We start from the raw sequence: 205789 nt of genomic DNA, 5'->3' as shown, positions 1-205789 counted from the left end.
AAATTCCTAGCTATAGGCTATCTAGGCTGTAAAAACACCTATATAATCCTAGCTTATAACTACTTCTTCCTAGGAATATTATCTATAATAAGGTAATTTATCTAAAACTATAATGTATATAGAAGAACTAAGCCTTAAAGAGAACTAAAAAGGGGACTACTAAGACTACTCTCCCTTCTAGATAGAGTATAAAAGGAAATCTTAATAAACTTTATTATTAATTTACCTATAAGTAATAGGTACTAGTACCTTATAGTAGTTATAGATAGGTTAAGTAAAGATATAATACTTATTTTATTAAAAGACCTAGATACCTAAATAGTAATAAGAGCTTTTATAAAAAGAGTTATAGCCTACTATTAGCTCCTAAACGCTATTATATCTAACTATAGTAGCTAGTTTATTAGAGATTTTTAGAGAACCCTTTATAGAAAATTAGGTATTACCTATTAGGTGTCTACTAGCTATTATCTAGAAACTAATAGTGCTACTAAAAGGATAAATAGTACTATAGAATTCTACTTACAGGCCTACGTTAATTAGAAATAAGATAACTAGGCACTAATATATCCTACTGCTTAAATTACTATTAAAGAAAGGAACGCAGTATCTACTAGTATTAGCCTATTCTTTCTATAATACAGATATAATATAGATATAGTATAGGAAGACATAGAATAGGTAATCTAGCTATAATATTAGAGGCCTAATAATCTAAAGAAGTTAGCTAGAGTACTTACTATAAACTTTATAGAAATACTAGATTATATATAAGTAAGAATAGCAGAAGCCTAATAACTCTAAGAAATCTAGGCTAACTACTATTAATAAAAAGTACTATAACTATAAGAGGGGGACTAAGTATAGCTATAGTATAGTAAATACTTCTCTAATAGTAGGCTAAGCAAGAAACTAGACTAGAAAAATATAAAGTTCTAGGTAGAGAAAGTAATCTCTCTCTATACTATAAAATTAAATACTCCCCCTAGTATCTACCTAGTATTTTATATAGATAGGCTGCAGCTATACTCTAGAAACCTCCTAGTAGGATAAGATACTAATAATTACTAACCTAAGAGCGTATTAGAAAATATTAATAGAGAACTAGAAAACTACTAGAAAATTAAGGAAATTATAGGTAAAAGATAGAAATACTGTAGTAGGGGACGTAGAAAATAATACCTAGTTAAGTAAAAGAATTACGCTATAACTTTATAGAAACCTATAGAAAACCTTAAAGAAGCTAAAGTACTAGATAGCTAGTTAGCCTTTTTAGAAGATAAATAAAATAAAATAGGTAAACTACTAGGGGAGTTCTATAAGAGTTTCTCTAATAAACTATAATAATACTAGGGGCCTTAGTAATAGTAGGGTATAGTAAAGGAGGTAGTAATTTTAGTAACAGTACTACTAGAAACTGTAGGTAGTATACTAATAAGTGCCCTTACTAGGGCTAAGAATATAGGCAGCTAAGGAAAAATAAAAAATATAGAGGCTATAAGGAAATAGGTTAATAAAGATAAAATTAACTACCTATATATAGTAAAAAGGAGAGAGAAATAGTAAGAAGCTAACTAGCCTAGAGCTAGTAAATATCTAAGGTATCTATCCTATAAATGCTAAAGAACCTAGGAAAATACTAGTAGGACTTATTCCTAATTAGTATTTATAGCCTAGAAACTATCCTCCTACTTATTAATATACCTATTAGGCTTACTATTACTAGTAGCCCTAAGTTCCTAGAAGATAGTATACTTAAAAATAATAAGGACTAAACCCTCTTATCTAGACTAGAAAAGATAATTAGAAGAGCTAATAATAAAAGCCTAAAGGCTACTACTAAAAGAACTAAAAGCTAGAACACTAGTACTATAGCTATAGGGTAGTAGGGGATTAAACTTAGTAGGTAAGCAGCTTAACTCTTAGGATTTAACAACCTTCTTAAGGGCCTAAGTAATAGAGTAGGTTTAATTATTAATAGTAAAAGCCTAGAAAACCTACAGATTAGCTAGAAAAATAGGTAAAAAATAAGGTTTTAAATACTAAGGAGAAGACTTACTAAGTCTATAAAGCCTTAGTTCTACTTCTAAACACTAGCGCGTATTAAGCCTAACTTATTAATAATCCTATAAAGTAAACCCTTAGTAACTAAGTTAGAAGTATAATTATCCTAGTACCTCTTCTAGCTAGAAGTAAGCTCTTAAGCCTTATTCTAGGCCTCTTTTAGATCCTAGATAAAGTCCTTATTAATATCCTTAAGTAACTTAGAGAACTATAGGTCTATTTTAATAAGTAGTAGGAGCTTATAGATATAAATAATAGTAGGCTTAAGTTTATTAGGGATCTATAGAAATATTAGCTATAAATAAAGAGAAGAAAGTAATTCTAGTAGACTTATAGTATAATAAGTAGAATTTACCTTAGTAGAGTAGTAATAGTAAGTAGCCTTACCCTTATTAAACTTATAAATTTTACTTTAGGTAGCTAGATATATTGCGTAGTTAATATAGTAAGGAGGGTTAAGCTTACTAATAAAGGGAATATTAACTATAGAAGTAAAGTAGTTAGTAGGCTATAGGGTAGGTATCTATTTAGATAATATTAGGAAATAAGTAAGAGAATAGGTAAAACTTAGATAGGAAACTTATACTAGGTTCCTTACTAAATAAGTTAGATATAGACGTAGAAGTAGTAGTAGAGAGCTTAGCCTTAGCTTTAGTAAGATTAGCCCTCTAAGTATCTATCTTAGCCTCCTTTCTTTTGCGCTAGGTAGGCGTAAGGGTAGTAGGGGTAGACTACTTACTACTAGAAATAGTACTAGCGTAAGTATTAACTATATTAATAAAGAAGAGTAAGAGAGGCAAGAGCATATATAAGTTAAAGCTAAAAACATACGTATAGACGTAGGTAGGGGTATTAGTAATAGATTAACACGTTATATTGTAGTAGGGTTAAAATATAAGAATTTTTACTAGGGGGGGGCTTATATAATAGGCTAGGCCTAGTAGAACTTTAGTAAGTAAAGCCTTAGAGCTTAGTAGGCCTAACTACTAATACCTATACTACTACCTACACTTTAGAAACTCTTAGTACGCTACTAGAAGGACTATAAGTAGAGAAAAACTAGTACTATAGATCCTTAGTAAATTTATCTAATTTATACTAGTAACTATCCTTAGGGTTAGCCCCTTATAAGTTTTAATTTACTATAGTTATTCTAAATAACTTTTTACTAGTTTCCTATAGGATAAAATAAACTTCTAATACTAATAAGGGTATAGTAAATAAAAGTAAGTACTTTTGCTATACTATTCTTAAATAGTATTCTAGATAGTACCTAAGCCTTCTACTAATATCTATAGTTACTTTTTCTTATATACTAGTATATATTAAAGAAGAGTATTAATAGGTTCTTTACTTTATAAAATTTATTATAAATAGTACGCCTATAGATTACTTAGTTCTATAGAATAATCTACTTAGTATTATTTTTAAAGCCTTCTTAGTAGTAGATCTGCCTATATATAAAAAGGGTTTATATCTTAAGTAGAGTTCTAATATATATTATTATAGAGCTATACTTATAGATTAGGAAGAATTATATAAATAATAGTACTAGATAGTTAAATATAGAGTCTTTATAACTATCTACTTCCTTAGGTAGATCTTAATTAACGTATTTTAAGTAATATTTACCTTATAGCTAGTAATTACTTTTTAAGGTATCTCTATTACTATTTAGGCTAGCTAGTAGACTACTAGTATCTACTCTAACTCTTATCTTATTAAGCTTATTATTTATAGGTCTTTTTATTAAAGGTAGTATTAGGACTTTACTAGCTATAGTCTTTTAGTAAAAATAAAACCTTATAGTAAATTCTTATATAGAGTTAATCTAAAATATTCTTTTAAATATACTAATAGCCTCTATTTACTAAGCTTCTATAGACTTCTTAGCTCTAGTAATAAGAGTTAGTACTAGGTAGGGTTTATAGTTATAGAAGATACTATTAAGTTTATAATAATAAGTAAAGGTAAACTTAGTGCTTACTTTTAATAAATATAGGCTAGAAGTATTACTTTCTACTAGGTAGTATATTACTAGGTTTATATTCTTTATAATATCTATATAGTTAATAAAATACGTATACTTTACTGCTAGTATAAGGAGGTATATTCTTATCTTTCTAAACCTTATTATATCTGTATATATACTACTATTACAGTCTCTAAGTTTTTATACTATAAGCCTATAAGTAGTAATTAATTAGTATAGTTTAAAAGTTATAGTAAAACTCTACTTTATAGGTAGTAAAATAGAGGTAGTTTCTCTAAGCTTTAATATATAGATTCTAAAGAAGTTTATAGTGTTATTATAGTTTATATTATAGTAGTACTTTATATACTACCTAGCCTTATAGCTAATACTATTCTAAAGACTGTATAAGTTATTAGAATTATAACTAGTTTATTACTATTAAGTACCTCTAATATACTGTTAATTAAAAGCTTTTTACTTAATATTCTTTTTTATTAACTTAAGTTCCTGCTTTATATCTATATCTATATTAATTTTATTATCTACGTCTAAGTTACTTTCTACTTTATCTTTTCTTATTAGGTTTATAAGGTTTAAGTTATAGATATTAAGTAGCTTTTTATTATTACTGAAAAGGTTCTAGATAAGTAGTAGAGAGCTTTTAGGTAATAGTAAGTTTTTAAGTAATAAAGTTCTTTTAGGTAACTATATTTTTTAAAGCTAAGAGGGCTGTTAATATACCTTTTTAGAAACTAGCCTAGTAGAAACCTCCTTACTTAAGCTATTAACTTATAGTAGTTTTTTATAAGTATTTTCTTTCTATATTAAGAGTGTAGTCTTCTTTCTCTTCTTTTAGCTAGTTTTAGAGGATATACTCTTTAGATATAAATAGCTAAGTATAGTAATAGATAGCTGCTTACTATTATACTATTAATAATTACTCTTTTACTTCTAGCTAGTAGGCTTATATTTTCTTTTATTTATACTTTTAAAGGTATTTAATATTTAATAAGAACGTTTTACGTATAGTATATCTTCTATTTTATCTATATTACTATTACCTTAAGATAATAGTACTAGAGCTTAGTAGTCTTTATCTTTCTCTTTAAAGGCTATATAGGTATTCTTATTAAATAGGTTTCTACTAAGATTTATATCTTTTAGATATATAAAGTTCTTAGGCTATTTTATATATACTTAATTATAACTTTAGGTATATCATAGTATTAAACTAGCTTTTAATAGTAATTATTTAGGTAATATCTTATAATATTTTAGGTTAGGCAGTTTAAAATTATTATATTTAGAGCCTTTTTAGTTAGGTAAAGTTTTAAAAGTATTTTTTAGGTCTATAGTAAAGTTAGAAGATTACTTATAGTAATATAAAGACTTTTAAGTAGTATACCTTAGTATTTCTTACTTTTATCTTTCTTCTAAATAAGAAATTGTATAGTATTACAGCCTTATATAAGTTATTACTAGATAGTAGTAAAAAAGTCTATCTTATACTTAAGTAGTAAGTTATCTAGTATATCTCTTACTTTAGGGCTTCTTATTATATTATTTAAATTCTACTTTTTAAGAATATAGTTACTAAAAGCTTTGTAATTAAGCTACTCTAGTTTAACTTCCTTAGTAGCTTTAATATTTACCTTTTTACTTTTAAGGACTAGTAATTAAGGTAATAACTTAAAGGGTTTTAGGCTAGGTATATTAATCTATACAGAAATTAAAGCTATATATAACAGAATCTATTATTCTTGTAGTAGGTATATTAGTAGGAGTAGAAGAGTTAATAGGTAAGTACTATAATTATAGTTATAGTTAGTAGTATTAAATAGTTACTATAGTAGAAGGTATAGATTTAGCTTACGCTTAGAAGCTAAAAGTAGCTTAAAAAGCTTTAGTATCTTAGATTTTAATATTTAGCACCCTTTATTCTTTACTAGTATTCTATAATTATATTCTTTAGAAAGAAAGAGCTTATATATAGATCTATATAAGTACTAAATCTAATTTATAAGAAAGCCTAAGTCTATAAGTATACGCAGTATTATATTCTTATACTATTCTTTAAAACTTACTCTTCTAAATACTTTTAAGGTATTACTCTACTCTCTACTCTTTTTAAAATCTTTAAAGTTAAAGTATTACTGTATATACTTTATAATATTATATATAACTAGATTTTATAAAGTAAAACTTAAGCTAAGCTCTTTAGTAATAACCTTCTTATTAAGAGTATTATTCTTAGCTTTTATAGCCTTATCTTTATACTACTATTAGGGTTTTAGTAAATTTATAAAAGTAGTTAAATTAAACGTAGGTATAGAATATACTATATTACTTATAGGTTAACAGCTTTGTAGATTAGACTTAGTATAAGTAATTTATAATAATAGGTATATTAGTAAATAAACTATATAACTATAGATAAGAGTAGTAAAAATCTTAACTTACTAAAGCTATATATAAACGCCTCTACTACTTTATAAAGAGTATAGAAATAGTATATAGGTAGATAAAGAAAGCATAGTAGGTATAAATATAGGTATAATATTATAGTAGTAGGTAGATATATAGTAGTATAGTAATAGTAATAAAGTTATTATTAGTCTAGAGTAGCTTAATATAGGACTAACGCTATTACGTTTACTTACTTAGTTAGTTTATATATAAGGTAAAGAGAATAAGTAAAAGTAGGTAAGATTTTTTAGAATAAATAAAGGTAAGATTATAATAACTAATAGTATAATAAAGGCAGCTAGTATATATAGCTATATATAAAGAAATATAAATATAATAGTAATATATAAGATAAAATTAGATAAGAAAACAAGGTAATTAATAAGGATAGTAGTATAAGAAGATTACATTTATTATAGTTATATCTAAGAAAGATTAATACTTTATTCCTTAATAAAAAGTAATAGTAATAAAAAGTACTAGCAGTAATATTATAATACTCTATATAAGATTAAAATACTTATAGAATATTTTCTAGACAAGAGAGTACTAAAATAAACTATAGGAATATACTATTTATTATACTAGTAAAGCTTTACTATAAAGAATATATAATATCTAGAGTATTTATTATTATTAGTAATAGTTATAATAGTAGTTATAGACAGTTAGGATAGTTAGGACAGCTAGGATAGTTAGAACAGTCTATAACTATCTACTAGTATAAGTATTATTATAAGTAATACTAAGGTTATATTATCTTATAATTAGTTATATATACTTATCTAGGGCTTCTAAGTTAGTTTTATAGTATATCTAGTTAAGAGTATTTAAAGAAATAGAAAAATAATAATCTAATAATAGAAGTCTTAGGATTAGTAGATAAAGTAGTAATTTACTAATACGTATAATATAATAGAGTACTTAGCCTAATAGCTTACTAAAGCTTAAAGTCTAAAAACTTAGCTATATATAGTATAGCCTAACCTTATTAGTAATAACTATACTGTAGATATAGCCTTTTTAGTACTTTATAATCTTATATTAAATATTAGTTATAAAAAAGCTAATATAGATTTTATATTCTAGTAAGAAATATTATTAAGAGTATAATTATTACTAATAAGGTTAGGCTGTACTGTATATAGCTAAGTTTTTAGGCTTTAAGCTTTAGTAAGCTATTAGGCTAAGTACTCTATTATATTATATTACGTTATAAAACTTCTAAATTATAACTAAGATATCTTCTTAAACTTATAGATTATATAGATTTTAACTACCTATATTCTTAGGCCTAACTAAGTATATAATAGCTTGTGTGCGTAAAAATATTAGTTATGTCTACTAACTACCTCCTACCTAATAATATAAACCTAAATATACTAATAGATACTTATCTAATAAGAGCACTAGCAGCTCTAATAATAATCTAGATAAGACTATATACTTTAATAAAAATACAGCAGAGTATAATCCTGTTATAGGAACCTCTATATAAGAACTACTAAATAAGGAGTAATAAGATAATATTAATAATTATACAGTTCTAATATAACTATATTTAATAGATATTAATAACTATAAGTCTAATTATATTAGCTTATAGTTAATAATAATATTTTAACTATAGATAAAGTTATTTCTAATAAAATATAACGCGTAAGTAAGTATACTATACCTAACTATAAGGCTAAAGCTATTAGAGACAAAGTACGTTAAATTATACCTATAATATAGTTAAAATATAGAATAATATATATAGAGATACTGTAGATAGCGTATTTAACTCTAAATTCTTATATATATTTATAGCCTAGCTATAGCGTATATATTATTTTAAGAGTGCTATCTAAGATTTATTTAAAGATATTAGACTAGAGAAACTCTATAAAAGGCTAAGCTTTAAAAATAGTAATAAATAGTAAGATATAATAAACTAAGTTCTATTTAGTCTAACTAAGGATAATTAGATTTATAAGAATATAATATATATAGTATTTAACAGCTTAAAGAAAGAATATTAGCTAATATATTAAGATATAGTAGGCCTAATATCCTTTATTCTTAGTTATAGTCTGTTTAAAGACTATCTTATATATACTCTATTTTATATATATAATAATAATACTAAGCTTCCTATTTAATTATTTTATAAACTGCATTTAGCTAACTAGTAGTAAAAGATATAATAGAATCTACTCTCTAGTACTATAGTAGTTCTAGTTCTATTATCTATAAATAAGACGTAGTTATTAATATATTAAGGTAATATTTTAGCTTAGCTAATTTACCTTACTATTAGTAATCTATTATACAAAGCTAGAAGGTTATATAATATACTAGGTATATTACTAGCTAGCTTCCTTCTATCTACTACTAAAACTAAAGATAATATAAAAAGTAGGTTATATTATTACTATATAGGCTAAGTTCTGTAGCGTAAGTTAGTACAGTACTTAAATATTTTAAATAGTAGTTACTAGTCTTTTATAGTACTAGAGTAGTTAGTATTAAAAGGTATTATCTTAAAATATATAGATAGTTATACTAGATTCTATTTTCTAGTATTATATATAATTCTAGCTAATTATAAAGAATAGGTTCTACTTATAGGTATTAAAAAGAACTAATAGTATACTTAATATACTATTCTCTTAGATAAAAAAGAGAATCTTTCTATTTCTTATATATAGTAAGATTATCTTTAAATATAGTAATAATATAAAGCTTAGACCTATAGTAGGATTAATAAGTTAAATAATAGTTAGGTATATTCTATAAACAACTTTACTTAGAAATATAAATACTTTAATATCTATTAATTACTTCTAATAGATAACCTTTACTTACTTCTTAAGAGTCTTATTATATATACTATTAGCTAGGTATAGTCTATAATTACTAAAATATATCTAAGTAAAAGGAAATTAAAGTACTAAATAGAATCTTTACTAAAAGATAAAAACAGAGTTTCCTAGCTTAATACTAGATTCTAATAAGTTAGTTTTAGTACAGACCTAAAGTACTTTAGTATAGGTACTAAATAGTTTAGTAAAGTAGTATAGTAGATAGGTAAAGAATAGAAGGTAATTATTAAGTAATTTATTATAGTCCTTACGCTTCTAATATTATAAAATATACTATATATACTATATTTTATATATACTATATATAACCTTGTAACTCTTGCTTAATACTAATACTATAATAATAATACGCTTACGTATATCTACTTATTTATAGAAAGATTAGATACACTTAAAGAAGAATTCTAACTATACTAAGTAGAAAAGAATAAAGAACTTAGTTTATACTTTATTTATCTAAAGTAGTATATATTATAGTATATTAAAGATAATATATAGTATTTTAGCATATTAGACAGCCTCTGCATAGGTATAAATAGAGAGGCTTAATATATAAATTATATTAAGAAATTCTACAGCCTTATAAATAAATAAGATTTCCTAACCTAGATATATCTATATATTTTATAAAAGATTGCAGTATAGGTAGTAGACTATATATTATAGTATAAAGGAGTAAAACTAATTACTATTATAGATAAGATAGAATAAATATTTACATTAAGTCTTAGTAAAGTACTATATTTTAAGAATATTAACTTTGCTATACTAAGTATACATCTATATACTTAATTATTCTTAGTTAGAGATATTAATATATATATAGAGCTGCTAGACTTTATTAAATTACTTATAGTATTTATCTAGTAAAAATATCTAAAAGCCTAATAATAACTATAGCCTATAGATAATAAAGACTAACGCAAAGCAGATCTATTATAGGTAAAGAATTTACAGCTAAAGATTTATCTATTAATTAAGAGCTAGATATACACTAGTAAGAGATATAATAACGCTAATAATAGAAATAGCATATTAATACGCTGTATATCTATATAGCAGAATAAAGATAGGCTAAGGTATAACTACGTCTAGGTATAAGAGTTTAAGAATAATAATAGTAGAGAATAGGCTAGTACTATAACTAGAGGCTGCCTTATAGCTTAGCTCTATTTAATATTTACTATTATTAACACAGAAATCTAATCTATAGATAGGAAATCTAAAGAATACTTAGGTACGTTTACTAAGACTATAAAATAGAAAAATAGAGGTTAGATTAATAAAACTACTAGTATACTATCTATAAGGTAATATCTAGTTATATTATTATCTTAACTATATAAACTAGAAGTATTTAAATGTTATAATCTTAAATTAGTTTTTTACTTTACCTACCTTATTCTAAAACACTTTAGCTCTAAAAGTAATAAAGAGATTAATTCTTTCTTTATTAATAACTATATTAACTAGTATTAATATAATAGTTTATACTCTTTATAATTTAAAAAGAAGTAGAAGAACGTTATATATATATACTAGAATAAATATAGAAGAAGAGGATAAATAGTAGTATAGTTTTATAAATATTACCTAGTACTATTTACCTTTACCTACGCTAGCGTAGTTACTAGAATATATATTAACTTTATATATACCTATATTTCTACTACTTACTTTATACATTATATATTAATTTAAATATACTATCTATTAATTATAGTAATACTATTCTTATAGGAACGCTTCTAAGCCTAAGAGAGTAGTAGACTAGTGTAGGATCTTAGTAATTCTACCTCTTACACTAGTGCTACTAATAGACCTATACTGTTTACTATCTTAGCGCTATATAGTAAGTAATTACTACAGAATCTATAATAGTACGCTTATAAGACTAGAATTCTATAATAAAGACTAGAGTATAGTAAAGTAGATTATTAATATTAATACTGCCTACTAATTCTTTTATATTATTATATATAAGGTTAACAAGAACGTAGATAATAGAGTTAGTAATATTTAGATTATTTAATACTATTATAAGTAATAAGTATTTATAAAGGTTTATACCTAGCTTATATTATATAAAGGCTGTTACTCTAATAGGTTAGAGCCCTAAGGTAAAAGCTAGTTTACTGTCTTTAAGATACCTACTAGTAAGAAAGAGTAGGTACTTATAGTCTAGCGTAACTTCTTTTATCTAGGTTACTAGTTATAAATAGGAGTATAATTAAAGATAACTATAAATATATCCTACTTATAAAACTACTATATAAAGATATAATACAAAGAACTAATATATAGTAATTAGAATTCTTTAAATAAAAGTATAAAAGTAAATAAATTATACTTAAAATTTTTAAGCTCTTTAGGTAAGAGGTAATATTAACTAGCGTAAGTATATATATAGATATAGGATAATGTAATCTCTAACTCTAAGAATTTGTAATATCTAAAGCTAATAACTATATACTATTAACTCCTTTTATAATTCTTATTACTAAATAACCTATATATAATTATAACTTATATTAAACTATAGGAATTACTTATAGGAAAACTTGCGTACTTCTAAATAAAAATATAATATACTTTATACGCTAGTTAAGTAGGAAATAACTATAAGGGGGGTATTATATTAGCTACTTTATACTAAGGTATCTAAGGACTATATATAATAAATCTTAAATATAATATATAATTAATTTTAAGTAACGTTTTAGTAAAAATCTATTAAAGAGCGTATCTATATTATAACACAGTTTACAATACAGTGTAATTATAATATAAATAGAAGGATCTATAACTAAAATATAAGATTAGGTTAGATATAATAAAACATAGTATAGTCTTTATCTTCTAGTATAAAAATACCTCTAATAATAGTTCTTAACGCAGTACTATAGTCTAGTAACTCTATACTATAGTTATATAACACTGTTAGGTAATAGTAGATCTAGTTAATTATTTTATTTTATAACAAAACATATATAGCAATATTAATATAGGTAAAATAAATAACCTAATAATTTAACCTACTAGGAATAATAGTAGTAGATAGTCTTAGCCTAAATATATTCTTAAAGATCCTAGAAAGAGAAAATAGGTTTAATTAAGTAATTAAAGGCGTTTATTACTATATTATAATTAATTTAGGATATATAAAGATGCATATCTTAAATAAGATATAATAGTATAGTGCCTTAGAGAACTTACTTACGTCTATATTAGCTAGAACTATATTTATAATTAAACTTCTATTCTAGTAAATTATATAATACTATTCTACTAGTATAAGGATTATAATATAATTAAGTCTAAGGGGATTAGTATAGTTTTATTACTTAAATATATATATAACACTTTTATTTATATAATAAGAGTTATAATACTATTAACACTATTATCTATTAATATTTAGACTTACTAGTTTACTACCTTACTATAAAGGTCTCCTTAAGTGTTTTTAATAAAGATAACCTTATTAATAACTCCTATAGTATTACTCTAATAGCTAGACTTAGAAAGCTATTAAGTCTATATAACTAGTTTCTTTAGTATTTATTTAAAATAATAGGCGCAGATATAACTATATAGGAGGATAAGCCTAACGTTAGCTTTAATATTTATTTAACCTAGAATCCTAACTAACTAGAATAAAGCCTAACTATTAATAAAAGGCTATAAGAGTACTTAAGTAGCTTAAAAGATACTTAGGCTATAATTATAATATACTAATATAGTATATATTCTAGAATAAAATATAATTATTACTAATATTTATAGGACTATACTATAATTAAGCGTAGGAAGACCTATAGGACACTGTACTTATATATATATACTATTATATTAACTATACTATTATTAGGCTTTAGTAATACTTTAGTTTAAACTAGCCTATTTTAAATAACTTTATTACTATAATATTTAGCGTCTATAAGAATATAGGCTTAGAATAAGACTATAAGTTAGGAGATTAGCTTATTATACTCTAAGAAATAGTATAAGGTTATAGCAGCTTAGTAAAATAACTTAATTCTAACCTAGGAGTTTAAAAGAGTAATATAGGTAGCGTAATCTAGTATAATATATTAGAGGAAGTAAAGTAAGATATAAAGAATTATCTAGTCTTATAAGAAGATTATAATATCTAGAGTTAAAGTATTATTATAGCTTTCTTTTTTAGTAAGTAGCTTAAAAGGTAATTTCTATTAACTTATTTTTTTAAGATAAGATATAGGTAAAAATAATAGGTTAGATAAAAGACTATAAATAATATATTTTAATAGGACTTAGCTATTCTTAAGCTAATAGGTTAGTATATAAATATAGATAAAATAATAGTAAGGTTAATAGAAGATAATAGCTAATAATAGAACTTAACAGTACTTAGCTATTATTAGACTAATAAAACAAGAGAATAATATTAATAAGATAATACTATAGAAATTAACCTTTTCTAATTTAGACTAATATACTTCTTTTTCTTTTTATTTATAATAACTTCTTACAGAGTTATATATTTTATTATTAACGCTTAAATAATATAAGCTAACTATAGATACTTTACTACTTCTAAGATAGCTTTAAACTATCTAAGCTCTTAGATAAACAGTAGGTAATTATAGTAGGTATAATACGTAACCTAGGAGCTAAAGAGTAGTATAAAGTATACTAACTAGATCCTAGATACTACAGATAAATAATTAGACTTTAGATAATATTTATAGTAGACTTAATCTAAGTATCTTATAGATCTCTAAGACCTAGTTCTTTACTACTATTAACATAATATACACAGTATTAAGGCACTGTAGAAGAAAGTTATAATTAAAAAAATTAAAGAATAAATATATAAACCTAATACTATTAACGTAACTATAGAGTATAGAGACGTTTCTATAAAATAGAGTAAAATAATATACTGCTATAAAAGTTTCTTATAGCTTAAATAAATAGACTGTGTTAACGTATAGGATAATTATAATAGGAAGATTAGCTAGAGATAATTTATTATAGATGGATAATAATTAATTACACCCTTAGATAGACTTAGACTAGCCTTTCTTATAGAATTTCTTATATACTTACTAGATAGAAGCTAGAGAGTAAACTATAATTAAGTTAAGAAATAATATTACTAAAGAACTAAATAGGTATATAGTAAGAAATATAAGTCTTACCTATACTATTAAGAGTAATTACGCTAATTTACTAAGCTTATAGATAATATTAATAAGATATGTACCTATATTATATAAGTAGTTTAAGATAATATTATAGTAGCCTATTTACTTATAAACCTTTAGTTATAAAGATAGACCCTAATAGAATTAATATTAGACTTTAGATTCTTATTACCTAATTTAAGTATAGTATATACTATTACAGCGTAGTAACTAGATGTTGTTAACTTTAATAGCCTAGATTAGGTTAATTTAAGACTATTAGGTTTATTATAATATTAGTAGCTGTATTTTAGAAAGGCAAATTAAGATAGGCACTTACTAACTATAAAGTATTAAGCTTTTAGGTAAAAGATATCTTAAGTCTAATAGTTACGTAGGTAGGATACTATATATATTATACTATTAATAAATATAACCTAGATAGAAAATAGATTACTATAGAAGGTATAAGTAACCTACTTAAAAGTATATTAAACTCTACTTTATAAGTTAAAGCTTATTATTTTAGGTCTTTATTACGCTATTTAATAGATATAGGAGTTATACTCTAAAGTACAGATTAGGCTCCTTAATTATTAAATTAAGAAGATTATAAAACTATATATTATATATTATTATAGAAATATTATAACTATTACTATTAAGGTAAGTAAAGTTAAATATAGTATTAATAACCTTCTTATAGACGTTAAGAATAAAGAAGAGTAAAAGAGTCTTAAGTATAACTTACTTAAGAAGGGTAATATACTAAAACTAAAAAGAATAAAGTAGATATAAAAAAGAAAGGTATATACAGTACTTAAATAGATATAAAATATAAACTAATAATAATTTAGCTTATTATTTAACTCTGCCTATCTAATAAATATCTCCTATAAGTTATAATATCTACTAATATAATATATATATTATTAATAAGTTAGTATATAGTCTAGCTAAGTAAAGGAAAAGAAGTTTATTTTTATAAAGAGATAAATTATTAGGGGTTATTAATACTAGAGTAAATGCTAGTATTATAGAAACGTACTAAGGTATATACTAAGAAAGAAAAAGAGTATAAGCTAGTTACTTTAAAAAGAAGTAGAATTAACTTATATCCTCTAATAAATAAACTATGCGTAGCTAAAGCTATAGAATAAGAGTTAGCAAAGAATAAAGAGAATAAAATAAAAAATACAAAACTAATTAATATAATATAATAAATTAAATAGGGTTATTTCTTATAATATCTTTTAGATATAATAAAATCTTACTTAACTATCTTAGCTATAAACTATATTTAAAGTAATAATACTATTACGTCTTTTAAGGGCAGGAAGAGCCTTTAGATCTTTTAAGATATATATTATACTCTAGGTTATATAGTTAGTTATAGTTAGAAGCCCTAGTTAACTGCGTAGTATAGTCTAATTAGCAAAGCTATATAGTCTTAATAAATAAGATTAACCCTTATATAATAAAGTATTACCTAAACAGTTAAGTAAGTAAGAGGTTAAGAGTAAAGAGAACTAAATAGGCTTTATTATTAATATATTAATTCCTAATTAAGTTAAATTAAGTAGACAGCCTTAATAGTTAGAACTAATAGTACTTTAAGAAATATATAGGCTGTTAAGACTTACAGGCTAGTAAATGCTATTATAATAGTACTAATAGTAGTAATAGTAGGCCTAGTAAGGACAGTAGGTACAGTAGTAATAGAAGAGATAGAGTAGATAGTAGAGATAGAGAAGATAGTAATAGCAAAGGTAATAGTTATAATAGTTATAATAGTTATAATAGTAGTAACTATTATAACAGTAGTAACAGAAATAATAGAAGTAATAAGAGTAGTAGTAGTAGAGTTTATACTAAGGGTACTAGGAGTAACTAGGCTAACTAGAAAGCTTAAGTTTATAAAGCCTCTCTACACCCTAGGCAAATATTACTAGGCTAAACTCCTATTATAGATAACCTAGGTATTATAACTATAAACACTATTACGTACCTTAACGTATACTAAAAAGACTTTAGTCTTATAAAGGAACTTAAATATAGAGAAACAGCTACCTAGCTAGGCTGCTAGAGGGAAGAATATTCTAGGTACAGCCTATTAAAATCTACTTTTACTAACGTAGTAATAGAGGGTAGTAAATAATAGTATAGATAATTATTAATAGAGTCTAATAAATTCTTTAAATTAAATTTATTGTTTTAATATACTGTAGAGTGTCTATATATATTAAAACTCTTAGCAATTACTTAAATTATTATTTAGCATAAGATTATTTCAGCCCTAGAAATATTATTAGAGTATAAAAATATAATACTAATTAAAGAAGTTTTTTAGAAGATATTAATTACGTTAAACGTTTTTAGTTTATATAAAAGTACTTTCTAGTTCTTAAGTTATTTAACTATATAGAAACTCCTTCTCTTAGTATTAAGAAATTTTAAAGCTTTAGCATCCTTAGTATATACAATATACACGTAATTAAGAAAATAATTTTAATATCTAGTGTTATATTTTTGTAATTACGTTGCTTCTATAAATAAGAAATTGTATCTTTACTTTACTTCTATAAAACTTAATTTTACTATCTAGAGATAAGTAAATTATATTTATTTAAAAAAAGGTATATAACCGTTCTATAGATTACTCTTATTAAATTAATATAGAGCAAGGACAAGGTAAGCTAAATATAAGATATTAGGAATAGTAATAGTAATAGTAGTAGTAATAGCAGGAGAAATAGTAATAGCAATAGTAATAGAAAGTAGTAGATTAATAGCTTATAACTAAGTTTAACTTTGCTAATAAACTTAGAACTTATAGGTTATAAAACTGCGTATACAGCTAATTAGAAATAGTAAGGTAATATATATATCTGTGTCTTCTAGAGAAAAAAATATTATTAAGGAACAAGAAGTCTAGAAATTAATAATAAGAGATATAGAAGATACTAAAATCTTAGTGTAGTATATAGTAGTTCTAGCGTATCTAAATTGTTGTTCTTATTTTAGGTTTATAGTGTATTTATACTAAAAGTACAAGTAGAAAAGTCTAATATAGTAAGAATTTAAAAGAGTAACTTAGTAAAGAAGCTAGTACCTAGCCTTTTTTTATTTAGTAAAAATTAGTAAAAGTGTATAGTAATTATAATTAATAAATAAGTAGTAAACTTTTCTTTAATTATTAGCTTTATAATATACTAGTATATAATTAAAATTTAAAGCTTAGGTAGCTATTAGTAAAATTTTAGTTTAGTTATAATCTCTAGATTATATTTTAATTTATAGCTAGTTTTCAAGACTTTTTAATTAACTTATAGTATAAAATATATTAGTTAGGTAGCTTTTACAAAAGAGTAGATAATAATAACTTATTTAAGTAAGCTAGTATATATAAATCCTTTATACCTTAGAAGTTAAAATCTAAATACTTTATCTATCTATTTATTTAGCTTATTTATCTTTATTTATTCTTTTTTATAACTAAAATTATACTTAACTAATAATATTATTGTACTAGCGTAGCCTAGGAGTTACTACGCGATATCTAATAGTAAACTTATAGTTAAAATATTAAGGTAAGTAATTACTAGTATTAGTATAGTACTTAAGATATCTCTAGTAAGATCTTTAAAGGCTAAGTTAGGTAGTAAAGGAAAATAAAGGCAATTACTTAGTATTATAGTAATATATCCTACTTAAGTAATTTTAATGCTTAGTAGCGCCTTATATTTAACTAGCTTATCTAATATTTTTATTTTTAGATTTAACTCTATATATAAAAAAGATCTAATTAAGAATTATAAATACAGAAAGTCCTCTTATATAATATTAATATTAGACTAGTCTAGATTTTTCAATTTAACTACAGTTTTATATATCTAATATACAGTAATATAAAGTTAGAGTTTATATATTTTTTTACTCTAAGTTTTAAGTAATATATAAATTATTCTATATAGTCTTTTTATACTAGTCTTCTAATTTTTTACTTTATATTAACCGTTTAGTTGTAATACAAGTTTAGCTTTCTAGCTATCTTATTATTAGTACTACTAAGATTTAAAACTAGTAAGAATAATTATAATTAATTTTGTAAAAAACTATACTCTTGAATCTAGGTAGTATAATATCTTATCTAATAGTCTAAAGTATAGTCTAGAATTTTACTAGTAGTATATTACTTCTGTCTATAAAAATAAATAGTAAAAAATAATAATAAAGTTAAAGTTTATTAGTTTTTTTTTTTTAGTTTATAGCGAATTTATGCTTAAAGCACAAGCAGATAGATATAATATAGTAAGAATCTAGTATAGTAACCTAATATAGAAGCTAATACCTAGCCCCTTTTTATATAGTAAAAATTAGTAAGAGTACACAGTAATAAGTATAGAATAAGTAAATCTATAAATACTTAGCTTCTTTACTCTTAACTAAACAAAATTACCTATTTAGTGTATTATATAAGAAAGTACTATTATTATACATTTATAATTCTTTAGTAAGAAATTTAATATACTTATATCTAGTAGCTAGCTTATATTTCTTGAGTTTAAATAGAAATATCGTAATAGGTTAATATTTAACTAATCTAATTACTAGAATTATTAATTTAGGGCGTAATTTAAAGTAGAAATATATAATTTTGCAAATCTATAAGCCTTTCTATAAGAAATAAAAGAGGTCTTATAGTATTACTAGTCCTACTAGATTTAAGAGCTAGAGAAGCTTAACTTAAAAAGTTTATTAGTATTTAGTAAGCTTAGCTAAGAAAGCTATCTACTTATAGTTAACTAGTAATTCTAGACTTTACTAATAGATCTCTTTAAATATTTAGGATAAAGCTTTATTAAATACACCTAAAAATTAAGCAATAATAGTAAAATAGATAGTAATATTTCGTTATTAATTACTACTCTATAATAGATTAATTATATAGCAGCTAGGTATACTATATTAAGAGTAGTTAAAAAGTTACTCTAAGCTTTACAGTTCTTTAGCGTGTATTTAGAAATACTATAATATTGTAATTTAACTCCTAGGCAGTATATAGCTTATAAGTGTTATAGAAATAACTATATAGCTTAGATACGTAGCTAATCTAATTTTTAAGTAGTAATTTAGACTTTAACTAGGTTTTTTAAATTAACTTAATAACTATTCTATAACCTAACTACTTTCTATTATTATAGTTATAGTAACTATACTACTTCTTATTAAATTTAATGGTCTTTTAGCTATTGTAGTTGCATAGGTTTTTATTATTTACCTTAGGCTAATGTACTACTTAGTAGTTTAGGTAAACTTTAAAGAATTTCTAGTTATCTTTTATTTAAATAGAATATTAGTATAGTTACCTTTTTTTTTATAAAAGAACTAAGATTAATAAACTTTATTATTAATATTTATATATTATAAATATATTATAGTTACTTAATAGATTCTATAGTTTGTACTAACTATAATAACTAAAGTTTTACCTAATTAGAAGCTTCCTATATTATTAGCTCTCTACTTTTATTTGCTATTACTATTACTATTATAATATTAATTACTATTGCCTTAATTAATATATATAATAAAATAGGTAGTTTTTATAGGTTCTCTCTCTACCTAATTACTTCTTTTAATCTTATTATTTAACTCTAATACTAAAACTTTTATAAGACTTACTTAAAGTAGCTCTTACTTAGGTTAAGAGTTAAGTTTTAAAACTACCTAGCTACAGGCTTATTAAATTTATAATCTAAGAATTATAAAAGGATTTTATTAGCTTTATAACTTAATATAAATTACAGCTAATTATAACTTTTATTAGCTAAAAATAAACTATTTAATTATCTTATAAGTATTTTCTATCTATTAGATTTTAGTTAAGTAATAAAATATAATTTATTAAGTATAACTTTCTTTCCTCTTTATTATTTAGTTTAGTTTTTAGAAGCTTTACTTTAGGTATTTTATAAATAATAAAAGTATTTTAAATTATATTTATTAGTTATTACCTTATAAGGTGCTATAAAATATAATACTTAAAAATCTAAGCATTAATTATAGTATTATTATTTTTAGGTATCTAGAGTGTTTATACTTAAAGTATAAGTATATAGATATACTATAGTAAGAATCTAATATAGTAACTTAGTATAGAAGCTAATACCTAGCCTATTTTTAGACAGTAAAAACTAGTAAGAGTATATTATAATAATAATAAAGAGCTAATTAGCTATCTCTTTATAACTAACTACTTAATATACTAGTATAGAAGTGTCTTTAAACTATTAGTAAGAAAATATATAATTAGTTTCTAATAGCGTATATTTAAAAGCCTAGGTAGCTATTAGTTAAGGTTTAGTTTAGTTTTAAACTCTAGATTATATTAGAAACTATAGCTAGGTTATAAAAACTCTTTAACTAACTAGTAATTTTAAATATAAAACTAAAGTTACTTTAGAGAAAGTATATAAAGAACTAACTCTAAGAGTAGTTACTAGTATAAATTAGATAAATTTACTAAGGATCTATAGTACTAGTTTTTCTCTACTTATAGTCCTTCTAGTAGTATACTAACTATTTCTAGTAGGCTAGCTGTAGGTAGGTATTAGTAGTTAGAGTAGCTAAGCTTTAAGGCTTTACTTTACTAAAGTTCTACTAGGCCTAGCCTATTATATAAGTCCTCTACTAGTAAAGAATTTTAAATTTTAACTTTACTATAATATAACGTATTAACCTACCTCTATATATAATTTTTGCTATAGCTATACTAACTTTACCTACTTTAGCTTCTACTTCTACTTTACTAACTACTATAATAGTAAGCCTTATTAAAGTTAAGTTATTTACTAAGTTCTTTACTACTACTAGGTTTTTAAAAAAGTCTTTATTAAAGAAGTAGCCTTATTCTACTACTATAAGTAATAATAAGACTTTACCTTTACTTATAAGTTAACCTTAGCTTACCTAATTTACTTTTTTTTTTACTAACTTTTATTATTATTAGTTTTATACTTTACTACTTACTTATTTATTACTATTAGTACTACTTCTACCTTTACTTCTATCTTTATTACTAAGAGCTATAAGCTACTTAATCTACCTATCTACTTAGGTTATACCTACTAGCTTTTAGTTAATAGAAAGGGCTATATCTTTAAAAAGAGTAAGTAGTCTTATAATTACTATTCTTTAAAGTAGTATACTACTTATTATAAGGTAAGTAGTATTTATATTTACTTAAGTACTATTAGTTAACTTTTAAATAAGTCTTTAATTAGCTTAAAGCTAAAGTTACTTTTCTTTATAGTTTTTTTTTTTATTTTTTTAAGTAAAATTACTATAAAGTCTATAAATATATATTTTAATAAATTAGGTTTTAAGCTTTTTAAAGCTTAAACTAAAGCTAAAAAAAGGTTTACTAGTAACTTTAGGTATTAAAATAATAACTTTAGTAATACTATTACTAAGTTACTTTTTTATACTATTATAGTTAAGCTTAGTAATATTTAAGCTACTTTTAGTTATTAAAGTAAGGCTATTTTAGTTTTAGTAAGTCTCTTTTTTAGTTTTACTATTTTTCTAGTTAATTTTTATACTTTTTTAAGCTAAAACTACTAAAGGTTAAAATAAGTATTTTATTAATATTATTACTAAGCTTATCTTTTCTTCTTTAAAGCTTTAAAAGCTACCTATTTATAAAAATAATAGTAGTACTAGTAATAAAAATACTTTTAAAAATAATACTACTATTAGTAGTAAGAATAAGGTAATATAAGAGTAGTTTTTTAGGTTTTTCTTTTAGTATTTTAGTAGATACTTAGTATAGTATAGTATTTTAGGCCTATAAAGCTTTATTAGTAATATTCTAGCTACTTATAAGTAGTTAATTTTATACTTATTAACTAATTTTCTTCTATTTTTTTTTAGTAATATTTTAACTTTTTTAACTGTTTATATTCTTAGCCTTAATAAGAGTAACTATTAGTAGGCTACTTATAGTTTCTTATAGTACTTATTACTTAAAATATTACTTTCTTTACTTTTACTTTACTATTATTAGAAGCCTTAGTATTATTAAAGTTTATTAAAAGAACCTTTTTAGAAATCCTTTAGTAATTTACTAGTATTATTTTATTTTTTTTTAAAAAAGGCTAACTAGCTATTTAATACTTTAGCTTCTTTAAGGTTTTTTACTAGTTCTTATAAAATTATAGTATAGCCTTTTTATTTAACTAAGTATTATTTTTTAAACTTTTTACTATAGTACTTTTTCCTTTTTTTTATAATTTTTTTAATCTTTTAATAGTTTTTTAGTTTTTTATTAATATTTTCTAATATACTTTTTAGTTAGTAATTATTAATATTTTATTTTACTAAAAAGTTTTTAAAGTATAGCTATAGCTTATTTATATAAAATACTAGGTAGATACTAAAAAAAGTATTTAAATTTATAGTATAAAAAAAGATTACTTTCTTTACTTAGAACTTTATATTTTTTTAGTTTAGTTTCTTACTTAGCTTACTATTAAAGAAGTATTTTTTATACTATAGCTATACTTAGTTTCTTTCTTATAGTTATAGTACCTTTTATTAATAGTAGTTAGTTTAGATTTCTTAAAGTTATTAAGCTTCTGCTATTCTTACTTATATATAATTTAGTATTTTTATAAATTTTATAGTAAGTACTTTAACTAACTTTTTTAAATTATTAGGCCTTTAATATTATTATTAAATTACTTATTCTATATTTTTTTATACTATATCTATATAATATCTATATTATAAAAAAAATAGGTTAATACTAGTTAATACTATATTCTTATTCTTAATAGTAAGTTAAGTAGTAGAATATATTACTACTTAGTTATCTTATTTCTAATTAATATAAGCCTATAAGTAAGCTTTTATAATACTATTTACTCTTTTAGTAGTACTATTAGTTTTTAGATAATAGCTAGTAAATACTTAGTAAGTAATACCTAATTTTTTATAAAAAGTTTTTTAAAAATTTTTAATAAACTAGCTACTATAGTTAGATATAATAGTATCTAAAATCTAATAGTAGGCTATAACCTTTTTTATAAAAGCTTTTATTACTATTTAAGTATTTAAATCTTTTAATAAATTAAATATTATATCTTTACTTAGCTTATTTATAATTACTATAAGGTACTAGTACCTATTACTTATTAGTAAATTAATAATAAAGTCTATTAAAATTTTTTTTTATACTTTATTTAGAAGAAGAAGTAGTTTTATTAATTTTCTTTTTAGTTCTCTTTAAGGCTTAGTTCTTTTATATATATTATAGTTTTAAATAAATTACTTTATTATAGATAATATTTTTAGGAAGAAGTAGTTATAAGCTAGAATTATATAGGTATTTTTACAGCCTAGATAGCTTATAACTAAAGATTTAAAAATTTTTAAAATAATTTTAGTATATAGTTCTTCTAAATCTAGTACCTACTTTTACCTTTAGTAGTATAGAAACGTTTTTTTATTAATAATATATTTTACTAATAAGACTTTTAAGTTTAAGTTTAAAGAAAACTTCTTTTAACTTATTTTTACAGCCTTTTTTACTTTTTTATATATTAAGTTATTTTTAACTATAACTTTTTATATTCTTTTAAGCTCTTCTAAGCTATTATAAGCTAAAGTAAAGTTAGTAGTAATTTTTATAAGTATCTTATTAGGTTTTAATAAAGAGTTATTATATACTATAAGTATATTATTAGGTTCTTAAAGCTATAGACTTTATATTTAGTAGTAGAATAAAATACTTACTTCTTTTTTCTTTTTAAGTTAAAATTAGCTTTTTATATATAGTTATAAGAGCTAAAATTCTTTTATCTTTATATACTTATTATTTAGGCTTATTAGTAGATTCTTCTTTTTTTAAAAAAGTATATTAGCTCTTCTATTAATCTTCTTTAGGTAGTATATAAAAGTTAAATTAAATTAACTAAGTATATTTAACTAGTATATATATATTTTAGATAGTAGCCTTATAGTATAGAAATACTTTAGGTTTTTATAATCTATAATAATAGTAAACTTTAAGAATTATTAGAGTTTAGTACTTTATTAATTAATATACTTTATAATAGCTAATAGCTTTTTATTAGATATAGTATAGTTTACTTTAGCTACTATATTCTTTACTAAGTAGTATACTATTATATAAAGTAGCTTATTTTTTTTAAACTATAAAAGAACTTTACTAGTTACTTACTTAAAGGTATTATATTTTATTACTATTTTTAGTTTTAAGTTAAAGTTAGCTAATACTAGCTTAGAAATAAAGGTACTTTTAAGCTTAAAAAATACTACTTTCTAAGGTTATTCTTATTAGAATATTACTCCTTTTCTAGTAAGTTTAGTTAGTAAAGTAATAATTTCTAAGAATCTCCTAAAAAACTATTAGTAAAAGTTAGTAAATCTTATTAAACTTTAAATACTTTTAATACTCTTTAGCTATTTCTAAGTATAGATTACTACTATTTTCTTTAAGTTTATTTAAATACTATTACTTACTTTTATTATAAACTTTAAGTACTTAGTTTTTTTAATACTAAAGTTATATTTATTTATATTTAGTTATAAGCCTATTACTTTAAGTTTCTAAATAATTATTTTAACTTAGTATTTATAATTCTTTTATAATCTATTTTAGTAGATAAGTATATTTTCTATATAAGCTAAGTAGTATATATTTAAGTCTTCTTAAAGTACCTATATAATATATTATTAGAATATACTAAGAGTATTAGTAAAGCTAAATAAAGTTATTAGCTATTTATATAGCTAAAATTAGGTATAGAATCCTATCTTCTATCTATTTCTCTTTACTATACGTATCTAGTAGAAGGCTTAAATAATATTTACTTTTATAAACTCTTTTACTTTAGAATTTTAAAATAGTATTTTATAAATAAGTAAAAGAGAATATTTATTCTTATATATAATAGTATTTAATACTTAGTAATTTTTATAAAATTATAGTACCTCTTTAGGTCCTTTTATAAATAGGATAAGAGTAGTAGTACTAGATTTACTTACTTAGATAAACTTATAGTTTAAGTATAATATAAGTTCTTTCTATATTACTAATAATTTCTTTTTAGATATATTATAAAGTAGTCTTTATAAAATTTCTACTAGCTTACTATTCTTTTTTATAATTTTAATTAAGTAATTAATAGTAGTTTCTCTTAGTAGTATAAGCTTATTAGCCTTTTCTTTTTAAAAAGTCTTAAACTTACTTTATAAGTAAGTTAGTAGTTTCTTTTAAAAGTTAACTATTTTTTTTTTCTTTATTACTTTTTTAATATCTACTATAAAGGTAAAGTATAATTAGATTTACTTATTCTTTTAGAAGTACTTTATCTAAATTATATAAGTATATATACTAATAGCCTTAGAGATTTCTACTAGTATTCTGCCTTCTTTACTTTATATCTTTATTTAATTACTATAAATAAATATAGATTTCTTTATAAGGGCTAAAGTTACCTAGTATCTATCTATCTAAAGTTTTTTTAAGATAAAGTTATATTCTTTATTACTTTCTAGCTTATAGGCCTATATTTTTTCTTTATAGCTATTTATATCTATTTATATTTAGATAGCTAACTTTATATAAGTAGAGTTTCCTTTTATTTCTATAATAGGTTTCTGTATAATTATAGTATATACTAGATTATTTTATTTTATAAACTTAGAGGAGATAATTAAATAAGTTAAGTAGCTAGTATTAATTAAAATAGATACTATAGCTATATTATTTATTATTATATAAACTATTAGTAGTTTCCTATCTAGCTAGTTCTACTAAAATAATAAAAACTTTCTTTTTTTTTAATCTAGTTCTTTATACCTTTACTTATATCTATATATAAAGGTTTCTAGTATTCTAAGTTTATTATACCTTTATTAGAAAACTTCTTTAAATTATAAGCTATTATAAAAGTAGCTCTTATTAGTTAGTTAACTAGTACTTAAAGGTACCTATTAGTATAGTACCTAGCTTTTTTATAATATAGGTCTAGGTTTTTCTTTTTATATTATAAGTATTCTTTTTTTATAGCTTATTTAGCTTTTTTATAAAATCTATTTACTTCTTTAACTAACTTACTTAAATAGGCTTTTAATAACTTCTAGATTATAAAGTTATTTTATAAAGACTTTATTTATATAAAAGTAGACCTAATTTTAGCTTTAAAAAGATTTTTTTTAATTAAAACTACCTAAATTATTAGTAACTAGATAGTTTAGTTACTTAGTATATTTATAGAAATTATTTAGTTTTATAAGTTAGGTTATAAGGCGCTAAAGTACTTTATCTTTAGGTTATATATATTACTTTCTTCTTTTACTTTTAAGGCTAGCCTTATAAACTCTATTTAAAATATTATAATAAAAGCTTTTTTTATTAAAAAGTTTAAAGCTTCTATCTAGCTTTTTTAGTATATAAGTTATTAGTAAATTATTTATCTAAAAATATTTATAGCCTTTTTATAGTACTTATCTTATTATATTTTATCTATAATAGAGTTATACTAGTAGTAAAGCTTTTTAATTAGTTAAAGATATATTTAGGCCTTAATTCTAGTTCTTTAATATTACACTTTAGCTTATAGTTTATTTAAGTTTAAAACCTCTAATAGTTCTTCTAATTACTATTAAAGTAGTTAAAATTTAGTATCTTAATATTTTTTATATAAGTTTTAATAGGTACTATAAAGAAAACTAGTTCTTAGACTACTTTTAGTTTATATACCTTTTCTTTTAATTATTATACTCCTTATTTAGTAAGAGTAAGTAGTAGTAGTATACTATTTTTAAGAATATTAATTTCCTAGGTTAGTATTTATTATACGTTTTATAGTTCTTTTAAAAAAGATTATTTATTAGATTTACTAACTAGTTATTTACTAGCTACTACTAATAATAGGCTAGCTATTAAGATTAGTATAATTATAAACCTTATTATCTATTATTTATTTTTTTAGAGACTTTAAGAAACTAGTTATAGTTTTAGTTATACTTCTTATTTATCTAAGTTCTATCTAGCTATAGTTTAAAGGTATATTTTAATTACTTTTTCTGTAAAGCCTATTTCTACTAGCTATAAAGCTTCTACTTTTAGCTTAGTAACTATAACATCTTTCTTAATAGATATACTACTAGTAGTTTTCTAGAACTCTTCTAATTCTTAAAGGGGTTTTTATAAGTAAATTTAAATATAAGGAGCTAACTTTAAGAGTAGTTACTAGTATAAATTAAATAAATTTACTAAAGATCTATAGTACTAGTTTTCCTCTACTTATAGTCCTTCTAGTAGCGTGCTAGCTGTTTCTAGTAGGCTAGCTATAGGTAGGTATTAGCAGTTAAAGTAGCTAAGCTCTAAGGCTTTACTTTACTAAGGTTCTACTAGGCCTAGCCTATTACAAAGTATAGGTAATAATAGTTTATATAAGTAAGCTAGTATATAAATATTATTTATACCTTAAAAGCTAAGATCTTTATTTATCTATTTATTTATCTAATTTATTTTATCTTTCTTTATAACTAAGATTATAGCTAACTAATAATATAATTTTATTAGCGTAGCCTAGAAGTTTATTTACGATATGTAATAGTAAACTTATAATTAAAGAATTAAAGTAGGTAACTACTAGTACTAAACAGTACTTTAGATATCTCTAGTAAGATCTTTAAGAATCTAGTTAGGTAGTAAAGAAACTTTAAGAAAATTACTTACTATAATAGTAATATATCTAACCTAAGTAATCTTAATATTAAGTAGTACCTTCTACTTAATAAAAGGCTTAAAGTAAAGCTATATAAAGTTAAAGTTTAGCTTTTTCTTAAATAAGTTTATAAGGCACAAAAGTATTCTAAAATACCTAGCTTTTTTAACTTAATAACTTTACTACTAAGTAGTATCCTATACTCTAGCTTACTAAACCCGCAGATTTCGGCCAGTAGAACAGCAGAGTATAATAGCTAAAGAACATTAAAACTAGAACTTAATACTAAAGATCTTCTAACGCAAGGCTTACTGCTAACACGCTAACGCGATTTAATTAGTTAAAAGTCGGTCTGAAATCCGCGTATTTAACAAGCTGGGGCATAGGATAATAATTCTATTCTAAATAAAGAAAAGAAGTATTTAAAGTAAGCTTTTATAGAACCTAGGTATACTACCTAGAAAGGGGAACTTATAGAAGTAATTTAAAAGGTATAAAACCTTACTATAAGACTAAAGAACTAATATAAAATAAGGATAAAGCTAGCTTATAGGTAGTAGTAAGAATAAAAGTTATAGTAATAGTAATAGAAAGTAGATAGTTATAACTAGGTTAAAATTTAGCTACTGTAGTTAGTATAAATAATTAGAACTAATAAGCAATTAGAATACGTACATAAAAAAATAATAGTAACGTAATGCTTTAATCTCTGTTCCTTAGGAAATAATAGCGTTATATACTAAAAGTATCTCTAAAGGATAGAGATTAATATATAATCTTATTATTATATTTTTGCGTACGTGTTTTAATTGTTTATTAGTTTTTATTTAGCTAAAGTTTAACCTAGTTATAACCCTCCGCTTTCTATTACTATTGCTATTACTATTACTATTACTATTACTATTACTATTACTATTGCTATTGCCCTAACAGTTAATAGTCCTTATACTGCTAATAGTGTATACAGGTAATATACCTGCCTAATTACCTTTACTAATCTTATTTCTTTATTAAAATACTTAAAATTAATAATAGCTTACTTAAAGTAGCACTTATTTAGGGTTAAAGCAGTATTATTATACTACTTAGTAGTAAGCTAGTTAAGTTAAAAAAGCTAGATATTAAAAAAAGCCTTATTAGCTTTATAAACTTATATAAAAAGAAGCTAAATCTTAACTATATAAAGCTTTACCTTAAGCTTCTTATTAATTATAAGGTACTGCTAGATATTTAGATCTTTTATATAAAATATATTACTTTTATACTAAGTAGTACTCTTTATTTCTTTTTCCTATCTAGTTAAGTCTTTAAAAATTCTACTGTAGATATTTACAAGACTATAATTTTATTAAGGATTATATATAGTAATCTATAACTTATTAAAGTACTATAGAATATAGTACTTAAACGTTTAGGCTTTAGTAATAGTATTATACTATAGGTATATAATCTTAGTTATAGTAAAAAAGAATTAAAGATAGAATAAAAGATAGGTTAGAAGTATCTAGGCTGTAAGGTATAAAGAATCTTTATATACTAGCTTACCTATATAAACTAGTATTGCTTAAACCCCCTCTAAAGCTCCCTATTATATATTTTGAATTACTAGTTAAATTAAAGGTTCTTTTAACTTAGCTATAGTTTATAATATAAACTAAGGAACATAACTAAACTAAACTTTAACTATTTATTGCCTAAGCTTTTAAATATACGTTTATACTAGTATATTAAGCAGAACGTTACTAAGAGATAGTTAATATACTTTTTAATACTATTATTATATATATTTACTAATTTTTACTATATATATAGGGGCTAGGTATTAGCTTCTATACTAAGTTACTATACTGTAATCCTACTGTATTGTGTCTATCTGCTTATACAGTAAGCATAAATATGCTAAAACTCTTAAATAATATACTATAAGTATTTAGTTATAGATAAACTTTTTTAGAATTAAAGAGAAAGTATAGATAGGTTAAAAGACTATACAGTATAAAGAATTATTATTCACTAGCTAATATGTATATACGATTATTACTTAGAGTTCTACTAAAGCTGTCTAGAAAGTTAATAAAGTAATTAGTTACTTAAACAGTCTTTATTACTTAGGTATTACTTATAATATATACTTATACTAGATACTAAACGAAGTTTTAAGAAATAGTTATTATTTAAGGGTTATAGTGTATTTATGCTTCTAGTATAAGTAGATAGATACAATATAATAAAAATCTAATAGAGTAACTTAGTATAAAAGGTTTTAACTAGCTTCTTTTTATATAGTAAATATTAGTTAATATAAATAATAATAGTGATAGTAAGCTAATAAAAACATTATCTCTTTAATAACTAGATACTTAATATACTAGTATAGATATATATTTAAGAGGTTAGGTAGCTGTTAGTTAAAGCTTAGTTTAGTACTAAATCCTAGCTTATATTATAAACTTTAGCTAGGTTATAAAATCTATTTAATTTACTAGTAATTTAATAAATATAACTAGGGTACCTTTAGAGAGAGTTTAAGTAATAATAGTTTCTATAAATAAGCTAGTACATAAATATCTTATATACTTCAAAAGTTAAGATCTTTATTTATTAAGTTATTTAGTAACTTTGTTTTATGTTAATAGTTTCTATAACTTAGATTATACATTAGTAATAATATAATTCTTTTAGTATAGGTTAGAAGTCTTTATATAATTTCCCTTAGTAAACTAAAATTTAAAGAATTAAATTAAGTGATTATTAGTACTAGTATAATACTTTAAATATCTCTAGTTAGATTTCTAAAGACCTAATTAAGTAGTAAAAGAAAATAAAGAAAATTACTTAGTATAATAGTAATAGATTTTACTTAAGTAATCTAGATAATAAGTAGTACCTTAATTTTTTAAAAGGCTAAAGGTAAAGCTTTATAAGGTTAAAGTTTAGCTTTTTCTATTAATAAGTTTATAAAGCTAATAAGGCTTTTTTTAATACTTAAATTATTAAAATTAACTAGCTTACTACAAAGTAGCGTAATAATACTACTTTAACTTTTTATAAAAGTAGCTTTAAGTAAGCTTTTATAAATCTTAAGTATTATAATTAGAAGATTTAACTAGTAGAGGGAATTAGGTAGGTTTAGAACCTATATATACTATTAGTTCCCTAGGAGACGGGGATTAGTATAAAATCTTACTATTGTGTTTATACGTTTTGCGTTAATTAGAGCTATTATTAGTTATACACTAGTTTTGATTATTTATTAGTTCTTGTTTAAATATTTAACCTACTTATTACCCTCTACTTCCTATTACTATTACTATTACTATTAATATTGCTATTACTGCTACTTTAAAATTAACTAACTTTATCCTTGTTCTATACTAATTATATAGCCCTATAGTTAGGTATTATACCTTGAAAACTACTACTATAATTCGCTTTTTTAGGTAGTATACCTAAGATTAGGAAAGGTTTATTTAAAGTAGCTTTTATTTTTAGTTAGAATAGAATTATAATACTACTTAGTAATAAGCTTATTAAATTAAAAAAGTTAATTATTAAGGAACTTCCTTTTAGTTTTATAGACTTATAAAAAAAAAAGTTATACCTTATTTATATAAAGCTATACCTTAAGTTTTATATTATCTTTAAAGTACTATAAAAAATCTTTATTTTTAAAGTAGAAGGTAAAACTATTATTTTAACTAATACTCTTTATTTTTTGTTAGTATTTCACTAGGTCTTTAAAAATCTTACTAAAGATATTTAAGGTTTTTTACTAGTACTAGTAGTTACTTATATTAATTTTTTAATTATTAATTTACTAGAAAATACCTTATTATTTTAGGTTTATATCGTTTTAATGCTTAAAGTTTAAGCAGATAGACAAAGCATAGTAAGAATCTAATATAGTAACTTAGTATAGAAGCTAATACCTAGCCCCTTTTATATAGTAAAGGTTAGTAAGAGTATATAGTAATAGTAATAAAGAGCTAATTAGTATATTATCTCTTAATAACTAGCTACTTAATATACTAGTACAGATACGGATTTTAAAGCCTAGGTAGCTAATAGTTTAAGTTTAGTTTAGCTATAAACTATAGATGTTATTTTAAATAATAGCTATATTAAAAAAGCTCTTTTATTAACTAGTAATTTAAAATATATAACTAGGGCAGCTTTTAAGGAGGTGTAGGCAGTAATAGTTTATATAGGTAAGCTAGTATATTAAAAAAAAATACCTTATTAAAACTCCTATAGTATCCTATAATCCGCTAAATTGTAACCTAGAGAATTAGCTAATAGAACAGTGTTATAGATTAGTATTTCAAGAACACTAAAATTTAAGCTCCTTACTAAAATTTTAGTATATAGGTTTAATACTAAATATTTTTTTAATATAAGAGTATAGAATTGTTTAAAGATAAGATATTTATATTTTTAGAATAACTAGAGCTGTAATCTAGGCTTATTATAAGCGTTACTACCTAATAGCCTAGCTATTAACTCCTCTAAATTTACGTAGGCAGGCTAGTAGAGACAACAGATTGTTTTTTTACAGCTTAAATAGCTAAATACTGTCCTTAGAGGCCTTATAAATTAAATAGAGTTAAGTTATAAGCTTTAAATATCTCTAAGAAGGAGTTTTATAGCTGCGCGCTAGCTGAATTTAGGTATAAATCTTATAGAGCTAATAACTACTTATAGCGTATATTTTGCTATACTTATATATAGTCCTAGGTAGAAGAATAGCTTAGATCTAGCGTTAATTATAGAGAGGTATTTACTGCTTTAATAAGGCCTTAAGCTAGACTATAAGGTTAAGAAGGAAATCCTAGTAAACATCTAATTTAGAAAGCAATTTGCCTATAGTAGGCCTAAATAACTTATTTAAGTTTATAAGTATAATATTAAAGAGGAGTGTAAATAGAGGTCTTTAAGATTTATAATAGATTTACTAAAGTAGGTAGTAACTCTAGAGTTAATTAAAATAATCTATTATATATATATACTTATTATACTAATTAATTAGTACTAGGATAAGTAAATCCTTCTAAATTAAGTCTCTAAACTCTATACGCGTTTAGACTATACTAAAGTAAGTTTTACCTAGTTTTTTTCTTAAACATATAATAGTTACGTGTAAAACTTTAAACGTTATAGTAAATAGTATAATATTATTATTATACTAAGCTATTATCTTAACTCTCTTACTTCCTAAAGTATTAATATAAATAGTACTCTATTAGAGTTTATTACGCTAAGCCCTAACGCTAATAAGCTTAGCTAAAAATCCTTTAGCTAGATTATTAATAATAATAGGCGTAAGCCCCTAACTATACTTAGGCAATAGTTAGGTAGACTCCTAACTACTTTAAGTCTTCTATATAGATAAAGGTAACAGTAATAATATTATTACTAGCGCGTTTTTCTAGGGCTAGCTGTGCTTCTTAAGTAGCTTAGATAACAGAGCTATAGCTTTACACTTCTTAGAAGGCTGCTATAATACCTAAGATACTTAAGAAAGAAGGTCTCTTATACTAATTTTGTATTAAGTCTTTCCTATTTATATAGTACCTACTACTATAATCCTATAGCATTATAACTCCTTAAATAACAGCACTAAGAATAAGATATCTATAAAAATTATATACTTATTAGGCTTAAGTAGCTGTATATTAACATTACTAGTAAAGTAGTTAAGTATAAGGTAGAGTATAAGAGCTTTAGTTAGGTAGAAACTAAAGGTATTATAACATAGGTTAATTTTATAAGGCCTATCCTTCTTTTTTAAACCTTTACTATAAAAGAGCTAGTTTAATTAATACCTAGAATCTCTAAGGTACTAAGTTTTATAACCTATTAAGTTAGACTTATAATAAATTATTATTTTCTCTTTAGTATACCTACAAAAGTAAGTTATACTTTTGTCTACAGCTAAATATTACCTTAGCTGCTAGTAACGTTAGCTAATATAATAGACGTACTTAAAGAACTCTTAAACTTATTTAAATAAATATATAAATAAGTTACTAATATTATAAGGTAAAGTAATATAGAAGTAATAATTAATTTATTTAAACTAGGTACAGCCTATAATCTTACGTAAATAGATATAGACAACTCTAAATTATGTATTAAAGCGCTAGTAATCTTTAATTTATAACTCCTAGTATAAGCCTATATAGATTTATATAGCTAGGTAACTAAAGATTTTATAAGGTATTACCTTAAGCTATACGTAGACATACTTTTAAGCAGGCTTAGGCTAGTATTTATATTAGTAATAAGTATTCTTATTAGTATAGGTATATATTTTAAAGATCTCCTTATTAGTAAATAATAGCTTAAAGAGCTTAACAGTAGTCTAATTATAAGGCTTACTATTACAGTAAAGTAGGTATAGGCTGCCTTAATTATTAAGGTTAATAAGATTAAGTAGTTTCTATTATAGCAGTAGGTTCTTTAGACAGCCTTAGAGGTATACTAGTAGAGGTTTCCTCTGTAATTTTTGTGTAGTTAGTATATCTTTAGGTATAAGGTTATTGTTAGCGCGTCTGTGTAGTGCTATTATAGGTATAAAAGTAGTTATAATAAAGTTAGAGTAAAAATTAGGTTATAGTTTAGTATTATAGTTTACTATTATAGATAAAAAGATTCTAAGTTTAAAGTTCCTTACGTAACCCTAAACGCTAACTTACTAACAGGCTCTAATTAGCTAGTAGTTAGCTTATGCTCTAGGTCACAATTTAGCGGATTATAGGATACCGGTAGGATTATATTATTATTTAGGTAAAATTATAGTAGTAAAGAAAGATAAGCTAGAATAGATAAATAAATAGATAAATATTTTAACTCTTAAAGTAGAAAAGATATTTATATACTAGCTTTTCTATAAAGACTATTAATACCTATTTAGATCTTAAGGATTACTTGTCTATAAAAGAGTTTTCTTAACTTAACTATAGTTTATAGCCTAAAGCTAAACAGACCTTTAATTAATATAGCTACCTAGGTTTCTAAATATGTATCTGTTTTAGTATATTAAGCAGCTAGTTATTAAGAGATAGCTAATTAGCTCTCTATTACCTTAACTATATACTTTTATAATATTTACTATATAAAAAAGGGCTAGATATTAGCGTTTATCTTAAGTTTCTATATTAGATCTTAACTATATTACGTCTATCTGCCAATACTTTAGGCATAAATACGCTACAACTCTAAAATAATTTACTAATAGTTGTATAAGAACTAGTAACTATTAGGGTTATAGTAAAAGTAATAGTAATAGTAATTATAATAGTAATAAGAAGTAATAAGCTAATAACTTATAATTAATTAAAAGTTTAGCTACTGTAGGTAGTGTAATTATAAAATAAGAACTAATAAACAATTAAACCCTTAGGCAACGAAAATATAATAGTAATATAATAGATTAATCTCTATCTTTTAGGGATAACTAGAGCTTTTAATAGCCTTAGTAAAAAAGAAGTATACTCCTATTTAATAGGCTACTAAGAAAAATTAGTAGGCTAGGTAAGATAATAATACTATTATTAATATAGTTATATATAAATAGTATCCTTATATATTTTTAATTAAGCTTAATTAATTCTTTAAAAGTAATTAGAGGCTATTTAAAAAACAAGAGATTAATAAATAAATACTAATTAATAAGCTTATTAGCAATACCTTTTCTTCTTGTTTATATACTATAGTACCCTATATAATAAAGATTAATATAATACTTTACTATTGTGTTTTAGTTATAAACGCGTTTTATTAGCTTATTAGGTCTTATTATTTATACAAACTATATTAGCTAAAGTTTAACTTCGTTTTAACTTTCTTTCTCTTATTACTATTACTATTACTATTACTATTACTATTACTGTTACTCTTAATCTTACTAGCTTATATAATACTACTAGTGTAGATAAGTTCTTTACCTAGCTACTATCTACTACTAATCTTATCTTTTATATATAATACTTAAAATTAATAAAAGCTTACTTAAAGTAGCTCTTGTTTAAAGTTTAAGGAGTGTTATTATACTACATTGTAGTAAGGTAAATTAGTTAAAAACGCTAAATATTTTTAAAAGCTTTATTAGCTGTATAAATATATTTTCAAAGAAGCTATTACTTACTTTATAATTTTTTCTTCTAAGCTTTTATTTATATTACAGGTACTATTTAATCTATAGATCTTTTATATAACATATATTACTATTATACCAAGTTATATTCTTTATCTCTTGCTACTATCTTATTAAGTTTTCTAACATTGTACTATAGATTTTCAACGTACTAAAATTATATTAAGAAATATATATTTTTTACTATACCTTATATAGGGAACTAAAGAATATATTTTTTAAACACCTAAACTTTAGTAATAGTGTTATATTATAAGTATATAATCTTATTTATAGTAAGTTAAGATCAAAGATAAAATAACAGAGAGCTTTAAAAGCCTTAAGTTGTATAAACCTTTGTATTCCAGCTTACCTATATAAGCAGTTTTTACAACCTAGCTATAATTTAAAATCTAAACTAATGTTTGTAACTAAACTTAACTTTTACTAATAGCTATCTAGGCTCCTAAGTACGTATCTGTATTAGTTTCTTAAGCAGGTTGTTATTAAAAGATAGCTAATTAGCTCTCTATTACTATTACTTTATTCTTTAATTAATATTTAGTTTAAAAAACAGGGTCTAGGTATATACTTCTATACTAAGTTCGTATATTAAATTGTTATAATATCGCGTCTATCTATTTATACTAAAAGTATAAATACGCTATAATCCTAAAATAATATACTCTATTAAAATTTCAAGGAATAAAATAATTCACATTTTAATAAATTTTTCTTACTAATTAGATTATTGTTTTTAAAAGTAGTATAGAATTAAATTTACTAGTGTATTACTAGTAAACAGGTAAAATATTATCTAATAGGTATTTCTATTCCTTTAATATGGCTATAATATTTAAAAACAAATTAATAAGAGCTAGTTTATCTTTAATCTTTATACTCTTCTTGTTAAGCAGATTACCATCTAAATTATATAATTAATCTATTTACCTTATAAGTCTTAATTATAATTAATTTTAAGTTTTACTAGAAAGCTAAAGATTAATATACTACTTACCTAAAAGTTATTAGCTTAGCTCTTATAGGTAATTCTTTTTCTCTAAGTAACTTAGCTACTTTTTATACTTAGCTCCTTCTAGTTTTTTTAAAAAAGTTTTAGAACTTAGCTGTCTAAAGTGCAGCTTTCCTAGCTTAATAATAATTATAACCTTAATAACTCTCATAGCAGAAAGAGCTATCTATAATATATTATACTAGATTTTTGTTTTATGTAAGTCTAGAAAAAGACCTTATAGCTACTTTATACTCTTTAGATTTTTATATTTTTATACTGTAGTAGTAACTTTATTATATTAGTTTTTTTTATTTTTGTATCCTGTACACGCTCTTGCTTGAATTTGCTGTAATTATTAAGATAGTTAGTATTATCAATCTAGAAGAGCTGTGCTCTATACAGCTAAGTCTTTAAACATTTTTAAAGAAACTGTAAGGGGCTAAGTATATATTTAAGAGTCTAGATAGCTATAAGTTAAAACCTAGTTTTGTTAGAAACTATAGATTTTATTCTAAATTATAGGTAAGTCTTAAAGACTCTTTAACTAACTAGTAAACTTTAGTAAATAATTCTTAACTTTAAGATATAATAAGGTAATTATTTTAGGGTTATAGTATATTTATACTTATTATATAAGTAGATAGACGTAATATAGTAGGACTACAGTATAGTAACTTAATATAGAACCTAATACCTAGCTACTTTATATATAGTAAATATTAGTAAAATTATAAAATAGTAGTTTTAAAAACAAGATTACTTATCTTATAGAAATAATCTACTTAATATACTAGTGCAGACGTATATTTTAAAGCCTAGGTAGCTGTTAGTTAAAGCTTAGTCTAATTATAAACCTTAGTATACAATATAAACTATTACTTTATTATAAAACCTTTTTAATTATCTATTAATTTTAAATATATAACTAAGGCAGCTTTAAATAAGGTATAGGTAATAATAGTTTTTATAAATAAGCCTAGATATAAATTTTCTTTACACTTTAAAGCCTTTTAACCTATTTTTTACTTTATCTTTTATTTTATTTTACTATAACTAAGATTATATATCTATAATATAATATTATTACTAAAGCTTAGATATTAAAGCATAGTATCTTATAGTACTTTAATAAAGTCTAAATTACTATAAATAATCTTTAATACTATTATAGTATTTTAGATTTTTGTAGTAAAATTTCTAAAAACCTAACTAGATAGTAAAAGAAGAAAAAGGGTATTACTTAGTATAATAATAAGATATTTTATATAAAAATTTAGATATCTAGTAGTACCTTAAGCTTAATAAAAGGCTTAGAGTAAAGCTTTATAAAGTAGAAGTTTAGTTCCTTTTTTTAAAAGTTTAGAAAGCTAATAGGGCTTTTTCTAATACTTAGCTTTTTGAATAGAACTAGCTTACTACTAAGTAGTATAATAATGCTACTCTAACTCTAAATAAGAGCTACTTTAAAAAAACTTTTATAAATTTTAAGTATTATAATTAGAAAATAAGATTAGTAGAGGTATTAAAGTAGGTATAGAACCTATATAGACTATTAGTAGTATAAAGACTAGTAACTATTAGGGTAACAGTTATAGCAATAGTAATAATAGTTATAGTACTAGTAATAATAGCAATAGTAATAGTAATAGAAAGTAGGGGGCTAATAACTTATAACTAGGTTAAACTTTAGCTACTATAGTAAGTGTAAGCATATATTAAGAACTAATAAGCAATTAAAATACGTGTATAACTAGAATATAATAGTAACGTAACACATTAATCCCTGTCCTCTAGAGATAATAAGGTAATAGTAGGTTTTTGAGGCAACCTAGTATATAACGATATTTTCTGCTATTAGGTATTCTAACTAATCTCTTATTTTATCTTTAATAATAAAATACTTATCTTATAAAACTGCTACTAAAGCCTTAGTATTAAATTACTATCTATTAGAGAAATTTAAAAAACTAGAAACTAATCTATACAAAAAGCTTATACTGCTTTAGTTCTTAAGTAATTATAATAACAGGTTTAATTACATATAAAAAAGTAATAAAAGATATATAGTATTATATTACAAAAGTAAATTACACTATATTGAAAAGATCTAGGTATTCCCTAAGTACTTATAGTTAAATTAAGGCCTAAAGTATAGCTTTATAAAAATTAAACTTAGCTCTTCTCAAAGTTACTATATAACGCTAATAAAGCTTTATTTAATGCTTAGCCTTTCTATCGTATCTAGTATACTACTACGTAGCGTAAAAACATTCCTATAACTTTATAACATAGCTGGATAAAGTAAGCTTATATAAATCTCAAATATTACTATTAGAAGATAAGACTAGTAGAGCTAATCTAGTAAGTATAAAAGATTAAAGTACTACTAGGAGTATATATAAGAGTAACTATTAGAATAGTAGTATTAGTAATAATAATAGTTATAGTTATAACAATTGTTATAGTAACAGGAAGTAGTAAATAGAAAATTTAGAACTAGGCTAAACTTTAACTACTTAAGTCTAAATATAGAATATAGACTAGTAATATTTTAAACAAGTATATAAAATCAGTACAATAAAATTATAGACTAATTTTAAGACCCTAAAGCTTTACTATTCTCTATCTAGGTAGTATAACTAGAATTTATAATAGCTAATTTAACGTTACTATTATTTGAAGTTTAAGAAGAATTACTATAGTAGTTAGTAGTAAGTTTATTAAGATTAAAGGTTTGTTTAGAAAAAGACCTTATTAGTAATATAGACTTATGTATAGAAAATATAAACTTCTACTTTATAAATAATTACATTAAGTTTATAATTAAGCTAGAAGAACGATATTTATGTTAATAGTCTAACCAGCGGGTATTATTCTAAGAGTAAGTAATACTTTTTGTTTTTTTGTATTTTTTAGTAGGTCTTTAGAAAATTTACTAAAAACATATTTAGATTACTTTGCTAGTACTTCTATTTACTTACTTTAAACCTTATTTTATTATATAACTATAAGATATAGAGTAGTAACTGTTAGATAATACTAAAAGATCTAAATTTTTATTTAGTTATAATCCTAGTAATAGTAAATAAAAAGTAGATAAAATAAAGCTTACTTTTAAAGTATAACAAGTGTTTTGATACTAGGTTATCTATATAAACTATTGTTAACTAATTTATCTAAATAGCTGCCCTAGTAAAATACATTTTTTTACTACTTAGTTAACGTATCTGTGTTAAAATAGTAAGTAACTAGTAAATTACAACAGCTTGTTAGCTCTTAATTATTATTATTTTAGACTCTTACTAATTTCGTTTTGTGTATACATATGTTAGGTATTTGCCTCTACGCTAAGTTACTATACTAAAGATTATATATTAAGTCTATGTAATTATATAATAAGCAAAAATACAATATAACCTAAGATATATATTTAGTAAAGCTTATAAGTAACTACGATTTGTTTTATAGTAAGCTAATAACTATAAGATTAATTATAATAATCTTTTATAATAGTATAGTACTCTAGATACTTCTAGTAAGATCTAATATAACCTAATTAAGTAGTATAAAAACAAAAACGAAATTTCTCTATAGAATAATTATTCTCTATACTTAGTAAGAGAAGTAATTTTTAAGTACATCAAGATTACTAAAAGATATTTAGTATAGCTTTTAAAAGTTTAAGATTAGCTTTTTATTATAGAGGCGTATAAGTCTACTATAGCTGTTAAGAAACCTAAGCTTTTATAACTTAACAGACTTTACTATAAGGTAGTAGATAAACACTATACTAATAGAAGATTAGACCTAGTTTTAGTTAGATTATATAAGCTTTAAGTATACTACTTAAAAGTTAAACCTAATAAAAGTAATTAAAAATATAGTAATTATTACTATTTTAATTATTGAACTTAAATTGAATAAATCAAATACTAGCTAATCTTATAAGGAGGTAGTAGTAATTGTAATAGCTAGAGTAATAGTAATAGTAGACGAACTTTAAGAGTTTAACATATATTAAACTTTAGAGACACTATTTACTATAAATAACTAAAAAGAACTAGGAAGAAAATTGGTATACATATATTACTACTATGTATTAACAATTTTCTCTTATAATGTATGTTTTCTTTAGAATAAGAAATTAAAATAGTATTAACAGCGTAGATAGGGTCTATTTTAACTAAAGTATTAACCCTAATTATATCTTCTAAAGATTAAAATAAAAAGTAATATAGGCGTACTTAAAGTAGCTTTTAATTAAGATAGAGTAGTGTACTAGTAACTACCTAGTATAAGCCTAAGTAAGCTAAAAATAATAGAAATTGAAGAAGAGCTCTATAAGCTTTACCTACTAATATAAAGAATTACTAAACTTAAGCCTTATTAGGTTATACTTTCTCTAGAGAACAGAGAGTAATCTGCTAAGTTACTATTATATTTTAGTTACGTACGCGTTTTAATTACTTATTAGTCTTTATTAATTATACTAAATTTAGATACTGAAGTTAAACCTAGTTATAAGTTATTAGCTGTCTACTTTTATCTATAGCTATTGCTATAACTGTAATAGCTATCTCTTATAATGCTAGAAATGTATTTAAGATCTATACCTACCTAATTACCTCTATTAATCTTATTTTTAACTATAAAACTAAAAGAGTCTAGAAGCTTACTGAAAGTAGACCTTATCTTTAGTAAGAGTAGTATAATAATGTAATTTAGTAATTAGCTATTTAAGCTTAAAAAGTTACGTCCTAAAAAAAGCTCTATTAACTTTATTTACTTATTAAGAAGAAAGGCTATGCTTTAATGTTAGAGAGCATTACTATTAAGTTTTAGTTAGTAAAGTGTACTAGTAAGCATTTATAATCCTTAAAGAAAGTTAATTACTTTCTAACTAAGTTATAATCTATATTTCTTTCTACTAAAAAACTAGAGTTAATTAGATCTAGCTATAAATACCTTTAGTAGTTTATATATTACGCTGTTTATTAAATTAATTTCTTACTTTCCAGTTTACCGTCAGCTTTAGTATTACATCCTCTAGGCTGTAATAATAAAAATACATTTTTAGTTATATCTACGCTTAGTAATAAACAACAATAAAATAAATAAATTAAGAAATCAAAAAAGAGATTACTGTTAGGGTATAGAGAATACTTTTATTAGATGCTTATTTATATAAACGGTTATAACTAACAGGTTTTTTAAGCTACCTCAATAATTTATTTAAACTTACTAGCTAGTTATATAGTTCTTAAAACTGTAGTCTAGTAATACTAGAAACTATAGTTTAAAACTAGATTAAACTTTAGGTAACAGCTACGAATTACGTAAAGAATCCTTTACCTTAGTATATTCAGTAGAATGTTACTTATACATAGTCCCTCTACCTCTTCGTACTATTATTAACTGCTTATACTAATATTTACTATATTAAAACACGCTAGGTATGTACTTCTATATAACGTTACTATAATATAGACTTCCTACGTTTTTTCTCTCTATATATATACTAAGCTTATATAGGCTATTACTCTAAGATACATATTTCTTTTAGCTTATTTACTTATTAAGATAATAGTTATTAAACACATAGACTTATAAGAAATATATTACTTATACTTTACTAAGCTTTATTTCCTTAAAGTAAATAATACTTCTAAATTTCTTTTACTAATTATAAAGGTATTAAGAAACCTAACTAGAGTAATTATATATATAATCCTTGTACTAGTAGCTACTAATAATAAATATTTATCTAGTTACTAACAATAATAGCTAATATTAAAACCTCTCGTAAATACTAACTAAAGTTTTTATTTCTTATATTATATTCCTTCTATTACTAAAGAACCTAAATAAAGAGATAAGCTAGTAAAAATAAAACCCTTACACTATATACAAGATTTAAATCCCTAGAGGACAGGGATTAATAGGTAATCTTATTATTGTGTTTTTGTATATGCGTTTTAATTGTTTATTAGTTTCTGTTTAAACACTAACTATAGCAGCTAAAGTTTAACTAGTTACTATCTTTTATTTATTATACCTCCTATTGCTATTACTATTGCTATTACTCTTATCTCTTATACTGTTAATATTCTATAGAGATTCTGTACTTTCTAGTTTACTTCTACTAATTACATCTTCTAAGTATAATAGTTTAAATCTATAAAAGGTACTTAAAGTATCTCTAATTATTACTTAAAGTAATATTATTACGCTACTTAATAATTAGCCTATTAAGTTAGAAAAGCTAGGTATTTAAGAAAGCCTTATTAGTCTTATTAACTTATATAAGGAGAAGCTGTACTTTAACCTTATAAAGCTTTACTTTAAGCTTTTTATTTAGCTTAAGGTACTACTTAATATCTAGATTCTTTAAAGCAGAATATATTACTATTATACTAAGTAATACTATCTATCTTTTTCTACTATCTAGTTAGGTTCTTAAAAATCTTACTATAAATATCTAAAGTACTATAATAGTATTAGGGGTTATATATAGTAGTTTATACTATATTAAAGCACTATAGAACACAGCGCTAGAACATCTAAGCTTTAATAATAGTATTATATTATTAGTTCTTTATAATCTTCGTTAAAGGAATAGAAATAAAATAGGAAATAGAATAGAAAATAAATTAGAAGGCCTTAAGGTATAAAAGATCTTTATATACTAGCTTACCTATAAAGACTATTATTACCTATATTCTCTCTAAAGCTACCTTAGTTATTTATTTAAATCTACTAGTTAATTAAATCGTATTAAAAACCTAACTATAGTTTATAATATAATTTAGGGTTTTTAACTTAACTAAACTTTAACTAACAGCTAACTAGGCTCTTAAATACGTATTTATTTTAGTATTTTAAGCAGCTAGTTATTAAGAGATAGTATACTAATTAGCTCTTTATTACTATTACTATATACTCTTACTAATTTTTACTATATTAAAGGGGCTAAGTATTAGCTTTTATACTAAGTTACTATATTAGATTTTTACTATGTTATTTTTATCTAGTTATACCTTGAGCAAAAATATACTTTAAACCTAAAATAACACAAGATTCGAAATTAGGCTAATCTATTTAAGCTATTGTTACTTTTACTCTTCTTAAATCTACTCTAGGACTAAAACTATTAATATAACTAATTTAAAAGGTACTTAGGATATAGCTAATATTCTAAATGTAATAGAAGTTAAACAATAAAGCTAATCCTAATTTAATTACAACCTAAGCTCTTAAATATATTTCTATTATAGTTTACTAGGTTTTTTACTTTTAATACATAGTTTAATAGTCTACCTTTTAGAATTTAAAATAATTACTCTTAATAATATATACTATATATATAGAAACTAGGTATAAGCTTCTATACTTAGTTCCTATGCTATAGTCTTACTATATTATATCTATTTACTAGTGTTATAAGTAGAGATTTGTTATAATTAAATGTTTAAGAGGATAAGGATACTAATAAAAGATAATAAAAGAACTAAAGGTTAGTAAATAGAAGTAAATAGAGATTTATAATCTAGGCTAAATAATTTAATAACAATATACTAACACTTTATAAAAAGTTTTTTTCAAGTGCAGTATTAAATACTTAGTAAAAAAAGAAAACGTCTTAAATAAATTATTATAAATTAAACTTATAAATAAATTTATCTTTACTTAGAATTTTAAGTTTAATATTATATGTTTACTTTTAGTCTAAGTTCTTACTTTATAAGATATAGTTTTTATATCTATTTTACTATTTTTTTTTAATTTTACTCTTATTTACTAAGAATAAAATACTTAGTATTATAATTTATTCTAAGTATACTATCTAGATTATACTAAACTTTATTTATCTAGCCTAGGAGTTTCTGCGAAGTATTAAATAGTAGACCTATAATTATAGAATTATGCTAAGTAATTACTTATACTAGTAAAATACTTTAGATATTTCTAGTATAATCTCTAAAGACCTAGTTTAGTAATTAAAGAAATTAGAAGGTATTGCTTAGTGTAGAGGAAAATAAAGCTGGAAATTAGAGTTTTAGGTAATCTATTATTTAGATTACTGCTTAATAAAAAGTTAATTATAGAGTATCTAAATATACAACGTACAGATTAGATAAATAGTTACTATAAGCTCTAGGAGCTTTTAGTATTATTACAGAAGCACTATAGTATTAAAATATACTCCCTAGGTAGTATATAGCTTATATACGTTGCCTAGACAGCTCTATAGCTTATATACTCTATACTTAAAAATATTAGTTTACTTAAAAGTTTAATTAACTTTTATACTTAGCCTTAGTAATAATATTATAGTTAGATAACTTCTGTATAATAATAGCTAAAGTATTTATATAGCTTCTTTATATATTCTAAAATCTTTTAATAATTATAATATAATTAGTATACTCTAATTAGTTAGGGCTCTACTCTTAAAAAGTACTTTAAAAAGGCTTAAAAAAAGCTTTAGTCTTTATCCTCTACTACTAAAAAGTATAGCTACAGTTACTCAAAAAAGGCTACTACGCCTATATAAGAGGAGGATAATTCTAGTAATAGAGAGAATAATCTTAGTAATAAAGAAAAGAATTTTAGTACTAAAAAAAAATAAGCTTAGCACTTATAATTAATATAGTAATACTATTACTAGTTAAGCCCTTATTTTTACTTTATATTATAGCTACTTTAGTACTAGTACTTTTACTTTTATATTTTTTTCTTCTACTTCTAGCTCTACTACTCTAAAGTATAGTTAGTATAGTAAATTTCACCTAGTTTAGTACTTTATATACCTTAAAAGTACCCTTACTAGCTATTAAAGTAGTACTAAAATTAGCTACTTTAACCTTATAGTTCTTTATAGTAGTTATTACTAGACCTATACTTCTAGCTATAGATATAAGCTTATATAAAGACTTTTAATACTTTTTCTTAATCTATATACTAACTAGCTTTTTATAGCCTTACTATTACTACTTATATTATCTAAAGATTCCTCTTAGCTTATATTACTAATAAAGATTCTAGGTAGACTAATAAGCTTTATACTATTATTAAAAAAGATCTAGGTTAAAAAAAAATAAGTAAGGTATTTTTCTTTTTACTTTTACTTTTATAGAGTTTCTAGCTATTAACTACTTTACTTATAGTATTTCTTTTAGTAGTAGTTACTTTTTAGCTTTACTTTATCTTTTAGCTCTACTTTTCTATTCCTTAGCTTTTACTTAAAGTTTAGGCTAGCTTAGTAGTCTATTTACTTCTAGCTCTGCTTTTACTTTTCTTATACTTTCTACTCCTAATATTCCTACTACTTTCTTTACTATAAGTATTTCTATTACTTCTACTAACTATTCTAGATCTTTTTATTTATTTAGCTTTATATAACTATAGTTTCCTTATAGGGCTATATTAGCTCTTTATAAGTAGTCTACTAGGTTTAATCCTAGTATCTTAAGTAGATACTAGTATTTATTTAGATTATAATAACCTTTTTTAGTTACTAGTATACGTAAAGTTAGGTAAAGTAGTATAGTGTTATAGTAGTCTTAGAGGGCCTATATATATAGTAGATAGGTATAAATTACCCTTATATTACTTTTTAACTCTAATATTACTATATTAAGCTTTTTATTATTAACTAACTTAATATCTCTTAATTATATTAGTAATATACCTTTACTTAAGTAGATTTACTAACTTTTTACTAATATAGCCTCTTAGCTTACTTCTACTTATTTTTCTTCTATAGGCTATATTAACCTCTTTACTACTATCTTTATAGAGTACCTTTTCAATAGTACTATTATTTTATTTTCTTAAGCTATAGTATAGTAGTAACTTGTACTATAAGTATAAGGCTAGTTGAATTATATACAGTAGTCAGTTTAATCTTAAAATAAAAAGTTATAATAAAGTAACCTCCTTATCCTCTTTTATTTATACTTTACTTATTACTAACCTTAATAGATTCTAACTAAGTTTTATTATACAATTAGTATCTTGAAATACTATATTAAGTATACTATATATAAGACTTAAAAGTTTACTTACTTTATATCTACTACTAATATTATTATACTTTTTATAGATAATATAATTCAAACTTACTAAGTAAACACTTATACTTTTACTAAGGCTTATTAAATAGGCTATTTTAAGTATAATAATACTAAGTACTATACTATTACTAATAGTAGCTTTACTACTTAAGCTTTTACTTAGGCTTAATAAGTTTCTACTTAGTATAACTTAAAGTTTTATAAAGTTAGTCTATTATTATTTATATCTTTTTTTCTTACTAATCTATTTTAATTACGTTTACGTTTTACTAGCCTATATTATTTTAATAATACTTTAAATTATACATTTATAAAGGCGTACTCTTTAAAGTATAATAATTTTAGAAATATTAATAAGTACTTTTAATGCTTTAGTACTAATATTTTCAGAACTAGAAAAAAAAAAGATTTTATTTCTAATATTTACGTAAAGGTATTTCTATTTCGTCTCTTCTTATACTATTAGTTAATAGGTAGCTAGTAGTATTTTTAAAAAGGTTTTTACTACTAGCTTCTTTAGTTTTTTACTAGCTTAATATAACTTTAATAATATTAGCTTTAACTTTATAGTATACTAATAAATAACTATTAAAATCTCTTTAACTACATATAGGTTTTACTTTTATTAGGTAGTATAAGAAATAATAATTATAATTTTCTTTTTTCACTAAGGCCTATTTTATTTTATACTAGTTTTTGATTTTAGTTTAAGAAATAAAGACTATACTATAGCTTTAGCTTTCTTTTTTCTTTTTTCTTTTAAATATTCTTTTTTAGAATATCTCTATTTCTACTTTAATAAATTATTAACTTTTAAATTTAGAAAAATATTTACCTTTAACTTATATTTTTCAAGGAGTCTATAGGTACTTTATAATATATTTAATAGGTTTACTAAATAGCTTTTAAGAATCTTATTATAGTGAATAAGTTTTCTAAATAGGTCTTAGTAGTTATCTTTATTAAATTAATGTAGCTACTTTACTTTAAACTTTTACCTTTAAGTAGTAGCATTATATTACTTTATAATTTTTTTAACTTTATACTTATTTCTTAGTAAAGTATTTTTTAAAAGTTATATAAGCTTTAGTTAGTAATATTCTTTAGTATAAGGTTTCTACTATAGTTTAAGTTATAATATGTTAAACTATAGATATATATACTTTATAAAGAGTAGTAGTATAGGTTTATAAGCTAAGTTTCTTATATACTTTATTATTATAAAGGGCTCTAAGTACCTAGTATTAAATCTTTCTAAAAGGTACCTTGTAGTAATATTTCTTACTTAAAGAAGAATTTACTTACCTTTAGTATAGTACTATTATAAGTATTTAGTATTATACATTTTTACTATACTTTTCTAGGTATATTTAAGGCTTTACTTTACTATATATTAAAGTACTTATTATTAAATAATTTTTTTAGTAACTTACTAATAAAGCTTTAGTACTTTTATATTTTTATTTTAAAATTTAAAAGGTTACTTTAATAAATACTAAGTTAAGATTTTAATATAGCTTTTTAGGTCTAACCTAAATACTACGTTAATAATGTTTTTCCTATATATAGTATATACTTTAAAGTTATAGAATTACTTAATATAGAATAATAATAAGGCCTAGTTATTCTACTTATAACTTATATAAATATATAAGTATATTTTAAGTTTCTTAGTTACTTTTTTAATCTAACTATTAGTTTAGGAGTAGAATACTATACTTAGGTAATACTTTATTTTTAAGTAGTATTATATATTTAACTAGATTTAACTAAGAACTACTAAGCTATAATCTAATAGTAAAGTATTTAAAAGTACCTATTTATAAAATACTTATTTAAAAAGTAGTTTAGCTTCTTTTTAAAATAAAAACAGCTTTATTAAACGAAGGTAGTAATATAACAGGCTAGGCCTAGTAGAACCTTAGTAAAGTAAAGCCTTAGAGCTTAGCTACTTTAACTACTAACGCCTACCTACAGCTAGCCTACTAGAAACAGCTAGTACACTACTAGAAAGACTATAAGTAAAAGAAAACTAGTACTATAAATCTTTAGTAAATTTATCTAATTTATACTAGTAACTACCCTTAGAGTTAGCTCTTTATATTTAAATTTACTTATAAAAAACTCTTTTAGAAATTAGAAAAGTCTTAAAAAACTACTAGTAGTATATCTATTAAAAAAGATACTATAGTTACTAAACTAAAAGTAGAAGCTTTATAGCTAGTAGAAATAGGCTTTATATAGAAAGTAATTAAAATACAACTCTAAACTATAGCTAAATAAAACCTAAATAAATAAAAAGTATAGCTAAAACTTTAACTAGTTTCCTAAAGTCTCTAAAAGGATAAATAATAGATAATAAGGTTTATAAATATACTAATCTTAATAGCTAGCCTATTATTAGTAGTAACTAATAAATAACTAGATAATAAATCTAATAAATAATCTTCTTTAAAAGAATTATAAAATACATTAGAAAAACTAACTTAGAAAATTAATATTCTTAAGAATAGTATACTACTACTACCTACTTCTACTAAATAAAAAGTATAATAATTAGAAGAAGAGGTATATAGACTAAAAGTAGTCCTAGAACTAGTTTTTTTTATAGTACTTATTAAAACTTATATAAAAAATTTTAAGATACTAGATTCTAAATACTTTAATAGTAATTAGAAAGACTATTAAAGGTTTTAAACTTAAATAAACTATAAGCTAAAGTATAATATTAAAGAACTAAGATTAAAGCCTAAATATATCTTTAACTAATTAAAAGGTACTACTACTAGTACTACCTTATTATAAATAGATTATAATAAGATAAGTACTATAAAAGAGCTATAAATATTTTTAAATAAATAATTTACTAATAACTTATATACTAAAAGAGCTAAATAAAAGCTTTAAACTTTCTAATAAAAGAAGCTCTTATTATAATATTTTAAATATAGAGTTTATAAGGCTAGCCTTTAAAGTAGAAAAAGAAAGTAATATAAATAACTTAAAGATAAAGTACCTTAGCGCCTTATAACCTAACTTATAAGACTAAATAATTTCTATAAATATACTAAGTAACTAAACTATCTAGTTACTAATAACTTAAGTAGTTATAATTAAAGAAAATCTCTTTAAGGCTAAAATTAAGTCTACTTTCTTATAAATAAAGTTTATATAAAATAACTTTATTAACTATAAGCTACTAAAGGCCTACTTAAGTAAGTTAATTAAAAGAGTAAATAGATCTTATAAAAAAGCTAAATAAGCTATAAAGAAGGAATACTTATAATATAAAGAAAAAAACCTATACCTATATTAAAGAAAAGCTAGGTACTATACTAATAAGTACCTTTAAGCACTAGCTAACTAACTAATAAAGGCTACTTTTATAATAGTTTATAATTTAAAGAAGTTTTCTAATAAAGGTATAATAAACTTAGGATACTAGAAACCTATATATATAGATATAAGTAAAGGTATAAAGAACTAAATTAAGAGAAAAAAAAGTTTTTATTATTTTAGTAGAACTAGCTAAATAGGAAACTACTAATAGTTTATATAATTATAAATAATATAGCTATAGTAATTACTTTAATTAATACTAGCTACTTAACTTATTTAATTATCTTCTTTAAGTTTATAAGATAAAATAATCTAGTATATACTATAATTATATAAAGACCTATTATAGAAATAAAAAGAAACTTTACTTAAATAAAGTTAGCTATCTAAATATAGATAAATATAAATAGCTATAAAAGAAATATAGGCCTATAAGCTAAAAAGTAATAAAAAATATAACCTTATTTTAAAAAAACTTTAAATAAATAAATACTAGGTAACTTTAGCTTTTATATAATAATCTATATTTATTTATAGTAGTTAAATAAGAATATAAAGTAAAGAAGGTAGAATACTAGTAAAGATCTTTAAAGCTATTAGTATATATACTTATATAATTTAGATAAAGTACTTCTAGAAAGATAAGTAGATCTAATTATACTTTACCTTTATAGTAAATATTAAAAAAGTACTAAAGAAAAAAAAAATAATTAACTTTTAAAAGAAACTACTAACCTATTTATAAAGTAAGTTTAGGACTTTTCTAAAAGAAAAGGCTAATAAGCTTATACTACTAAAAGAATCTACTATTAATTCCTAATTAAGATTATAGAAAAAGATAGTAAGCTAGTAGAAATTTTAAAAAGGCTACTTTATAGTATATTTAGAAAAGAATTACTAGTACTATAAAAGAAACTTATATTATACCTAGACTATAGGTTTATTTAAGTAAGTAAATCTAGTACTACTACATCTATTCTATTTATAAATAAACCTAAAGAAGGACTATAATTTTATATAGATTACTAAGTATTAAATACTATTATATATAAGAATAGATATTTCTTTTTACTTATTTATAAAATACTATTCTAAATTACTAAAGTAAAATAGTTTATAAAAGTAGATATTATTAAAGCCTTTTACTAGATATATAGAGTAGAGAGAGATAAATAAAAAATAGTATTTTATACCTAATTTAAGCTATATAAATAGCTAGTTACTTTATTTAGCTTTACTAATACCTCTAGTATATTCTAATAATATATTAATTAAGTACTTTAGGAAGACTTAGAAATATACTACTTAGCTTATATAAATAATATACTTATTTACTTAAATAGATTATAAAAGAATTATAAATACTAAGTTAAAATAATTATTTAGAAACTTAAGGTAGTAGGCTTATAACTAAAGATAAATAAATATAACTTTAGTATTAAAAAAACTAAGTACTTAAAGTTTATAATAAAGGTAGGTAATAGTATTTAAATAAACCTAAAGAAGATAGTAGTAATTTATACTTAGAAATAGCTAAAAAGTATTAAAAGTATTTAAAGTTTTATAAAATTTACTAACTTCTACTAATAGTTTATTAAGGAATTCTAAGAAATTATTACCTTACTAACTAAACTTACTAAAAAAGAGGTTTTATTTTAATAAAAAGAACTTTTAAAAGTAGTATTTCTTAAGCTTAAAAGTACTTTTATTTTTAAGCTAAAATTAGCTAACCTTAACTTAGAACTAAAAATAGTAATAAAATATAATATTTCTAAGTAAGTAACTAGTAGAGTTTTTTTATAGTTTAGAAAAGATAAGCTACTTTATATAGTAGTATACTACTTAGTAAAGAATATAGTAGCTAAGGTAAACTATACTATATATAATAAGAAGCTATTAGCTATTATAAAGTATATTAATTAGTAAAGTACTCTACTCTAATAAGTCTTAAAGTTTACTATTATTATAAATTATAAAAACTTAAAGTATTTTTATACTATAAAGCTACTATTTAAGAAGTATATATACTAGTTAAATATACTTAGCTAATTTAATTTAACCTTTATATACTACCTAAAGAAGATTAATAAAAGAGCTAATATACTTTTTTAAGAAAAAGAAAGATATACTAATAAGCCTAAATAATAAATATATAAAGATAAAAGAATTTTAGCTCTTATAACTATATATAAAGAGCTAACTCTAACTTAAAAAGAAAAAAGAAGTAAGTATTTTATTCTACTACTAAATATAAAGTTTAGAGCCTTAGAAACCTAATAATATACCTATAATATATAATAACTCTTTACTAAAACCTAATAATATATTTATAAAAATTACTACTAACTTTATTCTAGCCTATAATAGCTTAAAGGAGCTTAAAAAAATATAGAAAGTTATAGTTAAAAATAACTTAATATATAAAAAAGTAAAATAGGCTATAAAAATAGGTTAAAAGAAGTTTTTTTTAAACCTAAACTTAAAAGTCTTATTAGTAAAGTATACTATTAATAAAAAAAAGTTTTTATACTACTAAAGGTAAAAATAGGTACTAGATTTAAAAGAACTATATATAAAAATTATTTTAAAAACTTATAAATTTCTAGCTATAAGCTATCTAGGCTATAAAAATATTTATATAATTTTAGCTTATAACTACTTCTTTTTAAGAATATTATTTATAATAAGGTAATTTATTTAAAACTATAATCTATATAGAAGAACTAAGCTTTAAAGAAAACTAAAAAAAGAACTACTAAAACTACTTTTTCTTTTAAATAAAGTATAGAAAGAAATTTAAATTAACTTTATTATTAATTTACTTATTAGTAATAGGTACTAGTACCTTATAGTAATTATAAATAGGCTAAGTAAAAATATAATACTTATTTTATTAAAAGATCTAAATACCTAAATAGTAATAAGAGCTTTTATAGAAAAAGTTATAGCTTACTATTAGCTCTTAAATACTATTATATCTAACTATAGTAGCTAGTTTATTAGAGATTTTTAAAAAACTTTTTACAAAGAATTAGGTATTACTTACTAGGTATCTACTAGCTATTATTTAGAAACTAATAGTACTACTAAAAGAATAAATAGTACTATAAAAGCTTACTTATAGGCCTATATTAATTAGAAATAAAATAACTAGGTACTAATATATTCTACTACTTAACTTACTATTAAGAAAAAGAATATAGTATTAACTAGTATTAACCTATTTTTTCTATAATATAGATATAGTATAAAAAGATATAGAATAAGTAATTTAATAATAATATTAGAAGCTTAATAATTAAGAGAAGTTAGCTAGAGTACTTACTATAAAATTTATAAAAATACTAAATTATATATAAGTAAGAATAGCAGAAGTTTAATAACTTTAAGAAATCTAGGCTAACTACTATTAATAAAAAGTACTATAACTATAAGTAAGAAACTAGGTATAGCTATAATATAAAAAATACTTCTTTAATAGTAAGCTAAGTAAGAAACTAGACTAAAAAAATATAAAGTTTTAGGTAAAAAAAGTAATTTCTTTTTATATTATAAAATTAAATACTTTTTTTAGTATCTACCTAGTATTTTATATAAATAGGCTATAGCTATACTTTATAAACCTTTTAGTAAAATAAGATATTAATAATTACTAACTAAAAAGTATATTAGAAAATATTAATAATAAACTAAGAAACTATTAGAAAATTAAAGAAATTATAAGTAAAAGATAAAAATACTATAGTAAAGAGTATAAAAAATAATACTTAGTTAAATAAAAAGGCTATACTATAATTTTATAAGAACTAGTAAAAAACTTTAAAAAAGCTAAAGTACTAAATAGCTAGTTAGCTTTTTTTAAAAAAAAATAGAATAATACTAGTAAATTACTAAAGGATTTCTAAAAAGGTTTTTCTAATAAACTTTAATAATACTTAGGTTCCTAGTAATAGTAAAGTAAATATAAAAGAAGTAATATCTTTAGTAATAAGTACTATAAAAAACTATAAGTAGCTTACTAATAGTTACTTTTACTAAGGCTAAGAATATAGATAGTTAAAAAAATTAAAATATTACTAGAAAAAAAAAAAGAAAATTAGTTAATAAGTATAAAATTAATTACCTATAGGTAGTTAGAATATTACTAATAAAGCTTTATAAGCCTAAAATACTATACTATACTAGGTATCTACTAGAATACTAAAAAAGAAACCTAAGAAACTACTACTATATTACTTTATCTTTACTACTAATAGTAGTATTATTCTTAAAAGTATTTTTATTACTAGTACTACTATTATTTTTATAAATAAGTAGCTTTTAAAGCTTAAAAAAAGAAATAATAGATTTAGTAATAATATTAATAAAATACTTAGTTTAACCTTTAGTAGCTTTAGCCTAAAAAAGTATAAAAATTAGCTAGAAAAATAGTAAAACTAAAAAAAAAACTTACTAAAACTAAAATAGCTTTACTCTAATAATTAAAAGTAGCCTAAATATTACTAAGCTTAACTATAATAGTATAAAGAAGTAACTTAGTAATAATTTTACTAAAGTTATTATTTTAATACTTAAAGTAACTAGTAGACCTTTTCTTAGCTTTAGTTTAGGCCTTAATAAGCCTAAAACTTAACTTATTAAAGTATATATTAATAGACTTTATAGTAATTTTACTTAAAAAGATAAAAAAAAGACTATAAAGAAAGGTAACCTTAGCTTTAAAGTAATTAAAAACTTATTTAAAAGTTAACTAGTAGTATTTAAGTAAAAATAAATACTACTTACTTTATAATAAGTAGTATACTACTATAAAGAATAGTAATTATAAAACTACTTACTCTTTTTAAAAATATAGCCCTTTTTATTAACTAAAATATAGTAGGTAGAACCTAGGTAGATAGGTAGATTAAAAGGCTTATAGCTTTTAGTAATAAAGTTAAAGGTAAAAGTAGAAGTAGTACTAGTAGTAATAAATAAGTAAGTAGTAAAGTATAAGACTAATAATAGTAAAAGTTAGTAAAAGAAAAAGTAAATTAGGTAAGCTAAAGTAAACTTATAAGTAATAGTAAAGTCTTATTATTACTTTTAGTAGTAGAATAAGGCTACTTCTTTAATAAAGACTTTTTTAAAGACCTAGTAGTAGTAAATAACTTAGTAAATAACTTAACTTTAATAAGGCTTACTATTATAGTAGTTAGTAAAGCAGAAGTAGAAGCTAAAGTAGGTAAAGTTAGTATAGCTATAGCAAAAATTATATATAGAGGTAGGTTAATACGTTATATTATAGTAAGGTTAAAATATAAAGTCTTTTACTAAAGAGAGGCTTATATAATAGGCTAGGCCTAGTAGAACCTTAGTAAAGTAAAGCCTTAGAGCTTAACTACTTTAACTACTAATACCTACCTATAGCTAGCCTACTAGAAACAGCTAGTATACTACTAAAAGAACTATAAGTAGAAGAAAACTAGTACTTTAGATTCTTAGTAAACTTATTTAATTTATACTAGTAACTACTCTTAGGGTTAGCCTCTTATAAGTAAATCTATCTAATAAAGCTATTTACTAATACTAAAATTATTTACTATTTATTTCCTAAATTACCTTTTAACTTAGGTAAGTAAGTAATAAAGTCTAAGAAGTGATATTAATATATAATATTAAGTATAGAAAAAGGTACTAGTATTTCTAATAACTTAAATCATTATATCTTATTTAACTAGTAAATAGTATAATTTTTAATTTATTTATAGATATTTTATTTAAGGTATAGCTAGTAATACTTTTTTTTTTCAAGATATATAAACTTTTTAACTTTTTAGTAACTTTTTATAAGATTATAATAGTTTCTTATAAGTATATTTTAGTATAAAGTATAATTATTAGAAATTCTATTTTTTTACTTTTAATAAAAATAATACTAAGGTTAACTTTTAATAAGGTAGTACTTCTTATTCCTTTACTATATTTTATTATATTAATAGTACTTTACTAATAATATATGCCTCCTTTTTTTTTTAAACCTATCTAATAAAATTAGAGAGCTATTTTAGAGTTTTTAGTATATAAGTAGTTTTTTCTTATAAAGCTTTATTTATAAAGTAGATAGAGGCTAGAACTCTGTTATTTAGCTTTTAGTTTAACACTATAGCTATTTAAAAGGTTTACCTTTTAGCTTTAAAATATATAGATTAACTTTAACTATTATAGCCTATAGAAAGGCTATTTAAAGCTAAAAGTAGTATACTACTAGAAGCTAACTTACTATTAAGAAACTGTTAATAATATTTTATTTTAAAAAGTTAATAAAGCTATACTAGCGTCCTCTTAGAGTATATTTTTACTTAAATTATATAATTAATTAGTAATATTTTAGATATTTAAACAGTCTAGATTTAAAACTTGTAATAAAGTATAAATAGTACAATATTATAAGGTACTTATTATTCTTTTACTATAAGGCTTTATATATAGCTATAGTATCTTAAAGAACTATAAGCTAAGTTTTAAAGCTTTAGCTTATATTCTATTTTAAAGTTTAATTAAGTTAGCTTTTTTTACTTAATATACCTATCTAAAGAAAAGTATTATTATAGTTAAAAAGTACTAAAGGTAATTATAATTTAAAAAACTTAGTTTATTAATAGAGTAGATTTAAAGTAGTATTTCTATTACCTAAATAGCTTTAAAATTATAAAAAGCTCCTTATTATATATATACTGTTAAATTAATAAGGTAGTAAACCTATTACTTTAAAATGTACTAGCTTTTAATAAAGGTTAATTACTAGCTTGTAGATTTTAGGCTAAAGTAAAATTATTACTATAGTAAAGTCTAATATATTAGTTAAAACTATTACTAGATTTACTAAATTAAAGTACTAAAGTATAAAAGCTTTTATAAGCTTGAATTAAAAAAAAAAAAGCCTTTTAAACCTTATTAAACTAACCTTATAAGTAATACTATTTTTTTAAACCTTTTTAAGTCTTTTTAGAAAAAAAAAATTTTTTCTTTCTTTCTATATAAGTTTCTATAGGGGCTAGTACTAAAAACTAGGTAACTATTATATTGTCTACTAGTAGGTATAAAATACTAAAGTAGTTATAAATAAATCTACTATAAAAGTTTATAAAGTCTAATAAGACCTTAAGATATTTATTTTTTTAGGCTTTAGCTACTGTTTAATAGTATATACCTTTACTTAGTGTATTATTATACTTCTTAAAGTAATAATAAAGTTTAGAAACCTTTTAGATTATATTAATAGAATCTATTTACTTACTTAATAGTATAAGCTCTACCTAATAGATATATTATAAATTTCTTTAATATAAGTATTATAATCTTTTTTATTTTTAAGGTAGAGTAAGATATTATTAATATATAATATAGAAGTATAATTTACTAGGCTACTTAATACTTTATTAATATAAGATTAGAATATTATTTATATATTTACTAATTCTAAAAGTATAATTAAATACTTAAATAAGTTATATCTTATTCTAAAAGCTATCTTTTACTTATTACTCCTTTTAATCTAAAACTTATAATATACTTTATAAAAGTTAAGCTTAACAAAAAATAGCTACCTTTAATAATTAGTCTAAACTATTACCTATAAGTAACATAGAATATTAATTATATTTATAACTATATTTAGTTAATAATAGTATAAGTAAAGTTTTATTATTTTATTAGCTTTTAGTATTAAGAAGATTAGAGTACTTATAAGTAATATACTAAAATAAATTTATTTCTTTTTTAAAGCTAGATTAAAGTAGTTCTATTAAAATTCTAGCTTATAACTAAAAAAGTTATAAATAGGAAAATTTAATACCTTAGTATTTAGCCTTAAGTTAATAAGGTAATTGTATTTTCTATTAGGCTAAAGTATATTTACTTAACATTTACAAAATATAAGCTATTTATAGTAAACCTTTTTTAGTTTAAACTTAAATTTTATTAGTTTAGGTATATTATCTTTAGCTACTAGGTAGAAAGTTCTAATTTTAATATTATTAGTAAAAATATAAAATATACCTAAAGGTAATTCAGTTAATAAAAGTTTTAATTGTTATAAATACTAGTAATAATTTAACAAGCTATTATATTCAGTAGCTAGGCGAAGTTAAGATAGTTTTATATATAGTTTAAAAAGAAATTAATAATTTTAAAGACTTATCTTTAAACTAATAATTTACTTTTTTGTAATAGTACTTTATATTTTAAACTATATTTTCTTTTAATTATACTTTTCTTATAAGTATAACTAGTTTAGGGTCTTTTTATAAAAGTTTGTTATATAAGGCTTTTTAGCTACTAAGCAGAAGCTTATATATTAGATAACTAGAATAAAAAATAAATACTTTTTTCTTTAGGCTTAAATTATTATATAGTTATTTTATCCTTAGAAAATAGGGATTAATATACTACGTTATTATTTTGTTTTAGTTACGCACGTGATTTAATTACATATTAGTTTTTATTATATCTTTTTACTTCCTATTACTATTCTTACTACTATTGCTATTATTACTATTACTATTACTATTACTTAAATAGTTACTAGTCCTTATACTACTAATAGTCTATACAGGTTTAATACCTACTTAATTACTACTACTAATCTTAATTTCTAATTATAATACTTAAAATCTATAAACCCTTACTTGAAGTAGCTCTTATTTAAAGTTAAAGTAGTATTATTATACTACTTAGTAGTAAGCTACTTAATTTAAAAAAGCTAAGTATTTCAAAAAACCTTATTAGCCTTATAAGCTTATATATATATAAGCTAAGCCTTAACCTTATAAAGCTTTATTTTAAGCCTTATATTAACTTTAAGGTACTACTAGATATTTAGATCTTTTACGTAGAATATATTACTATTATATAAAGTAATACTCTTTATCTCCTTTTAGTATTTTGTTAGGTATTTAGAAATCTTACTATAGATATTTAAAATATTATAATAGTAATAGGAATTAAATATAGTAATTTATACTTAACTAAAGTCCTAAAAAATACAGTACTTAAATATCTAAGTATTAGTAAAAATATTATATTATAGGTATATAATCTTAGTTATAGTAAAATAAAACTAAAAATAAATTAAGAAATAAGTTAAAAAGCCTTATAGTATAAATAATATTTATATACTAGCTTACTTATATTAATAATTATTACCTAAACTCCTTTTAAAGCTATATATTATATTTTTAAAGTTACTAGTTAATTAGAGAGTGTTTATAACCTAGCTATAGTTTATAGTATAAACTAAGGTTTCTAACTAAACTAAACTTTAACTAATTATTACCTAGACTTTTAAATATACGTTAGTATTAGTATACTAAGTAGCTAGCTATTAAGAGACAGCTTATTAGCTCTTTATTACCTTTACTATATACTTCTACTAATATTTACTATATAAAGAGGAGCTAGGTATTAGCTTCTATACTAAGTTACTATATTAGATTGTTACTGTATTATATCTATCTGCCTATACTACAAGTATAAATATACTAAACCTAAAATATTAGTTATTTTATAAAAAGTAACTAAACTTTATTAGTATTATTTACCTACTATTTAAACTTACCTATTAAGAAGTAAGTTTTTAAATCTATCTTTTATAGCTAAGAGTACTTTAGTATAAGGTTATAACTTCTAAAGTTTACTACTAAAAAGATTTATAAGCGTATTTCTTTAGTAGTTCTTTTAATTTCTTTATATAAAAGTATAAGCTAATAAGGTTAAAAAATATTTTAGTAGTTATTAAAATTAAAGCTTACTACTAGCTTTAATTAAAATACACTATAAAGAAGTAATTTCGTAATAACTACTTTTCGAAAAATAATATTAATTTATGTACCTAAGTTAAATAGTATAAAAAGAAGTATTATAAACCTATTAAACCCTTATAAGATAACTATAACTTTAATATAAATCTTTTTTCTTTTTAACTTTAGCTCTAGTTATAACTAAAAGAAATTTATAACTAAAGCTTATATTTTTTTAAGCCTTAGCCCTTTAAGTTTTGAATTTAGTTAGTATTAGTTTTTTAATTTAGTTTCTATTAGCTATTTTTCTTACTATTTTAATTATTATTAGTAGTTACTACTTACCTACTACTTTAGGTCTAGGCCTAAGGTAGTATATTATTAGATTAGCTCTAGTACTATTTTAAAAGTTTAAAGTTTTATCCTTTTTTATAATTATCTTAAGTTAAAGAGGTAGTAATTTACTTTAGTTTTATAAAGCTTAATAGTTTTAACTTTATTTATATACTTATAGTAGTTTTTATAGTATAATAAGCTGTTTTAAACTTTAACTATTTAATAATAGTTTCTAATACTTTATTATACTAAATCTCTAATTAGTAAGCCTTAAGGGCTTTTACCTATATTAGAAAGATATTTATATTATTAATTAAACTACTAGCTATAAGTTTAACGAAACTTTAATTAAGTAATAATTACTTATAATTTAGGTATAATTAAGATATCCCTAGAGGATAGAGATTAATATATAATCTTATTCTTATAATATTATATTATTTTAGGTTTATAGCGTATTTATGCTTCTAGTACAAGCAGATAGACGCAACACAGTAAGAATCTAATATAGTAACTTAGTATAGAAGCTATTACCTAGTCCCTTTTTACACAGTAAATATTAGTTAAAGTATACAGTAATAGTAATAGAGAGCTAATTAGAACACTGTCTCTTTAACGACTAGCTGCTTAATGTACCGGTGCAGACGCGTATTCGAGAGCCTAGGCAGCCGTTTATAATATTATATATACGTTTTAATTATTTATTAGTTTTTATTTTTTATACTTACTATATTAGCTAAAGTTTAACCTAGTTATAGCCCTCTACTTTCTATTGCTATTACTATTACTACTACTATTACTATTAATATTACTATTACTACTACTTCTAGCTTTATTCTTATTTTATAATAATTATATAGCGTTATAGTAAGTTATTATACTTTTTAGATTTCTACTATAAATTCTTTTTTTTTAGGTAGTATACTTAGAATTTATAAAAGCTTACTTAAAGTAGCTTTTTTTTTAGTTAGAGTAGTATTATTATACTACTTAGTAGTAAGCTTATTAAGTTAAAAAAGCTAGGTATTAAAGAAATCTTAATTAGTTTTATAGACTAATATAAGGTAGAGCTAATTTCTAACTTTATAGAGCTATTGTTTAAGTTTCTTATAGACTTTAAGATAATATAAAATATCTTTATTATTTAGGTAGAAGGTATTACTATTATATTAAGTAATACCCTTTATTTTTTTTACCACTTAACTAGGTCTTTAAAAATCTTATTAGAGTTATATAAAGTACTAATCTACTACTAGTATTTACTTATATTAATTCTTTAATTATTAGTTTACTATAAAATATAGTATAAGAACTCTAAGGCAATACTAATAGAATTAAATTATTAATTAGGTATAATCTTAGTAGTAAAGAAAAAGAAAATAGAATAGATAAATAAATAAATAAAGATTTTAGCTTTAAAGGTATATAGGATATTTATATACTAGCTTAACTATATAAACTACTATTACTTAGTTATATATTTATAAATACTAGTTAAATAATAAGTTTTTTTAACTTAACTATAGTTAATAACTTAAAGCTAAACTGAACTTTAATTACTACTTAGGCTTTTAAATATAGATTTATATTAGTATATTAAGTAGCTAGTTATTAAGAATTAGCTAATAAGCTTTTTATTACTTTTACTATATACTTTTACTAGTATTTATTATATAAAAAGGGGCTAGGTATTAGCTTTTATATTAAGTTACTATATTAGATTCTTACTATATAGCGTCTATCTGCCTATACTATAAGTATAAATACGCTATAAACCTTAAATAGAAATAAAAATATATTAACTAAGCTATTAGTATACTACTTAGAGTTTTAAAACTTTAAGTAGTTTTTATATTTTATAAAGATTAAGTTTTATACTAACTTTTACTTCTTTATATAGATATTAGCCTAACTATAAATTACTTTTCTATTAATCTTTTATTTAATTAATTCTTAGTATATTTTATTTTAGATAGTACTTATTATCTAGTAAGCTTTAGTTATTTAGTATTTTTAGTATTTAAGTATACTTAAAGATTATATTTATATTTTGAACCTACTTTATTTTGTTAAGAGCTAACAATATAGAGTTTAAAACTTAATTTAGGCTTAAAGTTTATTATATTAAGTACTTTAAAAAGCCTTCTTACTATATTAAATATTAACTATAAAGGCTTTACTAAAGTAGTAAAGTATTTTAGGCCTAAATACTATAAAGTAACTTAGAAGTATATTTCTAAAATTATAATATATTCTAGGTAAGTACTTTAAAGTTATTCTTTTAGAAGCTTTTTTAGAATTATTTAAATATACTACTTACTACATAGTAGTACTATAAATATATAGACTTTTTAAAGTTAATTTTAACAAAATAATAGAATACTATTTTAGTAAATTATGTCTAAAACTTTACTAATTCTAGGTTTTAGCTATATTTTAAAAAGAAGTATATAGCTTATTTCTTTAATTAAAGGTTATTTTAAGAAGCTTTATTATATATTTCTTTAAATAGCTAGTTTTTTATAAGAAAGAAAGTTATATTCTACTTTAAAACTTTTTCTTTATTATTTATATTATTTATAATTTTACTATTAGTAACTAGTCTTTACTTTCATGCCAGGTTACTTTTAGTTTAAAATAAGATTATTCTTAGGCTTTTCTTAAATATACTATTTTATTCTTTTTAAAAGTGTATTATGTTTTTATTAAAATAATTAGCTTTTATTTATTTCAGAACAACTATTTTTTTTAAAAGAAAGTATAGAAAATTAAAATTATAAGACTATTATAAATAGGTAATTAGGAATATAAAATTAATAAACATTTTAGAAAAATTAAATAATTTATTAAAGTATAAGCCTAAGGAATTTATAAGTACTATATACTAGAGCTTTAAGGGCCTTATACCTTTAGCCTAGAGGTTCTTTAAAGGTAGGCTAATAGAAGCTAAAACAGAAATACCTATAACACTAAGGTAGTAGAATAAGGTTAAAGGTAAGAAGAAAATAGTAAACTAAGTAATAATAAATAGTCTAATGTTTAGTTTAAAGTTTATATATAGGCTATATTACTTATAAATAAGATAAGATATTTTCTGTAACCTCTTTTCTTTTCTAGGCTAGCCCTTATATAAAGTAGTATAATAATTTTACCTTAACTAAAAGTATAAGCTATCTTTAGTAAGCCTTTATAAACTCTAAGTATACTACTTAGAAATAGAAAATTATAGAAGTAATTTAAAAAGTATAAGACGTTTCTATAGAACTATATAATTAAAATAGAATTAGAATTAAGCTAAAAGTAGTAGTAATAGTAATAGTAATAGTAATAGTAATTATAATAGTAATAGTTATAGTAATAGAAAGTAGAGAGCTAATAACCTATAACTAGGTTAAGCTTTAGCTCCTATAGTTAGAATAAATAATAAAGACTTATAAAAACTTTAAATATGTATATAAAAATTAAATAGTAATATAAAATATTAACTTCTGTCTTCTTGAAATTTTTAAAGATATTTTAATCTAATACCTTAACTAAGTATAAACTTAAAACATAGAAGATATAAACTTAGCTATTATTTATAAAAAACTAAATAAAATCTAATATCTCTTTATAAGAAATCTTCTTTAAAAAAAGAACTTATTAAGAAAGGTTATATAATAGAAGTTTTTATATTCTTACTCTAGAATATAAGGAAAAACTTTATAAAGTTTTTAATTTTATATTTTTAACTTCTATTACTAAATATAACATAGAATAAGAGTACCTTAGATATTTCCAGCCTATAATAAATCTAAAACATAGTAGCAGAGGTTCTATTTATTAAGCCAATGCATCTAGTGTATTTAGTGTAGACTATTGTATTTAGCGTGGACATTATTGGCATATTAGAACAAAGATCATGGCGTTTGACAAGGGAAACTGTAGTTAGTCAAAAAATTGGCCTTTTACTGCCTGGAATAATAAGAAACTATCTTAACCGTTACAAGGACACATAGGTTGAGTTCAACTCATGCTCCACATTCAATGCTTGCTTCACTTAGGCAATCGAAACCTGCTTCAAGGTGCATTCACTGCTTCCATAGACTAGCCCTTCTACTGTTGTGTATACGTGATCTTTGAACCATACTCCCAATCACCAACTCATCGACAACTGATATTCAGCCCAATGCTCCTCCATATCCGCCTCCCTCCATTTCTCTACGCCTCCTACAACACCATGCTCGTCGACCTCCCATTTCCCCTCTTCAATCATCTCCAGCCATTTCCCTAGCACATACCTAAGCTGTACATCATGCGCTGCAATGAAATGATTGAATCCCAGTTGGTATAGCTCCGCACTCTTTGGTTCAATCTCAGCAGTCTCATCTCCTTCCCGTCGCACATGCTCGCCGATCAGTGCGCCGTCGCTGGTGCGCGCAAATGCGTTAGAGCCGAGGGTGAATGGAAGAACAAGTTTACAGCCATCCTCAAAAGGATGGGGGCCATAAGGATCGCTTTCGCTGAGGTAAAGACCGGCTGGATACGATGAGATGTTGTTGAAGTCGCGCGCGAAAGGCGATTCGCGCACTTGCTCTCCCCACGGTGCGCGTCGGAATTCTTGGTGGGCAGATGATGTGCTTGCGAAGAGGAGAAGTGGGAAGAGGTTGTTAGCGCCCGCTTGCCCTAACGCCGGGGCGAAAGGTTGGTTTTGGGCGATGCTCAAGCCGGGGGCGATATGAGTGAAGGCAGGTCGCGGGCACTGGGCGAGAAATCGATGTGCGAAGCTGTTTGCGGGTAGGATAGCCGGATTCCCAGCTGTCACCATCTCCAGTAGACCTTGTTCGACGCTCTGCGGTTGAGATGGCATTCTGTCGTGGATCGCGTCTACCAGCTGCTGGAAAGCTTGGAGGGACTCTTCGAGGTCTCGCTCCGTGTATGAAGGCATGATCCACGGCTCCGTGCGCTCTTGCTCCCCACTGTAAGTCGCATCAACGGCCAGAATCTTACCTTGCTCAATCAGATCAACCAAGGTATCAAGAACGATCTCAAGAGGCAGCCACAGTTGTCGGCCATTCATGGTGATTTCGGTGTCACGTATGGACATGTGCTGCATAGCTGTGGCTTCACCTTGATTCAGAACAAGTCCCAATGGATGAGTGGCGCCCAGTGCCTCATTCGCCATGTACAGCAAAACATAGCAGGGCTTGTTAGAATTGTCTTCGTCCTCAGCATAATCTATAGCTCGCCAGAGTTGTTCTGGTGAGCTCAAGCCCCCCAGGTACCGATGGAAACGGTGAGGTTTCAAGGCCGAGTCCATTGCATATCCATGCCAAGCTGCTTTGAGGAAAGACACCACGGACGTATTAAGACGTTCAGCTGTACTCGCAAGAGCTGCATCGCCGCCATAGCATTGCCACCATGTGCATTTGTCGAGAGTGTCGAGTGCCAGTCCGCGCTGGGTCCAGCCTAATTCAACAACGTAATTGTGGAGCGCAGCGCAACGCTCGTGGTCCAAGCCGTCTAATTCTCGTAACGGAACTTCGTTGCTGATACGCCATTCTGCCATGATGTCGTATTTGAAATGGGGGAGTGAAAAGTGATGAAGTTTTCATTCGTCGTGTCCTCAGTGAAGCTGACGATCTAAGTAAGCTTGTTTCATCCTTGGCGGTCCCACCGACACCCATGGACGCACGAGAATGTAAGGCCATGATTCGATGTAACATTTAAGGTGCAACTGTCTCGATTGGAAGTAAGTCCACCATCATGTACACCGAAATCTGTTTTACTTTCGTTCATGACAATCAATACACGTTTGTGATGCTCAATGGATTCTAGCGGCGAAACTCTGGCTTGCTTGTGCACTGCTTGATGTCACATACGAGCAGAAATCGACATGTCTGACGATGAAACCCGTCCCTTTCTAGCGAGAACTATTAACAGGCAAATTTGTCTTCTTTTAGTATGAGTATAAAAGAATAACTTTTTTATAAAAAACACGCTTTATTTAATCTCTACCTAAAAGACTAGCCTTATGTGCAAGCTGCCTGGCTACGTTAGGTTAAACCCTTTTAAGCATTGGCGGGCATAGCATGCATCTCGGTTACTGTATAATATGCCTAGAAGTTTTGTTATAGGCTCTGTTAGCTAGCTTACAGAATTAATTCGACGATTGAGAGAAATTGTTGCTAATAAGTTTTCTATCTCACGTTTATAGCGAGACAGTTTAAGGCATTTTGAAATGTACATACGATGTACTAAATACACTAGATAGGCCTTAGATATAATTGCAGGTACGATGTGACTAGTATTGCAGTTACTGTAATACCGCCAGTTGATCCCTCGGATACCGGCTACCAAGTGGAGACTTTGATCTATTGCTATCTTTACATCCTTCGTCATAGTTGTCGTGGTACTGTACCACTGGACTGTGCCCTACTTGAGTATCATACGATTGCCGATTGTCTTACTTGATTTGACGCTTATCAATCAACAGCGGGGTCATTTCGATCCTGCAGGATTACCATTTGTGGGATATCTATTGTGAGTCGCCCATCGTTTCGTATGTTACTTGGTTTGCGACCTCAAAATCATATCAATAGCTTTCTTGAGCGGCCCACACAATCATACTTCATTGTATTTCAGCTATATCCCAGCATTACCTTGGTCTACTTCAACCTTTTTCCAACTCCAAACTCCAGTTCAAAACTTCTTTCGATCCCAATTTACGAACTTCACCGGCCACAATGTCTGCAGAGGAAGTTGGGCGCGGAACCAAGACGTATAGGCGGACGACGTATCCAGCCATCGACGTAACGCAACCTTTGTTGTCTACCAAGGGCAGGTCCGCTGTAGTGACAGGCGCTGGGCAGGGCATTGGGGCGAGTATCGCGCGGTCATTAGCGCGTTCAGGCATCGATTTCCTTGCGCTGATGGGACGAAGACCAAAGCCGCTTACCTCAGTCGCCGCAGAGTTGGCTGAGCTTGCACCCCATTGCAAAGTGTTCACTTATACCGTCGACATCACTGATGAGGAGGCTGTGAACAATGGCTTCGCAGGCTTCGCTGCTGATATAGGGGAATCCCACCCTATCGATATCTTGGTTGCTAATGCTGGCTACATGTCCGATTTGGGCTCGCTAGACAAGGTCGATCCGAAGAACTGGTGGAGCGCGTTCGAGATCAATAGTGAGTACACACCTCACCGGCTTTGTCCTGTCAAGTAGTCTATGGTAACTACTAACCTTCAATCCTCAAACTAGTCAAGGGAAATTTCCACCTCATACGCGCATACCTCAAGTATGCGCCCAAATCCGAGGACGGACGCCTGGGCGCGGTTATCCACGTGTCGTCGTCCTCAATGCATGGCCCGTACATACCCGACTTCTCAGGCTATCGAGCCTCCAAGGCCGGGGCCACCAAGCTTTTTGAACTTTTCCAGAACGAGCATCCTGAGCTGTTTGTTCTACAGATCCATCCGGGACTAGTTGGTGGCACCGATATGCACTCGAAATTTGCCCACACTACAGGAGGGTTTGAGTTTGATGACGGTGAGTCTTTCGAAACATGTGGAGATATCAGTCATACTTTAATATCAATCCGATCGTTTCCCGCTGTTGCTTCTATTCTATTCCCAGGACTCAACAGCTGACTTATCGTGCATCGCACAGAGCAACTCTCTGGTGATTTTGTCGTTTGGTCGCTTAGCCCAAGCGCTCGCTTCTTGAACGGACGTTTCATCCACGCCAACTGGGATGTCGATGAGCTGAGGGCTAAAAAAGACGAGATACTCAAGGATCCCGAGATGTACACTATAGGTTTAATTGGTTGGTGATGGCTATTTGGCTGTTGCCAATGAATCATAGTTTTCTCAAGCAAAATTTGATGGTACGTTCTCTCAATTTTAGAATTGCGTTCTTCTATCAGCTCCTAATTGCTCACACTCCAGCATAGGTCAGAATGTTATCGGTGACATCGACGTTGAATGTAGTTGAATTCTGAGTGTGTACTGTAAACATTGTCTTCGAGCGACAGATATGTTACATAACTTAGGATGCAACACGCTACTGAGGTTATGAATACCAGACTTTCATCTGAAGCATGACCTAGGGGCGAGCACAACCATGTTCGACAAATATACACAAGGCCCTCAACACAGAGAACGGAATACAACACGAAGACCTTGGGTTTCTACAAGCCCATCGCCTTACTAATCACGGCAGGCATAACTTTCAAAAAGACGTCCCCGTTCCCGAATGGTCAACAATCATCGTGGCAACGCCGATGTCACGAAGTACTGGTCTTGCAGGAAAAGACAGCTCAAACTCATCTGCAACGTAACTACAAGTGCCAGATGAGTACAACCGCGTTTGATCAGGGGGGGGGGTGGGGGTCCAATGCGGATCATACACATCCAGATGAATAGAGGCCACATGTTCAACCGGGAGACTTCAACCCTATCAGGGTGTCGTTGCCGGGCTTCGCGACCTACGGAATATATCGCTATCATGAAATGATCGATGTCGGTTCCGGATGGGCATTGCTCTTGTGCTACTCCCTTGATCTTCAATTTCATCGTCCGCCTCTTCCTCAGACTCGTCATCGTCATCATAATCTTCTAACAACTTGTCAGAACATCTGATCAACGCAATGGTATGTCTTATCTCAAGTAGAAGCTTACCATCGTCTTCGAGATCGGGGTCAATGGGCGTCGGCACTGTTTGCCGATACATGCAGATCTGCCAGTCCTGATATCATGTCAATCTCGGAGGCTGTGCAACGGCATACTCACGCAGACTCACCAAATGCTGACCTTCGACATGGTATCTCCACTCCTCTGATGCACCAAGGTACACCAGAATCTCCCAAGGCAACTCATTCGAACTAAACTCCCATATTGTGATGTACTGATACATTTGACCGATATCCATCCGTTGATGTTTCTGATTTTCCCATCTCGATGCATACTCGAGCTTGAAAATTTGTATGCGAAGTAGGTCTGCGCTTTCCAGCATTCCAGGCGCAAAGTCTTCACGGAAAAAGTCGACAAATTCATCATGGTAGGCATCGTGTGGCTGCCACAAGATCACGACCCAGAGCCTGGTATCTCGAACCTCTGTTTCATGATCAGCTGATATATGCAAAGTGTCTTAGATGTGCTTACCCTCCCGCCATGCTCCCCCGTACCAAGTAGCGTACTCTTTGTAGCACCGTGTGTCCAAGCGGGCTGCCGAGGGAAGTTCATAAGGAGCAGGGCAGATTATTCCATCCAACTCTTCTGCAGAGATAGTAGCCGGAATATCGTAAGTCGCCATGTATTTTCCCTCGATTTCTGGTATTTCTTTGAAAATGTTCTCCTCCAAAGTTTCGGCAAGACGGGCTTGTGTACCCAAACGCACTGCGTTATTAGGGATAAAGGACGTCGCATACCAGTCGGCGGCTCCAGCATTCTCGCCAAAGTCCGTCCAAACAAGGGCCACCCTTGACGGTTCATCTGCTGAAGTGGGAGGATCTGCAGGCGACGCATACTCGGACGGGGAATCTGCAAGAGGACTCGACATACTCATAACCTGATCAGCCAATGGACCGAGGAATCGGGATTCGGATGTTCTATAGTGAGCGGTGCTGATTGTCGAACATATACATCGTGGGTTCTCCAAAGGATGAGTACAATAGTAAGCCTATTCAGGGTAAGCGGTTGCCCGAAATGGTCGAGTTGAGGCGGCGCGGCTGGCATCGCGAAATCCGTTCGCGTACATCAGCGGGTCTGGAGTGCGCCTCAATGCATGGTGGACGGTACCTGCAGTTATGATTGACATTGCATGAGCTGGTCTCACCTGGAGTGTTGACACGCGTGTTCCGCCAGGTCGACTCGGGTGCGCAAACGAGCACAGATTGTACACTGGCAGTCTTCGAACAAGCCGTCGTCCACCAGAATGCCTTGCGATCGAACAGCTCTCGTCAAAAGTAGGTGTTCTTGACGATCTCGCTACTTACGTCCAAGCTTGTCCGGCTGTCAAGCCGATGCTAACATATAGCGCGTGTTTCGCTACCTGCGTTCGATCTATCTTGACCCTTATTGATTGGCCGAACCCATCATCGATACATCTGAGCAGGATCTGGCCCCCCTATAGTTGAGTACCCTTACAAGGTGAAGCAATGACACAACTTGAATCAGGAAAAATGACTGTTGCGGATGAAATTTTGTCATATCCCAAGTATCAATCGATGACCTTGCGTCGCGCGCGATCAGAGCGTGGGTGGCAAAGAACATCATATCACATCTGCGCATGCACCGAAAGATACCGCCGAAGGAGCAATAAAAAGGGGGACCTAGTGACAAATTACACGGTTGACACTCGTATTCGGCGAGATGTGTTCATATGCAATCGCCTAGACTATAGACACTCCTGATTGTTTCGACACGGGATTCTATCTTTCGTTACGAACTCTCGGTCAACCGCAAAAGCGGGAAGTAATTTGTTCTTTGTGGCTACTACGAGCCGTAAGAATACACTGATAAAATACATGAAAATACATGCAAGGCGTATACTGCTGATTATCTAGACATAATAATTCAATTTTAATTTTAAGTTGAGATGCCAGGCTGTTATATGCTTTGTTGTTTCGATGAGTCGAGAGCTTGTTTGCACTACATTACTCTGTCCCTGCCTTCTCTGCCGCTTTCTTCTCTCCGCCAGACTTCTCATCCGACTTTTCCTCAACCGCAGGCTTCTCCTTTTCTTCCCTCTTGTTCTCAACCTCCAACGCAGGACCCCTGTACCCTATTGCGTGCAGCCACTTCGGATCGATGTTTTCCACTTGTAGATACGGCGATACGTCGGAGTTGGGGAAGTTGATGTTGCGCATCGAGGAGCCCATGCCGATGTGCGCCCATGGGTTCTTGTGCTGGTACTCGATCTCGAAATCTTCGTAGCGAGGGGTGGCAATGATTTCCGCGTAGTGATTTGAGGAGCCGGGCCATATGGCTAGCGATTGTTAGTGTGATGCATATCATGGTCATGTGACATTCAAATACATACCATTCACTCGGCCTGTATCGTTGTCGCGATACCACGCTCTGCAGTCAGATTTCCACACAGTGTGTTTTATCCATTCTTGCGCATGCTCGTTGTAGCGGTCTGTAATGTCCTGGCGCGGGACCCAAGACTTGATGTGATCGCGCTGCATTTTCTTGATGACTTGGAGCGCGTACTCAGCGACACTTAGAAGCGGGCCAGTCACGGAACCGTTTTCCACAGGCCTGAACTTATCGTTAGTCTGGTTTCCAACAACAATCATTCACATGACACTTACCAAGTAGGTCCAACAAACATGATCATGTTGGGCATATCCGGACATCCCAGACCAAGGTAGGAAAGCGGTTCAGTCTTCCACTTGTCGTGCAGATCGACACCGTTCTTACCAATGACTGGGAAACGCGGGCGGTAGCTCACGTCAAAGCCTGTTGCACAGACGATTGTGTCAACTTCGCGCTCGACGCCGTCCCCGCCAATCGCGCCCTTCTCAGTGATCTCTTCGACAGCCGTGAAATGCACGTCGACGTTTTCTTTCTGGATGGCTACCATGTAAGGATCTCCAGGTGTAACACGACGGCCTGCAAAGACGTAGTCAGCAAACTTGCACTGTAGGCTCCAAATCAGGTGAACATACAGCCAACTTCGAACTTGGGCGTGAACCCCTCCAACAGCCTCTTATCCTTGATGAAGTCTTGCATTCTCCCTTTCGAGAAGTCTTGCGCCTTCTTCTGGGCTTCTGACCCAGTGTAATATGCTCCCCAACCCCCGTTGATTTGATTCTCAATGTCCTTGGCATGCGCGACAAGCTTTTTCGGGTCATTGCGGAATGCATCACGCTCTTCTTGCGAGTACTCTTTGTTTTGGCCGTAGTTGTTAGCAACCTGAACAAACCAAACACCCGTGCGCACAAAAACGTCCAGATGCTTAGCGAAAGGTTGCATGTTTGGCACTGTTTGGATTGACGAAGCTCCAGATCCGATGATCGCCACCCGATCGTTGGCCCATTGTTCCTTCTGATAGTCCTCCGGCCATGCAGCTGTATGGACTACTCGTCCCTTGAACTTGTCAACGCCTTTGATCTTTGGCCATTTATAGCTGTTCAGGAATCCAGTCGCGTAAAGTAGCAGGTCGCATTCATCTTCGAACTCTCTCGTCTCGCCGGATGGTGTCTTCTGTCGAAGACTAACTTTCCACTTTCCAGTATTGTCTTGCCATTCGGCGCGGATGACCTCAGTGTTAAAAGTCATGTACTTCAGAAGATCAAATACCTCGCATACCTTGCGAAGATACGCCTCGATATCCGGGGCGTGTGAGAAGAAGCGGGGCCAGTCTGGGTTGAGAGCAAAGTTCATGGTATAGGCATGGGACGGAACATCGCAAGCGGCACCTTGAAGCTTTTAGTTTTGAAATGCGACGTGAAATTCTGGGAATATATGCTTACCAGGATAACGATTCTCTAACCAGGTCCCTCCCAGGCCTGCGTTCTTTTCATACATGACATGCTCAACATTCTCACAATTCTTTTGGATCTGGTATGCCGCCTGGATCCCGGACACACCAGTGCCGATCGTCAATACCCTCAACTTTCTTGTTGCAGGATTCCGTAGTAGTTGTCAGATTCATGTTCCTTGAAGCAAACACCATATGCAAAGAACGTACATCGTAAGCGATATCTGGGATATTGTACCCAGTTGAGCCCGGGGTTGAATAGTCCCATTGGCCGTCCTTGCCAATAGAGTTGAGATCTGGCGCCATGATGAGAAGGTGTATACGCGATTATGTCTAAGATGTGTTGGATTCAACTCGGATATAAGTAAAACACGTAATTGTGCCTGAGGATGTGATCGTGGGTCGACGTGAAATGGTCCCAGGAAGGGTCTTTGGTGTTGAACGGGCCAAGAGTCTTTGGTGGTGTGAGTGACTTTTATAAGCATCTACATGTGTCACAGGCGAATCCTCTTCATGCCAAATGACGACCTCGGGCTACGATTTAGGTATAGCTAGCATGCCGGATGATGCTGGCCATCTCGATTACGATGACGAACTGGACAAAGATTGCTTTATTTGCATTACAGTCCTCCCGACTCGGAGGCGTGGCGTGTGCTGATTGCCCGCATACTGTAGCATCTTATTGCTCTTCAAGTTAGCCAATTTAGTCAAAGTATCTAGACCGCGAGAGAAAAGAGAAAGCTTCTTCATTAGTTAGATCATGTCTCACGAACTTTGATCCAACGTTCACGGACCTCCATTTGACGTCATGTTGAGACTACGTTTCTATGATTACAATCTTTTCAGATCTTCGACTAGATTTCACGTTATCTGGTCTATGTGACACCTACACGAGCCTAGTAGGGACGCTATACTTACGCTTCTGAGTCGGGGAACACCGTATGGTTGTGACGCGCCGATCACAGTAGCGCGACCATAAAATTGTGGGGATACATCAACGCGGGGCGTTTGCCGGTGCGTCACTACCCGACTGGCGATCTTTGAACACCAGACGATGCTTCGCGGACAACGGTGTGTACCTACGAACGGTCATCACGAGATCTTGTACTTTCCGTAGATGGAAACATAGGAACAAGTCGTCCCAGACAAGAGAGGTGAACTTCGTGAATAAAAGTACCGCATACCTGACAAATTCAAGAGTGAGGGGCCAATTGAGTCCTAGCATCTTGCCTCTGGGTCTCTCTGTACCATCTTCGTCTGGCCGAAGGATACCGGATACGGCGAGATGTCGAATTATTTGGTAGAAAATCTTGTGGTAGAGAAACTCAGCGGATCAACGCGAAAAAGTGTGACACGATAAATGACGCTTAGCCATATACGTGGAAACCATGATGTTGTTTGGAGAATGCATATCAATCCACCAGCTTCATTCCAATTGATGCATTCCGTTTTTGAAAGTCCACCATCGCTACTTCGATAGTAGAGTCGGCAAAGAAAGTCGCTCCACCAGGATGCCATCGTACTATGCTTGTAGCCCTACAATGGCTTCGTTTTGAGCTCTTTCCTACTCCCACATCTGACGCACATTTAGATTCACTCGCTTGCCAGCCATCCACCCTTTCCAGGCTTCAAACTCGTCGCTGTCCGAGCTACCTGGCCAGTCTTGCAAGTACTCAGGACAAGTGCCGGGGACAATCTGCGGAACGCCGTGCCAGGCGAAGCGGGACGATCCGCTCATATAGACTGCGCTTCCCGAGCGGAGTCTGAGTGCCATTGCCTTGTTGTCCGCTTCGGCTGACGTGGAAGATGTACCGATTACGAAGATGGCATCGCATCCGAGACTTATGCTGACCAGGCCGGTTGAACTAGTCTCTGCAACGTCGCGATGCACCGAAAGGGTGTCTCCTGGTGAGTAGAGGTTCACGATTGCAGCCTCGGATTTTGTGTCTGTGAAGACGCTCTCGAGTAGGGTTTTGATGTCCGGAGGAAAAGCGGGAGGAGTGACATCTGGGTATTGTTTGTTCGTCCAATCGTACTGGCCACCCAATGTCGTCCACCGCATCTTCTTTTTTAGGAGCTGGGATACAGAAATTGGCTTGTGAATAGTGGGATCGATGGGGTTTGCAACGCTATCAGGCGAGTTTGGTGGAATGGAAAAGAAAGAAGCGTGAGACGGTGGGTAAGCAATGTTGTAGTGGGTATGGATATTTGTGAGATGAGCAGGGGTTGAGAGGTCGCGGTGAAGTAGACGAGACAGAAGGATTGACTGTATCTCTGGAGGGAGAAGAGAGGGGACTATGTGAAGACCTACCTGCTGTCAGGACCGAATGAGAGACTGGAGGGGTATGAGAGAGAATGAGAACTGCAGGCAAGGCCACGGAAAGAGATGCATATACATGATATACAAATTATGAACTTTCAACATCCGTTCAGCGAACAAAGCACCCAGAGGCAGTCTTACCTGGCATATCCTCATGCTCATAGACCGGTACATCTGATGAGGTCTCCACGCTCTCGATGTCAAGATCCTGTCGCGCGAAAGCTTGAAAAGCACTCATCAAATCTGTCATAGAAAGATGCTTGACGACGCGCACTTTACTATCTAATAGCGTGGATATATGCCTCGACAGATCTACAATTTCGACGTCTTGATCTAGATCCTTCATTTTCATCTTCTGGTACTTTTTGTAAACGTTTCGTATGCTTAGAGGCGGACGCTCATGAGGGTCAAGATTCTCCATAGCGTATTTGGTGAGGGGTAATCTATTGGTTGTGCTATGTTGGTCGAGCGACTGTGTTGTTGGATCGCGAAACGTGTGGGATGTTGACTAAGCTCCAGACGCGTTCGTGGCTCGCTAGCGCGGGCTGAGGGGGAAGCTACGACTGTTTACCTCGCGTTTTTCCTCGCAGGGCTGTTTTGATCCTCGTTGTCCCTCCACTCGACCCGTTTTACTAATCCACAGGTACGCTTCTGGCTCCTCGCCCTCCAGCTCGACCAGACTCGTCTTCCAACGCTCGAATTCCGCCCGTTGTCGACAGACATCTTTGTCTCCAAGCCTGACCGCCTATCGTCTGAGCAGCCTCTCGTTCGCACACCGCCGCTATGGAGAACTACCAGAAGATGGAGAAGATTGGGGAGGGCAAGTCACTACCCAGCCTCCAGGCTATCCCTATGCTAACTCGTCGTCCCAGGTACCTACGGAGTTGTCTACAAGGCGCGCGACCTCACCACCAAGGACCAGCGCATCGTTGCCCTGAAGAAGATACGTCTCGAGGCTGAGGACGAGGGCGTCCCGTCGACGGCCATTCGTGAGATCTCGCTTCTCAAAGAAATGAACGACCCCAACATCGTCCGCCTGCTCAACATCGTGCATGCCGACGGCCACAAGCTCTACCTCGTCTTCGAGTTCCTCGACTGCGACCTGAAGAAGTACATGGAGGCGCTACCGGTCAGCCAGGGTGGTCGAGGCAAGCCCCTGCCGGAAGCTACTGGGCTCGCAGGCCAGCCCCTGAACATGGACACAACCATGGTCAAGAAGTTCATGATGCAGCTGAGCCAGGGCGTGCGCTATTGCCACGCTCACCGAGTCCTTCACCGCGATCTGAAGCCGCAGAATCTCCTGATCGACAAGGACTGCAACCTCAAACTGGCGGATTTTGGTCTGGCGCGTGCTTTTGGCGTGCCGCTGCGGACATACACTCATGAGGTGAGACCCTTGTGGAAGCCCAATTCGACTTTGGACTGACATACTCTAGGTCGTTACGCTGTGGTATCGATCGCCTGAGATTCTCCTAGGTGGTCGACAGTACTCGACAGGCGTCGACATGTGGTCTGTTGGCTGCATCTTCGCAGAGATGTGCACGCGCAAGCCCCTCTTCCCCGGTGACTCGGAGATTGACGAGATCTTCAAGATCTTCCGGTACGTGGGTCCTCTCATACATGACTGCACTTACTAACGTCGACCAGCATCCTGGGCACTCCCAGCGAACAGGACTGGCCCGGTGTCACCTCCTTCCCCGACTTCAAGCCCTCGTTCCCCAAGTGGGCTCGCACAGACATCGCCTCCATTGTCACAACCCTCGACGACGTGGGTCTCGACTTGCTTGACGCCCTTCTTGTCTACGATCCTGCCGGCCGCATCTCCGCGAAGCAGACGGTCATCCACCCATATTTCGCGGGAGTGAATGAGCGTGGTATCTACACCAATGGCTATCACTGATTGCTTGACGTCCCAGGAGGATGTACGACTGTTACGGATTTGATGGAAGCATGCTAGGCGTCGGAGGATATACTACACATACCAGCATCTTGACAAAACTGCTGCCTGCTTTGGATACAATGAGATGGGGCTGCGCTCAACGAGACAGCTACGGCGTTATACATGCATGTTACGGAACCTTTTGCATTTGGGGTCATTGCAACTAGAGCAGATAGATGAAATCAACTCTTGTAAAGCTCGATTGATGGGCATGTTGGGATCACTAACTGTATAGCGTTCGACATGATGACAATTCCCATACTATCCCTTGCTCATCAACATGTCAGCGGCCAATATCAACCTAACTGTCATGCAGGCAGGGCTCGTCTTCTTGGATGATAATGTGGTGTAGCAGACGGCGAATGACGCAACGTGGTCGATCGCTGCCCCACTCCATCCCTGCAGACGCGGGGAACGCAGGGACGCGGCGCGTTCGATCAAGCTGCCAGCCAAACTCCCCTTCTGGACACAAATGATGGCTCCACCAAGGCTCCTCCCTCCCTCGTCCGGCCCCCGCCTGATCGTCTACCACCAAACCTATCATGACTCAGCGGGGAATTACCACTCGCTGCTCCCGCTGCTCACGAGTAACACGGGAATCACACATGTCATCATCGCGGCGATACATGTGAACGAGGGAGCAGGAAACATCACGCTGAATGACCATGGCCCAGATGACAAGAGATACGACCAGCTTTGGGGCGAAGTGGCCTGGCTACAAGGCAGTGGGGTGAAGGTTTTGGGCATGCTAGGCGGAGCTGCAAAGGGGTCGTTTGAGCGGTTAAGCGGGGACGAGGCGAGTGTACGTCGCATTGCCATACAACCCAACCATGACACGACTAACTCGGCCAGTTCGAAGCATACTATGCCCCCCTCCACGCCCTAATATCCGCCCGCGCTCTGTCCGGCCTGGACCTCGACGTCGAGGAGCAAATCCCCCTATCCACCGCCACACGCCTCATCGCCCGTCTGCGCGCAGACTTCGGCCCCTCGTTCCTCATCACCCTTGCCCCCGTCGCCACAGCACTCCTCCCCGATCCAAAGGTGCCCGCACATCTGCGTCCGCCGCGGCCCACGCTCGCAAGCGGCCCGAACCCACTGCACCCCACCCTCCCCCATCTCAGCGGCTTCTCCTACCCGGAACTCGAATGCAGCGTCTACGGCCGCGAAATAGCGTGGTACAATACGCAATTCTACTGCGGATGGGGTGATGCCTCGACGACACAGTGGTACGACGCCATCATCGCCGCAGGCTGGGCGCCGGAAAAAGTCGTCTTAGGCGTTGTCACGAACCCCGCAAACGGCGCGGGTCACACCCCCGTCGCCAGACTGCGCGACGTGTGTACGCAGCTGCGCGCCAGATACCAAACCACTGGCAGAGGCTTCGGCGGCATCATGGGCTGGGAGTACTTCAACAGCGGCGACAGCGACGCCGATCTCGTCCACGTCTCCACCCTCGACCTCAACAACGAGACGGTGCAGGCTGGTTGGGTTGCCGCTCTCGGCCGCGTACTGCGCGTCGAGCACGCACCACCGCGCCAGCCCCTCGCCTTTTCGCCAGAACAGGTCCGCCAGATGGTTTCTCGGTTGCCGGCCGCGCGCGCTCCCTGGCCTGAAGACGAGCTGCAGAAGCTTGTTGTGCTGGGGTTTCAGCGCGCTGAGGCGGTCGCCGCGCTGAATGCTACGGATGGGAATGTGGAACTTGCTGCAGGGTTTTTGTTCGAGCGGTATCCTTCGTGAGGGGAAGAGATGTGCTTGTTTTATAAGCCGGTTTCTAGATCTATACTTTGGTGTAAACTCGATACAATACTCTCTTGCATATTCCTCATGAGTGAAACATATGAATCTTCATCTACGGCTACACATTTAAAAAAGGGGTATCTGTGATTTACTACTACTCATGCGTACAATACGCAGTCATTGACTCATCCTTCCATAACGTCTAAATCTATGTCTAATGGCAATCCCAATCCCATGCCCGGCCCACGTCGCTAGTGTAACAATGACAATAGTAATAACAACAAGAACAAGAACGAGAACACGCTCGGTGGAGCTCGCAAGGAATTAAGTCTCATGAAGAAGAAAGAAGAGAGGAGGAGAAAATAACCCGAACCCAGAGTGACATAATGGAATACAAATACAACATAGTGTGGAGTGATACGATTGATCTCGTGATGGACCCAACACTCTTCCTTGTCGCCAACGCAGTTCGGCCGTGGATATTCCGCCGCGGCGGGATATCAAGCCAAGCCAAGCGGGGTACTCGAGCGCGTAGCGTTTGAATGGGTGTGAAGAATGTCGGGGATATGCATGTGCTGGGCCATGCAGCGCCGAGCTTTCGGAGAGTGGGGAGTATATGCAAGAACGCGCACATCCGGCGGTTGAACGTAAAGGGATCCACACGCCCTTCCCGTCCCATGGGAGCCGCAACGCCCTCCGGCCGACGACGCCGAGACAGGGCGTGTTCTTCCTTCTCTGCGTACATGACGAGAAAGGCGATGAGACGAGTGGATCATCACCTCACCTCATCATCGCTGGACCTGGGACTTTCGCGTCGGGAGTTCTTCTGCGTATTGCGATACGTCTCCTCATTCAGCGTGTCCAAGCTACGTGCAGGACTGGGCGTTGTGCCCCTGCTGCCTCTGCTGCGACTCGGAGAGCTAGGCCTAGACGTGGCGATCTCGTACGACGGCAGGACCATATCCATCACCCGTGGTTCGCGGGCGGGCGTGCGGACCGCAGTGTTGTAGCTGGGTGTGCGGACTAGGGCGTCCATGTCGTAGTTTGAGGGTGGCAGGTCGAAGTAGGAGGATTCGGCGCCGTGCTGGGGTGTGCTGTCGCCCGACGAGTGGTGTGATTGTTGCCGGCTTGGTTGGAAGCGTCCTTGTCGGTCATTGACAGACATGTCGAGGTTTTGGAGGCGGTGTTGCAGTGCTATCGCAGACGCGCCGCCACCAGTTTGGTTTGCTACTGCATCCAGCGACGACAGATTCTCTGCGGAGCCGCTTCGGCTTTGCGCGTAGAAGGGCGTGTTTGCCCCGCTGTTCATCATGCTGTACATGCCCCCAGGCGTCATGTAACCAGAAGGATCGATATCGTTGTACAGCTCGTCCAGCTGGTGGAGGCCGTATGTGGGCGGGGCGTTCTGGTTCACCACGTCCTGAATCGCCTGCTGAGAGAGCAGATTGTTATCCACGACCATACTGAGGTCTTCGTTCGGGGGCAAGTTCGGCGAGATGAAGAGGTGGACGTGGTTCTTAACCAGCAGTTGACTCGTATGTCCTTCTGGGTTCTTGAGATTCACGTATAATCGCAGTTTGTGTGTCAAGCGGATGTTCTCTGTGTCCACAGACTGTCTGCAGTTCTTCAGCGATCTCGGGAGTTCAAGCTTCATCGAGAAGCGGTGGGATTCGTCAAACAGCTCATCGGCCTCCTCAACGCCATGCGGGACGATGTGTGCGGAGTTTTCGGGCATGTCGCTTTCAGATACAGCGACCTGCTGCTCGGTCTGGTAGCTTACGCGCCGGCCAGCGTATTCTGCAAACAGTTGCCGCGCCTCTATCAGCTCCATCTTGATTGTCGCGATTTCCACACCCTTTCGCAGCGGTATCAGGACGAAGTCGGCGTTTATGTGGGTTCCAATGATGAAGTTTTTCTGTGGCACCGTAATCTTATAGGCCAGCTTGTTTGCCCAGATGTCTTCGTTGATCTGCTCCATGGGCATCGACTCCATCAGATCTTGTCCCAGCGTTCGAATCACGCGAATGTGTGACGTAGCCGAGAGCTGCTTGGTCATGTAGCCGCGGTCCACAGTCGCCTTGAGGTTGTACACGACCCAGTTTGTGGGAAGGCCCTCGACGCTCTGGTCGAGGCTGCTGGGCATCTTGAAGGAGAAATCCCACTCATGGCGTCCAGCGTTGATCTTGTGCGCCTTGTTCTTGCTGTCGCCAATGGGAAAGAGAGTGATGTTGTCGATGTGGATATTCGTCTTCTGCGAGATGGGCTGCGGGCTGACGGTGTTGGTCAAGTGCCATCTGATTGTGGAATGTCAGCGTGCGATGCCCCACCTACTCCACGCGCCGATTGCCAACCACAAATCTCCGATGTCCAGGGTAGAGGGAAAAAAAGCAGTCACGTACGAGACTTTCCGCGTGCCCGTCAACGTCAACCGTATACACCTGACACTGATCGACTCGGGATTTGTGAGGATAAGCTTCCCCTTGAGCTCTGCATCCTGGCTCTCCGACGGCTCTCCATAGAAGACGACAAACGGCGAATCAGGCCTGAAATCTCGGTTAGCAAATGCACTCTCTTCCTCTCAGAAAGCTCCACCGGCTGCGTGATGGTGTGGAAATGACGTACCGAATCTCCAGTGTAGTCGCGGCGTTCCTGCCAAACACGCCAACGCCGTGCGGGCGGGGCAAAGGCATCGTGTGTTGCGGGTAGGGAGGGGGATTCGAAAAAGTGGGTTTAATAGAGGACCAGGCGCATCAGTCTCGCAAGATAGAGAGTGGACGCGCAGGTTATATAGCGGAGGAATGCAGGTGGGCAGAACAATGGAAACACAAGCGGCGGTTGGATGTCGCGATAGTTGCAGATATAGAAACAAAGCCGGCGCGGGAGAGAAAGTGGCTGAGTGCGTAGACTTGGGGCTTGGGCGGGAGCTGACTTGAACTTGCTTGACTTGAGCTGAGCTGTGGGTCGGGGAGGTCAAGCTATAAAAGTCAAAGAAGATTGGGATACCTAGATAGTAAGACACACCTAGATATGGGCAGGGACGAGCAACAGATCCACACACGCCGCGTGTAGCCTCTGCGCACGACGTCTATCTATGTCAAGACAAAGCCATCAACGTGGGATAACGCGCTCGCCCCTCCAGACCCCTGTACTGAGCACGCTGCGCACTACACACTGCACAGCGCTTTACACTGCATGCAGGGAAATCTTGCCCCTACGGCTAACGAGCAGCAATGATTGCATCTCGCGTCTAGCGCGCTTTTTGCGAGTTTTTCCTTTGCGGGCGGGTACTACCAATACAGGCGAGAAGGTGTCCCGGTGGAAAATCCCGATCTGCTGCGAACTGGGCGTGCGGATCGATTACGCTACGTTACGAGGTGGGATCCTTGGTGCGGCTTGCCCGAGACAAAGACGGAGACGTTGGTGTTTCTTATTCTCGGCGTACTGCATGACAGCAAGGCATGCTACCTACGTGTGAGGTATGTGTTTAGCTTAGGTGACAGCAGTGAGTATGCCATCTGACAGGTCCGGAGTATCTTCGCACTGGCAAAAAGGAGTTTGTAGGATTCTGTTTCTGTTTCGAGTGCTTAGAGACGCATCTAGACGGACTTTCTTGGAGGAATGTGTCTCAGCCTCGCAAGTCGCAACCCGTATTGCACGCCCCCTATTCATCTCTTTTATGCATCACATCACACACTCTCCACTGCGCTCACTGCATCTAATGTACGACGCGCACCTTTCACGGCCGTGGAGCTTCCTCTTTGTTGACTTCCTCCCATCTCGTTCCAAGTTCCTCCCGCATAACATCTAGTCCAGACCCTCAGCACCGATCAACAACACCACCGTGACGAAACCCAGACCCATACAACGACAGCGACTCACGCACGACGTCAACCAAGAGACGGTCCATCACAGTGCCCGCTAACACGCATTCACCACGCGCCACCCAAATCCGGTCCAGTCCAGGCCAAGTCCAACATCTCGCGATAACCTTACGACAAATGTCAATACCTATCACCAAGTAGCAGCATGCAGACCTGCGTAGTCTGCGGAATTCACAAAAGATAACAACCTTCGACAATCATGGGGATGGCATTTGCTATCTTTCCGCCTCTCAGCCACATCGTCACAAAGCATGCTGGCAGACAGGGCTGAAAATGACGAGTGCCAAACGAATAGTTAGTCGCCACGCACGTGAGAGAGTGCCTACCGCCGCCATCGGGCCATATCGGAGAGCAGTTGCCCCTGCACCCCTACCCGAAATCCTGACCAACACAACGTGCCGAGCAACCTCATATTACTTTCAAGCCTTTGTCTCCCTAGCGCTCGCCGTCGTCGAATTCTCGCCGTCATCACTTGCAGCACCCTCCTTGGGGCGATCCCATGTCCTGACGTGACCTGTTCAAACGCGCGCCCGTCAGCTCCACTTTCTTATCTCGAAAAAGTTTTTATGTTTCCGTGATTCAACAGTTCCACAGCGGGTCCCACAGGCGGGTTCCTGCGCACAAGCGTTGCATGTGTGTGTAAAATGTGTAGCGCGTCGACAAGCGTTATCGCGATGCGACATGTTCCTCGACGAACGACGTGCGAAAGCTTGGTGGTCAAGCGGTGACACATGCAAGGAAAATTTTGGATGCGACTCACCATTTTTACATGACGTGATTATGCAATCCTCTTCGAATCCAAGCCAAGCCAAAGGATGCTCGTCCACGCTTTTTGTCTGCAGAATATTAGAACTAGTTATGTTTTGTTGAGATGGATTCTGTTTGAAAAGGTACTTACCAGCACCGGGGGCAACATGGCTGTGCGCGCTCGAGACTCGACTGGATGCACCACTTCTTCCTCGTCGATCAGACTACCTGAGGTAAGGTTGGAGTTTGAGCGCAGACGGCTCACGGATCCTTCTGTGCGTGTGCGCTGTATCTTCAGATTTGTTGAGGTGATGCTGTTGCGTTGTCTCACGGATGCCTGGTAGAAATCAGTTCAACACTTCGTCCTCGGTGTTGCAGCAAGAACTCACCGCTCGCGGTCTATGGAGCATGCCAACGCTGAAGTCCCAGAGCAACAGTTGACAGTCTTCTCCAACACTGCCTATCCGGTAGTTACGATCGTCGCACCGCCAAGGGTCGAACTGCACCGCCGTCACCCACGAGTTGTGTCCCTGACATCGTGCCACTAGCTGGTTGTCTTCCAATGACCAAATGGAGACCAGGTCGTCCTGACCTCCTGTCACAACGTATTTGCCGTCTGGCGACCAGCAGACACACATCATACCTCCATAATAGCTCATGTAGAGATGGAGCAATCTGACGCGTGTTAGGTTGGTTTCATCTGGGGATTGTGCAGAGCGTACTTTTCTTTGAGGAAGTCAATGATCCTGAACGACCCATCTTCGGAAACCACAGCCAGATGACGGCGATCGGGGGAAAACTCAAAAGCGTTGATCTTGGAACGGGACAGTTGCCAACAAGACACGGGATTTGACTTCTGGCTGTTGGAGGTGACTGATTTCTTGACCGAAAGCCTTGCCTTTTTCTCAGTCTCGGATGTGGTGTGTTCGGTGGTTGAGGACTGTTCTTCCGCACTGAATACAGCGTCTTCTTTTTCTTTGTCGTACACGATCAGACTGCCATCCATGTGCGCCGCGAGAAACAGGTTCTCGCTGTTGGGAAGCCATCGAATGTCGGATATAGCGCTGCCATTGATGACGCCCTGTTTCAATCAGTCACGTTCGAAATAGTGTTGACTCAAGTCTGCCTCACATTCTTGTTGATGCGCGAGTACTTTTGCGACATTGGTTCGTACCATATTATGTCACCGGTCGAAAAGCCCATGATGATGTCTAGGTGGTTTGGGCCCTTTGTGATCTGGTTGATGTCGTGGCATAGCGCATGCGCTTTGGTGAATAAAATCTTGGTCAGATGCTCTTCCTGCGCGGAATCAGTCCCCACATCTTTCAACGAGTATACAGCGAGAGTCAAACCTTGTTGGGCGATGTCAAGTCGAGCCATTGCAAGGCGCGGTTGATGTTGGCAAACGCATAGTGACCGTTGGGATTGTGCTCTTGGAGGCGCTTGGACAAGTTCTCGTGGGGAATCACCCTCGACACGAAGGACGAATTGCTCTTAACAATGTTGCTCTTCGGTTTGCGCCTCTTGAGGGGGTCCTTGGAGTCTTTCCCGTTGATTGCTGCGAGCGCTGTATTGCCTTCCCCGAACATGGGCGTCCTCAGACCGTCCAATGGCGATGACCCAAACCCATTGACACTGTGTGCGCCTGTGTCGCTTGCTTGGCTGTTTGTCTCATGCGGCGATTCTTGGATACTGGGCGGGATCTCGGATCGGTTGCTGTAGCGGGTTTCGAGTCGAGAGAGGTGGGAGCGCGATGGCTGGCGGGGCGCAAGAGCAACCAGCGACAGCTTGGTGCCACATGTCGGCGGGGATATGGTCGTCGCGAGCGGATTGGGGTTGTGGATGGGAGCCTCTGAGGGGTGTGGAGGGGGTGTGGCTAGGTGAAGGTCATCGCGCAGGATGTAGGTGCCTATACATTGCGCAGAGTAAGCACCAAGCATCACGCATCAAGCATGCACGCGCATAGCCAGGACATACCTTCGCCTACCACCAACTGGTAGTCTGAGCCCGCGGGATGGGTGATGGTGTTGTTGGTCTCGATAAGCTGGCCTGGGATGGCGCCTGGGAATTGGCCGATAGGGTACCGCGGCGGAGGAGGAAGCACGCTGCGCACAAGTCAGTAAGGCTGCACGTCGTGACATGATAGCCACGGCGCTGCGATTGGTCACTCACAACATGGCCGACGAGCTGCAGTCGGCTGCGAGACGACGGAGGGCGCGAGTATTATTCCCCTGGGCACGCGGCTGAGTACGAGGCTACACGTCGGTCGGGCAGCGCGACGATATCCCGAGTGTGCACTGTCACTGGCACTGGTACCGGCTCTGGCTAGGATGATGAGGCGCAATGCAACCGACCCGACCCTGGGGAATGCGGAGGGAGCCAAACATGGCTGCGGGGCGCTGCTGCAGGCTCCGTGCGCGTTCCCTTGATTGCATCATCACCACTTCTCTCCTCACGACCCGTGCTGTCGGTGGACGGAGGAACACACGGCGCAGTTACAACCGCGAGGCTTTCATTCTCGCCAGACGGCCGTGTCTGGACAAGGGCGCGTCGTCGCCGCTGCTGCCACGTGGGTGGGCGCCAAGACCTGCGAACACGCGAGTCGCTCTCTGCCATGATCCTGATCCGAGAGTGCAAAGCCATGTTCGAACCCCTCCATCCTTGCTGCAATCGACACAGTATGGAGTGAACATGCTGACTCGACATGGCAACTGGTACGTGCCGCTCCCTCCCCAGCCCGTCTCGCCCTGATCCCCGCTGACCAGGGTCGCCAGTTCGGATATGTGTATGCGGCGATGAGGGAGTGGGCAAGAGCTCCATCATCACATCGCTCGTCAAGGATGTCTTCGTCACGGCAAAGATCCAGCCCGTCCTCCCGCAGGTGACGCTGCCACCGACGCTGGGCACACCCGACAACGTCACGACGACCATTGTCGACACCTCCGCCCTCCCGCACGAGCGTCATGCCCTCCGCAAAGAGCTCCGAAAATCAAACGTCATACTGTTGGTCTACTCGGACCACTACAGCTATGAGCGGGTCGCGCTGTTTTGGATGCCCTATTTCCGCTCCTTGGGTGTCAATGTACCCGTAGTGCTATGCGCAAACAAGTCTGAGCTGCTGTCGAATGGGCCGACCTCGCAGGTTGTGACGGAAGAGATGCTGCCTGTCATGAACGAGTTCAAGGAGATCGACTCGTGCATACGGACAAGCGCGAAGGAGCACCACAACATCAACGAGGTCTTCTTCCTCTGCCAAAAGGCCGTCACACACCCCATAGCGCCGCTGTACGACTCCAAGGAAAACGCACTGAAGCCCGCGGCTGTGTCGGCGCTGCAACGAGTCTTCCACCTGTGCGACAAAGACAAGGACGGATACTGGAACGACCAGGAGATTCACGACTTCCAGATCAAGTGCTTCGACAAGCCACTGGGGGAGGATGACTTGGCCAACATCAAGAAGTCGATGGAGCGATTTGCTCCTGGCGCAACCGACGAGAACGGAATGGACGAAAAGAGTTTCTTGCTGTTGAACAAGATCTTCGCGGAAAAAGGACGCCATGAAACAATATGGATTATCCTCAGGAAGTTCCACTACACAGATAGTCTCAGTCTTCAGGATACCTTTCTGCATCCCAAGTTTGATGTTGTTCAGTTCTCGTCAGCCGAGCTGAGCCCAGCAGGATATCGGTTCTTTGTCGATCTGTTTCTCAAATTCGACAAAGACAACGATGGCGGGCTCAACGACCAAGAACTCGCCAACTTATTCACACCCACTCCCGGTGTCCCCTCGTCCTGGGTCGACTCTGCATTCCCGTCATGCACAGTACGCAACGAAGCTGGGTACATTACCCTGCAAGGATGGCTTGCACAATGGAGCATGACGACGTTCGAGGAGCCCAAGACAACATTGGAGTACCTGGCGTATCTCGGCTTCGAAAGCAACGACCGAGGAGGAACGACCAGCGCGCTCAAAGTTACGAAAGCTCGCAAGCGACGAAAGAGGCCCGGCAGGGTGGAGCGCAACGTCTTCCTCTGCTACGTGGTGGGTTCAAGCGGCAGCGGGAAAAGCACCCTCTTATCATCGTTCTTGCAACGTCCCTTTACACAAACATACCATCCTACCATCAAGCCACGGGCAGCAGTGAACAGCGTAGAGCTCAAAGGCGGCAAGCAATGCTACCTCATCCTCGAAGAGCTTGGAGAACTAGAACCGGCGATTCTGGAGAACCAGGCCAAGCTGGACGCATGCGATCTGCTCTGCTACACGTACGATTCCAGCGACCCAGACAGTTTCACGCATATTGTCGAGCTGCGGAAAAAGTACCCACATCTGGATGACTTGCCGGCGGTGTACACAGCGCTCAAGGCGGATCAGGACAAGACGATGCAGAGGTGTGAGCAGCAGCCGGACGAGTATACCAGCGCACTGAGAATGGCGCCGCCGTTGCATGTGAGTGCGACGTGGAACAGCATCTCGGAGCTGTTTGTTCATGTAAGTGGTCGGTTGTTTTGGAAATAGAGTTAAGCTGACTTGGAATAGCTTGCCGAGAGCGCGACATATCCATCGACAGCCTTTCCCAAGGCGGAGGAAGAACCTTATGATAACATGAACCTGTACTTGGCGCTGGGCGCTGTTACATGTGCGGTGGTGTCTGTGATATTCATTTGGAGAAGGAATTCTTCGAATTGAAGAGTACATATGTACTACGTTTGAGATGCCATGTTACCAATGAGTTGCCATGTGTAGTAGTTGAATACAAGCAGCGTGTAATACATACTGTACCCTCTTTGACGTGAGACATGTTGGACAGGGGCGGCCGTGTCGCTTATCGTGCAATCTGTCCATGTCCAGGTCTGGTAGGTATGCGTGACGCCCAAGAAGTGCAGAGGCGAATGAGAAGTGCTACAGCCCCTTTACCCTGGATCAGGGCTCGCTACGGGCGGCTGTAGTCGTCTCGTCTACGGGTGGTGACATGCAGGGTCTCCCTTTGAGAAGGCCGCCAGTTTGCACGACAAGACATGCAGACGCAGGTGTGAAGAGCAACGAGTGAAGACACGGTGGTGAGACTTGTGGTGGACGAGGGTGATGACCTGCGCATGGGCGGGTGGCTACCGTATTAACTTGGCTCTCTCGGAAATAGCTAGTAGGGGTGATCGGGAGCTAGAGTCTAGCACCAAAACCTAAATGCCGCGTTTAACGTACTCACCCACACAAAGCTCTGTTATCAGGATCAGGATAAGGCCAAAATCACGTGCTTTAGTCCGTGCTTAGTAGATAGGGGGCAGTGCCAGCAGAATTTTCAGTGGATTTTGATGCTGGTCCAAGTGCCATCAAGGGGTACCTATTGGTGCGTTTATTTAGCACTCCCGCCACCCCTACTAGCTATTTCCGAGAGAGCCAAGTTAATACGGTAGTGTGATTGCGGTGCCATGAGGCTCAAGCCAGCCAGACTGCCCTTAGCCAGCCCCTAGAGCCAGCTCGTCACGTCTCTTGCCGTGTCTCGTTGGTCCAAGCAAAGAGGGGTGCGCGGCTGCTGGACGGGTGCACACGCGCCCGCAGTGCCATGGTCAGCGTCAGCGTCACTGTCGCCGTCGTCCACCTCGTAGGTGCTCTCGGACCGCATCGTGGTGAGCCATCCCCCTGTCGACGCCGACGTACCGACACCAACGTCTCGCCGTGTGCACGAATCGCGCTAGCGCCTTGACCGGTCTCACTCCAGAACTTGGGCTGTCCCGGATTCCCTCATGGTCTCGGCTGGCGCTGCCTCTGCGACGCTGCTGCACTGTTCCCCCCGCCCGCCCACCGTCCGCCGCACGCTCTTCGATGCCCGCACTGTCCCGGCGCCGTCCTGACCAGCAAGTCGCCGCGGCAATTGGCCGTCTGGAGTCGCCGCCTTTCTGTGCCGGAGCAGGAGCTGGCGCTGGAGCCGCAGGAGGAGCAAGACATGGTGAGTGCCCTCGCGAGACGGGCAGCACGGCGAGACATGGCCCGCCAGCACGCACACGCTGACCGCCCAGGCCACTCCCACCGACCGAGCACGAGAGCTGGAGCGCATGTACCAGCTGCGGCGTGGACATGCGCCGCGCATCTCCATCAGCGATGACAGCCACCACGTCACCGAGGCCATAGGCGACATGTACGGCAGTGGGGACAGCGACGCCGACATGGCCGCCCGACGCAACTCCCGCCCGCTGAGCTTCCTGCCCGACCCGTTCGGCGACGCCATCCAGTCCTTCGACCCCTTCCCCACGGCCCCTCCCGCGAGGTCCCCGCTCCGCCCCCAGCTGTCCAGCGACAACCTGCTCAGCCCGACGGCACACAATGGCAGCATGCACATGAATATGAACATGAACATGAACATGAACACGGGCATGAGCGCCCCGCAGGACAGGGCCCCACCCGCACACAACGGCCCCAACGGCGTCAAGACTCCGCCCCTCTCGCGCACAAGCTCGGACACGGCGTCGCAGCAGTTCCCCCTCAACGACATTGACTACGAGTCGAGCCCCGCCGGCTTGGCCCAGGAGCTGAGCAACCTGCAGGCCATACGCAGAATGTCCATGGGCATGGGCGGCGCCGACCCGGACCTGCCCTCGTTCCAGTCCGGCGGCACTCCCGCAATTTCTCCGCCGCATTTCTCCGAAGAGGACGACCCCTCGGCCCTGTTCTGGGTCCCCGCACGCTTGCACCCGGAGCTGGCGCCCGTCGAGTTCAAGACGTTCATTGAAGACAAGATAGACAAGACGAGACGCCGGTCGGGCGACGCAGAGTCGATGCTATCTCCCGACGGCCCTCCTGGCAGGCAGGGCTCGGTGGGAGGGCTGCGGAGGAAGAAGTCGATGCTGTCCAGGCAGGTCGACAATGGGGTGGGCTACAAGGACGGTGCTGAGCGGCTGGAGAGGACCCGGTCCGGTCGCCAGGTCAGCGGCGGCCTCGGGGATGTGCAGGAGCTTGAGCACATCATCGAGGACCCAACCTCACTGGTGAGGCGCATGAGCATGTCTGCCTCCGAGAGCGAGACTGGGCCCGACGGCGATACACCTATTCTGCCTGGCAAGGTCGGGCCTGGCTTTTTGAAACGATCCACACGCACCACATATCGACGAGGCAGTCTACGCAAGGGGGGGCCTGCTCTTTCACGGCGCCTCATCACACGACAGGTAGAGACGGACACAGAAGAGTCTCCATCCACCTCGCCAACGCATTCAGACGGCATACCCGACGTGCCACGCCTGCCGCTGAACAGGGTCCAATCAGAGCCTGTCAACTCGGCGTTCGAGTCGCCCTCCAACTTCTCTCGCCCGTCACACAAAAAACTACCAAAGGGGGATGAAGACAGACCTGGTTCTGCAGAGGAATATGGCCGGCCAGGGTCGTCCGAGCGTGGATCAGACGAACGGCCACGCTCAGACGATCGGCCACGGCCCCAGCCGAAAGCGTTCCACTCCAGGATTGCCTCCAATGGCCGAACCACGGCACCTCTGCCTGGCTACGTACCCCCGCAGCTTCCCCAGATCATCGCAACACCCCCGCCGCAAGAACTGGATAGGAGATCTCCGCTGCCACTGCCAGAGCGTCTTTCGTCTCGACAGCCGCCCCCGCAGCAACCTCTGCAACCCCTGCCACCCCCTCAACAACAACAGCAACCACAACCACAACCACAACCGCAACCGCAACAACAACCCAACGGCCCCCGCCAGCCGCGTCCGCTGGCTCATCCCCAGCCTCACACTCCACCCCAGCCACGGCAATCCCCATCTCGACCGAACCGCCATGCACAAGCTGCTCAAGCTTCTCCCATCAGTCCTGCGCAGTCGTTCGATGACGTCGTTCAACGTCCATCGCCGATCCCAGGTCAAAGCAACGCCAGAGCAGACAACTTGTCGATAGTCCCCAATCTTCCCGAGGAGAAGAAGTCAGATCCCAAAGCAAAGGTCAAGAAAGATGACGGCAACGCGAGGAAAACCAGTTGGGGTTGGTTAGTCGGCGGCAATCAGGATAAGGAACGCGATAAGAAAGAGAAAGATGACAAGGACAAGGAGGTCGCGAAGAAGGTCAAGAACAAGCTCACCAAACCACAAGAAAAGAGCCACGACGATACGAGACTTGACCTGCTGCAAACATCAATTCAACGTGGAAATGGTAGCCGGGAGAGTGTGATATTGGATCGTGAAGGCGTGAAGCTGGAAGAAGAGCGAAAGAAAGAAAGCAGCCGGAAGACGTCGAGCGACATCAAGAAGGAGAAGGAGCCCGGCCTACTATCGTCGATATTCGGCGGCGGAAAGAAGAAGAGCAGCGAAAAGGAGTTGGCCCCGAAGAAACACACATCGCGCGGGCTGTCACCAGAACCTCCCCCACGCATCCTCAAGCCAGATATCGACTACAACTGGACCCGCTTTTCGATCCTGGAGGAGCGCGCCATCTACCGCATGGCGCATATCAAGCTCGCCAACCCAAGGCGTGAACTCTACTCCCAGGTTCTGCTCAGCAACTTCATGTACTCGTATCTTGCCAAGGTGCAGCAGATGCACCCGCAGATTCAGATTGGAAACTCCAAACAGGCTAAGCAGGCGCAGCAGCAGCAGCAGGCCGCTCAGCAGAGGAAGGAGCAAAAGCAGCAGCAACAGCCACAGCCACAGCCACAGCCGCAATTACAGCCACAGCCACAGCAGCAGCAGCAACATCAGCAGCCGCAACAACAGCAACAGCAAGCCCAGCCAGAAGAGTTTGCCCAGTACCAGCGGTACCAGCAGGTTAGTCCCCTCCACGCACTACCCACTACCTAATACTCAGCTAACAACCGCCAGCAGCAACAACAACAGCAATCTCAACCCCAACCCGAACAATCCAACGAGTGGCCCAGCGTCGTCCCCAAGCAAAACGATAATCAGGCTAACCCTCGCGACTCGCACCACTCGCACCACAGCTCGAGTGGGTCAAACGGATCGAATGGCACGACTGCGAAGGGGTATAGTGTGGCAGGGACGCAGAACTACCTTGGTCAGGCGGGCAGTCTAGGAGGGAGGACCGGCGAGGTAGCGGCGGGAAAGGAGAGGGATGATGATATGTGGTGAATGGGGTATGGATGAGGATGAGGATGACGTTATGAATGTGATGTGATGTGATGGGCTGGATGTATTTATATCGCGTGTGTTTGCGTGTGGGCTTTTTTCCTGTAAGGGCTGGGTTTGCGTAATTTCTAGTCCGTAGGCTATGGTTATGGGTGGGATTGGGTGGGATGGGATGGGACGGGGAAATGAAGGAGTTGAGATTAGGCGATGCGTGGGTGTTGAATCGTATCGTATCGGATGGAATGGAAGATATTCACTATGTTTTCATTCTATGATGAAGTCGTGTGTTCAGTTACTCATGTATCCACCCCCTTCGCTTTAGCAGACTTGTGCTGGAGTTCAGTTGTGCATCTGGGGTCTGTGTATTCATGACAGACTGCGCTGCACTACGCTGAACTGGAATGGAATTAAAGGAAGTGGATGCCTATAGTGATAAATGATATGAGAGATATATAGCGTTTTGTCCGCAGGTACGGGTGCACACACGTCCACTTATTCCCGTTATCGATGTATATGGTCTCGATTTCCATGGAAAGCATGATCAAGACTTGGAAGTACGGATAACGGGAATCCGAGGAATGAGGAGAGGTGGGATGGTATGGGCCGAGGGACCGAGACTTTAAGGGAGAGAGAAAAGGGAAGGATAGAAGGACATGTACGATTATCCATATCCAGAGCGCGTGGAGAAAAGCACTCTCTGTTACGACTTACCCATCTTCTTGGATAGTCTGAATAACCGGAACTCAGCAAGTAGACCGCAGCGAGGTCTTGCAATAGCTTCGACAACTACAAATAAGAAAAACGGTAAGATTTTTACGCCTTGCACGTTATTTGTTTACGTCTACTAGCATGTGTGTCTTTGTGGTACTTTCAATCTTGTAGTTTGGGGTTGATGTGCTGCTGCTGCAAAGAATAGACCTTGGTTCTGGATATTTCGACGAACTGAGAACTGTCCTCCATCTATTCATCTCTTGAAATTTATGTTGTCTTGTTATTCATCGAGTATCATACTCATTCTGATAAACTTATGACTAATAAGTAAAGGAGATGGTAGATAGTATGTATGGGTCAGTCATTGAGTAGGGCGTGTTGGAGTTTGAAAGCGTGGAGATGGTCATTCAGTATCAGTGTCGGCGAGGATACAGCGATGGCGTGTCCGGCAAAGAAATAAAAAGTTGTGTGCGTGTCCGAGCATTTCACCCATAGTCGAGCTTTCGTCAGTCAGTGCGCATCAATCTCCACCCTAAGACGACGGACTGATAGAAAGTCACGAAGAACGTAGAATGTGGCATCTGCAGAGCTTTAATATAACTCCCTTGAAACGCTACACAATAGCAATCCCATCTCCTCACCACTACCCTCATTTACGCGGGCCCAACCCCCCCAAACAGCACCTCAAGCTTCATCTCCTCAACACTCGCCGTCCACTCCCTCACTCTCGGCAGCGTGATGCGCCACCCACGGTCTTCCATCTCCTCCAGCAGCGTCGCAGAATTGTGCTCCGCATCATCCGCGTCGACGGCGCAGATGACAAAGGTTGAGAGGTAGAACATGACGAAGGGGAACTTCGAGTTGATGTAGTGTTGGATGTAGTATTGCCAGGCGTGGGCCGACGAGGGGCGGTCGAAAGCTAATAGTATCTCGTCAGTTGGCAGATTCAGTGTATATAGTGGGATGGAGAGAGGGGAGCTTACGCATCGCGTTCCAGCGGTAGATGTGGCCTTCGCCTGTAACGAAATTGGATCCGCTGCGGCCCAGGCTCTTGATGGCGGGCATGGGCCAGGCACAGTAGTGCGTTTGGAGCGAGCCCTTTGCCATGATGGCATTCGGGTGATTTTGCTTGAATGCGTGGGCGAAGTCGAGTAGCGATGTTTTGGGCGGGAAAGGCAGTGCGGGGTTGGAGCTGGGGTCGCTGTCTTCGTAGGGGAAGTAGAGATCGAGCGCGCCGTCTGAGCCTTGGATGACGACGGGGCGTGTCTGTGGTTCTTCATGCTCGAGTACTAGGCTGATGATGTTGCAGCGCTCCATATCCTCGATGACGCGTCGTACGAAGCGATTGGTGTCGCGCGAGTTGTCTTCGGACGTCGCTTTCCTCTGATGGAAGGCGATGAGGCTACTGTCTGGGTCATGGCATCTGTGTCGGTTGCCTTCGTACTGGACTTCAGGAGGCGCAGGGTAACGGAGGTTGGCTGAGCTTTCCACCGTTGTTTCCGATAAGAACAGTCCTTGTTCAAACGGCGGTATGATATCTTGAATGAGGTGTTTCGCGATTTCTCGGGGTGATGGGTCTCCAACGAGCATAAGCAGTGCGTCTTGTACAATGTCCATGAGCTGAAACGGCAGGCCAACTTCTCGGTCAATGACGATGAATTGCCATGAGTCCACTACAATCTGGTCGTACATTGACGCTTTTCTCCTGCGCAGTCGGTCCTTGACATCTTCCAACGTCATCGATGTACTCCACTCGGCAGTGTCAAGCTCCTCGCTCGTTTGTGCGAATCTATGCCGGCTGACAAAGATATCAGGTTCCGTAGGATGTACTGTTGCGTCCGCCTTGGTACCCTCATACACCACCAAGTACAGTCTATCTGTGCGTTTTTGGAGCTCCGTGAGAAAGTCTCGAGTCAGAGAGTCGCCGAGTGCCATTTGACCGCAGAGGAAGTTTCGTGACTCTCTTTGCACCACATAGTCGTTTTCTTGTTCCATGTCGGTGAAGTCACCTTTGCTAGTCGGGAGGAAACCCATATACACTCCAGCCGCACATTCACTCAGAATACTTGCCGGGTCATACCATCGATCGCGGTACAGGCCAAGCATCAACAGCTTGCATATCGTAGTGTAGTCTTCGAAATTGGAGCAGATACTCGCAACGGTCCCGGGTGTTAAAAGTGTCGGAAACCAGCGGTATCTACACGTTGATGAGCAGTGATAAGAGGGCGTTGACAAAACACCTACAATACATCCCAAGACGGTTTGGTCATGTGAAGGTTGTCAGTCGTGCTCGGTATCACCCCACCAAGCAGACGGATAGTCTTGATTTTGTCACCCGCCAGCAATCCCGCGCATATCGCAACTCGCAGATACTGGACGGCATGCGGGCGCCATGCATTCTCAAAAAAGTCGCAGTACGTCTCGATCTGACTCGCCTGACACCCAGCCAGAAACTCGGCAATGCTCTTGCATCTGGTTGCGTGCTCCAACGCTTCGGCTTCGCTGTGGTTGAGAACCATGATGCGGAACCAAGAGCGCACGATTTTCCCACCATCGTCGCTGCGTAGCTCGCCCTTCATAGGAGAGTCGCACCGTCGGCGTGCATCGTTCAGATCGGGAACAATACTGTATAGGCGGCGGATAGCCTCATCGCAGAGGTCGGTGGAGAAGTTTTTGAGGATGAGGATGCTGCCATCATCAGGGATCCCGTTTAAGGAGCCGATGGGTATGCGTGGGTCTAGTGGTGATTGCAGTATCATAATATCTTGTGACCGAGTTCTACTTGGATGCGGCGTGGTATTTCCGGGAACCTCTGGTGTTGGACGATGTTTCATGTTATACTCTATACCGTGAGTTAGTACGATTGATCTGATATTGATTTACCTGGCGACCAGCTTTGGGGGTAATTACTTAGTATAGAGTCTGCAAGCGCCCTTGTGTCTCTTTCCACTTTGGCAATCCACTGTGTGTAATCCGTAGTATCAACCCCTCGCGTGTGAAACCTCTCACGTATTCGGCGGCGTAACTCGACAGTCGACTGAAGTTTCACGACCTTGTGTTGTGCCGTGTTTGAATTGACAACCTCGACCCTCTCTGCATCGTGTTCGAGCTGTTTCCACCTCGCACTCAAGTCCCTCAAGTCGCGCGCGTGCCTGGGGCACCAAGTATGGCCTTCAGACGGCAGTAGGAAATTGCATGGCCGCCCATCTGTCTCAAGGGCTTCACAGAGGTTCTCTTGGCCGGCAGGCGAATCCGGGGGCTCAGAGAAGCGTACCAAGTTGCGTGATCTGCCTTTGGAGCTTGGGCGACATTCTTGCGACGTGTGAATATGGAGTTGGAGGCTCATGGTAGAGACGGCAAAGAAACAACAAACGGCAGGTGCAGAGGGTGAATTCTCAACGAATGATGGTCAAAGCATGCGCGGGATGCCGGGATGTGATATAAGGCAATAACCGCCCGCTTTGGGGCCGACCGGGGGGCGGATCGTCACGCAGCGGAAGGCGTTGTCGAGCGTGGCCTTGATGGAGCGGCTACTTTTACCGTGTGCTGTTGGAATCGTAAAAGGAGGCTGTCAAGACGAAATTGACCAGCGACAGATTTTGAAGTGAGTTGGATCAACGAAGTATGCGATGGTCGCAAATGCATGCACGGGCTGGAGGGGTCCTCTCCTTTGAGTCTCGCGTGAGGCTTCACAGCTGGTCCAGTGAAAAATAGCGGTACAGTCGGCAGCCGCACGTCTTGCAACTAGGGCCGAACTACGTTCCGCCCACATTGTAGGTGGTGGTGGTGTCGGCGCAGATGCAAGGTCAGCCGACTCGGGGGAAGATTACAGCTCGAATGTAACTCTGAGCCCACAGATTTAGGCGCTGGAGCTTGCAGGACAGGTACCATGGGTATGCTTGGTCGGTGAACCCCAGAAGGCGGGCGGTCCGTATTTTGCAGCACTGACACATGTGGGGGGAGACGTCAATATGTCGGACCTAATCGAGGCTGTCCGCGTGGCTTGCTGCGACGCCCACGCCACAGCATCTCAGGCAGACGTGGATTGGCGAGGAGCTGGCATGTCGACAGGTCGGAGAATGGGTTAGGCGCGATCGACTCTAGGCGTGTTTCGAGATAGAACTCGTGGTAAGATGGAGGGCAAGCGGATTGGATCGTGATTGGCGACTAGTAATGCGCTGTGACTGAGTCAATATAAATGCTCGATTTACACCATGGACCCCTTGCAAGAGCGAAGGTTGTTGGAGTGTACCTATTGTTGGCATGGAGGGTCGCACAAACTGCCGTGAAGCGCCGTGCTGCAAATCGAGTATTGAGTCGGTTCCGCGGGCGATGGGGCAGCCATGACAAATTTAAAATAAGAGAAAAGGGCAACAAGGACGAAGACGGTGGGTCAGTAGATATTGGAACGTCGTCGTCGGAGATTTAGCGTGACGATGTATGCTCCGTAGTGCAGCAGTCCAGTTGTTCCTATGCGCCCCGTCATGCAAGAGGGCGGCGCAGTCGTGCGGCTCCGAACGACTGTGGAAGCAAGGCTGGCACATCGAGTCCATGGCTGGCCTACCCCACATTTCGGTATACTGGATGCCGAGGCCTTACCCGGCTTCGCAACCCCGCGTAACCTCTAGCTAGATGTTGTGATCCTGCTCACGCTGTAGAGTAGAAGCCCTGTTCCCAATTGCAAGAGCTGGAGGTATTGAACAATGGCCATCTCACCCGCGCTCCGCATATCGCCCACGCGCGCCGCCCGGGCCGTCAACCTCCTCCGCACCGTGCAGTTCACGCACCCGCCATCATGTCCGTGCCACGCCAACCCAAGCTTCCACAACCAGACGCCCTCAACGGTGCAGCAAGCCCGCCGCCACCTCGCGACCCCGCTGCCCGTGCTCTCGCAGCAGAAGGAGTATGCCTTCGAGATGGCAGCCAGCAGCATCCGCTTCGGGCCGGGCTGCACAAAGGAAGTCGGCATGGACTTTCGCAACATGGGCAGCAAGCGCGTCATGGTGGTGACGGACCAGAATGTGCGGAAGCTGGACGCCATGCGGCAGGTGGTCGAGGGCCTGGAGCGGGAGGGCGTGCAGTATGAGATCTACGACAAAGTCAGGGTGGAGCCAAAGGATAGCAGTATCAAGGAGGCGATTGCCTTCAGCAAGCCCTACAAGCCTGATGCGTTTCTGGCCGTCGGGGGTGGGAGTGTGATTGACACGGCCAAGCTGATGAACCTGTACACTGCGTTTCCTGGTATGTCCTGCCATTACCATTCCACCCGCATACTAACCCCACAACAGAAGCAGACTTCCTCGACTTTGTCAACGCGCCGCTCGGCAAGGGCCTGCCCATCCCCTCCAAGCTCTTCCCCCTCATCGCCGTCCCCACAACCGCAGGAACCGGCTCCGAAACAACAGGCACCGCCATCTTCGACCTGGTCTCCAAGCGCGCAAAGACCGGCATCGCCCATCGCAACCTCAAGCCCACACTGGGCATCGTCGACCCGCTAAATACCCGCACCATGCCGTCCGCCGTCCACGCTTCCTCAGGTCTCGACGTGCTGTGCCACTCCCTCGAATCCTGGACCGCAATCCCCTACTATGAGCGCACACCCCGCCCCACAAACCCCATTAACCGCCCCGCCTACCAGGGCGCGAATCCCATCTCAGACATCTTCTCCCTGCAAGCTCTGCGCGACACGGTCAAGTACCTGCCCCGCGCTGTTCGCGACCCCGAGGACCACGAAGCCCAGTCGCAGATGCTGCTCGCCGCCACACTGGCGGGTGTTGGTTTCGGAAACGCAGGCGTGCATCTTTGCCACGGCATGTCATATCCCATTTCGGGCCAGAACCCGGGCTACAAGCACGCTGGCTACGACGTGCCGCACACTATCATCCCCCACGGTGTCAGCGTTGCAGTCACCGCCCCCGCCGTCTTCCGTTTCACAGGCGCATCGAATCCCGAGCGCCATCTCGCGGCCGCAGAGGCCTTTGGCGTCGATATATCCAATGTCAAAGCCGAGAGTGCGGGAGAGGTGCTGGGTGAGGCGCTCGCGGAGTTTCTACTCAAGTTGGGCGATCAGCCGCGTGGGCTGAAAGATCTAGGGTTTGGGAAGGAGCATCTGGATGATCTGGTCGAAGGCACGATTCCACAGGCGCGTGTGCTTATGTTGGCACCTAGTCTGGAGACGCAGGAGCTGGATTTGCAGCGTGAACAACTTAGGGGGCTGTTCGAAGAAGCGCTGGACTACTGATCCTGGGCCTGAGAGGTGGGGAGAGGTCGTATATAACATGCATACATTCAGCTTTCTTGGCAAGTAAAGAAGATGTATCTGCACCTACGTATTCTTTCTTCTATTGCACATATTTGCCAAGAAAGTCATATGCAGACCGACTGCAACCCATCCAATACCCACAGCATTTCAGTGTCATGATCTTCGTCAGCTGGAGTATACGTATGGCAAACGTGGTCCATATGTAGACCAAATTCAACCCTGTATTTGTCACACCGAGTGTAATCGTCTGTGTTTTCTTTCTCCACACGCTCATGCAACGATTGCCACAACATCCAGTCGCGGCTCGTCAATCACTCCGAGTAGTTCCCCCTGCCATCTCTCGACGGGTGAACGGGTTCTCGTCGTCCCATCTCGCGATGTATTCCCACTTCAGTGAACTGTGTGTTTCCTTGCGTCGGAACTGGAAGTGATCCATAGCCTTCCTTGGAATTGCAGCATCAGCTTCCAGCATAGGATCGACATCTCCATTGTCAATGTCCTCCATGTCATCGATGGCATCTTCACTATTGATGTTGTTGTCATCTGTGTCGTCTTCCTCCTCACTTGTATTCTCTTCCTCAAGCTCTTCATCGTCTGTTGCATCTTCTGTGTTCTTTCTCTTTGGCATCTTGTCAGGGTCGGGTTCTAGTTGTCGCGGGCGTCTTGCGAGTGAGGGCGGCGAGTGGGAGCGCGACTAGGACCGGAAATGTGAACAGCACGGTGAGTGGGAGCAGCACAGAGCGTGCGAACGGCGTGGTAAGTAGGGTAGTGTAGTGAGTATAAAGATTGAGGTAGCACCAAGAGATAAAAGCGGGAAGTAAGCTACATTCATTGTGGCTCCTACAAGCCAGAAAGGTACACAATTTATATTTGTCAAACCGTACGCAAGGCGTATACTGCTCTTAATACAGGCATGAAATTCCGACACTAAACTTAGTTGTAGTTGTCAAGCTGTTGCATGATTTCCCTACACCCTGGTTCCTGGTATTTCAATTGACTCAGAGGCAAGCTGGTGTGAAACATTTTATTATAGCAAGGTAAGAGCGTTTACGTCCACGTGTTACAACACAGTCCAATCTATACTGCGACATGAAGATGTTGAATTGTTAAGCCGATGTAGAGTAAGTGTGTTTGAATAGACGTTAGTGCTCCGCTCTGTGCTTGACCCATTTTGCAGTATCATAAAATACGGTCGTACATTCCATACACTCTGCCACAAAAACAGGAATCGTTGTGCTTGTTAGCAACTTGCCATCTGCCGAGTGCCTCTTGAGAGCTGATTTGGCGCCTGGGCAACTCTTTTGTGCGTGATGGAGGAACAGTTGAAAAGTCCTAGGAACCAACCGTCCACACTCATCGCGATTGACGTTCTCCCTCGTCTGGTTGACTAGCGGGCTATCGTTGAACATCCACAGCTCTTTCAGACCCTCAAACATGCCATATTCCCTTGCAAAAGCCTTCGCCTTGCCGAAACTCACCCATTGATTTGCAAATGGCTGGAGCTTATTGGCAATAAGGGTGTCCTTGGGAGATGCGCTAGGGGTCTGCGGGTAGTACAATTTGGTAGTGCACCCTGCTGACGGGGTGTTGTACAGTAAGGCTACTAGGCCTTGTAGCTCGATTATCTGACGATTTCGCACCCGGACAAAGTATGCAGCGCTGTTGTTCCCTGTATGTCTGTAGACAATGTTTACATCCGTCGTAGTATTGGCTCTTGATGGATAGCGAGTCTTTCTCTTCGCCCCTGGTATAAGAGAGTTGTCGGCCTTGCCCGACAGCAGTGTGAATGGCGGGATGTTTGGTCTAACCTTTGCAACTGTCGACTGGATTTCCACACACCCTCTCCAATGTGTGAGAGCCTTTGCTTCAGTCAAGAAGATAAGCTGGCACTTCTCACAGCACAACATAGTCCGGCCTTGTTTGGGGTGAAAGTTTGTAATGTGGAGTTGAACGTCGTTCGGACCGTTGGCAGTAGAAATAACAGCGTCCACCTTACACTCGCTGCAGCGGTTGTCGGTTGTCGGAGTATCGAGGTCGGCGAACTTGAAGAGTGCGTCAATTGCTGGAAACACGTTGTGTTGCAGTGCCAGTTTTCGCGCGCTGTGTTCCTGTATCCAGTTTCGAGGGACTCCGGTTCTTTTGTAGTTCATTACTGTATGTACAAAAGTATTGAGGTCGACGATGCTGCTTGGTAATATATCTGGTTGCCCTGGCTGTCGTTGCGAATTAATAAAGCCAAGAACGTCAGACACTGGTGCAGCCTGGCCTTTGTGAACAGCCTTGATACGTTGTTTGCCCACTTGTACAAAGACTTGTAGAAGGTTGGATGAAGACGAAGATGAAGCCATGACCCCCTTTAGCGCCATCCGCATCAATATATCTTTGTCGGCAAAAGGTTGAGTCGAGGTGACTTGTGGGGGACGAACTAGGGGAGTGATTACTGACGGAGCTGGCGTAGGAACAGGACGAAGGCTGACTTGGGGCGCTGGCGTAGCGACATGATGAGAACGGACTGGGGGAGCTGGCGTAGTCACCCGTCGATGAGGTATTGGCGGAGTCACCTGGTGAGAGCAGACTGAGGGAGCTGATGTGGTCATCTGTCGAGAGACAACTGACGGAGCTGGCGGAGCTGGCGTAATGGCTTGCTGAGGGACTGGTGTGGTACGTGAGCCCTCTGGCAGCTCGCTCTTAGTTCCTCTCCATGGGCGGGGTGAAGGCCATCGTGGCGTGGTAGTGAAGCTTTCGTCATCCACTTTATCGAATCTTCGGTTTGTTCCTCCATACCCTGCGAAGTAGTCGACGATTTTCGGCTTCTTGCGTGGACTCATTCTTCAACAACAACGACGACGACGACGATAACGACAACAACACATTGGCAATATGACAGATTGCGAGACAACGTGAGCAAGAGAACGAGTCCAGATAGGGAAGGAGGTATGCACAAAACCTCTGTGCACAGACCGCGAAACAGTAAAGGTGGGTGACCACACATTAGGAAAGTAAGAGCGTCAAACAACCATGACTGCGTATATCACCTAAAAGATCCAAATCAGTTCGTTATGTAGAATGGGAAAACGCAGACCTTGCGCGTACGAAGCGTTGAGCCCTTTCTCGTCAGTTGTGGGGTGAGAGAAAGCTGCGGCATTAGACACACTTACATCCTTTGATCTTGACATTCTTTTCGTTTATACTGCTAGAGATTCAGGCCTAAGACTTCTACGCTAACTTTACTCGTAGTTGTCGAGCCATTGCAATATCTCGCAGCGCCTTAGTTCCTGGTATTTCGAATGACCGAAAGACTGGCACCTCTGGCCCAGAATCACACCAGGAATCCGAATCCTTTCATCATTGTTTGGTGTGACCACACATACCCGCTCAACACCTTCCTTGTATATGGGAGTGATATGCCGCTTCACAAGGCCCTGGAGCTGGCGTGGTACCACAAGCAACACGACATACACACCATACGAGTATGAACCTTTGGAGAGCTGGTCAAGGATATGTGTGAGAGGATTGGAGGAGACCCCCACCAGGAAACACCCATCCAAGCCCACAGACCGGCCAACCTACACTGCGGAAACGAACGTCATGGAAATATTTCCCTCGTGGCGAAAGCGAGAGAGATACGTGAAAAGGGACAACACCTTGCCGGGTACAAGCAGCGGCACTATCGTTCAGTTGTCGCGGCTCTTGTCTGGACTTGTAGCAGAGCCAAAAGAAGGCAACTTCCAACGACCACCCCCCGATAATCTGTTCACCAGTTCAAAACACAAGAACATGATATCAAAGAGTGCAGAAGAAAGAGAACAAAAGGTGATAGAGATCAAGAATCACAACGAATCAATCAAGAGAGGCGTTGCGCTAATTGCGCTGGAGATGTTGAAGTGCCACCCAAACGTAGGTCACCAGGATCTCCCTCGGTACTATTTACTTGCATTGCTTTCAATCGCGCACCGATATAACTGACAGTATCCAGATCACGACATGCATGACGATTATGTTCAACCAACTGTACGGCCTCTCATCCGCCTCAGACTTCGAGGCCACCCGATCGCCCTACCCGCCACATTATGCCCTGTGGCTGGAGTTCGAGGATGGGGTTGAGACAGTGCTCCAAGTGACACTTGATTTGATGGGTACTCGGTCACGACCATTCTTTCATCGATAGTACAATATAACAGTCAAAAGGACGTTCCACCCATGAGACTCTACGCGGCGACTGGGAAGGATCCTGCAACAACACTTTGAAGGGTTCCCAGTATTACAGATAACCGACGCCATCCTCCTCCAACCTTTTCCGAAGGATAGAGTATCGCACAGTCCCAACAATACCCCCTGGCACAATGATTAGTATTGGGAAGAGCTCGACCAATGTGCCCCCCGCGTTTTCGCCGATGCCTGGCACCTTCGACCAATACTTCCAACAGGTGGAGTCCGGCTACTCTCGCCGCTGTTTGGAGTGTTCACACATCCAATATCGCGTCTCTCCAAGTACACGAGAGAGACATACCGATTCACAAAGCCCATGCTACTGGTCGACGAGGTCCGTAGATTGGACTGCAGAACCAAATGGTGACAGCGACCAAAAGCTCCCTTTGAGCTTATGCGTCTGGACAATCTCACCATGTCCCTCCCAGCTGAGCTACCGCACGTTCCGCCCAAACTGGAGGACTACGTCAACAGTGAATTGTCGTGCTCGTTCGGCTACGAATGCGTTGCCCCCAGAGCACAAAAGAGCCGCTTCTGTGCACGCCACGGCTTAATTATCATAGAGCTTGCAGAATCGGACGAGTTCGGTCCTCGATGCCTGAGCACGTTCGTGGCCTACGAAGGTGTCGTGTTCTCACTTCCGCGAGACTCAGCAAAAGCAGCGATCGTGAAGGGAACACTACGCCGCCTTCGATCAGCCAAGCCCGCTGATGTCTGGTTGGGCGACTCCGAGGGTATCGTATACAAGGAAGGTCTTGCCGTCTTGCACACTGAGGTGGAACTGGTCAACCTCAGAGGCCCAATTTGGTACATTACATCTACTCGTGCAGCCTGGGAAACTGAGTGACAAGAACCAACACACGTCACAAACCTATTTGCGTCTCACAATGTATTAACACAGGTCTCGTATCTCTTGTTATAGACAAACAAGCCCATTCCTACCGTCGTCTTTTGTTTTACATGTTTGATATTCTGCATGACAATGGGAAAAGCCCCTTCACCGAAGTTCACGTAAATCCAAAATCATTCACTGGCTCACTTGCTCCACCCACTCACATGTAGCACTTCAACAACATTAATCTCGCCACCACACAAACATAGCATAACAACAGCACAGTCTCACCACTTACTTTTGCCCACCACTCGTCGCTTGGGTTCTGGCGCCTCCCCAAACGTTCTGACCCTCTCCTCCTCACCTCCGCGAGATTGCTGCGTGTGCGGACCTAGCGAATTGAACGCGCCTCAATGTAGGTGAATTGATATAAGCGCTGCAAGGAAATAACCTGACAATTCGACCTCACGGACAGAGCATCATGACCGCTCCCACCCCCACCTCCAACACCATTCCGGCCGACGACCGTCGTAACCCATCATACTACGAGATGATGGCCGGCTACGAAAAGCCAAACCTGGAATGGTATATGTCAGAAGATGAGGAGGGCAATCGATCTAGGCCCAAATTCACTAAGGAGAATTTCGTTCGCGGTTGGAGAATCCAATGCGGCCGATACTACCGCCTTCGAGAGGTCATAGCGGCCAAAGTATTACAGAGAGACATGCACCTAGACATTGACAGGATCACTGTACAGTGGACGACTGAGGAGATTGTAGAAGAACTGCTCGAAGTACTCATGCACAACGGCCGGTGCCAGGACGTCCCAGCGTACTGGCGACATTGCATGCTCAAGGATCTCGTGGGGAAGGTTGTCGGTTGGGTCAAGAAGCATCAACTCTACCTAGAGGAGGGCCAGATTCCGAACCTCCCTCGGAGAGCGACATGGGTATGGGGACCACATCGCAAGTCGCCGGTGTTCCAGGGTATGTTCCAGCTGCAGCACATGAAGATCGTCATCAATGTTCCAGACGACTTTGTGAGGATCGCGGTCAGGGACATCGTCGATGTCAAGGACTTTGCCTTCGCCCCAGTAGACGTGCACCTCAGCAAGATCATATTCTCGAAACTTGAGGCCGCGCTCCAAGCGATAGAGCGGTCGACATACACCCCCGCATCACACTCGCTGTACTACTCACACCCCGACAACGAAGATATGTTCCAGGTGTTAGACGATCGAACCTTACAGAGCGCGCTCATAGACTGCCAGAAGCCAATGGACGACGAGGTGAGCCTGCTCATGATCTTGAAGAAGAACGAGATGAACATCAGCGTGTTTGGACGCAAGGACACGCCAAAGGAAGACAGGCTACCTCGCAAGCTACAGTCGCCATCGAAGAAGAAGAGATCAGGGAGGAAGAGCAAGACCTTCGTAGACTTGTAGATACCATGTAGTTACGTAGGAACCTCAATGACCATCGCAAGCAGATCCATTGGCCCGATACCATAATCGATTACAATCTTCGCAATAACATCGATTAGTTTCTGCGTTCAAACGAGTGTCATCCTCTCCAGGTCTCTGATTAATGCATAGGAGCGGCAGGATGTGCCCGTCAAGAAATTCCAGAGTTACAAAAAATCCTCTCTCTATTTCTGCAGCCTACGACAGAGAAAGCTCCACGAAAGGCCGGTGATCAACTGGAGCTGAACCGTAAGCAGTAAAGAGGATATCAAAACAGGACGTTGGGAGGTGTACGACGCGTTGAGGGATCGGTCGATAAACGATCCGGTGAGTTCGCGTAACCTTTAAGCTGGTAAGGAGGATCGGGTTGTAGATGGGCCGCGCCAAGACGGTAGATTGACCGCTACTCGCGTGGGAGATCTCGTTCTTCGACCACCCTTGTAAATGATGGTCTCAACATGAGAAAGAGCTTGCACACGACGTGCTTCTTCGAGCACATAGCGCACCCGACACAGGAAAATATGCGCTGAGGTTCTCGAAGTGTCCATTGTCCCTGGATGACAGGTTCAGGTCTTCGGTCTTAGGGTGGGCTCTGACTTGACAGCAGCATGCCTCGGCCGTAAGAGCATACGAGCGGGCAAATCAGAAGTTTCCCAGATCACCATGTCGCACGGACGGAATTCAGCGAATCTGAAGGTCTGCTGCAGTCTTAATGGCTAATGAAATATGTCCCATATTCTTAGTACATCTGGGAAAACTTCTGGGGGGTAGATACCATAGTACGAGCGGGCGAATCGGAAGTCTCTGTATCACCCCGTTTCAAGTGCATGACGCCGCCCGCGCCACCACACGTAGCCCTTCGGAAGGCTTGGCTCCTTGAATTGCGAACGACCTAGCCTATCCCGGGTCATTTTGCGACTATACAGCAACATGCACACCCAACGTAAGCAGCCGTCTCACCGGGATACGCCATTGTTCTTGTTGATTGGGGATATACTGCTTGTTCTCGCGCATATTCGGTTTTCTCGGGGCTACCGTTCAACGGTATCAGGCGTACCCTTCACGACGGCTGTGCCCCAGGGTGCATGCGTAAACAACGAGGCAGAGCAGGACAGCCTAACTGGAACGAAAGAAGGATATAAGGCGTCTGGCATACCATGTATTCGTATCCAACTCAACAAGTCCAGCTCAATACCAAAGTCCTATCATCAGGGTTTCGTTTTATCCTCAATTCCTTCAGTCTCAGCGTTTTCAACTTCAGTGTCTTTGATCTACAAACACACCCTAAGGTTACCAAACCCCAGTCTTCGAGATGCCTGTCCCACCATCCGCTGGCGAGAGTTGTCTCAAAGTCGGACCTGGCTGTCCAGTCGAGGGTACGCTTTATGGCTACTACCCTAGCCTTCCTGCCAATGCATTCTTCGCCGCGGTCTTCGCTCTCTGTTTCATCTTGCAGCTTATATTTGGCATAAAATACAAGACGTGGACATACATGGTGAGTTACCGTCTATCACTCATATAAAACATAGTGCCTGACGATTGGTAGATCGCACTAGGTCTCGGTTGTGTATCTGAGGCAGCAGGGTACGGGGGCCGCATTATGATGCACGCCAATCCTTTTGACGACAACGGTTTTCAGCTTCAGATATGTCTTTTGATTATAAGTCCGGCCTTCATATCCGCCGGTATCTATATCACACTCAAACACATCGTCCTGAACTTTGGAGAAGACTGGTCACGCCTCCGTTCGAATTATTATACTTACATTTTCATAACCGGCGACTTCATATCGCTCTGCTTGCAGGGCGCTGGAGGCGGCCTTGCAGCTACAGCAGATAACGGTTCAAAACTCCAAGACACGGGTACATCGCTCATGATCAGCGGGGTAGTATTCCAGGTTGTCATGCTCGCATGCTTTGGTTACTTGCTCGTCGAGTACACACTCAGGACCCATCGGCGCCGCAACCAACTCTCAGCTCATTCGATGATGCTGTTCCACACGACATCCTTTCGCTGCTTTATCGCTGCCATAGTAATCGCTTACTTCGGAATACTCATCCGGTGTATCTACCGTATTCCCGAGCTTGCGATGGGATGGCGAAGTGAGCTCATGCGCAATGAGACGGATTTCATCGTCCTCGAAGGCGTTATGATTGTCATAAGCGCTGTCGTACTCACTGTCTTTCATCCTGGCTTTTGTTTCCCGGCGCTGGCGAACACAATCGGCAAGAAGAACAAGACGTCGAGAGAAAAGAGCACGGATGAGTCTCTGAACACTGAGAGGATGACTGATGCCACTGTATGAGTGCTGTACGCAATTTTTCTATACTGCTGAGCCGAAGCTCGAGGTCAAGACGGAGTCCTTCGATGTACGGCGGAGTTTGTCCTAGAATTTGTTTCGAAACATGGATCGTTTGGGGAGTAGACTCAGATAATTAGACGTTTAATTTCATTTAGATCTATACTTCAGTGTGTGATATCAACCTCACTCTGTACAACGGGTACTATTGATCACAAAGTGAACATACACGATACAGTCTCAAGAGCGGTCCTGCTGATTGGTTGAACAGCCGGTTGGGGATGCTTGACCTACAGGGGCCTACAACGTATTGCCGCAGGTCCGATTTGGAATGGGCCACACCCCCTTGTACGTTTGACTCTGACTGCCTTCTATGAGGGCCGCGGAACCTCTACGTCAGAATTTTGGAAGTGCAAGTGGCCAGATGACGTCACTGTAGCTTGAATCAACGTCCTCTCCTGATCATTCTTTCTGTCTTCTCGATACCACTATATCGACTGTTCCGCCAGCTCCAAATCATCGTATTAATGCATGTTGTTTTGAAGTGCCAATTGCAAAATGTAAGTTTCCAAGCCTGACGTCATCATGAAGGACTTCATTTGCATCTCCAAGACAAGAAGAAAAGTCGCCCCTTCCTGGTCAAGAGATGTGGTTCGTTTGAGTTCTAGTAGGTTCGTCAACAAAGGCTCTAATGGCGATTTGTTACAAAACCTGACAGAGAGGCCACTCTGAGTCAGCGGATACAATATGTCGATAACCTGTCTTTACACTGTCCGTGTAAAAGTCTGTCTGATTCATACTAACATCATTAGACCTCTAGCCTTGAGCTGTGAGGATTGATAGTGCTCAAGGACAGGTAGAGCTTATCGCAGGCCCATAAGCAAACGGTTACCACTATACTTGAGTATGTTCGCAGCGTATTTGATAGATTCCAACCTCACTGGAGCTTCTTGAAGCATTCTCTCCTATATTCAAGGTTACCAATGTCTGCTCTGAGGGTGTTCTCAAGCAGCAAGCGGAATACAGCCCTGTCATTGGCTAGGGGAATATTTCCGAACGACTTCTCTCGGTAAAAGCCACCGAACGAGTCCTTGCAAATTCTGTGCTAATGTCAAAATCCCTTCATTACGCAAAGTGCAGCCGGTGACTCTGGTCGTGGAGGCAATGCAGTCCTTCCCTTTTCGAGAAAATAGGCACCTGCCTTGGTTGAGAAATAGCGAACCAAAGCTAGTTGTTTCCACAGACGATAGGAGTCTCTCTACACAGACCATCTGATAAATCCGACACGAAAATCCCGCCCCCCCACGTGAGAAGCCACCTGGACTTCCGGAGATCTCCATGGATCCTTCAGATCGGTGGACAAACATTGCGCCTGTCTCCGATGAGCCTGGGATGCAACGACAGACGCCAGACTTAAAGAAGAGACGGCGAGCGGTTGCCGTCGCATGCATACCGTGTCGCAACGGGAAGTCCAAAGTACGTTCATTCCATCTTCTGACGACTTACTGCGTAGCAAACGCGAACCACAACTGAACACCCCGTAGTGCGATGGTACTAGACCTGTGTGTACTCGCTGCAGGGACGGCAACCTACACTGCCATTTTGATGTTCCTGAGGGTGTATCCAGAGCCGAGCGCATGAAAATCCTAAAGAGAGATGGCATGTCCGGCAGGGCGGAAGACATGGAACGTATCGTCAACGCCCTACGCTCAGGAACCGATATGCAGGCGTCAACCCTCCTGGCAAGACTGCGACTTGGCGAACGGGTGGAGAATATCGCGACTTCTCTTCCCGCCACATCCTTGAATGCCACTTTATTTAGTCCCCCCAGGTACGTGCGCTTTGGGCTACTTCTTTGACTAGGCGTGGCTCGATGCTAATACACGACCCCAGCTTATTAGCCCAGGATTCGACTGGCACTTCTGGAAGTTGCTTGAGCCAGGAATCTACTCTTAGCGACGATCCTTCGTCCTATCGTCACAGTTCTAATGCGTCTCTTGCATCTTCTACTGGACAACGGCCAAACTGGCCACCTGCAAATTTAATGGCATCATCGACACATATGTCTTCCGTAAAGGGAAAGCAGCCTATGCGCGTTGATGGAGATGAGAAACGCCCTTTTCTCTCTATAATTTTCAACCGGGAAGATTTCCTCCTCGCTATGAGTGACAGCGAGGATGAGGATGACAGTGATGAAGAGATGAACGTGATATTCGCTCCAAGCAGGACTGGATCTGTCAGTCCTTCAGGGAACAGGCCGAGAGACGAGTTACTTTCTTCGCGAAGAGATCAGTCGCAAAGGTCGATTCACGCTACTCATCTTAGGGATCGTCAGCCTGTTGTTAGCACGCTCAGGATTCACCCAAATTTCGATCTCCGTAACCTATTTGGCAATTTGCCTTTCTCCAGCAGTGTGTTGACGAACAATCATCCTCCAGATGTTCAAGGAGTTCAGGTCAAGAACCTCTTTCTCCCAACATGGGCAATGATGACTATAAACACACTACCGGACCCTGGATCGTTGAGGCATGTCTTTTCAGGGATATTACAACAAGCCACAGAGATGATTCGGGATGGAGTTCCGCTAGAATCCGTCATAGAAACTCATCCCAACATCGCGGCTCTTTTCGACGAGGCGGAATTTGATAAGTCGGGTATTCTTTCGCAGTGGGCGGCTGGTATGGTGCATAGTGCAACATTAAACAGTACGTCTCTAAAGTCTGTTAAATTTTGGCAGCATGCCCAGCTTCGAAACATCATCGCCTTGACAACTGGGTTGTAGATCGGAAAATAGCTAACATCCACAGGTAATGATTTTACGTGTTGCGCATATATGTATTGTATCTGGTATCTTATGCGCTGGATGATTTCGCCCTCTCCAGAAACATATCGAGTAATTCCAGAATGGCTACGACCTACGTAAGAATTCCGTCTGGTTGTATTCCAAGTCACTACTCATCATACCTATCTAGCCCAAATCAACTTTTCATGCCGCACATTACCATACTCGATTTCGTCCTCTGGCCTGCCTTCCGCGAGCTTGCCGCCCAAATCCCCGCTATGCAGCAGCGCATGGAGTGGCTCATGGACTACAGTATCAATCTACACTGCGATTGGTCGTTCCCAGTGGAAGAAGCGTTTCGCATAGATGAGGTCACCGGACGTCTAGATTTGTGCGACTTGGCAAAGGTATGTTCAAGCTTAGTTTATCATATCAATCATGGAAATAAACAAGCGGGATAAGAAGTTCGATGTGGATCGCTAACAGCTGCAGACAAGCTTGCGCGATCTTTCGAATTGGTCGTTACGTCCTTCATTCCGAGGCTACGTAAGCAACGCGGATTCTTATGTCAGGATTAGAACAGATGAATGTTAAGACAGGTGCGGACTCGAGGTCTTGCATCGAACATTAGGTTAACGAGGCACATGACACCAGAGTTGTCTATCAAACTAGCCACTCAGTTGCTGGGTAATTTACTAATCATTCTGACGGCTCGAGAATCTAGGTTCTCCTCTTTGGAACAATGCGTTTGGCAAGATAGGCAACAAATTGCCAAACAATACATAGATATGGGGGTGCATCATCGGACACGAGAAATCTGGCGTTCATTTGGTTTTTGCACTGGTCGATTCATAATCTACAATCGGCTTTGAATCTTCTCCAGGGTATCTCCAAGCGCATATTCATTTCGCACTGTCTTTGATCGGACCTTCTCGCCCTCTTCCTTCGTTACGTACCGCGCCTCCACAGCTGGGTTGTACGAGAACTGGCTGGCCTGCTTGATCTCCTCGTCACTCATCCTAACACTCTTCTTTCCATCTGCGCGTTTGTACACATTGATCACCACCGCCCCGCCCAAGCCTAGATTGTGTTGAAGAGCGACATCTGCACCGTCCACAAGTCTGTTGTTCGCCCACCCACGGAGTTGCCACGTCAACTCGGCACACTGTGCCAGTCCTGTCGCGCCAAGCGGATGGCCTTTGCTGATTAAACCGCCGGACGGGTTCACGACGGGTCCCTTGCCTCCGTAAGTAATGTCTCCATTTCGTACCATCATATGTGCTTTTCCGGGTTCGCTGAAGCCTAGGCCCTCAAGGAGAATAAGCTCATTTGCCGAGAAACAGTCATGGAGCTCGCAAACTTTAATGTCCTTAGGGCTAACGCCTGCCTCTTTCAACGCGACTTGTGCCGCTCGCTTCGTCATGTCGTACCCAACCAAGTCCATCGACGACTTGGAGTACAACTGCGGCGAGTCCGTCATCAAGGCTTGACCCGCAATCAAGATAGCTTGGCTCTTCAAGTGCGGCCTTTCATCCAAAAACTTCTGGCTTACAATCACAGCTGCACCCGCACCGTCACTTGTCGGACTGCACTGCAGTTTCGTCAATGGAAAATGGATCATCGGCGCCTTCTCAATCTGCTCCAATGTATACACATCTCGGAACTGCGCATACGGGTTCTTCTGGCTATGCTCGTGACTGATCCTCGCGATTTCAGCGAAATCTCGCGCCTCGGCTCCATACTTTTCCATATACTCGAGCCCTGCGTTGGCGAAATACTGTGCGTTTGGAGGCGAGTCCGCGACGCCGCGCGTATCTGCCATCATGCGCATGGAAAGGCCCATGGGCGATGGTCGGTCCGACCAGGCAGACTTGATCGATCCGGGTTGCATTTGTTCGAAGCCGATGACCAGAGCACAGTCTATGGCACCGTTTTTGATAAGCGTCCGGGCTAGATGGAGGCCGGTTGAGCCGGTGGCACAGGCGTTGTTTGTGTTGTAGATTGGAATTCTGGAATGGAGTCAGCTGACCGATCTCGTGTTAATGTAGTAGCGAGACATACGTGCTCATGCCGAATTGGTAGAAAATCCTTTGCCCACTCGTTGTGTCGCCGTAACAGTAGCAAGCAACACCCGTCTCCACATCATCATAGTTGATCTGTGCATCCAGCATAGCTTTCACGCCTGCTTCGTAACCCATTTCCGGATAGGCGCGCTCTTTGCGCGGCTTGATGAACTTTGTGAGACCTACGCCTAGCACATAGGCGGGAATATTGTTTTTGGGCGCCATGTTGAATCTCAGACAGTACTGTGATGAAGACGATGCGGACAACTTCTATCAAGGCTGACTTTATGTTTGCACTGTGGTAAGCTTGTTGGGTAGGGCTGGTACGACGGCCGAGGTTAACCCCACCTCCGCATCTCAGGACTCTCGACTCGTTGTTCACTCGCATCAACTGCGCCTCTTCTTAGCCTTGTTGCCATGTTCGCGCTCACCAGCACACGGAGGTTCTTTTTGAAACCGGTTGTGTGTACTTCTTCGGCAATGTTGAAGGCGCGGTCGCGTTCGCGGCATGACAGAGACGCGTGTCTGGCGCCACGCGACGCGACTTTCCTCTAATTTCCACCGCCTGCCACACCTATCCCATCTCTTTTTAATCAAAGGTAGAGCAGGTGTATTGACGACAAACATAGCCTGCTGCTCGCACTTCGCGATCATCATCACACATCCAGTTCTCTTCTAGCCATCCCATTTTCTGTCATCAGCTTTGTCCACTAAGTGCGAGTCACCATTTGTCTTGCGCAGAATTTTCGGGTCTTGGCTCCTAATATTTGTTTCGTTCATCGATCCTGCGAACCACTCGGTTGCGCAAGATGAGGAAGAGAGTCCGAAAAATGTACCGATCAATCAGCATACAGTCATTGGTCGTAGTCGCGTTTGCATCGGAGGTAAGAAAGCTTCTGTTTCTCGTGAACCTGGAATTGACTCGTTTCGAAACAGTAATCTCCGCTACCACGTCATGTATGCGCCGGCCTAGACTTGAAACGCGTTTGAGAACCAATCATCATTGCGGTAATTCGTCTCAGACTAGCGCATGTTCTTCTCGCTTGCATGGCTCATAGATTAATCTCCTACGCTTGTGTCGGGTCCGATGAACGATTTTGACGGATGTGGCCAATCTCGGGAACCATGATCCCGGATCGTGAGTGCCGGCCTTGGCCTAGACGCCGTGGTTTTGTTTCCTCGACACTGCATGAAGAGGCTTGTTTGATCGATGCTGGGTACAGAGAATCTTGATCCATGACATGGCAGATTGAGGACTGCTGGACCCGCAAGGGCAGACAGGCCAAGCATACGAGCATATAACAAGGCGTCGCGCTCTTGTATCGTGAAGTATTAGCAAGCTGCTTTCTCACAGTCGTTCATTCTTTTTTTTCCAACCCTCTCATTCTTTGGACGTCCTTCTCTTATCGTCCTTTACAGCCTTGACGGCTCATTTACACATCTTTTGTAGGCTGGGCCATACATTCTTTCTGCTCCAATCTTCACCACTACACTATCATCAAAATGGCACGCACTTTCGCCGTCTTGTCCGCGCTCTTTGCGCTTCGTGCTGCGGCTCAAACGTCTTCAGTGTATACAGATGAAAAAACCAACATCACATTCAACGGCCTGAGGCACACATCAGGTTACACACTGGGTTTTGCGCTGCCTGAAAACCCCACTACAGACTTCATCGCCCAGATTCAGGCGCCTATTACCAATGGAGCTGGCTGGGCTGGTTTCAGCATGGGTCAGTCCATGGCTGGCAACCTTTTGGTCGTTGCATGGCCCAACGAGGGCGAGATCGTGTCGTCCTTCAGGGAGGCAACCGGCTACACCAATCCCGCTGTAACGACTGGTGACTTCAAGATGACTCCTATTCCGGAGGGCACATACGTGAACGACACCGCCTTCTCATACACGTTCCTCTGCTCCAACTGCATCAGCGATGACGTGACAAAGGGCCTGGTCATCTACGAAGCCCCAAGCAACAATATTGTGGGATGGGCCTACTCAGCCGATGCTCTTACCGACTCGACCAGTGCTTCTGCTACCCTGAACTACCACAGCGGCGGATTCGGTGCATTCGGTTGCCCTATGGCCAACGCTACGAGTGCTGATTACGAGACGTGGGCTGCTCTTGCTGTTGCTGGATCCGACTCAGGCTCAGGTAACTCCACCACGCCCGTTGGAGGCAGCAACTCGACTACTCCTGTCACTACCCCTATCAGCGCGAACTCGACAGCTACTGTTGCCAACGAGACTTACGACTACATTGTGGCCGGTGCTGGTGCAGCTGGTATTGTCGTTGCCGAAAGGCTTGCTGAGAGCGGCGCCTCGGTTCTTTTGATTGAGCGCGGTGGTCCTTCGTACGCCTCCACTGGCAACACTGACACTTTGTCATGGAACGACACCATGACCATGTACGACGTCCCTGGATATGGCTACTACCTTAGCACTGTCGGTAGCCCTGCGTACTGCACCGACACTGCCGACATGGCAGGTTGCTTGGTCGGTGGTGGCACCGCGGTGAACGCTTTGATGTTTGTCAAGCCGCAAGCTAAGGACTTTGACGACAAGTGGCCCGAGAGCTGGAAATCGACTGACATGTCAGCCGCTGCGGACCGCGTTTGGGAGCGCAACCCTGGTCAAACTTACGGCTCTGAGGATGGTGAACGCTACAACGACCAGGCTTACGACGTTTTGTCGCAGTTCTTCAAGGGTCAAGGATGGGCAGAGACCGACTTCATTAAAGATCCTAACTCCAAGGTCAATGTCTTTGGGCACTCGCCCTGGAACGTGGCCGATGGCCTGCGCTCTGGTGTTGTCAGGACCTATCTCCCTCTGGCCCAGGACCTTTCCAACTTCAAATTGATGACGAACACGAACGTCGTCCGCACTGTTCGCGAAGGCTCGTCCGCCACTGGTGTCGAGATTGAGACCGCCGATGGTAAACGTATGATCTACAATGTCAAGACCGGCGGTAACGTCATCCTCGCTGCGGGTGCCATGTCTACTCCTCGCATTTTGTTCAACTCCGGTATCGGCCCATCCGAGCAGCTCAAGATTGTTGCTTCTGGTTCCAGCGGCGTAACTCTTCCTGACGAGGCTGACTGGATCGATCTCCCTGTTGGCGCTGAGATCAAGGACCACCCCATCTTCACAATCAAGTTCACCACCAGCACGCCCATGTTCGCCGATGCTACAACTGCATGGACATCGCCAAACCAGACCACTGTTGACCTTTTCGCCAAAAACTCTGGTATCCTCGCACAGTCCGGCCAACGTTTGAACTGGTGGTCTTCAGTCAACACCACAGCTGGCAACGAGGTTTTCTTCCAGGGAACCTGCAACGGTCCTTCCAACAACACTATCCAGATGAAGGTCTACATGACTCACGGTGCGTCTTCAGTTGGTAGCCTTGGTATCACCGCCGATGGCGCCACGACCTTCATCACCAATCCTCTCATGAACTCGGACGATGACACTGAAGCTATAACCCTGATGTTGGAACGTCTTCTCAAGATGACTAGCGGTAGCAACTCTACTTTGACCATCGTTGCCGGTACCGGCGTCACCAACGTCACCGCTGCAGACTTGATCAAGGAATACAAGTCCGGCAGCCACTACGTTGGTACTGCTAAGATGGGCACCAAGGGCGAGGCCGGCGTTGTTGTTGATACCGACACCAAGGTTTACGGCACCGACAACTTGTTCGTCGTTGATGCCTCGATGCACCCTGATCTGCCTACTGGTAACACCCAGGCCATTATCATGGTCGCTGCCGAGGCTGCCGCTGCTCGCATCCTCGCTCTCGGTAGCAGCTCTGGAACTACGCCTTCAGTTCCTGCTGCTAGCAGCGTTGCCCCCATCGTGAGCAGCGCCGCTTCCGAGCCTTCCAGCGTTGTTCCTGAAGCCACCGGTGTTTCTTCTGCTACCAGCGCTGCCGCTATCTCAAGCGTTGCAGCCTCATCAGCCGCACCCGTCGCTTCTTCCAGCAGCGTCGTCTCGCTCGCTGCTTCCAGCGCTTCGCCCAGCCGCACCGCATCCCCCGTCGTCCCAAGTGCCTCTCATGTTGCGACCGCGTCGTCTAAACCTGTTGCGTCTCGTCCCACTCCCACTTCTGCTAAGTCTTCTGCTGCCGCAAAGCCCACATCTTCGGCTGCTGCTGCCGCCGCCACAGCATACGCCCAGTGCGGTGGCAAGACCTGGACTGGTGCCACTACGTGTGTGGAGGGCTGGTCCTGCACCAAGCAGAACGACTATTATTCGCAGTGCACTCGCAGCAGCTCTCGCCGCTCGGCACCTGTTAAAAGACGTGCTAGCAGGCACGCAGCAGTCAAGGAGGTCAGCTACTAGGACAGCTACGAATTCTGAAAAGTTGCACGAAAGAGTTTAGCAATACATAAGGTGCATGGTGGTTGTTAGCGTATATAGCATTTTTCTTTCTTTTACTTCTTTTTGTCAATAACATTCTTGCTCTTTGATCTCGATTGCGTGTCACGATCCTCCGCCGTGATTGTCGAGTAGTTGAAATTCTGACTTTACTCCGATTTGCCCTTCTCGTGTTTCTCGAAAGTGTGCATGGCCTGCTTGCCAAACTACGAGTATGGCTCTGAGTTATGTTCTCACGATTGTAGGACGGTGTGTCTCAGATAATGTGTTAGTTTTTATTCCCATAACCTAGGTGATTTTATGTCACTTCCACGCCTATACAGTCACAGTGAAAGACTTCTCGGGGTGATGGCGCGCGCCACGCTAATACTTGGCTCTACACTTGCAAACTGAAAGCTCTGTGAGGATGTATCAAGCAACCTCTACTAAGCAGCCCATTCAACTCATCTGAACCTACTACACATCACTGTTCCAGCACGAGCTGCGATCCTATCCGGATCAATGTCGCTACTAGCACCATGGAGCTCGCGATACCAAAAGACAGCCTGGCGACGACCGAAAAGATCGCACGCTGTGAGAGACAGCATAAGGTGTCATTTGTTTGTGTGAAAAGTTCGGCGGTTGCAAGCTGACATTGAAGCAGAGCACTGCTGGAGCTGCAGATCTGGTCTGAACGGCATGAACGAACGTGCTCCGCCCTTCGCAAGATACGCGAGATCAGATCGGATGTTCAAAATGATCCGAAGTAGCGCGATACGTTCGAACAGGCAGAGCGGCTGGCTCGGCTCAATGCTACGGAGCGCCATCGCGAGATAATCTACCCGAGATTGAGTATCAACGACAAAGTCCTCATCAAAAGAAAATCAATCAGTCATCTAGCGAAGGTGTGCGGGCGAATGTCTTGCCGAGTCATATCTGAAATGGTCCAAGACAAGCTGCCACGTGAGCTGCGCAACATCGTGTATGACTACATCCTGGAAACAAGTTATGTGTATGTGAACACGTTATGGAGTGACTTACGACTACTCCTACACAAGACGAAGTTCCCCTCACATGTTCGCAACTCAAGGTACATGGGGCAGTATCTTCTGGTTGAATTGGCCGAACATTGGTACCGGACCACTGAGTTCTACTTCGACAGTGTGATGGATCTGAAGCTTTTCATCGATTTCGATGTTTGGGGATTTAAATCACAATCAGAGAAATCGATTGCCAAAGCACCTCGACGTTTGTACCAACCCATCTGTCGTACATTTGTGAGATTTTGGGCCAAGATTTATAGAGAATTGACATTCAGCCCAAGCATCAGGTTGGAGGGTCAAGTATGAGGTTTTAGACTTGCATTTCGAAGATCAGAGAGCACAAGACTATAGGAAAACCATAACCATGCCCTTCTTAAGCAAAACCATCCCATATTGAGACAGTGTGGAAGGAAAACAACATACTCCAATGAGAGAGAAGACAAGATGAAGTGTTTCTAATGTTACGAAACTTGTGCAAGGAAACCTCCAAAGAACTCCGATGATCAGCTTCAATATACACTCAAGATTCCTGCGGCCAATTGTACCAGGTCAGATCTAGAAGAGGATCATATACGTTGCCGTAATCAATGCGATCACCCGATGGAGAGTAAACGAGACCACTGTACGATGACACATCGGGCGAAGCATGCTGATTAGATGGCGATGAGATGACGTTACGTAGCCCTGCCGGATGCAAGTTTACTTCGGGAACACCTGTGGAAGCCAAAGACGTCCGGCGGTAGTCGCCGGAGTTGAAAGGACTCAGAAGTGTAGGGTCGCTCGGATCAGGTGCTGTAGAAGGCTGGGTTGACCCGAAAGGAGCAGAGTTTGAGTCAACGCCTTGACTGCTTGGCTGAGTACTCATATCATGACCGCCATAATACTCATCCACTCCGATTGGTTGGTGATAAGGTGGAGCGTAAGCAACAGGATCCTGGTGATGCATAGGGAAACCGTGATAGCTTGGTGTCGAGTCTGCAACATCAGGAGCATAGATTTGGTTCGAGGGACGGTTTCGGTACGTTTGGGTTGCGTTGTAAAATGCTTCGGCTAGATCGGCCATGAACTGAAGGCGCTCTGAGCTAAGGAATCGGGGAGCCATGATAAATGCACGAAGAAACGAATCCGGCTCGCGCTCGAGGATGCTCAGGTAATGGGCAGAGGCGTCGTCAGGCCTTGCCCTAGCAATGACCCCTTCAGAAACTGCCCTGTTCGGATCAGCCTGGTGAGTCTGAAATAGTTCTTGCTCCATAGGATTCATTGCGTCGGAGAGCATGAAGTTTAGCACAGCGTGATAATCGGGACGATTAACAATGAGATCATTCATGGATTGCGATTGCGTTTGATCACCATCCATACTCGCGAGCTCTTCACCTAAAAAAGAGTGGGATCGAGACACGGTGCGGCCCAATGGACGACATTGTGCTGTCACATCTTCGGGAAGCCAGCCGAACTCGCCAGTATCTGAGTGGTGGTTGTTAGTATAATACATGATATGATTGCCTAGAGAACCTTACACGGAAGGGGCACTTGAGGCGCGTTAGGGAAAATAGTAAGATAGAGTCGTGCCCAGGGTATTTCGATATTTCCTCTTATTTGTCGTACGTATTCGCAGCGATTCGCATCTCTGTGAGAGTTGAAAAGTTGTCTATCAATAAAATCCTCTCTGCACCGTCCACACTGTTTGAGAAATCGAGGAAACCCACTATGAGTGCTACGATTGACATGGTTCCGGATCTGTGACATGCGATTGTTGCTACAGCCGCGGCAGGACAGCGGAGTTCCATGCATTGAGTTATGCTTGTAAATCGGGCAATCGACGTTCCTGCTCTTGAGCGTTATGGGTTTGTCGCTATGGATGACCCAGGCCTCGCCGCCTGTCTGACTCTTTTGGTATTGCTGCGTTTGTCCATCCCGCCCGTGAGCTTGGCTTGTCCAGGAACTGGAGCCAACACCAGGGCACAGACTCAAATGCCCGGCTCCGTAAAACTGGTCTTGAGCATGGAGAGCGGGTTGGTATGTCATTCCACTCGATCTAGTCAGTTCGTCGTCCTGGATTAGTTGATTAGGTGGAGCGGAATCGAGGTCAGAGACGACAGTATAAATTTCCTCAAGTACTCGAGCATAGGTAGTGTGGGCATCGGAACTATAGATCGATTAGTTGGCGATGTCAATTTCGAGGCCAAAGGAGGGTTTACTTCTTGTTGCGAAGTTCCTGAACTATAGCTTCCCAATGAGCGAGAAAGGCATCACAAAAACGGGTGTAGTCGTCATAATCGAGTTTGGTGTAGAGTTGGCTGAATACAACTTGTGCGGTTTGAGCCAACGTTTCGCCTTGGAAAGGGGGTTTGCTCTGTTCGTTGGAGTCGATAACTTGGTGTATACTGGAGATGAATGAGCCTTGTCTGATCGGCAGCGAATGTCTGCTCTGCTCTTGTGGGCAATGAAGCTCCGCATGCCTCTGACGTTCATGCTTGAGCTTAGCATCCTGTCGTCGATAAACTTTGGAGCATCCATTTGCAGAACAAGTGTAAGGGCCGCCTCTCGATTCGGAATGTTTGTGTCGAACGTGCCGCGCGAGGTTTCCGCGTCGATATTTACCCGTAAACCGTACGTCACATTGGCCGCATTGTATAGTATAGTCGTCCGTGAGCCAGTTGGAGTGAGGCGTCGAACAGCGACTGTTCTGACAACTATCAAGGCGTAGGTCTGGCATAGACACGTGTAGGTCCTCTTCGAGGGCTTGGAATTGTGATAAAGCAGGCAACGGGTCGATGTCGCTGAATGCCTGTGTAGTGCGGGAGCATACTAGGTGTTGCAAGGGGGCAGGCTCGTCAACTCCATGCTACCGATAGGTCAATCTAAGGTTGCTGCGATCGTATCAGACAACTGCACGTACCCGAGTGTTGAATGTAGACCAAGATGGCGACTCTGGGGCCGATTGTTTGATGGTCGAGCTGGTCATAGGCTGGTGCGAGCGACCATATGCATTATCAAACTGGTCATAGTCCTCGTAATTTGTGGACCGCGGCATGGCGTTTCTCGAAGGTGTTGGTGATGGAGGTTATGACTATGATTGGTGGATAGAAGTCGAGCGATACCTCTGTGGCAGTAGTGGCAGACAACGACATATCAGACGTACCAAACTGAAGCTCTTCTATGTGCGCTTTATAGGAGAAAAGTCGGTTAGTTCCAACCGCAGTGAACAATCATGTCATATGCCTCCCACATGCACGCAGCTGAATAAATTGATACGGCAGCGATGATATATGTGCAAGTATGCAGTTGAGCATTTGATCTTGCATACTTGGCACGCCAAATTCGCTATAGTACGCACAGCTCGGGCAGTGCAGTCTGACGTATCCATCGCGCGACCAACTAAGGTTTCGTAGAACAGCAATTTCGTATAGAAATACTCGGAACCAGGGGGTTGCATAGCCTCGAACTATGCACGCATCTAGGCAGCTTGTTGGGCAAGCTGCAAGACATATGTGTAACTATACTCACAGAGTGTGAAGATTCGTACATGCCATGTTGCACACTTGCCGACATGACTGGTTATCGCATGTAACAGCTTCAACCAATGTACGCTCGCTCATTGAGGCAGGGCAAGGCATTCTACTGGGCATTCTCCAAGGCGCCCGTCCCGATCTCGTAGAAAATGACTCCGTCTGTTCTCCACTGGTAGCTTTGCTGTGGCTTTGCCGAGTGTGGCATCGCATTGTCATGTCGCAATTGTTCAGTGGGGAGCTCGTGAGTTATTGTGAGCGGCGACCTCCGAAGCAGTTGTCAAGGCATAATATGGTGCTGGGTGTGCAGGATGGTGGTGAGGAATTGCTCAAGGAGCTAGAGAGATGGACTATTCAGATGTTACTGCTCGCTCAAGTTCATAAACTCGTGCACGGGTTCCACATACCCTCGTGAAGTTTATGGTAACAAAATATCGCTATGTTTTCGACGAGCAACATATTCCAATTGTTCCATGGGCTAATTCTGTTGTGAGAAATGAACCTCGGTGACGCCGATATCGAAGCGAAACATAGAAAGCTGCCGCAAAGCCGAGAATCGCAAAATGAAGCCAGAGTGGCAAACTCGCGGGAGGTCCTTCTGTGCGGGGTATGCGACTATGTATATGAGGTTATCAGACGCTGCATGATACTGACGTGACTAACAGTTGTATCATTGGCCTGAAATTAGTGAGTACCTTGCTGATTGGCGTGATGTTCGTGTGGTCAGCTGGTGCGCAACTGCTGGCCTGATTTGCCTGATTTGCCTGATTCCCTGGCCTACATTCCGAGCTATCATGTATAGCACGTGGCATACAGACATTCGTCCTCGCGAACATGTTTGCGGGATCTTAGAGTTGTTAGATGGTGGGAGTAATTGACCACAGGGCAGTGCAACCGAAGAGCAGTGTGGCTTGCAGCTATAGCTTCAACTCGCTATGCCCTGTCAAAGAGAAGACCCACTTGATCCCGCACATCTCAATACATCCGTTTTGAAACGCACCTGCTTCCCTTGCTCTTTCGTGAATGCAATCCAGTGTCTCTTTACCATTCACGCCGACTGATATCGAGACCAATCCCTCTGGTTGCCCCTCTCTCCCCGGAACAAACCCTAGCCTGGCGTTGGTGAATGCTGACAGATCTCTACTTCGCGCCACGCCAAACATCTCTTCCCATTGCCGCGCTGCGTCTTCATGCCCATAATCGCCTGGTTGTAGTCGCAGGACACAGCCTTGGAGATTAAGATGCCTTGAGCGGTACATGCCGGGGTAGTACACTTGATAATCTGAGCCACACGCATGCCATGGCGAGAAGCGCGAATTTAGAGGCGTTGGGTTGTTGGGGCCAGACGCGTGGCTGTCAAGTTCAGGTATGACTCCGCCTTTCACGCCCTTGGGATGGTATTGCACGCACACAGCGTCGCCATGGTCATGCTCGAAGATGACTTTGGCCAATCCCCTTGCTTCGATGTGCTCCCGCCGTTTCTTCGCGTCCACGGTCTGCATGATGACCATATATCCTCCATCACCACGCTTCTCGAGAAGTCGTCCGGCAGTCGTGTTTGCTTTGAAGGGTGAGACAACTTCGATGAAATCGCCGCCGAGAGGAACTGCGTACTACGTCAGCCGTTGTTGCGTGTTCGGAAAGGTATACGCACTCAGGAAATTTTTCAGTCCCCATTGGCTGACAGCAGCATCTTCACATACGACTTCAGTACCTACAACGTATGTCTAGTTTCTCGGTTAGTTCCCATATACCTCATCGTCACATGTACAGTCGTACAAGTAGTTGTTTTGCTTGCTCAAGATCCTTGGCGACAAGAGCAATCTGCCGTAACCGCGTCGGAACTGGTCCGTAGGCTTCTTGTGATCCCATAATGACTAAGTTCAATCGCAATATGTATCATAGACGTGGTTTAGACAGCGTGATAGCTTTCATGTAGTTTACTCGCATGCACGATGCAGTTCCTCGGTCTGAAGCGTTTCCCCGCATTTGCAACCGCGCTGGAAATTCTCTAGGCCAAGTTTGTGGGGTAGGTTACGTCTGCATTGGGACAGTAATCAATTGTCGGGAATCGAGAGACGCGTTGATTAATCAGGACGCGTTCGCAGTGGCAAGGAGGTGGCTGGGACGCGCCTGTCAACTTCGGTACATGCCGCGAGTGCGACACGTGAGGTCATCTCGTTCATCGCTGCCCGTCTCATCATCTGCATTGCAACACTGTAAACACACTTGTTGGCTGTTGTCATCACAATGGTTTCTCCTGTGCTCATGGAAATTGAGCTCTATGCGTATTCATCAACGATCCTCGTGGGACGAACGTGCTTTGCCACGACAAACGTTCGTCGTTCATCCCTCACCGCATATGCGTATCTGTTCCTCTCATCTTTCGTTGTCTAGTTCACCTTTCTGCCTGAGCTTTTCCCTTAATCGACTATCGAGTGCTGGCCCATATCTTCTCTTCGGGCCAACGAGCATGTCCGTCCACGCCACACATGTCGGAATCACGAGGGGAACTGATGTTAGAACGGCGACTGCAAACGCCGTCAATGTCAAACCACGCTCTCTGGCATGGGACCCACATCACATCCAAATTCTAAAGTTTGCTTGATCCAAGCAAGAAGGTAAACGTAGGAAACAAATCAAGGTAATGCCCTTCTTGACTGCTTCACCTCCAGCTTTTCGAGGTTGACATCTCACATCCCATACGGTCATTGAGCTATGTTCCCTGGTAAGGTCTCAAGACTCATCGTAGCTTGGTCCATACAGCCAGAATAGTAAGGTTGACATCGACTGATCGCGACTCGAGCTTATTCAACTGGTCGCGCTGTATGTCGTGCCTTGCTGGCCCATCCGTTGTTGACGCAACGCAGTATATATCAATGATTCCAACAATTAGACATCATTCCGGACGACCGATGAGGTTCCCAGATGCCTCCGATACTCGCTTACATCGTCTCATGCATGGCAAACGCTATGGCATCGACAAAACCCTCGACAGACTTTCGTTCTGCGGTCGACCTTTTCGCTCTTTCTGAGACGTTATCCTTTCTGTGCTTGTCCAGCATAGCGCCAGATCGGTACTGACATCCAAACGAATAACCGCGTTCATAAGATGTGGCTGTCCATGATCCTTTCGCTCCTACGGGGAGCTTTACACACACGAAGTCGTTTTCCTCGAGGCAATGAGTGTTCCGAAACAATACGTTGCTTTGTGTGCCATCGCCGTTGACGCTATCGCTATGACCCGTCAGTAGCACGCGCACCTACCCGCAGATCATTCCTAACAGGGCGTTCGAGCAACAAGCGAACACTCGCGTCCGTCTGGAAGACTGGAACAATGCCACAAAAAGGGATTTACATTTTTGGAAAGCCGCTATGGACGATATCAATAGCAAGCACTTGAAAATTCCCCTCATGAACTCGCAACTTTGAGGGCTGTTCTGACTCCAGTTGCGTCTGCCATGTTACCAGCTCAAGCGGAAAAGAGACTCTATCTTGAGATTCCATACTCGTCAGCATGCTACCCGTTTTGAAGGTCACATCTAAACCTTGCCTTTTCATCATATAGAACCATCTCGCATTGCTCTATCGCGTACACCACACGTCTGGACTGCCACACGGCGCGCTCGTCGATTGTTGTGTCGCGTCTCCGCGTTTCAGGGTCTTGCAGCTCAGCTTTTCACTGCGCCGTCACCAGGTCTTGGCTTGCAGCTCGCATAATAAGAAGATCCACCGTCACCTCGACTTCTGTAGCTCACCTCTACACTCGTTTTTGAATCTTCTGAGACCTACACACTTGTCTCTCTTTCTTGGCTGCATCCACACAGTCCTGTCTCTTGTCGTCACTTTGCTTGTTCGTTTCATGGTCTTCTGCTGTCTTGTCCGTATCTTGTAGGGTTGTAGGCCTCATTGCACTTTTTTTCACGTTGTACTAAGAGAAAAAGATCGTTCAACAGGCTGTAAGAATGTCAAGCCTCGAAAGCGAGCTTTTGGCTCTCCTCCCTCATTCTCCACCGCCCTCTCCCGCAGCTGGCACACGCATGACTCGCTCCCAAGCTCGTGTTGGACATCAAACAACCACAAACAAGCCCTCTTTGAGGAAGCGCGACCGCAACTCGAAAACCGCGGAGTTCAACGTCTATGTCGATCCTCAAACGGAAAATGGCCTTCCTACACCTCCGCTGAAGAAGCCCAAGAGGATCTCCCGCAGTCCCTTGTCGGTCAGAACCGGCTCTCCGAACATCTCACCAGCGCCATCTCCGCTTGGTCCTGATACCCCGTTTCCATATTCGCCCGCGGACCCCTTCTGGTGCGACAAAGAGAACTACGACCGCCGCACTTACTACCTAACACCCCCTTCCACCCCGGGTGGCCCGTCGCCTAGACAGTCCCCATTCTCTACTCCGTCCTCTGCCTCTTCACCGCCGTCTGCGCCTTCACCGTCGCCTGCGCCTTCACCGTCGCCTGCGCCTCCCCCACCTCCTAACCCACCATCCCGCCGCTCTACGATCATAGTAGCCCGTCGTCCATCAACTGTTTCTGCTGACACGCCGGCTCCCAAGAACATGACATTGTACAGCTTGCTTGGGCTCAACGACAGCAAGGCGAGCGACAAGAAGATTCGAATGGCGTACAAGAAGATGGCCATGAAGTACCACCCGGACAGGGCCGATCAGGAAGAACGATGTGCCGCCACGCTCCGCATGCAGCGCGTGAACGCCGCGAGGGATGTCCTGTTGGACCAGAAGCGCCGCAAGGCCTATCACCAGAACGGACAGCTACCATGGTCTATGTGAGTACAACTGTTTAACTGGCGATGATTTGGTGTCTATCTTTTGAGCGAATGATAGTGGGCGTTTGCTTTTTGAAGGTATTTGGTGGGGGTGTTTGCTGCTTGGGGTTCTGAACGGCATGCATGGAAGGCGTGAAAAGTTTCATTTTGTCGAATCGCTCACACGCGCGCCCGGTACATTACCTGGGTCCACGTCTGTCTGGGAGCCATGATTGTGTTATTTCCAGCATCAGTTCATCAAAATTTGGCGGCACTGCATTGCTTGTTTTTGACCTTGGGGGATGATGCTGGGGATTACCTATCAAACTTGTCCACAAGTTTAGTAGGTCGTTATCGCCAACACGATGGAAGGAATGTCAGGCAAGTGCAAAGGTGTCAAAGAGTTGCGTTCAATCAGGGCTTGCGTTATCTTACAATCAACATGTATTATCATAACCCTTCACTGTGACCTATCACGCTGTGACCTCGTCGTATTTATAGTCCCTCTTCAACCGAACAATGACTTGCCATGACGAACCAGCTCATCCTCACGCCCTCGTTTGGGACTAATCGCTCAATGCTACGAGAATACATCTCCCTCCCACTCACTTCCCCTCACCTCAACGAAGTTTCCATGCTGTGTCGCCCGATCACATGCATGCTGTTCCACATCAACTTCCCTCCTCTCACAACAGTCATGTGGTGCGCACGAGTTCGATAAGGCCCGGCTTCGGTCGCTGGTGAATGTTGGAGTTCAACTCGCAACCCACCTTGAATTAAGTGAGCATCTTCCAGCCCATCTTCCCAAATAGGAGCCGAGATTCCCGGGTCGCATTCTGACACAAGCTCGTAGCGATATATCGTAGCCTTCGTATGCGTTGAATCGTGCCTCTAATCATAGTCCGAAGGTCCGTCGATCCTCGTCAGGTGGCTCCTCGAATGGCGCATGAGCATGGGATTTGGAGATCGTGGTTCGGTACTGGCATTTAACCACTTGATTTCGAATCTCATTGTCGATGAATCATATGGGTTGGAACACGTTTGCTGGGATTGATTTCGACACCAAGCATCCATGCGAGGTTGGGTTGACGAAAGCGTATCACTCTCCGAACACTGGGTACGGTGGAATCTATCGCAATACAAGTTCCTTGATTGCAGATCATGGGTGCTGGACTTGCTTCCCCATGACATGGGCCGAGTTCTCTACAGAAGCTTTTGATGTGGTTGATTGTGCTTTGCCTCGATTCGGCAAACTCCCAACGACAACAACTGCTTCTAGAGGTGCAAGCTCTTCTTGACTATTGTTATCACCTTCCCACAGCGTATTCGCCCCAGAAAGTCCCCCTCGTGATTCTGAGCTCATCATGCCTTTCAACTTGATGGCCTTGTCGCCACCATGCGTGCTCGAGCGTTGTCCGGAGTGTTTGATATATCCTTGCGTATTGTAGGCAGGGGTCTGAGTGTTGTGGCGTCCGCGAAATAGGGCGAAAAAGGCAGGGCAACATCCGATGATAATAGCTACGGTAGTCTCGAGGATTGTCCATAGCGTCATCCATTTAGGTTCCACGTGCTGGGTACTATGAGCACCCATAGTAGCGACTCGAATAGTGGCAAATGCAATACAAACAAATCCGCTACTGAACAATATTCGTATGCAAATCTTTTGTGCGCGTTGAATTCTCAAGTTCCACACAAGGCGGAGAGGTAAGAACATGACTATCATAGATTGTCAGTATACATGATCGTTTGCCAGCCGAAAAAGGGTTGAAGGGTTTGACGTACTCAATAGGTCTGTCACAATATCAACCGCGTATGCGAAATATATGCAGAACATGGTGTCCCATACGTCTGCTGCCGTGTTACATTCGGCGAGTGTGAAGAAAGCATGCATATCTTCGCAGACATGTGTACTGACGGCGACGACGCTTACAAGCGCCTAGAAAGGCGTCAAGTCAGCACTTTGACCGTCTTTCCTTGTGAGGATCAGACTTACCAGAAAGCAAATTATAACGACACACCACCATAACTTCATATAAAAGCTCGGCAGACCAGTCATCAAATTCCTGTACAGTGCGAGTAGTGAGAATTTGACCGCCCACAGGCACAACCAAAAGCAGATCTGCGCTGCATAAATAACTCTTGTCATGTATGCCGCGTCTGCTGTGAGCTCCAGATAGGGAGGTATTTCCCCCAGTGCAACGTCGGTGATGGTGTATATGTGAGGGGTGGCAGCAATGAACAGGGCAGACATGACGATGTGGAATACGAAAGCGGCGTAAATGAAGTAGTCTTGGAGTTCCAGCTTCTTTCGCCGCATGACTTGGACTGTTGCACGAGTGACAACAACCACCAAGACCAAAGCAATCATGGCCACAGCCGTTCCAAGTAACTCCTCTTTTGTCACCGTAGTCCTGGAGGCGGGAAGCTTGGCCGAAGACATGACGGGAGTTTGGAAACGAGTAAATCCCAGCCCAAAATGATGACAACGTTCCGGAAGGCGTGATTAGAAGTATGATAGAGAGTGATGGAAACTCTGACAACGAGGGGTTTTGTCTGCGTAATTCTGACACATTCGAAGTCTTGTTCGTGACACGGATCGTCAATTTTCGTTTTCCAATCGTCCATGAGCACCCTTAAGGATGAACACTACCTACTGGCCATGTGACACTCTCGCTTGCCCGATGCGAGCGAAGAGCGGTTGAAATCCGAAGCGAGATGACGACTTTGAGGCACAGTCGTAGCCGCAGGATCTAGGGCTGATGGGAATTGAAATGTTTGCGTGTCGAGCCAGTGAAAAAGTCCCCGGACAGTAGCTAGAGTTAGGATCGGTTTTGTAAGAATGGAAAGCTACTTGCTCCCTAAAAACTAGACACGGAGAAGAAAAGGCAATTAGACTTAGCTTACAAATTGTACGCCAATGTTACAGACTCGAAAAAGTAAACATGGTCGCGCTTGGGAGGCCCATACGATGGTGGCTGGCTGAAAAAGAAACAATTGAGTTCCGCGGATCTAGCGCCTCGCGCTTAAACTTTGTCTAAGCGCGTCAAAATCGACTGACATATTCATCCAGCAGACGATGTTTAGTCGCATTGACATAACCACGATGTTCGAGTCGCATGTTCGGTTCCAAAACCGTTGTGACGATCATGCATTGTGGGAGCTCTAACGATGCTGCTGAGCCTTCCTGGACAAGAGAACCTTGCAGATTCCCACTGAATAACTACTTCTGGGCGAATCAGGTTTGAGTTCAACCATCATGCAGGATCTGTTCACCCTCTCACGCCTTGTCAACGGCAGCGGTTAACCACCACCCACATAAGTATTAACCACCACCCACATAAGACTTCATAGTGGCTGTTTCAGCCAACAAGATTGCGCCAAGAAAGACCCACCTCCTAAAATAGTATAGACTCTCTTAGCATCATCTCCTCCGTTCACGAACAAGCTCTTCTCCTCCCATTTTCTACCCATACTTGGGTAGAAAAGTGTCAATTTTTTTTAATAGACTGACTAGAATGGTAAACTTCTGATAATTCTGGGTTTCAGAAATTAAAAATTGGCCCAAAATTGATGAGTTTCTGGGTCTCGAAAATGGTGACTTATGTGGGTGGTGAGTAATACTTATGTGGGTGGTGGTTAACCGCTGCCCTTGTCAACCGTCAGGTTTTTCTGATTTTCCACAAATGTAGTATAACGCAACAGTTGTGGCGTCTATCCCGCACAAGGATACCCCTTGCCTATCGCCTTAACTGCTCGCCTGCATGAAAAACGATACAACCCGTCACAAATTAGGTCATGTCTTTTCAACTCCTGTCTACACATGTCATATGGAGTGACGCTGGCGAGATGACTTACTTTTAGTTTCTTGGAGCATCCAACTCTTAGATGTAGTAAGAACTAGGCTAACGTCGCGCTTAATGGTCGGTCCCATTCTCCTGCAATCGCGCGGCTCAGCAACCACGCCACCGGGATGTGGTCAAAGACCTTCGTTCGCCGACCACTATTCCCGGCGTCTCCGTAGTTCGCAAGTGACGGAAGCTAGTCACGTCGTCTCCCTTTCGGCTCCGCCTATCAGGCTCTCCGCAAGTGTAAGAGCGGGAAGTAAAGCGCTATCCTCGCGGCTCTGAAAAGCCACAAAACCACACAAATACAATTTAGAGAACTAGTGTGCTGGGCAGGTACTGCTAAAAATCTGGGCATGACTCCTACACTAATCTTGGATGGAGTTGTTAAGTCATGCCAAGATGGCACCGCACCTTAGTTCTGATTATCTTAACTAGCCGGTAGTCAGGTACGAATCACTGAATCGATAGAGTTCGGCATAAGCGAAACTAGTTTCGAGACTTAACTCTAATGTCCGTACAATCCCCCTACTCACGGCCCTGAACAAGACACGATCGGCAGGCAAACTACCAATAAACGGCGAATTTCAATATTGATCACTTCCACCATGAGCGTGTAATCCACCTCCACAGTAAACACAGCAGACTCTTCCTCAAAGTGCGTGTACTTCCCGATATCGCTTTGACAATGAAGCTCATTGTCATGCCAGCGAGTCTTCGAAGTAGTTACGCTCACTCGTTATCGGAGAACACTCAACAGGAAGGTTTGCTGTAGTCTTCGCAGAGGAAATTTCGGTGTGGGCAGATTCTGTACGCCACTAACCAGCAAGAAATATCTCACGTTTATACACGGCAATTGGAAATAACTGGTTGGGAATTCGTTTTTCAAAACTTGAGTACACCACCTCATACATTGAAGTCGAGGCTTTGTACACTTGAGGGTATGAGTTTGGGTGGCACAAACGAAGTTGTAAGCACCCTCCGCTCATTCGCTACCTGCTATCTTACCTTAAACACCCAGTCCATCAAGCATGAACTCTTATTCCAGGGCGATACACCATAGGTGATAATTTGAAAGTTGTCACGAGAGCAGATAACCATGGATGGGCGCAGATGGCATTTTCGAATAATGTCTAACTTCCTCCTGAATGCTATTCAACATATATTCCAACAGAAATCAGCTATGAGATGATCAGATCACCCAAGCTCAGCGCGGTCCTCCAAATGCATAGCCTCGCTGCCCATCGCTCAGTTCTTTTTTCACGATACTCGATGCCCAGCTTATGGTACCCAAAGTGTCATGAAAGTTGAGTAGAAGCATCCTCCGTTTGCTCTCAGTCTTCATCCTCGTCAACATCCAAGCTTCCATGCTCACCCTTGCGCTCGGGCCCGTCGGTGCGACATCGACAAAGTTTGCCTTGCTCTATATATTCCTAGTGTAATTGTTAGTTCCTGTATGCAAAAAATCCGAGCCGTGGAACTTACGCGTTTCTTGTTCAAAACGAGAAGTAACCAGGCGTCCAGAGAGAACTCGGTACAACTGTCACACCCATAGAGCAATACTGTCGGGCCAAAGGAGATGGAGAAGTGAACCTGAACTGACCAATTGGCAACCTTGAGCTGGCGAAGTACGAAGTACAATGGTCGCATGTTTCTGAAAAACGAAGCGATATCATTCTTCTTTTTACAGAAGAAGATCATCATAGCTTGTCTGCAAGTCTGTCTCCCGCAGGAGCCCATTGTATACGGTGGTTCGTTGTGTCTGAACAAGGGTTTAACGACAACATTGAGTTCGGCGTTATGCTTGACTTCGAGCAAGCTAGTGAAGTTGTCAGAAACGCTTTGGAGATGAAAGTCTTCTTCTTTGATCACGATGCATATGCTGCGAAGATGGTCGAATGGCCGGATACCAAGGCCCCACTTGTCTCGGCTGAAGTAATCCCTCAAGTCCACTCTGGCGATGAGATCTTCGTCGATATATGACATGTTGTACCATGTCTCCATGAGCTCGCGCAACATGCCTTGTCCCACGTATTTTTCCTGGTGAAAGTGACAGCCGGTGATGGGATCGCGGCGCTTCAGTTCCCATCTTATACCACCAGGATTCGAGGAGGTTGGTACACAACGGTTGTAATCCATGGTGCTGTCTTCCATGACGTTTTTGTGTATCATATCGCGGAGTTCTCGGGGTAGAGAATGGAACATCTGATCGCACAGAGCTCGGAGCCAAAGATTCTGAAATGTCTTACGATAAGCGGCTTCGCGACTCGTGTGATGTTTGCGAAAGACATATGCTGTCTCTCTCATCTCAGCTTCCTGATTAACAAGCTTGTCGAGTCGCTTGCGTAACGCATAGTTGTCACTGTTCGCAGCATGTTCCCGGAGCTGTCTGCGGATGAGGTTGCTGTCGTCTCGCAGTGTCTTGCGCTTTTCTTTGGCCTCACTGAGCTCAATCTCCAGCTCTTTCCCCATCGCGACGACCCTGGGTGGACTAGGGTCAGTGGCTGTGTCGCAATCATGCTAGAGGTGAAGACTTACACGAGCAGTCGCTTCCGTGCCTTCTCTACCTGCACTGCGGCGTCGTAGCCCTCCTGTAAGGCTAGCCAATCCATTGCAGATTGGGGTTTCGAAGAGCAAGGGTTGAAGTTGTGATTGTGGACGTGGTTGTTGGTCGAACAAAACAACTGAGGTGGTGGGGTGCGAAGGTAATACTGGAGAGGCAAGAGCACCTCGTGCGGTCACCTGTTAATGCCCAGTGAGGCTTAGCGGTGTTTGCAAAGTGAAGTGAAAGTGAGCTGGGAACCAGTGAGACAACATGACTGAGCTGAATCCTAGGGAGCGTTTCGTGTGACTGTTTACTGGTACTGTTGTATCGTGGATCCGAATGGTATGGATGCCGTATAGTGATTACAAGTGAGAAGATTGTCGGATCACAAGACATTTTGTCCACACATGTAGGAAAAAGCACTAAATTAGACTCGATTCTCGAAAGACAAGCTGAAAATTTGGAAGATATGATGGGCAACTGTAGAAAGACTTTCACTTCATTGGACTCGTGGGACAAGGAGCTATACGTTTCCCTTGACATGATGCCAAGGGACTTGAAGACATTTGAAGCAGGTTCTTGAATCAATATCTATCCAACGAGCTGAATGAAAAGGGTATTGAGATTGTAGACTAGACCCAAGATACGAAAGGGTTTTGGTTTCGTGTTGGCCAATTCTCTGCGCCGGTGTGCTTTTTTCTACGTTCATGCAGGGTTCTCATACGCGATAGCTACGTCATAGCATAACGTTCGCTTGGAGTCGGGGAGATCCTCTTAGACGACGTTGGGCATAGCATGAGTATAGGTGGGTGGGTAATCGCAATAGAGTTTGCGAATTGATAGTTTGGCGGAAGTGCCTCAATGCATATGCTCGACGTGTGCATTTCTCAATGGCTCACGACGCAGCTGAGGGAAGGTGAACGGACGGGGAAATGCATGTGCTGTCATCTGTCTTGCATGAACTAGAATGGATAGTATGTACCTCCCCCAGTTCTCGGCACCTCAAGCAGCAGGAACGGCTGGCAGAGCAGCAGCTGCCAATTCTGTTCTTATTAGTGCCGCTCAAGCGTCGAGCCAACATCGTCACCAACACCAACATAGTTTACCAGCTTTATCCATAGACGCGTTCGGGCCGATGTAGCTTCTGGAACAGCCCCAGTGTTCTTCTGAGATGGCGGTCCCCACCTCTGCTAGCGCTGCCGCAAGCGAACAGCGAGCTCACCCCCCTGGCCATGGCATCAGAGCTCCATCGAGCCTGCACAGAAAGTTGCCCGCGCCATCGACGCCGACGTCAGCCCTCCGGCGCAATATGGCCTCGAATGTCTCCGCTTCCACCACCAAAGACGCGTCCAGACGCTTGGCTGCGACGCCGACCAGCACGCCTACTGCCGGCGCTCGACGGCCAATAGCGCCAACGCGTACCTCGACGGCTTCAACACCCTCGGTCAAATCCTTCGTGAACGCAACGCCCCGCGCCAGCACCGTCGGCATCAGCGTGAACAAGGCGGCGACGCGTCCGGTCACGGCGACAGCGCGGCGAATAGGGTCGGCCTCGAAGACGGGCTCGTCTGATGCTGAGCCAGATCTTTCGTCGGTGACGTCGGGGGACGAGAACAAGAAGCCAGCTGTGCGAAGGAGCACGGGACTGGCCAACGCCGCATCGCGACCATCACCCGCCAAGACTCCTTCCAGAGCGACGCCGACGGGTTCTGCGGCAAGTGCTGCCAAAAGGGCCCCAGCCACGTCACGCTCGGCCGGGGAAGGCTCGACACCCCGCGCATCGTCCCGTGCCTCGCTTGGCCCGCCAACTGCCAGATCGGCCATAGTCCGTCCTCCGTCGAGTGTCAGAGGGACATTCAGGGCGCCAGCTGTCCGTCCAAAGGCCGTCTTCACCGCTGGCAACACCTCTCCACTGCCGGAGACGCCCCTGTCAGAGCTGTGAGTGGCATTGTATAACATGCGAGACAGTGCTGACACCATCACCCAGCGACGACCCCATCGACTTCCCTCCCCGCAGCTATGCCCACCTCAGAGACAAGGCCGCCTCCGACGCCGAAATCGAGATGCGCAAGAACGCTCTCGACACTGTAAAAGCGGCGCAGGAGAGGCTCGGCAACGAGACGCCCCGGCCAGATACTGCCCCCAACGGCTCCAAGGAACCCGATTTTGACTCTAAGCGACGAAGCGTCCAGATTATGCAGGATTTCTTCAAGGAGACGACTGTCCGCGAAACGCTGCAAGAGCAGTGCGACGACCTCACTCGTGAAGTCGACAATCTGCAAACAGAGAAAGCGAAGCTCAAAAAACAGTTGGCCGATGCGCAGGCCACCATTGCAGAAAAGGGTAGCACCGAATCCTCTATACACCAAACAGAAAACACTGCCCTTGTGGACAAAATGGGGGAGATGGAGCAAAAGTTCGCCCAGGAGACAAAGGAGCTGGAACAGCAGAGCCAGAAACTCGAGGAGGAGAAGCAGGCTGCCCAGGACCGGGAGGCTGCTGAGGCCAACCGGGCTGGAGAACTTCAGCAGGTACTCGACGACCTCAACGTTGAGCTGGAGCGCCAGGGACGCGAGTGGGACGCTGAGAAGAAACAGCTGGTGGACCAAGCTGCACAGATCGACCGACTCACAAAGGAAGCGGCGGCGTTGAAGACCGAGCGAGACGTGCTTTCGAAGGAGGTGGCGGATGCCAGAGAATCTCTCAACATCCTGCAGGCCAAGATATCGGACCTGGAGCAGAGCCATTCAGACGACCTGGACTCACGGGACGAGAAGATCAATACCCTCACAACAACCGTCGAAGAACTGCGATCAGAAGTCGCCGCCTCGGAGCAACGGCACAGCGATGCATTGGAGGAAGCGCAGCGGGCACTCGAGTCCAAATCCTCCGAAACCTCCGCTATCGTCGAAGAGCTCCAAGATAAGGTTCAATCACTTCAACAACAGCATACGGAGGAGCTACGCTTGAAAGATGAGGCAATCGCATATCGTGCGCAGGCTGAGAAAGAACTACACGATGACATCACCCAGCTCCAGCAGCGAGCAAACAAATCTTACGCAGACCTCGAGAAGGAGCGCAGAGGACATGCAGAGCACCTGGAGGAAATGATCATGGAATTGCAACAAGACGCCCAAGAGGAACTACAGATCAAGGAAGAAGAGCTTGAAGGTCATCTCAAAGCCATCGACGACCTTCAAGAGCAGGTCAAGTCCCTTCAGCAAGGCGAGACCGACGGCAGTAGAGTCGCGCAAGAACTCCACGAGAAGATTGAGGACCTGAAGAAGTCGCACGAAGAAGCGTTACAGATCAAGGCTAGTGAAAATGACGAGCTCATCCAACAGCTCGACGCAATCAACGAACAACTCAGCACGGATGCGGTTGAGGCCGAGCGGCTCAAGGAAGAAGCTGAGGGCCTCCGCAGGACTCTCCAAACACTCGAGCAAGCCTCGCAACAGGAGGAGTCGCAACACGCTGTAAGTGTCACTAGGGTGCAAGCGGAGTTAAACGAAGCCAAGAAGAAGTTGGACTCTGTTCAGGCAGAACGGGACCAGGCCAAGAAGAAGGCGGATTCCTACAAGACCGAGTTGGACACCACACAGCATAGACACGGACAATATCTCCGAATCCTTGGCGAAGACCACGACGCTGAGATCGAGTCTCTGCGAGCTGATCTGGAGGGTGATGCGAAGAACCGTCTGCACAAACTTCAAGCTGAATACGACTCACTCGTTGACCAGAAGAACGCGGCTCTGAAAGATCATGACAAGGCATATGCCGAACGGACACATGAGCTCGAAGAGTTGAAAAAGGAACTGTCAACTGTGAAGAAGCGATCTGGTTCCACGTCGCAGAGTCTCAACGACGCTCTTGCTAAACGCAAGCAAGTTGAACAGGCCAAATCTGCGCTCGAACAAGTCGAGGCTGGATCGCAGAAACAGATCGTCGACCTCCAGGCTCGTGTTGAATCGCTCACCGGGGACGTCGCGAACCTCCAGGCTCGTTCAGACTCACTGGCCAAGGAGAAGACTGCAATCGAGGAGGCACATGGAAAATCACAGACGCTCGTTGCGGATCTGCAAAGCCGTTTGGAATCATTGACGGAAGATAAGGCTGCTGTCGACGAGGCCCACACGAAAACACAGGCTAGTGTTACGGATCTTCAGGCTCGTTTCGATTCGCTCGCAGAAGAGAAGGCCGCTGTCGAGGAGGCTCTTGCCAAGTCACAAGCTGATGCTACGGATCTACAGGCCAGATACGATACCCTAGTAGAAGAAAAAACTGCCCTCAATGAAGCTCACGCGAGGTCAGAGGTTAGTATTGCGGATTTGCAGGCTCGTTTAGACTCCCTAGCCGAAGACAAAGCTGCTGTCGATGAGGCTCATGCGAAGTCACAGGACAGTGTTGCGGAACTCCAGGCCAGTCACAGTACTCTGTTAGACGATAAGAACGCAGCAGAACAGACGCACAGCCGTACTATCGAAGCTCTCAAGCAGGATTCTGAAAGTACCACAAAACAGGTTCTGGGCGAACTACAAGCCAAGTACGATGCCCTGTTGGATGAGAAGCAGAACCTCGAGGAGGCCCATCGAGCCGAAATCGAGGATGTGCGCAGCGAGCGAGACTCCCTTTCCCTGCAATCCTCGGTGCATGAAAGTGCTTCGAAGACCATCGACGAGTTGCAGGCCAAGTACGACGCTTTGGTCAAGGAGAAGAAGGACAGCGAAGTTGCTCACCAAACTGAGCTTGAGAGTTTACGGTCTGAACGAGACGCTCTTTCGCAGGAGTCGTCGGCTCTAGAGATCACTTCTAGGTCGGTTGAGGAACTGCAAGCCAAGTATGATGAACTACTGGAGGAGAAGAAGAGCCTTGTGGACTCCCACCAAGCTGAGATCGAGGATTTGCGAGTCGAGCGAGATACTTTTTCTGAGCAGTCGTCGATGCTCGAAGATACCTCAAAGAACGTCAGCGAGCTGCAAGCCAAGTACGACCAGCTGCTGGAGGAGAGGAACGACCTTATGAACGCTCATCAAGCCAAGTACGACGATTTATTGAAGGAAAAGATGAGCATCGAAGACGCCCACAAGAACGAACTCGAAAACCTGCAGACCCAACGGGACACACATTCTCAACAACTCTCCGAACTCGAGCAAACCCACGGCGGTATTCTGGCCGAGCAACTCGCCGCACAAGAGACTCGCGTCAAGGATTTGGATACGCAACGAGCGGTACTTGAGCAAACAATGGCCACTCGGTTGGAAGCTTTACAGGACGACAAGGCTACGCTTGAAGTTGAGTTATCAACAGCCCAGAACGAGAAACAGTCCGCTGTCGATGAACTCTTAGCCCTCAGGAAAGAGCTATGCGCAGAGATTGACAGGCTCATGGACCAGTTAGTAGCGAAGGAGCAAGATAGCGCAGTGGCTGAGAAGTACGAAACGCTTCTCGCGGAGTCCAAGTCAGCGGCTCAAGCTCACGCGTCCGATATTGATACGCTCCGGCAGTCACTTGAAGAAGAGCATAGGCGCGCTCTTACGGACCTCCAGTCTCGATACGGCGCGCTTCAACAAATGTTACAAGACGCTGAAGACCGCATCGAACGATTGACAGAGTATCTCTCCACAAGCAATCAAACAAACAACGAAACTCACCAGCAGGAACTCGACGCCTTGCACAAGAAATGCACTGACCTGGCGGAGCGCGAACTCGCGGCTGAGAAAGCGCAAGAAGAAGCCATCTCCCGCCTCATGGCAGACATGCAAGCCAGCCAGTCCGAAGCCGTGCACCACATGCAGAAAAAATACGAGGCCCTCGTCGCAGAACTCCAATCCGCACGGGAGGAACAAGCCGCCGGGATCGCCGACAGCAGAGACGCACAACAGCTCCTGCAGCAGCGCTACGAGACCGCCGTCGTCGAACACGCCCAAGATGTAGAGCGCCTGATGCAGACAATCCAAGACGTACAAAGCGCACGCGACGCAGCCGTCGACGCCGCCCAGGACGCAGAAGACCGTATCGAAACGCTAAAAGGCGAGGTCGTGCGGAAACACCTCGCCCGCATTGAACCCCTGGAAAAGAGCAATGCCGCCCTCGAAGACAAAGTCGAACGTCTACAAGCCATCCTCGCCGCAGGCGACCGCGTCGCGCGCGCAGCCGCCACACTCGACCCGAAGCGCAGCATGGACGCGCTGACGGAAGAAGACGGCGAGGACGAGGGTGGCGTGGGCCTGGGTCTGAACGGGAGTGTGCACGGCGGCGACGGGGATGTGCGTGAAAACGGGATTGGGATTGGGAGCGGGGATGTCGCTGGAACTGTAAGTCGCCTTACCTTTTACATCGTTCTTTATCATGACAAGTATGCTAATACATGACAGTTGGCCGCTATGCAGCAAACCCTCATCCAGCTGCACGAACTCAACAACGACGCTATCGCGGAGAGTCAGCGCACGGCACAGCGTCTCGTGCAGCAGGAGTAGCTTCACCTGCTTTCGAGCGCGGTGGACGTGTGGTGATATTCATGCTGTTGGGGGAAGTAATGTGGAGCACGGGGAAGGTGTCAAGTCGGCGTTATCTGGGCAGTTTTCTTGGGTCGAGGTTTTTGTGAAAGTGCAGGTTGCGATTCGCTGTATACCCTCTGCACTGTATTGTTTTTTGTTAATTCTAGTACATCTGTAATGCGTTGGCATGGCTATATATTCATTGAATTCTTATGGTTCTTTGTGTGTTTGCGATCTAGAAGAGTGGGGTCACGGCTGTAGTATTGGGGTTTTGCGTGGAGTGGGCTGAGATGAGAATTGAACTACACATGTAGGTAACCGAGTTTGAGAAGAGGTTTGGAATGAGCTGGATCGGCATTGAAGAAAACTAGTAACTGTTATCTCGCCCATAAAACACGTCTTTCATCTTTTCATACCAGTGAAGCATAGAGATAGTAATTGAACACGGTATATTATTCACTATCTACACCACCCACTCTACTGCGGCGGGCGAATCGCCTTCCCATCCTCCTGCCAATCATACGTCATGCCAGACTGGCCCTTAGTCAACGCCACATCCCCGGGGCCATCAACCTGCTTCGGCTTCGCATCCGGGTCAAACAGCGTCCCGCTAAGGAAAGTATGAGGAAACCCATGATCGAATTTATACGCGCTCTCCACCTTCTCGATCTCCTCCTCTGTCAGCGACACAGACAGCGCGCCAATACTGCCCTTGAGGTGCGACACCTTGCGCTGTCCGACGAGCGGGAACACATACGGGACCTTCTGCTGCACATACGCGAAGGCGACTTGCAGCAGCTCGCAGCCCTTGGCCTTGGCGATGTCCTCGAGGATCTTGGATACGTGTCTGTCGTGGTCGCCGAGCGGGATGTGCTTGCGGCCTGAGTGGCCCTTCTCGCGCTCCTTGAAGGCCTCTTCGGTCTGGAAGCGGCCCTGGCCGAGGACGCCGTACGGGCAGAGAGCCATGCCTTGCTGACGCGCCATGGGGATGATGTCGCGCTCGAAGTCGCGCATCCCGGCGTTCCACATGCCTTGGTACACGGAGAAGGGGCGCAGGCCGTTGTTCCGCGCGTACTCGTTCGCCATCGATACGACCCAGGCGGGGGTGTCGGAGATGCCGAGATACAGGACCTTGCCCGCGACGACGAGGTCGTTCAGGCTGTGCATGAGCTCTGGGATAGTCGTTGTCGAGTCCCACCAGTGCACGTAGAAGAGGTCGATGTAGGTAGTTTGGAGGTTCTTGAGCGAGTTCTCAAGCGAGAGCTTCATGCTCTTGGACCCGTTGCCGATGTAGTTTGACTGGAGGTGTTCTGGCTTATGGCTCATATATCCGCTGGTGTACTTTGTCGCCAGGACAATGTCGTCGCGGTTCTTGCGGCTCGACATCCATTCTCCCAGCCATTGCTCGGATTCTCCGTCGCGGTACATGTTTGCTGTGTCGATGAAGTTTCCGCCCTCGCTGTAGAAGTGGTCTAGGATGGCAAATGCTTCGTCTTTGCTGCACTCGCCGTATCGGTCTGCGTGCGATTCGCCAAAGGTCATGGACCCGAGGCAGATGGGAGAGACTCGTACTGAGGCATTGGGCGCCAGTTGACGATGGCGAAAGAGAAGAGAGTCCTTGTTGAATGATGGAGACATGTTGGCTGATTTTGCAGGGTATTGGGTATACTGGAAGCTGATGACAGGAAGTGACAGTGTAGCAGCTTCGCGTCGTCGCATATATACGTCTCTTTGCCTAGCTGTGCCACTGATGTCACGTACCGGTATGCCGGCGTGGCCGGGAGCTAAGCATCCTCAAGTTGATCAAATGAAACCTTTCGTTTCGTGTAGCAACTTCTCTGATAGGTCTGCAATGGATACTCAACCGTGGGTCAGGACCATATGTTTATGCTGCTACTGCGGGGTGTTTGTCGGACATTGGCCGGAGACCCGGGGTTAACAGACTAGCGTGTCAGCAGGTTGCAGGCGGGCGTGAACCTTGTCGGCTAAACCAAGGGTAAGAAGAAAAACAACTCCTTCTGCGCGCGATTGCCAACAATAGATCGCTAGGACGTTGGTGGCATTTTGGCATAGATACGTCACTAGACGGAAGTCTCGGATCGCTAACAATCGCTTTTGACACTATCCTATAGTGGTAGATAGTTTCTACGCAAGTTGCCAAGACATGATGAGATGAATCTCAACATTCCTAACATGAGCCGTTTTCGAATTACACTCCCATGATATAGTTTGCGTAGTAGCCTATCTTTCCATCGAGTCCGCATTTGTGACGTCTCGAATACGTGCTACAGCAAATACTTTTGCGTGAGCAGAGCACGCAAAACATCTCATGTAGTTACTGTCAATTTATTAGTCGTCTATTCAGCTTAGATCATAGTGCTGTATTCGGAGTTCAGCAATTGATAATCTTATTTCTGAGCGACAACACCAGCGTAGCGGTCATACAGGTAGAACTACAACTTGAATTGACTGTATCTATTACCCACTCCCGCTTGAAGTAATCCTCTCGATCGTTTGGTTTAGCTAATATACCAAGAAGATTCAGGAATTAGGAAATCCCACTACCACGCTTATACATCAGCTACGTTAGGCGAGGACACATCTGAGATCCCACTATAGTAAACATGCGTCGAATCGAAATACATATTAAACGTGTCGAACCAGGGACACGTGTCTTCCACCAACTCTCCAGGCGAGAAAGCGTTTGCCTCGCGTAGCTGAGCGCGAAAAGCCTCTTCAAACATCCTCCTCTTTTCAGTACCTTCCTGGTCCCAGCCATCATGGAGCTTTCGCCATATGGCTCGCGCGTCTTCATAACTTGCAGAAACGCGGTTTTGTCTTTTCTCGATAGCAGTTTTGAACTCAGCCGGAGTGTGTTCGCAGAAGCGCGACTTGGTTTCATCTTCTTGGCCAGAACCGTATCCATTATGGTGTGTATCCTTGAGGTGTTGCCTCCATGTATCTTTCTCCGTGAATGTGCTATCGCAGTCGGACTTGGGGCATGTGATTGTAGAGCCTACTGCGTATCGTGCATATGACTCTACTCTTAGCCATCTCAAACCTCTCGATTCTAACACCGACTGTTCCTGGTTCGAAAGAAATGTCAGAAACGTGCCAAGGGGATAAGTTGAAAACCGTTTTGGTGGAAGTAATATACGACTCGGGGTCCAATCCTCCTCCACAATTTGCCATGAAGGCCTGAGATCAGCAGCTACCCGCCACAATCTGTGGGGCTTTTGAGGAAGCCTGATTCCTGACCGATTATCTTCCACAGCGAGAAAGACAATGATATTGGGCGGAGCTTGTTGAACAACAAGCGTTAACGCAGAGTAGGCAACATCATACTCGTCGTCAGGGGGCAGAGCACCCATTCGCGACAACAGCCCAGTCAACACCACCTTTTTAATTGAAGGAAAGGTTTGTTGAACTCTGCTCCAGAAACTCTGAGCCTTCTCAACTGTGTTCATTTGCTGCCGTGCGTGTGGGGTTTCGTTGTCTGCTTGGAATACCAATTCCAGTCTGCCTAGCTCGAATTCAATTTGTGCAATCCGACTTGCGAACTCGGGACAAAACTGAAGAATTGGGTGCAGATATTGGTAGGTAAATTTATAAGCATCCTGACAGTAGTACCAGATGTCTTGATGAGCCCAGAATAGCTTCGATGCTTCACTTCGGCTATGTGCACACGTGTGCATGAGCTGGAAAAGTGTTGAGGCGTCGCAACATTCGTAAATACGAAACTGAATCTCGACTGGCAAATCGAGAAAAGAAGGGAAGGATGCTGATGTTGTAGAGGGTTCCCATAATTTCGGATTTCCAAAGTACTTGAAAGGAACCAATATTTTCTCAGGCCATGTCATACAAAGATTGACATCCCACATCCTGACAGCGCGAAGAGAGAGTAGGAAGAGAAAGGATGTTCTGTTGGGTGCCTGGAGTAGATATGATACTTGGCTGCGCCACACCCCACTAAGACCCTACTAAGAATAGTTTTACCCCGCTCGTATACTGTACAAGCTTGCCCAATTGCAGCACTACTAGCAGGGATGGCAGTCTGCCATACACGGTATCGCGTACTTCGTAGAATTCCATCTGCCAACGTCGATCACTGCAGTCCAGCAGGTGACAACTGTACGAAGGAGCTGATTGTAATCTATGAGACAGCTGAATCAGGGGGCAAGCTCTGACCCACCCCGGAGTTGTAGCAAGCAGATGGAAGAGGCGTTTCGTCTCCAAGCATAAGATCCCATAGTCCTGAAAGTGCTGAGTATCGGAACGGTGGTCGCAATGCTGCAAGGTACCTTCATCCTGCTTTCAGTTGTGGGAGCGCCTGGCGCAGGTTGCGTTCCTCCATCCTTCGCGGATGATATAGCGTCACGTTGTCATACACGTCTCTCCTTCAGGGAGAATGGCCTCACATTAGGACTTCAACCTACTCTACAACGGTGTTGCCCACAGCGTTGTGTATGATCAACAACTCTCTCCCACAATCCACGAGGCAAGAGCATCTCGGCAGCTCTTCACGCGAGCGGCAAGGCGCTCAAAGCGGAAGGAGCAAACGGGATCCGGATGTTTCGGTCTAATTTTACACATGAGTTATGGGGTATGTTGTTTACCGCCTGCTGCTTGGCACTCCTCCCCTTGCAATTCCAGGCCTATGTTACTTCGAACTGATACCTCAATGCCTGAGGGTTACTGCTATCGCTTGGCACTGGATACGGGTCGGAAGTGACGCTCGATCAGGCAAAAGCTAAGAAAGGCAGGAGACGCTTGACAAGATGTTACCTCTTGAAGGAGCGCGAGTGTCCAGTTTTGCCTCACGTAAGTTTAACCTTGCAAGACATCATGAATTGAGCTGGGGTGTATAAGTACAGCATTCGAACCCAACGCTGGTCTCCACCCGTATCCTCAAGTACACCTCGCCATGCAGTTCTTCACCCGCATTTTTACTCTTGCGGTGGCTGCGGCGCCACTTCTGTCTCAAGCAGCACCTCTCACTCCTCGCCAGAGTGGAGGGAAGTACATTGTTCAGTTGAAGCCTAGCATCGACATTGCTTCAATCGCTGTCCATCACAACAACGTTCGCGAGATCCATGCCCGCAACCTTGCCGGCCGTCAAGATGGTGGAGCCCCCGAGGGTATTGATCGTAAATTCGACTTCGGCGAGTTCAAGGGCTACTCCGGATCGTTCGACGCAGCGACGGTTGAGGAATTGAAGAGTCTGCCAGAGGTGAGCAGTCCCAACACGCGGCTTGGATATGGTCATTGACAAGCTCACAGGTTCTTCTCGTTGAAGAGGACTACATCATGACAACCAGTACTCTCATCACCCGTAAGTAGTCGTAAGCGTGTAACGACCCTGCCACTTACATCATACCAGAGTCCAACTCTACCTGGGGCCTTGGTAGCATCTCATCCCGAACTGAAGGTGCAACCAGCTACATCTACGATTCCACAGCGGGCCAGGGCACGTACTCCTACGTTATCGACTCCGGAATTCGCATCACTCACAGCGACTTCGGCGATCGAGCGACCTGGGGTTTCAACGCTGTCAACGACCTCGACACAGACAACCTAGGCCATGGAACCCACGTCGCCGGCACAATTGGCGGAACCACCTACGGCGTCGCCAAGCGCACCAACCTCATCGCCGTCAAAGTCCTAGAAGGAAACGAAGGCTCCACTTCAGACGTCATTTCCGGCCTCGAATGGACCATCAACGACATCGTGACCAAGAACCGTCAAGATTCCGCCGTCATCAACATATCGCTCGGTGGCCCTGGAGCCGAAGTCTGGGACGCAGCCATCACATCTGCCTGGAACGCGGGCGTTCTGATTGTCGTCGCCGCTGGGAACGACGGCCAACTGGCTTCCACCAAGTCGCCTGGCCGCTCCCCAGAGGCGCTCACCGTGGGGAACATACAGCAGAATGGCGCCCGCAATCCGTTCAGTAACTTTGGGGATGCTGTTGATATCTGGGCGGCTGGGACGGATGTGGTGTCTGCTTACTACTCCTCGGACAGCGCTACTGCGACCTTAACGGGGACTTCTATGGCTTCGCCGCATGTTGCTGGGTTGGTGTCGTATGTTCGTGGTCTTGAGGGGTTGTCGAGCGCGTCGGCGGTTAAGGCGAGATTGGTGGAATTGGCTACTCTGAATCGTGTGACGGATACTCAGGGCGCGGCGAATCTGTTGGCGTACAATGGGAATGGTCGCTAGAGTTTGGTTACCCCAGTTCGGTATGGGGGAGACGTACCTCAAGGAGGTGGATTCTAGATACACTGAGAATGATCGTGTGCAAGCTTTTCGTCAGGGTTTTTCCAACCATGAGATTTCACCGCAAGACTTCATTCCCGACTTGTCGATGAGTGAGTAAAGACAGGCAACACAACGTGACAAAGCAACGAAGCTATCTCAACAAAATACGATATGGAATGGGGATGTTGACTAACTATCGACCCCAACGCACCGTCTCTCACACCAAAAACAACACACAATCACCGTCCAACAACCATCTATTCAATCGGATCGCGCCCTCCGCGCTTCTTCATCTCTTCAAGGTATTCCTCCTCAGTCTCCAGATCAAACTCCATAGGGCGCGTCAGAGGCAGCATAGAAACGCCCTTTTCTTCCATGAGCTTGAGGCGCTTAGCGGTCATCGGCTTGGTTCTATTGACGCTGTAACTATAGCATATAGTCAGTATGTGGTTGCGAGGTTAGCGGGGGTTGGGATGGCCTTACAGTTTTACGCGACTAGAGGAATAGTTAGCGGTGGTTTCATTAACTGGTGTTTGGGATGGGGGGTTTACTTACTGGCATGAGGATGTTACGTGAAGATCCCAGTTCCTATTTACGGTCAGAGAGTTTCAGTAAGATGAGGGAAGGGGGATGCTATGTACCATGCGCTGCGCACAAATGTGGGTTGCGTCTGCCGATAGAGTCAGTATAATCCCAGCTTGAACTTCGTCAAAGAGCACTCACGTTCAACGCATCATCCCAGCACCGCACGCAGAATTCACTATATCCTGTGAGCAATTTACCCACACATGTTTGTGTGTATGGGGACTTACAGCCAGCCCTCCGCATCGACCGGAATCTCATACTCCCACGTGCGCCAAGCGTGGAGATACTTTGTGCTGAGCTGGTCGTACGGCACTTGATACCAGACACCTCCACCATCGGCGCTGACCTCGACACGCTCAGGCCAACCGCTCCCACTATAAGCCCAGCCAGTCAACTTGATCTTGCCGTCATGCATGATGACGTCCTTGTCAACGGGCGTCATGATGGCGCTGGCAACGGGCATAGTCTGGATACTAAACCCGTTGCTGTACGTGGCGTTGTGCTTCCCGACCTGGGGCGTGTAGTAGATGTACTCCTTCATCTGGACGGGGGCGAGACTGGGGTCCGAAATGACGTTGATGCGGGTCAGCCATTTGCAGCTTCGTGCGCCGATGTAGCCCATGACTACGACACGCAGCGGGCCACCGTGGATCGGGGGTAGTGTTTCGCCATTCACCTCCCAGGCCAGCATGACTTCGTTGACTTTCATTTTGCGCGAGGGTACCGACACGCCGTAGTTGTAGACTTGGCCCTTCTTGAAGTAGGTGTCGGCTCCGAAGAACTCCAGATGCTTTCCGTTGTCTTTCAGTCCGCCGCAGTACTTGATGACTTTCTTCAAGCTCACTCCAGTCCAGCGGGATGTGCCGATTGCTCCCTCGCCCCAGGGTGCGTTGATGAGCTCGTCTCCGTCGCCGGGGTAGTCGTGGATTTGCTCAAGGCGACGCGTGCCGGAGCATTGCAGAGTCACAGTCGTCGACATGCGCGGGAAGATGCTCTCATCCTGAAGCTCCGCGAGGGTGATCTTCTTGGGGTTGTTGACCAGGCCTTCAACCTCGAAGTAATACGAAGCAGGGTCTATCTCAGGAATACCGCCATGGTTGCGAACGAAGAGATCCTTGTTGTCGGTTATCTCGGTCTAACAAAAGGTCAGCTCGCAGTCTTGTGCTGGTCAGTGCGTACAAACCTCTACTAAGCGTTTCTGTACATTTGTTAGTATTGGACCAAGCGAGCTTGAAAAGCTTACTCACCCTTGGCGGTTCGCCGTTGTACGGAAATTGTAGTACGTGTAGCATATCCTCGCTTTTCTCCTTCAAGACGTGCTCCCATGAGATATCCGGCATATCCTTTAAGGTGTCCCCCAAGGCATAGTGGTAATGCCTGATCCAGTCAGTCGGCATTCAAGAGTTGTAGAGCCGTGAGATTTACTTCCAGCGCACTCCCTCAAGAAGGGGATTAGTCTTCGGCAATGGCTCGAGCTGGAACTCGGGCGGCTGGCAATCTTACGTTAGAGGAGGTGCATATATAGTCCACAGTAATACTGACAACAGGGAAGTCATATTTGGCCAAAATATCAGCAGCCTGCTTCTTCTTCTCCGGGTACTTCTCCCACTCAATATAGCCTCTCCATCCCTCTCGCTCTTCCGGGAATACAGGCGCATCGCCTATCAGCTGAAACGGCTTCGCATTTGGTTCCGCGGGCGCCATATTGAAAAAGAGTTTGTTGCAGAACAGAAGACGATTTCGAAGCCGACCAGCGCCTGAATATGAAGCATACTACGATACGACCCTGGTGTGGTATGCCGGACCAACACCGAGGCACATGGTCATGATTCCAAGATTATCAACCACTCTTTCAAGGATCGTGCAGGAACTTGATGCCTGCGGTGCAGATGCGAGTGGATTAATGGACGATTAGATTAGAAATTGACGAATGGTATCGTTGGTTTTTGGTTAGGCGTGGCCCAAACAGACATAGAGCTGCACATTAATGCGTCACGATGATGGCGTCGATATCCGACCTCACTGTACAGGGGATATGCTGCTAACACTGCGCAGTTGGACAGGGACAACTGCCGAACAGACTCTCCTTGCCTGTGGAAACGCGCGAGTGGTAAGCAAGAGTGTCTGATTCGAACAGAGGGCAAGGTCGAACTCGCAAGGCGTGGCATTATCGGTTGTGTATGTCGAGCTACCGCCATCCATTGTCCATGGTCGATGTGCGCTCAAATCCAAGCATCACCACAGATCGACTTCTCAAATCCGATAAAGAAAGAAAAACAAGCGAGAATAACGGTCGTGGAAACCTCCGTCGAAAACCAGGCCTTGAAGCCACGCTAGCAAGGGCAACACGAGCCCGCTAGTCCAGGAAGAGCTTGACAACTCCTCCATTCCCCACAACAGCAAAGCCTAGGCGATGGAAACATGTTCCGAAAAGCTTACTCTGCCCCTTTGGGTTTCTGTGGGAACCCAGCGAATTGAGACGCTGCGCTAGGTACGGGGTGTCGCGACGATTTTCCCAATCACGTGCGCAAAGTCAGCACTACGAAGACCAGAACTTTGAAACAGCGCGACATCAGAGCAAACACATTATGTATAGTTGTCAGTTGACTCTAGAGATTAAAATATCAACCTGTATTTCATTTGTAAAGCTCAAATCCTGCGATTTACACTCAAAGTGGAGATGCTGTTGCACGTGATTGGGAAAATCGTCGCGACACCCCGTGGTATGTCCCGATCTTGCGACACCCAGGTCCTTGTGAGCCGGATGGAGTTGGATACCGTATTCTTACCCCAGGCGCTGCTGCGGTATTTAGCACAAACCCGCTTCGCTTCGTAAGCACTCGCGCGAAACTCGGTAGTAACGCAACACCGTACTTGCTCCGAAGATGTGCAATAATCCTCGCAACGTCTTGCATACCGTATCTCTTTCCAAAGCTATCCCAGTCGGTGCAGCAGAGCAAAGACTTGATGTTTATAAAGATTAATTGTGTCGATCAACACTTTCAACGTTTATTCCCACACCATGCGAGATGAGAAAAGATCAATTTCAAAACGACATATCACGTCTAAGACTTTTCCTATCCCATGCCTTCCCTTCACGCAAGATGAGCTTCCCCCTTCCCTGTCCCTATCCCCGTCCCGTCATCACCAGATCCATTTCCCTTCGCTATCGTAAATGAGTGCTAAACTACTATGTAGGAGATATTTAAGCAGCAGTGTCCGTGATGAGCTTTGTGATTTTACCAATGGCGATGGTTTGGCCTTGGTCCCTGATTATATTGTTAGCAACAACACCTCTCGAGCAAGCTTCGAGGGCAGTGGACATGACATACCTCAGTGTAAACCGACCCAACTGTGGGTAATCCTCAAATCGCTCCACGCAAATAGACCCAGCCGTACCCGTAACCTCCAATCTAGCGATAATACTCATACCCTTTGTCGCAAACCCCGGCGCCTTCTTACTCTTACGGCCCGTGCCCTTCTCCAGCTTATGCAGCAGCGCCGAGATAGTGACTTCCTCCTGCGCGGCGTGCACGTGCAGCACGCAGTTAAACCCGGCTGTCAGGATGGACTTGAGATCCAGCAGCACGACCTGAGCCTCGAACTGGGAGACGCAGTGCACAGGTCGTTTGGGCGAGCAGAGCACGTAGCCGGGGAGGATGTCTTCTTCTTCCACGCCGCGGAGGCGGATGCGGACTTGGTCTCCGCACATGGCGCCGGGGATTTCTTCTTCTTGCTCGCCGTAGAGAGCGGAGATGTGGATGAGTTGGCGGTTGGGCATCATGAGGTATTTGTTTTCTTTCTTGATGATACCTGGACGGATTAGTAGGGGTAAAGGGTGTTCGGGAAATGTACTTACCGGACTCGATCTTGCCTTCGACCATGGTTCCTAGGTCCTTGTACTTGGCAGCGATGGGCATCATGAATGGCGCATTGAGCTTGCGGTCGAGAGCCTGCATGTCGTCGAGGTATTCGAGAAGAGATGGGCCGCCGTACCATGGTGCAAGGGTTTTGGGCACTCGTTCTTTGATACCTGTGAAGGTTTGTGCGCTGACGGGCATCATGGCAATGTCTGTCTTGGGGTTGTACCCTACGCCCTTCAAGAACATGACCAGCTTGGAAGTGCACTCTTTGTATCGCTCCTCGGACCATTCGACAGTAGGGTCGTCCATTTTGTTGACGACGATGATCAGCTTGTTGACACCTTGGGTCTTGGCTAACATGGCGTGCTCTCGGGTCTGGCCTCCCTTCTCGAAACCAGTCTCGTACTCTCCCTTTCGGGCAGAGATGACGAGGATTCCGACATCAGCCTGTGACGCGCCGCCAATCATGTTGGGAACGTATGTCTTGTGACCTGGAAGCGATGAGACATGAAATAAGCCTTGGGTTGGGATACTAACCAGGAGCATCCAGAATGGAGTAACGTCGCTTCTCCGTCTCGAAGAAGCCTCGCCCAACTTCGATTGTCTTACCCTGCGCACGCTCTTCCTTGTTCAGATCGAGAGCCCATGAAATGTACCATGTCTCTCGGCCGGCATCCTTTGCTTCCCTCTTATACTTGTCCAGTGTCCGCTCATCAACCATGCCAGTGGAGATGAGGATGCTACCACCGAGTGTCGACTTCCCTGCGTCGACGTGACCCAGGAAAATGATGTTCACGTGCTCCTTGCCGTATATCTCGGCAAGCGTAGCCTCGTCGACAACTTCAGCCAATTCCTGCTCGACGTCGGCTGCCTTGGCGACAGTCTTTTCTTGCCGCGATGGGCTGTCGCGTCCCGATGGTGTTGGTGAGGTGCGACCAGATGATGGGGGCGTTGACTTTGTAGGCTCTCCTGTCTTCTCGATGGCCTTGGCGGCTGTGACCTTGGCTCCAGCCTCGGGCGCCGCCTTGTCGACGTTCTCCTTTGCAGACGCAGCAGCGGGTGCAGTTGATCCGATGGAGAGTACCTTGGTCTGGCCAGCCTTCTCCACCTTGGGCGCGGCGATGTCAGCGCCAATAGACAGAACTTTTACTTTGGGCGCAGTGTCGCCACCGATAGACAGGACCTTTGCCTTTGGTGCCGCCTCTTTCGCAGGTGCCGGGCTCTCTGAGCCTGTCTGGTCCGCCTCCCCTCGCTTTGCGATTTTGACTGGTGCCTGGCGCTGCTGCTGTTGCGGGGGCTGGTAGCCTTGTTGCTGCTGTTGCTGCTGCTGTTGTCCGTATTGGTTGTAGTTGGGATAGCCGCCTTGGCCCTGCTGTTGGCCCTGTTGCTGCTGCTGGCCATACTGAGGGTAGCCACCTTGCTGGTAGCCGTACTGCCCGTAGCCCTGGTTGTATTGCCCGTACTGCTGGTACTGGCCGTATGCCTGCTGGCCGTATCCGCCGTACGCCTGCTGTCCGGGGACGAAGGCCTGTGCGCCGGGGACAAAGGCCTGCGCGCCGGGCACAAACGACTGGGCGCTGTTCATGTTGAGGTTCTGGGCCTGCTGCGCGAGCCTCTCCTCCTCGTCTTCCCAGCTGTCGGCCATGGTGTGGGCGGGCTGCGGCTGTGCGCTTTTTCGATGTGCTTCGGGGGGGCGGGCGCCGGAAATATGTGTGCTCGTGCAGCGTTCGATGGTGTGTAGAGAGCGACTCGGGGCTGTGTTATAGTTATGCGGAAGGCGAGAAATGTGCCGCCTCTCGCTCGCACTTTGGTTTTTGGTGGGGTTGCCCGCGACCCAAAGGTGGGGCTCGACTCACTCTGCCTCACATTGGCTGCCTTTCCAAACACAGGCATAGCAACACAAGGACAAGGACACCGACCACCTGAAACACCAATCACTTTCTGTACTACCTACCTCCTTGCACTTCTTTCCGCTTCCGTCCATCTAGCAAACAACTCTTCTGACTCAATGCTCTTCTCCCCAGCCCTTTCGCCTCCATCCAACTCAACAGGCACCAACTTGATATAGCACACTAGTCAAGATGGAGGTCCTGCTAGCAAAGGTATGATTACGAGATCTAACTCTACAGTCATCTCCATCAACTCTGCAGCACATCCATCATATACGGTACAGATGACTCACTATGACAGGTCACCCAGCAGGCCATGAGCTATGCTATTCGCAGTGGCATAGCAATCACGAGCACATATGCGCTTAAACAATGTGGTCGACTCATGAAGGTACGTGAATGATGCTTTTGTATGACCATCCACTAACAATCTCAGACAGTCGAGGGTCGTGAGAAAGAGGAGCTTGCTACACTACAGTTCAGGCTGGATTCCAAGATCAAGGTACGCGTCATAATTCATATACCAGCAGCCTTCGCTGACCAGGCAGATCATCTCTCCGGCAATAGACATGATCGAACTCATTGCTGCCCGTGGAAACACGTCTCTTGAGTCAGCTGTCACGCTCACCAAATCCCTTCGATGGGACATTCAAGAGCTAGGCAATCGCGTAGAGAAGGCCGTAGCAGAAGAGCAGCTTTCTCGTAGGGGCAGCTCGAAGGCTAAGTCACGAGCTCAAAACGACCTCGAGCTGAAGATCATCATCTCTGATATGAAGAAACTCCTGGACCGCATCGAAGATGCAGTTCCGTTGATCAATCTGGCGATCACAACTTCCGGAGTCAGCCTTTCCCACACGCTCCCAGCCACAGTGTCACCATCTCGACTTCTGCAGGCGAGTACCTTTTTGACCTCCGGAGATGGCCAGTACTGCATGACAAAACCAAGGGCGCAGCAGATTGGACCGACCTTTTTCCTTTCCATGTATATGTTGTTTGCGGGTTATGCAAATAGACCACACGAAGAGGGCATTCGCGAAACCACATGGAAAGAGGTGATGCACAAGGCTCGTGTAACACTTCTCAGAGTTCCACTTGACAACGTCTACGACTATCCAATACCTTTTGGGTCGAACGTCCGACGGGCTGATGAGGCTAATCACAATCACATACCGTCCGACAGCAAATTGCAAGAATACGCCTATCAGTTACTCATTGTTGAGGATCTCGATGACGGCCGTATGCACAACTACGAGGATGATGAGCCATGCCCAGAACCATATGATGGGATTGCGCAAGCGGGTCTTCGCGAGATCGTACCCATCCACGAGATTTCTAAAATCTTCTACGCGGATACTGGCAAGATCCTCAATATCGGTACCGAGGGAGAGTCCAGCAACCCTATTTTGCTACTCAAGCGCGACATCAACGCGACACCTCCACGCCGCACCATGGAGCGAGCGGCCACTGAGACCGGTTATGAGTCGGACGATTCGCACACAGTCGGCGCTGATCGAACGGACGATGAGCAGTCAGAGCTGGATGATCAGTTGCGCCGAGAATCAACACCGGATTTGCACGAAGAGCTTCACCAAGAACCTGCGATGCCCAAATTTCCCTGGCGTCTTCCGCCAACGCTTGACCTCGAATGGATGGCATTCGAAGTATACACAGAAGAGCCGTCAACCGACTCCGAACTCGACGAAACTGAGGACTCCGAGTTGGACCTTCCGTCACCCTCGCCAGCATACACGGAGTCTCAACGTTCGCGCTCAGAGTCCCCAAGCCTTCTCGAAGACCTCTCGAATCTAAACATCGATTCATCAACGCCCTCCGACTCACCCCAACCCACCCACCAAACCCAGCTCATCCCCTCCCCCCAAAAGAAACCCGCACCAATAACCCGAAACACACCCCAGCCACCACCCCCCGCCCTCCCCGCCATAAAAACCTCCCTCTCCCTCCTCGAAATGCTCATCCGCCTCACCGCCCTCCAGCAATTCCAGCAATCATCCCACCTCGCCATCCCCGACGAATTCCTCACCTTCTTCCTCTCGGAAAGCAGCACCTCGGGCGCAGGCGGCGACGCCGACCTGCGCCGTCGCTACCGTCGCGAAGCCCGCATGAGAGTCGGCTTCGACCCGTATGACGAGAGTCCCATCAAGCGCCGCGGCGAAGAGTACCTCGCTCATGAATTCCACGACCATGACGACGCGGACGATCCGCCGCCATTCGACTACGACGCCTATCCCACACGCGGCTCCTACCCCAGCTCCCGCTCCCCGTCTATCAATAGCTCCGCGCCCGCGTCTAGCAGCCGGCCTAACTCAACGGCTAGTCTGCTCAAGGGCGCGAGGTCGGAGGTGTCTCATGCGTCGTCGCCTAGTCCGCTGCTGAGGCGCGCGACGACGCAGCCGGGGGGGAATAGGGCGCTTAGGCAGCCGAGTTTTAGGATTGGGCATGTTGTGTTGCCGAGGCCCGGGCGCAGACCGGAGACGCCGCCGGGTGCTGGGACGTAGGTGGATGGGTAGGTAGATTTCTTGTGGTGGGGAGGAGTTTTCGAATGGAGGGGGTTTGAGCATGAAGATACGGAGTTTGAGATACCACTACATCATAGCATAGCATAGCATATCACAGCATACAATCAAATAGCATAGCGAACATCATAACCTCATAAGATCCCATCCCCCACCAAAAACTCCCCCAAACCAAAGTAAAGAAAAAGAAAACAAGCTACTCCCAATCCTCCTCCTCACTCTCCTCACCACCCCCCCTCTTCTCCCTATCCGCACCCCCCTGCAGCGGACTCCCCGTCGCGCGACTCGTCGCCCCGCTCACCAGGTCATAACTCGCATCGCTATCCGCGACGCTTTTTTCGTCGTTTGAGCGGCGGGGTAAGGGTGTGGGTTTGAGTGTTTCTTTGGAGGCGGCGGGGTGGATTGCTTGGTTCGACTTGGATTGGGAGGGGGGTGGTGCTGTGGAAGTAGTGGGGGGTGTGGATTCGTCGTCTGAGTCTTCTTCCGAATCATCGTCTTCTTCGGAGGAGGCTTCTGAGGAGTCGGAGTCGGAGGTTTCTGTTTTCTTGGGGGGTTGTGTTTGTTTGGGGGGGGAGGTGGGGGGTTGTGCTTCTTTTGCTTGGGGGGGTTGCGAGGGTTCGGGGGCGGGTTGTTTCTTGGGGGCTGCTGCTTCTGCGTCGGATTCATCGTCGTCGTTGTCGTCGGATTCTTCTTCGTCTGTGTCTTCGCCCCAGGCTACTTCTTCTTCGTCGGCGGGGGTGGATGCTGAGACGGGTTAGCTTGGGAGCAGGAATGACAACGACGATGGAGATTGTATGTAACGTACCTTTCAACAGGTCCTTCCTTCGCTGCTCCTCGCTCTCAATCACATGGCGTAGGAAGTAGTACCTGCACCAAAACGCCGCGTAGTCGACTCGCTCAGGCACGACCTTCTCCATGGCACTCCTCAGCTCATCATGCTTCTCCAGATCCTTGGCGATGGCGTCTGTTTTCTTCTCCACGTCGAACTCGGTCTTCCACTCCTCCCACTGAGGGCTAGTGGGGTCTTTCAAGAAAGAGTCCAGCGAGGAGTGGATAACGTGGAGTTGTGCATCGAAACGCGTGGCATGCACGACCTTCTTGCCACTGCTGTCCTTTGATTCGAAGAGCACGGCGGCGTTTGTGTCGGCTTCAGAGCCAGATGCGGGGGGTGCAATGGACACGGCCTCGCTCAGAAAGTTGCGGATATTGGTTCCAAACTTCAGCAACGCCTCATCTGCTGCATCCTCTGCCTTTTCCATGTCCTTGAACCGCTTTGTAGCTTCAGATCGGAAGCGCGAGAGCATGCTTTCTGCCTCCCTGACGATGTCGGCGGGCAGCGATTCCGGGCGGTCGGGGTGCGCCGTCATGTCTTCCTTTTCCTCCTGGATCGAGCCATCTTTGGCGGAAGACTCGGGCTTCAGTGTGGGGATGTCGCCGGCTTGGAGGGATATCTTGCGTGCGTGGCTGATCAGCGAGGAGACGCCAGCGGTTGCATTCTGGACCGTGGGCGCGTATTGCTTGCTCGCGTTGTCGATGTACTGCTCGCCCTATTCAGCGCCCCAGTCAGTAGCCGTTTGCTCTCAGTATGGCAGCATGCAGGATTCGTACCTGCTTCTTAACGGTGCCGAAGAACCCTCCTATGCGCGCGGCCCACGGGCTGCTGGAGATGGCCTTGTATGCATCCTGGAACTCGGCGTTGAAGTTATTTGCCTGCGGCTGGGCGCTGCCACTGGCAGATTCCTGCTTGGGACCGTCCTCGGGATAAGTTTCCTGTTGAATGTGGTCGTATGCAGAGTCCATGTTGGGTGTGTGGGAGGGGAAGGGAGACCGTTGATGCAAGTGCGGGACACCTCCGCAAAGCTTACCATAGCGCCCATGCAGCTAGTAGCTCAGATTGGGAAGGCGTTGTCATGGCTGTGCAGGGATATGAGCAAGCTCCCTTTACCATCTTCCACCTTGAAGTAGATTTCAATCCACGGCTTTGCACACTGCTTTGTGGTTCTATGTCTGTTTGAACTTGGTCTGCGCGTGTTGGCGTGACTACTCCTCTCTTGCTGTACGCATGCATCGACGGCCAGCAGCTGCACGCATCCCCAACGCTTCGACCCTCAAGGACAACTTTGATACTACATAGTTCCTGACCCGTTCACGTATTTCACCTCTTCTTCTTGCCCATCACCTTCGTAAACCCATCGTCATCAACCTCCGGCGCAACCTTTGGTTTCGCAGGAACCAGCGCAGGCGCCTCACCCATCTCCACATCCTCATCCTCATCGCTCTCCTCATCCACACTATCCCACTCCGCATCCTGGTTGCTCTCCCTCACATTGACATCCCCCGTCGCAACCTCCTTGCCCTGTCTCGCCTCCCATTTCTTCTGCAGCGCATCCACCGTCGATGTATTGCCCTCCCCAATCTCCTTTCTCAGCCCCACAATCTCCTTTGCGACCTTGACCTCCGTCTCGTCCTCTAGCCGTATGCCGAACTCGTCTTCGAGGACTTCGAGGAGTACGACTTCGACGTCTTCGGCGTCTGTTTGCGCGTCTTTGGCGAAGAGCTCCGAGACATGACCTGCGAGCCAGTCGCGCTTGTCTGCGCTATCGGGGCCGCCCCATTGGTTTTTGATGGCGACGGTGAGGATGGGCCAGTTGAAGAGCGTGTACCAAATCCCGAGGTCGAACTTGGCTTGCAGCTGTTCTGGGACGTGTTAGGAGGTATATTCTGAGATTTGGCGTGTACGTACCCGGCGTCATTGCTGTTGTGGAGGATGTAGACATTTTGGCGTCTTGATTTCGTGCGCCTGGCGAATTTGCGACACAAAAGTTTGGAGGGGGCTTATCGATAAAGTCGCCAAAGTTCATCACGTGAAGACGTGAACTGAACCATCATTCGCGTCTACTGTCTTTGGTCTGCTCATCTCTCCATCGTTGATCATTGATCCAGATGTTACTTTTGCCTTGTTTGCTGTCGACGCCAAAGCCACTGTCCTCCTAACCTGCTTTCCAAAGTCCTATCAAGACGAAGCACTGACGACATGGAATAGGTTAAGCCTTGATGGTGTGGGTTGAACTGCTTGGCTCGATCTTCAAGCCATGGAGATCAATATCGGCACGTCCAGTTGTTCTCATGTCTTATCACTCGCTACTGCGTTCTAGCGAACCATTACCACGCCAATATCTACTTCACAAATGCACGCACACCCCAAAGCATGACGCGTCCTGGCTGATGGTGTCTACACAATGTGGTGTGGTCGTTCATGCAGCAACGCCCAAGTGATCATGTGTAGAATAAGAGCGTTGGGTACGGAGTTGCAGTACATTCTGATTTGCTGGTGAGGCCAATCCATGACATCATACCCGTGTTCAACGATTTCGATCCCTGCTGGCGCCTAACGTTCATCGAGGACCCTTTCCCGCCAACATTGCGCCGAGGTCGCAGTTTCAAGAGGCTGCGAAGGTGTGTGATATCTTTAAATCTTCCTGTGGACCCTGAACCCAAACATATTCATCACCTTGAACCGGTCTCTTTTGTATTTCGCTGAAACGACGCTTCGCGTATCTCCCCACCTACTACCCTGCATATCTAGTCGCCCAAACAAAGCCCCGCATTAGAAGCTCCAAGCAGCGCGACTAGCGAGACCAGGTCGCAAGAACAATTATACAAGAACACGTTGCACGACTCACCATCTTGAGACTCGAATACCACACAGCCGAAACATGTCTGCGCCAACTTCTGCCACGACGGCCGCGCCTTCACGCACCTTTACAAATGCATCCGGCGACGACGATGCTATTCCAGGGGAGGACACTTCCGAAGTCACCAAGCTCTTCGCAGAGCGACTGCAGGCGTGGAAGCATGCGTGCGCCTACCTCGAAGACTATGTTGTTGCGACGGAGAAAGTCAACCACGCGCACGGCAAAGAATACGAGAAAGTGCTCAAGGCGAGTGCAGCGTAACACGGTAGAAGACGACACGCGCTGACCGGGAGCAGACTGTAAAGGATCCGCTCAAGGAAGGCCACCACTTCGACCAGACGCTGGGTGGCATTGCGGGCATGTTCGAGAACATCAGGTCCAACACGCAGGGCATCTCCAACCAGCACTTCGAGACGGAGAAACAGCTCAAGAGCGTCATCGTCCCCATCTTCGACCGACTCCATACCGAGATTAAGAACAAGAGTAAGGAGCTCACCAAGGGTGCGGGCAAAGGCAGCAAGGCCGTCGACAAGTCCCGCGCCCTCACCCAGAAGCACATTGAGCTCCTCGGCCAGCACACCGCAACCTTCGAGTCGGCAGGCGGAAAGATGACAGCGGCCGACGACCCCTACATCCTGCAGCGTGGTGTCATGCACCGTCTGAACAAGCAGGTGCAGGAGGAGAACAACAACCGCCAGGACCTCATCAGCGTGCAGAACTCATTCGCCCAGTTCGAAGCACACATCATCCAGACAATCCAGCACGGCATGGGCCAATTCATGCAAGTCGTCCACGCACAAGCCGAGCACACCAAAGCCGCATACGGCGACATGGTCGGCACCACGCAACGCGTCCCTCTAGACTTCGAATGGAACGGCTTCATCCAGCGCAACAACAACGTCCTCATCGACCCCGCCGCCCCCGCCCGCACCCTCTCCAGCATCACCTTCCCCAACCAAAACCACCGCGCCACCCAGCCCCTCATCGCCGGCTCCCTCAGCCGCAAGGGCAAAATCATGCGCTCCTACGACACAAACTACTACGTCGTCACGCCCTCCAAATTCCTCCACGAATTCAAAACAGACGACGACTTTGCGAAAGATCCAGTCCCGGAGAACTCCTTCTACCTGCCCGACTGCGTCGTCGGCGCCGTCAGCGGCGCGAAATTCAACGTAAAGGGCAAAGACGTGTCGAAGGGCAAGCTGGGCTCCACCTTCTCCATGAGCCACGAACTGCAGTTCAAAGCCCACACGCCCGAAGCCGCCGCCCAGTGGGGCGAAATCATCCGCCAGGCCGCCGGCCATGTGACGGCTGATCTGCCCGACTCCAGCCTGCCCACTAGCCCCGTCTCAGACGACAGGCACCCTGCGCCCCTCCAGACGCAGGGCCTGGCGCACACGGAGACGGGCTTGTCGGATCGGACGGGGACTGCGCCGTCGAGTGCTGTTGCTCCTGGGAGTGCGGTTGGTGGGAGTGCGGTGCCGGGTGAGCCGGGGAAGTACTAGTGGTCTACTTCTATGCTGAGGCACTTTGAGGAGTTTGCGGATGAATAGATGGTGGTAGTTTTAATGATCTCTCCTAATGATACCATGGGTTTTGTTTGATTGTCTGTTTTGCATGGGGTCTGGGGGTTTGGTGTGATATTCAGGGATGTGAGCGTGATGTGTGACTGAGGATACCCTTGTTTACTGGCATATTCTCATGTGACTTTCCAACAATAGCTCTGATGGAGCACATCGACCCTGATAAATATAGCCATCAAAAGTTACTACTCCAAAAGGATTAATATATTGCCGTCTGTACCATACCAACCCCAGTACCTTGTAGCCACAAGAAACTCTACGCGACTCCTTCATCAAAGCAAGGGGCGCCCTTTCCCCCCAACGGCTCTCACCACCTACCCACACGGTACAACCCCACATCCTAAACATATCATTCCATCTTTCCCAGCTAAATTCAACCTCCACCGCAAGCTTGGGAGATAAGCCTGTCAGTCGTGGATGGATGCATCAACACCTCAAGACATCTTCCCCTGTTCAAAGGAAGCCTTGGTAGTAAAGTCATGCGGCTCTCTGGCGAGGACGGCCTATCGGGAACATTCCGTAGAATGCGAACCTTCTCCAATGGCTTGCGTTCCGAGATCCGTGAGCGAGCTCCATGTGGTGTGTGTGTGTCTGTGGAGTGGAGGCATTGCTGCACGAGGCTGGCAAGAGCAGTGCACCTTCCTTCTTTCACCACATGCATGGGTGCTTGGTGACTGGCAAACGGGGAAACATGTTGGCAAGCGTTATGGCTGTGATTGCTTTGCATCTTTCACACCGGTTCAAACTGGGTTTGGCTGTGTGAAATCCTTCACTGTGAGCCTGCGCGGTTGATGAAAGACGTGTGAGGGGACGGCGGATATATTGCGTTTTGCTTCGCTCACTTTGACCACACTCCGCACTCACCTGCGCTCTGCTGAAGCAACCGATTCACAATGGCAGAGCACTCACGCACCCCGTCTGCACGGCCAGAGAACAGGCAGACGGCGCTCATGCAGACAGCCAGGGCATCGGCCTCATTCGACACTTTCGAACTCACCTGCTTGTTGTGGGGAGGGTGAGCTTCCCCAACCCTTGACATTCCAAACCTGACATAAACCAGAGAAGACAACGTGCGGCAACGCAGTGCGGCGTTCAAGCGCGTCGAGAAACTCCTCGGTACCCACGACACTACCAAGCTTCCCCGCTGCTATGCGGACACAGACCGCGAGTCACTGTATGAGCAGGGTTTGCACATGGGCAAGGTCATTCTGGAGGATATGATGAGGTATAATCATGATGTGTTTGTTTCGATCACGCCGCGGTACAACCTCATCAATGCTAGGTCAGTGTTGGGCATGTGGAGACACTGATGTGTTTGGGCTGATTGAAGGTAGTCCGTTCGGTCACCAGGGTATCTTGTTCGAGCCTGCTATCGAACATAACGGGACTGAGGAGCAGAAGGCGCAGTGGCTACCGCTTGCGAAGAGTGGGAAGATACTCGGCACGTATGCTCAGACGGAGCTTGGGCACGGGTCGTTTGTGCGTGGTGTTGAGACTACAGCGACGTTCGATGCTGAGATGGATGAGTTTGTCATTCATTCACCGACCGTCTCTTCTACCAAGTTCTGGCCTGCGGGCCTGGGCTTCTCGACGACCCATGGAGTCGTTATGGCGAAGTTGCTGGTTGACGGGAAGGATCTGGGTCCGCATCTCTTCGTCATGCAGCTGAGATGTGTCGAGGACGGCAGACCAATGCCTGGGATCAAGATGGGCGATATTGGGCTGAAGATGGGGTACGCCACGCCTTCCTTACATCTACCCTACACTGACACTTTCCCAGATACAACGAAGCCGACAATGGCTTCGCATCGTTCAACTACGTCCGCATCCCCAGGACACAGATGCTCATGGCTCACAGTCAGCTCTCCAGCTCCGGCGTATATACAAAGACGCCCCTCCGACAGAAACTGTCCTACTCGGTCATGCTCTTAGTCCGCAGCAAGATGGCAGGCGTCTTTACGGCGCAGCTTGCCCAAGCAGTCACTATTGCAACGCGCTACTCGGTGGTACGGGAACAAGGTCTTGGTCCTCAGGACGCCTTTGCCAATGAGGCTTCAATCATGCGGTACAAGTCGCAGCACTTTAGGCTTCTCTCGTTGATAGCGAAGAGCTATGCAATGCATTTTGCGTCGTTGGCGTGTGAGGATGAGTACCATATGCTGAGGGAGATGCAGGCACATGATGACCATGATGCGCTTCCGCCTGTTCATGCGCTGACCGCAGGGATGAAGGCGTATGTTACAGGCGAGGCTGCTGACGGGGGCGAGGAGGCAAGGAAGCTGTGTGGTGGCCATGGATACATGAACATCTCTGGTCTCCCCGATATCCTGGGCGCACTGGCTGGAGGCGCCACGTTCGAGGGGGAGAACTATGTGCTCTGGCAACAAGTTGGTCGGTATCTGCTTAAGCAGGTGGACGCACTCCAGCAAGGCGAAGCAGTCGATGCGCAGGTTCAATACCTGACCTCGACGGGCGATCTATCGACACCATGTTTGGCGTCGACATCGCAGTTTCTGGATGTCTCGGTGCAGCTATCCATCTACCGGCATCGCGCACATTGTCTCGTCCTCAAGGCCCACAGATGCGTCCGTTCGTCCCGCAAGACACCGGCAGATGCATGGAACGAGCACATGATGACGATCATCTCAGCGTCGCGCGCACACATGGAGTATCTGGTCTTGGAGTCCTTCGTGGCTGTCCTCGCACGCGACATGTCCCCATCGCTCCACGCCGTCCTGACACATCTGTGCTCCCTCTTCGCGCTCTCGACGATCATCAACCCTCGCTCCGTCGACGCGCTTGCGTTTGTTGAGACGACCAATACGAAGCAAGGCTACCTTAGCACAGGACAGCTCGACGACATACGCGCCCTTGTCAACGATCTGCTGGAGCAGCTCCTGCCCGAGGCCGTCGCATTGACAGATGCATGGGGGTTCTCGGACGCCAGTCTGTGCAGTGCCATTGGCATGTTCGATGGGAACGTGTATGAGAACGTTATGAAGTGGGTGGAGCAGCTTCCTATGAACAAGCGAGGTGGTGTGCCTCCAAAGTGGGGGAAGTACGTTGACCCTATTCTGAAGGGGAAGAATATCAGGGCGAAGTTGTAGACTGCAACGTGGGGATGGATGTCAATGTCAAAGTCATTGTCAATGCCGCAGTGGTGTAGGTATGGCATGAGGTAGAAATAGAGTGATTGGCCTGCCCGTACAAAGTAATGCAGGGTGATGCAACGCGTGCCCCATTTCCATCTCCGTGTCCAGCCTAGATTGCGCCACAGCGCACGGGTACCCACCACCGCCACCCTCGCTCCCTGTCCATGCATGCCTGCATGCATGCATGTCTCGCCGCGGCGATCAAACCTCGCTCACTCCCCGTCTGCCTCCATCCGTCATGAAAGCTCACGCTGACGGGTGAGAATCACCTCGCCTCGCCTCCCGTCTCACAAAACCGAGCAAGCATGCCGCTGCTAACACCCTCGCGCATCGCCGTCGTGGTGCTGTGCCTCTCGCTCATCAGCTTCCTGTGGACGTACGGCCTGCCGCACCAGCTTGCTCAGCCTTCGTTGCCTATCGTTGGAGGACTTGACGATGGGGCTGGGAAGACGTCGAGGCTTTGGCATGCTGTTGCGCCGACGGCTACGGTAGGGGGGCAGCTGGGGAAGGAGAAGGAGAAGGAGAAGGAGACTTCGCTGCCGCCGCCGCCGGTTAAAACGGGGTCTGCGGGCCATGATGAGGATGGCGGACGGTGGGTGGATGGGGATGGGAAGACTCGAGTGCAGGCTACCACGCTCGTTACGGAGATATTGTCTGCTACTGAGATGCTGTCCGCCAATGCGTCCATGCCCACGGCTGCCACCGGGCCCACGCTCTGCCAGGACGTCCCCAACGCGCCGCACGTCATGATCATCCTCAAGACGTCCAAAGCCGAACTGCACAAGCTGCCCCCGCACCTGCGCAACCTCCTCTCCTGCGCCCCTAACTCGGTCATCTTCAGCGACCACACAGGCGACATCGACGGCCACATCATCCACGACGCGCTGGCCCCCGTCTCCGGCGACGCCAAGCGCCAGCACGACGAGTTCCGCGAGTACCAGCTCCTCCGCACCGACGCCCACTACAAACCCGACGCGAAGAAGACAAAAGACCTCGACAAGTGGAAAACCCTGCCCATGGTCTACCAGGCCTACCAGATGAACCCGCACGCCAAATTCTTCGTCTTCATCGAAGCAGACACAAGCCTAAGCTGGACAAACCTCCTGCAATGGACGAGCAGGCTCGACTACCGCATCCCATACTACGCCGGCGCGCCAGCACGCGCAGGGAAAACACAATTCGCACAGCGCGGCGCAGGCATCCTCCTATCCCAAGGCGCACTGCGCAGCTACGCAAAGTCCTACGAGGAGCGCTACATATCCGAGTGGGAGTCCCGCGTCGGCAAAGAATGCTGCGGCGACATCGTCCTCGCCACAGCCCTATACGACGCACACGTTGAATTCTACGCCGCGTGGCCTCTGCTCCAGGGCGAGGCCCCGCATACACTCGATTACACGCGTCGCCACTGGTGCGCACCCGCCGTGTCGTGGCACCATGTGAATAGCTCGCAGCTTGACGAGGTGTGGGCGTTTGAGAAGAGGTGGACGGAGACACATGGCTGGAAGAAGCCGTATTTGTATAAGCATGCGTTTGGGGAGTTTGTGCTGCCGTTTGTTGTGGAGAGGAAGGTGGGGTGGGATAATTTGTGCGCGGATGCGAGGGTTGTTGCGCCGAAGGGACGGCAGGTGGAACTTCAGGGCGGTGGGGCTGGGCAGGATGAGGTGAAGATGGGGAATGCACCGACGCCATTACCACCGCATTCTAAGCGCGACGATAAGAAACAGGACGACAAGAAACCAGACGCTAAACCCGCTAAACCCGACCCCCCCAACTGGGACAAAATCCCCCAATCCAACCCCACCGCCGCAGACTCCCCGCTCGCCTGCCAAGCTGCGTGTAAGAGCGTGGCAGACTGCGTTCAATGGCGCCATACGTCCGAGGGGGATGGGATCTGTTTTCTTGGCCGGGCAGTCAAGCTCGGGAAACCGGTTGAAGACGGGGGTGAGGAGAAGGAGACGTGGGTTAGTGGGTGGATGGTGGAGAGGATTCGGGAGCTGGGCAGGGAGTGGGAGTGTAAGGAGGTTAAGTGGCGGTTTTATCAGTGAGGTTATCGTTGGGTAAGGGGGGGGTTGGATTTGTTGCCTACTTTTTGTGTGTGTATATTGGGTACATGGAGAGGTTCTTTTTGGATAGAATGTTCGTTTTTCTAGGCTTGTTACTGGGTTTTGGCGCGGTGATTGGTGATGTGTGTAGTCCATTTATGAAAGTTACAAATGAAGTATATATTCCCAAAATAGAACAACAGTATTTTTTAAATGGTAGGTACATCGGTACACAAAGTAGTCGTGGCAGTCACTTCATCAGGCGATGCGCAAACGTGAACTTCTCGACAGTCCCATGGTGCTTACATAATATAGCGAACGTCTTTCGGATGGCTCTCGTATAACCTCCAAGCTCTTGACCCCAACTCACCCCAACACACGCACCACCGAGAACAAATATACCAACCACCACCACCACCACCAGACCCCGCGCACGACGCGCCTAACCCCCCCACCATCTCCGCACAATGCAGGGCTTCAACATGGGTAGATACTACCCGCCCTCCACCTCCTCCCCCCCACGCTTCAACACCACGCACCCGCTCGGCGCCCGCGCCGCCAAGCTCTCCCAAGGCATCCTCACCGTGCGCTTCGAACTGCCCTTCGCCGTCTGGTGCGCGCACTGCAAGCCCGACGCGATAATCGGGCAAGGCGTACGCTTCAACGCGCAGAAGAAAAAAGTCGGCTCCTACTACTCGACGCCGATATGGAGTTTCCGCATGAAACACGGTGCGTGCGGGGGCTGGTGGGAGATCAGGACCGATCCGAAGGCGGCGGAGTATGTTGTTGTTGAGGGGGCGCGGAGGAGGGAGTATGCTGGTGCTGAGAAAGAAGCGCAGGGGGTAGGGGAAGAGAGGTTTTTGAGCGAGGAGGAGAGGCGGAAGAGGAGGGAGGATGCGTTTGCGAATTTGGAGGGGAGGGTGGAAGATAAAGCGCTTGATCAGGTTGGGAAGGAGAGGGTGGAGGAGTTGTATGAGAAGAGCGAGGTGTGGCGCGATCCGTATGAGGTTAATGCGCGCCTGAGAAGCGAGTTTCGCGCGAAGAGGAGGGTGTGGAAGAAAGATGAGAGGCGGAAGGAGGGCATGCAGGATAAATTCAGTCTCGGCATCGATATCGTGGATGAGTCGGATGCGGATCGCATGCGCGCGGGCCTCGTTGAGTTTGCGCCCGCGGGATCGAGTAACGAGAAAAGAGACGATATGACTTGGAAGCCACTTTTCGCGACACCACAGAATGAAATGACTACAGAGTCAACGACTAAGACTAAGAAACTGAAAGCCGACGCTGTTGCGGAGAAGAGTCGCCGGACTTTGCAGGACACACTCGTTAACAACACGCGGGCGGCCGTTGACCCGTTTTTATCTGCCAGAGATGGTAGCTCGACCTCAAGACCGACTTTTGGGATCTTGAAGCGGAAGAGAAGTGTGCAAGCGGAGCCTAACCCGACGGTTTCTGTACCGAGGGCTGCTCTGGATGTCGAGGGCACGTTGGGATGTGGAACGAAGACACCCACACTAAGTACTGCGTTGGTGGGATATGATTCTGACTGAGGTGATTTCTACGTATGCACGACACGACAACTACAATAACGCCAGTTCCGAGAATGATACAAGGCGATTTGCATCACTAAAAATTGATGAAACCCTTCCGCACCCTACAACCCCAAAGATGGTAACCGCCAAATAAGAACAACCACCCATTCATCAACCAACTCATATCACACCAGCTCTCCCTCCCGCTACCCCTCCGCCTTCCGTCCATATCCCTCAGCAATCCGCTTCGCCAACGCGCTAATCGCAGGCGCCTGCAGGATTTCAAACACCGAAGCGCTGACTTTGGTCTCGCGCTGAATCCAATTCTTCATCTCGACTGCGACCAGCGAGTCCGTCCCATAGGCGCTCAGCGATCTGCTAGCATTGAGGTCCTCAGGGTCCATCATCAGCGAGCGGGAGAGCTTCTTGATCAGCGCAGTTTGAATGAGCTCTGTATTCATCTCCGTGGAGTTATCCATGCTGAGGAGGGCAGATAAGGGCTTTTGTGTTGTAGATCCCTCCACGCTGTGTTGAGTGGTGGGACTGAGTTGGATGTGCGGACGCAAGTATTCCAGATGGCTCAGTATGGGATCCTCTGCGAAGAATGGCTTCTCCTGCTCAAAGTTCCCGTCGAGTCCTGTTACTATGTGTCCCTTGAATGGCTCCCGGACGGCTAGCTCAATCAGGCCTAACATTTCCGTCTCTTTGATATGCTGTAGTGCCTGCACGACAACATTCTTCCCCGCCTTTGCGCTGGTTTCCACAACATACCCCACCTCGTCCACAATACCCAGATCGATCGCTACAGCAGGCAAGCCCAGTCCGTTCCGATACTGCGCAAGGGCCACTTGATACGCACAGCCTGCGCCGTAGTTCGCCTGCCCGGGATTTCCTATAAAGCTGTGGAGCGAGGAGAGCAGAATAAAGAAATCAAGCGGTTGGCTCAGTGTTTCTTCATGCAGGTTCTTCGACCCGTGGACTTTCGGTCGTATTGTATCTGTCCACTGCTCTTGACTCATGTTCGTGAAGAGGGAGTCATTGAGTGACATGGCTGCTTGGATGACGCCTCTAACTGGAGGGAAGGTAGCCAGGGTTGTAGAGAGCGCAGAGGAGAGGGATGCAGAGTCCGAGATGTCGCAGTTGAGAACTGCTGTACAGACTCCGGACGCGGACAGGTCGGCAATCATGGACGATGCTGAATCAGACGAAGCGCCCGAGCGCGATATGAAGATCAGGTTCTTCGCTCCGTTGTTGACCATCCAGCGCGCTATGCTACGACCTAGACCGCCGAGACCGCCGGCTAGGACGTAGGACGCGTCTTCGTTGAACCTGGCATGCTCTGGTGGACCCTGTGCGACCAAAACAGTATCACCCGCTGTAGGGACCATGACCAGTTTGTCTGTGTGGTTGTCGCTTTGCAGCGAGGCCGCGGCATCTGCAAGCTTCGACCAAGGCTTCACTTCGATAAGTGAACCCTCTCGTAATTCCCCGGCCGTAAAAAGTTCCATTACCGCACCAAACGTCTTACCGGCAAGCCTGGCATTTTGATTGCGCAATGCGGACATGTCGATTGAAGTGAACGAGACATTACGGCCGATTGGCACCATTCCAGCTCGACCGTCTGTCTGTATGTCACTGGATGGCAAGTCGATAAACCTGCCGAACGATGCAACGCAATTGAATACTGCCGGTAGAGCTTCGTGAGAGGCAACATTCAGGACGACATCGACGCCGCGGCCATTTGTGGCTTGTTTGAGAGCCGTTACGAAGCTCCTGTCCTGGTGGAGGAAGATATGATCGCTCTCAATATTATGCGTTGCTGCAAGACGAGCCTCCTCGTCCTGTGAACAGGCAGTCAGGAATATCTCCGCCCCCAGCGTTGAGGCAAGTTGGATGGCAGCCTGACCCACGGCATTCGTCGCTCCATGGATCAAAATCGTTTCGCCAGACTTCAGACGAGCTACGTGGACCAGGGCATAGTGGGCGGTAGCGAATGCGATAGGCAAACTTGCCGCAACTTCGAAGCTCATCCCGTCCGGGATCCGATGTGTGCATGCCGCAGTTGATCTCACGTGAGTAGCAAAGGTTCCCAGACACCAGGCTGTTACTCGGTCGCCAATCGAGAGATGTGTGACGTCGCTGCCGACCTTCGTTATGACCCCTGCGCATTCAAGGCTAGGGCTGTTGTCTGAGGATGTGCATTTGATGCTTTCAATGTGCTTGGCATCGAGACTCATTGCGTGTACCTCAATTTCAACATCGGTAGGCTGCAATGTTTCCACGTGAGAAAGATCGTCCTCGAATACAAAAGACTTGGAATCGTTGTCGGACATCTTGAGCCTCAATGGTCGATTCTTCTGTACCACGTCGTCCAGTTGCGGCGGTAGCACTGCCGACATGGTGCGCGCGGCGAGGAACTGATTCGACGCGTCGTCGACAATAGCGCGCTTTATGTACAGCACGTTGTTTTTCTCGATGAACTCGCTGTCGGCCGTATTTGAGTGTTTCCCAGGCCAGAGGTACTCCTGATACACCCGGATCAACAAGTGGGCAACATTACCAGCTAACAGTTTTCCCTCCGCACTCAGATCGATGGTGATGCAGGGAAACTCTCTGTGCTCCACTCTCAGAGTACGTGCAAGCCCGTGAAAAAGTGCCAGCTCAGGGCGTTCGACGTCCGCAGACGCAGCACCCCGCGTAACCCAAAGCAGGCCCGCCGATGTCTCAGCGATGCGTCGGAGTGTTTCCAGGTCAGACGCTTCCAGATCAGCAAGCACAGGTTCTTTGAGTTCTACCAGGCTGATACAGATAGCTCCAGTCACGTCTTGAAGCTTGAGCCTGGAGAAAGGTAAAATCTGCGCCTGCACACCGGTCTTCTCGATAGTCGACTTCAGAGCAATTGCCACATCCAGTCTGTTCATCTTCACTGGAGAAGTCCCGCAGAGAATGAATATGCGTGGGCTTTCTGGTGGCGTTGGCAGGCCGTTGCGTAGACTTGCCTTGGGCGACTCCACGGCTGTGGCGATCATCAGCCGTGTACCCTCTTCAAGCGGATCCTGCGTGTCCGGACTACTGGCTTGGAGATTGCTAAAGCCGTTTGTGCGAAGTACGTCTTCCCATTGGACTTCCGTGAGCAGTGGACCTCCTCTCCGCCAGTCTTCAGAAGCATTCCACCAGCCTGGCAGTGTACCGAAGATGACGGATGCTGCGAGAAGGCGATTCGTCATCTCAAGGAGGATCAGTTTTCCGCCTGGTCGCAATAGCTTCCGAGCATGTGCCATTGTGCGATTCATATCGGATGTGGCATGGAGGACATTAGCAGCTACGATCACATCATATGACGCAGGCGTGAAACCCTGCGCTTCAGGATCCTGCTCAATGTCCAGCTTCTTGAAGATCGTGAACTTCTCAAAGTCTTGAAACTTTTCCGCGGCGCGTTCGAAGAAGTAGGAGGAGATATCAGTGTACGTGTATGTTTTGAGTCGAGGGTATGTGTGTAGATCCTTACATCCACTCAAGCCTTGGAGAGTGGGAACTGTGGCGCCACCAGTTCCCGCCCCGATTTCCAGGTAGTCAAGATTCGGATACTTGTGCGATAGCATGGTCAGGTAGCGCGATATCTGCGCATACGTGTTTGGCATTCCAACTGCGGTGGTATAGTAGTCTTCCAGCAGGTTCTCCTGTGTCATCAAGGCGAGTGGCTCGACCTTGTGGCGGAAGACTGAAGGTAGAGCCTCGCCAATCCGGACAAGTAGTTTACCATCGTAGGCTGTCTCATGCGAACGGTAGTATTGGGCCATGGCGTCGAGTTTCAAAGTCACTTCCGGGGTATGAAGACGTTGCCACTCCTCGGTCTGTTGTGGGTGTGTCTTTGCAATCACGGTATCTCGTATCTCGCACAAGTTTGCGTAGAACCTTTGATGATGTGGGAGCATGGCAGCAACATCGTCCTCGTCGACCTTTTGGATCGCTTGATCGATGAAATAGTATGCCAATAGCTCTAATTCTCGCGCGTTTTTCGAACGGTACTCGGGTCGTGAAGCCGCCTGTAATTCACGGTCCAGGTCCTGGCGCTCGATAAGCTCCACGTCTGGTTCCCAAACTGGCTTGAAACAGTGTTTTGGAATTGTTGGCTCGACTTCACTCGATGTGTTCCCGGCGTTGATGGCGACGAATCGAAATCCATCCATGAGTACGACTGCTTTCGAGGTGACTGGATCCAAGGCGAATATGTCCGCTTTTGCTTCTCTGTACCCATCCCGCTGGGTGTTTGCAACGACGTGAAGACAGTCTCCGGCTTTGGCTGCTATATCTCCAGAGACGACTATCTCCTCAACAAATGTAGGGACCATGGCCTGCTGGAGCTGTTCAAGGCCAGCACCGCCGAGCCCGACGAGCGCCAGTTGTAAGAAGCTGTCAATGGTCGCAGGATGTAACAACCGATCATGCTCAAACCCATGGGGGTTGGCAGCTCGCGTATCTGTGACTTGGATCATGGCTGCGGCTTGATTCGACATAGTTGGGTTGATGGTGAGGTCCTTGATACCCTGAAACAGTGATCCATAGGTAAGTCCGATGGCATTCACGTCCGCATAGAACGCATCTACATCGAGCTTCGTCGAGCAATCTGCGCGAGCTGCTGTCCACTGGTCCTGGCAGTTTTTCGAAACCCCATCGAGCTCATCCAATTGGCTGATCACGGAGACCGAACCGCAGCAGTTCTCGGCCCATCCGCCGCTGACTGAGAATGAGAAGATATGGAATTCGTACCAATAGTCCGACTTGCTGATTCTTGGGTTTGCTTGGCGCCGCATAGAGAAGGAAATCTCAACGCCCTCGTCGGTTTCGGGGACAAGCAATGCCCGGGATATACTCACGTCGCGTAATTTGTACCCGGTCACACTTCCTGATCCTTCGGGTAGGAAAGTCGATGGTGAAATCACGCACATCTGTCGGCACGCTTCGATGGCCATGCATATATATCCGCATGCCGGGAAGAGGATGTCGCCCTGAACGACATGATCTCTTAGCCAAGGCTGCTCGCGCAGGCGTAAGAAGTTTCTGAACCTAGGCTCGATGGGATTCCAGTCGTAGACCGGTGCGCCAAGGATTCCTGTTCTGGGAAACTGCCGGAAGCGGTAGTCGCGGCTGAAGCGAGATTCGCACCAGTAACTTCGAGAATGGTTCCATGAGTATTGCGGTAGGTCAGTCAGAACGGGCAATGAGTGTTTTGGCTTCACGGGGAAGTTGACGGTATGTATCTCGACGGGGTAGTGGTCTGTAAAGAGGTGGCTGGCCACTTCAAGCGCAGTGACGTCAGCAGGCTTTCCGCGGATGAGAGTCGAGAGGTACTTGAAGGGGGGTGGTGTTCCTCCGAATGCTGTGCTCAAGACATCTCTGACGGGAACTTTGAAAAGAGAATGGGGTCCGATTTCGAGTAGAATATCCACCCTTGGTGTGTTGCTCTCTGTGACTGACAGACACAGCTTTTCAAGCGCGCCAGAGAATCGAACGCAGCCGATAAGGTTTGTCACCCAGTATTTGAGACCCAACTGTTTCCGCTCAACTATGTCTTCTGTGACAGACGAAAACATCTGAACTTGCTGATCGGACTCTAAAACTGTCACATTTGCTTCGCGAAGTCGGGCAAGATACTCTTCGGCAATGGCTTGCATATGATGTGAGTGGTACGCGGTATCAACCTGCAGAATCTTCGCGAAAATACCTTTGGCAACCAGCGCCTTGTGCAACTCTTCGATGGCTGTGGTGTCACCAGAGAATGTGACACTGCGCGGGCTGTTGATGCAAGCGACCCGAACCTGACCGAGCTCACTGCTCGATCCAGCAAGCATGTGATTTGCATCATCTTCGGACAGCGCGGCCGCCATCATACTACCAGCGTATCCCAAATTCTTGACCTTGGGTGCTAAGAGACCACGGAAGAAAGCTATTGTCATTGCCGACCTAGCGCTCAAGGCTCCAGCGGCATAGGCTGCTGCGATCTCCCCACTGGAATGACCGACCACACTGTGCGGGTGGATGTTCCAAGAAGCATGGAGATTGACGAGAGCAATCTGAAGCGCGGTACAGAGAGGTTGGCTGATGGGTGCCTCGTCTACCCGCGACTCTACCTCGTTTCTGAGAAGCTCCTCTTTCAGTGACCAGTCTGCGCCCAGATCGCGGATGATCGCATCGCATCTGTGTATGCTGTCCTTGAAGACAGGGTATCGTAGCAGTTCTCTTCCCATACCCCACCACTGGGCACCTTGGCCAGTGAATATGAACCCGATGCGAGGGGCGTCGATGTGGTCATGAGAGATTGAATTAACATTATTTAGTCGCCGTTCCAAGTTCGCCAAATCTGATGCGACAACGGTATGTACGTGAGGAAAGCGCGAACGTCGTTCGCAGAGTGTGTAAGCCAGTCTATCCAGTAGCTGTTCTTCGTTGCATGGCGGCAGTGTTTGCAGATGCTCTGCAAGTGCCTTGCTTATACGCTTCAGTGCCGGCTCGTCATTGGCAGAGAGAAAGAAAACGCGAGGCCGTGAGGATGGGAGAAGATGTACTTCGTCGACGAGCTCCACGGAACCGGAATCGGTCCTAGTATGTCCACTCGATCGACTAGTCTGATTGATGTGGTGACGCGCATTGTCAAGGATGACATGTGCATTGGTGCCTCCATATCCAAAGGAATTGACACTGGCGCGGCGTATACCTTCCAGCGGCCAGGCCATAGGTTCAGTCGGGACTTTTATCCGCCATCGGTCGAATTCAATAGCGGGGTTTCCTTTCTCGAACCAGATGTTGGGCGTGATCATGCCCTGTTCGACGCTGAGTATTGCCTTGATCAGTCCCGCAATACCACTAGCTCCTTCCAGATGACCCATGTTGGTTTTCAGGGATCCGACAGACAGGGGTATTGCTGCGCCGTCTATTGTGGATGGGCGATGAGCTGCAAAGATTTCCCCGATCGCGCCAGTTTCGATGGGATCTCCTGCAGCCGTCCCAGTACCGTGGGCTTCGAAATAGCCCGTTTCGCTTACATCACACCCAGCTGCTAGATACGCACTGCGTATCAGATCGATTTGAGCATCTTTGGAGGGCATGGTGATGCCCGGTGTTCTCCCGTCTGAACTTGCTGCTGTGCCACGAATAACAGCTCGAATAGGATCGTTATCTCGCAAAGCAAGATGTAATGGCTTGAGGACAATTATTCCCATACCTTCTCCTCGCGCATACCCATTGGCACGCTCATCAAAGGCGTATGATACGGAGTCCGGACTCAGAAAATTCATGTCGCTCATCTCAATCTGAATGTCGGGACTTAGAATGAGATTACTACCTCCAACCACCGACATTGAACTTTCGCCAGTTCGTAGACTTTGACATGCCAGATGCACAGCAACTAGCCCGCTACTACACGCTGTATCAAGAGTTATACTTGGGCCCTTGAAATTGTAAAAGTAACTCAGGCGGTTGGAAAGCATTGTTTGACTAGCACCTGTAGATTGATATTTAGGAGCCAGCTCCATATCTCGTCGTTGCATCTCTTCGTAATCTTTGGTAAAGCATCCGACGAAACACGAAGTTTTCGACCCTGATATTTTGTCTAATGTCAGGCCCGAATTCTCGAGTGCTTCGTAGGTAACCTCAAGAAGGATGCGTTGCATGGGATCCATTGCTATGGCCTCGGCGGGCGAAATCGAGAAGAAAGGAGCATCAAACAGCGATACATCTTCTGTGAGGAAATGGCCGCCGCGATTGTTTGACTGCAAGGCATTAGGGACGGGCCGCACGGGAGGCGGCGCGATCACTTACTGTGCCGTACCGATTTCCGTCTGGATGGTAAAAGGCTTCAACGTTGTAACGGTCCGTGGGGACTTCGGTCCGCGCAGATCTCTTCTCCATCAACATTTGCCATAATTTTTGACCGTTGGTTACGCCACCTGGTAACCGGCAACCAAAGCCAATAACGGCGATCTTGAAGTCTTCACTAGCCATCTTCACTCAGGGTCTGATGCTTTAGATTAATTCGGCTTCCGGATATGCCAGAAGTGACAGTCCATCTTGTGTTATAAACACAATTGGCTGCAGCATGGCGTATATAGCTAAGAGACATCCGTACATCCAGATTCTTCAAACGTCGGCCACAGGCGCGGAAAGCAAGATACCGGCCGATTCAAGCTCTGCGCCTAGCAGTAAGACTGCCCTGTTGCAAGATTGGTGGATAGTTTGCACGTTTAAACCGTTTGCTAATTTCCAGAAATATTACTGGCTGTTTGGCACATTTGAATTTTGTGCTAGCCAACGCGTTTGATCTAATTGTTACCTGTACGCATATTCCGCAATACGAAAAGCACGCTAAGCGTGACGAGAACAATAGCAAGAAATGCACCTGCATACGGCTCGATCCGTATGCGGGTCAGCCGAACTGGGGCGTCCCACGTGTGTCGAAGTCTCGATACATTGAGCCTGTGGCTGAAAAACTCGAACATCAGATCATGTCTGTATGATCAATAATTCTTCATCAGGAGTGAAATTTACGCCTCAGTTCTTGTGATTGTCACGTCGCGGATGTTGACGGATGACACATCGCACAATAGGTCGGCTCGATGGAAGTCATCCGCCTTCTGATCTTCAAGTATCGATTCGCGAGACCCATTGATGATGATGCGCACTCCATGTGATCCCTCGGCTTCCGATTCTCCAGAATTTCTCTTTCTGGTCATCGCCCGACCTACCTTGACGTCTTGCACCATCGCAGTTTCGGCGTCGGTCAAACAATGCCAGTGCCCGTATCCGTGGACTGGGAAAAGTGTTAAGTCGTCAGCGCGACAACCGAGCAGCATGCAGGTCAGATGGCAAGCCTTCCGTATGGATGTGCAGACTTTGGTTGACGTGCATATTGGTATTACAGGGAGGAAAGCGTGGGAGATGACGCTTGATGCATGAGCAAGATACCCGTCGGGTATCGCACAGAGATGCTCTCACTGCCCCGTTCCTGCTTCGTGCGACTTTGGCGCTGACGACATCTGACTACATGCGCTGCAGGCTTCCACACAGAAGCTTGGGACACGTGGGAGGCGGAGATAGCATGCGGGTTCATGTACAGGGTATGTATTGTGGAGGGGTATGCTGACATGTATGCACTGAAGACGTCTAGCAGTGTTACCGGACAAGTTTTTAACCGGGGCGGACAGTCTCGCCTCTGCACAAGATTGTTTACGTCGTTGGGGCGTGGCCTGAAAGGATTTTCATCCGAACATGTGTTTGCACATGGCTCGATCTGGACCCCAAGTTGGAAGTGGATGCATGCGTAGCGGCTATAGGGGCGAGACTTTGGAGGTTGGCGAAGAACCGGGTTTCAGAGAAGATTGTTTACAAAATATGCTAATGTAAGTATGTATCTTACAAGCGTAGTACTCGATTTTATGACCCTGTTTCGTAATACTAAAGTACTTTACACGCTAAGTCCGAACTCAGGTTGGACTAATGGAAGACAAAAGCAGGACAAATTAGAGGTGAGCCCGGATCTCCTTGCGTTCTCCAGTCGTACAAGCAACGTCACCCTGGACATCCAGATACGCCTCAACCAAGCACATATCTCCCTTTCCATGAATGGTTTTGATCTTAAAATATGTTAGCAAGTTGTTTTCGCGAGCGGAAATTCGGAACCATGAACAAACCTTGAAGCGCGGATCTGCTTCTACGAGCAGCCGTTCAAATTCTTTCTCGGTCCTCTGTTTTGCGCCTAGTACAAGCATCATCATGATGTCTACCTGGCGCATTCGATTTTCATGGTACTTGGAGCTCGTCCCAAGCGCCGGTAGCACAGCGTCGTTGATCAAGAGCGGGGTCCCTGGGCTGCTCTTCTCCAGACCAGGGACCAGGGCTTTGAAGATGCGAATACAGTCCTTATCACTCCAGTTGTGTGTGATATATCGCAGAAGATAGGCTCCTGCTCCGGAAACCGGTTGTGGCGTGAAGAAGTCGTGCGGCATGAATGTTACTCTGCCGTTCATGTCCGCGAAGTCGTTTTGTGAGGCCGACGCAAGCATGGACAAAGAATCTTGTACAACAAACTCAAGCTTGGGAAAGGCCTGTGGACTATTTTAGTATGCGGTTATACGAAGGCGTCGAGTGTTACTGACTCGAGCGAGCGCGACGCTCATGTGACCACTACCTCCCCCAACATCGACTACCTTCCCTCCACCCAATTTATCCCACGGATAGCTATCTTTCAGGTTTTCGAAGTGTCTTTCCACTGCCAAATGTAAGTATTGTATTTTCATGACAGGTTGGGTAGATATTACACCTCGACACTCCCGCCATTGCACTTGCGAATCGATTTGATCGTATTGGATCTTGCTTATAAAAGTCGAAGAGAGTTGTGCCATGTCGAGTCACGAATGCATTTTTGGAACCGTTTATTTCCGAAGGCGACTGCTTGATACTTGCGGAAGTTTCAGAAGCAGCAGCAAAGAATTCGTCCAATCTTGAAAAAAATATCAGTATCAAAGTGAACGTAACAATCACGATGGTAATATAGGAAAGAGTACTCACTGGTAATGCATCACATCTCTCCACTGCTTATCCTTCAGGTATAGCACGCTTCTCGCAGTGTGCTGGAAGACATCTTTGTCCACCTCCTCGAACACTCTGTCGGTTGCCAACATTCGCATGAATCGCCCCACACGGTCTTCATCCACCCCAGACTTTTCGGCAATCTCTTTGACATGGGCCACTCCATCTTCAGGCACCGCTTCGAAGAAGTTGAACTCACATGCCACTTGCCATGCAGCTAAGTCATACAAGTAACAGACGAATGTCCTTGCATCGTTCCTAGGCCCATTTACGAGGCGTAGCAGATCCTTTGCGGAATCATTGAGGCGTGCGCGGAGGCTAATGTGTTCAGGGGTCTCGGGGATGGGCTCGGAAGTTGTTTTGAACGAAGGCTCTGATACGTTGGCTGCAGTCAAATCATTGACTATCAAAGTCGTCAACTGCTGAACCTCTTGGGCTAGTCTCAAAAGGTTGGACGTCTGTTCAGTACTCATGGCGTAAGGACTATGTGTGTAACAGTGTAACGGTGTTCGGGAAACGGAACAAACGAAGACCAACCCTGAACATAAGCTGATCCAAACAAATGATTAATCTTAGCTGATGACTTGATTTGGTTAGTAGAATTTTCTCAAGCACGGTAGAATGCCCATTCTGTCGAAAGCCGTGCATGAAGATTGGATGACAACACCCACTCGACACGGTCTTCATGCAGGTCGATGCAGGTCGATGCACGTTCGCCTCAGGAGCCGAGCCGGACGGATTAGAAATCGCAAAGCGAACCTAAAGCCAATGGCACCTCAACCTTGAGCTTTTTGTGTGCCTCGTTTGGCTCAAAAATGTCCCCTAACATTACTGAATCATGGACATATCGTTACAAGCGGGGCAGGTGTGGTTGACAGCGGATACTTCCTTGCTACAACGTGGTTTGACGGCATGCGGGATACAAACTTGCTGTGTTGATGTTGACACTGACACGGTGGTGTGCAGGCATTTACCTATTTACAACTAGATTGCACGGGTAAGCTAGTCTTACTATTGTTCTCGATTGCCGTTGAGGCGCCTCCCGCGCGCTAGTTGCGTCTTACATATACGTGCTTTCGCCAGTAGTAATCCAACCGACCTTTGGATTCTGCATCCTCTTCGTGGCTGATGAACCGAATGGTCAACATCTCCCCACTCCGATCAGGCAACCAGCTCACGAGAAACCGTCAGTCATGCTAGCGTTGGAACAGCAAGCAAGGTGGCTGGAGTTGAACGACGGGTACGAGCTGTCAAGTGACGAACTCAGAGCAATGCGGACTGGACGCGATATCACCGATGAAGAGCAGGATGGAAGTCGTCGTTATCACGCGACGTGAATATGGAATGATGAGTTGGGAATTCTTCCTCACGCGCACCTTTCTCGGCAAAGTCTCGGCCAGCGCGGCAAACTCTTGGTCGCGTCTCTCCAACCACTGGAGTAACGTTGTATCCCCAAGGTAGTCGTCTCGCATCTACACTGCAGTCCAGTTCACCGCTCGTTACGTTCCTATTGTCTCCAGACTGGCGCCAGTCGAACCGGGCACCCGAGCAGCGGCTATCCACTATCAAGCCAGGCCTGGACTTGTCCAAATGTAGAAAATGCTGCTCGACAGCCGCTTTCTCTCAACAAACAAGTCGATTCATTCACATGCCTCTACGGCCGCATGGAACCTCGTAATGAGCGAGAATTCGAGAAGATCGCATGATCCATCCCTTGAACAAGGTGGTACGTCGCTTGGGCGAGTATTCGACCTCTACCGGCTCGCAAGCGACGGCCAAGTTCTTGAACTTTTTCGACGACACTGGAAGGGGCTGAGTAGAAGATTGGCCAAGCAATTTGGGAGGATATGATGCGAGAATAGTCTGGAGAGGGTTGCCATCACATGAAGCAGAAGGAAACCCTTCGTGTATGTCGGTGACGCGAAACAACGCGTGCGCACAGGTCTCTAAAACCTCGACGGAGTTAAGACGCGGGGCTATCATCGACGTCACTTGCCCCTCATACCTCACACCTCACCAACATCAATTTGTCCCAGTGAGAAAAAAGCAATTGAACACACACCTCAAATCCAAGATCACAATTCCCATCAAAACCCGTGCAAAACCACCCCCAAAATGTCCGTCTTCCGCCCCAACGCAACAGCCCTGATAACAGGCGGCGCATCAGGCATCGGCTACGCAGTCGCCCAACTATGCCTCAAGCACGAGATGAAAGTCACAATCGTAGACTTCAACGCCGAAACGCTCGATCTCGCAAGCAAAAACCTCGGCAAACAAGTGCAGTGCATACAAGCCGACGTAGGCAAGCGCGAGGACTGGGCAGACATCAAACAGAAAGCTGGGAATGTGGATTTCCTCATGCTGAATGCTGGCGTTGCGAAGAAAGGCACTTGGGGGGATGATGAGTACTTTGACGCTGTAAGACTTGCTTTTACTTTCGCTCTTGCATCACTTTACTACCACGCTACCATCACCCTTCGTTGACCACACACAACAACCCCAGCTAACCCCCCACCACAGATCCTCCAAACCAACCTCCACGGCGTAACCCACGGCCTAAACACCTACATCCCCGCCCTCCAATCCCGCTCCACCCCCTCCGCAGTAGTAATAACAGGCAGCAAGCAAGGCATCACAAACCCCCCCGGAAACCCCGCCTACAACGCCAGCAAAGCAGCCGTAAAAGCCCTCGCCGAGCACCTCGCCTACGACCTGCGCGACACAAACACATCAGTCCACCTCCTAGTCCCGGGGTGGACGTTCACTGGCTTGGTACTGCTCCCCCCTCCCCACAGTGAAATTAGCGGGGCTGATACTGCCTAGTCTGGAAATATACCCGGCGCCGAGCAGAAATCGAAACCAAACGGCGCGTGGTCGCCCGCGCAAGTCGCGGAGTATATGTATGCTAAGATGCAGGACGGGAAGTTTTACATCATTTGTCCTGATAATGATGTTGATGAGACGACGGATAAGAAGCGCATGTTGTGGACGACGGGCGATATTGTTCATGAGCGCCCGCCGTTGACGAGGTGGAGGGATGAGTTTAGGGAGGAGGCGGAGGCGTGGATGGCGGGGTGTAGGGTGTGAGTATTTGTGATGTGTATTAGGAATTATGATGGTGGTCTACTTTCTACTGCGTACTTTCTACTTTCTACTCTTGTGAGGGGTGGGGAGGTGTAAGGGCCCCGTCTATATGTTGTGCTGGGGAGGGGTATCTTCATTCTGCCAACTCTTACTTGCTTACTTACTTCCATGCCCTCTAGCCCGTCTTGCCGATATCGCCAGAAGTGCCCAACTGCTCCTGCGCCGTCTCGAATCTCTCCACGTGAGGCCGCTCGACCTTCTCCACACCCGCACCCGCATCTGCATCCTGCGTAGCCCCTTCATCCCCCCCTGCACTCTTCACCAGCGGCGAAACAGCCACATAAGCACCAAGCTGCCTCTCCACCTCCCCCACCGGCGTAGCAATACTAAGACTCTGCAGCGTCGCCGTACTAGCATTAACATGCTTCCCCTCCGCACCCCCGACCTTGAGACTAAACGGATACGCAATCCCCCCCTTCGTAGGCCGCGTGCTCAGCGTATCCGTCGCTGGGATGAGGGTAGCGGGGGATAGCGGGTCTTCGGAGACGACGATGCCGGGAGCCGAGATGCTGGGTTCGTTTACGGGTGGACCTGCGGGCCCGGACTGGGCTGGTGGGAGACTGCTCAGATCGAAGGCTGAGGTCCCGACTTGTCCTCTATCAGTGACTTTTGTGTGGCGGGAGCGCGAGCGGAGACGCGCTGTTGCGCTTAGAGCTGCGAGACCGATACGGCCGCGCGCGGGTTTGGTGTCTGGGGTTCCGTCGACGGGGGGTTCGTCTGGTTTTGACGACGGTGTAGTCGCGGCATTTTGGTCTGAGACTTGGTCTGCTTGGTCGGCCTGATCTGCTTTCTCTTCGCGCACGATCTGGGTGGCTGTTAGAACATCCGGGAAAACGGGATACAGGTACGTACCGTTGCCTGATCGTGCTTGCTGCCCCACAAACTCCACATAGACATACCCCACGACTTCTTCTTCGCCTTCTCAGCCTTCATGCCCTTTGCCCTGCGTCCGGCCAGAGCGGTAGGCGGTGGCGTCTCGCCGTCGAAGCGCTCAAATCCTTTCTCCATCTCCTTCATCCTCTGCTTTTGGATCTTGATCTTCTGCTTTGCGAATTTGTTGTTCCACTCGCGTGATGCTTTCATGTACTTGTTCACTGGTCCGGACTTGGGCACGCCGATGTCGGCGATGGGCATGTTGAGAGCTACGAGCTCTTCTTTCGGGGCAAGGGGGTAGATGCGGCCGTGGCGATCGATGCGTTGGCGGATCATGTAGTGCTCGAAAGCCGGGAGGGAGTCGCCTGCTCTGCCGACTGTAGCTCTCATGGCTGCTTTCTGCTCCGCTTCGACGGCGTCCACTTGTACGCCATCTCCCAGCTCCTGTGGTGCGGTCTCACCGCGAGACGATTGTGGGGCAACTTTGTCGGAATCAGAGGAGGTAGCGGAGTCAGTACTGACGAACGAAATATCGTCGTCGTCAAGAATATCAATAGAGGTATCCTGCGCTCGAGCGAGCGCCCAGGCACCAAACTGAGCAATGCTGCGATACATGTGTTTCGCAGGCCGGGTGAAGCTGAGTGTGGGGCACACATGGCACAAGTCATCCCAGACCTGTAGTTGGACATTTGTCGGCTTGTACTTGGCAGCCTCAGCTTGGATGTGTTCAGCAGTTTGGTTATTCGAGGGAGGTGGCAGGTACGCCATAGGGTTGGCGGCCTTGTGAGCGACGTAAATCTGCTCGTCTTTGAGCAGTTCTCCGCCGCCCGTCGTGATGAGTAGAGGTGGTAGGCCACCAAGACTGGGCTGCAGAGCGGGCGATACCAGTGGATGCGTCATGAGGTGATTGGCGGCGTACAACTGGATTTGATCCTTCAATTCAACCTGCACACCATCGAGCTCGACGGTGAGTGATCCCCCAAGACCTACACTGTATTTGCCGTCTTGGGAAACCCACGTGTCCGGGTCTGCCTTAACCTCTGGCGTGGCCAAGGTACCGTTGGGTTGGTCAGTAGCAGTGACGGAAAACCCTTGGACGCGTTCCGCCTTAGCTTCTTTCTCTACGTCATGCTCCTTTTCACTGTCTTTGAGTGTTGATGTGCTGGGCGAATCGATGTCTTTTGGCGGTGTCTGGAGCGAGGAGGGTCGTTCGAGTTCGCGCAGGTCGTCAGCGTTGGGAGGTGCTGGAGTATTGTTAGTCGTTGTTTGGACATGGAGTCATGCAACTTACGCCAGGCCATGCTCGGCTTGTGCACGAAGCCATGCTGTTTCAGTCAGCTATTGTTCTATCCAATAGACGGTTACTATAAGGTTGCGATAGACGTACAGGTGGGATGTAGTCCTGCTTGCCATCGCCGCCCAGACTGGGGAAGCTGTGTGTGAGGTCGACCCAGGGGCTGATTAGGATGGCACCCGCAGGCAGGGGAATGCCTTGGTCTCGCAATGTGACCAGCAAGCTCAGCACCATGCCCCCGCCTGCCGAGTCGCCAGCCATAATGATGGTCGAGGGATCATGCTTCTCCTCAAGGAGGTAGAGATAGGCGGCCAGACCTAGGACAATCAGCACCTCCTATCCAAAGTCCTGCCATGGTGTCGACTTACAGTCCATGAGGCCGCACGGAAACGGGAACTGGGGAGCCAGCCGATAACGAGGCGCTAGTACGCGCGCCTTGAGCTTGCGCGCATGCCTCTGCATCTGGTAGCGGTGCTCGTCGACGCTGCCGAAGTAGTATGCGCCGCCATGGACGTACAGCATGATGCGCTGGCCCTTGTCGATGTTGAGTTGTCTGCGCGCATCGTAGTCCTTGCGCATTTCAATCCACTCAGCCTTGAGCGTTGTGTTCTCCCTCCTCCACTGCCACCACGTACTCCCGCCGACGGCTGCGATGCCCCCGGGGCCCAACTGCGCGCTTATGTGTTCAGCTGAGCGCTGCAGCAGCCCGCTCCCCATCTCCACCTCCCTGACGTGCACCCAGTGCGGCACAGGCACCCATTGCGAGGTAAAAGCTTGCAGCTCGTCGACGGTGTGGCACGAGGCGTAGTGCAGGAAACGGCGGATCAGCTCGAGGCCCTCGTGGTAGGAAATGTGCGCCGTCGGCTTCTGGCGCAACGGACTCCGCTTCAGGTAGTGCGAGATGTACGTCTCGATGACGGTGGGCGCCACGGCCGCGCTGACCGACAGCGTGTTGACTGGCATCGTGGGCTAGGAATGTTGCGCGCGCATGCTCGACGCGTCCAAGGGGAAGGAAAGGGAACGCAGGGGGCTTGGACGGGAGAGAAAGTATGGAGAAGCCCTTGCTGCAGGGTCTGACACGGACCGTCCCTGAACTATTGCGTAGCGCGTATCCCAATTCTCCGTCTGAAACAATGCCTTGTCATAAGGCATTGCCTTATCATAAACATCACCTGGACCGACATGGGATGGAATGTGCATACACAACTTGTCGACTGATTGAATTGTTCACCGTGCAGTGCATATATCGACTGAAATCGAAGGAGTAATTCAACCTGCATATCACAGCATATGAATTTGGCCATTGATATGTTACTTTGGCATTCTTCGTGGAGTGGGGTGTATATGCATCTGAGCATTCATTATGCGCAAATCTTTACGTGTGACAACGAGACAGCCTCTCATCGTGCATCTCACACCTCATCTCCATACTTCACTTCTACAGCACTAACTGATGCTGCCCAATTCCGCATTGAACCCCAACCCACCCCCCTGAAATCTTGCAGCCCATCCCACACTTGCCCACCTACTGCAACAGCTTGCGCGTAGCACTCTCCATCCACAGCTTCGTATACCAGCGATGCGCAAACTGAAAGTTCCACGGCAACGGCTCCGTATCCTTCCCCTCAGGCGTCGTATTCACAAACACGCTCTTCAGATGAAAAGTCGCCAACTGCGCCTCATCATCCTTGGTAACCTCCATACTAAACAGCCCATCCCCAGGCCGCCGATCCTGCTTAAGCGGCGAGTCACCGCACCTCACAACAACCTACACATACCATTAGCCCCCAACACCCTCACACCACACGACAAAGAACAAAACCAACCTTCTCATCCGTATGCTCCAACACCTCAAAATGATCCGTCACCACCGTCCCCACCTTGTAGTCCGACTTCTCCAGTTCCTTAACATCCCAAAGCTGCCCCCCCCTCCCCTCCAAAGCGCGATACTTCCTCTCCAAATACCGCCTCTGCACGCGATACGCAACCCCACTCCAAACCCCCCTACAAAAATCCGTCGTCAACGCCCCCTGATCAACGCTAATCCGCTCGCCCTTCCCCCTCACCCAGTACTTCTGCGGTAACTTCGCATACGGCACCGTCTTGACCGCGTGGTCGATGCACGCAGGTGGATTGTTGCTAGGGTTGTGCTTGCGCGCTATGTCGGTTGCGAGGTCGGGGGATGAGGTGTCGTAGGGAATGAATTTCGTGTTGCGCGTGTAGAAGCTGGATACGCTGTAGCCGAGGAGGAGGTTTGCGCCCAGTGCGCCCGTGAGCCCGAGGGCGACGCCGAGGACGCGCTTTCCGCCTGATATGCGCTTTATTTGCGGTGGGGGGCTGATGGTGTTCATGGTGCGCAATGGGTGGTGTGGTGCAAGGTGGGCTGGTTTGGAGGGAATAGTGGGAAGTTGTGTGCCTCGGGCCGTTGCTGCATTGGGAGCTGTGGCCGATGGGGTCGGCGTTTGGAATTGGTCGCCGACATCATATCAAAATATGGATGTACAGATTCAATAATCAATTGATGAAGCTTGTTTGCAACTGATGTATCGCAAAGTTCAACATCTATCAAGTTTATCCATAACAAACTCATCACTAACTCCTGAACAGCATCAACCCCGCCTCCTCAGCATCCGGCTCATCCTCCCTCTCGCTCTCCACCTCATCATGCTCGCCCAGCCCCAGTCTCTGCCCAAACAAACTGCTAAACAAGTCATCGCGCTGCCGCTCACCCCACTCCCCTCTATCCTCAGGCGCCATGAAGTTCTGCAACTTCTCCTGCACCGTGTACCGCAGCCTCCTCCCTTTGCTCGCCTTGGTGTCAACGACCTTCCTGGTCTTCGCCTCCCTTGCTACCTGCCACGGCGCCTGGACAACAAACTCAGCCGTTCCATTGGCATTCAGGTCTGCTGAACGCTGCTCGAGAAGCTCCTTGAGAAGCAAGCCGTAGAAGTCGGCATCGTCGTAGATGGCTGATTGGGGCTGGGCGTCCTTGAATGCAGACTGGAGGGGTGCGCAAGACCGGGGGGTTTGCGTGCGGATTACAAGGTGAGATGAGTGCAATTGAGAGTCCAACACCTCGGTAAGCGTTTGTTGTGCAGACGCGTTGAGGCGGTTCTTGTTCTGCGCAACAGTCGTAGCCTTTGTTTTGCTGGACCAGCGCTCGAGGACTGCTTTGCGATATGGGAGGGCAGATGACTCCGTGCTGCGCATAGACTCCCATATTTCGGAAGATGGTGTGTTAGACTCGAAGACTGTCCTCTTGCGCTTGTGGCCTGTACGCGCCTCTTGCAGCGACATGCGGAGGTCGGTGAGGTTGTTGAGTAGTGTCAGAGCGGCAGCTTCAGCGGCTTCGATGGACGGCTCTGGTGCCGCCTCTTGCGCGTGCGTATCGGCAGCCATGGAGTTTGTCGAGATCAAAGCCTTTTGCAGGCGAATACGAGTATTGAGCAGCGTGTCGAATGTCTTTCGCTGCGTCTTCACAGCCTGTCCCTTGGCGACATCGGACTGTGCACCAGCGGCAAGTGTAGATGCGACAGACTTTTCCGCCTTGAATAAATCGCGTATCGCCGAGGCCCCGCCCTTCTTCTCATTTGAATCCTCGTCGTCATCATCATCGTCGTCGTCGGAGCCCTCATCGTCGTCCTCAGAATCGTCGTCACCTTCGCTGTCCAGCTCATCATCGTCGCTCATGTCCTCATCAGAATCAGCATCAAGCTCTTCGTCTCCCTCCTCATCCTCCTCGCTGTCCCCACTGCTTCCCTCATCGAACCCTTTCGCGAAAGGATCATCACTGTCGCTGTCCTCGAGCTCCTCTCTCCGCACACCACGACTCGTGTACTGCGGTCCAAGCGGCACCACCTCCTTCTTCCTCAACTTGCTCTTGCCCACATCGACGTAGTGCTCGCGACCCGCATTCACATCTTCAGCGTCTGAGAGCTCGGCGTCGGAGTGCTCATCCGAGCTCGAACTCGGCGCGGGATCGAGAAGAGATTCGGGGTCCAGGTCTTATATTCTGTTAGATGGTTGTTATACTTAGGGAGAACGCCAAAAGTACCTCTGGTCTTTGATTTCTTCATTTCGGAGACGTGCAATGCGGTAGTGCGGTTTGCGACAGTTTGGGAGACACGAAAAGTTGGCGCGAAAAAGATTCAAAGCTGTCGGCGGATTGAAACGCCGACTTCCGCACGTCACCTCCGACGAACTCCGCAACTCACCATCTTGAGTGCAACGCGATGCTGAAACCACGACTCTTTTCTACGCTGCGGTGTTTGCAACATGAAAATCCTTTGGTGAGTTTGATCGTTTTGAATCAAGACGCAGAATCTGACAGACCGATCAAGGGTCTCCCGCGCAGCGGTGCGCCTCCCCAAATGCCGCGCATGCAGCGGGGACTGCCACAGAAGAGACGCATAAAGGATGTCAAGAAGATAATCGCTGTGTCGTCAGCAAAGGGTGGCGTGGGGAAGAGTACAATTGCTGGTACGCCTTTCTGGGTTGCATGCTCCTCATGATCAAAGCCAACAGATTGTCATGGCAGTGAACCTCGCCCTCAGCTTTGCCCGTCGCGGCTACAAAGCAGGCGTCCTCGACACCGACATCTTCGGCCCGTCCATACCAACACTGTTGAATCTCTCCGGTGAACCACGACTATCTGCCAGTCAGTCCGTGTCTCTCTCCGCCTCAACCACTATCCTCTGACGGCATGAAGATAATCAGCTGCTTCCTCTCTCAAACTACGGTCTCAAGTCCATGTCGATGGGCTACCTGATCCCCGAATCTTCACCCGTCGCGTGGCGCGGCCTGATGGTCATGAAAGCCCTACAACAGCTGCTCCACGAAGTAGACTGGGGCGGTCTCGACGTACTGGTTCTGGACATGCCGCCTGGCACCGGCGATGTACAGCTCACCATCACCCAGCAGCTGATTCTCGACGGCGCAATCATCGTGTCCACACCGCAGGATCTGTCGCTCAAGGACGCCGTGAAAGGCGTCGAATTGTTCAAGAAAGTGGACGTGAACCTGCTAGGCTTGGTGTGCAACATGGCGGGCTTCAAATGCCCGGGTTGCGGAGGTGTACATGAAGTGTTTGGAAATATGGACAAGATCAGGGCCATGTGTGGGAAATATGACTTGGACATGTTGGGTGAAATACCACTGCATCCAAGCATATCTCACGACGCTGATCGAGGGAAGCCGACTGTTGTTGCAGAACCCGAAGGCGATCGCGCGATGTTGTTCAGTAAGATCGCGCAGACTGTCGAAGAAATGATTGGATTGCAGAAGTAGGTTGTAGGTGCTTGCCAGCGGAGGAGCGTATGTTGTGCACAATATATTCAAGCTCTTGCAACGTGAACAGTTTGCACCCGTAAGTGAGATGAACCTGTTGATTGTTGCTGGGCGCATCAATACTACCATCTGAGGCGTCCCACCTAGTCTATAAAGTAGTTGTCGAGGGAATCCAAGGAACACTGAGGCATGGGCGCCGCTCTAAGCTATGAAAATGTATTTGAACAGATCCAATATCATTAGTAGCTTAACCTAAGCTTTCATTGATAACATCCTCAGACTTGGGTAGTTGCACGCGGCCTGAAACTTATGTTCTTTCTTCTGCCTACTTGTACCCCAACTCCAACATCCTCTTTTTCCAAAAGCTTAGCCTTGCACTGTCGCACACCTCTCCACCCCCTTGGCTAACCCAAAGATCTCCTGGATGCTTTGTTTCCGTCCCATCCTTGCATAACTTTTCAATCTCATCTCCCGCAATCCGGAACCACTCCGCAGCGGCAGGTACATGCAGATGAACATTCTTTCCCACTCGTGTCTCGGGCGAGTTTTCTAGCGCCATCTTGAAGGTCGTGCAGGCTAGTCTGACTTTGTTTGCGAGAACTGGTATTTCTTGGGCACTAGCACTCGTAGCAAGGAGGGCGAGGTAAGTGTTGAAATTCCTCCATAATGTCTTTGCAGTCTCATAGTTGGCCGGAGAACGGATGTCGTGAAGGTATAACTCAGGCCCTGTGGCGACGTGTAAGAAGACGCACGATATTAAACACATTGATGATCTCTTACCTTGTAAGCGCTCCGTTATCTCCATACTGAAATTCGGCAAGTCCCTCCATAATTTCTTCCCTCCGTCTCCCATCGCGAGTAGTTCGCCAGGTTCTATCCGCACCGACGCACCCGCGTAGCCTACGTGATCGACGACCACCGCTTCTTGACTCTCGTTGAAAGCGTTGGGAAGGCTCGCCAGTTCTACGATGTAATCCACAAGTGCTCTCAGGGCGTCCTCATCCGCGATCCTCACAGCCGCGCCGAGATATATTCCGATAAGGTCCCAATAAGCATCCGGATGAGAGGCGACAAGAGATGCTGTTTTGGTGGCTGAATCCTTTGACGAGGCTTTGTGTGACATCAAATCCTCGAGTATGTGGAAGATCTGCAGTGGATGTTCCTTCAGAGGCTCTGTGATGTCCTGTCCAAAGAGGCTGCGTAACCAACCCTGGCCTTGGGAGCGTGCCCAATTACTGGTCATCTTTGCTCAGAGCTATAATCGGATCCTTTTCCAGTTACGAAGTTGTGGGTTGTTGGAGGTAAGTATGTTCTCAGTAGAGGGGAAGGCTGAGAAGGATCATCAAATCTCAGGCGACTATGGCCTTATATCTGAGATCGTAGATCTATGCACAATTGTGACTCATCCAGCTACGTCATCTTAGTATCAATACGACACAAGCAGATCTCAGCCTGGAGCATAGTATCCGTAATTACGTCATGTTGCTGGGACTCAACTTTTGTATAGGCAAATAGTTTCAGGTGGGTTGTGCAACTTGGTGTGTCTTCATTTCAGTCATGGACCGGGCACGACTCAAAACTGACACCGGCTCTCGAGTGGCTCAATCTCGCCAGTCTTCATCTCAGAACAGGTGATTGTGTTGTGGAGACGTTGAACTCTCTATGAAGCTCGACGCTGCTTTCGGCGTAAATCGCACAGATAAAATCTTTTGGACTGTTGAACAAGACTTCCAGTCTCTTTCAAAAGCTCTGACTGTATTGAGCCAGTCCAAGAATCGTTATCAACTTATGTACAGATGCGCTACGCACTTAACAAACGGTCCAAAGCGTTGAATCTCGATGTTGTAGAGTTGTTTCATTTGAAGAGGGTTACAAACATAACAGGAGTGGGTGAGATCACTTCGTTTAAGAGTCGCCTCATTCAAACATCAGCGTACGGGGTTGTTACTGAACACCATCATTAAACATAGACTATCCTCCGATACATATGTATGCTTTTTGAAGCCCACTAAATGCCGCAGAACTTGAAGTTGCCCCCGGTTTGGCCTCGATGACTGATAATGCCGCACTTCACACGTACACGGTTCGGAAATCGTGCGATGACTACCCGTTCCTGGCCAGCTTGCATTCCAGCAACAAATGTAGTGGTATCTGTAACGAAAACTGGGTACTCCCGGTAGTCTATGAGACCTGCACCTGTGCAAGCAGACGTTGTGATAAGGCCTTGCGAGTCGCCATAATAATGAGGATCTACGATTGAGAGTTGTCAATACTTTCGTCGGGTACATCACCACCAAGATACGAACATACATTCAGCTGATATGAACTGTTAGCGAAATTCATTCTGTGACACATGGGCTCTAGTAACTTACTTCCCGCGGCTCCTGCAGCTTTCACGGTAGTACCCGCATCGAGATGGGCAATTGCATCGTTGTAGCTAGAGAGATGTGTTAATGACTCAAGCTCGCTAACCTTGATGTAAACGTTCAGACTGACCCCTTCTCCTGAGCAGCCGTAGTGAATCGATATGATTCTGTTACTCAAGTATCAGCAATTATAAGTCAACACCGAAAAAAGCAAGGACCTACCTCCGCAGTCGATGACAGCTCTTTTATCAAGCGTGGCGAATTCATCCGCTTGGTTGGCTATAGGGCTCGCGTTGATTGAAGTCGTGGCAAAAGCCAATGCAATCGCGTACAATGAGTTGACAAAATGCATCACTGCGTTAAATGAGAATTTCAAAGATTAAGACAATGTTGCTGTGGATGAGTTCAATGCAAGTACGTGAACAGCAGTATCATGGCATAATATCTTATAGTTCACTCTTTGGCAATTTACAAGTCATACGACCTTGAGTATCTATCCATCCCCTCGCCGGATTCATCGATGAAAAATGGCGATCGCATGGGAAAGTAAGGCGTACTTGGTACGATTGTTTTGATCCGTCTGGTGCTTGTGTAATCCGCTAAGGCCACCCACCCCAATAGATTATTGTGGATATCACTATATGCGATCAGCATTTGTCGTAGTTGCTAGTCTCGTCATGCAGAGATTTCTCAAAAGTCACCTGTCGAAAGCTGCAAATATTATACCAAAAGGCAGAGGTAGAGGTTATTCCAGGATAGTCTTTGTTGAATGTCATGTCTGAGTGTTCACTTTTGTTGAGAAGTAAGTCGCATATGTAGGTCCCACCTGAAGGTGAAATGTCGGCGTGTGAAAGGCGATTTATTGTGCCTTCTCACATTAGGATGACTGCAATTACGCTGCACGTTGCTCTTACGTTAGGGAAATAGGATTTATGATTGACCACCAGATTTCACGTGTATCTAGCAGAAGTTCTGCACGGTACTGCAAGTCTAACAGAAGACAGCACAGAATAAGTGCTTCTTCACATGAAAAAGACTATCTTTTTCGAAAGGAAGCTTAGGTATTCTCTGAGTGAGGATCTCACGCTTGTTCGGGGTGGATACTCACACCCTACTCACGTGCATAAGTGGATAGGCTCTTTGACCTTGGCAGCCCCATGTGCTACGGGAACAAATGCAGGCGGCAGGCGGCAACTTGGCCCACAGAACGTTGATCATTGCAACCCCGCACTATGTAGGGTTCCAATACCGGACGTATCTTGGCAAAACATTGGGCGCCTCAGAGTCGCTAAACTGTTGAATCAAGCAAAAATCTTTTTCCCGTCGTTTATATCAGACCATGTAATCAATTTGTTTGCGTCGCTCGCCAAGATCATGAAGAGGTGAATGGGAAATAATAAGCCACGATGATATAGTGAAAACAGAATACTGAAGAAGCTCGATCAAAATTGTAGCCTTTTCTGCGTACTTCTTGAATTTCAAGCGCGGCACCCTAGCACCAACATGAACAACATCTTCGGAACCGTGAGTTGATGGTACTCTACATGCTGACACGAGCTTTTTCCGTCCTCAGCATCCCGATATATAGTGGGTACCCACCCCACAGAAATTGCCAAGGGCTCTGCGTTGGCGGTTTCCGTGGGGTGAGCAGGCTGAGGTTCTATGTAGGCATCGCAACCTACATATTTGATCTTCGTAAAAAGTTTTAACGCGACCTGATCTGGAGGGTTTTCAAGGCATACGAAGGGTTTGTTCGCCTGCGGACCATTTGTTGAGGCAGATCACTGTCTATCGTAATTCCATAAACGTATAGACTGACAGTATATGACGAGCTAAAGACAGGTGAGCACTAGTATAGTTTATACATGTTTTGACTGTAACTTTCTGTTTGTGTCTCCACTATGTGTTTTGGTAAACAAAGCTTAATCATACATTTCTGGTAGTACAGAAAAAATGGATACTAGAGCCAAACAACGGTGGATGTGATTTTTCAAAGAAGGTCATAGGTCTCTTGAAAGTGAGTCATCCATGAAGATACAGTCATTTCTGTCATGTCTGCCAGCAGTATCGCATCTCACACGAGGGAGTGAAGCTGTATATCTTAAGATAGTTTTTTGACGTCGAAATCCCTTTTTCTCGCAGAGATGATACGCAAAAAGCGTAGTATGAGTAAATAAGTTGACTATATCATGCTACGTCAGAGTCTTACAACTGTAGTGCATTTCTACTGATGCTAGGTACCAGAACAATGGAACATTGGGCCTGAATTCGAGAAGCGAGATGCAAGTCTGCAGGTATACGAACTGAAGTTGCCTGATATCATGCGAGCCTGGTAGTTTCGCCGACGTCGGGTCGATATCAACGAGGCAACAGACTTCATTTGCCGCCTATTCGGTCATGATTGGAGGCAGCATTATCAGATGCTGATACATTTATTCACAGTGATGTATGTGTCTCGGAGGTCTCTTCTCGCGAACAGGGCTACAATGACTAACTAAGAACGATGCATAATGGGGCAACGATAAACCTTGTAGTTCCAGAAGACCCCATGACGTTATTTTGTAATCATTTTCAGGTGGTCTCGTTTGCTATAAAGTCTTCGTAGAGAACGTATTCTATGACATCGGTCAAAACTATCTTGTTTACTACATTAAATCCCTGGCACGGCTGTGAATCGAAATCTCAGTTCGCAAAACTCCATCGATCAATTCCTTCCAGTATCACCAGTGACCATGAAGTTATCCACTACTATCTTCATGCTCGCGTCAACTTTGTCCCTTGTCTCAGCAGTGCCTGCTCGACCTCGAGTATCCGTAAACAAGGTACATTTCTACCTATAACGATCATATTCGTTGATTCTAATCTCAGAGCAGAACGACATATTTTTACGTGCAGCTTCTTGTCTTGACCTCGGATGCGACTTCGACACCGACTGCTACGGGTGGAGATGTGGTGATTGTAGCAGCAGTTTCAAATGCGGATGCCCACCTGAGGCAGTAAGCTTAGTTCCACTCGATAAATATTTTCTATGCTAACTTGCTGCTCAAGGGGGGAGGTACTTGTTAGGGGAGGACATCAATAAGTTGTGGCAGCCCTTGTAATGTGTTCTCAATGTTCACTTGTTTCTGTCAAGACGGGGCATCAGCACGCACTGTCTCCTTCAAAGTCATGGCTACATTTAAACTCAACCTGTAGATAGGATCTCTCCAGAATTGTAGATTATAAGGTCTTTTTAAGAGTCTGAAGTCACTTGCACAACAGGGGCTACAGATACTACTAATGACCGATTATTTATTGCGAAGTCAAGATGGACTGTTCACGGTCTTTCGGCTTTCATATGCCATTGACATTAGATTTTAGTTTTAAAGTTGTACACTAAGATGACGTCTTTTGAGTACAGGACATTAAAATGCTCAAAGTGAGATTTCCAAAAGAAATGCAAGCGCTGCGCTTGCAAATCTGTTTAGGAACGTGCGCCAAGGCGTGATTTGATAAATCATATGTTAGGAACGTCGCAAGTCAATCCACCTGCCTGCTTTGTCACTTGATATAGAGAAACTGGTAATGTTTCCAGGCAGACCTAGTAATCCTGGCGTCATTCTGGTGGTGGTGCTGAGGACAAAGGGAATCGCTCCACATACGTGTGCTACTAAGGGTCTCAGCCTTGCATTGCCATGCCCACACAGGGCCATCAAGACTTCGTCATCTATTGAAAACCGTGGTTACAGGTTGTTGAGACTGGTTTCGTTCTTGAAACGTATCATTGGAACTTAGCAGCGCCTGTCGACGATCATCCTAATCCATCAATATCTTTCGTCGCTACCCTGATCTCGTCCAACACACTCACGAAGCAAGTAACGGTTCGGGCACTGTGATGACTTCGAAGCACCCACGCGAGGTGACTGAAGAGCTAGCCCGGCGCGAGGGGACCTTTACCGATGAATTTATGCGAAAAGCAGAAGAAGAGGCAGAAAATGGGCGGAAGGGAATGCTGCAAGCAACCGAATCTGGCGAGGAAATTCGTGAAGACCTGAGAGAAGCAGTAGAAATGTAAGATGTCTGCCGTAGTTCCTTACCATAAATCGAAGTCATACTTGCGTAGTATATCGACCGACTTGGTCACGATCCGTGCACGGCTTTTGGTGGATACTATCTTAATTGCCGACGATAACGAGTACGCCGAGGGTAAAACATCAACAATCTTCGTCGCCGACGTCTCCCAGATATGTCAGTATTGAATGCAACGAGAAGGGTTTCTCCAGAACGAATATTGAGGCGATATGTCGGAGAGGCCAGAGCACTAAAGCACCTGGCCAAGGATACACCGGCGAAAAGGGCATCGGCTTCAAGTCGATTTTCAAGTTCGCCAACAGGACACACATACGCTCTGGTCCTTATTACCTTGAGTTGGATCATAGGAGGGACCTTAGTATGTTTACACCTCAGTGGGACGAAGACTTCTTTGAGAAGCACGAGAAAAAGTATCAGACCACTATCATCCTGGAACGCATCTGCAATGAGTCGAAAGATTCTTCAAGTGCGTTTAAAATCGATGTTGACGCAGTTGATCCTGTCCTTATCCTGTTTCTTCGGCGCATAGTACGGTTACATCTTACACTCTACAAGTCTCGCACAGATCACAAGCCGGTCATCTCAAAACGCTTCCGGCATGTTGACTGGACGCCTGATTCGGGCATCGAATCGCTCAAAGACGAAGATACCAACAGGATGCGTAGATTTTACTAACATAGTTTCACCACATTTCTCGACAGGACAGAAATCCGGCGACAAGGGATGACGAAACCCAACATTGTGCTAACCTTTTCAGTGGTGAGAAATTCGTCAGGTACCTATAGGCCTGAGAAACGCAAGCGAAATCTTACCTTTGCGTACCTGCCTCTTGGGGATTTTGGCTTCAAGGTGCGGTATTCGATATCTCGATCATCACTGCTAACGTTTCGCATAGTTTGTTATTGAGAGGGTATTCTCACCACGTCCTATCGGCAATCAGTTGACGAAGACAATGACTGGAACAGGAACATAGCAAATGCAATTCTCTACGCCTTTGTACAGGCCATCAACAACTTCAACGAAGGAAGCTCTGAATTCAACGACCTATAGTGGTCTGAGCGCATACTGGTGTTGTATAACGAAGAGTATACTTAAGCGACTCAGAAATTCATCCATCATCAAGTGCCGAACCGGCGATGTCTGGCAGCCAGAGCATCTCATGCTCTTGGACTGGGCGCATGATCATGAAGGCCAACCGTTGCTTGGTGAGTTGAGCAACTACGTCTGCTAAGATCATCCCGACTTGGTCCACGAGGCGCTTTGATTTTTGGGCGTCGCTACTCCTGACTGGGTCTGGGTGTGTGACAAGCTTCAAGAGTTGCACGATGAGAGCTTGCTTCACACTACGAAGCGGACTAAGAGGTGGTACTCAGATCTTGCTGAGGTGACAGCAGGTGTCCCCGCGACCTGGAAAAATTCCTCTGATCCCTCTGGCCGATGGCACGTGGCGGTGTCCCCTTTCTCAGGATGACCCGATCCATCCTTCGGTGAATTTGGGACCATCATTCCACCTGGACTACCATTATCTTTGTAAATGCGCGAAAAGACGAAAACATTTTCGACTTCTTCGAGTGAAAGACTATGACGTCTCTGATGTCATCGAGCGGGTTTTCCATTACTATCTCAAATTGAGCTCGACAGAGCCTGATAATCTTATCGCTTAGCTCATGCATCTCTACAAAATGGTAGCCCACCTGCAGCCAGGCGAATTGAATGGTGTAAACTTTGTGTGTTCAATCTCTAGCAAGCACTTGCAAATGGGTGGCACGACATATGCTGATGTATCTGTTGGTCTGAACTCCGATCGCTACAAGGCCAATAGCTGGCAAAAGTACCAGCAGTACTTTGACCTTATGCAGCGTAAGATGACGCAATACTTTATCGTTGCAGAGAACACATACAATATGGATGAAAAAGGCCTCGCTATTGGGAAGATCTTCGAGTCAAAACGCAGTTTCTCCAAGCCCATATACAAGCAAGAGCACACTCAGTAAGCTATACAAGATGAAAATTGTAGGTAGATCACACTCCTATCGTGCATTTGTGATGATGGGAGCTGGCTGCCGCCAGGTCCCGTGTATGCGGCTGGGACTCAGAATATTCAATCAACCTGGGTAGATGATATGGCCAAGGTCAAGGTGCTGAGTTGCATGAGCAACCCAGGGCTCTTATCTTTAACCCGCTGGAACCCCTCATGGCTACTACTCTCGCGACCACTGGTTGGCTGCAGCCTCTTGTTTTACTCCGTTATGGGTGACCGCGCGGGTAGGCGTGAGGTAACTATACAGGCCTGCTCGAGTTCAAAGAAAAGCCTTGCGAGTCTCTTTCTGACAGTCAGCAATGTGATCAGCGTGGCAAGGCAGAATACGTACGCTCGAATAGCAACTCATTTATACAAGCGCCTCTTTCGCACCCTTGTAATACTTTGAACTTCAGCGCTATTAAACAAGCCTATCACAAGAGTACCTATGTCCGCTACGTTATCAGCATCACTAAAGCGAACTTAGTAGTTGCGGAGTAGTCTCGCGCGATCAGAAGCATCCAAGTAAGTCTCTGTCTGCGGTAATAACATATAGGGATTATTTCTTGTTGCGAGTGACAATATATTCATGGCTAGGTCAACTCCTGTGGTGAGGTAGCGACAGACAAATAGAACGACAAGACTCACTACAATAAGTACGATTAAAGCGAGACATAAAGCAACAACCTAACTATAATAAGCCACAATAACCTCTTTCCGCTTAGTCTTCGTCACTTCGCTTGACTATATTCTTGTCTTGAAAATGTCATTTAGTGTCGTTGAGTCGTAATAGTCATCCTATGAGCTATTTACGTTAGGTGGCATAGTAAATGTCTGGTTGTTGTCCCAAGAATAACCGGTCTCGTTGTTAATACCTGTAGTAATGGCAAAGAATCCATTTAAGCAAGCGAAGTAGGCATTAAGTATTTAGCCAAGCCTAATAGCATACTTGTCTTTAGTTATTTGAGATACGTTGGCGTAGTTTAAATTAACTAGGTTTAGGTCTAAGAGATAACAGTTAAATAACTGTAGATAGTAGAGCTTGCCATTAAATGAATTAAGCATACCCTGGAAAAGGAGATTTGGCGTTCGCCAGGATTTGTCTAGTAGTGTCCAGGCGGGTAGGAAGTGGTTTAATCTTGATCGGCGTACTCTCCTCAATGTACAAGTCAATGGAGTTGGGCATCGGACCTCAGCCTCAATGTATAACTAAGTTATGTTGCAGGTAAAAGTAAAATCCGTAGAATATAGAGGGATGTACTGGATTTGTAGCGGTCCCACTGCCTCCAGCGACACTCTGTTCCTGTAGATTTCCTGACTAGAGTTGGAAGTATTTCGTGAATATGGATTCCACATGAGCATAGAGCCAGGGCTACTCGCGTTCAAGGACAATTCAGTAAGCGCTCTATCTATAAGATATGATTCATTTACCGCCGTGGTGTTGACTGAGCATTGTAGGCTTAGCAAAGGCGATTGGACCCGCGTAACGTAGTCGATGAAGTTCGATTCGTGTATGCCGACAATAGGTATGCCAATGAGAGATGAATATGCGTCGCTATCGCCACCATTGACATCGTACCAGCCGTCATCGTCCATAAGAGCGGAACCTTCGTAATCTTCGATTCTTGGCATCTTAACATTGCCCCAGACATCGAGCGGAGAGGACTTCGTTGCTGGTGATCCCATGAGAGCTGCCACGAATACAACGCTTGAGTATGAAAGACCCTGAATAAACATATCTGCCGGGGTGTATGCGCCAAGATTACCACTGTTGACCATGTACGATAACGACTCGTGTATCTGAGCATCTTTGGTCCCGATGCTCATGACTCTGACAGAGGCTTGACCTCCAATTGGCGATAAGGACCACACAACTAGCAATGCTACACCGAGAATGCTAAGTGAGCGAAGTTGAAGCTGCGATATTACAGTGCTAGTAAGTGATGTACTACTGGCAAGTGTGTCTAATAAACCAACGCGCTCGCCTTTCTCAAGACGCCAGAGAAGAATAGCATGCGCCGCGCGGCCGATGATTGAGGCGAACAGGATAGGAAAGACAGTTGGACCCTATGTGAAGTCAGCTTTGGCCTTGGAGACTGGTCTCTAGGGTTGGTACATATTTGGTAGCTCTAAGTAGTGTCGTGGTGAGACGTGGGTACTCTGCTGTGGGAACTCGGTCGTGCAGCTTGACGACGATCGCAAATGCGAGAAAAGCAGCTGAACAAGCGAATAAAAGAACATCGAAGAGGCCATTGAGGGCTTTGACGTAGATTGGTGTGTTGATGGGCTTTGGTGAAGACGGCCAGTCCGGTAGAGTCGAAGGCTTTTCTCGATGCAACAGAAACCCGGCTGGTGGTTGATTATGACTGGTACGTTGTAGCCTGATGCCTGCTACTGTGGAGTCTGTTGGAAGCTCATCTCCTGATGTTTCATTATTGTGATCTGATAGAGACCCAGTTGTAGCGTCGCAGTGATTGTGAAGGTTCGGTTGGTGATCTGTCGACAGGGCGCTGCTGGGTGGGGACGGTTCGGGTCGCATTTCAGTCTCTCGATCTAGTAAGGTCTGTTCTTGGTGTTCCTCCTCGCTCATAGTGATACAGTAGGGATCTGACCGGTGTGTAGACATGGCTGCGAGGGCTAGATGGGATCTGCTACAGCATCACTGGGTCAGAACGAGAACTAAATACTCATGAATTAGACTCTAGTATCATGTTATAGACGCGGTGCTCAACCGTCGCACATCGCTGGCGTCCTGCTGAGCCTCGTATCGCATGAGGCATTGCAGTACTCAGGCTTGCACCACGTCAGACAACGAAACATACATGCAGCCGTGAGACAAACCAATGTATAACCCTGGGGAATAATAGGTGCCCCCATTATGGTCATCATTCAGATCTGCACTGGCGCTAACGTCACTTGCGCAGTTGTGCGGCATACTTAGCAGGCACTCTCTACACGTTGCGCAGAATCGCTATCGCGTACCGACGTGCAAGGCGTTCTTGACTTGTAAGCGTTCACCGGTGTTAACTATACTATCCTATAGTCTGCTGAAATAAACCTACAGATTTCAGCTAATAGAATTATATAGAACAGGTTTACTATAGGTAATTAGCCTCTAGTTATAGAGAGAATAAAACCTTTTTATATAAATACAGTTTCTATTCTTAATTAGAAATAGTTATAAAGTAAAATAGATAATTAAAGAAAAAAAGTAGTATATTATAACTAGAATTATTCTTTTTATAAAATTAATTAAAAATACTAGAATTTTAGTATTAGTATAGATAATAATTAATATTTATAATAAAAGTATTAAAGTCTATAAAGCTATAGACTTTATTAATATATTTAAAACTCTTTTACTTTCTTTTAGTTACTAATATTCTTAGTATTTAGCTTAAATTTATTAAGTAGGTATTATAGGTATTTCTATCTAAGCTTCTATTAGCCTACTTTTAGTAATTCTCTAGACTAGAAATAAAAGGCTCTTAAAGCTTTAGTATATAGTACTTATAAATCTTTAAAACTTATACCTAAATAATTTATCTAATTTTTTAATAAATACTTTTTTATTTTATACTTTAATACTTTTATATAGTACTCTTATAAACTTAATCTATTATACTTTTTCTTAAAAAAAGTAGTTAATTTAATATAAATAAAAGCTATTTTTTTAATAGAAAAAAAATACCTTTTTAGAAAGAATTAAATATTATACCTTAGAAAGACCTAATAGTATTTTTCTATAGAACTAAATATAACTAAGCCTTAAGGTAAAGCTTAGCTACCTATAATAAAAAAAAAAAAAGCTTAAATAAAAAAAAATTTACTTCTAAATAAGAAGTAACTTACTTTTTAAAAATAAGCTAATAATTAAAAAAATAAATTAAAGCTTTTTAAAATAACTTTTAACTAAGAAAGTATACTATATACTTTTTTTTTTAATATAGCTAGAAAGTAGTATTAATAAAGTTTAAAAAGTAATTTATAAATTTAGTATTTTATAATTTCTTTTTAAATATACTTTTAAGAGTTTATATATTAGTAGTATTACTTAGTAGTAAGTAATATCTTAAATTAACTTTAAAAAAGCTTTTAAAATAATAATAATAAATTATTAGCTTATAATTTATTATAATTTTAAAAAAGTACTAATATAACTAGATATACTAATTTTACTTTTAAATTTCTACTATTAAGGTCTATATATACATGCTAATACTTAGCCTATATAGTAAAATCTAAATAGTAAGATCTACTTATAACTATACTTATTCTTTAGCTATTTCTATCTATCTTTACCTATCTTAGCTAATTTTTACTTATTCTAGCCTTTCTTTACTTATCTTTACCTATCTTTACCTATCTTTACCTATTATTACTTATCTTTACCTATCTTCTTTTATTAGTTACTAAGTTATACTTCTTAAGATTTTGTATTTTTAATAATTATTTTAATACTTATTATAGTTTAATTTTATAAAATACCTATTTTAGCTCTTTAAAATAGATCTATAGGCTTTCTATTTTTTTTAAAACTTAGTAATTCTTATATTATAAAGATAAAAATTATTATAAAATAGTAAGAATACTTTTTAACTTTAAAAAGAAAAGAAATTCCTAGTATATTAGTTTATAAATAAATACTATTAGGTATTTAAATAATAGTTTTTTATTTAAGTAATTATAAATAAGTAAGATTTACATATTTTTTAAGTAACGTTAGTTAAGGTTTATTATATATTATTAATTAAAAGTAAAATAATATATTTTAGATTAAGTATATCTTAAGATATATAATTTTTAATACTATTTAAATAGATATATAGAGTTATAAATATCTAGAATACTTTATAATAATAGAGTATAATAAAGTAAGTAAAATAAAAACTAATTATAATCTAGAATATTTATATAGTATTAGTAAATAAAAATTAGAATTATTAGTTACTTAAATATATTAAGGCTTTTCTATAATTACTAAATTAAAAGAATAGTTTCTATATATTTAAGTTATATAAAAGCTTTATTATCTTTTTTTATATTAAAGAAAGTTCTTAAAGTAATTTTTATTTTTATATTTTCTAATTACTTATTTAGAAATAGAATTATTCAAATAGTTAAATTTCTTTATAAAAGAAAATAATAAGATTCTATCTTATTAAACCTAGTAATATTAGGTTATTAATTATTAACCTAAAAGTATATAAAAATAAGTACGTATACGCTAAGCTAGTACCTAAAATCTAAAACTAAACATTAGGTAGATATAATATCTAGACGTAAAAACTACCTAGATGTAATATACTAACTTTAAAATTAACTAGATATAAAAATTAACTAGATTTAAAAATTACCTAGACCTAATATATAGACTTTAAAATTAACTAGATGTTAATATTAACTAGACTTAAAAATTACCTAGACCTAATATATAGACTTTAAAATTAACTAGACACAAAGATTAATTAGACTTAGAAATTACCTAGTGTATATAGAAAAGGTATAGAGTTATATATACTTTATTTCTTAATATAGTTAAAATAACTAGTTCTGTAGTTATTATTTTTATAGGTTTAAATCTCCTAAATATAAAATTTATATTTAAATTTTATATTATAATATTTATAAGACTAAGCTTTATTAGATTATATACTTATTATACTTTAATAGTAAGTATTAAAGTATATATTAGCGTTATAGTACTCTAGCTTAGTATTTTCTAATATAGCTAATTAGAGTTTTTATCTATATAGTAAGAAACTAATTAGAGTTTTTATCTATAGAGTATTACCTAATTAGTGTATAGGACACCTATATAAGTAAAGAATATAAAAATAAGCTAAAATATCTTAAAATAAATAACTCTGTAATATACTATAGATATTTATATAGGCTTCTTATATATTTCTTTATTATATAATAAGGTTTATCTAGTAGAACTAATTATACTTAAAAAATTAAACAGGATAAGTCCCTTACTATAGTAAATATAATAACTATTTATAGATAGTAAAGTAGAAGATATAAGAGAGATAATATCTTAGTTAATAAGTATAGATATATAAGAGGGCTAATTAATATTATTTTAGTTATAAATCCTATAGTATAAGAATAGGTACTATAGAAAGAGAGTATCCTTAAAGAGCAGGTAAGGCCTTATAACCTTAGGTAAAGATATATAGATAGTAAAACGTAGTATATAAAGAAGAATATATAAAACTTTTTTAAGTAGCTCTATAACCTTTCTAGTACTATAAGAAATACCTATAAGAAGATTTATTAATTTAAAATAGCAAAATATAAATAATATAGCTAACTACCTAAATAAAAGGTATAAATTCTTAGTAAACCTTACTATCTAAGATCTTTATATAAAGTATATATAAAGGAGTTTCTATTTATATAAGTTTAAATAATACTAAAGCTAATTAATTACTAGTCTTTATACTTAAAATTATATATAAATAGAATTAGAACTATAATTATAAAGTATAACCCTAGGTATAAAGAAAATCTAAAGGCGTTAATAGATAGGTATAGTAGAGAATAGAGATATTATTAGAAAGGTAAAAGAAAATAAAAGGAGAGGTAAATTTCTAGATAGTTACTATAAGTAGAAATATTATACAGTAAGTAAAGCTACTAGTAAATATAGAAGATTTATATAGAGATTAAAACTAGTAAAGTATAGAGAGATACTTACTAAAGTTTTAAATTCTAGCTAGGTCTATATATTACGCTAGGAGCTTAATGTATTAGTACCTACTATTAAATTTATTATATATACCTTAGTATCTACCTAACTACTTACCTACTCTACTAACTAACTATACTCTTAACTACCTATAGACTACGCATATACTTAATTATTAATAGTAATTAGTAATATTTATTATAAATTACTATTATTTTACCTACTAATTAATTATATACTTAGGATAATTAATTTTAGAGGTATTACTTACTTATAGGTAAGTAACTAGGTAGCTAATACTTATAAGATTATATACAGCCTACTAGTTCTATTCCTAGCCTAACTATAAACTTTCTTAGAAACCCTTAATACTACTTTAGCTAACTAATTAAAAGTGTATTCCTATACTAAGGTACTAAAGTCTACCTAGGCTTTTAACTTATAGGCTATAGTAGACTCTATATTTAATATATCTATACCTAATACTAATATAGTAGGCTTCTAAACTAGGTTTATAGTTCTTTTTAATATATTTCTTCTATAAGTAGGTACTAAATATCTAGCAGTAACTTATTAAGTTTATAATATAAAAAGAAGAAGCTTAATAAAGTAAAGCCTATATAAGTTTTAGAATATATACTTAATAATAGAGTTACTTATTAAACTTTAGTAATTTCCCTTATAATCTATTACCTAATACCTCTAACTCTAAGCCTTCTAAAACTCTTATAAATAAGTAATTATAAGTCCTCTATATCTATAATTAGTCTCCTCTTTTAGACTAATACGTAATAGGAATAAATAATTTAACTAGAGTAATAATAAAAAAGCCTTTTAACCTATAAATATTATACCTATTATACCTATGTATAATAGTAAAGAAGTTAATAATACTAGCTTTCATATAGAAGATACTATAAAACGCCTTATATATAATACTAAAAAGCTAGGTAATAAACCCTTTAGCTTCTAGATTTTATACCTAGATTCCTTTATATTTAATATTCTAAAGACTATATATAATATCCTTCTAGAGCTTATACTCTAGTACCTAGGTATATAAAATATATTCTATATCCTTTCTAAAAATACTAATATTATAAAATAATTAGTAAGCTTTAAGAGTATTATATTAAATATTCTTAATAAGACTTCTAGTATCCTTCTTATTACTACGTTAGAAGAAGATATACTTAAGTAAAATAACTTAAGATATTAGGTATATTTTCTAGCTCTTATATTAATATTCTTTTTTATTTCTAATAACTTTCTATTTAATCTTACTAATATTTATTCTTATAATATAATATACAGTACCTTATAGGTTCTTACTAAGATTATACTTTAAAATAATTATCCTACTAATAGAAAGAAGAGTCTTAAGAAGCTAGAGAATTTAAAGTAAAGTATAGTAGAGAAGAAGTTAAAGTCTTAAGTAGAATAAGTAACTACTAGTCTTATAGTAAGTAATAGTAACTCTTAGAGTTACCTAGAAAACTTTAATAACTAACTCTTTATTAGTCTAACCTTCTTTCTAAATATACTGCCTTTAGTACTATTAATACCCTTAAGTCCTAGGCCTTTAAACAGTGTTCTGTAAAATATTAGAAATTAAGTACCTATATTTACTAATTAGATAAGAAGAGTAATAAGAAGGTCTATAACTCTACTAAACCTAATATACCTATAGGTAATACCTTAGATAATAGTAAAGAAGATAAGAGGATTAAAGACCTTCTAGAAGAAGAAATTATCTAGTCCTATATTAATAAAATTCTAAAGACTAAGGCAAAATAGAGTACTAATAAATAATTACTTATTTATAAAGCTAAAGCTACCTAAGTATATTAGGATTAAAAATATAATAGTTATATTATTTTAAAAGAGGGCCGGGGTTAGGGTTAGGGTTAGGGTTAGGGTTAGGGTTAGGGTTAGGGTTAGGGTTAGGGTTAGGGTTAGGGTTAGGGTTAGGGTTAGGGTTAGGGTT

At 41.8% G+C, this 205789-nt stretch overlaps 52 protein-coding genes across 52 annotated transcripts; 23 read left to right on the top strand and 29 right to left on the bottom strand.

Annotated features, from left to right (window-relative positions):
* Window positions 1-65123: 65123 nt before the first annotated feature.
* Window positions 65124-66536, bottom strand: P153DRAFT_426961 (uncharacterized protein; the record flags this gene model as incomplete). Its single annotated transcript, XM_033672637.1, has 1 exon — window positions 65124-66536. The coding sequence occupies one exon, from the start codon at window positions 66534-66536 to the stop codon at window positions 65124-65126; it is 1413 nt and encodes a 470-aa protein (XP_033517949.1).
* Window positions 66537-67550: 1014 nt separating this feature from the next.
* Window positions 67551-68801, top strand: P153DRAFT_426960 (NAD(P)-binding protein; the record flags this gene model as incomplete). The annotated part of the gene is made up of 4 exons (XM_033672636.1): window positions 67551-67873; window positions 67940-68155; window positions 68230-68517; window positions 68638-68801. The coding sequence occupies exons 1-4, from the start codon at window positions 67714-67716 to the stop codon at window positions 68799-68801; spliced, it is 828 nt and encodes a 275-aa protein (XP_033517948.1). The 5' UTR covers window positions 67551-67713.
* A 919-nt stretch (window positions 68802-69720) lies between these two features.
* Window positions 69721-70527, bottom strand: P153DRAFT_303659 (uncharacterized protein; the record flags this gene model as incomplete). Its single annotated transcript, XM_033664534.1, has 2 exons — window positions 69721-70082; window positions 70131-70527. 2 exons carry the CDS (start codon window positions 70525-70527, stop codon window positions 69721-69723), a joined length of 759 nt encoding a protein of 252 aa, XP_033517947.1.
* Window positions 70528-71523: 996 nt separating this feature from the next.
* P153DRAFT_426959 (FAD/NAD(P)-binding domain-containing protein) lies at window positions 71524-73761 on the bottom strand (the record flags this gene model as incomplete). The annotated part of the gene is made up of 6 exons (XM_033672635.1): window positions 71524-71955; window positions 72010-72230; window positions 72284-72584; window positions 72641-73393; window positions 73448-73593; window positions 73646-73761. 6 exons carry the CDS (start codon window positions 73759-73761, stop codon window positions 71624-71626), a joined length of 1869 nt encoding a protein of 622 aa, XP_033517946.1. The 3' UTR covers window positions 71524-71623.
* Window positions 73762-74660: 899 nt separating this feature from the next.
* Window positions 74661-76228, bottom strand: P153DRAFT_351998 (oxidoreductase). The gene is made up of 2 exons (XM_033666362.1): window positions 75917-76228; window positions 74661-75762 (listed from the first exon to the last, which is right to left on the bottom strand). Exons 1-2 carry the CDS (start codon window positions 76194-76196, stop codon window positions 75020-75022), a joined length of 1023 nt encoding a protein of 340 aa, XP_033517945.1. The 5' UTR covers window positions 76197-76228; the 3' UTR covers window positions 74661-75019.
* Window positions 76229-76646: 418 nt separating this feature from the next.
* Window positions 76647-79454, top strand: P153DRAFT_303717 (glycoside hydrolase family 18 protein; the record flags this gene model as incomplete). Its single annotated transcript, XM_033664537.1, has 5 exons — window positions 76647-77162; window positions 77212-77375; window positions 77423-77636; window positions 78067-78520; window positions 78574-79454. Coding segments are annotated over 5 exons (2229 nt in total), but the record flags the coding sequence as incomplete, so codon positions are not given.
* A 775-nt stretch (window positions 79455-80229) lies between these two features.
* On the bottom strand, window positions 80230-82144 carry P153DRAFT_303627 (uncharacterized protein; the record flags this gene model as incomplete). The annotated part of the gene is made up of 3 exons (XM_033664531.1): window positions 80230-81748; window positions 81854-81997; window positions 82077-82144. 3 exons carry the CDS (start codon window positions 82142-82144, stop codon window positions 80230-80232), a joined length of 1731 nt encoding a protein of 576 aa, XP_033517943.1.
* A 1610-nt stretch (window positions 82145-83754) lies between these two features.
* Window positions 83755-86725, bottom strand: P153DRAFT_391489 (WD40 repeat-like protein; the record flags this gene model as incomplete). Its single annotated transcript, XM_033671071.1, has 10 exons — window positions 83755-83849; window positions 84096-84171; window positions 84234-84419; window positions 84472-84757; window positions 84805-85163; window positions 85214-85381; window positions 85435-85991; window positions 86060-86187; window positions 86255-86313; window positions 86468-86725. 10 exons carry the CDS (start codon window positions 86723-86725, stop codon window positions 83755-83757), a joined length of 2172 nt encoding a protein of 723 aa, XP_033517942.1.
* A 61-nt stretch (window positions 86726-86786) lies between these two features.
* On the top strand, window positions 86787-88858 carry P153DRAFT_401882 (mitochondrial Rho GTPase; the record flags this gene model as incomplete). The annotated part of the gene is made up of 3 exons (XM_033671948.1): window positions 86787-86796; window positions 86848-88574; window positions 88623-88858. The coding sequence occupies 3 exons, from the start codon at window positions 86787-86789 to the stop codon at window positions 88770-88772; spliced, it is 1887 nt and encodes a 628-aa protein (XP_033517941.1). The 3' UTR covers window positions 88773-88858.
* Window positions 88859-89615: 757 nt separating this feature from the next.
* P153DRAFT_371602 (uncharacterized protein) lies at window positions 89616-93218 on the top strand. The gene is made up of 3 exons (XM_033669297.1): window positions 89616-90030; window positions 90101-92836; window positions 92894-93218. The coding sequence occupies exons 1-3, from the start codon at window positions 90028-90030 to the stop codon at window positions 93155-93157; spliced, it is 3003 nt and encodes a 1000-aa protein (XP_033517940.1). The 5' UTR covers window positions 89616-90027; the 3' UTR covers window positions 93158-93218.
* A 1048-nt stretch (window positions 93219-94266) lies between these two features.
* P153DRAFT_426952 (uncharacterized protein) lies at window positions 94267-97656 on the bottom strand. Its single transcript, XM_033672634.1, has 4 exons — window positions 96776-97656; window positions 96110-96707; window positions 94849-96062; window positions 94267-94784 (listed from the first exon to the last, which is right to left on the bottom strand). Exons 1-4 carry the CDS (start codon window positions 97209-97211, stop codon window positions 94519-94521), a joined length of 2514 nt encoding a protein of 837 aa, XP_033517939.1. The 5' UTR covers window positions 97212-97656; the 3' UTR covers window positions 94267-94518.
* Window positions 97657-98568: 912 nt separating this feature from the next.
* P153DRAFT_303735 (NAD-dependent methanol dehydrogenase) lies at window positions 98569-100106 on the top strand (the record flags this gene model as incomplete). The annotated part of the gene is made up of 2 exons (XM_033664538.1): window positions 98569-99106; window positions 99154-100106. The coding sequence occupies 2 exons, from the start codon at window positions 98569-98571 to the stop codon at window positions 100104-100106; spliced, it is 1491 nt and encodes a 496-aa protein (XP_033517938.1).
* Window positions 100107-100434: 328 nt separating this feature from the next.
* On the bottom strand, window positions 100435-100755 carry P153DRAFT_361965 (uncharacterized protein; the record flags this gene model as incomplete). The annotated part of the gene is made up of 1 exon (XM_033667046.1): window positions 100435-100755. The coding sequence occupies one exon, from the start codon at window positions 100753-100755 to the stop codon at window positions 100435-100437; it is 321 nt and encodes a 106-aa protein (XP_033517937.1).
* A 514-nt stretch (window positions 100756-101269) lies between these two features.
* On the bottom strand, window positions 101270-102955 carry P153DRAFT_435871 (uncharacterized protein; the record flags this gene model as incomplete). Its single annotated transcript, XM_033673189.1, has 1 exon — window positions 101270-102955. The coding sequence occupies one exon, from the start codon at window positions 102953-102955 to the stop codon at window positions 101270-101272; it is 1686 nt and encodes a 561-aa protein (XP_033517936.1).
* A 459-nt stretch (window positions 102956-103414) lies between these two features.
* P153DRAFT_391482 (uncharacterized protein) lies at window positions 103415-104398 on the top strand (the record flags this gene model as incomplete). The annotated part of the gene is made up of 4 exons (XM_033671070.1): window positions 103415-103597; window positions 103677-104024; window positions 104104-104263; window positions 104316-104398. The coding sequence occupies 4 exons, from the start codon at window positions 103415-103417 to the stop codon at window positions 104396-104398; spliced, it is 774 nt and encodes a 257-aa protein (XP_033517935.1).
* P153DRAFT_413502 (uncharacterized protein) lies at window positions 104393-105183 on the top strand (the record flags this gene model as incomplete). Its single annotated transcript, XM_033672125.1, has 1 exon — window positions 104393-105183. The coding sequence occupies exon 1, from the start codon at window positions 104731-104733 to the stop codon at window positions 105181-105183; it is 453 nt and encodes a 150-aa protein (XP_033517934.1). The 5' UTR covers window positions 104393-104730.
* A 466-nt stretch (window positions 105184-105649) lies between these two features.
* Window positions 105650-106141, top strand: P153DRAFT_258293 (uncharacterized protein; the record flags this gene model as incomplete). Its single annotated transcript, XM_033662799.1, has 2 exons — window positions 105650-105814; window positions 106025-106141. Coding segments are annotated over 2 exons (282 nt in total), but the record flags the coding sequence as incomplete, so codon positions are not given.
* Window positions 106142-107568: 1427 nt separating this feature from the next.
* Window positions 107569-109327, top strand: P153DRAFT_371599 (RTA1-domain-containing protein). Its single transcript, XM_033669296.1, has 2 exons — window positions 107569-108125; window positions 108177-109327. Exons 1-2 carry the CDS (start codon window positions 107943-107945, stop codon window positions 108933-108935), a joined length of 942 nt encoding a protein of 313 aa, XP_033517932.1. The 5' UTR covers window positions 107569-107942; the 3' UTR covers window positions 108936-109327.
* A 940-nt stretch (window positions 109328-110267) lies between these two features.
* On the top strand, window positions 110268-112305 carry P153DRAFT_380035 (uncharacterized protein; the record flags this gene model as incomplete). The annotated part of the gene is made up of 6 exons (XM_033669899.1): window positions 110268-110405; window positions 110474-110760; window positions 110823-111634; window positions 111737-111848; window positions 111902-112118; window positions 112204-112305. 6 exons carry the CDS (start codon window positions 110268-110270, stop codon window positions 112303-112305), a joined length of 1668 nt encoding a protein of 555 aa, XP_033517931.1.
* A 133-nt stretch (window positions 112306-112438) lies between these two features.
* On the bottom strand, window positions 112439-114278 carry P153DRAFT_435868 (thiolase-like protein). The gene is made up of 2 exons (XM_033673188.1): window positions 113773-114278; window positions 112439-113720 (listed from the first exon to the last, which is right to left on the bottom strand). The coding sequence occupies exons 1-2, from the start codon at window positions 113997-113999 to the stop codon at window positions 112568-112570; spliced, it is 1380 nt and encodes a 459-aa protein (XP_033517930.1). The 5' UTR covers window positions 114000-114278; the 3' UTR covers window positions 112439-112567.
* Window positions 114279-115171: 893 nt separating this feature from the next.
* P153DRAFT_161912 (carbohydrate-binding module family 1 protein) lies at window positions 115172-118301 on the top strand. The gene has a single exon (XM_033662271.1). It carries the CDS (start codon window positions 115278-115280, stop codon window positions 118110-118112), a length of 2835 nt encoding a protein of 944 aa, XP_033517929.1. The 5' UTR covers window positions 115172-115277; the 3' UTR covers window positions 118113-118301.
* A 1282-nt stretch (window positions 118302-119583) lies between these two features.
* Window positions 119584-122018, bottom strand: P153DRAFT_161831 (uncharacterized protein). Its single transcript, XM_033662270.1, has 3 exons — window positions 121369-122018; window positions 120688-121316; window positions 119584-120634 (listed from the first exon to the last, which is right to left on the bottom strand). Exons 1-3 carry the CDS (start codon window positions 121884-121886, stop codon window positions 119691-119693), a joined length of 2091 nt encoding a protein of 696 aa, XP_033517928.1. The 5' UTR covers window positions 121887-122018; the 3' UTR covers window positions 119584-119690.
* A 1578-nt stretch (window positions 122019-123596) lies between these two features.
* P153DRAFT_303653 (uncharacterized protein) lies at window positions 123597-124551 on the bottom strand (the record flags this gene model as incomplete). Its single annotated transcript, XM_033664533.1, has 3 exons — window positions 123597-124285; window positions 124334-124406; window positions 124459-124551. 3 exons carry the CDS (start codon window positions 124549-124551, stop codon window positions 123597-123599), a joined length of 855 nt encoding a protein of 284 aa, XP_033517927.1.
* A 2168-nt stretch (window positions 124552-126719) lies between these two features.
* Window positions 126720-127892, top strand: P153DRAFT_351961 (DnaJ-domain-containing protein; the record flags this gene model as incomplete). Its single annotated transcript, XM_033666361.1, has 2 exons — window positions 126720-127047; window positions 127195-127892. The coding sequence occupies 2 exons, from the start codon at window positions 126720-126722 to the stop codon at window positions 127473-127475; spliced, it is 609 nt and encodes a 202-aa protein (XP_033517926.1). The 3' UTR covers window positions 127476-127892.
* A 717-nt stretch (window positions 127893-128609) lies between these two features.
* Window positions 128610-129767, bottom strand: P153DRAFT_303712 (uncharacterized protein; the record flags this gene model as incomplete). The annotated part of the gene is made up of 3 exons (XM_033664536.1): window positions 128610-129166; window positions 129233-129386; window positions 129444-129767. 3 exons carry the CDS (start codon window positions 129765-129767, stop codon window positions 128610-128612), a joined length of 1035 nt encoding a protein of 344 aa, XP_033517925.1.
* Window positions 129768-132568: 2801 nt separating this feature from the next.
* On the bottom strand, window positions 132569-133387 carry P153DRAFT_161749 (uncharacterized protein). Its single transcript, XM_033662269.1, has 2 exons — window positions 132778-133387; window positions 132569-132725 (listed from the first exon to the last, which is right to left on the bottom strand). Exons 1-2 carry the CDS (start codon window positions 133309-133311, stop codon window positions 132627-132629), a joined length of 633 nt encoding a protein of 210 aa, XP_033517924.1. The 5' UTR covers window positions 133312-133387; the 3' UTR covers window positions 132569-132626.
* Window positions 133388-140775: 7388 nt separating this feature from the next.
* Window positions 140776-142344, bottom strand: P153DRAFT_371589 (Aldo/keto reductase). Its single transcript, XM_033669295.1, has one exon. It carries the CDS (start codon window positions 141970-141972, stop codon window positions 140812-140814), a length of 1161 nt encoding a protein of 386 aa, XP_033517923.1. The 5' UTR covers window positions 141973-142344; the 3' UTR covers window positions 140776-140811.
* Window positions 142345-142727: 383 nt separating this feature from the next.
* Window positions 142728-144215, bottom strand: P153DRAFT_435860 (uncharacterized protein; the record flags this gene model as incomplete). Its single annotated transcript, XM_033673187.1, has 1 exon — window positions 142728-144215. One exon carries the CDS (start codon window positions 144213-144215, stop codon window positions 142905-142907), a length of 1311 nt encoding a protein of 436 aa, XP_033517922.1. The 3' UTR covers window positions 142728-142904.
* Window positions 144216-145258: 1043 nt separating this feature from the next.
* P153DRAFT_351950 (subtilisin-like protease-like protein) lies at window positions 145259-146648 on the top strand (the record flags this gene model as incomplete). Its single annotated transcript, XM_033666360.1, has 3 exons — window positions 145259-145564; window positions 145615-145666; window positions 145715-146648. The coding sequence occupies 3 exons, from the start codon at window positions 145259-145261 to the stop codon at window positions 146551-146553; spliced, it is 1197 nt and encodes a 398-aa protein (XP_033517921.1). The 3' UTR covers window positions 146554-146648.
* A 201-nt stretch (window positions 146649-146849) lies between these two features.
* On the bottom strand, window positions 146850-148881 carry P153DRAFT_303639 (molybdopterin binding oxidoreductase; the record flags this gene model as incomplete). Its single annotated transcript, XM_033664532.1, has 10 exons — window positions 146850-147018; window positions 147076-147087; window positions 147148-147180; window positions 147234-147262; window positions 147316-147352; window positions 147405-148312; window positions 148361-148375; window positions 148425-148554; window positions 148603-148667; window positions 148720-148881. The coding sequence occupies 10 exons, from the start codon at window positions 148879-148881 to the stop codon at window positions 146850-146852; spliced, it is 1560 nt and encodes a 519-aa protein (XP_033517920.1).
* Window positions 148882-150310: 1429 nt separating this feature from the next.
* Window positions 150311-152820, bottom strand: P153DRAFT_371587 (uncharacterized protein). The gene is made up of 4 exons (XM_033669294.1): window positions 151578-152820; window positions 151037-151531; window positions 150510-150990; window positions 150311-150446 (listed from the first exon to the last, which is right to left on the bottom strand). The coding sequence occupies exons 1-4, from the start codon at window positions 152683-152685 to the stop codon at window positions 150383-150385; spliced, it is 2148 nt and encodes a 715-aa protein (XP_033517919.1). The 5' UTR covers window positions 152686-152820; the 3' UTR covers window positions 150311-150382.
* A 98-nt stretch (window positions 152821-152918) lies between these two features.
* On the top strand, window positions 152919-155785 carry P153DRAFT_161605 (Ran-binding-domain-containing protein). The gene is made up of 4 exons (XM_033662268.1): window positions 152919-153142; window positions 153231-153320; window positions 153366-153431; window positions 153478-155785. Exons 1-4 carry the CDS (start codon window positions 153122-153124, stop codon window positions 155443-155445), a joined length of 2145 nt encoding a protein of 714 aa, XP_033517918.1. The 5' UTR covers window positions 152919-153121; the 3' UTR covers window positions 155446-155785.
* On the bottom strand, window positions 155471-157271 carry P153DRAFT_435855 (uncharacterized protein). Its single transcript, XM_033673186.1, has 3 exons — window positions 157072-157271; window positions 156269-157010; window positions 155471-156207 (listed from the first exon to the last, which is right to left on the bottom strand). Exons 1-3 carry the CDS (start codon window positions 157261-157263, stop codon window positions 155660-155662), a joined length of 1482 nt encoding a protein of 493 aa, XP_033517917.1. The 5' UTR covers window positions 157264-157271; the 3' UTR covers window positions 155471-155659.
* Window positions 157272-157351: 80 nt separating this feature from the next.
* On the bottom strand, window positions 157352-158503 carry P153DRAFT_371585 (pre-rRNA-processing protein TSR2). Its single transcript, XM_033669293.1, has 2 exons — window positions 158207-158503; window positions 157352-158160 (listed from the first exon to the last, which is right to left on the bottom strand). Exons 1-2 carry the CDS (start codon window positions 158322-158324, stop codon window positions 157619-157621), a joined length of 660 nt encoding a protein of 219 aa, XP_033517916.1. The 5' UTR covers window positions 158325-158503; the 3' UTR covers window positions 157352-157618.
* Window positions 158504-159179: 676 nt separating this feature from the next.
* On the top strand, window positions 159180-160663 carry P153DRAFT_380021 (uncharacterized protein; the record flags this gene model as incomplete). The annotated part of the gene is made up of 2 exons (XM_033669898.1): window positions 159180-159404; window positions 159455-160663. 2 exons carry the CDS (start codon window positions 159180-159182, stop codon window positions 160661-160663), a joined length of 1434 nt encoding a protein of 477 aa, XP_033517915.1.
* Window positions 160664-161670: 1007 nt separating this feature from the next.
* On the top strand, window positions 161671-163923 carry P153DRAFT_328112 (acyl-CoA oxidase). The gene is made up of 4 exons (XM_033665351.1): window positions 161671-161756; window positions 161802-162023; window positions 162076-162474; window positions 162522-163923. Exons 1-4 carry the CDS (start codon window positions 161692-161694, stop codon window positions 163846-163848), a joined length of 2013 nt encoding a protein of 670 aa, XP_033517914.1. The 5' UTR covers window positions 161671-161691; the 3' UTR covers window positions 163849-163923.
* A 148-nt stretch (window positions 163924-164071) lies between these two features.
* On the top strand, window positions 164072-166149 carry P153DRAFT_371582 (glycosyltransferase family 31 protein). Its single transcript, XM_033669292.1, has one exon. The coding sequence runs from the start codon at window positions 164199-164201 to the stop codon at window positions 165936-165938; it is 1740 nt and encodes a 579-aa protein (XP_033517913.1). The 5' UTR covers window positions 164072-164198; the 3' UTR covers window positions 165939-166149.
* Window positions 166150-166402: 253 nt separating this feature from the next.
* Window positions 166403-167485, top strand: P153DRAFT_426933 (DUF572-domain-containing protein; the record flags this gene model as incomplete). The annotated part of the gene is made up of 1 exon (XM_033672633.1): window positions 166403-167485. One exon carries the CDS (start codon window positions 166403-166405, stop codon window positions 167483-167485), a length of 1083 nt encoding a protein of 360 aa, XP_033517912.1.
* Window positions 167486-167673: 188 nt separating this feature from the next.
* P153DRAFT_401856 (uncharacterized protein) lies at window positions 167674-175468 on the bottom strand (the record flags this gene model as incomplete). Its single annotated transcript, XM_033671947.1, has 2 exons — window positions 167674-175236; window positions 175286-175468. The coding sequence occupies 2 exons, from the start codon at window positions 175466-175468 to the stop codon at window positions 167674-167676; spliced, it is 7746 nt and encodes a 2581-aa protein (XP_033517911.1).
* Window positions 175469-176917: 1449 nt separating this feature from the next.
* P153DRAFT_371579 (sterigmatocystin 8-O-methyltransferase precursor) lies at window positions 176918-178587 on the bottom strand. The gene is made up of 5 exons (XM_033669291.1): window positions 178031-178587; window positions 177781-177962; window positions 177619-177731; window positions 177154-177567; window positions 176918-177096 (listed from the first exon to the last, which is right to left on the bottom strand). Exons 1-5 carry the CDS (start codon window positions 178522-178524, stop codon window positions 176983-176985), a joined length of 1317 nt encoding a protein of 438 aa, XP_033517910.1. The 5' UTR covers window positions 178525-178587; the 3' UTR covers window positions 176918-176982.
* Window positions 178588-180166: 1579 nt separating this feature from the next.
* Window positions 180167-181138, top strand: P153DRAFT_391454 (NAD(P)-binding protein; the record flags this gene model as incomplete). The annotated part of the gene is made up of 3 exons (XM_033671069.1): window positions 180167-180469; window positions 180572-180823; window positions 180875-181138. The coding sequence occupies 3 exons, from the start codon at window positions 180167-180169 to the stop codon at window positions 181136-181138; spliced, it is 819 nt and encodes a 272-aa protein (XP_033517909.1).
* Window positions 181131-184397, bottom strand: P153DRAFT_371577 (alpha/beta-hydrolase). The gene is made up of 5 exons (XM_033669290.1): window positions 183731-184397; window positions 183456-183679; window positions 183360-183393; window positions 182048-183312; window positions 181131-182000 (listed from the first exon to the last, which is right to left on the bottom strand). The coding sequence occupies exons 1-5, from the start codon at window positions 184323-184325 to the stop codon at window positions 181311-181313; spliced, it is 2808 nt and encodes a 935-aa protein (XP_033517908.1). The 5' UTR covers window positions 184326-184397; the 3' UTR covers window positions 181131-181310.
* A 300-nt stretch (window positions 184398-184697) lies between these two features.
* Window positions 184698-185755, bottom strand: P153DRAFT_371575 (uncharacterized protein). Its single transcript, XM_033669289.1, has 2 exons — window positions 185189-185755; window positions 184698-185130 (listed from the first exon to the last, which is right to left on the bottom strand). Exons 1-2 carry the CDS (start codon window positions 185711-185713, stop codon window positions 184888-184890), a joined length of 768 nt encoding a protein of 255 aa, XP_033517907.1. The 5' UTR covers window positions 185714-185755; the 3' UTR covers window positions 184698-184887.
* Window positions 185756-185921: 166 nt separating this feature from the next.
* Window positions 185922-187471, bottom strand: P153DRAFT_328089 (TRAUB-domain-containing protein). Its single transcript, XM_033665349.1, has 2 exons — window positions 187417-187471; window positions 185922-187366 (listed from the first exon to the last, which is right to left on the bottom strand). The coding sequence occupies exons 1-2, from the start codon at window positions 187436-187438 to the stop codon at window positions 185955-185957; spliced, it is 1434 nt and encodes a 477-aa protein (XP_033517906.1). The 5' UTR covers window positions 187439-187471; the 3' UTR covers window positions 185922-185954.
* A 123-nt stretch (window positions 187472-187594) lies between these two features.
* P153DRAFT_303663 (cytosolic Fe-S cluster assembling factor NBP35) lies at window positions 187595-188648 on the top strand (the record flags this gene model as incomplete). Its single annotated transcript, XM_033664535.1, has 4 exons — window positions 187595-187651; window positions 187703-187841; window positions 187900-188019; window positions 188071-188648. 4 exons carry the CDS (start codon window positions 187595-187597, stop codon window positions 188646-188648), a joined length of 894 nt encoding a protein of 297 aa, XP_033517905.1.
* Window positions 188649-188744: 96 nt separating this feature from the next.
* Window positions 188745-189973, bottom strand: P153DRAFT_328083 (uncharacterized protein). Its single transcript, XM_033665348.1, has 2 exons — window positions 189429-189973; window positions 188745-189374 (listed from the first exon to the last, which is right to left on the bottom strand). The coding sequence occupies exons 1-2, from the start codon at window positions 189889-189891 to the stop codon at window positions 188974-188976; spliced, it is 864 nt and encodes a 287-aa protein (XP_033517904.1). The 5' UTR covers window positions 189892-189973; the 3' UTR covers window positions 188745-188973.
* Window positions 189974-190492: 519 nt separating this feature from the next.
* On the bottom strand, window positions 190493-191429 carry P153DRAFT_328080 (uncharacterized protein). Its single transcript, XM_033665347.1, has 5 exons — window positions 191237-191429; window positions 191145-191181; window positions 191021-191085; window positions 190959-190964; window positions 190493-190898 (listed from the first exon to the last, which is right to left on the bottom strand). The coding sequence occupies exons 1-5, from the start codon at window positions 191364-191366 to the stop codon at window positions 190657-190659; spliced, it is 480 nt and encodes a 159-aa protein (XP_033517903.1). The 5' UTR covers window positions 191367-191429; the 3' UTR covers window positions 190493-190656.
* A 2187-nt stretch (window positions 191430-193616) lies between these two features.
* Window positions 193617-194082, top strand: P153DRAFT_328079 (uncharacterized protein). Its single transcript, XM_033665346.1, has 2 exons — window positions 193617-193836; window positions 193888-194082. Exons 1-2 carry the CDS (start codon window positions 193747-193749, stop codon window positions 194047-194049), a joined length of 252 nt encoding a protein of 83 aa, XP_033517902.1. The 5' UTR covers window positions 193617-193746; the 3' UTR covers window positions 194050-194082.
* An 806-nt stretch (window positions 194083-194888) lies between these two features.
* Window positions 194889-195760, top strand: P153DRAFT_361929 (uncharacterized protein; the record flags this gene model as incomplete). The annotated part of the gene is made up of 2 exons (XM_033667045.1): window positions 194889-195064; window positions 195238-195760. The coding sequence occupies 2 exons, from the start codon at window positions 194889-194891 to the stop codon at window positions 195758-195760; spliced, it is 699 nt and encodes a 232-aa protein (XP_033517901.1).
* Window positions 195761-196878: 1118 nt separating this feature from the next.
* Window positions 196879-197049, top strand: P153DRAFT_258285 (uncharacterized protein; the record flags this gene model as incomplete). The annotated part of the gene is made up of 1 exon (XM_033662798.1): window positions 196879-197049. A coding segment is annotated over one exon (171 nt), but the record flags the coding sequence as incomplete, so codon positions are not given.
* A 539-nt stretch (window positions 197050-197588) lies between these two features.
* P153DRAFT_303747 (uncharacterized protein) lies at window positions 197589-197792 on the bottom strand (the record flags this gene model as incomplete). Its single annotated transcript, XM_033664540.1, has 1 exon — window positions 197589-197792. A coding segment is annotated over one exon (204 nt), but the record flags the coding sequence as incomplete, so codon positions are not given.
* Window positions 197595-199568, bottom strand: P153DRAFT_413440 (uncharacterized protein; the record flags this gene model as incomplete). The annotated part of the gene is made up of 4 exons (XM_033672124.1): window positions 197595-197849; window positions 197919-198314; window positions 198537-199172; window positions 199222-199568. Coding segments are annotated over 3 exons (1265 nt in total), but the record flags the coding sequence as incomplete, so codon positions are not given.
* Between the last annotated feature and the right edge of the window lie 6221 nt (window positions 199569-205789).

Source organism: Dothidotthia symphoricarpi, assembly GCF_010015815.1.
Source record: "Dothidotthia symphoricarpi CBS 119687 unplaced genomic scaffold P153scaffold_30, whole genome shotgun sequence".
Classification (NCBI taxonomy): Eukaryota; Fungi; Ascomycota; class Dothideomycetes; order Pleosporales; family Dothidotthiaceae; genus Dothidotthia; species Dothidotthia symphoricarpi.
The sequence above is the reverse complement of the archived record's forward strand: the minus strand, read 5'-3'. Positions and strand labels throughout refer to the sequence as shown.

What these genes read in the sequence shown, in the direction of transcription:
- P153DRAFT_351998 (XM_033666362.1), bottom strand. Translation starts at nt 76,196, where the DNA reads ATGGAGAATCTTGACCCTCATGAGCGTCCGCCTCTAAGCATACGAAAC. An exon ending in TGAGCATGAGGATATGCCAG is followed by an intron (nt 75,763 to 75,916) that starts GTAAGACTGCCT and finishes GACAGCAGGTAG; the next exon opens with GTCTTCACATAGTCCCCTCT.
- P153DRAFT_371602 (XM_033669297.1), top strand. An exon ending in AGTACCAGCGGTACCAGCAG is followed by an intron (nt 92,837 to 92,893) that starts GTTAGTCCCCTC and finishes AACCGCCAGCAG; the next exon opens with CAACAACAACAGCAATCTCA.
- P153DRAFT_426952 (XM_033672634.1), bottom strand. Translation starts at nt 97,211, where the DNA reads ATGAGCCTCCAACTCCATATTCACACGTCGCAAGAATGTCGCCCAAGC. An exon ending in GCTTGCAGACTCTATACTAA is followed by an intron (nt 96,708 to 96,775) that starts GTAATTACCCCC and finishes CTCACGGTATAG; the next exon opens with AGTATAACATGAAACATCGT. An exon ending in AAACCGTCTTGGGATGTATT is followed by an intron (nt 96,063 to 96,109) that starts GTAGGTGTTTTG and finishes ATCAACGTGTAG; the next exon opens with ATACCGCTGGTTTCCGACAC.
- P153DRAFT_371599 (XM_033669296.1), top strand. Translation starts at nt 107,943, where the DNA reads ATGCCTGTCCCACCATCCGCTGGCGAGAGTTGTCTCAAAGTCGGACCT. An exon ending in ACAAGACGTGGACATACATG is followed by an intron (nt 108,126 to 108,176) that starts GTGAGTTACCGT and finishes GACGATTGGTAG; the next exon opens with ATCGCACTAGGTCTCGGTTG.
- P153DRAFT_435868 (XM_033673188.1), bottom strand. Translation starts at nt 113,999, where the DNA reads ATGGCGCCCAAAAACAATATTCCCGCCTATGTGCTAGGCGTAGGTCTC. An exon ending in TACCAATTCGGCATGAGCAC is followed by an intron (nt 113,721 to 113,772) that starts GTATGTCTCGCT and finishes ACTCCATTCCAG; the next exon opens with AATTCCAATCTACAACACAA.
- P153DRAFT_161912 (XM_033662271.1), top strand. Translation starts at nt 115,278, where the DNA reads ATGGCACGCACTTTCGCCGTCTTGTCCGCGCTCTTTGCGCTTCGTGCT.
- P153DRAFT_161831 (XM_033662270.1), bottom strand. Translation starts at nt 121,886, where the DNA reads ATGCCAGACCTACGCCTTGATAGTTGTCAGAACAGTCGCTGTTCGACG. An exon ending in CAGGAACTTCGCAACAAGAA is followed by an intron (nt 121,317 to 121,368) that starts GTAAACCCTCCT and finishes ATCGATCTATAG; the next exon opens with TTCCGATGCCCACACTACCT. An exon ending in GCCTCAAGTGCCCCTTCCGT is followed by an intron (nt 120,635 to 120,687) that starts GTAAGGTTCTCT and finishes ACCACCACTCAG; the next exon opens with ATACTGGCGAGTTCGGCTGG.
- P153DRAFT_161749 (XM_033662269.1), bottom strand. Translation starts at nt 133,311, where the DNA reads ATGTTGCGCGAGCTCATGGAGACATGGTACAACATGTCATATATCGAC. An exon ending in TCGTTTTGAACAAGAAACGC is followed by an intron (nt 132,726 to 132,777) that starts GTAAGTTCCACG and finishes CAATTACACTAG; the next exon opens with GAATATATAGAGCAAGGCAA.
- P153DRAFT_371589 (XM_033669295.1), bottom strand. Translation starts at nt 141,972, where the DNA reads ATGTCTCCATCATTCAACAAGGACTCTCTTCTCTTTCGCCATCGTCAA.
- P153DRAFT_371587 (XM_033669294.1), bottom strand. Translation starts at nt 152,685, where the DNA reads ATGGCCGACAGCTGGGAAGACGAGGAGGAGAGGCTCGCGCAGCAGGCC. An exon ending in CGAAGGCAAGATCGAGTCCG is followed by an intron (nt 150,991 to 151,036) that starts GTAAGTACATTT and finishes TAATCCGTCCAG; the next exon opens with GTATCATCAAGAAAGAAAAC. An exon ending in TTGGGTCGGTTTACACTGAG is followed by an intron (nt 150,447 to 150,509) that starts GTATGTCATGTC and finishes CAATATAATCAG; the next exon opens with GGACCAAGGCCAAACCATCG.
- P153DRAFT_161605 (XM_033662268.1), top strand. Translation starts at nt 153,122, where the DNA reads ATGGAGGTCCTGCTAGCAAAG. An exon ending in TGGAGGTCCTGCTAGCAAAG is followed by an intron (nt 153,143 to 153,230) that starts GTATGATTACGA and finishes TCACTATGACAG; the next exon opens with GTCACCCAGCAGGCCATGAG. An exon ending in AATGTGGTCGACTCATGAAG is followed by an intron (nt 153,321 to 153,365) that starts GTACGTGAATGA and finishes TAACAATCTCAG; the next exon opens with ACAGTCGAGGGTCGTGAGAA.
- P153DRAFT_435855 (XM_033673186.1), bottom strand. Translation starts at nt 157,263, where the DNA reads ATGGACTCTGCATACGACCACATTCAACAGGAAACTTATCCCGAGGAC. An exon ending in TCGGCACCGTTAAGAAGCAG is followed by an intron (nt 157,011 to 157,071) that starts GTACGAATCCTG and finishes GGCGCTGAATAG; the next exon opens with GGCGAGCAGTACATCGACAA. An exon ending in AAGGAAGGACCTGTTGAAAG is followed by an intron (nt 156,208 to 156,268) that starts GTACGTTACATA and finishes AACCCGTCTCAG; the next exon opens with CATCCACCCCCGCCGACGAA.
- P153DRAFT_371585 (XM_033669293.1), bottom strand. Translation starts at nt 158,324, where the DNA reads ATGAACTTTGGCGACTTTATCGATAAGCCCCCTCCAAACTTTTGTGTC. An exon ending in CACAACAGCAATGACGCCGG is followed by an intron (nt 158,161 to 158,206) that starts GTACGTACACGC and finishes AACACGTCCCAG; the next exon opens with AACAGCTGCAAGCCAAGTTC.
- P153DRAFT_328112 (XM_033665351.1), top strand. Translation starts at nt 161,692, where the DNA reads ATGCAGACAGCCAGGGCATCGGCCTCATTCGACACTTTCGAACTCACC. An exon ending in ACCTGCTTGTTGTGGGGAGG is followed by an intron (nt 161,757 to 161,801) that starts GTGAGCTTCCCC and finishes GACATAAACCAG; the next exon opens with AGAAGACAACGTGCGGCAAC. An exon ending in TACAACCTCATCAATGCTAG is followed by an intron (nt 162,024 to 162,075) that starts GTCAGTGTTGGG and finishes GATTGAAGGTAG; the next exon opens with TCCGTTCGGTCACCAGGGTA.
- P153DRAFT_371582 (XM_033669292.1), top strand. Translation starts at nt 164,199, where the DNA reads ATGCCGCTGCTAACACCCTCGCGCATCGCCGTCGTGGTGCTGTGCCTC.
- P153DRAFT_371579 (XM_033669291.1), bottom strand. Translation starts at nt 178,524, where the DNA reads ATGAGTACTGAACAGACGTCCAACCTTTTGAGACTAGCCCAAGAGGTT. An exon ending in TGAGCGTCGCGCTCGCTCGA is followed by an intron (nt 177,568 to 177,618) that starts GTCAGTAACACT and finishes AATAGTCCACAG; the next exon opens with GCCTTTCCCAAGCTTGAGTT. An exon ending in AAGCAGATCCGCGCTTCAAG is followed by an intron (nt 177,097 to 177,153) that starts GTTTGTTCATGG and finishes ACATATTTTAAG; the next exon opens with ATCAAAACCATTCATGGAAA.
- P153DRAFT_371577 (XM_033669290.1), bottom strand. Translation starts at nt 184,325, where the DNA reads ATGCCAGTCAACACGCTGTCGGTCAGCGCGGCCGTGGCGCCCACCGTC. An exon ending in TCCGTGCGGCCTCATGGACT is followed by an intron (nt 183,680 to 183,730) that starts GTAAGTCGACAC and finishes TGATTGTCCTAG; the next exon opens with GTCTGGCCGCCTATCTCTAC. An exon ending in GCAAGCACGATCAGGCAACG is followed by an intron (nt 182,001 to 182,047) that starts GTACGTACCTGT and finishes ACAGCCACCCAG; the next exon opens with ATCGTGCGCGAAGAGAAAGC.
- P153DRAFT_371575 (XM_033669289.1), bottom strand. Translation starts at nt 185,713, where the DNA reads ATGAACACCATCAGCCCCCCACCGCAAATAAAGCGCATATCAGGCGGA. An exon ending in TGGAGCATACGGATGAGAAG is followed by an intron (nt 185,131 to 185,188) that starts GTTGGTTTTGTT and finishes TGGTATGTGTAG; the next exon opens with GTTGTTGTGAGGTGCGGTGA.
- P153DRAFT_328089 (XM_033665349.1), bottom strand. Translation starts at nt 187,438, where the DNA reads ATGAAGAAATCAAAGACCAGAG. An exon ending in GAAGAAATCAAAGACCAGAG is followed by an intron (nt 187,367 to 187,416) that starts GTACTTTTGGCG and finishes ACAGAATATAAG; the next exon opens with ACCTGGACCCCGAATCTCTT.
- P153DRAFT_328083 (XM_033665348.1), bottom strand. Translation starts at nt 189,891, where the DNA reads ATGACCAGTAATTGGGCACGCTCCCAAGGCCAGGGTTGGTTACGCAGC. An exon ending in GATAACGGAGCGCTTACAAG is followed by an intron (nt 189,375 to 189,428) that starts GTAAGAGATCAT and finishes ACGTCGCCACAG; the next exon opens with GGCCTGAGTTATACCTTCAC.
- P153DRAFT_328080 (XM_033665347.1), bottom strand. Translation starts at nt 191,366, where the DNA reads ATGCATTTTGTCAACTCATTGTACGCGATTGCATTGGCTTTTGCCACG. An exon ending in AGCTGTCATCGACTGCGGAG is followed by an intron (nt 191,182 to 191,236) that starts GTAGGTCCTTGC and finishes CTTGAGTAACAG; the next exon opens with AATCATATCGATTCACTACG. An exon ending in ACGGCTGCTCAGGAGAAGGG is followed by an intron (nt 191,086 to 191,144) that starts GTCAGTCTGAAC and finishes ACATCTCTCTAG; the next exon opens with CTACAACGATGCAATTGCCC.
- P153DRAFT_328079 (XM_033665346.1), top strand. Translation starts at nt 193,747, where the DNA reads ATGAAGTTATCCACTACTATCTTCATGCTCGCGTCAACTTTGTCCCTT. An exon ending in CTCGAGTATCCGTAAACAAG is followed by an intron (nt 193,837 to 193,887) that starts GTACATTTCTAC and finishes ATCTCAGAGCAG; the next exon opens with AACGACATATTTTTACGTGC.